Raw genomic sequence first — 285,946 nt, forward strand, 5'->3', positions numbered from 1 at the left:
TCTATTTGGGATACGAAATTCATAAGAGAACGTAAAGTCTGTAGTTAAAGGTTTTAAAGCAGGCCAGCCGCGCAAGTTCCCGGCTGTAGATTTCTGTGAACTCACCGTCGACCAATCAACGCAAGGAATTACGTCATAGTAAACAAACCACATTTTTTCAGGACTCTCTCTTTAAAAATTACTGCTCTTAGGTATTCGCTGGGATCTATTAAAGAGACATTTTTGTATAAGCTAAAAACAACCAGCAATTCCTGTTAAATTCGGTTTACATTGCGCGATCTGACGTGGAAAGCATTTTTGTAAAATAATATGGCCTCTATATATATTATTTGAGCTTCAATAAACTAAGCAACAAGTATAGAGCAATAAGATTATACTGGTATGAGAAGTTTTTGTACGATCTGTATATTACTGTAGTAAAATGAAAGCTGTAAATGCACAACGTTATCAGCTCTTATTTAATAATACTTGTTAGTGTGTTTACCATGACTTCAGCAGGAGTACAGTGTCATTACTGACTACAACTACATCTGCTTTATGAAGTACCATGATGATTCTGCAGGTTTTCTAGGTTTTCTCTAAATAGCATAACTTTTTGCCTGGGGCACATGTTCTCCCTTATTCATGAAAATTAATAATGTATTTAGACAAGTGATTAAGAGATTGGATGGGGTAAAAAAAAAAAAAAAAACTAAAGCCCATTCCCAGTGCTCAAGGGCCAGAACTATCCCAACCTTGTCTAGACAACAAGTACAGAGTCCCATGTTTGCACATTGAAACTATGAAAACCAACTTGCCATTTGAAGTTATTATCCTTATTGTGTCAACCCTGCGCTCGTACTGGTCACATGTACCACACTAGCCCCACTCCTCACTGACTCACTATCAATAACCACTTATGATGAAGGTCTCATAATATCAGCAGCTTGTGTTCCTCACATTTTGTGAGCTTGATGTGTTCGTACCAATAAATGATCGAACTATAACACAGGAAAACTGCCCTCAAGCCTGTTTGAATTACAGTTCTGCTGTTCGAATGTTTGTCAAAAGCTCATATTAATTGGTGGCGGGTTCAGCTGCATGCGCAACATATTAATCAATTACTCATAACTGAGCATGGGCCTGACAGTATTTGTGACTTTCCTGGTTTGACTACAACAACCTGAGGAACATTGATTTGGATTCGTTTTTTGTTTCTTTTCTGTACGTTTTGTTTTTGGAGGCAGAATGCCCTTCTTGTTTGGCTCATTAGATTGTAAACGTAGCGCATCCCACTCCAACAGTTAATTGGGAATCACCTGGCTTTCCTCCAGACCTCACCCCTCCTTCAATTACAGCACGCCCACCACCCTTTTCATCTGCTCCTCTTTTGTTAGTATCTTCAGTTTGAGGGAGAACCAACTTCAGCGCTCGCTGGTTGTAAATTTTGATGCGCAGAGTCTCTTCATATAATTGTGTAATTGGTGTATAATTATATAATTTTGAGTGTGCTCGATTTTAAAATCTACCCTGGAACTGTGCCCATTAGGCAAAAATCTGTAGCACAGCGAGATGTCGGAAATTTCTCTAATAAATGGGATCGCAGCTAATGTAGTGGTGAGAGCCATTGCTTCGCAGGCAAAGGGCCTGGGTTTGAATCCCACCTCCTGTTGTAGTACCCTTGAGCAAAGTATATACCCTGAACTACTTAAGTACAAATTTACCAGCTGTATAAATGGGCGAGTCATTTTAAATAGCTCAGTGTACAAAATTAGAACTGCAAGTCTCTTTGCAGAAAGGTGACAGATAAATGAATAAACAACAGTAATAAATACCAATGTTTACCTGTGCCTAGGCTTCCTTCCAAACCTGCTGTACTCTTGAAGCTGAATGGGCCAGTTCTGCCAGGGCCCCAGCTCATTGGTTGCCACTATGCAGCCATTGCTATGGAAACCACAGACCAAGTGCTTTTCATTGCCATGGAAACCCAGGAGTGTGGACTGGACATGAAGAGCTTTGGTTTTCACAAGCTGTAACTTTTCTGTGGCCTCATCGCAGCTTTGTAACTGAGCTGGCCCTGTGTCCCAGGGTTCCCTTAATATGATGTCATGTATTCACTGATTTGCCAGGCGGAGACAAAAACCTGCTCAGAGCATTGCAGGAGAACTGAGCAGGGGCAAAGTATGAGACTGTCTGAGTAGTCTGGGGGAATGCATTTTTCCCCCCCCCAGGTATTGCTGTCGCTACCCTGTGCCACTATGTATTTTATTTATATTTAATTTCTCATAGGGGTGTGGGGAGAAAACAAAGTGATCCAGGAGTCTTGAGGAGTACAATGCTGTCTCACATTTAAAAGCTGCTCCAGCGAAAGATCTATGTGGCGGTATAAATGGATTTACCGCAGTACTCTGCTACAATCCAGGAAAGCAGACCTGTGATTCATCTATGCACATTATCATGGGCATTCATTTACATAGCAGACACTTTTCTCTAAAGTGACTTACAATGGATACTATGTAGTGTTATGAGCCCACACACCTTATTCACCACGGTGATTTACACTGCTAGATACACTGCTTACAAGGGGTCACTCATCCATACACCAGTGGAACACACTCTCTCTGTCACTCACTCACACACTATGGGGGAACCTGAACAGGATGTCTTTGGAGTGTGGGAGGAAACCAGAGCACCCCCACACAGACATGGGGAGAACATACAGACTCCACAGAGACTGAGCGGGGAATCAAACTGACCTTCTCTCACACCACCGGGGCACTGTGAGACAGCAGCGCTGCTCGCTGTGCCATTGTGCCGCCCTCATTCAAAGTATATTCTCTGCCATGTTAATTTTTAGAACAAATGCCCACTCGCATAAGTATTTTTAGCTGCTGCAAAGACAACGGGCTTTTCTGATAACAGCTCATCTGCATCTCACGGAAGCCACAGCGCGAGAGTCCGCAAATCCTATTAACAACTGACGAAGGGAATTTTCACATGGGAGAGTAGAACGTGATCCCTCGGCCCTGTGGCAGAACAACCGGTCAGGTGCTGCGGGACCGAAAATACATTATCGATAGTAGTCAGCGGAGTTGCGCACGAATTTTGGGGGACTCGTTTAGTTTGCGTGAACATCGAGGTGACAAGCCCCCCCGTTCCCCTCTGTCACACCTATGATGCAGGCCTGGAGGTCCAAAGAGGGAGGGTTAGCCACACACTCTTGTCTTGCTAGGCCATGAGTGTGTGTTTCTGGCTGCCCGCTCCACGGGGTAGGCGAATGGCAGGGCCCTGCTGACAGGTCCCTCAATGGCACCGGGAGAAAGGAGGAGCTGGTGGCATTGTCAGGGCCACGTTGCTCAAAGTGTGAAGAGAGAGAGCGGGAGAGTGGCCTGTGTGTTCACCCCTTATTGTGCGTCAAGTGCCCCTCCACTCATCCGCCCCGCGCTACAAGCTGGGACTTGACATCTGACAGGACCTGTCCTCAGGCAAACAAGAGTCGGCAGATTCCCGATCGCAACCAGGGCCACGCAGGGCTGGATGGGTGTCGGCGGGGGGGGGTGGCTCCGCGGTGTAACCCGGAGATGCCGTGTGAACAATGTCCATTTGCCGACATAGCTGTCGCTCATTTCACGCGAGGGCTCGGAAGCTGTTACCGACTTCCATCTGTCCGCGCTAATTTGACTTGTTGAAGTGGGAGAAAGAGGCATTTCTGGAACTTTTACATAACCAAAAAGCACGCGGAGTAGCAGCTATGGAAACCGAAGAGGGCACATCTGAGGAGGGATGAATGGGAAATGACAGCTCCCTGTGAACCTGATGGAAGTCATGTCCCCCCCCTGCCCGGAACACGTGGTGACGACAACAGAAACGGACGGTCATAACGATAAGCTGTTAACGCGCTTCTTAGGTCTGCTCTCATATTGCCTTTAATCAGATTAAGTGCGTCATCAGTCTGATATTTCTCCATCGGAATACGTGTGAAAACGGACCGATCTCTGAAAAGGGCTGAGCTGTGATTTAGGGCACAAACGCTAATTATTTGGAGAGGCATCACTGTGGTACCTGAGCAAGATTTTCAGATCTATGTGGATGAAATAGTGAGTTGTTGATATATAATTGATGTGCAGGACTGGTCAGCGGAGCTTCAGCCAGATTGGATGGGATCAAAATATCCAGGAATGCATGAATGTCGGCATTAAAGGGTCAAGGTCAGCGGTAAACTGATCATCCAGGTGTATAAGTCTACCTTCCCCCCATTTTTCACTTTTGACACGCTGACAATGTCATCCTCAATTGGTGAACAAAAAATAGGTCTTTTTGTTTGTTGCTGCATTGTTACCATAACTGATGCTTGTGGATGCCTTGGCCTGGGTCGTCTCAGCTGGAATTCAAGAGGATTAGTAAAGGGTTAAAAAAAAATAAAGAACTAAACGTCTCATCAACCCATAAAAGTAATGCATATCAACTTCTTTAAGCAATTTTAAGGCAAATTAAAACTGGATTCTTGCAGTTAAAGGAATCGCTGGAAGAAGGATGCATTTTAAAGCGCCCCAAATTGTTCGTTTAAGTAAGTATGTTTTTCACCAGAGCATCTCAGCGCTGTACTGAAGGCACAGACTTTTCTTCATGAAGTCTCGCTGAGTCGGGTGGTAAGCAAACGTTCTCAGTAAATGGTGTGAGAGGACCTGGGTTTGATCCCTGCTCAGCCTGTGTGGAGTTTGCACGTTTTCCCCATATCTGGGTGCTCTGGTTTCCTCCCACACTCCAAAGACATGCTGTTCAGGTTCATCCATAGTGTGTGAGTGACAGAGAGAGTTTGTTCCACTGATGTATGTATGAGTGACCCAGTGTAAGTAGTGTATGTAGCAGTGTAAGTCTTTGGGTGCTCTGGTTTCCTCCCACACTCCAAAGACATGCTGTTCAGGTTCACCCATACTGTGTGAGTGACACAGAGTGTGTTCCAGTGATGTATGGATGAGTGACCCAGTGTAAGTAGTGTATCTAGCAGGGTAAGTCACTGTGGTGAATGAGGTGTGTGGGCTCGTAACACTACATAGAGTTCATTGGAAGTGGCTTTGAAGAAAAGTGTCTGCAAAATAAATTAATGTAAATACTGCTTGCAATAAGGCAAGATATTCCGCTGCGGCGGTTCTTTCAGTGGAGTTGCTTTGGAGGAGAGTAAGCCGAGCCAAGATGCGCACAGCGCTTGTGCTCCTGGACTCCTTGCCAGGCGTCCTGTCCCCCCGAAGCGAGCTCCTCTGCTTGACGCAGACAGACGGGTGAAGACGCGAAGAAGGCGTCCAGTGTTTTCCGACTCCCCGCATCCCCCCCGCTCCCGCTGTCGCTGAGATGGGGCATTGTGTTCGCCGCAACCCCCCGACAACCTGCCTCTTTCTCGCTTCACAGAGGGGCCTTCTCTTCCAGCCCGCCATCTTCTCCCGGCGAGAAAGGATGCAGCCGTCCATTGTGGCTCTGCAGACTCGCTCGAGCTGCCGGCGCTCGGACCACAGACACACGGGGACAGGAACAGCATTCATTTTCATAAGCGATTCACTGACAAAAAAAAAGGGGGGGGGGGGGGCATCACTATGGAAATCTGGCTTCATCCAAAGCTAAAGAAACTGAGGAAGGAGTCATGTAAAGGAAACAATCAGAGAAATCTGCACAGAGTGCCATGTACTGTATCGGGGGGGGGGGATCCTTAAATCCAAACATAAAAGCCTGATTATTATATGTGACTGCGTAAAAAACTGTCCCTGGCCTGTAAATGAGCGAGGAGTGCCCTCGCACCCTGGCACCCATGTCCCGGGGAGATGCGCGCCTCTTTGTAAACCCCCTCCCGCGATACGTGTGCGGGACGTGACACGCACGGACCCACCCTATTTGGATCAGCCCTGCCGAACGACAGCTTTTTAATCGTCCCCAGACTCCGGACGCCGGAGGCGACGCGGGCGTCCGTCGCGGATGCGTCCGACTCGCTTCCGGACGGGATGCCGGCCCGGATGCGGGAGACAGACGGACGGCACAGGGAGAAGAAAGCGTCCGTTCACGTGTCCCCAACCCGAACAGGCACCCTAACCCAACTAAAGATAACCCGCCTTTGCGTTCTGCGAATGAACAATATCGTGCCTGAGCCTTCAGAATGGTCTACAACAAATGGCTCCATTTTATGGACCCGTAAGTTAGTTTTTAAAAAAAAAATTAATAATTTTTTAAACAATTTTTTAAATGGTTTTAATAAAAATGAATTGGATTGCATTTTTTTTTCTGAGAAAATCGTTAAGGTACAGAAAATAGATGGGGATTGTTGTGAGCGGCACAGTGAGCAGCGCTGCTGTCTTGCAGCACCTGGGTGGCGTGAGAGAACGTGGGTTCGATCCCCACTCGGTCCGTGTGGAGTTTGCATGTTCCCCCTGTGTCTGTGCGGGTTTCCTCTGGGTGCTCTGGTTTCCTCCCACACTCCAAAGACATGCCGTTCACCCATAGTGTGTGAGTGACAGAGCAAGTACGTTCCACTGATGTATGGATGAGTGACCCCTTGTAAGTAGTGTATCTAGCAGTGTAAGTCACTGTGGTGAATAAGGTGTGTTGCTTTGGAGAAAAGCATCTGCTAAGTGAACTAGTAGGGGTCAGCTGGTTGTGTAGTGGTTGGAGCTGCTGGCTTTGGATCCTAAGGTTATAGGTTCAGTCTCCTCCTCTGGCTGTTGTACCCCTGAGCAAGGTACTTTCCCTAAAATTGTTCCAGTAAAATTACCCAAGTGTAGAAAGGGGTCGATCATTGTAACCTTAACAGTGTAAGTCACTTTGGAGAAAAGCATCAGCTAGATGAATAGATGGAAACTACACTTATCAATATACACACACATGCTGTCTGAAACTGCTCGTCCCAACCAGGGTTGTGGTGAACTGGAGCCTAACCTAGCAACATGGAGTGAAAGGTGGCACACCTAGGATGGGAAGCCAGAGCCTATTCTGGAGAAACTGGGCACAAGGCTGAAGAGGGGCACACCCTGGACAGGATACCAGCCCTTCACAGGGACGCTACTACAGGAGGTACCCAGGCATACAGCTGGACAAGTGAACTGGAGCAATTGAAGATCTTGCTCAAGGGCACTACAGCTGGAGGCAGGGATTGAACCAGCAGCCACTCCAACCATGATGCCACCAGCCACCCACTATGTGGATAAGCATTACAATAAATTCTGATGCTCAAATGTTCCTGCTCCAAGCAAATATTCCCTGTCTGGTTCAAGTGATGGGGTGGGTGCAGTGGCACAGCGGGTCTGGTTGGGGCCTGCTCTCTGGTGGGTCTGGGGTACGAGTCCTGCTTGGGGTGCCTTGTGATGGACTGGCATCCCATCCTGGGTGGGTCCCCTCCCTGGGTCCCCTCCCCCTCCAGCCTTTGCACCCTGTGTTGCTGGGTTAGGCTCTGGTTTGCCGCAACCCCGTTTGGGACAAGCGGTTTCAGATAGTGTGTGTGTGTGTGTGTTTTGAGCGAAATGCCTTATCATTTCGGTCAGAACTGGTCCCAAGACAATTGGTTTGGAGCATGCCTAATTCACCTGCCTTGTACTTAAAAAAAGAAATCGATGAAAGCATTTCAATGTCAGCTGAAGAAAAAAAGCCTTCAATTTTTCGAGGGTTGTCAGGACTGCCTCGTTCAAGGGAAAACACGGATGCGCTGAGCTACAAGTCATCTGGAGTCCTGCAGGCTGTGCGCTGAAATGCACGTCCGAAAGCATAAAAAGCATTAAAAAGGTTCATTTTGTGCAGCAAACTGAATTTTCAGTGTTTTGCAGTAATCTTTTGACCATCATTGGATATGATTCCATCAGGCTATCAATAAGGGACCTACTGGCCACCAAGAAGGTGGCTTAGTGCGAACAGCAGGGTCATTAGCAACTGGACAGCGTCATCTAGTGGTCATCAGCAATACTACCCCTGTGTTTCATTCCGCTGACCAGCCTCCATTCTCAGCTGTGCCTTGGCTAGTACTTGGGTGGTGCGAGAGGACGTGGGTTCGATCCCCACTCAGTCTGTGTGAAGGTTGCATGTTCTCCCCATGTCTGCGTGGGCTTCCTCCGGGTGCTCTGGTTTCCTCCCACAGTCCAAAGACATGCTGTTCAGGTTCACCCATACTGTGTGAGTGACACAGAGTGTGTTCCAGTGATGTATGGATGAGTGACCCAGTGAAAGTAGTGTATCTAGCAGGGTAAGTCACCGCGGTGAATAAGATGTGTGGGCGCAGCGTCCACCGAGACGATTGGCGATGATTCTAAATGCAGATCCGCGAGGGTGAGTGGAGATGGCGGGGGGGGGTCCTGTGGCCTTGCGACTGCCATGACATGGCATGGAGAGCAGGAGACAGACTGCATCCTGGCATCAAGGTGACCGCAGAAACCCTGCACCCCCCACCCACCCTCCTTGAAAGAGTTCAGCCAGAATAAATCATTTAAGGAACACGGCCTGCTTTCCCGAAGCATGCATGGGGCCACCTTTACCTAGCCTGACATTTGGGGCCTATTGATTTCAGCAGGAGAACAAGATGCATTTGTTTATGTGCACGGAGGTCCGGGAAAGCTCTGGGGTTCGACGCTTTCAGGGGAATGAACAGCCGCTAGGGGTCAGGGGTATTGGAGTGGTGTTTCAGGAAGAGTCTCTCCAGAGACTGGGTGTGTACAAACCACCGAGTGGAGGTCTTATTTACTTATTTATTATATATATATACAGTATTGTGCAAAAGTTTTAGGCACTCGGGGAAAAAGCTGTAAAGTGAGAATGCTTCCAAAAATAATGCTCTTAATTAATAAGCTTCCTACAAAGCTTAGCGATCATCCATCGTCAACAAGCGCTTGTCTCCAGTGGGGTCGCGGCGGGCTTGGCCGGGTCCTGCTCCCTGGTGGGTCTCGGGTTCGAGTCCCACTTGGGGTGCCTTGTGATGGACTGGCATCCCTTCCTTGGTGTGTCCCCTCTCCCTCCAGCCTTGCGCCCTGTGTTGCTGGGTTAGGCTCTGGTTCGCTGCAACCCTGCTTAGGATAAGTGGTTTCAGACTGTGTGTGTGTGTGTGTGTGTGTGTGTGTGTGTGTGTGTGTGTGTGTGTGTGCGCGCGCTTTCTTCAATGACATACAAAACCCTTACTATAATATGGAACTTCTTGCTAAAGGAATGCTTGGACATCTAAAATATTCTCTTTGCCATTGCCGCTAATCGACAGACATTAAATAACCTTCTAAAACAGATATTTCTGTGAAACATCTAAGTGCCTAAGATTTTTGCCAAGTACTGTATATATATGTAGCCCTCAGGGATTTTTAATCGCTCGAAGATGTCACTCTTTGAGCATCCTGGGCGCCTCGTGTTTCCGACATCACGGCCTGAGCAAGCGGATGGCCACACGGTTACATGGTACCGGAGGGTGTCCACGCACTAGGATCTGTCCAGCCGTGCCGCAGAAGTGACCGAAGAATTAAAGTGATCCAGATTGTTTCTGATAGATGCCGCAGTGACCAAAAGCGCCCCCCCCCCCACCACCTGTCTCCTCGGTCCCTCTGCGGAGCATCAATCAATACGGAATTCACTTCCGATTGTTGTTCGTTTCACGGTCTAAGGAAGGAGGATGTCTGGGATTTATAGCGGGGGACACGCTGTGGTGGGGTGGGGTGGGGTGGGGTGCGGGGGCGCCTAGAAAGCCCTTGGAAAAAAACCAAACGCGGAAAAAGAAGCGGGCAGTCATCGGTACTTCGTTGGCGTACGCGGTCCACCTCGAGTTGCTTTGTCTCGGGTGAGATCAACTTGTCGGAAGGGTCGTGGGCACGGAGCTCTGCTGGTGGGGGATGCTGGGGTGGAGGGGGGGCAGCTGGGTGACGAAGCTGGTCTTTAATTAAAGATGCGCGGACAGCCGGACCCACGCGGAGCCACGTCTCGCTGCTGCTGGGGGAGCCGCGATTCGGGATCGCGGAGCGGAACGTGCACTCCAGTGCCACTCCAGCCTGTCACCGATAGCCCGATCCATTATTGATGCCGTCATTTAAATATGCAGAGGGACAAAACAGGGCCGGGCCACCCGAGCGTGTCCTGCCGCTGCGCCGCAGCTGACGGCGACGCTCGTAGTCACGGCCGTCTCCTTCAGAGGTTGACGACCGAACCGGGAGGCTTGGGGATGGGACCTTGGCCACGTTTCCTTCCGCAGATGGGAAGATCAGGACCGAGGACTCAGACGTGACAGGGCTCCCCCCAGCGGGTCCGTGCATCGGGTCACAATTTCACAGACAATAAACTTATGAAAAAAAACATGCATTCAAGACTAAGGCTTTGCCAGGTGCTGCTGTCTGGCAGGTTCAGGGTTCGAGTCCCGCTTGGGGTGCCTTGTGATGGACTGGCGTCCCGCCCGGGGTGTGTCCCCTCACTAACCATCCTTGCACCCCGTGTTGCCGGGTTAGGCTTCGGTTCGCCGCGGACCCAAGAGGTTTCGGCCAGTGTGTGTGTGTGTGTGTGTGTGTGTGTGTGTGTGGAGACCAAATTAAGAGCAGTGTCTCAGATGCGGTTTGTGAGAACGAACGCGTCTCCTCCCCACTCGCGCCCACAGATGGGACTCGGCGTATCGTCGCTTTCGGGCACATTCGGAGACCATTATCCCCGCTGACATTACGCAGCTGTTTCCGACTTTTTTTTCTCCCCGGACTCTCATCTCCCCGGAAGCCGAAGCGGCCGAATTTTCGTCCGCGCCGGGGTTTGCCGCACGTATACGGCGGGCGCGCGTGCATGCGAGCGTGTGTTGGTGGTGCCGGTCGGGGCGGCGCTGCGGATGTTACAGGAACAAGGTCGTAACGCTGTGATCTAACAGCAGCTGACAGGCAGGTTCGAGGCCCCTCTCTGGGCTCCTAGGGCCTTTCGAGCGGCTCCGGCGCTCTGCTCCGCGCCGCATTCCGGCAAAGCGTTCCCCGTGCCGCTGAGCGCACAATTAGCACACGCCGCTAAATCGGGCCTGGCTGCCGTAATCTGCCCAGACTCTTGAATATTCATCCAGAGACATGTTCACATGCTGGGATTTCGGTCTGATATGTTTGCCCTGTTTCATTTAACATGAAGGCTTACAAAGAGTGTCGCCCCCCCCCCCCCCCCCAACCCCCCACCCGTGGTCAGTGTGCCGTCGCTAACTGAAAACGACAGATGTGCGTCCGGCGAGACCGTCTCCCTCCCCTCAGACACAAGCCGCACCCCCCCCCCCAAAAGTCCAGGATATTGGCGTGTAAACAGGTCCGAGGGAATTGTTCCCTTTTCCCAGACTTGGATAGTTGAGCTGCGCTGCTGCGGGGTGGGGGTGGCAAGCGGGGATCGATGCAAGGCCTGCACCTCGCGAGATGGCGGTTTGCCGGTGACCCGTCGTCCCCCAGACGTGCGATGGTGGAGAAGCGGACGGCAGAGCGCGGAGATCAGGGGTCCTTCGAAAAAAAAAAAAGAAAATCGCTGTGACACGTTTCAGACACGAACTCCAAGCGAAACTACATCACTGTATTTACATATACAGTTGGGGGTCAAAGTGGTTAGAACTGCTGCCTTTAGGCCCAAAGGTTGCAGGTTTGAATCTTACCTCTGGGCGGGTGACACGGTGACACAGCGAGAAGTGCTGTTGTCTCACAGTGCAGGGGTGGTGCGAGAGGACATGGGTTCGATACCTGCTCAATCTGTGTGGAGTTTGCATGTTCTCCCCGCGTCTGCATGGGTTTCCTCCGGGTGCTCTGGTTTCCTCCCACCCTCCAAAGACATGCTGCTGAGGTTCACTCATAGTGAGTAACAGAGAGAGTGTGTGTGTTCCACTGATGTATGGATGAGTGACCCAGTGTAAGTAGTGTATCTGGCAGTGTAAGTCACCACGGTGAATAAGGGGTGTGGGCTCATAACACACACACACACACACACACACACACACATTTTCTGAACCGCTTGTCCCATACGGGGTCGTGGGGAACCGGAGCCTACCCAGCAACACAGGACGTAAGGCCGGAGGGGGAGGGGACACACCCAGGACGGGGGGCTCATAACACTACATTGTATTCATTGGAAGCTGCTTTGGAGAAAAGTGTCTGCTAAATAAATGTAAATGTACCTCCGGGTGTGGTACCCTAGAGCAAGGTACTTACCCTAAATTGCTCCGATAAAATTACCCAGCTGCGTAAATGAGTAAATAGTTATAAGCTGCTTTGGAGAAGAGCAACAGATAAATGTGATGTAAATGTATTTAACGCAACTGATGGGACCTGCTGACTTTCCACACTTTGACTGACAACAAGCCACAGCGTTCCTCTGTACCCGTGCACTCCTCGACAGTTTGGTCGATGGGATGGGCCTTCCTTGCGGGGGGGGGGAACAGAACCTGCAGGGCGGCGGGGTTGGGCGAGTGGGGGCGTCGTCTGTCGTGCTGACATTCACCATATGATCCTGAGAGAGCGTGACGGCTCCCCCCGCACCACCCCCTCCCCGGAACCCCCCTCCGCGACAGCCGCCCGTCACACTTCTCGCACGTCTTCGCGGCCGGGGAGACATCCGGACAGATGGACCGGAGGCTATGAAGCAGACAGGTACAGAAGTGGACAAGGTGCTGCGGGGCGGACAGATAAACAGACATCTGTCTGCCATCGCAGAAAAGCTCTCCCGTTGCGCTTCGGCGACCTCGGCGTCCCGAAGAGAAAAGGCGAACCCTTTTTCAAGCTCCGGGTTCGAATCCCAGGACAAGAACCTCGAATGCAGCTCTCGCCCCACTGTGAGCAGCATCTAAATCCCTGAGTATGTGACATGACACATGTGACTAGTAGAAGTCCTAGATCCTCCTACTGCATCTTCTGGGCTGAGTTTGCATGGATAAACCGGTGGACAAGCCGGATGAACCAAAGCGGGCAGCTGTGGTCCGAAGGGTCCGCGGTCTTTAGGAGAGGGAGTTCACAGGTGCGACGCTGATGAGACATTGGACTGAAGAGCATATAGTCATAGTGGCGATCATAAAAATAATGATCTATTATTAAAGAGACCCCCCGCCACCAGGGAGAAGATGACACGAAGGCAGGCCTGCTCCTCAGCAGATTGGGAGGGCAGAGGACAGCGGTCGTGATTTCACCGGCACGAGGAAGCCGAGGCTGAGATCTGAGAAGAAGAAGAAGAAAACAGGGTGAGGAGGGAGAGCATGGAAATAAACACAAAGAGACAGGAAGGAGCGCAAAGGATGTCGGCGGAGGAATGTGGGTAAATTGACAGCAGAGGGGTGCAGAGCAATAGCAGGGTGTGAATTTCACAGAAGGTCACTGCGTTTGGGGGCTGGGGTGGGGGGGTGGGGTGTTCCACTTCTACTCCTCCGTTCTTTAAGTTGATGCTAACGACACTGATGTGTTTCTGGGTAATTAAGAGAAAAGGGCCTGAAAGAAGGGAATACTTTGCTCGCGAGCCCCCTAACAACACATTCACAATCGCCCCGGGGGGGGAGCGGCGTTGGCGAGCGCACTGGGGCGCGGCGGCGCGCGCGCGACGGTAATCTCCCTCCCCCTGAGAGGGCACGCTAACCGATAAGTGCCACGAGGCAGAGCCGGGGACCGATTGCGTCGGGGGGCGTCCGCACCGGAGGGCCCCGAGAAGGCGGCGCGTGGTAATGCGACGCGACGCGGCTGACATTAGCCACTGCCGCGCTGGCAGAGAGGGACTCCGCGGCCGGGGCTATCGGGGAGATTGAGGAAACGGGAGCGCCGATGTGTGAAAGCTCACTGATGGAGGATTGGGAAGGGCCCATTGCGGGACGGGGTTGGGGCGGTCATGGGATAACTGTGGCAGATTGCTCCTTAGCCACTTTTATGGTGGCCAGATATAACGCCTTCTCAGTCCTTCCATATGTTTCACACACACACACACACACACACACCACCTGAAATCGCTTGTCCCATATGGGGTTGCGGGGAGCCAGAGCCTAACCTGGCAACACAGGGTGAAGGGGGAGGGGACACACCCAGGACGGGACGCCAGTCCATAGCAAGGCACCCCAAGCGGAACTCCAACCCACTGAGCCACCGCATCCCCCCCCCCCCCCCCCCACACGTCTCATCCTCCTCTTACTTCCTTTTCCCTCCCTCGAACCTCTGCATGTGTCAGAGAGAGCGAGCGGCACTGCCGATCGGTCTCTGGAACAAAACACGGGTCAGCGCACAAATCCAGGACCCCATTCCCGGCTGCCAATGGCTCTGCATGCTTGTGAGCGGCCGGAAAGGCGTGAATTGCTTCCGTATCTATTGTTCAAAGTCCACGTAATTTGCGATTAATATCAAACGCGGGCGTTTGTTCAGTGTACGAAAACCAAAAGGGGCAGGCGGAAGCGAGGTCGGGGACAGGCGGCAATCTTCCGAGGAGCAAACCGGAATCCGAAATCCAAGGATGACGGAAGCGAAGGTCAGAAAGCCGAAAGATACAAGCCGAGGGAGGCGAGGCGGGGGGGGGGGACGAAGGGTAGGCGAAGGACCGAGGAGGTACGAAGCGCAGCTCGACGCGGAGGGAAGCGGTCGCTCTCGCGAGGTTCCGCGAGCTGGTGTGGCCGACCGCCCTTCTACGCCCCGTCCCGTCGATGCGCCGGTGGCGTGACACGGAGAAGGTACACACAACGCCACGAATAACAACCCCGGAGATGGGAGATCTCTACGTACACCATTACCGACAGTGCCGTTTTGACAAATAACAGGTTGTGCTCCTGTATGTCATTTCCTCCTGTGCCGGATAACACTCATCTACGGGGCTCAGCAAGCAAAGTAGTTAAAGATGCACGCATTGGACTAAGGCGCTCACCTTTTCTAGCGATAAAAAGCGTAGCTCTTGTGTGCGAATGTGCAAATGCTGCACGGTTAGAGGTAAAAAGTGCCACGACTATACATACGAAGGCAGCGTAGCGGTGTGATGTGAAGATGCGGACTTGCAAAGTGACGCTTGCTGGTTCCGGCCCTAGAAGGCGCGTGTGATAGCGCCGTTGCGCAGACCGCATAACCACGTGTTTCTCCAGGAGACTATCAATTTTAAGGTTCTTCGGATCAAGGTGTCGGCAGGGTCTCGTTGTAATAGTAGTAATTTTAATAACGGTTTATAGCAGGTTAGGCCAGAATGACCCGACGTTCAGATCTTTTAACGCATCCGGACTGTTCGTATTACAGTTTTGCCACCAGCTCCTCAGCAGTAGCCAGGGCGCGGACCGTGCTGCGGACTTTGATTTGACATCGGGAAAGGTCAGGTCAAGTGGCAGCATACGTATGTCCTCTCGGTGCCGTCGAAATGCGGGGTGAGAAAACGCAAGAGGGTAAAGTGAGACAAAATGTAAAGGGACAGTTTCCTAAATGTCACCCGGCTGCGGGCCATGGGCCGCGGAGGTGCGAGGGAGAGTCGACGAGCCGCGGCACCTTCGGTGGAGACGCGTTCCGGCACGCGAAAGGCGAGGAAGGGAGGTCGACGGCAAACGGACCCGCTGAAGGTCAACGCGGCCCCCAAGAAGCGGCGACCTCCGAAAAGGCTTCAGTTCCGATTGCTGTTCGGCCACGAAAAAGTGGACGGCAGCACCGATGCCGAGCGTGAGCTGTGTGCCGGAGCGGCGAGATCTTGCCTCCTCTCCATATCACCGTTGCTGCGGTGGAGCAACGCGGCGAAACGGGACGCGCGAGAGCGGAGACTCGCATCTTAGACGGCACCTGAGTCCCGCTCAGATTAGCACTAGGCGTCGTCCCGCTTACGCACACCTGCCGGCATCTCGTTATCACGAGCGGCAGGTTGCTCGGGGACTAGAGCGGTGACTCCGGAATAGCAGAATCTGGGTCTCAGTAAAATTACGTAACTCTAGAAACAAATAATTATCTGACGGTAGCGTTACACAAACCTGTCGTTGTAAGTCGCTGTGGACTAAGATGCAGAAACTAAGGAAGATACATAGACAGACAGCCAGATATAGATAGATTGCTACGCCCAAGCCGCCGAGCCAACGCGGAACACCTGGGGCGCGATGCAGACGGAGGCATGAAAGGCGGTGTCGGACCAGGAGCTGAAGTGGAACCTTGTTCAGTCTTGTTGCTTGCGACCGCCTGACTAGTGCTCTACTGATCCCTTATCCCTGAGTCCTTTCCCTGTCCCGTACCCCGATCCTTCGTCCTCGAACCACCTTATGATCCCCGACCTCTTGCCTGTTTACCAACCTTGCCTTTTGGATTGTCCTTGTTATGACGTTCGCGCCTCGAAGACCCATTGCCTGTCCTGTGGCCACGTCTCTTGGATTTCCCTGAATTAACCGCAAACTCCACTCCGCACTTGGGTCTGCCACTTCCATCTGGAACCAGATATGACATAGATGGATGGATGGATGGATGGATGGGCGGATGGACGGACAGATGGATGGATGGATGGATGGATGGATGGACGGATGGACAAATCAAGAGGACAGATGGATGGATGGGCGGATGGACGGATGGATGGATGGATGGATGGATGGATGGACGGATGGACGGATCAAGAGGACAGATAGATGAATGGACGGACGGATAGATGGACGGATAGATAGATAGATCCTCCCCCTCCAGCCTTGCGCCCTGTGTTGCTGGGTTAGGCTCCGGTTCGCTGCAACCCCACCTGGGACAAGCAGTTGTCAACGGTGTGTGTGTGATTATTATTATTATTATTATTATTATTCTGCCAAACCAACACCTTATATATAGCAGCTTACAGTTCCAGCCATGTGCACAGGGGTTTATTTTAGTGGAGAAATTCAAATTCAGATGCAACCCGACTTCGTCACCTGTACTATAGGTTGGCCTTCTCTGAGACACGAGCCCACAGCGTCTGGGTTGTGAGTCGGTACCTTACCCCGCCGCACTATCCGAGACTCCTATAACGTCCTGTTTAAACTGCACAGCATTACAATTGACAGATGGTGGAAAGCTCAGACTCTGGCTGGGGGACCAGCTGTCAGCTGGCAGCCCAGGGGAAGGTCACCGAGTCCCAGTAAAGGCGGTGACACGGTAGGCGGGCCAGCTGAGGCCGGATACTCACAACCTCGCTGCATCCGCACAAAGGACGTGGCACATTTTACGTAAGAGCAAAATGTATACGGTGCCGGGAAATGCGTAATGTTAAATGCGGTGGCATAATGTGGGACGTGGAGCAGCATTCATGCACACACCTAGTGATAATTCCTCCTCATTATCCTGCAAACACACAGAAGTGTAAATACACATAAGGGCTGCAAATGTTAATCTGCTATGGGCACAGAGAGCAATAAGGTGGCGGCGGATGCCATTAAAATAAGAGGTGCGGGACACGGGACCTTTTGCTTGCGTTTAGTAACCGGACATGAAAAATTCATCAGTTTAAATCTATTAAATTTAACCGTGCGCTGATCAATTATGAATCGCGCCCGAGTTTTGCAACCTTTACTCTCCCCGCAAAATCGGCTTTCTGCCTCCATTTATAAACAATCTCGTGATGTAATGGAAAATCTTATAAATACCTTATGAATATTGAAATGTGGCGACGTTTTCGCGTCTGATTGCGTTCCCTCGTCGCGAGAATCCGAGTTCCGGGAACCGGGGGCCACGGGTCAGCCGGCGCGACGTTAGTTCTGCCCAGACACGGCCAACTGGGGACAAACTGTGGAGTAAAGCAAGAATGTCACAGTCCTGCAACGTGGACTTTATTTATTTTATTTATTTTACGCGGGCTGTCATTACAACCACACACACATACACACACTGTCCGAACTGCTTTACCCATAGGGGGCCGCGGGGAGCCGGAGCCCAACCCGGCAACACGGGGCGCAAGGCCGGAGGGGGAGGGGACGCACCCAGGACGGGACGCCACTCCATTGCAAGGCACCCCAAGCGGGACTCAAGCCCCAGACCCACCGGAGAGCAGAACCCGGTCATTACAATCCCCGCAGCGTTACATGAAATCGGGAAATTCTAAGTCTTAAATATCATGGCAACGATATGGCTTTCACTTAAAAAATCCACAAAATCTGAGCTATTTATAGTCTGCCGTCGGCTCAACTAATGATTCCTTGAAGACGAAGTCCCTACCGATCACCGGGTTGCTGACCGAAGAGGTGCGAGATAACAGAAAAACGGCGCCGGGCTCCGTCGCGAAAGGTGGTGAGAAACGTGAGGTACTCGGCCAAAAAGCCTGGAAATAATAGAAACATGGGGATCGCAAGCGATTCAAATTTTATTTTAAACATTGTACAAAAAAATATGCGACGGCAATGCTGTTAAGGTTACGGAATTCTTTCTTCCACCGCTATTAATTGCTGCTTTCGAAGGGAAACCTGCCATCGTTTCATGTTTTTTTCTTTTTTTTTTTTTTTTTATTATTATTTGACTTTATTTCCAAATGTTTGTCAGCCCTTCTCCCTTGAGGTTCGCCGGGGAGAAGGCAGGGGATCAGCACGTTGTCACAGTCCATAAGGCCACCCCCCACTTGACCCAGGGGGACATCTTTCCAGGGTGCTTCTCCTCCCTGCTGTGGCGTCGTGCCACTCTGCCCACTGGCTGGGCCCCTTCGTGCCACCCGTGCCCTGTCCCCCAGACCCAGGCGGGGTGCTTCCCCTTCCTCCTGGGTCAGGGTCCCAGCGGAGCCCAGGAGCTGTCAGTATGGGTTTCCCACAACCTTTTCCAGCTACATCTTAATTAGGCTGTGTGCTGGTGACTTAGCCCTGAGAAGGTTAAATAAAGTCACTTTAGTGCTTTTAACAGGACTGCGCCAATGTGTCCAAGAGCCGGGGTGGGGGACATGGGGGGGGGGGGGGGGTTAGCATCAAGAGCATGATTGACCGCATCAGAGACACCACATGGAGCACAAAGGTCACGTGATCACACCGCGGGCTTGTGTGTGTGTGTGTGTTTGTGCGTTGTCCACTCGGATGGGTCTCCTCCCAGAGCCCACCACTTCCGGCTGCCTTGTCCTCCGCAGCCGCCGAAGCCCGTCCTCCGGGAGAGGCGGTCTGGCCGCAGGGGATCGGTGCAGGGAAGTGGATTCCGGTGTCTCGCACTCTCACTTTGAGCGCAAGCTGACATTTCGGAGAAGCGTTAGGAAATTAACGCCCGTGTCTCGGCTCTTCTCATCCCGCGCTTGTCCTCGTGGGACGGATCCCTCGGCGCGTGGGCGGCGGGCACAGGCCTCGGTGTCGCGGAAGGGACGGAAAACACGGTGGACACGTTAACCTATTGCTGAGAAGGGCCTGCGTGTGGGAAGTGTATCTCGGGCGGGGAGGGGAGTCGGTGCCGCCGGAATCGGGGACCCAGTCAGACGCGGATCCACTCATCAGAAAACACGTCCCACGATGAGGCCCCGTCGAGATGCCGGTTTCAGCAGAGCAAATCTGGGAGTAGCTGCCTCAACCTGATGCCAGCGTGGTAATCGGCATGAAGCGGGTCTCCCGTAGTGCGGTGGAGCACAACGGGGCGCTCGGACGGCAGAGTGGGGCAGGGGAGGAATCTCTCAATGAGTTTCCCTCTCTTGTTCACCGCCTCCTCCACTCTCGCCGAGGCCCGAGTATCGTTTTAGAAACTGCCATTATGCAGACACATTATATGAACCAACAGCATTTTCCAAGGTAATTAATTAGTTCAGTTCTGTAATAACTGGCTTCCTTGTGATCAGTTAAACTTACTATGCCGCAGGTATAGAGTAAAACAGGGTAGGGGGTAGCATAGTGGTTACAGCTGCTCCCTTTGCACCCAAAAATTGTAGGTTTGACTCCCACCTCCAGCTGTAGTAGCCTAGAGCCTATTACTTACTCTGAAATTACCCAGCTGTATAAATGGGTGAACGATTGGAAGTTGCTTACTTTTATTAATTTAGCAGATGCTTTTCTCCAAAGCGACGAGCATCTCATGCAAAATACAATGTGTTCGTTATATTAGCAGAAAGAAACATTTAGATGCAGACGTGTGATTTTTAAGTGCAGTTAGATTGTTTCTTTCCACCATGCGAACCAATGTTCATCATAGGAGCGGCTGCACAAAACTTTATCGGAATATCCACGATTCCTGATCACCTTCCTAGTAACTTTTTTTTTGCGATACATATAAACATTTACGTTACATCGCAGGAGTAGCTGCGTCAAGGTTTATCCGGGCATCATCTTAAAGTTATAGAGCATGAACACCTCACGTGGACTTAAGAGATGATGGGCGAAGTGAGTCTGGAAAAAGTGAGTTTTAAGACCCTGTTTAAATGTGGACAGGGATTCAGCAGTTCTGAGTGAGAGGGGGGAGCTCGTTCCACCACAACGGAGCCAGAACCGAGAACCTTCTTGCTTGACCTTCTTCGAAGAAAAGTCTCAGCTAAGTGAACAAATGTGAAAGGAACAACGTTAAAATCCGAAAGAGTCGAGCAAGCCCTGAGATGGGTTCACTTGAAAGTGGGCCCGATAATAAATGCCGAGTGCCAATTTAACACTGTGACTTTTACAAGGTGGCATAAGTGCCGCTTTTGGCGCCCAGCCCAGGTTAATCCTGTCTGAGCTACTAGGAGCGTGGCCTCCATTGAACAGGCCGTGCGGTCAGCGGGTTCAGGGACCAGGAGCAGCCTGCTCGATGGGCTCAGCTGGAGGCTTTCACTGGGTCAGGTGTAAAAATCACAAGCTAAGTAAGCAGCTCTGGACAAGGGAGCTAACTAATGCAAGGCAGAGTAAGCCCCCGTGTGTTTAACCCGGGAGTTTTAGTGTGTGATAAAAGGCTCGATGAACTCGCACCTTGGCGTTAAAGATTAGCGTGGGCAACGGCCGTCGGCCTGCTGACCGTCCCGATGGCAGGAGCACCGGCTACAGCACCGCACAAGCATGCAAAAATTAATTTCTTCTTAATTAAGAATAATGGGGGTGCGATGGCGAAGCGGGTTTCACCGGGTCCTGCTCTCCGGTGGGTCTGGGGTTCGAGTCCCGCTTGGGGTGCCTCCAGCCTTGACCCTGTGTTGCTGGGTGGGCTCCGGTTCGCCGCGACCCCGCTTGGGGCGAGTGGTTTCAGACGTGCGTGTGAATTTCGTTTTTCCGATTGTCTTTCATTGAAACGAAGGACAGAAATAACGCTTTGAATGCAAATCGGAAGAGGAAACCTCGTTGTTTTGATGTACCGGAGCTTTTCGGGTGTTTGTTCGGACGTGGGCTTGAACGTGGCGCAGTGTGTTCTTGCGCGTTCTCCCTCTGTCCTTTTTGTGTTTCCGTCAGGCGCTCGTGTTTCCACCCACAGTCCAAAGACATGTGTTCCAGGTTCGAATGAGTTATTCTGAAATACGCTTTGTGTGAAGGTTATATTTCGGGGCCATCACGTAGCAATTAGAGCTGCTGCCTTCAGATCTGAAGGTTGCAGGTTCAAATCCCACCAACTGCTGCAGTGCCCTTCAGCAAGGCACCTACCCTAAATTGCTCAGGGTGTATCTCATTAAAACCCGGTTCAGCGACACGAAGGAAATAGTGCAAAAATAAGACACAGCGGGGGCACCGCCCATTAGGACCACCCGGTATGACCTCCGACCCCGTTCCCGCCCATAAATACACCCTCCCTCGTCAAACACGCCATTTCACATTTAACCTCCACAAGATGTGGTCGCACCCCGACGATGCTCCCAGCAAGAGAAGCGAAACGTCGGCACCAACGTCCCATACGCGGTGTAATCCAGAAGAACAAAACCTCCAGTCAGTTGACTGTAACCGCGGAAGCCTACGGATTTTTCCCGTACACTTCGGAACACGAGACTGTAATCTGGCTACGCGCATTCCGGCGCATTCATATCGTGAAGCATCCCTACAAAACGTACAAAACGGTCAGCGATGCCTTTACCGGCAACGGAGCGTAGAGCAAGATGTCAAGTCTATACTGGGAGCCAGAACCTGCAACCGCTAATTAGCGAAGCGATTCGTTCAGATCGCGAAAGTCACAGCAAGGGGCCAATTGTCCGTAATTATTCATTAGTCTGAAATGTCATATGGAAACTTGATCAGCATCACGGAGGGCACACGAGCGAGATTCCCAGGGCCAGAAATTAGAAGGTTGAAGATCGCATGACGGACGTGGTGATTTTCATCCCTCCGATACCAGATCGTATCGTCCAGTTATTAGACAACTACGAATTGAGCTGATTATTTACAGTCATCCGTGAGAAACAGAGAAGCCCGATTCAGTCGTCCGTTCTGGAGATTGCGTGAATAAACCACGCTTCTCTTTGGCCTTAGCTTCTGGGTTGAAAGAGGACAAAGTGGCATAATTTGCTAAGTCTTGGTTGTTCCATCAGGGTCATTGTCACGGAGTGTCCCCGGGACTTGAGCGCCGGACCCAAGAGCGGAGGAAAGGAAGATCTTTCAAGGGGCAATCCAGAAAACATGGTCGAGAAACAGGCGAAGGGTCACCGATGTGAGAACGAAATCCAAATGGCGAATCCGAGAGTCGAAATCCGGTAAACGGGCAAGGAGTCGTGGTAAGCCAGGAAGTCGTGGAGATAATGAGAGGGTTCAGGGAAATGAGGATGAGGATGAGGAAAAGGCCGAGGAATCGGGGAAGTCAGGAAAGCAAAGGCAAGGTACGCAAATGACTAATAATGCTGAAGAAGGTTCCGGGTCCGTGCATCCCCCGATCCGCCGCGGGTGCTCCTCGTCGCGCCGAGGGAGGCGTGGCGGTCACCTCGATGGTTCCGAATGAAAGTGCAATAAAAACAAAACCCACCTTGGCCTTTCTCGGCAGATCTTGGATTATTTTGCACAAACCGGGACAGCAAACGCAATCGGGTGCTGTGGTGTTTGTACGTTCGTCGGCGGTGGGTGAGAAGAGGGAGCCGTGGCCTACGGGCCCGGCTCCGTCTTTCCTCCACCTCGCTCCGCCAGCCGCGAATCCCCCGCGCCTTAGCGCGTCCCTCGAGAAGAGCTTGGCCAGGAGTTCGGAGCCTCTGCCAAGAGGTAATTTGTTGACGAGGGCCTTGGACGGGAACATGCGACGGGTGGAGGCGAGAGGGGCCCTGTTGGAGATCTGAATGGATTCATGCCCTTCAGATGTTCATGCAGGACTGGCCCCCCGCACAATCGATGGGAGCTGGAGCCCTGGTGATTACCGCAAGGAGAGGGCAGTTATTAAAAGCTGCTTGCCCCCGCACCCCCGCCCACTCTGGCAAAGAGCCCACCCCACGTGTAACAGCGGCTTGGGGGAGGGAAAATTACCACTGAGGCTCTTTCCTGTGGTCCGCATGATCGGATCGCGGCACAGCGGAGGAGCTCTCGGAGTGCAACCCCCCCCCCCACCCCAACTTGACTGCCACGCTTGACCAGGCCGACGCATGCCACGTCTCCGCCGCGCCTCGATGAGTCCGGACAGCACGCGCGCTGCGGGGATAAGGAGTTGCGGTGCCAGGGTCCGTACGGTGAGGCGTCGAGGCGTGAAGGGCCTGGCTGATAATGAGGATGTAACGGTCGCGGGCAACAGCGCGCGGAGCTGCCCCCGCGTCAGGGAAAACACACACGGCTCCGTCTTACGCCAAGGAGCGCGAGGCCCTTACAGTTCGATGGGATGCTGAGAGAGGGAGAGTGGGGGAAGCAAGAAGCGGGGAAAGGAGACGGGAAAGGGGGGGCGGAAAAAACGCGCCTCGCTGTGAATGGTAGGTGCGAGTCCTGAGGGAAACACCTCGGAGCGGGATGGTGCACGGACTCCCTCGGTCCCGGTTGAGTTGAGAACATGAGACCTCCTACGGATTGCCCTCGTAGCCCTGCTGCAGGCTATCCTTAACCGCCACGTAACACTTACACTAAGATTTTAACGCGTTTTCTGGCGTCTCCATTTATTGTGTATTCAGCTGTGCTGCTGGTTCTAGGTTGGTTTTGTTCAGTTCTCAGATTCCAGTTCCGATCAATAAGTGAAACTGCTACTTGTAAACTCCTGGACTCGAGGCCCGACTGGAGCTGATACGCACACTGATTCCACTTCCCTCAAGCGTTGGTCATGGTTTCATTACGTTAATTTATTTATCAGACACTTTTCTCCAAAGCGACTTCCAACGAACTTGTATGTGGTGTTATGAGCCCACACACCTTATTCACCATGGTGACTTACACTGCTAGATACACTACTTACACTGGATCACTCATCCATACATCAGTGGAACACACTCTCTTTGTCTATCACACACTATGGGTAAACCTGAACAGCATGTCTTTGGAGTGTGGGAGGAAACCAGAGCACCCTATTATAGGGGAAACATGCAAACTCCACACAGTCTGAGCGGGGATCGAACCCATGTCCTCTTGCCCCACCCACGCCCTGTGAGACCCCAGTTTCAGAGGCGGGAGAGCTTTCCTACAGGCAGTCTTCACATGTAAAGAGCTTCCTTTCCTGCAAAGCAACAGAGGAAAAAACCCCCATCGTGGAGAACAGCGCAGGCCGACGGACACTTCCTCCTGCGGACTAACCTGCAGCGGCCCAGAGGGAGGCACCTACCGCTCGCCCACAAACGCACACGTCAGAGATCCACCACGTTCTGCTGACACACACACACACACACACACAAAAACAAGAAGTCGACAGGAGTGCTGACCGGTTCACCTGGGTAACAACTCTGGCAACAAATGCTTTGAGTCACTAAGAGGGTAGGCCACCATACACCTGTGTTTTAACACATTTCACGCTGCTCTTGGCTAACGCCGAGACCTTCCGGTTTCCACCGTGCGGCTCTTTTATACGAATCGACAAGGCAGGCGGGGCAGGGTTTTCAGTCGGGAAAGAAAGGAAAATACCTGGAAACTTGAGTTTTAAGCACAGGAGTGAAAATAATAACTGAATAATAGATAATGGCTATGAATTATAGATCATCCGCACAACTGCATTCATGCGGTGGGGGGGGAAGAAAAAGAGGCCCTCCTCGGTTCATTCAGCAAAAAAAGAAAAAGGAGAAAGTGAATGTTCACCCCCCCCCCAACCCCCACCCCCATCCCCCAGACGTACCTTGCGTTTCCTCTTTCATTATTCAGGGACCTCGGGGTTCGTCGTTTCTTTTGCGTCCTTCTTTTAGCTCACATGGCCATTGAAAAGCCCCCCCCCCCACACACACATAGCTGAATCCCCCCGCACCCGTCAGATACACTTCAGCAAGCAGGTGTAAATATGACATGTGCACCGGAAGGGGACCGTGTGAGTGCTTAGGTAGCCCCCCCCACCTGAAAAAAACCCTTAAACCCCTTCCCTTCTTTGAACCATGTGTCATTTTTCACGCAAGCCCATCTTCCAGGAATTTATAGAAACCAGAAGAAAATTCTGACAGCATGCATCCTCCTCCCCCCCCTCCTCACTCATATGCACAGCGCTTCTTCATTTTTAATGTCCGAATAAAAGGAGTATTTGCTCAGCTGAATTATAAATCGGGCGAGTTTTATGATGATGTCCAACTGGATTTTAGTGCTGGGCACTGATAGAATAAACGTAGTATCGGTACAATAAATGCAACCAGCTATAGAGGAGAAACACAGAGAAAAAATGATGTTGTTCTGGCACGGCCAAAAAGAAATTTCCGGATACAAAGTTGTCAACAGACCTACTGCCACTGTACTGAGGTCAGTGTAACAATTCATCATCACCTGCAAATGATGTTGTTTAACTTTCTTATGTGAACTACAGTATATAAAGGCTATATATATGACTATTTATAATATGCATTTTTGTGATGAGATGACCGAGTGGTTAAGGCGATGGACTATTAAGCCATTGTGCTCTGCACGCGTGGGTTCGGGTCCCAAATTTCAACTGTGTTTTGAACACATTAAAAAATAAAATATGTGTTTTGTACAATATGGAAATTGCCTGTCTCCATATGTAAATGAGTGCAGGATTCTATTTGGGTGGCATGGTGAGTAGGGCTGCTGTCTCACAGTGCTTGGGTGGTGTGGGAGAACATGGGTTCGAGCCCTGCTCAGTCTGTGTGGAGTTTGCATGTTCCCCCCATGTCTGTGTGGGTTTCTGCTGGGTGCTCTGGTTTCCTCCCACACTCCAAAGACATGCTGTTCAGGTTCCCCCATAGTGTGTGAGTGTGTTCCACTGATGTGTGGATGAGTGACCCAGTGTAAGTGGTGTATCTAGCAGTGTAAATCACCGCGGTGAATAAGGTATGTGGGCTCATAACGCTACATAGAGTTCATTGGAAGTTGCTTTGGAGAAAAGTGTCTGCTAAGTGAATATATATTACTATTTATAGTTATTATAAGGGGGTGTGATGGCACAGTGGGTTGGACCGCAGTCCTGCTCTCCGGTGGGTCTGGGGTTCGAGTCCCGCTTGGGGTGCCTTGTGATGGACTGGCGTCCCGTCCTGGGTGTGTCCCCTCCCCCTCTGGCCTTACGCCCTGTGTTGCCGGGTTAGGCTCCGGTTCCCCGTGACCCCGTACGGGACAAGCGGTTCTGAAAGAGTGTGTGTGTGTGTGTGTGTGTGTGTGTGTGTGTGTGTGTGTGTGTGTGTGTGTGTGTGTGTGTGTGTGTGTGTGTGTGTGTGTGTGTGTGTGTGTGTGTGTGTGTGTGTGTGTGTGTGTGTGTGTGTGTGTGTGTGTGTGTGTGTGTGTGTGTGTGTGTGTGTGTGTGTGTGTGTGTGTGTGTGTGTGATGGCACAGTGGGTTTGGCTGGTGCCTGCTGTGTGGCAGGTCCAGGGTTCGAGTCCTGCTTGGGGTGCCTTGCAACGGACTAGTTTTCTGTCCAGGGTCTATCCCCTTCACCCTTGTGCCATGTTTCCGGGATAGGCTCCGGCTCACCGCGACCCTGCTCGGAACAAGCAGTCGCTGACATTGGATGGTAGTTATTATGTATGACGTAATAATGGTAATAAAACGAGGATGGTAAACTGTCACAATGGAGGGAAGTGGCCTCGTCGTGAGAGCACGGCCTCGGTTAGCGTCGCGATCCAGGTGCCTTTCAGCGGTGTCGCTGGAGTACAAACGCATTAAAGTGACACGTACTTCCAACACGTACTCTCGACCATTAAGGCCAGAGACACATTCATCATTCATAGTACACCGCTCCACGTTTCGCCCTCCCCTCTCCAGGCAACCTGTCCCACACCGCCTGTAACTGAGGTCAGGCTGAGGAATTTTTGGCTGCTTTCACCTTCTCAACCACATTCAGCAAATCCAACTAACACACTGGACTTTGGGGATATGTGGTGGGCGGAGGGTCTGATTGGGAGCCCCCTACCCCACCTCCACCCCGCCTGGTGTGTTGGCTAGAATTTTTGCTGCCTGGATGAGCTGCCTACACTGCCCTGATGTGCCCCAGCACGCCCCCCCCCCCCGGCCACATCTGTTGGCCCTCTGTGGGTGCACCCCAAAGGACCCTAACCATGGGGTGTGCATTGGAAAACTGGTGGGTGGGCGGCTGGGCCAGATGTGCCTGGCAAGCAGAGACTGTTCACTGTCACCTGTCAGCTGGGCAGCCCAGCCCGGGGCAGGGAGGCGTGGGGCGGCAGGGCAGGCGGGGGGCGCTGGGGGTGTTGGGAGGGGGTTACGGCTTGCAGGGCACCTGTCACTTGGGAGGAGGCCAGATGCACGGTACGTGTCACCTCGACGGGACCAGCCCGGCCCTGATGCTCCATAAGGAACCAGAAAACCCGACAGGTTGTCGGCCGACCAGAAAGACGCCCCTCCTGGGTGACCTTTTCCGGATTTGACACCCGGTGGGAGCACGTCTTGTATCCCGGTAACAAATATGCTGCTTCCAGCTGCACGTACTGAGGTAGACAGGCCACTTAGCGCAACGCAAGTCCTGCCGGAGACAGAAATTAAAGAAAGAGGAGATACGGTCATTTTTTTAGACAAGGCTCTAAAATATGTTTCATTTAATTTGTCACCTATTCTTCATATACATACACCTAAAATACTGGGTTTTTTTGTACCCGCGCGAGCCAGTTTTCCACAGTATGCTCACGAGAATCAATCAGTTATGTTGTATTAAATTGTAAACCTCGACAGTATAAAAAAATGCAAACGCAAATTCCGCTTCAGTCTTACTTTGGTGTTGATTATGCAATTAGCGTCAACAATAAATGTAGAAATTTTACTGCGGAGAAAAACTGAGCGGTTTGTTAATAGAGGCCCTGGTCATTTTTAACACGGTGGGTTTTGTCTTTATGTTTCATGAATATAAAGTCAAGCATTTATGACTTTTTATTTGTGTTCGGTTCCGCGTTTGCATTTTTAATGTGCAGTCGAACGCTTATAATGGCACTGGCTTAATTGTAACACAAGCCCACCAATATTTATTATACTACTGGAATATCATTATAATATATATGTATGAATCCATTCATGTTCAGCAGGCCTCTGCACACAATTTTAATTTTTGTGTACGGTGTGTACTTCCCGAAGTGCACATCACTATGAATGCAAAACTGAGAATATGGCATACTATGAATATTCATGTCTAATGAAGCAATACCAAGTAAACACAACTCAACGTCCCCTCTTTATGCTTTTCCACTTATTCGCGGAGCAGATGCTTTTCTCGAAAGCAATGTACAATTATTAACTAGTGTTTAGTTGACACCTTTGCCCAAGTTGAAAAAGAATGCCAGATGGATGGATATGCCGTTGAGTTGAAATCCGACTCGCAGTTGACCGCAGACACGCTTTCCAAGACACGGGAGGGAACAGAAGTGGTTTGGCATTGCTTTTTCCTGTGCACATTTGCAGGGTGCAAAAACAAGGAGAACATGCAAACATTGCACACGCTGAGTTAGAGTCAAGCCCCAGGCCCACCAAGCACCACATCCGCCGCAGTGCTAGATACACTATACCAAACTCAGGAGGCGCCAGCACTACCCACTGAGATGCTGTGCCACCAGTGCTGTTGTTGTTGTTGTTATTATTATTATTATTGGGGGCACGGTGGCGCAGCGGGTTGAACCGGGTCCTGCTCTGCAGTGGGTCTGGGGTTTGAGTCCCACTTGGGGCGCCTTGCGATGGACTGGCGTCCCGTCCTGGGTGTGTCCCCTCTCCCTCCACCCTTTTGCCCTGTGTTGCCGGGTTAGGCTCTGGCTCCCCACGACCCCGTATGGGATAAGCGGTTCAGACGATGTGTGTGTGTTGTTGTTATTATTATTATTATTATTATTATCATTATTAGAAGTATACAATATGCATTCCAATGAAATCCACAGAGCCTACAGTGATCTGAGGAAACAACACGGTCAAGACACATGGCCCAACCCTCTCAAATGTCCCTCCTGAAGAAAATGAGAATTGAATTGAACTGAATTGAACTGAATTGAACTGATTTGAATTGAATTGAACTGAATTGATTTGAATTGAATTAAACTGAATTGGAGACTTTATTGTCATTGAAGTGCTGTGCAATACGGCAAAATTACAGTGATACTCCGAGTTCTTTAGACAGTATAAAACACAAAACCTTAAGCATAAAAATAGAAAATTAAAAAATTTAAACAGATAATACAGTGAATAAATAGATAAATGTATAATACAATATAATACAATAAAAATCAGGCAGTGTTCAGCTGTTTCAAATGAGGCAAAAAATCGTGTTATAACACAAACATATCCCAATGGTTGACAAGGTTGTGTATTGCTGTATTAATAATCCATATGAACGGTATGAAGATATTAAGTCTGAGAATATATTGAAATAAGGATTGGATTTGTATTATACAGTATATTAATGCACGGTATGTGTCATTTTTCATTTAGCTGACACTTTACCCAAGCAACTTACAGTTGTTTACCCATTTATACAGCAGGGTAACTTTAGGGGAGCAATTTAGGGTAAGTACCTTGCTCAATGGTACTACAGCCAGAGGTGAGACTCAAACCTGCAACCTTTAGGTCCAAAGGCAGCACTGCTAACCACCAGCTGTCCACCACCTATTAATATGTATTGCTGTGTTAATAACTTATATGAAAGTTATGACAATATTAACTCTGTGTATGCAGTGAAATGAGGGTTGGATTCATTGTCTTTGTTTCACAGAAAAAAAAAAAAAGAGCAAAAGTCCAGACTGGAGGGAAAAGTTAAGAGGTCTGCAGCACAGCATGCAGTTCATATCATTTACTGACACTTCTACCTACCAATTTGATACGTATTGAGTGTAAATCCACCATCTGTAATGATTTTATTGACTTTATCATCTACTACGCTCCTCCACATCTACCCGCCTGGTGGTCCCGCCGGGCACGAAAGGTAAAGCACGGAGGTTCTCGGTTCTGGCTCCGTTGTGGTGGAACGAACTTCCCCCTCTCACTCGGAACTGCTGAATCTCTGTCCACATTTACAAAGGGTCTGAAAACTCACTGAGCCCATGATCTAAGTTCATGTAAGGTATAAATGTTCATGCACCATAACTTTATGATCATGCCCAGATAAACCTTTACACAGCTTCTCTTGTAACGTACATAAATGCAGGCGGCATGGTGGTGGCACAGTGAGTAGCACTGCCGTCTCACGGCAGTTGGGTGGTATGAGAGGATGTGGGTTCGATCCCTGCTCAGTCTGTGTGGAGTTTGCATATTCTGCTGTGTCTGTTTGGGTTTCCTTGGGGTACTCTGGTTTCCTCCCACACTACAAAGACATGCTGTTCAGCTTCACCCCTGGTGTGTGAATGACAGAGACAGTGTGTTCCACTAATGTATGGATGAGTGACCAGTGTAAGTAGTGTATTTAGCAGTGTAAGTCACCGCGGTGAATAAGGTGTGTGGGCTGATAACACTGCATAGAGTTCATTGGAAGTTGCTTTTCAGAAAAGTGTCTGCTAAATAAATAAATATAAATGTTTGCCTATCTCTAAATATGAAGAAAAGCATCTTCTGAAGGAATTAATCTATTTAAATAGAGAGTGGGAGTGCATGTGAAACGTCATACCCATAATAATAGGTAAGTAGGGAATAGGGAAAGGACTCCTTCCTGCAATCCTTCCGTGTGATTGGAGCGCCACCATTCGGACGTTTGTAGTAACGCCGCGCCTGATTGGCTGAAAGAAACGGCCTTTTTTAAAAAAAACTTTTTTTCACGAGTCCAACAACACACTGTGTGTATTATTAGAGCTTTATTTTTACGCTGCCTGAGGCCAAACTGTTAAATTATAAAAATGGTTCTCATGACCAGCTATCTTAGTGTCTGCCTGCACGAATAGTTAGGAGACAGCACTAAATGACTGATTTTTTTTTTTTTTAAAGTACATTTCATTCTTCTTGCAGTGCTTCTCCGAGACTCCGTGTCGTCACTCACGTGGCGCTCTCCCTGACCTCGCGCCAGCGCGCGCCCGGCCTCTCGAGAGTTAACGCTGTGCGCACGTGCTGATCACGTTTGCAAGAAAACTGCGTCCAGAACGTGGGTCTGTGTACACTTTTCCGCGCTTCCAGTCGGTTTCGCCGCAGCTGTCGCGCAATTTTGACTCACTCTCCGCAGTTCCGCCGGACTTGATACAGGCCATCGAAACTCCTGTGATAAGTAGAGGGGTGAGCGTTTAAAAATTGGGACCCGATATTTAATTAAGAGAGTGAAGGTGTAAAAAAAATTACTTAAAATCTTTTTGATTTCTCTGTTACATAAGGAAGGGCAAAATGCAGACGTTATTTGGTCTGAAAACATATTTTAAATAGGTCAAGACTGGAATAAAAACCCCGCAAAGCACATGGACTGTCCCCGCGAGCGGAACGTAAGATCACGTGGTGCGGATGCCCTTCCTCGCACGCTGTAGGTTAAACATGGCTGCGCTCTTAAGATCAGCTCGAGTGCTTAAATTGTCACCAGCCTCCCTGTTGCACGTCGGCCGGGCGAGTCTCAGCGGGGCTCCGCTTGGGCGGCTGTGTGGCGGAGCGGTGGGCCGAAGAGGAGCCGCCTTCCGCCCGGTGGAAACCCCTCTTTTACATAGTTTTACTGCTAGGTGTGTGTCTGCGTGCGTGAGCACGCACCTCATCATGATGAGTATCCCTGTGTATTTGAATGTTGGTGTTCATCTGTGTGTCTCTATCTGAGTGTGGTGTGTGTACTACTTATGGGGGAGACTGCATGTCCATATGTGGAGTGGGTCACGGCACCGCAGGTAGGCCTACAGAACAAGGTTCTGACTGTGCTGTCCTGCAGTCACCCTTCCAGCCTCACTACTACTACTAGCCTAAGTCTCTGCCACAATTTCAGCAATAAATAGCTCACATTAAGACCATTATCCTTTATCTTGCACTGTGCCCAAGCTGAACTATGGTGTTAGATCATCAACTTAGAGTAATTTACCTATTATTAATGATTAATACCACAGGATATTCCTAATGTGTCAGTGCTGTTGGTAGCTAAGCATTAGGTGGGATTTGAACTTATAGCCTTCAGATTATAAGGCCACAGCTCTGTCATGAAGGCTAGTAACCCCTTGGTGCCTTGATCACCTGAAGGTTTTTGGGTTGAAGTCCCAGGTGGGAACCTGTGAAGGTACTTAGTCTGAAATGGAAATATTTTGCTGTAAACAAATGAAATTTTGAGTTGCTCTGAATAATTTTTTTTTGATGTATAGATTCCTTACAGATCATTAAGTTTATCATGAAGCAAGTTTTTTTTTTGTTGCTTGTAGTCTTTTGCGAAGACCTTCATGTGAAAGTCAGATTTGGGTTGCAGTGTGAAGGTTTTGGTTCAAGTCCATCTTGGGAGTTTCTCACATGACACGAGCGTATGGGGAGGTGACTGGGGGCAGGGGATTGACATTTAACATTGTCATGGGACATTATCATGCCCTGATGTCCTATCAGCCATTCTTACTGAAATGTCTTCCCGTTTAGGTCAGCATTGCGTCACTTCGCCTTGGCCGCTAAGGAGCAGGGGGTCTCCAGCAGCGATGACGGCGGCCCGGTCGCTCGGATCAGTCAGGCCCATCGCGCTGACTGGGCGCTCGACTTGTTGGACCGATCGGTCCGGCGCACGGGACGCATCACGAAGCAGCTGTTGCTGCGTGTCTTCCGGGACATCTGTCGAGGTGCGTGTTCACATGATGCCAGAGGTGCGCGTGCACACTCCCTCCTTCCTCACATGTGTAGACTAAGTTTCGAAGTTGCCATGTTCATCCACAGAAAGCAGGTAACATTTTATCATGAACAACTGGACTTTCACATTTCAGGTTGTAGATGTTTGTGGATTTTTTTTTTTTTTTTTTGTTCTTATTATATATATATACAGCATGGTCCCCTGTTGCTTCTATTTTTTTAAAAAAAAAAGCTTTATAAACCTGTCTGTTGTTTCAAATAATGTGGCCTACAAGAACATTTGTAAAGTTATCCGTATATATTCTACTTCAGATAATTTCTGTTGAATCGCCTTGTAATCCAGTTGTACTTGGACACACTGCAGTTCAGTAAAATACAATAAATAACTCTGTTTAGATTTTTAAAATTCAGTGTGTCGCTTACTGTGATTTTTATGTATGCAGCCCTTGTATCGCTGCTTTGAAAGTAAAAATTTACATGCCCTAATTTACATTTATTCCTTTAGCAGATGTTTTTCTCCAAAGTGACGTACATCTCATAGAAAGTGTGCATTACATCAGCGGAAAGAGAGACTTGGATACAGAGGCGTGATTAAGTGCAGTTTTTTTTACCATATGAACCAATGTACATATCAGAAGAGTGGCTGCATAAAACTTTATCCGAATATTCACCATTCCTAATTACCTTTCTAGTATTAATTTTTTAAAATATGTGTCATATTTTTCTCTAAGATTACCGCTAATGCGGCGTAGTCTTTAAGAATGTAAGACTCTTAATTTGATTGTTGCTTCAAGTCTCAGGAGAATCCATGTGGTAGTACTCTTGAGCACGGAACGTAAACGACCCAGCGTCACGGTGAAATGGTTCAATTAGGGAAAACTAAGTTTCTATGGATAGAAGTACCAAGTAGGAAGGAATGCGGCTTTAAGACAGAAGACACTTCATACTTTGACATTGCTTCTCTATAATTTACTGTGCTTAAGAAGGAGATGCTCCAGGTAAACCCAACCTGTCCCTGCTGCCGTAGGCCACCCCAGTGGAAACCAGGCCCTGCTTCTCCTGCGCAGCTGCGGGTCTCTGCTGTCGGAGGTGAACCTGCCGGAGCGCAGTGCCTTGGCTCACCAAATCTGGGACAAGCTGCAAGAGCTAGGTGGGAGACCTGGGCTTGTGGTGGGCTAGAGCGAAATGCAGGAATCCTTTTACTGTCATCATCCAGCAGGTGTTAAACCTTGACTTACCAAAGGCACTGATATGTGGTTGGTGCTAAAGACACATTTATTTGTTAAATAAGACTGGAAAGGGCTTTTTTTGTTATAGGGGATGTACTTGGGAGTTCATTTGTCTGTTTACAGCATTTGAATGACCATTCAGTCCAGTATAGTCCTTCTGGAAAACTGTGTCGAGTGCCACTAGTTATAGTTGCTGTCAAATGTTGATGACGTACTTCCATTTTTTTGGAGCATCGGAGGCCACGGCTGAGTGTTGGCATTCCGTGATGAGCATTTCAGTGCATGTAGTGATGGTGCTGGGTTTGCTCAGAAGTTGAATGTTAGAACAGTGAATTATAGCTTGATGGGTATTTGTTGAGCCTCTGCTGTCTGGAGCTCTTCTGTGTAAATACTCCAAATGTCTCTATTTGCATAACGTAATCTGTAGATGTTAACTGTCTCCCATCTGTCTCTGGTACCTGTCCAGGGGTGACCTACGATGCCAGCCACTACAATGCCCTGCTCAAGGTCTACCTGCAGAACAGCTTCAAGTTCTCTCCCACAGACTTCCTTGCCAAAATGGAGGCTGCCAATGTACAGCCCAACAGGGTGAGGGCCGTGCTATGGCATGTACTGGCGCTGTCATCCTTACACACGGGCTCTGCGGACGTGAGAAATGTGCACAGCCCAACAGAGCGAACTAGAGTATTCCTGCACTTCATTGGAACAGGCTGCCATAAGAATAATTAGATATTGTTTCTTTAGTGGACGTGTGTTTGACCCAATTTTCAGGCCCTGAAGTCCTGCAGATTTTGCACAATATGTTAGTAGTACCAAATACATGACGTGCCAGTTGACGGAGCATGCCGTCAACTCAACAGCTTTAGTAAAGCAAGAGCTGAGGCCGAGCGAAGCAAGCAGGACCCGAGGTTCTTCGGGGCCGTAGGTGTGGGTGTTGCTACAGCAGAGGTTTGAAATGTGATCGATGACCCTTATGCCCCAATTAGGTGACCTACCAGAGGCTTATTGCAGCCTACTGTCAAGAGGGTGACATCGAAGGAGCCAGGTGAGAGAAATGTAATGGGCAGGTGCATGAATTCGTGTGTTCTGGTACAGTTAGAGATTTTCAGAATATTTTCTGCATTACTTATTTTTTTTGGTCTTATGGATTTTCTTATAATTAGAGTTGATTAAATGACTATGGACAGCGCATGCATCTGGGGTAACCGATAGCCTGGTGGTTAGAGCTGCAGATTTTGGATCTGAAGGTTGCCAATTCAAATCTGACCTACTGCCGTAGTACCCTTGAGCCTACCCTAAACTGCTCCAGGAAATTTCCCAGCTGTATAACTGGGTAGATGATTGTAGACGGCCTAACATTGTAAGTGGCTTTGGTGGAAAGCGTCAGCTAAATGAATAAATGTAAATCTGTAGCATTTACAGTGGAAATGCTGCGTTGTCAAGGGTTTGGTTCAACACCGTCATGCACAACCTGTGTATTTTTTGTGTTTGTCCCTTGCAGTAAGATCCTGGGCTTCATGAAGGACAAAGAAATTCCGATCACAGAGGCCGTTTTCAATTCCCTCCTCACAGGTCATGCCCGTGCAGGGTGAGTGGGGATTAATCCTAACAGGTGGCTAGGATTGCAGTCAGGTGCTGAGAAAGGTTTCTTCTCATATATCATGTACACACTGGCTGTCAGCTTGAGCTGGTGCTGTAGGGGAAATGGGAACTGTATATCTGATACACAATTGTCATTGCAATGCTTGGCTTTGTAATCTTTTATTTAGCTGTGCTGATCTGTGATATGTTTAATTTTTCTCCGTGGTGTGGACTTTGTCAGCCCTGACCTATATCAGTGTGCTGTCGCAAAGGAATTCTGGTTTTTGCTCCTGCTGTGCTGTTCATTACTCCGCCTTCATTGGCATTTCACTGAAAGCACATTAAAACAAAGGGTGTTGACTAAGAACTTACTGTCCCTTTTTTCAGCCTTGCTAAAACAATCCGCAGTTGTGAAACGGTTACAGGTGCATTTGTTCTAATAAATACATTATTATGTGTGAAATTACGCTTGAAAAGCATCAAGTTGCAATATGTAATTTGTGATTCCTCAATCATTTAGTTTTCCTTTCCAAGGCCTAGTGTTTATTTTGTGGTGGAAATAGCCTTTAAAGATTTCCCCTTTTTTTGCTATAAGTATACAGTTTTTCCTTGTTTAGCACTGATTCATCTAGAATTGCAAGGGATTCTCAGAATAGCGCATTCAGTTTTGTCACTGGAGTCGCACAAAGCATTCGGCTTGAATCGAAACCAAGGCTTGTCTACAGTGGAAACCTCCGTCATGCTGTCCAGACGGTGAGGGTGGGATTTAATAATCCCCAGCGTAGGTGTTTCTTATATCCAAGATGTGCATATTAGGCCATTGCTGTTACGACTGTTTTGAATGAGCTGATGGGCAGTTGCTCGGACGTGTGTCCATCCACAGGGATATAGCGAGCGCTGAGAACATGCTGCCGCTGATGAAGGGTTCTGGGATCGAGCCTGGACCTGATACCTATGTGGCTCTGCTCTCGGCCCATGCCGAGAAGGGTGATGTAGAAAAGATGACACAGGTGAGCTTAACGGGCCGTTCTGACGAATGTGGTTGCCCGCTGTTTTCTGGATGTTTTACTCTCGGAAATGATCACCCCATCCGCCGTTGTCTGTCCTGTCCCCAGATCTTCGAAGAGGTAGCGAGCGCAGATATTCAGCTGATGGACAGGGACTTCCTGCAGGTGTTGACGAGCCTGGCCGAAGCAGGCCATCATCAGCACGTTCCTGTGATCTTGGAGCGTATGCGTCAGGAGCATGGTTTTGTGCAGGGTAAGTCCTGTGTGGTTGGCAAGGCTTGGGCATAGTGGCAAGGGCAGGGTGAGGAAGTAACCAGGATTTAAGTTTTGACAAAATCCATTAGTGCTGCCTTATAGCCATGTCCAGCCCCAGATTTGGGGGGACACCCGGGATGGGACGCCAGTCTGTCGCAGGGCACCCTAACGCGGGACTCGAACCCCAGTCCCACCAGAGAGCAGGCACAGGCCAAACCCGCTGCGCCACCACACCCCCTTCCTTTAAACCAATACAATAAAAATGATTAACTTTTTATAAATGTGCAAGTTATAGTTTAGTTGAAAAATCTAACATTGTAACTTACTGCAGGAGAAAAGTATCAGGTAATTGAATATGATAGAAAGATATGTTTGTATAGTGGTGTATTTTTCCTGCTTCTAACCCCAGAACTCATCATTTCTCTCAATGTGTCGTCCTCCACAGAGGCGATGAATGTGTGCCTCAGCCTGGTCACGCAGGGCAAGGAGGATGTTGCCTTCTCCCTGCTCAACACCTTCCCAGTCCGCCAGCTTGACTCCCAGAGCGAGACGGCTCCCAACCAGGGCAACTTCTTCCTGCGCCACTGCGTCGCCATGGAGATGGTACGGTCCTGGGTGGAACCGCTTCCACCACATGCTTGAATTGCCGTTAGAATAAAATCGCGAATGAACCGAGATTGATACTTGGTTAGTCCGTGTTTTTTGTTTGCTGCTTGTATTCCAGCCAGTGGAAAAATTGCTACGCTACTGCAAGGATCTGAAGGAATCCAACAGACATGCAGCCCCCCTGCAGTTTGTTCTGCAGTGTGCACTTGCATCTGCAAAGACCGGTATGTCCCTTTATTTCTCACATGGCACACTGGGTGCCAGACCTTTTCCAATTGCAAGAGTTTACACTTGCTTGGCAGTTTATAGTCCATATGGGATCAGGGATTTATTTTTTGCACTATATCCATATTATGAAATAAACTTGCTTGTGTTCTTCCTATACAAAGTCAACCGTGATACCCAAGCAGATCAGATGACCCCTGTCCCTTTCAATTAAAGACGCTATGAAACGAGAAGACTGTTGCTGTATAGTTCAGTTTAATCTCAGCAGGTTATAGATGAGGTGTGGTTGTTGTCTGTTTTTTCCATGGCTCTGTGACCCTTATGCAGGCATGGCAGCACAGCTGATGAAGGTGATGAAGGAGGAAGGCCTTCCCGTGCGAGAGCATTTCTTCTGGCCCCTTCTCATTCCACTCCAGCAGGAAAAGAACACACAAGGTAAGTCACAGCCCCTTTACTTTTATGTTCTGGCTGCTGGATGCTCCAGGACAGAACGACACATGAGCCCTAAGAGTACTAAGGTGTCCCTTTAAGTTCACCAATACATTTAAGGATAATCATCATGAGGCGAGATCAGGAACTGAGTGTTTTAGAATCCTTGCCTTGGAGTAGTTTTGTAGTAGTTATTTAACATGACGGATTTGAACTAGTCAGCTTCGAAAGGGCACAGGTCAGGTGTCCAGTCTGATTCTCAGTGTGTTTTTCCAAATGCTGGCTCTTCATCTCCAGAGAGTCTCTTATCTGCTCTTCTCTGCCTGTGCCTCCTGTGGGTGGTCAGTGCTGAGTGGCAGGCCGAAGGCAGAGAGGGAGGCTGTCAGTCATTCTGGATTGACACAGCCTAGGCATCGAATCTTGCTGCGTGGTGTTTGTCTTAACGCAGCCAGGCTTTTCTTGTTCGTCATGGACTGCAGGGCTCTGCTTTGCCTGCAGAATCTGTCAGGAGTTCGAATAGTGATTGAAAGGAGAACAATCAAGTCTTGTATCGGGAGGGTTGCCTTAGATCACTGTGAAGCTGAAAGAAAATAACAGGTAGTAGGAAGGCTTTGGTGGCTTTGGGTTTGCCATAAAAGTACTTGCCTGTACTGTGGTGGCTGTGGTCAGCCCTGGTGAGCAGGTTTTTGAAGGATCCCTCCTTATGAAATATTGATGGAGGAGAGAGGTCTTGCATGCAGGCAGCTGCTGATGGGGAGAAAAAGGGGGGTAGGTATCCTGGGGGTGCTTAGCATGAACAGGCACAAGAGAGACCATCCCTTTTCTCAGGGGATCCCTAGAATGGATCTCATGTTTTGAGGGAAGAAGCGAAAGTGTAGTAATCATAAGCACAGTGTATGTCTGTCCATCCTTGTGTCTACAAGTAGTGCAAGCCCTAGAGATGTGAGGGTCACATGGGACAAATGTGACCTATAACCTGCCCGGGGGCAGGAGTCTGGTGTCGGCCACGTGGGGAGCCATCCTGTGGCCTGGAGGGGGTCGAAGGAAGAGTGGAAATGAGCCCTGGGGCTCAAGGCTCATCAGCTGTCATACTGCAGTGACCAGTCTGTATCTGTCTGCATCTCCAGTACATCAGCCTACCACCACAGGATGGGTGAGCCTGGACAGTGCACAAGAATGCAGACCTGTATTGGTTTTTGAACAGGAGAATCTCTTAAACATGGGTGATATGGAAAAAAGGCATAAGAAATTTACTTTACTCCTGTTGTAGCTCAGAGCCACTGTTGACCAGAAGTGATGGTCAGCTCTCATTTACTTTGAGAGGGGTTTTCTTGTGGCTTGATGAGTTGATTTGAAGATGCACCATTTGACTCTGCTGGAAGGGTGGAGGTTCAGAAGGCCATCTTAAGTTTTATAAATACTGAGTGTCTTTGCTAAATTTTCCAAATGCAAGTCAGTAATAACCTAACTCTTAAAGGTTTTTTTTTTTTTTTTTTTTCCCTTGTAAAATGACTCATGGAGTCTCGACCCTGGGCTACAGCCTGAAGGCAAGCAGGCAGTTGTTAAAGTGTCATTGGTGTTCTCGAGGCCCAGCTGCCAGGTTGGCTCACGCCGGCTGGGTTGCCTGCAACATCCATTTGCTTGTTTGTCCGCTTAGCAGGAGCGAGGAAACTTCTTGCACTCCCATTTGTATCCACGGCCCCCACCCCGTCTTCAGATATAACCTTTCTTCATGAAAAATGCAGGCGCTTTCTTTCTTAGGTTTGGCCATGTAGGCTGGAGGAGGTGGGGGGGGTGGGGCGCAGTGGAGCGGACATCTCTGGGCACAGCCGCGAAGGTGACGTGATGAATGAGGAGTGACTTGATTTCATGTAAATGCGACCGCTCCAAGGGAATTCACTTTAGATTACTCGCACCCCTGTGCATTGCATAAAATATTAACTTCCGTTTCCCCCCCCTTCCCCCTTTCCCACAGGTGGGCCCGCTGGTGCTGGACATTGTGGGAGGGGTATGGCGGGAGGGGGTTTGGGAAAACTTTTGCATCCTGATGAGGTGCAGACACGGATGGGCAAGTTGAGGAAGCATATGCTGTTTGTTTGAGGTGCCCCGGAGCTCGCATAGCTGTCAGATCTGGGCTGTGTTTCGCCTTTATTGCTTGTGACATGGAGCGAAAGTAGGAGGGAGGAGGCAAGGCGGCAGTGCCGTATGCCGGGGAGAGGCTATTAATGCTGGGTATGCCCAATTTAAAAGTGAGGCTCCCACCACGCAGGGTAACGGCTCCCCTCCTCTTACCGAACACACACATTTATGAAAAATGCCACTTGGACGTTGCCGAGCCCCAGTCAGAAGCACATACACATAGAGGTGCTGACAAATGTGCATATAACGCTTGTATTTCTCTGCCTAGCGTTTATGGCCGTCTGCACTGCAAATAGGTAAAGGAGAAGCAATCACAGGAAGTCACTTTGAGCGCTTTGTGTTGCTCCTGTTTGGTTTACTTCAGTCTCTTCTTCTTTTCCTCTGCTCTGCTGTCAACCCCCCCCCCGACCCCCCCCCAGCACCCCAGAGGGGAGCCGCAGGCTATCGGCGCTCACTGAGGCGAGCAGGCGAGAAAGAGGGAGGTCAAAGCAACTACCTCCACGAAAGCTACATGTGTAGGAAGGCAGCTGTTAGATGTCAGTCCCCAACTGGAAATCAGTAAACCAGTGCTGTTGGTCCCATTCCTCCCTTCTTCTGATTGGGAAGGAGCACAGCTAATCCTGCTCACCCTTCTTCCAGTTGTAAACCAGTTTGGTTGGCTAGGTGGTTTTTTTTTTTTTTTTTTTTTATTTTATTTTATAAAAAAAAAAACAAGGAATTGTGGATTGTGTTAATGTACTGCAGTTGAAGTATCGTCCGTCATTAATTATGAGCAGTATTTGAACCAAGTGGGCAAGATGTTCACGCTCAACATCACTTTGTGTTTCTAAGTTAAATCTAAGAGATATTAAATATCTTCACTCATATGCAGTGTCTCTTGGGCTGAAATAAGTGTTAAATCACAGTAATTGGCATCATTACTACATAATTCACCAAATAAAATCAGTGCATTTAAGTGACATGATTGTAATAGGATAAAAGTGACGTTGCACGATTACTTACGGAAGGTGAAGCTCTGGTACATAGGCACCTTTGAGAATGGGAATGAGTGCCATAGATGCTGTTCTGGATACTTCATTCAGCAGAGAGAACAAATGGTGATGGGAGGTGGAATAAGACCCCATTTCACCCTGTAATGTTACACCTGACTGCGTGGCACCTGGGTGCCTCTGCATGGAAACCGCAGCGCGCATCTCGCCCATTCATGGGTTCTATATCCGTCTCTTCCATCCAGGTAGGAAGGGAAGCAAGATGCGTCATTGATAATTTAAGAGGAATAACAGGTGGGCTTCTTTCACATGCTGGAAGACAGAGCAACACTGCTCTCCCCATTGAGGAGAAAGTAGTGCACCGAGAGCCAACTTGTCCTGAAAGCAAAGGATGAATTGAAGGGCGGGAGGGCATGAATTAACTCAGAGCTGTCCATTGAAAGAGAGCTGTGGGGGTTTGAGGGTGGGGTGGTTTCAGGTGCTTTCGAGTACGCTCCGCCTGGCTAATGCTCCCACAGGGCCCCTGGTGCCTTGACTGCATTCAGACCCCCCCAGTGCCCACTCTGGCTGAGTATAAAAGCCAGCTTATTTTTTATTTAGGGGCAGAGATGTGGAAACACGGGATGGAGGTGGGCTTGGTGAAGCTGCCAGGTGTGGCGCAGCACAGCGATATAGGGTCAGTGTGGTTGGAGATGTCAGCGTGCGCACACACTCTCCTTTGGTGTGCTGCCCTATAGGGGTTGGAACAGAAATTCAACAAGGGCACCCTGTTTCATATGCATAGGTCTTGAGACCAGGGGCTGGAACACAGGGCTAAGAGCCTGGGTTTTACTCATGGCTACTGGTGCCTTTGGGCTCCAGCAATGTCTGATTAGTATGAAAACATTGGATTGGGTTGTGGGCCTTGGGCTCTGGTCCCATTCTTGGGTGACACATGGGAGTTGTAATCAGGTGCTCGGGATGGGTGACACTGACCTTCCATTTATCTCACAGGTATTCTGGATGTGGTGAAGATCATGTTGGACTTAGGAGTGTCCCCTGACACACCTACCTATTCCAGCTATATCCTGCCTGCCTTCCCCAGCCTGGATAGTGCCCGGTCAGCTCTTAAGGTACCAAGACACTTCACCTGTCTATGCATGTGCCGCAGCTGTCTGTCTGTGTGGATATCAGTATAAATCCTTTTTCCCCTTCCCTTCTGCAGGAGGTGGGCTGTGATCTCAACACGCTTCGCTTTACCACCGCTGAAGTTCGTGCAGAAGCTGGATTGGGAAACCTGGCTTCTCTCTACTCAGTCTGTGAGTATAATATGACTGGGTCTGTAGGACTCTGCATCTCTTCAGTACAGTAATAAAGTGGATTCTCAGAAGGATGGGACAGGATGTGCTCCGGACGGGCTCCCATTTTCCCATGTAGGCCCCACTTTCTTGTCATTCAGCTTGAATCTGTTAGATGTCACATCAACCAGGAGACACATCAGGCTGTTTCAGTGCATTGTGGGTATATTTGGAATTTGTAGTGCTAGATTTATACCCTTTCAAAGAAGCGTATGGAAGAGCTGGAAGAGCTTTGGATGGATAGTTGGCATTGAGCAAGATAATTGTGCATAAATGTTTGAAGGGAAGTGTCTTGAATGAGGGGATCAAGATGATTGAATGATGAAGGATACGGAAAGCAATATGACAAGTGGAGGATGAAATGGTGCTCCATTGCGGTGCTAGTAAACTGGTCAACTCCTCGCCGCTCAGCACCAGTTCCTGCTCTTGCTACCACAGCAGTGGTGCATGCTGGGTACACATGCTCATCAGCAGCTCCCTGAGGTTTTGCTCGGAAGCTAATTGCCCCATCAACACACATTCATATAAACGCATATGTGCGCACACCCTGACAACCGTGCAGAATTCAGGCCTTTTAAGTGATCAGTGGATCTGAATGTATGAAGACCCAAGTGCTGTTGTTTAAACAGATGGCGGGAAATGGGTTGGTTAATAATGGATGCTGTCTCCCCCTCCTTCTTGTTTTGAGCATAACTTGTACTGTCCCAAGCCAGCTGTTACCTTCACGCTGGTAATGCTCGAACAAGGGGCCACACTTGACTGAGTGTCAGAACCAGGAAGCTGAGGGTTGGGTAACCTGAAAGTGTGTGAGGTGGGCAGTGGAAATTCTTATTCTTGCGTACGCGCTCATCCCAGGTTTATTGCAATCCCACTACGGAGCTGACAGTGGTGGCCTTGGAAAGCTGTACTGGAAAGGTTTAGTAGTGTGTTTTTTGCTTGTTGCCAAGATCTCGGCTAGCATTTGAGCAATTTGAGCAATTCTAAAGTTTTGAACTTGGGTATTCAACATGACAAAAATGACAGCTCTTTGACGAAAATGTGTTTAAAATGCAAATGGTTTGATTTGAGAGAAAAGAGGGAAAAAAAAAAAAAAAAACACACAAAATAACACCCGCCCATGTTCTTTCTCTTCCCTCCCAGTGTCCTCCCCCTCTTTCTTGGGCCTCAATATGAAGACTTTCCGTGCAAAGTTGATCCAGGGGTTCATAAGGTAAAGTTAAAAGCGAGGACTCTTCCCTCTGCAGTTGGTGTTGCATTTGTTTCCAGATTGTCCTCGGTCATGTTCATCGGAAAGGGGGCTCATGTGCAGATCGTTGTTTCTAGACGCTAGTCCCAGAATGCTCCCATGGGCTGCTGGTTTTTGTTTGGATGTCACTCATCATTAGTCTTTGATTCAGATGCACAAATCACTTACCTGAGAACTGTAAACATTTTTCAAGTGAGTTAATTTTTTTCAATCAATATTGGATTTTATTAGCAATAATACTTTTCTATCTTTGCTTTATTTCAGCATTTGTAGAACAAAACATTGTATAAGTATTGAAATTATTTCGTTGACCAAATTTAAAAGAACAATGCGTTTGTAACCATCATCATCGCTGAAATGGAATACTGAATATTATTTTTGGGGGGGGCAACAAAAATATAAGCACATTTGCTTCCTCTCAGTGATACAGATGCACCGTGGCTAAATTATTTTAATTTGTATATTTTATCTGAGTTGTGTGATCTTTTCAGCAAACCGTTGAATGAGCACTAAGTAAATGCAAGCTCAGTCCGAACAAAAACCAGGTACGGCAGGGGCTGGAAAAAGTAGTTGCATGTGTTCGTGGGTGCATCTGCGCACCGCACACACTTCATCCCTGGTCTTCTACTTATCCATCTGCTGTAGTGTGTGTCAGGGACTTGGTTCCTTACGCCAGTAAGCACAGAGCTCCAGGGGTTGTTCCCCCCCCAGAAACCTCTCATTCATATGCATCATATGCTTGTGGAGCATTAAGCAAGAATCAGATCTGGGGAAATGCAAATGGATCAAGTGTGCATATGGTTTATGGCCTGGCCTGGCCTGGGACTCCAGTTTGCCCCCAGTTGTTGATGTAAATACCCCTCCCACCCCCTCGACATCAGTTCCCACTCGCAAAGCCGAGCTCCTGGCACGGATGCAGGCATTGCGGAATATGCATATTATCGAGTCAGTTTTGTCTCCAGTACCCGGCCTGCACTGGGAATGGATTGTCAACCCTGCGTATTAAATGGAAAAAAAGGGCCAGACTTTGTGTCGAACTTTTTTTGGTCCATACAGACTTTCTTTTTGTCTGTTTTTAAAAAAAAAAAAAAAAAAAGTGTTGTGATGCATTGCAGCAAACTGCCTCCACTTGAGTAAAGTTACACTAAAGCAGTAGTGAGTAACATCAACCTGTGTGGATCCCTTAAGAGGAAGGTGGTGATGACAATGACGTGGATGTTTTAAAGTGCTATGATTTCAATTGCGCTCCCCGACAGCTTTGGCTCAAGTGTCTGTCCTGCTCCTCTCTTGGTGCATCTCTCACCACCACCAATGCAACGAGCTGTTTGCCTTAAACCTACGCAGAGGGCTGTTGACGTGGGCTGCTGCTGTCAGGGTGGTAATTGGGGTTGTCACTTGTGGTGGTGGTGGGGTGTCATTGTCATGTCACTTCGCTCGGTGACCCGTTGCTGTCACACACAAGGTCAGAGGATAATTTAATCATTAAATTGAACCCCCACCACCACCCACCTCCTTCCTCACTACTCTATAATAGCCTGACATGAGCAAAAATAAAAATACTCTAACGATGATTGGTAGATGGCTTTAAAACCTATTGGTGTGATAAATGTAACTACACATTCTGAATTCTTCTGTGCCTTTATATTGCTAGCATCTTTTTGTTTAAGAATGGCAAGTGAGGGGACTTGGTGAATCATTTTGCGTCTTTTTTTATAAAAAAAAAAAAAACCCGACTGTCTCGGTGAGGACAGGATTTCAACTTGGATATTGAGTTTGTCAATATCATTAACTCCTTGTGATGTTATTGAAGGGTTTAACATTAAATGTATTTACTCCTAGATTACAAATGGACATTTAAGTTCTGAGGCTTAGTTGTGTGTGGCAGCGTTTCGTAACTCCAGCATTCTGACGTTTGGGGTGTTATCTGCACAGCAGCCCAGTAAAACCACTGCTTTGTCCAGTCTGCTCATTTCTTATTCTCTGCTGCCCCCTGCAGGTCGGACGATGTGGAAAACATGGTCAAGGTGAGCGCAGCTGGTCGCCGTGCCTGCCTCTGCCCGAGTACTCTGGAGCTTCCTGGGAAATCGGTTGTCTGCTTGTGCCTCCTTGTCTCCATGGGTAGTCTTTCCCCTTTTCACGGAAAGCCACCTGTACTTCAGCTGTAACTTCATTTTAAAACGCGAAGATCTGGAGAACAACCAGTGGCGACTGTCTGGATGGGTTACTTCTGGTTCGTTCGCAACGCACGTTGCTGTAGGGTTCTCGGCCGTATGACCGGATCCTTCGTTAGACGTACTCGCAGGTCCTAATGCACGCTCGCGTCGAATGTGGTGAAACTGAAGCGCAGCTGCGGCGGGGGGTCGCATGTACGTGTGTATTGCTTTTGCGGGTTGAATGACAGTATGTGTGGGTGTGTACATGAGGTGATCTGGTGTGTGTGATTGAGAGAAGTGTGTTTGTTGCCTCTCTCTCTGCAGGAGGCAAGCTGGCAGAGGCACAGTTTGTGTGCGAATTGGTGTTGGGGGGGGGGGGGGGGGGGGGGGGGGGGAATATTGGAGGGGGTCTAGAGAAGCTGTCAGACATGTAGAGAGATAATGGCATTGATGTGATACTACACTGGTGGGTGGGGGGGGTGCGCAGAGCTGCTGAAACAGCAGCAATTCTGAGAAGCTTTGACGGGCGTGGGGGTTCGGAGAAGATCCGCTGTGGCGTGACCTAACATAGCCGGACACGTGGGACTTGTCCCTCATTGGCTGCAGTTACCCACGAACTTGTCACCAATGCCACCTGGTGGCACCTCTCCCTTCCTCTGTCTGACATAACATAAAAATCCCACTATTGTCATCTTTTTTGTTTTGTTTTATTCAATTTAGTTACCTAGCAAAGACTTCTGCTCAAATTGGAGTGGATAGGTTACGCATTTCACGACAAATTTGTCTCCTGTCCAAGTTCCCTACATTTACATTTATTTCTTTGACACTTTTCCAAAACAACTTCCAATGAACTCGTATGTGGTGTTATCAGCCCACACACCTTATTCGCTAAGGTAACTTATACTGCCAGATACACTACTTACACTGGGTCACTCATCCATATAGCAGTGGAACACACATACTATAGGTGAACCTGAACAGCATGTCTTTTGACTGTGGGAGGAAACACAGTCACGGGGAGCACATGCAAACTTCACACAGACTGAGTGGGGATCGAACCCACATCCTCTCACACCACCCAGGCCCTGTGAGACAACAGCGCTACTTGCTGTGCCACTGTGTCACCCTATATACATATAATTTTTCTTTCAAACAGGTTGAACAGTGCAGGAACTGGTGAGACTGTCTAGTTAATTTTTTTTGTGAGCTGGTGGTGTAGGAGATCTTCCCTTTTATCATAACCAGTTTCACCCCCTTTAAGTTAAGTCCTGCAGAACTGCTTTGAGCCGAGGTCTCCCCTGGTGGCCCACCACAGAGGACAGGCACCCCCAACTCCCTGTCAACTGGACTACTGGGGGATTGGTCTACCCACAGGGTGCCAGCCAATTTAGTATAGTAAATTAAGGCTTATGAATTATTGAATGCAGAGTCTCCTGCTGTTTCTTGCTCTTTTCTTTTATTTTATTTATATATTATGACATCATTCAGTTTTGCTGTCTGCGGATGTTTCGCTAATGCGTACGGGTTTGAAGTAACCGCACTGAGGGCCACTGGGAATGATCATTTCCCCGTGGCCTTCAAGAACAAGACCTAAGCTTGTGTGGCTAAAATCAGCTGTCCAGATGGAAATGTTCGAGGGACTTTCTTTTTCCTTTGTAATTAACAAATGAATTATGCATGTGGATCTTGCCCTCTTTCCTTTTCTAGATGGAGTAGCATCACTCGGGTTATTAGCTGTACACCTCTGGTACCCATATGACCTCTGAGAGTGTGTGTGGAGTGTGAGCCTTGTGTGGAATCTATGCTTCCTGCCCACGTGACACGTAATGCTCTGTTCTGTCCTCCTGTGGGGTTTGTTGTTGCAGATCACAGAGTTATTGCAATACGACGAACGCTTCATCAAAGAGACCCCCAGGCACACAGGTACACCTCTTTTGCTGCCTCCATCACTCTGTTATGGGCTACTCTTCCTGCTGGATGTTCTGACACAGGAGGAAAGCACTAGAATGGCCTGGCTGTGTGTGCACACTCACATGTTACACACTCAGATTTAGTGACTGAGGGAGCCTGTGCTACAGCACAGTCACTGCACAACAGCCTGCAGTCCCCCAGACCTGCTGTCATGCTATGTGCCTACAGGATAGGGGACAGGGGAGCCTGACACTTGCAGCCCATCCAAGCGCTGCAGTCTGACTCCATCTCTGATTCTTGAACGGGTGGCTGTGGCGGAGACTGGTCTCCGTGTCACATCCAGTTTCCTCCTCCTGCCGGGCTGACTCGAGCGGGGCTGTCAACCCATGCCCGAGCCAGGTTACTGAACGCTTCGCTCAGCGCGGAGTCAGCCATCTCCTGTCGGCATCACGCACGCAGCAACCGGCACAGACGATCCTCGGCTTGACAGACACATACACACGTGTGTCTGGTGGCACAAACGATACACACGACTTGTATATAGGAGGGGGAAATGCCCAGCGCTGCGGGAAAATACACCAACGGAAATGGACACTGGTGCTAATCTGACGCTGCTGTGTCGTATAAAGTAATGTATTTTACATGTCCTTTATATCCACTATGTCATCTTATGCTCCCTCTCAGATGCTGTGCCCTATTTCCTATATAACCTGATTGAGGGGATGAGCACAGAAGAGATCCAGGCCAAGGAGAAGCTCCTGAGGGAGTATTTCCATCAGCTGCGAAACGTGGTACATGTCACACATACGCACTCATGTAGATCATACAGTTGCTCTATCAGACTTGCGTGCGTGAATTACATCCCTCTCTCATTTGTTTCCGTTAAACATGTCCACATGTACAGTTGATAATCAATACATGAAGCCTCTCTTAGGGAAAAGTCCCTTTGACTTGTACTCATTTGTTTGATCCAGAGATGCTGCTACTGTTGCTGGCATACAGGGATTTAAATCTGCTTTCACGTGTCATATTGGTGGAGTTTATTATGTATTTTCTTTTGTAGAAGATTTCCATCCCTGTTACCATCTTCAGGGGAATCCGTAACCTTCTGCAGATGCATAACACTCCGGAGCTAGTCAAGGTAAGGATGTTTCATTGAAGGTGCTGCTGGGGAGATAGGTAGAGTCAACTCAGTTGTGCAGTGGAATATGGACAAATTAGGGACAAGACCTGCCGTTTGTTCATGAAAACGTGTTCTCTCAGTGTTTGAGCAGCGTTGCTGCATTTGTGTCACGTTCTACACCGTTTTGTCCCCTGCAGGATGTCATCCCCTTGGTGGATCGCAAGACTGTTGACCTGTCAAGCATCCCTCTTGTGAGTGTTATCAGCCATTGTGAACGAGCTTGGCAGACCTGGTTTATTCGGTGTGTGTGAGGAAAGCTGTGCAAGACTGAGAATTTGGGCTTTGTCTTTGTGAGAGCGCGAATGTTGGGATGGGTGATTTTGTGTGTATCCAGGACCCTGAGCAGAAAATTGAGGCCTTGGAAAGTAAGCTGGAGGATCTAAAGAGCAGGGACCAACCCATTGCTGCAGTTCTCAAGCAGCTCCTCGTAGCCCTGTGTTCCGAGGAGGTATGATTCCGTGTCCTCTTTTAGTTCTGACACTTTACCTGCTTCTGGATTCCATTTCTCTCCCTTTTCTGTCGGTCCAGTGAACCGCTGATCTGAACCGCTGATCTAAACCTCTGGTCTACTTGATCGACTCTCCCCAACAGAAACTGGACCAGGCCTTGGATGTCAAGGCACGGCACGAGTCTGAAATGGTGGTTGGCGGTTACGCCGTCCTCATCCAGCTTTGCTGTACTCATGACAAAGTGGAGGAGGCCTTGAACCTGAAGAGAGAACTGTGAGTAGGGACACACACGCACACAAATGCACCCTTACCACTGCCTTTGTGTATTAACCAGCACGGCAGGGTGTTAAAGTTTAATGGCGCCGCAGCGCTCCCGATGGAATACGTGGAGACATTAATGCAACGACTTGACTTTTCATGTTTCCGATTGGATTCCACCCACTTCCTAATGCTTGTTTGCGAGCTCGCCTTCATGTCCGGTCACAGTTTCAGGATCTGGCACGTGAACTCACGAGTGATGTAAGTCATTGTGCTGTACGCAGTAAAAATGGACTGAACGTTCAGACTTTTAGCCTTACAAGGAGGAAAGTTGTGTCCACAAGAGACTCTGACACTTACGGAAGTGATGTGGGAGTTAAACCTTAGCGTGTTTAATGGGGCCCTATTTTAATGAATCCCTCTTGACCAACTGAATACCTCGAAACGCTCATAATGCCCATCTTCTCCCTCCTTCCCAGGGACCGACGGGATTCTTCTGACGTTCTGACCGCCAGCAAGTACCTGCACCTGGTCAAAGCTTTGACCAAACACGGAAGGCTGGAGGGTGAGTGGGTGGGCCTGGCTAACTTCAGAGAACTTGACTTTTTGACATCTGTGGAAGGAGGTGTCTTGTCTTGTTTGGCGTATAATGCTGCAGAAATGTGCGCTTGCTTTCCGGTGTCTCCAAGTCGAGCTTAAAGTATTCAGCGTTGAGTGTTGTCATATTCTGTCATTATTCTAAAAGCAATTTCCGGGGTCTGCTAAAGGGTCAGGCTCTTGAGCACATGCTGCTCGGTGGTCCTGCAGAGTCTGTGCCATTTACATGGTCTCGATGCCTGAGTCATTACCGCTGTTGATATGGCATTCTCTTTGGTTAATTCGTAGCTTTTTTTTTTTTTTTTTTGGTCCTGGTTGAGGAAATAAAATCTCTTAATTTAATTCACACCGTGGTGGTAGATGTTTTAAATATATATTCTTCTCTGGCAGACTCGTGGGCTATAGAAGGATAAACTTACCCTATAGTTGCCCCTATTGTGTCAAACAATCTCAGAGTACCACTAGTTGTGGTCTGAATAGTCTTAAAATAAACATTTGTAATAATTTGTTCTCAATCTGTACACAGGAACATCTTTTTTTCCCCCTAAGCAATGTGAATCCCAGTGTCGAGTGGAATATTAAATAGACTTTTCAGGGAACCCGTATTAAGCGGAGATTATGTGAATTCCATGGTGGGTTTCTCGGAGCTTGTAAGATATAATTACAATAAAAAATCTCTGTCTTGGTTTCGTTGTGTGGAGTGACAGTAAAAACGTGCATTCTCTCACCTCGGAGCATGTTTCTGCACCCCTGCCTCCCGCTAACGGGTATGGACACGTCTTCCCTGACGTGGCGATCGCCCCTGGCCCTTCCGCAAATTACAGGACTCTCTCCACTTTAACAGAATTACCGAAATATGTCCTGATACTAATGGCGTATCATGTCCGCGAGAGTGCTCCTACGTCGCGCACCCGAATTTGCATGTGAATTCAGGCGGAGCTGCCAGTCCCTGGCGCGGGGGCCATTAGCCCGGCTGCCTCGGCGAGCTTGTCATATGCATTAGCATACCTCGCTGCCCCTGTGTCTGCGAGCGGCAGGAGAGGCGGGGGGACATCGGGTCCGGCTCGAGGATCAAGACTTGTGGCACGACAGCTCACCGGCTCCAAGCTAATGGCTTTGTTTTCTTCCAGCCCTCCCCAGATCTTGTTTTTTTTAAGTCATCTGCAAGTTGTACACGAAGCGTGCAAACATGACTCAAGTTCACAAGGGCGGCGTAATCTGGCTGGGTACTGAACAGAGTAACCGGCTTTTTTTTGGTGTGTGTTCGCTGCTCTACAATGTGACCACGTGCACAAAGATAACTTCTCATTTCTAGAAGTGGCACAAGTCCCAAATGTAACACCGATTGGTGACAGCGTCAGATATTCACTGAAATTTGGCAGTAAAGACCGTGATACGAGATGGATGGCGAAGGATGCCACTCTTAGATAAGCTTTCTTAGTCATTTGGCAAAGGTGTAATGTCTAGGGGTACTGGGAAGTTGCTGAAGGTGAGTACAACCCACTTCCTCGAACCCCAGCTCTAGCCCTTCCAAAGGAAGCTTTATCCCGCCGTCTCGCTGGCATTGCTGGGCCGATGGTTATCCGGAAGTGTGCCTCACTTTGTCTCTGTAGAGCTCAAGTGTCCATGCCCTCAGCTCTGGACAGGCTGATGGCAGCTGAAGGTCAGAAGAATGCGTGTTGCAAATAATAAATAAATAAATAAATAAATAAATAAGGGATGCTGATGAGATCCGTGACTTGGAACAATTATGACACCCCATTGAGAGAGCTGAACTGCGAGAAATGGTTAAAAAAAAAAAAAAAAAAAGACAAAACAAAAGCACGCTCTTCAAAAGCCCAGCGTGACCGAGATGATGCCCTTTCCCCCTAGCACCCCCTCCCCCCCAAACGCCCAGTCGTTCTGCTTTTGCCCCATTAAATCTCTGACAGTCACAGCCCTGTTCCTCATTTGCATAACAACAGAGCGAGAGGGAGCGATCAAGCAATGGGATATGAGCAGGTGGGTGGAGGTGCCTGGAGCAGATGGGGGGGATCGGGGCCGGGGGAGGGAGTGGGATGGGGCCGAGTGCCCGCACCTCTTCGGGCCGGCAGACCCTCCACGGGCATACTCGTAGCTCGCTGTTGGTGCGCGGTTTGCCGCCAAGGTGGATGAGCGTTTATCCTGCACTATGCCAAGAGTAAAAATGCTATCAAAATTCCTTGGGAAAAGAAAACCAGCGTTGAAAGGACATAGTCGAAAGGACTGTCTGCTTTATGAATGACGGCACCCTCACAGCAGAACGACGACTGTCAGCTCGTGTTTTACCCCAGCTATTTCTCCTGTGCTGTACTTCAGTTGTGACCTCATGTTGAGTTTGGACCCGGTTTACCCCACAGCCAGCAGTGTGCTAGATGCTTTGAGAAAGGTGCCCTAACCGATTCCCCTGTAGAGAGACTGGGGTGAGGAGGGCGCCATCTCTCCGGCCGGCCTGCCATAATTAGTATCGCCGGTTTCAAACAGACCCTATCAGTATCAGACCATTAGTGAGGCCCTAAACACAGTGTAAACACATCTTAATTATCTGGCCCGCTGACAGAGCAGCTGCTTGTCGGCAGTTGGCGGGTGGGGGTGGCGGGGCGGGGCGGGGTTGCACGGCAGCTGGAAGTCGGGCTGGAAGACCGGGCCTGATAAAAGCCCCCATTACGGTGCCCGTGCGTCCTGTGAGCTCGGGGCCGGGGGGACGGTGGGGCTCGACGGGCACTCGCCGCACACCTATAATTTGTAGCCGCCGTCGCAAAAGAAACGATAAAGCGCCGCTATTGTGGGGCCTGGTAATTGTAGTCTCGTTTAGAAATGCAAGTAGTAATTAACTGGAAATTGGCATTATACGGCCGAATTTGCATTCCTGCTGGGTGTAAAATGCTGTTTTAATAGCGGTTTGTTTTCCCCACATGAAATTATCTAAGGGCCCTTTTAACGCCTCCCCCTCTGTGCTCTGACTCTCTCGCTCCCTCTCGCTCTCATCTGATGCTCACCCATCGGGGGAGATCTGGGGCTTCTGCGCTGTGCCGAGGTGCTTTTGCTGGCGGGAGCTGTGGGCGTCTCTGCCTAGACAGGTGGCTTGGCTCGCCCTGCTGCCAGGCTCGCTTCCAGATCCCTCCTCCACCTCTGGGGCCTTCTGCCCGCTCCCCAGACCTCCCCTTGCCTACGCTCCTGCTGGCATTTGGACGGAGAGCAGCTTACTCGCCGCCTTCCTTGTCAGGAACCGGCCATTCTCTCCTCACAGGTCAAAGGTCCCATGGCACAGCACCTTGACTACATTTCACACACTTGCGTCCTGAGTCCTGTCGCTTAAAGTGCCTCGAGTAGGTGTCCTAGCATCCGATTGCGTTTTAGCAGCGTGGTGAAAACGAGCTTGCGAGTTACGGTTGCGTTCATTTCCAGTTGTGCAGCTGCTGAAGCCGGTCGGGTTAAGTACCTCAAGCGTTCGACGGTTCCGCCCACAGGATTGGAACCGGTAGACTTCTGCTTGCCAGAGCTCGCGGGGATACGCTCGGGGTCCTCCGTGGGTTTCCTTGTTTATCTGGTCCATCTGAATGTGTCCACCGTGTCTCTGCAGAGGCTGTGGACATGCTTAAGGAAATGAAGGGGAAGAACCTGACGCTGGAAGACACGGCCGTCACCGCGCTCTTCCACATCTTGAACAGGGTGGCTCTGCAGGGCGATGCTGCGGCCGTAAAGCGACTGCAGGACACCGTGTTCTCTCTGGGCCTGGTAAAGCCCAGTGCCCTGCTCGCCAGCCCCATTGCCACAGCCTACCTCCACAGGTGAGTCCCTCCCACCACGCACGGCTCTTCGCAGGGGTCGAGATGGGTCTCGGAGTCCTCTTTAGGCGTTTCGACCTCTCGGACACACAAACGGCCCCATTTGGGGAGCATCAGCCTCCGTTTACTTGCCGCCTGTCATGTTCTCGTTGATTCCGAGATGGCCACCATGGACAGCATGCTAAAACACAATATGCAAATCTCTCCAAAACGGCGCCTCTCAAAGCAGGACCCTTACCCCACCCCCTGCTCCCATTTCAGGTCTATTTGTGAGAACGGCTTTTAAGTAGATGGTCTCATTTGCATGTTAATTATGTGCAGGAACCACTAATTGCTGGATTCGCTGCGGCCATGTGGTAAGCTTGGAGGTACAGGAGTGCCTGGCCTTATTCCTGCTCCCCTGTCCCCTCAGCTCATTTCCCTCCTGCACACGCTGTGTGACAAAACCCCCGCTGCACACCTTCGCATGCTGGTGCCCCCCAAGGGCTGCCCAAACGGTTTTTGTTTATCCCATCGTGGCGTTTCCCCAACACCGGTGCAGTTCACTGTTTAATTGCTGGCTTTTCAGAGATAAGGTTTAGTAATTTTCCCCCAGGTTCACGAGCCTGGTAAATAACAGAGGAGCAGTCTCAACGACTCTGCTCTAAACAGAACGGCTTCCATCCCACCGGTCGACAACTATCGACTGCCGCTCGGATCCCAGGTTGAGTCGTCGTCTCGCCCCGAGCGCCGATAAGCCAACGCCAATTTGTCAAGAAAATGACGTCTGTGTCAAGGAGGGGGAAAAAAAATTACTCTGCGAAGTCAGTTTTAAGCGGTTGCATAAAGCCACTGGATTTCTGAGACGTTCATTGAAATGCAGAACAATGGGAGCTCCAGGGAAACGTGTCCGTTCCCGTTTCTCACAAGGACGCGAGCGCGGGTTTCTTGAGCTTTCGCGTATCGCGGCACAAGTCAAGAACTTTCCGGTCTCGCTTGGGTCCTCCAACAAGGTCAGAGATGACTCTTCCTCCCCAACTCTCCACCGAACCTTCACAACAGCTATAGACGGAACGCGGGAGAGGCGTGCTTTCTTCCCCTTCTGTTTTGTCTCAACATCTCTTTCCCTCTCTCTCCCTTTTTTTTTTTTTTTTTCGGTCTCCGTTATTCCCATCATTCTTGCCGTCTTGGCGAGGACAAAGAGAATGTCACTTGGTCGGTAGCGTCTCATCAGCATGTCAGGCGTAACGACATAATGAGCACTTCTTAGTCAGATTTGCGGAGACAGCCAGTCAGGAGCAGTGTTGTGAGGGGCAGGGGCAGAGATAACCGACTGACTGGATCCGTATCTGTGATTATACCTTTTATTATACTTCCCTTTTGCCGGCTTCGCTCAGTGTCTCCGTGACATTAGCGTCTGGAGCCGGCTTGGCAGGAGAACGCGACTGTCAGGCTGTCGGCGTGTCGGGTCGAGACGGATCATGTCGCCTCCTTTCAGAGTGTTGCTGCGCTTGTGTCCTCTCCCCAAAGGGGAACGTGTAAAGTGTTTTTATTAACACGCACATGGGGAGGAAGGTCATAAATGGAAGAGGGCCCACAAGTCGCCCTGGCTCCAGGCCTCTCGCTTCCCAGCGTCGGAACCCGTGAATTTTTGACGTGCCTGGGCTGCCGACTGAGATGGTGGGGAGGGCTTCGCCGTGCTTATTGTTTCTAGAGTTCTGTCAATGCCCCCCCCCCCCGCCATACTTTAAAATTATGCACACACACGAGCACACACACACAAAAAACTGTCTGGAAGGACACCAGTTAGGGTGCTGACGCTGGGAGGAGAATTTGGCCGGAACAAAAGCGATCTGGGAGCGGGATGAGGAAGTGGGCTTTCTTGTCTAATCCTTCAGATTCTCTGTGCAGATTTTTTTTTTTTTTTTTTTTTGTACTTAATTGGCTGGAAAGTACTTGACATGCAAAGTTAGTGACATTAACAGGGTGCGTGTTTGAGTAAATCGGAACGCAAGTGACAGCCAAATTGTACCCAGGAAAATTATGAAGCCTTCAACATGGTTAAATTTTCTTTTGGAGGGCGGGTGGCAGTTGTAATTGCAGTACTGGACTGATGGGAATTCTAAAGAAGGTTAGCGGGTGGGGAAGCGCTCGGGGGGTGTGGGGGGGGGGGGGTGTGGTCTCCACAGTTGATTCATCCACAGCGTCTGAATTTGTCTTTTGGGCTGTGCAAGTTGTCTGTCTCAGTTGCCTGCAGCAAAGCCAGAAACCATCTGAGGGTCTTGGACCAAGGAGGATCACAGGACCCACCTTGAGCGTCTGTCAGTGGGCTGCTGTAGCTCGGGTCACTTCTCCTCCTCGACCTCTGATCGGGCGATCCGAATCGGGCTCCGTCGTTTGCGTTACTAAGCAGCCGTAATAAGTCACCTAGCAAAGGGTCATTTCTCATTTCGTTATTTTTCGGCCTCTACGTCAAATTTCGTTTCTGTGAATCTCCCTTCCTCGCCCTCGCGCCAGCACTCTTGCCCCGCCCCCCATGTCTCGTTCAGTCTTGAGAGAGCTTTTCAATCAGGAAACTAGTGAGTGAATTGCCTCTTGACTCCAGCTTGATGAATAATGTTGTTGCTCTTCAATTCAATTAAAACCAATTGCAAGAGAGCGGAGTTTATGTTGTAACCACAATCGCGCTTCCTTGTTGTGCTTGGTTCACCCCCCCCCCCCCGCACCTCCCAAGGTCATGCTTTTAAGTGTCTGATTTCTTCCCCGGGCTATATAATCGCAGAATTGAAATCCCTGCAGAAATAATACCTGTTTGGCTCACTGGTTCATTTTCACATCTCGCCCGCCCCCGACTGTGACCTATCTGCTTTGACCTTTGTGTGATTGGCATTGTAATTACCCAATCACTGGATTGATGCTGGCCCAGTCACAATAAAGCAATTGGAGTGGTGTTTTTCTCCCCAGTTTCTCTCTTTATTTCTCCATCACCCATCTGTCAGCAGTGTTGTTAGCTCTTTGTTAGGAGGGTAAGTGAAAGGGGGGTGTAGCTGAGGTAGTGCAGCAAGGCTTCTAATTTTGTTGCCATATTCTACCAAATTGCACAGTTGGGGATTGGGTTGGGGGAGGCTTCGGGTTCGAAAACACACTGACACGCGGAGATCTGAGGTTGCGGACCCTGCTGAGTGAGAAGAGGAAATGTTCTCCATGTCAGTGTTTGCATCAAAAATGAACCTCCAGTCAATTTGGAGCTGAACTAAGATTTGGCAGGAAATGATTATGGCTTGAAAGTAACCCCCTACCCCTGTACAGAGATAGCTGAAGATGGAGGAACCTCATCAAAAATGTGCTTTCTACATCGAAGGATTTTCATCTGTCTGCCCATATGCACTCTTCAATCACCAGTAACCACTTTTCCAATGAAGGGAAATGGTTGTGGAAAACGTGTGTGTGTGTGTGTGTGTGTGTGTGTGTGTGTGTGTGTGTGTGTGTGTGTGTGTGTGTGTGTGTGTGTGTGTGTGAGATCTTTTCCCGCCCCCCCCCCCCCTTCTAACAGTGGTTACATATTTGCTTGAGTGCTCGACTATAGTACTTTTAAAGGCTGCACGTGGAAAAAGGCTTAATACATGCCAAGATCTTCTGTTGTAGCCATTGAGTAAGGCTGACATCAGCGACTGTCTCGATCTGCAGTGGAGACCTGACAGGTGGGCTGGATGCTGTGCTGTCCTTCTACAAGCAGTACAAATTCCTGCCTCGCTTCCATGACCTGCTGTGTCACCTGGTGGAAAAGGAGGAGACAGACCTGCTTCAGAAAGGTGAGATGCATGTGCCACTCAGCTGTGCTCCTTGGTCACATTTCCCAACACGATCACTTCTCTAGGTCCTCACTCGGAGTAGACAAGTTTTTTTTTTTTTTTTTTTTTTTTTTTTTTGTGCTCTTCAGCAGTGAGGAAGCAAAGGGTCTTCATCCACAGTAGCTACCTACAAGTGCATTGTTGAAACCCTCCGCTACCTCCCTTGGAGAGTGCGCAGGGTCACAATGAAGGACACGGGCAATCACGATTTTTAATGGCCCGTGCTTTTAATTGAGACTGCGAAAGGGTTAAGTCCTTTGTGTGGTGCTGGCAAGTACCCATGGAGTGTCGATGGGGATGAGGAAAGGGGCAAATTCCTGCCCCCTGACCCTCTCACCATATTGACAAGTACTGGCAGCCCTGGGAGGGGTCAAGCCCCCTCTTAGACGGCTGCAAGGACCACTCGCCACCCCACCCTTAAAACGGTGCTCGGTGGGTGATGTGTACATATCTCTCCAGGCGGTGACATTTAGATTGGGTCTTCAGTAACGGTTCCCATCTCGAGAACCGCTTTCCTGTCTATGTCCTGTTGAGGCAATCCTCAGTTAAAAATGTATCCCGTCTCCCTGCTTGGACACACCTGAAGCGCTGCTAAGTTAAAATTGTAGATGAAAAGGGACCTGACTTGGAACCTTGGCTATTTGTACACTGAACACTGGGAGAGGTTGGGAAAGGTGGGGTGTGAATGAAGGTGACTGCCTTTCTGGTTCAACCGGGTACCTTAATGTTGCCACAAAATCCTCCTGGAGGAGCTGTAGTTCTGTTCAGACTCTTCGGACGTTTTGGGAATCTCTTCCGCTACAGCCTGTCTGTTACCATGTAGTATAAAAGGAGGCTTGGAATAAGCAAACCTTCCCTCGTTGTGAGTGCGTATGACTGAGATTTATTTGGCCCTTACACCCCCGCCTCCTTTCTGTCTCTCCAGCGATGGACTTCGTGAGCCAGGAGCGGGGCGAAATGACCATGCTCTATGATCTGCTCTTCGCCTTCCTGCAGACCGGCAGATACAAGGAGGCCCACAAAATCATTGAGGTGGGACTGCGTCTATTGTGTTGGAAGCACACAGCTATTTAAAACCTCTAATTAGATTGCAGTAATAATTTCCACTTTTAAATTAGATTTCGGCTAAATCTGAACTAATGCAATTCTTGCCACACAATGGGCAATAAGGAGGGGACTATGGAGTGGGTTTCAAAGGTGTGTGTTTCTTGGTGTTACTCGGGGCCTTTGACCAGCCTTTCGCGATTCACGTGTATTACTGGTAGACGGGGCCTCGGCTTCCGTCCGTTCCAGATGGTTTTCTGGCAGCCTGAATTTAAGCTTCCGGTGAGATTGTGTGTATTTGCGTTTAAGAACTTGAGGTTTTTCGCTTTGTTTCTGAGCGTGAAAGAGATGATTGTTCCTGAATAGCAAGGGATATAAGGCTGCTGTGAGAACATAAAGTAGAGGTTTTGGAGGGTAAAGAAAAAAGAGAACATGAGCAGAATTGTGTGTAGCTCATGAGAACGGAACCGCTAGTTGGCTGCTAAATCGCCGGCATGGCCTTCGTAAGCAGTGAAGCAGACTGCTGTAGGTGGTCCATCCATCCTTCTCTACGTCATCAACAACCACTTGTCCAACGCAGGGCTGCAGTGGTCTAGAGAGCCTATCGCAGAAGCATAGAACGTGAGTCAGGGTGCGTCTTGGACAGGATGGCAGCAGGGCAATCGCAGACGCTCATTTAGTCACACGTACACACTCTAAGGGCACATTGTTACCGGTTCACTTGCCTTGACACTGCGGGAAGAAACTTCCCTAGAGGAATCCTACACTAATGCAGGAGAACATGGAAAGTCCACACAGACTAAGCCAGATTCGAGCCCATTTTTGAACACCCAGCCAAGGAGCTGCGAGGAACCAATACTGGCCACTGCGCTACCGTGGCAACCCATATGATGGATCAAGTTCCTTGTATATATCAGTGTCATTCACTGTAGAGGCATTGAGTTTCATATATTAAGTTAAAGGAGTAGCTGAGAAAAGTCAGATTGACAGTTGGACTTTATTACACTACAAATTTGTTATATTTTAATAGTAATTTGTGACCTAGGCGTTGCAAGTGTCAGCGAGTGTTCTGCCGAATGGTCTCACTCATATACACCTGTTGTATGGTGTTTGTTTCTGATAGTTATAGAAGGTTTGCATTCCTTGGACATCAGTTCTGGACACACTGCTGCTGACAAAAAGTCCCAAAAAAAAAAGAAAAACGATAGACACACTGGACCTTCAGGATTACATCTTCAGATTGCGTTCTTACACTCATTATTAAAATATGATTGTTGTTGTTCTTGTTATCATTGTTACTACAAGCACCAGTAAGCTTAAATTTATTTAAAAGAAAGAATGACAAGCCTAGCTGAGAAGGGTAAGATGCCCTTGCCTGCATGTGTGCGAGTGCTGATCGGGTGGAGGGGAATGCCATTTCATATGTAACAGGCGATTTGTCCCCTTTAATATGTGCTGGATAAGAATAATTCTGTCTCCTCGGCCCCGAGATCCTCGTTTACAAGATAAGCTATCGCGTCCGCCTCGGGACGAGGCTAAAACAGACCGAATCTCTCTTTCGTTTGTTCAACAGGGATTTGGGACACAGCGCTGAAGCCTTCTTAAACATCTACATGCTATTATTGCGTATTAATATCCCTCTTGTTTGCTGGGGTCATCCTGCCACTGTGTCTTGGATGGATGGATGGATGGATGGATGGATGGATTCCTGCCCCCCCTACACACTATCATAGATAGATTTTAGAGCTTGCTGCGGCACTGTGGCAAACCTGCACACGCACAATACAAACCGTAAGCGTGTTGGCGGCGAAAACGGCATCTCGCGTTCGCGTGGTCCTTGTGACAAGCCTAGAAACTGCAGCAAAATAGGTTTAATAATTATATATGGGAGAGAAACTTTTTCAGATATTTAATAGCCCCCTTATTCGGTGTCAGGAGTGTTTTTAACAGCACACGCGATGTTTGACACGCAGGTCATAAACGACTCTTGTATCTCTGCCCTACGTTTTGCTCTCTATCGCACCGCTTCCTCGTTGAGTCGGGGGCATAATTAAAACAAGTGATACCTATGAGGTTATAGGGGTTAAAAAAAAATCTATTAAAGGAAACTTTCCTCCTCGCATACATCATTTACTGCAGAAGAGAGGGGAATGCAAATGAGTCTGTTGTATATAATTGCAAGGTTATTAATTGTGGGTAATTAAGTGAAACATAATAGATGTTGATGTAAATGTTTTGTCAGAGCAGAGGGTTTCTGGTGGAAATTCTCAGTAGGATCGCAGCCGTGCGCGCGTGTTGTGTTGATCCTTTTGTGCGTGCATGTTTGTGGCTGCGCGTGCCGTCTGTCTCGATGCGTTTCTGCACGCGCGTCGGGCGCCATCCGGGCCGCGCTCCGTTATGTTGTTTTGGGTCGGCGCGTACGTGCGCGTGCGTGTGAGACGCGAGGCTGTTTTGGCGCCCGTACCGAGGCGTCTCGTCCTCTCCGGGGCGGGGTGGTGCTGTAAGCCCTGAACCAACAGGCAGGAGATTGTCTTAATCGTCTGACCTAGATGTCCTTTTGAGGATTGGGATCTACTGTAAGTGAAAATGAGCACGAGGAGGAGGTGCGAGGGTGGGGCAGCGCTTGGCTTTGTCCCCCCGCCCCCGTCCCGTTGCGGCGTAATCAGGGCCTCATCGCCACGGATTTGCGCCTGGGAAGATTTGTCCTCTGGCTTAGATGAGTGGCTGGAGGGGAAGGCAGAAGATTTGGGAACTGGTAAAGGGGTGAGGAGGGGAGAGAAAAAAAAAAAAAAAAACAAATTACCACTTGCACTTGGTCTTTTGTGAAAGCAGATTAGACAAGATCGAGAGCAGGACAAATTTTAATTTGTACTTTAGAGGGTTGTATAAGATGATAATGGGACGGCTGTCTTTTTATAGTGCTGGTATGATATTCTTAAGGGAATTGCGGCTCAATCTGGGAGATCGGCGTCATAAGACCCTCTGACAATTGACAGATGAATGCAGCAATAGTTCAGGACTAGTTTTAATAGTTTTAGACCGCCACGCTCTTCCACATCTGCCCGCCTGGTGGTCTCACGCACGAAAGGTAAAGCACGGAGGTTCTCGGTTTTGGTTCCGTTGTGGTGGAACGACCCCCACCCCCCCCTTCACTCAGAACTGCTGAATCTTTGTCCACGTTTAAGAAGGGTCTTAACTCGCCTCTTCCAGACTCGCTTCACCCATGATCTCTTACGTTCATGTAAGGTATAAATGTTCATGATCATAGTTGGATCAACCCTTTACTCAGCTTCTCCTGCAATGTAAATGTTTGTATGTATCTCAAAAAATACTAGGAAAGTGATCAGGAATCGTCAATATTCTGATAGTTTCCTTCACCATATGAACCAATGTTCATCACACGAGTAGCTGCATAAAACTAACTGCGCTTAAGAATCACGTCTGCATCCAAGTCTCTCGTTCGCCTAATGTAACGCACGCATTGTATTTTATGAGAGACGCACGTCGCTTTGGAGAAAAGCGTCTGCTAAATGAACAAATGTAAATGTAGGAACTGGCTTGTATTGATTGACAGACACACACGTGCATCTGTGCATGTGTGTACATTTCATGAAAGTACTCCCTCTCCCATTACTGAGTTTCAGGATATGAATTTCGTGTACCTGTGTCACCTTTTTTTTTTTTTTTTACGTCTCATAACTTTAGATCACAAAATACATGAAATTACCACAGCCAGGTTCTGTAATAAGATTCCAAATTTTGTCCAAGTTGTTATCAAATGCAATCTTCCATTTGCATAGAAGTGAGCAGGTTAACTGCTGCGTTTCGGTGTAGATTTGGGTGTCCCGTGAACTGAAAGTACAGTTCTTGTCTACGCCTTGTCAACAAAAAGGTTTGCGTCCAAAAAAAATCACTGCATTTGTCAAGTTGGCATACCCACCTGTATCGGAGCAGTAGGAGTATTGTGTAAATGGTAAACTGACTGGTGTGTAGGGGGCCAGTAGTGGTGTCACCTGTCAGTGAGTCAACTACAGGGATATATAATACATATAATTTTTTTAAACAACCTGTATTGTTATTAATGGGGGGCATGGTGGCGCAGCGGGTTGGACCGAGTCCTGCCCTCCAGTGGGTCTGGGGTTCGAGTCCCGCTTGGGGTGCCTTGTGATGGACTGACGTCCCGTCCTGGGTGCGTCCCCCCCCCCTCCAGCCTTATGCCCCGAGTTGCCGGGTTAGGCTCCGGCTCCCCGCGACCCCGTAGGGGACCAGCGGTTCAGACGATTTCGTGTGTGTGTGTGTGTGTGTGTGTGTGTGTGTGTGTGTGTGTGTGTGTGTGCGGTTATTAAAGAGCTGCAATTTCATCTTGTGTGATCTGTTAGGACAGGACAGAAGAAAATAACTCAATTTAGCCACATCAAGTTTTTTTTCAGTACAGTAACTGTATGAAGCTCTCCCCTATGCTCATGTTTTGTGTTCCACCTCCACAGACTCCTGGCCTTAGGGCAAAGTCTGGTCGACTGCAGTGGTTTGCAGAGAAGTGCATTGCCAATGAACAGGTAGGTCATGTGACAGCGTATACACGCACACACCCACACAAAGATCGCTCTTTCTCAACATGCTTTGCCATCTCTAGATGGAGCCACTGGAGACCCTGGTGGAGATGACGCAGAAGTTGTTTGAATGTGACAGGGATGAGATGTACCACTACGTGCTCCGGCTGTGCGGTAGGAAGAACTTCTACTCGGCTTCTCTCAAACCTTCGAGGCCTTTATGACATCCTGTCTGGATCTGACCTTCCACTCTGCATCAGAAAATGAGCATCTAATTTTTTTTTTTAAGAAAACTTGAGACTCGCAGGGGGTTAGTGTGAGAAATCTAAATTAGATTTGTGATTTATCTCAACAGTTTGTCTTTTATATATTTGTTAAACCCCCCAAAACATCTGCTGTGAATCCTCAAAGAGTTTAATTTGAAATGTTTGTTAGCTGATCAGATTTGGCCTCTTGATTCTTGATTGCTCTCTCCCTGTGTGATGTCTGCACTTTTGCTCCTTATGAGCATTCAGCCCTTAGTCTTCAAGCGCTCTCTCTCTGCGCGCAGTCATGCCGTGTGCTGCTCGGTCAAACTCTTAACGCGTTTCCTCTGCGTCCTCAGACGAGACTAACGACTGGCGTAAGGCAGAAGCTGCCTGGACCAAGATGCAGGAGGAGAATGTGATCCCACGGGAGAGGACCCTGCGACTCCTGGCCAAGATCCTGAAAACCAACGGCCAGAAGGTGCCGTTTGAGGTGCCCGAGGTAAAAACATGGGAGAACGCTGGGTTAAAATGTCCCAGGGAGCAGGAGTCATTTTCTCTCAGGGTGGAGGTGTGGATGTGGGTTCCTCTATGCATTGTGATGGACCTGCCTCTCCAGCTTCTTCTTGTCTGTGTCCTCAAATCCCTGTTTCTGTCAAGTGAAGAATATTAGATTTTGATACGACCACCAGGAAAGCCAGAGGTTTGCGAAGATGTAAATGCAGCGCTAAAGCCCAGATAATTGAGAACTGTCAAATGCCACCATGTGGTTATGGTCTTTTCATCTCGGAGCGGAAATATAGTTCTTTTATGGATGAGACGGACAAATGTACGCGAGCAGTGGCTGCACACCCATCTTCCTGAACTTACAGCGAGGGCAGTTTTCTAGGGCATTTTCTTAGCTGTTTTTTTTTTTTTTTCCCCCAACTGTTTTTGTTTTGTATGTAAATCCTGCCATGAGGAGAGTGGATGTGAAGGGTATTACCCTGGGGCTACGACCCCGGTGACAGCGTCACCCCGGGTCCTCGGATGGTTGAACCGCGCCCTCTCTCCACCCTCAAGCAAACACTTGTGTTACAAGGAGGTCAAACACTCCAGACACCCAGTCAGCACAGCTTAACACTCTTAGCTAACGTTCCTCACCCCGATGGGGGTCGGTGGCTGAGTACTGTGTCCCTGCACCAGAACCCACACACGCTGCTACAGCGCAGCAGCAGGCGATCTGCCGCACGTAGTTCTTGCACGTGCAAGTTCGAGCAACGGCGTGACGCCTGTCTGCAGGTGTGGTATGAGCAAGTCTGGTAGATGACACCTGCGTGCGGGAGTCCGTATAGGCACGTCACATTCATGCATGTGGAAAATTGAGGCTCACTCTGTGTGTTTCATCGGCGTCTAGACATGGTACACAAATGTCAACAGTACGAATCGGCAAGGTGAAGAGCAAAGGGTCCAGCCCTCGGAGACGAAAGGTCAAAGGTCAAGCCCGCAGAGCACCACTTCTAGCAAGGCTGGGGTTAACAGCTACCAGTCTCGCATCTTGAGCCTTTCCAAGAGCAGGGACGGCAGTACCGAAGGTACGTTGCACAGGTGCATTATGGGATTGCTTTGACACTCTGAGCCTTTGCTCGTAGGCCAAGAAAGCACTTTCTGAATCCAGTTTGGCTTATTCTCTGATGTTGACATCTGATGCTGTGTCACCTGGTCCTGTCTGATGCCACGTCTGGTGGCATCTGTGATCCGTTTGCCTGCTCCTGGCACTAGATTCACAGGTTCTACTCGACGTGCGTTTCCCGCCTGCTGTCATCTGGGCACAAACAGCATTTCGTTGGCTGGCGGGGAAAGTGCCGCTAACAAGGCCATTATTACATTGATTTGGCCAGCAGTTATTTCAAAACATTTTTAGAATCGGAGTGTGTCATTTGTTAAAGGGTCTTGCATCTGGTTAAATACTACATTTGACTTTGGTTGTGGCGGTTTAAATGTTCCTCTTGTAATGTGAAGTTACCTTTAAGCTGTTCGTCCTCTTTCACCCGCAGCCTACACACTTTTGAAGGAAGCGGAGCAAAGTGGCGAAGTCTTCAAGGGCAACGTCTACCTAGCTGTGATCCGGGCTCTGCTGGCAAACGGCAGATTGGAAGAAGCCTTTGAGGTCCGAGACACGTGAGTGCCACCGCGCCAATCTCGATGCCTCTTCACCCGTGTGTCCCAGTGCACCTGTTCCCAGCTCACAAGTCTAAGTCCTGTTTCGTACGCCTCGGCCTTCACCTCTTCCGACCTGTTGATAATGGACCCGAAAAGGTCCTCGCTGATTCGAGATGGGATTGTTTGTTTCTAAGCGGAGAGTAGTCTCCTCGAATGACCTCTTGAGTATCAGAACTCATTACAAGATCAGAGCTGCACAAACACACATCTGAGTCCACTGCTATTTGTATCTTAGCCACCGGTTTAGAAGCTGTTGGCAGCAGAAGGCTGTACAGCTTTACCAATCTGTGAGCGACCCGTGTAAGTCTTTTTTCCGAGAAGCATGGGGCGCTTTGAAAAAATTACAATCTTCAGCTGATTAGTAATGTATAGTTTTTTTAGCTGCTCTCCATTAGTAATGCCTGAGAATGGTCGTCTTTGTCCGTAAACCATGGCAAAAAAAAAATGGTGGGTTTAGACCTAGTGTGTCTTATACAGTGGTGATTATCTGTCTACATGGAACACGCTATAGCCTCTAATGCCTGTCCATCCCAACAAGGTCTTTCTGGTTCACTAATTTTTTTTTTTTTTTTTTTTTTTTTCCAAACCTGACAGTGGGAAAGCAGCTAAATTACACACTTTTAATCCCTAACATATTTGTTGGTGATTGAGGTTCTTTGAGGGAGTTTTCGAGCGGGTAAGAGGTTAAAAAGGAAATGGTGGGTAGACCTCGAGTTAATCCCATTGGAAGATGAACAAGTTGCGAGCGCCGTCTCGTACCCGAGTCACTGACTTATGGGGGTTTTCTGTGCAGATGGGGCACGGGCTGCGTCAGACTGAGCAGTGCGGCTCTTTCGGAGAGATTAAGGGGATTGAGAAGAACTTTGGGGGGGGGGGTGTCACTCAGGAATTTCTCTGTTCCCCTAAAACCCTCCAGAGCGCGTGCCTCAAGAGGCCATCTTGGCACCATCGCGTGGCAGGATTTTCTTGGGATTGAGGAGAGTAATTCCAACCCGTCCTCCCCCCCCCCTTTTCTGCAGCAATCCACTGAGCAGCGGCGGGGCGGTTGCTGCGGCGATAAGAAGTGACCGCCGATGCTCAATTCAGCAGCCAGATTAATCTGCCAGGAAGCTGTATTTAAAAAGACTGAGTAGGAAAAAAAAAAGACTTTGATTGAGATTTAGTGCCTTATAAATGGGAGGGGGGGGAAATCTGGTGGGGTCTCCCCCCCCATCCCATCGCTTTTTTGAAGGACAGAGCAGTGGAAAAGGGGATTGTAGATCGTAGGATTACTCTAATATGTGTTCTCACTCAGTCTCCAAACTGTGTCAGTACAAGCAGCTGGAACAGCTTTAAAAGTGTGTATTTTTCTTTAGATTGCCTTTGCCATCATCTCTAATCACTTAGGACGAATGAAGAACTGGTGGGCTATCTCCGGTCACCTGCTTCTGCCGCCGGACCTCTCTTGCTCTCTTGACGCTCGTCCTCTCTGTCTTCCTCTTACATGTTACACTGCTGCAGTCCCCCAGGTGGGATGGAGAGTAGGGTCCTCCTTTTAATGTTCCTCTCTCCTCCTCCTTCCTCAGAGCTGAGAAGAGCATAAAGGACTTCGGCCTCTGTAACGTCTCCAATGGCCTCCTGGTGATAACGCAGGTGAAGCATGGAAAGCTGAAAGGTCCGTGGCTCCTTTGTCTTCCTTCTGTTCCGCTGCCGAAACCGGTTTGGTGGACCGGAGGCCTCGTGCTCGTCTAAGAGGGGTCCTTCCGCGCCATTTTGAGCTGAGTCTGACCGTAAGGTCATCGTTCCGCTGTTCCTCGTAGATGCTCGGGCCACCCTCGCAGCGATGCTGCAGGCCCAGCAGGTGCCCTCCCAGCTGTCCATCACACGCTTGGTGCAGAGCCTTGCTGCTGCCGGCGATGTGGAGGCTATACGGGAAGTGGAGGACTTGACCAAAGAAACAAGCTCCTTGATCGGCCTATCGAGGATGCTGTTCATCAACAACGTTGTCCTGGCGCACATCAAGAAGTAAGTGTTCCAGAATATTCCATGGCAAAATAAGTACTTCCTCTGAATGAATCTGAGCATTTATTTATTATTTATTTATTTATTTATTTTTACAGAGTGATTTAGTCTCTTTCCGCTTAACGTAGGCTACGCAAGCCTGTCCTACAGAGTTTCCTTTTGCAGTGCTCCATGCTGCGGCTGCTTAGCCAAGAGCGGCTGCTTCCTCCTCCTCCTCCCAGTGACAGGAATGCTAATGGCAGCTCGGAACGTGCTCGGCTCCCCCATGGCTGCAGGGCTCCAGCCAGGAGCACAATCCGCAGGGACAGGAGCTCCGCAGCCTGGAGGACAGATGTGACGTGGCCCGGCACGTCCGTCGGCACAAGCGAACACGCGCGTCCCGCTACTTCCCAGCGCTCCCCTTCTTTCGTCCTGTGTGATTATTTGAATATTAAAGGGGATAATTTGTTGCGATCGTTGTGACTGTACAGTCTGAATAATTCACGGGTGCCCGGCGCTCCGATGCGGCGCCGCTGTTCCGGGCCGCACCGCCCAGCCTCTTAGCCAGTCAGCTCGGCTCAGCCGCTGCCCCTCGCCTTGTGTCACAGCTGCTTAGGCGGGCGTACGGGTGCGAGTGCCCGCTGCCAGGCCGAATGAGTGCTGGCGGGGCCCCTTCCCTTCTAGCCATCCACCCAGCCCATAAAACTTTCATGCCTGCCGCTTCCCTTGTGTGCTCAAGTGTCGCCTTTCTCTCCATCCCCAACGCCATACCCTCCCCCGCTCTGCCTCTCTCAGCGGTGACATCCAGACCGCTGTGGAGAAGCTGGAGTCCCTCTACACCCCAGGACTGGAAGGCCAAGGAGACTCTCAGCCCACCAGCATCAGCTATGTCTTTCGCAAGGTCCTGGAGGACAAGAATGACGAGGCGCTGGATAAACGTAAGTTCGGGGCGTCCTTTTAGTGGCTTATTGTCTGCGCCGCAGGAGACTGTCGGTCATTTATAGAGGGCCCTAAAAAGGCCACTTCTCACCTGGAAGTCCTCTTGTAAACCCTCATTAGTCTATAATGGTCCCTATAATAAACTGTCAGCAGTCAGTAGTCCTCCAAGACTGGGGTCTACCATCCTTGGAGTCAAAAAGTGGGATCCATGAGTAAGGAAGGGCTACTTGGCTACTTAGCTACGCCGAACGGCTAAAACGCATGTGGTTCCCACAGTGAGTGCCATGGCAGAGAGGATGGCTAACCACTTTGCCTCCTACCGGCCCGTCACCAGCCTCTTCCTAACCTACCTGGAACTGGGCCACATTGAGGAGGCCAAGTCCCAACTACAGGTAAGAGACAGCAAGGGTTCTTCTCCATAAAGTAGCTCAACTAAATGAACACACCTTCCAGCCCTGATAAACATAACCATGAAATTCAGGTTTGATTTCATAACGCTCTTGCAAGGTGCAGGTTCAGCTTTCGCACACACACTGTATACACGCAATATTGTTAGCAGCAGTGCTGCTGTTAAAGGATTAGTGCCTCAATAGCTCATGGATCCAGTCACTCCCTACACCACAGTATGTGCACTGCGCTCCTCCCCCTCTCGCTTTTTGGGTGTCCCGTGCATAACCGTTGCAGAATTGAAAGTCCGTAGCGTCTCCGTTTTGGCTCCGATGTGGCGGAATAAGCTCCCCCTGTCCCTCAGAACTGCTGAATCAATTTCAGCATTTAAGAAGGGTCTTTAAATGCAATGTTTTTGGACCTACTTCCCTCCTGATGCCCTAACGCCACCTTAAATTCACGACCCCGTCACGATCCGCTTCTTACTGCGGTCCTGTGCACCGGCAAAATGTTGGCATCGCACTTTAACGTGCCGAGTTTGTCATCCGTTTAGTTCGGTGTGGATCGCAGGACCCAGCGTATTTTACACTTCATAAGTTTGGCAGCTTTACACGAACCGTTAGTTCAGGTTGCACAGTCTCCAGTTTATATCTCTGAGAATAGCGATTTCCCACTGGCCGAAGATTCAACTTCGGGAAGTTAGTCTTGAGGTATTTTTATGCGACTGAACTTTTTATTTTCCGAAGAACCGAAATGACTCGGAGAAGCTTCTAACGAGGCGAATGACAAGTTTATCGAGACGGTTTGATTAAGGCATTGAGAGCTGACTCGGAACGGAACCGACAAGCCGGGTCCCTTGAGGCGGGAGCGCGGCGCCGGGGGCTGTTAGCGGGTCGGCGGGAGCTTTTAAGCGAACACGGCGGAGCCGTCCGGGCGTAGCGCCGAAGTAGCTGGCGCGTCACCGGGGAGCGCGCGTACAGGGAGCTTGCATCAGCACAGACGGGGGCTCTGTGAAGGGCTCGGGCTCGGGCCCCGGCGCTCCGCTTTAACGCTAATTGGGCCGAAGGTACAAAAGGCATTCTGGCGCCGGGAACGTGTCTTCCCTGTGATCTAACAGCCCTCGAGACGTACGCTTCTTGAGAGTGGGAAGAAAAATGAATGCGCTCCCTTAACAAGGCTGAAAAGGGACCGACTTTGTTCACAGACAGGTTGCAGAGTGACCTTGTTTCCTTCAACTTCAGGTCAGGTATCGCTAACATTTCTGAACAAGCAGATGCTTAACATTGCAGTACGTTTCATTTTAATAATTTGCACGGATAAGCATTTAATTATTTACATTTTATTTAGCAGACGCTTTTATCCAAAGCGACTTCCAATGAACTCTATGTAGTGTTATGAGCCCACACACCTTATTCACCATGGTGACTTACACTGCTAGTTACAATACTTACACTGGGCCACTCATCCATACATCAGTGGAACACGCACTATGGGTGAACCTGAACAGCATGTCTTTGGAGTGTGGGAGGAAACCAGAGCACCCAGAGGAAACCCACACAGACGGGGAGAACATGCAAACTCCACACAGACTGAGCGGGGATCGAACCCACGTGCTTTCGCACCGCCCAGGTGCCGTGAGACAGCAGTGCTACTTGCTGTGCCACCCTATTTGTGATGCAAAACTGATTAGCGTCATGTGCTTGGCTTGTTCGCGCGTGGCTCTAACGGCGTCGCATCGTGACTGTCCAGCTCTGGTTCCACAGTCCGTGTTTTACCTGCGTGGACTGTCGCCGATTTCTTTCCGGTGCCGGAACACCCCGCGGCCCCCGCCCTCGCGCGGGTGCTCGTTGCCTTCTCCCCGCATCTTCCGATTCTTCGGCCGAGGAACCGTTCCTCTCAGCTGTCAGGTTGACTTCCCTGCCATCGCACCCTGTTGCTGATATTTAACTAACAGCAGAAGAAAAAACGGGGCAAGAATCAAAGGAGAGAGTCTGACTGAAAGCGCTTTCAGAGAAAGAGCAGAGATTGAAATCGCTCCTTTTGTGCGACTAAGTGCAGATAATTATACTTTAAAGAGAACAGGCACTGTACATTTAATTTTTATATAGAAATGAGCGGTTATCTGCCGGGCAACTTATTAACTGTGTAATTAACCTTCAACTGCAGAGCAGGCTTCTGGGTTCCTGCAGGCATAATGGAGGAACAGACGATTCAGAGAGACACACACACACACACAGATGATGTATATTGTCACACAGCAAGCATGCACAAACTCATACGTGATTTTTCTCACATTGTGTCAGTATACATACGAAGGGGGGAAAGGATATGTTGTCTTTTTGTGTATCTTTTTTAAAAAAAAAAAAAAAAAATTGGTGGGAGGGTATCGGGATTTGTCTATCCTGTTTTATGCACCTCCTCGAACGATGAACCTCGGTGCAGCGAGCGGTAGGTAACAAACTAGGTTTACTTGAGTCACACGTCTGCAGCTGTGTCTCTTTCTCTTAATGTAACCCACAAGTTGTACGTCGCTTCGGACAAAAGCGTCTGCTAAATGAATACGTGTAAACGTAATATAAATCTTCTGCTCGAGTTCCACGTTACCTCAGGATGATCCTTTACGAGAACGGAGACCCTGGCGTAACGGTCCGCCGTCTCGTCCCCTGTCCTCCCTCTAGCGCGTTGCTGCCATCGCCGAACAGAAGAAAACGCTCTCGGCATTTCTTGCCAGGATGTCGCAGAAACCCGGACAGGTAAGGAAGAGCCCCGCACCTTTATAATGTTATATACTGTTATAACTTATCTGTGGCGTTTCTGTCGTCTCTTCCTACCTGTAGTGACCACAGTAACGTGCTACTGCCGGCTTTGTGGTTCACGGAATTTAAAGTTTTTCTTGTTTTTTTGGGGGGGGTGTGTATGTCTCGGTGCAGGTACACGCGATGAAAAGCCTGTTGGAGCTGCTTCCAGACATTCTGCAGAAGGAACACGTGTACCCCTTGCTGATGAAGAGCTACAGTAAGCTGTACCCTCTGCTGACAGGAACCAGCCAGTTTACCGGTTGGCCCACACACCTTATTCACCGTGGTGACTTACACTGCTAGATACACTACTTACACTGGGTCACTCATCCATACACCAGTGGAACACACTCAGTCTGTCGCTCACACACTATGGGTGAACCTGAACGGCATGTCTTTGGAGTGTGGGAGGAAACCAGAGCACCCAGAGGAAACCCACACAGACAAGGAGAACATGCAGACTCCACACAGACTGAGCAGGGATCGAACCCACGTTCTCTCGCACCACCCAGGCGGTGTGAGGCAGCAGCGCTACTCGCTGTGCCACCGTCCCGCCCCTATACAGGGCACTGCTACTCTGGCTGAAATCAACCGTTTTCTTGCTGAGAGACATTATCAGACTTGCGTCATCGTGAATTCCTGCCATCTGTTCGTGTGTGCTAAACCAAGGTGCGCCTTGGCAAACGTGCAGCGACGGACAGAGGCACGCACCCGTAGCCCGGTTACGTGTCTCTGTCCGTCGCTGCGCGTTTGTCCTAGTGCGTGCTCGTGTGCGGCGCACGGAAGCAGAGGCCTTGCTAGATCGGTGGAGCGCCCAAGTTCCGGGCAGCAGGCAGCGGCTCGCGTCCCTCTGCGCCTCCCGGACCCGTTCTCAACGAGCCGCTGAAAAATTCAACACCGGGGGGCAGCCGAGACCTTCGGCCGAGTCGCCGCGCTTGCTAATGAGCGCTGGGCTCCGCCGCGCGAAACCCGACACGTTAAAGTACTTAGTCTGCCTCCTGTCCTCTCTCCCTGGCTGCGCCCATGATTATTTCATAGCCCGTGTTTGCACTACCCGCACCCCCCAATATCCGACGGCAGCACGGTCGGCCGTCGCGTCGAGACCGCGAGGCCGAGCGTTGCGGCGCGGCACCTTTGCCCCGCTCGCCCCGTTATGTCCTCTTTTCGTGTTTATTGCCGAGGTTCTGTCTGATTGTCCCCGCTCCCCCCCTCCCCTTTTTTTCCGTCCCCTCCGTAGCCATAGACAAAGACCTGGACAGAGCCAAGGCGCTGCACGCGCAGATGCAGACGGACGGCATCCGTGCGGACGAGCTGTCGCTGAAGAGGCTCGCTCTCTTGTATAAGCAGGCCGGGGAGCCCGTCCCGTTTGAGGAGCCCCCCGTAAGTATCACCCTCCCTTCTACTGTCCCCCGGTTCGCCTGCCCGCACTTTGTTAAAGATCACCGAATGGCACGGTCGCCGGCAGTCTTCCGCTGACTTGGTCGTATTCCATCGTCTCGCAGAACTAGCGCTTTCTTTCTGTCTCTCCTTCCACTCTGGCTGGGTGTCTTAAACCCTTCTTCACTAAATCACCCCCTACAGGTAAGTGCCCTTGCTCGCTCTTGCCCCCTGCTGGCTCCCATCGGTTCTGCCCAGTCCTTACACGTTGACGTGCATCGATTCGAGTGCGGCATCCGTGCCGCAGCACTAATGCGTTCTCTAAGCCCGCCTTGGCCCTTTTAGGGAGACCTGAACACAGGTACGTTTGCGAAGGGAGGTATTAATCGATGATTCATGTCCGCAGTTGGCACCCCGCAGGTCCGAGCGGGGGAGGGATGCACGGCTGCCGGTTCCCGGAATAGATGGGCTGCTAGCACGTTAACCCGCTCTTTCAAATAGCTCGGAACGACGCGTCAAAATGCCGGAACCGAACAGCCGGGGGTGAGGTCAGGGCACGTTAACCGCTTCCCGAACAGACGGAGATCCGAGTTGTTAAAGGGGAACGCCCGAGGGCCCGCTAGAGGAGGGAGAGCATACGGTGTCTGTGTATTTGTGCGAGTGAGAAGATGCAAGAGAGGCAAAATACTGAGAACTGGGGCAGTTCAGGCAGCATGAGGGGCTCGCGCCTTTGACCGTCAGGTTCCCCTTAAGACAAACCGCTCTAGACTCGCGGTGGCGCCGCCGGTTCCGACCAAGACCGGTCTCCGCCACGGGCTGCGTGAACGAGCGTGTGCTTCGGTGACTTCATCCCTGCACATCACACACCTACGTGCGTGGGTCTCCGCTAGTACTTAACAAGCTGTACCATCTGAAGGTCAGCGGATTCTCACCTGCGTGGTGAGAGTGTGTCATTTTGTTTCCTGGACTGCCGCGGAGATTGGCGCTCTCGTCCAGCTTCGTCCGACACGTACCGTCCGCTTGCGTCATCGAGCCCCGGCCGAAAGGATGGCGTGCGCGTCGACCGCCGCCTCTAAGCATGCACACACGCGCACCTGGCCCGCATAGTTGAGCACCTGCCAGGAGAGGTACTGCTGCATGTGGGGGCGCCTCCAGCAAGCTGCTCTCAAAATCGCCTGTGAAGTTCCGGAAAGATCTCCGGTGGCGGACCCCCGCAGCCGATAACGGCGCGGTACAAAGAGGCTCCCGAGGGTTCGGGGAAGGGGGGGCGGCCTCGGTGGCCCCTGTGTCCCATACCTCCCCGCTGCACCGCCGCCACTGTTTATCAACTTTTAATTACGTGCCTAATGTGGGGCCGTACAATGTGCGGGCAGCGGTAATCTGTTCGGTGCCCCCGCCTTCAAAAAGACGCCTTTTCAGCCTCCGCCTGCGCGATTAGGCCGACTTGGGCAGAACGGCGTCGAGGCGACACCCGTGCCTTAATCTGCCGTGGGAGATTAAGTGGCAGGTTGCGATTGGTCAGGCTGGGAGCGGTCGGCGGTCCCCTCGGGGGACGTCGTCGCTGCGGAGGGAGCCGGTGTCCTGACTTTGGAGCCACCAGCAGAGGGGAGCTGCGTGATTGCAGTTAGCGCACCACATTGTTGTGCTGGACTTCGCAAAAAAAAAAAAATGTTTCGATATGACTTGTTTCATGTTTCCTGCACAGGGTGTGTGATTGCTGTTCCTTTTCTTCTTGGTCTCTTTTTTTTTTTCCCCCTAGGAGTCGTTCCGTTTCTATGCCGAAAAGCTGAGAGCTGAAAAGCAGAAGCCGGATGAGGAGGAATGAACACCTTTCCGTGTCTAGTATTTTCAAACTGTTTTGTCCCTTTTTTTTTTTTTCCCCCTCTTATGCACTGTATGAATAATCTGTGGAATTCTGTGAACTCGGTGTTGAACTCGGTGAGCCTTGCAGAAGCGATAATGTTCAAAGTATTTATGCTAGTCAATAAACGCTCTGGTGATTAAGACGTGTGATGGAGAATTTGAGTTCCCTTTCTCTCCTCTTGGCCACATCACTCCCGTCTGCCTCAAGGCCTCATAGGTGCAGTCAGGCCGCTATTGAATAAAACAACGAAACAATAAAATTCAGTCAGTTTGTACTGAAAAACATGCAGGAAACTGGTCGGTCTCTACTGACAACTTCAACCCCCGAATCTGATGCAACGCACTCGTGTTTTTCTCAGACGTGCGTCGCTTCGGAGAAAAACATCTGCAGAACGAACGAATGTAAATATCCCAACTGTCCTACAAGGTCACTGTTGTCCCCAAGCTGCTTTGTCCCCCTGTGAGTCAAGGTGAGACTGAGCAGGTGAGACCTCTGAGGACCTGCACGGGCAGGATGATCTCTGCATCAGCCTGGGCCGCGAACTTCACTTCTTCACCGTCTTCTGGGTGTAGCGAAAATCTTTCCTTCACTATTTGCACAAAAGTTCAACTTGGGCTCGGGGTTTCACTTGCACACACAGTTCTGTATTTTCATAGTTAAATGCATGCAGTAGCAGGCGGGTCTCTAACCAGCTCTGATGATGTGCCAAGGAAGGGGTATAATGTGCACAGGTGTAATGGGGGGATGTGTCCTCCCAGCGTTCAGTCATAATGCCCCCATATATGAGTACGATGTTGTTGATTACTGTTGATGATATAGCTGTTCTTGAAGTATGATGTCATTCCTGCTACTGCGGAATTATATTCATATTACTCTTCATAGTGTACGCAATATGCCAAACATGCCTTTAAGTATGTTTATTGATCTACAAATGAAGGAAAATGGTACAGGTTTGAATCTTAAAGGCCTTAATGATTTTTTTTTTTTCTTCTAATAAATCAGAACAGTTTGCTACTGAGGCTACTTTTGTCAAACGAGAAATGCAGTATAACACGTTTTCAAGCATTTGCACCAGTGCAAAACTCGTAAGAAAAAACCCAGAGCGAGCCACTCCCGTGAGTTTTTTTTTTTTTTTTCCAAAATTGCTTCTACTGGCATGTATATTAAGCTTTATAATCTTACCTATATATATATTTTAAAAAAATCAAGTTAAAAAAGGCTGAAATTGGAGCAAACAGATGCCGCTACTGGATGCATGCCATCCAAATGCTCTTATTGTGCCAAAAAAGTTCTGTATCATTTCTAGCTGGAGAGAAATGCAGTACTTTGCTGCCACCCAGTGGCAGTAGGTTGTAGTGCAAGTTCTGGAGCTGAACCAGAGGTGGGATCTTCACCAGTCCTGACTGGACTTCTGCTTGATGAACTTCAGTGACAGATAGTACAGCAGCATGAAGACCACGCATATGGCGATGAGCACCAGGTAGCAGGAGTACAGCGGGTACTGGTTCATGTCCATAGCCTTTACAACCTGTTTCAGAAATCACCAAGTTAGTTTTCGCGGATCGGTGTCATACGATCGCGAACGGAGCAATAATTTGTGCACGAAAGTTCGAAATCCTTCTAGAACGTAGCTGCTTTACAGAGGTGAGGCACTGAGATGATGAGGGGAGATCCCTCGGAACCGGCTTAACTCACTATTATGCCGTCGATGTTGAAAGTGTAATTTCCCAAGGTGACGGGGTACTTCAGTCCCCGGAACTGGACCTGGAGCATTCCGTCGAAACCCCAGCGCATGAAGGAAATGTAGGAGAACCAGGATGCCACTGTGGAATAGACCATCTCGTTACTTGCCGTTTGTCTGGTTCGGTCATGCCGTCGCTTCTCGAAACCCTTCGTCAGGGAACGTGCGGGGACGTTTTTACAGATGGGTTACTGCACGAGCATCTCGGCCGTACATGGTTATTGCATCAGGGAAAAGTGTTCGGCGCACAAGACGAGATCCGGATCGTTGCCGCCGCCCCGCCGGTGTCGAAGACCGGCTCTGCCGATGCAAAGACGGTACCTCGAGCGGATGCTGCGCCGATGCCGTGATTGACGGCTGAGGAGGCCTGAGCCAGAGGGCGGCGCTCACCCAGCCACAAGTTCTTCATGTTGATGACGAAGCCCCCCGTGAGGTAAAAGACGGTGAAGAGGGCGTTGCCCATGAAGGCCGAGGTCTGCAGTGTGGGCAGGGCAGCGGCCACAAACAGCGCCATGGCTCGACTGCAGTAGACCACCAGCCAGATGAGCAGGAAGTTGAGCAGGAAGCGGTCGGGGGCCTCGTTGAGACCCGCCAGCCAGTAAATGGGCACGCCGTACACGAGGGTGAAGACGCAGTGCTCGGGCAGCTCCCCCAGGACCTGGCGGGAGACACACGGGAGTCACGGGGCCCACGCTCCGCCGCTGCCTAAATCGGTGGTCCTAGACGGGGTTCGATCGGGTTTCCTCGAGCATTTAGGTGCTCGGATGGGAAAGCTACGGGGCGTGCAACCTCTGGGCAGCAGGTTGGAAAATAACGAAACGTTTCGGTGCATCAGTGGAGCTCTGCTGCCACCTGGTGGCGGGAGAGCAGACTGCAGTGTTGGTGGGGTGGGGTGGGGTGGGTTCTCCTGTCCCTGAGGGGCTGCAAGCAGCACCGAGCTCCACTTTACATCAGCTCCGTAACGCCTCGTTCGCATCGCGGTAAATGTGCTGCGGCTCTGAAGCGGACAGCTCCGATTTCCATCCCCGAGCACCCAGGCCGATGCGTCCGTAGACCCCCCTCCCCCCCCCCCATCGCGTACCTTGGCAAAGAAGTACGACGTGACCGAATACATTCCGTCCTCGAGTTCGTGGTACAACATGGCTCTTTCAGAGTGACCTGCGGAAATCACCACAGCGGTCGCGCACGTGAGAAAACGTCCAAGGTTCTCGCCACGGGGACACCGAGCAGGTTCACCGCAGCGGTGCTCGTGGAGCTGCAGCAGAATGACATCATTGCTAATATTATAAGGGCGCGTAATTACAGCCCTCCGTTTGTGGACATGTGATGGTTCTAAACGCTGCAAAAAAAAAAAAACCCTACGTTTACCTGCTCTGTCTGTACTTTACGTTATTTTATTCCAAGTGCTCCGATGTGCCACCTCCAGCTTTGTCACTCACACTTTGCAATGACGTCCAGCACCACCGCGAACGGCGTCAAAGCCCCAGTCATGTAGAGGAGGGCCACCGTGTCCTGGATGGACAGGTCGGTGTCTCCCGCCCCAAAATACAGGAAGCCGATGAGCAGCGACATCAGCAGGGCCTCGAACCCGTGCACCAGGAGGGTGACCAGGTCTCGGAAGTCGTTGTACACCTGTCGCCTGGGTGGGGGAGGGGGAGAGCGAAAGAGGTGACGAGGACGGCGAGGGAGAGACGTCCGCAGGTCGGCGCGAGGCTAAAACAAAAGTTGTTCTCCGCTGCCGTACCTCACCAGGATCGCGAACTGGTGCAGGTGGCCGGGAAGGTGGTCCTTCTGACCGGACACGGTGACCGCTGCCTCTTGGAGTTTTGGCCGGACTTCGTCGCTGAGGGTTGGGGAAAGCCAGGGGGGGGTGAATATGCACCGGAAGGGCTGTGAGGGGGACGCAAGGGAGGGGCTCTCGTTTGCTCACCTGTGACACTCGATGCTGCTGCTGGATGTCTGGCTCTTCCACATGAAATCCTCCGTGCCCTTAACCGCCTCCTTGAACTGAGCGGCCAGCATTCTGGCCCTCTCCAGACACTGCGCCTCGCTCTCCGGGCTGCGCCGGTCAATACTGATCAGGTCCACTGGGGGGGGGGACAAGAGCGAAGGCGTCGGCGCAACGTCAATGTTACCGAGACGCAACAGGTCCTCGCAGTTGTCCGCTTCCTGGCATTAATGTCGGCGTCGATACGTTGGGCAGGAAGTCCGACCGAAAGGTGCAATTACACGGGTTGAACCTACGACGTCGTCCTCTCGAGTTCGGGTCATCGGGGGCCGGTTTTCACTTCGTACCCACCGTAGAAGTCGGAAGGGTTGCAGTATCGGGGACAGGGGTGCCCCAGGGCGCCGAAGTAGGCCACCATGTCTTTGGCAGGGCCGCAGTACACCGCCGAGCCGGAGGAGAGCAGCACCGCGAGGTCGAAGAGCTGGAAGATGTCGGAGCGCGGCTGGTGGACCGACAGGAGGACCAGCCGGTTCCCTCGGGCCAGGCGGGACAGCGTGATCACCAGATTGTGGGCGGTGAAGCTGTCCAGGCCTGAGGTGGGCTCATCCAGGATGAGGATGCCTGCAGAGGAAGCGGAGGCCGTCGTCTCTCTTCGCTCTTCTTGTTTCCGCGGCACGGCCTCCGCCCGTCCCCCGACCCCCCGTCCCCGTCCCGGCCGGGTCCCTTCCCCTCCCGCAGGGCGTACCTGGGTTCCACAGCAGCTGCACGGCAATGCTGACCCTCCTCCTCTCGCCCCCGGACACGCCGCGCACGTAATCGTTGCCCACCCTGGTGTTGGCGCAGTGCCGCAGCCGCAGCTCCGCGATCACATCGTCCACCTGCGCAGACAGAGCAGATGTAGTGACGCCTGCGCAGGCGGCATCCCGCAGCAGCCGAGTATCTCGAGAGACGAGCGGGGGTTTCCGCTCTCCTGTTACGTGATGCGCGGACACACAGTCGCAAGGTTTCCCCTTCGGAACGCAGTAATAAATTTTACTTCGTTAACTGCGCCGGCTCCTCATCTTACGAACGCGGTTGGGGCGGCAAGTTAGACCGGGGCCCGCATGTCTGCATGGGTTTCCTCCGGGTGCTCTGGTTTCCTCCCACACTCCAAAGACATGCTGTTCAGGTTTCAACATAGTGTGTGTGTGTGTGTGTGTGTGTGTGTGTGTGTGTGTGTGTGTGTGTGTGTTTTCCACTGATGTATGGATGAGTGACCCAGTGTAAGTGTATCTAGCAGTGTAAGTCACCATGGTGAATAAGGTGTGTGGGGTGATAACGCTACGTAGAGTTCATTGGAGAAAAGTGTCTGCTAAATAATTAAATGTAAAATGATATATTTTAATAACTGAGGTATTCGGTTGTTCGCCGAGCTTGGCATTTAGGTTGAGAACGTTTCATCGCCGGTCGAGGCCGATGACGTTCGCCTCGACCGGCGACGAAACGTTCTCAACCTAAATGCCAAGCTCGGCGAACAACCGAATACGTCGACCATCCACCCGAACTACGAAGACCGCCGGTATTCTCTGTGATCCTCAATTTTAATAACTGGATTGTTCTGCAGAAGCAGTGAATGAAAGGAACTTAAAGTGTTCAGCTGGTCTCCGGGACAGAGCACTACATTCGAACAAATCGCATTTTACTTATTGCAATCGCACGCTTCCTTCGTTTATAACGACGCGCAAAGCGCACGCCGTTCGCCGGTTCGGTTACTGCCGCTTCCCACCCTCTTGTCTCGCTGGGCCTGCGAGAAGTGCGTCGGCAGTCTCAGCTTGGCCACGAAGGCCAGGGTCTCGCGCACGGTGAGGTGGGGCAGCAGCCGGTCGTCCTGCCGCACGTGGGCTATGCTCTTGCGCACTAGCTGGGGTGTGCTGGGCCGCCCGTTGATGGAGACGTGACCTTTCTTGATGGAGCCTCCCTCGTCACGGCACGTGATGATGTCCAGCAGGGAGGTTTTCCCGCAGCCTGAGGAAGAGACGCCGCGGCGTTAGGAGGCGAGGACCGCCGTGCCGGACCGCCGGACGGGATCGCCCACCTGAGCTGCCGATAACCGCCAACATCTGGCCGCTGCGCACGCGCAGACTGAGGCTCTCGATGGCCATCTGTTTGTTGCCTTGCATCTCCCAGGGCATCTTAAACTCGGACAGCTTCTCGTACCAAGGGATCTGGGCGGCAGTGTCTACCTGTCATGCGTGCAAATACACACACACACAGTCAGATCAGATGTTCATCACATATTGCCACATCACGGAGACGCTTTTCTCCAAAGTGACTTCCAATGAACTCTATGTAGTGTTATGAGCCCACAAACCTTATTCACCGCAGTGACTTACACTGCTAGATACAGCACTTACACTGGGTCACTCATCCGTACATCAGTGGAACACACATACACACGCACTCTCTCTCTCTCTGTCACTCACACACTATGGGTGAAGCTGAACAGCATATCTTTTGACTGTGAGAGGAAACCAGAGCACCCGAAGACGTACACTGCTAGATACGCTACTTACACTGGGTCACTCATCCATATATCAGTGGAACACACAGACACACTCTCTCTCTCTCTCTCTCTCTCTCTCTCTCTCTCTCTCTCTCTCTCTCTGTCACTCACACACTACTTTTACACTTGTAACACTTTGCTACAGAATACCCTGATTTACTTTGGCTGTTTTCCGAGGGACCCGAGAACGACGCTCCCCACACGCGGTTTGTACAGTGGGGGGGGAGTTTGGCGAAGAGGACGGTGGTGTTTGTTTACCTCGTAGTGCAGGTCTCTGACCTCCAGCTCATTGCACCCTCCGCTGTAGGTGAAGTAGAGGCTGCTGTCTTCTTCTGGGGACAGAAAGAGCTCATCCCTGTGTTTCTGGTGGGAGGGAACAGTGACACTCGGTACCCATCTATTAGACCTCTCACCCTTAGAAGATGCTTTCTTTGATTATTAGTTGAAAAATGGGAAAAATAACTGAATAATTAAAAGACCTCGAGGAATAAATTTAGATGTAACTTGCAGGCTTTTGGATGTTTTTCATCCAATAAGTCTTTTTTTTTTCCCCCCGTTTTCACCATTGATTTCCCACACACCCTTACTTGTCCTCGATTGAACTTTTGCGTTGCAATTCGCGTTTCCAGTTTTCTGCCTATTTGTCTTCACTTCTCCGTGTTTTTTTTAACTTGACCGTATTTAATGACATCTTTCACCAGAACTTAAAAATCATATTAATGATTGACCTGGTTATCGTTTGTCTCACTGCCATGTCCGAAATAGGATAATTAAACCCTAAATGAATACTTGAGGGATGACACATGTTCTTTATCTTCTTTATGGACAGTATTTCCAATAGTCAAATAAATAATCTTCAGTGATTCTAACCCTGGGGCAATTTTATCATTTGGCATTTCCATCAGTAAACGGTGGCATCTATGCACCTGCTGGTCCAGGGTTCAAAAAATCTCCGTGCCAGCACAGGTTGTGTAATGGCAACGATGGTCTTTTTACTTTCGCACGGGAATGGCGTGTCAAACGATATTGCCACATCACGGAGACACTTTTCTCCAAAGCGACTTCCAATGAACTCTAGTGTTATGAGCCCACACACCTTTTTCACCGCGGTGACTTACACTGCTAGATACACTACTTATACTGGGTCGCTCATCCATATATCAGTAGAACACACAGACTCTCTCTCTCTGTCACTCACACACTATGGGTGAAGCTGAACAACATATCTTTTGACTGTGAGAGGAAACCAGAGCACCCGAAGACATACACTGCTAGATACACTACTTACACTGGGTCACTCATCCATACATCAGTGGAACACACACACTCTCTGTCTGTCACTCACACACTACTGTTACACTTGTAACGCTTTGCTACAGAATACCCTGATTTACTTTGGCTGTTTTCCGAGGGACCCGAGAACGACGCTCCCCACACGCGGTTTGTACAGTGGGGGGGGAGTTTGTTTACCTCGTAGTGCAGGTCTCTGACCTCCAGCTCATTGCACCCTCCGCTGTAGGTGAAGTAGAGGCTGCTGTCGTCTTCTGGGGACAGAAAGAGCTCATCCCTGTGTTTCTGGTGGGAGGGAACAGTGACACTCGGTACCCATCTATTAGACCTCTCACCCTTAGAAGATGCTTTCTTTGATTATTAGTTGAAAAATGGGAAAAATAACTGAATAATTAAAAGACCTCGAGGAATAAATTTAGACGTAACTTGCAGGCTTTTGGATGTTTTTCATCCAATAAGTCTTTTTTTTTTTTTTTTTTTCCCCCCGTTTTCACCATTGATTTCCCACACACCCTTACTTGTCCTCGATTGAACTTTTGCGTTGCAATTCGCGTTTCCAGTTTTCTGCCTATTTGTCTTCACTTCTCCGTGTTTTTTTTAACTTGACCGTATTTAATGACATCTTTCACCAGAACTTAAAAATCATATTAATGATTGACCTGGTTATCGTTTGTCTCACTGCCATGTCCGAAATAGGATAATTAAACCGTAAATGAATACTCGAGGGATGACACATGTTGTTTATCTTCTTTATGGACAGTATTTCCAATGGTCAAATAAAAAATAATCTTCAGTGATTCTAACCCTGGGGCAATTTTATCATTTGGCATTTCCATCAGTAAACGGTGACATCTACGCACCTGCTGGTCCAGGGTTCAAAAAATCTCCGTGCCAGCACAGGTTGTGTAATGGCAACGATGGTCTTTTTACTTTCGCACGGGAACGGCGTGTTAAACGATACAAGGGACTATCATGTAGCAGAGTAAATAACCAGCTGGAGAAACAAGCAGACATAGTGGGCTGTGCATGCGCGTAACAGCGATGTGTCGAACCCGATTCCGCCGCGTCCGTCTGTTCGCAGCGGTAACAAAGACACAAACTTACCTCTCGAGAGGGTCTGGGATGGACGGTACTCTCACCCAGCTCCAGGCCGGTCTCTGTTGTCATCGCGGTACCCGTGCGTCGAGCAGTTGCCTGGTCCGAGTTCTCTGCGCGCTCCTGACGACCGACTTCTGGCAACTATCAAACTGCACTACCGCTCCCTCCTTCAGTCACCGGGAAGCAGAGTTAAAACCGGCCCCCAGAACAGCCCTTTATAGCAGCGAGGGCCAAAGTTTACTGATAAGAGAGCGCAGCAGGGCACTTTGGTGGCTTTCTGGTGTCGGTGGACCTGTCGCCGCGTGTCTGGGGAACATCCGAGGAGAGGGAACGACTGCGTCGACACCGGGGAGGCACGGAGACGACCGCGGTGACCATGAACGGATCCTGCTCCGTTTCAGCTGACGTACTCAAGGAAGAGGTCCGAACCAACGAGGTCTTCAACTCCGTGCCGGAGACAACGTCGTCGCAGAGCCCTGCACTCCTGCGCAGCCCTCGACCTTCTTGCCGCCTAAGTGTCAGTCAGGTGTCTTACGCTGTCAGGTAAGAGTGTCACTAAGCTTTCCTGTATTGCACTGAGTGAGAGAGATGGCAGTGTGGTTAAGGCACTTAAGAAGAAATCCGGTTTGGTTTCCGTGAACAGGCTGGGTGTTGAAAAAGTGGTACCTTATTATTCACCTCCCCACTTTTTGCAGAGTAGGCTAATGCTCTGTTACATACAGTATACAGTGGCTTCAAAAATATTCAGACCCCTCCACTTTTTCCACACTTTTTGTGTTGGAAATTTATTTCACAGTTGTTCGTTTTTTTTTTTTTATTCTTTTTGCCATTAATAGACACACAGTGACCTCGTAATGACAAATGAAAAGACACATTTTTGGGAATTTGTGAAAATTTCTAAAAAACACAAGAGCTCTCTTCTACGTAAATATTTAAAACCCGTACTATGATACCTGAAGCTGAGGTCAGATGCATCCCACTTCTTTTCATCATCTCAGAGAATACTCTAGCTTTTGATAGTAGTCCTCTTCTGGCAAATTCACTTTAGAAAAGCACACACCTGTCTTCATAAGCTCCCACAATTAACAGTGCATGGCAGAGCGAAAAAAGCAATGAAATTCAAGGAACTCTTCGAAGACCTCTATTGTAGGATTGTGTATATGCATAGATCTGGAAAGCGTAGAAAAATAACCAGTGCACTGAAGGTTTTGGGAGCACAGTGGCCTCCATCATTGTCAAATTGAAAAAGTCTGAAAACACCAACAGTCTTGCTTTAGCTATCTGTCCAGACAAATTGGGTATCTGGGCAATAAGCGCCTCAGTCAGGGAAGTGACGGGGAATCTCTAACAGAGTTTTTGAGTTCCTCTGAAAAGATGGGAAAACATGCTGGAAGAGTGACCAACTCTGCAGCACTCCATCAGTCAGGTATCTATGGTAGGATAAATAGACAGAAGTAACTCCTGAGTAAAATCATCTGACAGCCTTAAAGGAGTTTGCCAGATAGCATTTAAAGGACTCTGAGCCTATGAGGAAAAAAACATTTGGTCTGAAAGGACAAAAATTGAAGTCTTTGGCCTGACAGCCAAATGACATGTTGGTCACCTGGGTAATAGCATCCCTATGATTAAGCATGGTGGTGGCAGTATCATGCTGTGGGGGACTTCTTGGTGACAGGGACTAGGAGACTGCTCAGGATCAAGGGAAAAGTGAACAGAGCCAAATGCACAGGTCCCTGAAGAAATCCAGGACCTTTCAGTATGAGAATACATGTGAAGCACACAGCCAACAGACAACACTGGGGTGGCTTTGGAACAAGTCTCTGAATGTGCTTGAGTGGCCCTGCCATAACTCAAGAACGCCATAGAAAATCTGTGGAGAGACCTGAGGACTGCAGTTCACCTACACTCCCCATCCAGTCTGACAGCGTTTGAGAGGATCTGCGGGGAGGAAAGGGACAAACTGCCCAAATCCGTGTTTGCAAAGCTCGTAGAAGCACACCCAAGAAGACTTGCAGCTGTAATTGCTGCTAGACATACTCTTACAAAGTACTGAATAAAGGATCTTAATGTAATCAGAAATATCAGATTTTTTTAAATAAATTTGCAAAAAGTCCTAAAAACTGGATTTTTTATTTTGTCATTATGGGACATTGTGTGGCAATTGATGTAAAAAAAGAATGAGTTCAACCCATTCTGAATAAGTCTACAACAAAGTGAGGAAAAAGTGGAGGGATAATTTCTGAAGGCACTGTAACCTTTTTTTTTTTTTTTTAAACCCAAGTGTTACCTGTACTGTCTCATCATCCAGCTTTTGTCCTCTTTTCCTCTCTTCGCTAAAGCTGTTTTTCATGTCCATCATATAGTCGAATAAAATGTCACCTCAGCTGTGATATCTGTTCTAGCCATCTGTGAAAAAGTGTAGGACATCAGGTGATTTTAGATCATCAGCAATTACATCAAAGCTGATGGTGGAACGTACCTGGTTTTCTGTTTTTTTTTTCAGTGAGCGCGTAGGACCCTGGTGGGACATTCCTTCTCACAGAAAGAGATGGACACGGCAGATCCTCAGAAATGTGTCCTTTCACGTGGACAGCGGCCAGATCATGGGGATTCTGGGAAATTCTGGTGGGTGACACTCTGATGCTGAAGTTTTAGCACATTTTTTTTTATTATTTTATTATAAGGCATATCATAGGAACATCTATCCATGTGGTTTCACCAACACTTCTATGCATCCGATGCCCGATCACTCCTGCCAGAATGCTACCCCTGTGCTGTCCCTCCGTGTCTCGCTGTTTGGTGGTCCCAAGCAGTTGAGGTCCCAAATCAAAAGCATGAAGGTTTTCATTTCTGGCTCCAGCACAGTCAAATGTCCTCTTCGTCCCACTCAGAACTGCCGAATCTCTCTGAACATCCAAGCAAGGTCTCGGAACACATATTTCAGGCTCACGTCTCCCCTGATCTCCTATATGCTGCATCTACAGCATTATCTGTTTTAAAAACGCTCTTCACTGCTCCTCATGAAATGCGTACAGGTTTATATGGTGGCGAGACAAACTGACCGTACTCAAGAAACACGTGTCTGCATCTGAATGCACTTTTGTGTTGTTTCCTGAGATGCGTGTTGGTTTCTAGGAAAGTGTCGGCGAGGTGAATAAATATAAATGTAAGTCAAGTGTATGTAATTGCGTGTGTTTGTATGTCAGGATCTGGCAAGACCACTCTCCTGGATGCAATTTCAGGCCGCATTGGCAGCAAAGGTGACTTCGGAGGAGAGGTGTTCGTGAACGGGAGGAAGCTGAAGAGAAAGCAGCTCCCGGACTGCTTCTCCTACGTGCTGCAGGTATGGCGCGCTCAAACACGGACGCGGCGAACCCGTCGCGTCGTGACGCGACGCCGCGTAAACCCTTCGTTGTAACAGCAGATGCGGGATCGCTGCACGGGAGAAGACGACGGAAGGTTGAACTTTGGGCACGTCAACTTCTCGCTCGCATGTGAGGAGGAGGAGAGAGGAGAGGGTAGGGAAGGGGCAACCAGCGGCCAAGTTCACAAAGATAACGCCAATTTAGTGCGATGGGGTGGGGTCGGGAGGGGAATTAGCCAGAGCTACAGGCAGGTCCCTCCTTATCTTTCCGAGGAGTGTTCAAGTGGATCCGGTACTTAATGAAACACGGAGGGATAAACTGCGGCCCTCCAAATAATCTCTCGTTTTACTTGAGCCCGGAGATAAAATCCACTGTAGCCGCTGGAGCAGCAAACTAATCCCGTCATTTTTTCTTCATCAAGAGCTCCGGATGAAGCGGAGACGATAAACCTCTCTGACTTATTAAAAATAAAACGGAGAACATCGGAGGCCCTGTAAACTTGCAGCGCCGAAGTCGCTTTGCTCACCCATGTGGGTTTGATGGTATTGTAGGGGAGAGCTGCGGACACCTCCTTTGACACACGCACACTTTGTTTTCACACAGTGAAAAGGAGTCTCAAAATGTCAAACTCCAGCAAAACTTGACCATCAATGATTAACTCACAGCTCATCTGAAAAGGGGACAACATACTGACCAGACTTTAAACATTTTTCAGTTTGACCTCAACTTTATTGCTGTGATTTATTGTCGTGTATTGGAGTTTGAAAGGGAATGTTTACCGGAGGCAGCTGGTAGTGTAGTAGTTACAGCCGCTGCATTCGGACCGCAAGGTTGCAGGTGCGAGTCTCACCTCCAACTGCTGTACCATTGAGTAAGGTACTTACCCTAAATTGCTCCAGTAAAAATTACCCAGCTCTATAAATAGGGAAATAATTGCAGGTCGCTTAACACTGTAACGGGGGCGCGGTGGTACAGTGGGTTGGACCGGGTCCTGCTTGGGGTGCCTTGTGATGGACTGGCGTCCCGTCCTGGGTGTGTCCCCTCCCCCTCCAGCCTTGTGCCTCGTGTTGTTGGGTTGGGCTCCAGCTTGCCGCAACCCCACTCAGGACAAGCGGTTTCAGCCAGTGTGTGTGTGTGTGACATTGTAAGTTGCTTTGGCAAAAGGTATCAACTAAGTCTTAAACTGTTCACAGTAATATTTTATTTGCATGGACTAGACGATGTTAAAAGATTTTATCAATACCATTTCTTTCTTGAAAATCAGAACCAAAAATGAAGTTTAAAATATTTTTCGCCGAATGTGCAAGCATGTGCCAGATGTCTGAGAAAAGTTCAGATGTCCTTGGAGCATCTAGCCAGTAGTTCACTTACTCTGTCCCTCTACGCCAGAGTGACAACCTCCTGAGCTACCTCACGGTGGAGGAGACTCTGACCTTCACGGCTCAGCTCGCCCTGAGACGACACTCTGCCGACGCCATTCGCAAGAAGGCAAGAGGAGCAGCCGACTTCTAGCCGAAGTCGCATCTTCATACTGCCACGCTGATGGAGCAGCTCTACTCAGCCAGTTTAACAAAAGGACTTTTTCTAAACACCATTGTTTAGTTAGGGTTGTTATGCATGGAGGATGTATGGTATATGTGCGAATAGATGGGAAGATGAGTAAGGGTGAAAGGTGATGGTTATCTTGCATCGCTTGGTGACGTATGACCTCCTGATCTGCAGGTTGGGGCAGTGATGGCAGAGCTCAGTCTGACTCATGTGGCCCACAACGTCATCGGGGGCCGCATCTTTCCAGGAATCTCTGGGGGTGAGAGGAGGAGGGTGTCCATCGCCAGTCAGCTTCTTCAGGACCCCAGTGAGTGAGAGTGGGCGGATGTGCGTGCGCACACGCACACTTAGAATTAGATGTACATAAACTCACACCACTAACATGTAATTTTTACAAATTTACGTCTACGTTCCTTCGCACAAATGCCCACGGACGATTACGTACAAATCAGCAACACACACACACACACACACCGAGTTAGCGGGAGAAAACTCGTCAAACGGAAACACTAGAACTCCCACTGCAAACCCCAGAAAAGCATGGAGAAGGTGATGTGACACGTCACTGAGCACGAGAGACGGTGAGAAGGAGGGACAATGGCGGGAGCAGTAGACAGGGACCCGGAATAATGAGGGACAGGGTTATCATGTGCGGCGGATTAGGCTTTGTCCCACAGAGAGTGCTGCTGGGCCCGACGGAGGGCTCGGCCCGATTAGATGGACAATTTCCCACCTCGCGGAGGTCCACACTGATGAGGTGCTCCAATCCGCCGGCTTATCCAATCAAGCAAGACAGTATTAATTAGAAAAACACAATTAATTCCATTCTTAATTATCCCCTCCTTAATAAAAAAAAGCAATCTTAATTGTTCTAATTGGAGAATTTGAAGGCGAAGAAAACAGGCTTATCCTAAGGAGGGCGGAGGTAATTCTCAAGAGAAAGCTGACACACTTCTCGAGTCAACTTTCTTTCGGAAGAAAAGAAACCTTTCTTTTGAAATTGTACTTTTTCTGTTGCGGGCCGCTTGCCGTTTTCGGTCTGAAAACCTGTGGTGTCACTTTTATTTGTGATATTGATGAATGTCATTGCAGAGATCATTCTGCTGGATGAACCAACCACAGGCCTGGACAGCATGACGGCCAGTCAGATAGTGGTCTTGCTGGCTGAGATGGCCAAGAGAGACCGCATAGTCATAGTGACCATCCACCAGCCACGGTCTGAGCTCTTCAAGGTGGGTTTGCACAGATGCACAGTTGATACGGGCTTTTCTGCACTTCTGTTTTGTGCATGTGGTGCGTAAAAGTAATCCATCTCAAAAATGGCGTTGACGTTTCAGGCGTGAAAAACTGGGCTTCGTGCGTTTTAGCCGGTCAATCACGATGTTCTCTGAAAGTTGTGTTTGAGTACCCTGGATGTCTTTCTGGGTAACTGACTGAGCCCTGTTTGTCCAACAGGTGTTCAGTAGGATAGCCATCATGAGCCTCGGGGAGCTGGTGTTCTGCGGCGAGCCGGGGGAGATGGTGAACTTCTTCAGCGGCTGTGGTTATGAGTGCCCCGAGTACTGCAACCCGTTTGATTTCTATGGTTTGTCCCGTTCTTTCTCGCTCAACCCTCACACACATAGACACACATTGCCCCCGTTGCCCTTTCTCTGTTGAGTTTCAAAGAAACCTAGAAATTCTTAGTCAACGCAAGCTAATACAATTCATATGGCACAAGGGGGTACAAACATGACCAGTCATTAACCAGCCTGGAAGGAGAAAATGAAGAAAAATGATATGTGAAGCAGCTCAACGCACTGAACTGGGATGTTGTGTGGACAGTGGACCTGACATCGGTGGACACGCGGTGCAATGAAAGGGAGGCCATCACCTGCAACCGCATGCATGGCATCTTATCAACCTACCAACGTTCCGGCATCTACCAGAGCATGATGGATCGGATCCAACAGAGCTGCCAGCTTGCAGACAAGCCCAACATTCCCTTCAAGAGCAAAGAGTCGCCCGGCAACCTGGAAAAGCTCAGAGTCCTCTTCAGGTGAGCCCCCGAGCAGAGCTGCAAGACTCTTCGCTCTCCTACCTACTTGAACACAGCAACACTGCTTTCCTTTTCTCTTCAAGTGTAATGAAGTGCAATCTTTCCTGTTTTTCTAAAGTGATGCCATTGCATTTGAACAGTTTATATCAGTGGGGTTGTTCTGACAAAATTCTGTACCTTCTCAAGGCCACAGGATATATTGGAAATTTACCCAGGGCATACAGCTGATTTACAATCCCAAGCCAAAGAAAACATGAAGCCAAAGTAAAGCCAAATAAGTGATACGTATATGAACTATGAAAGCTGCCTTGGACAACAAAATATTTTTAAGAGCGTCACCCTTCCGTTTAGCTGAACGAGGGTGGAAATTTAATGCTGGTCCCTGTACTATAGTTTTTCAAAGTATTGGTACATCCTTTTTACTTGTCCCTGACTATGTTACTGCAGAAGGACGATGAAGAACCTCTCCAGGGACCGAATGGGTGTCCTCATGCGTCTGTCCCAGAACCTCATCTATGGCTTCTTCGTGGCCTTCTTTGTCATGAAACTGGACAACAACGTCATCAAAGGTGCCATTCAGGACCGCATTGGCATCATCTATCAGTCCATGGGTGCTTCGCCCTATACAGGCATGCTGAACGCTGTGGCCTTGTGTGAGTTCTGAGGGTTGTGGGTTGGCCGACAAAGGGCACTGCATATGACCAAGTGTAAACTCGAATTGAGTACCTCCTCAGTGGATCTGTTTCATTTTGCAGTTAAATACATGCTTAACATTTATGAAGATCAACAGCAAAGTTCACGCCTTTAAATTAACACTATTGTCTTACTGTAGTCTCAAACCCAAGACATCTCAGCCCAAAAGATGTCACAGACCGAGATTCAGATGATCATTTCCTATTACCCCCAAAGGCCGACCTGATTTCTTCATAGTGGAAAATGAATTGCAAAAGCAGTGACATGTACACCTGCTGCTTTATAGCTTTAATTTTGAGAGCCAGGCAGTGGGATAAGCACAGAGAGGATGTGTGGAGAATTAAGATAAGGGTGAGATGTAAAAAGTTTTCACTGAACATTTGAACGGGCCAAGGCCATTAAACACAGGCCTCGAACACTTTGATCTCAGACCCTTGATCTTGTGCAGCCCCTAAAGACTATCTGAGCACCTTAAGAACTTTCTCCAAGTTCATCTAGACATACAGTACCAGTCAAAAGTGCAATTACACTTTTTCTTTTCAGTGATGATGCTGGTAATTACCTACCAATGTAGGTAAATACGGTGCTAGAAGGAACTAGCAACCAAGGCTCCAAAGTTTCCAGGTTTGAGTCTCATGAGGGATTCTGCTGTAGCATTTCTAATGGATACTAAAGTATTTGTTAAACATGCAGTGAATAAAGGAGTCTTCCTCAGATGGTTCTCCACTCTTGTTCCTCCAGTTCCTCCTCTGAGGGCTATCAGTGACCAGGAGAGCAAGGATGGGCTCTACCACAAGTGGCAGATGTTCCTGGCCTACATCTTTCACATCCTGCCCTTCAGTATTATCAGCGTATTCATCTTCTCCTCCTTCCTCTACTGGTGGGCTTTCCTGGCTTCTCAAAAGTTGTTTGAGTACTGGACGTTTGACTTTGTAGCTCCTGAACACACACACACACACCGTGTCTGAGATTTAGGTCTTTGAGCATTACCTTTAAAGCCAGCTCTCCTCCATTGCATTTTTATGGTCCTGTTCGTTTTTTCCCCCAACTCTTCCTGCTGATAGTTTTCTGAAAAAACAATACATTGCCACATTTTTAGATTTAAGCCAAATATAATGAATACGCTGCATGTATGTGCTCGTGCTTTTCAGGACTGTGGGCATGTACCCGGATGTCCTGCGGTTCCTCTGCTTCTCTGCGGTGGTCCTCGTACCCCATATAATTGGGGAGCTCCTCACCCTGGTGCTGCTGGGGGTAGTGCAGAACCCCAACATGGTCAACAGCGGTGTGGCCCTGCTTAACGTGGCAGGTATCCTGGTGGGCTCTGGCTTTCTCAGGTGGGCTGGCATCCTCAATCATTCTATGAATCCATTCTTCACTACATTCAACTTGAGATTTCACCCAAGTGGTTTACTAACTGTACTTTTTAAATTAACATACACAAGATGCAAAACAACCGATGTAAAATAATTAAAAACAATACATTTTCTGGCCTATATTTAAAAAAAAAAAAAAAAAACCGTTCACTAGACTGGATTGTTAATTTATGGGAATTTTGGTCTGTATTTTACCTTGTTGAGAATGATCTCTGTCACAGCTCTGGTTAAAATGAGTTTCTGTGCCATTAAATTTTCTGCTCTGAGCTCTTTGACACCTTCTTAGTTCTTACGACACCTGTTCCCTCTTCAGGAGCACCCAGCAAATGCCCCTAGTCTTCCAGTGGCTCAGCTACCTCACGTTCCAGAAATATGGCTGCGAGCTCCTCATTGTCACAGAGTTCTACGGCCACAACTTCACCTGTGGTAAAACGTCCTCTTTCCGATTCCCCCTCGTTGGCGAAAACAATCCACCGAAAAAGTATATCCGACCTTTATTCTCCCCAAGAAAAGGTCAAAGTTTCAGACAATTGTGAGGTCTAGCTTAGTCAGGATATTGGTATAAGTACACTTCATTCACTAAGGGTTACAGAGGACAGCAGACTGAGTATAAATGGTCCAAAGGACACTGAGAACAGTTGCTGATCACTGCATTGGTTGGCCATTGGTAGTCATTTCTGTGTACTGCTCCCCTGCAGATCTCTCAGACACCTTGCCCGGGAACACCAACCTATGCACGATATTCGATGGGAACGCCGTCATTGAGCAGGGCTACCCGGGTGCCTTGTCCCGCTACATGCTGGATTTCCTCATGCTTTATGCCTTCCTGCCTGCCCTGGTGGTGCTGGGTATCATCAGTTTCAAGATTCGTGACCGCCTCATTTGCCGTTGATGACAATGTTGTTGGGCGAGCGAGCCTTCACTTAGCAGAGATGCAAATACAAAACTGTCACCAGAGAACTAGAATATGCAAAATTCCAAATAGATTTTTCATATGAAAAGGTTGCGATGCAACAGTCATTTTTCTCAGAAATACCACTCTTAGTTAGCATCAGTACTGTATACTTGCATTAGAAGTACAAGCATGTTATGATTAACATAAGCTCTAAAAATGAAACTACATTTTAATGAACGCTGCAATTATTTTTGCTTGGCATGTTTTGCAACTTTTTTTACTGTATAGAGCTTTGAATAGTAATTTATTTTAGAGGTGGTTTTTTTATGACCCTATAACTCTTTTACAATAACACATGGTTCATTTGAGTTGCCCTTTAACCTGTGATGCCTTGCACCAGTGTGCCAATTGAAATTAATCTCCCTGAAGACAAAAATACTTAGACAATTTTGATACATCTTTTCAACATGTTCAAACTATAAGAAGTTTTTAACCTTACATTATACAGTATTATGAATGACCAATATTATTGAATGAGTTCATTTTGTGCCCAGTTTTTGATGGTGTCCTCTGCTCTCTGATGTCGGTCTTCTGGTCTCCCTGTGAGCTCCACCAGCTCTGAACCAAACCTTAGCTCTTCTGGGACTCAAAATCTATGCCCTTCCATGACTTTGAAGCATTTTTCTTGTACTGTTCCAGCTCCTTTATGGAAAAAGAAAAATCAGTTTCAGTATTTGCCCTAAGGGCTGCTGGGTTTTATTACTGTCTATGCAAAAGTAATTAAAGCAAACATTTGCAAATAAGGAGTTCAAATACATTCACTGTCAAATCAGGACAAAAGTCAGCGCTTCAATGTTCCTTGTGAACTTTGGTTTGAAAATAATTTTCCAGCTCACAATCTGCTTAAAATTATGCACTAGTGACTGAAATTAAAGCAGGTGTAAGGCTGGAACGTTTGAAGAAAGAATAAAATCATTACAGTGACACCAAGGAAACAGGTTACAGAAGGTCACAGAACCTGTTTGTGTCTATGGCTCCTATAAACAGAGGGTACTAGAGGACACAAAAGTTATTCAAGTTTTCCTTAGGAAAACAGTCAGCAAAAGCAATATGAATCTGTTCTATAGTACATATCTGTATTCTGTTGTGTACACTAAAAAAAAAAAAACACTGACATTACTGTTGCAGTTGAAATTCACTCTCTGCTTGCCCTTGTCAGGCTTGTGGTGCTTTAAAGCCTATCTTAGGATCACTGGGCACAGGGACACCCTGGATGGAGCACCAGTCCATTACACGGTAGCCACACAGTACGGGCAACTTAGTTTTACAAATTCACATGAACTGCAGGGCTATGAGTAGGGGGTGCAGCGGGTTTGGCGTCCTGTCCTGGGTGCGTCCCCTTGCTCCCTGCAACCCTGCTCGGGACAAGTGGTTCTAGTCTGTGCGCACGTGTGCGGCTATGGACTATTGGAGGAAACAAAAGCAGATGAGGGAAGAACATGCAAACTCCGCACACGCTGAGTTGTAGTTGAACTTTCATCCTAACGGCTCAGGGGCTGTGAGGTGGCAGTGCTACCCACTGCATCACCATACTGCCCAGCCATGAAATTTAAAGACTTAAAATGCTAGTAGGTAGGAAATGAGTGGCATGGTGGCACAATGAGTAGTGCTGCTGTCTCCCAGCGCCTGGGTGGTGCAGGAGGCTATGGGTTCGATTCCCTGCTCAGTTGGTACGGAGTTTGCATGTTGTCTATGTGGGTTTACTCCCACACTGCAAAGACACCCTATTCAGGTTCACTCACAGTGTGTGAGTGACAGAGACCCTGTGTTCTACTGATGTATGGATGAGTGACCCAATGTAAGCCACCTTGATGAATAAGGGATATAACACTACATAGAGTTCATTGGAAGTCACTTTAGAGAAAAGCTGTACCTGTAAATAAGGGGTAGCTGGTAGAGTAGTGGTTAGTGCTACTGCCCTTGGATCCAAAGCTTACAGGTTCAAACCCTAACCTCTGGCTGTAGTGACCTTGAATACCTACCCTACATTGCTCCAGTAAAAATTACCCAGCTGTCTGGAGAATTTAAGTTAGCTAAACCCCTGCACCTTTTCTGAAGCCAGGTCACGGTAAGCTGGAGCCTAGCCCAGAAGCATGGGGGCCAGGGACGCACTCAAGTTGGGACAATAGTCCAGCGCAAGACTGAGGAGGGAGGCACAGGCCAAACCTGCTGTGCCACCAGCTCCCTCCTACTGACTGACAGATCTATAAAAAAAGGTTAATAACCTTGGGGAAAACTGCTTTTCCTCTTCACACCCCATCTAGTGGCTAAAATGTGCATTTCCACAGGGTACATATACTACATTTACATGAGAAGGAAAAGCTTTGATTCCAATTAGTTAAATGAGTTATTCTAGCAAGAACAGACTTTAGTCCAGTTTCTACCCCTTTATCTGAGATAAACAGACTCGGGTCTCCTTACATACCTGGTCTTTCTGTGCTCTCATGGAGTCAATCTGAGCCTCACTATACTGAGGATCTTTAGCTGGGTCCTTCAGCTCTTTGAGGTCACTGGTGCTCTGCAGGAAGATGAAATTGCAGGGAATTTAAGCATCTGATAATTAAAACTTGAATTTACTTGATAAAACACTGCATTTGCAGCATAAATACTGACTTTTGAAGCACACAAGCATTTTGTGTTTGAGTCTATGAATGTAAAGAGTTACCTCGGGAGGAAAAACTCTTTCAAAAACTTTTTTCCACAGGTCCAAAGGATTTCTGGCATGAAGAGTCCCAATGTCAACATCTGTTATCGGTGGAGAACCTAAGTACAGTTTAAAAAAAAGACAGCAACAATGTATTTCATTTAATAAACTTTGATAAAAATGTGATTTAACACTGGACGATGCTTATAAAAGACAATGGAATCAAAATAAAAATTTCCAGCAGGAAAGATGTGTTTCGATTTGAATGATCATAGCGCTATCTATCCTCGCTATCTGTGTGTTCAGCGTTCACAGGTTCGCTCATTCACCTGAAATAAAGCTTAACCCATTTTTCGCCATTGATGGGCACCTCATGGCTGTTCACTGCCATGCACAGCAGGGGGGGGGGAGAGAAAAAAAAAAAAAAAAAACATTGAGATGCCTACCGTGCAATGTTGCAGATGGGCTCCAGCGAGGAGAGGCTTTTCGCTGTTCTCATGACTTTCATGTTAAAACGTGTTTTCTCGAACATTTTCGAATCCACTTTTTCACAGTACTACGCTTTTTTTTGCTTATTTTTTAATTAATAATGGCATCAAGTGGAGTGCAAGTGAAAGTGTGTTGGCAAGTGTGCCCAAGCGAAAAAGGATGCAATGAGCTACATTGATAAAATACGATAAATAAAATAAACGTCGTCGTGGTAAGTGCATAGCATCCGTAGGCTGTGAATTTGGTGTTGATGGATCCGCAGTTCAGTCAATCCACCATAAGAAAGAAGATATTCATAGAGCTGTGCATGAAATGGCACAAGAAAGTGCAAAAGTGGTTTGCGATGAGGCAACGCACAACTCTATTACAAAGGAAACAGTGTATAAAATACATTTATAAAATCCACAATACAGTAAGTGGTGTTTTGCAAAAGTATATGGTGAACAGGGTGCCACAGGAACCTAAGCCCCCTTTTTCCCCCATAGGGTTAATAGTTCCGTATTCGTATTTTCTGTATTCACGGGGTTTTCTAGGAACGTAACTCCCAAGAATAGCGACAATTAAGTGTACGTTACGCAGTAGACTTGAATCCCTGGTTGGACTAATGGGAACTATTCTGAAGTGGTGTTCCTATTCGTCTAATTACTAACAGGTTGTGCTAAAATCTGATGACCGTTGTTCTTGTTTACGTTTTAATACGGTGTACCCCAAGGTTCTGTGCTAGGTCCATTCTTGTTTTCACTGTACATGCTACCATTGGGTGATATTTGTAAACGTAATGTGAGTTTTCACTCATACTCAGTTATGTCTCTTTAAACCTCATGACAAATTACATGAGGTACTGATGTACATGATTTACTGATATAAAATTGTGGATTAGTAATTTTTTAATCTATCAATGCCAGTAAACCAGTGGTACTTGAGGTGCTGCAACCCTTGTCAGAATTAGATCAGTCTTTCACTCACACATTTGCGTTTCAAGCGTATGGAATCAAACATCTGAGTGTTTTATTGGACATAAATTTGTCATTTTTGTCTCATGTTGCAACACTGACTAGGTCCTGCTTTCTTCAGCTGAGACATATAGCTAAATTAAGGCCATTTTCATCTAGGCAAGATGCTGGAAAACTGGTTCATATCTTTTGAGCAGGACAGGCTACTGTAATGCTCTCTTATCGGGCTGTCCATACCAGACTGTTTCCAGGTTACAGTTAATACAGAATGCTGCTGCCAGAATTGTCACAAGAAGTATGACCATAAAACATCAGTTCTTGAATCACTGCATTGACTTCCAGTTAAGTTTAGAACAGACTATAAAAATCTAACTCTTGATGTATAAAGCATTAAATAGCTTTGTTTCCCTTTCCTCTATGGCCAGTTGCCTTACTTCATAGCTTTAATACCTAATACAGTTCTTGTAGTAATTTAATGTATAACTAACCTATTACTTGTTATTGTCTTCTGATCCTTTGTTCAGTGATCTGTGTCACTGCATGAGAAGAGCACTCTTAAAAAAATACATTGAATCAAATTTTTGCCCCAAACACCACCTTAGACTAAATAATATACTTCCATCATTTTGATTATATAAAACACATACAAGAACATTTTCAGATTTCAGAGCATTAAGTACGAGGAGACTCACCAATCTGACTGAAGGAGTCCATTCCAGTCGGAATTATCAGGGGCTTACTAGGGTCAACGGACACAGTCTTCCTGATCAAAACAAGAAAGGGGAAAAGCTGTTTGTTGGAAAGTGAAAACATTTTAACATGTTCTTGAGGACTATAGGGACCACATGGGCACACTTACCCAGATGCTCAGGAAACTGAAAGGATCTGAAAACCAAAGTAAACAATAAGACTTCTTACCCTCTCTCCATTCCAAAGGCCAGATGAGTGACCAAACCCCTGGTCTTTGCCATCAGATTCTCTGACTTAGTGCTGGTGAACTGCAGAAAAACACAGGGAAACATTCTGCAGATGTACACAGGGGAAAATGCAACATACGCCTGTTTAAGAGTTGGCAAAACGGAAGATTCACAAAATATCTCACAGTATGGCCAAAATAGTAACTAAAATAGTAACATGAAAATTCAGTGATGTGTCTGAGCCTTGACAAATGATAAAGGACCAACAGTAAAATGTATTTCAATTGAACACGATTTAAATTTGTAGTGAAAGAACAATGAGACGCTTGATGAACCACGATAATGTAAAACCCTGGAGCTCAGTTTTGCCAAGGATTTCTTTAAATCACCATAGATTTTCACGTTTTACAAAATACATTTCACAAGTTACTATGGGCGCAAACCTGAGAAAGTCTGACAACATTCCAAACAATTTTTCGGATTCTTACGATTAAAGATGCTCCATAATAATGAGCAAGGAATCGCAGGGTCTTGGAGATCACCTTCTTTTTCTCAGAGTCAAAGTCCTTTACAAAAAAGAATAAGCAGGTAAAGACATGTCTTTTCAGAATATTACCAAGCAGTTGCACTGATATTACTACATTGTACAGACAAATAAAGCATATCGCATAAGGCAGGTCTACTGAAAACACATTCTTGTAGAGAATAATTACTCAAAACCTTAGGAAAAGACTGCAAATAAACAGGCCAAGAGGGCCAGTATTTTACCTGAAAAATGTCAAATTTGCTGCCAATGATGAGCAATGGAACTGGGAACGGATTTATGAGTTCACGGTCCTGTGGGAATTCAAATTACTCGAGTTTCAGCTGCATTAGAATGCACCAAATATTGAGTTTAACTACAGAGCTCCTTTCTAGATTAATAAACCTCTGTTGCTGCATTAGGAAGACGTTCTCCCTCCCTCTCACCGGATGGTCCTTGTGGAGGATGCGTGGGGCTCTGTTTGGTGCAGGTGGCTTGCCAGACTTGGACTCGCCTGTCCTCTGCAGGTCAGAAAATACTTGGTCCACTTTGGCCCGGGTGACCTGCAGCAGTCGCTCTGCGGTTCCAAACAGCACGCTGGGCTTGGACAGATCCAGAACCAGCACCACTGACAGGGCACTGTAGAGACAGATCACACTGCCTCAGCCCTAAGCTTCACTGACCCAGTGTGTATTGTGTCTCAACATTTTAGCCTCCTACATCAAGGTTAGTGAACCTCTGGTCCTGAAAGAGAAATCTAGAAGATTTTCCTACTTTTCGTATACCTGGAAGAACTCACAAAAGTTAAATGTGTTCAGTCAAGACAGTAAGTGGAACCATAAGCCTGTTTTATTCAAAAACCTCATATATTTGGCACATCCAGCACCACAGTTGCACAGCTACACAGTGGATATATACACACACACACACACACACACACACACACACACACACACACACATTTTCAGAACCGCTCATCCCATACGGGGTCACATAACAAACGGTAATTATTTTGCCTAACAGCCACAGACAAAGTTAATTATGAATGATGTGAATGGTTAATAAGTGGAAGTGGCAGCACAGACCCCACGTTTTGTACTGTGATTGGGATCTGGATGAGGTCTGACAAGGAGGTCCCACCTCCCAGCTCCCAGAAGTGAGCAATGTCCTTGGGCTGGCAACAAGGAGGACATTAAAGTCAGCTACGTCACAATATTGATGCTAATATTATCATATCAGGGTAAGAGAGACGAGAAGTTCCCTCCTACCGTGTTGTGTCCACGTGCTCTTCTTCCAAAGGTGTACTCTAACGCTAGTGTCGACTTGGGTGTCTCATCCCTGCCAAAAGGCATATTTCTTTCACTCTCCATTTACTTAGAAACAATGACTGTTCTCATTTTGTCTAGACTTACCTGTCAAGACATCGTAGCACAATTGTTGTCTTTCCCTGAGGAAAATCAAGGAAAGGGTTATACAGTGTCTCCATCTTTCCTGAAACAGTTACTCGTGGCATTTATTGATGTATAACGTGTACAAAAATGTATAACGCCACTGAACGTATAGTACAATGCTTTCCAAACCTTTTGCTTAACAGCCCTCATTCTCCTCTTCATTTCTTTTTGGGCAAGAATTATTAAACTTCATTTAACTGATGCTTTTGTCCAAGATGAATTACAGTGTTAGATAATCTTTTTTACAGCAGGGTAGTCTTAATGTATCAACTCGGGATAAGTACCTAAATCAGCAGTTAGGGTCAGGAAAGGAATGGGTTTATGGTTAGGGTTAGGAAATAAATCTTTGAAGTAAGTAAATCGCAATTACAAACATCTGTACAATCCAATTCAAATGGGTTATGTTTACAGAAAGACAGAAGATGCCTTCAACCCACAGTCTGTTTCCAACTGTTAAACATGGTAGGGGATATATAATGGAACAGGCAGATGTCTAAAGTGAGACAAGAGGTCCAACGATTGTGCTATTTCACCATATAATAGCCAAGGAACAAGGACATTTTTAGAAGACCCGGTGCACCGTATGTTTGCAGACACTCCTCTCTCATGTTGTTCTCATATTCCAGGATGATTATGCGTTTCATGAACACCAGGATGACGTCTAATGCATTACAAGGCCTCCACAGTCACCAGATCTAATCATCACTGAATAGGAAGTTATCCCTCAAAGAATTTGAGGCTTTTCTTGTTGAAGAAATATCCCACTACATACAGTTCAGGACTTGTATGACAGCATTCCAAGGAGGACTGAAAATGTTCTGAAGACAAAGGGTGGCCCTACTGTTTCTTTATTGGGTTCTTGGCATAAATATATTGTTATGTGTTTGTTATTTTTTCTCCCCTGAAATGGCAAAGGCAGGTTGTAGAATGCCAAAGAGCAGAAGCCAGCCTCTGGGACTTGGACTCCCAGAGGTATGTTTTTCTCCATATCCTTACCAGGGAGTTTTTTGTTTTCCTTTCCTCAGTTGCCAGATGACTTTTACACACACACGGGCTGAAACCGCTTGTCACGAGCAGGGCCGTGGCAAACTGGGGCCTAACCCAACAACACAGGGCATAGGGCTGGAGGGGGAGGGGGACACACCCAGGACAGGACACCAGTCCATCGCAAGGAACCCCAACCGGGACTCAAACCCCAGACCCACCAGAGAGTGGGACCCAGCCAAAGCCAGATGACTGACTTCAGTGTAATTCACTACCAACTGCCTTTTTTTAAAGTCTTTTCCACTGTGCTAAGTTACTTAGTGATAAAAATTATGAAATATGTACTGAATTGTTACACATTTATTTCTCTTCTTGAAAGATTGTGTTGGTTGGAACACTATGTCATTGTGAACTTTCATCCGCTGTATCTTGCAATCTTGTAAGCACAGCTTCAGTTCAGTTTAGATCACCTTCTTTTACACAGTGACACAGAACACTGAACAAAAGCATAAGACAAACAGATAGTTGGGTACAAAAGAAGGGGGGGGACCTCTGGGGGTCCGGGTGCCAGTAGCTGCCCGCCCCTCCGGGGTATTCTAGATTTAGAAAAAGACTTTTAAAGCTTTACTTTGTACAACCTATTCATCTAAGTCGCCTTGGACAAAGATGCCAGTTAAATAAACAAACACTATGCCAGACATTGCACTGTCCTCTAGCTTAAGGTTACTTGGGTCAGTTGGCAGTGTAGTGGTTACAGTTGCTGCGTTTGGACCCAAAGGTTGCAGGTTCAATTCCCAGCTGCAGTAGCATTCAATAAGGTACTTACCCTAAATTGCTCTAGTAAAGTTACCCAGCTGTATAAATTGGTAAATAATTGTAAGTTAAGTAACTATAATAATAATTGTAACCTTAACATTATAGTCGCTTTGGAGAAAAGCATCAGATAAATGAATAAATGCAGTAGTACCATTCAATGAGGTACAAAAAATTGCTGCAAAAAATTACCCAGCTGTATAAATCACGGGTAAAATGATTCAAGTTGGAGAAAAAGTGTCAGCTAAATGAATGTACTGAGCTAATAATGCATTTGAAACTTGAAAATTTGTACACTATGTGTTGAATTATTAAATAAATAAATAAATTTTTAAAAAAAAATGGATTAACAGAAGTAACTGACAGTTGAGCTTCTCAAAGTTTTATCCCCCACGTTAGAGGCACGCGCCGTGCGAAGCTGTGATTGCGAGCGCTCACCCCTGCCTTGCTGCCCATGAAGAAGAGCGTCCTCTCGCACACTGCCGACGGATCCGCGCGCGGCTCCGCGAGACCCTCGCTCACCTCGCGCTCCCGCGCGCGCACCTCCGCGGCGGCCAACTCCCACAGCGCGTCGCTGCCCGAAACAGCGAGAGACAAAGTGAGTCAGTGTAAACAACGACGGGTTTCGGGCACCAAATACTAGCAATAGCATGATGAACAAAAAGATACGCGAACCAGCTCGCGGACCCAACAGGTGTGCAGTATTTCCTAGTCAGACCGCTTACGTCACAGATAGATAGAGTCTCTTCTTGCAACGCGAAAAAATAAACACAACCGCAGACAGCTAGGTATTAGCGATCTGGTTACACACCACTCGCCAAACTATTAGTCTAAAACTGCTATTGATTTCAGTTTCAACCTTATCTTTGGCATCCTCTTCTGTCAAATGATCATTTTTCCAGCCTTTTCCAACCTACAGTTTTCTTCGAACAGGATCCACTGAAGCCATGTTTGTAAACGTCACGACTAGCAACGGCGCATGAATATGACGTCATTACGCGGACAGCGAGGTGCTGTGTTTGAATGACCACGTGGAAGTCTGGTTAAAAAATACACGTGAAGTATACAGTATTTCAGAACTGTGTGTTTTTGCATTTTACTGCACCTAATGGCTGAAAGAGGAACTGAAGGGACAGAAGTTTTACAAAATAGGATGGTGAAAAAACACTATTAAAAAACACAAACTCACATTTATATACATGCATGTAAATGTAAATAAACTTGGAAATGTTCGTATCTTCAATTCATAAGTCATGGTATGTTCATAACACGAGGTAAAAGTGTATTTCTTAATTTCTTATTGAGAAAAAATAATAGGCTCCTGGACAAAATGTCAAAAATTTAATGAAAATACCAAAGGAATTTTACTGACAGTGATGAAATGTTCATATTTTGTAGCATTTGTGACAAAAAATAATAGTCATTCATTGACAATAACTGCTTGTTCAATCCAGCTGAATTGTGTATACAGTAGTTATCACGGCAAATATAAAATGTTACCCTGCAAAAGAAATTTATGTTTTTATACAAACACCTGTTTGAGAAATGCGTTCTCTATCTAGCACGGACTTATTTCTTGATTTCTATCTTTTCTCCTGCCTCATGCTCAACATAGAATCACATCAAATTGCATTTTTGTGAATGTTTCTAACTAAACTAACATTGTGCTCATTAGCTAGAATAAATTAAAAAATATCCAAATTCATTAAATGTATTAGCCAGCTTGTTTAGGATTTTTTAATGGCTTAATTCTTCCTTCATTGCATACCCATCAGAAAAAACTACACTGTACTTTAATAAAGGCCTACTGTAGTCTCTGTTCAAAATATTGAACAAAACTGTAATAGATTGTCTTCAGCTTGCAGCTGATGATAAGAAATTAAATCTGAGAGAAATATATCTGGATCATGCTTAAATAATGATTTTTTTGACTGGAAACCATTGATATTTATGAGTTGCTATCAAATATTAATCTAAATAAGAAAGAACAAAGTTTATTTTTTCACTACCATGCACAGAACAAAGTGTGAATATACAGACATTTTCCTTTGTGAACACAGAAATAATCATTTTTTGTAGCTGTATTTGTAGTTTCTCAGTGTACTGTCTGTCTTTGTTGCCGTTATCCAATGCTGTTTTGTTGTAAATCAGTGAAAAATCCATTTTAATTTAATTAATTAATGAATAAAGCTTTAATAGTAGGTGTTTTTTTAATTATTCACAATTAGTGTGATAATTTCCTGCATATCAAAATAAATATTAAAGCAGATAATTAAAGAAACAGAAGGGTGGTGCACAGATTTATGAGCTACAACCTACAATCCATGATGTTACTAACAATCTGAAGGTACATACTTCCTCATGACCAAACCAACTGGCTCATGTGTATATCACAGCATTTCATAAAGGCAAGCAAACATAGACAGCATTGGTAACAAATGCCAACATTCAAGGGGCAAAACATATTGCAAAAATATCAAAATGAAGGATGGTTTTCCTTTCCATGAACGTTTGTTGCACTTTGAAAACAAATTTGAAGTTGTCGAAGGTAAACACTTTTCATTTTTAAATCTTTTTCACTTTGCATTTATAAAAGGCAACAAAGGTTAAGTTGGATTGAAAAAAAACTTTCTTCTACAATTTCCCCCATGTGTCACTGTTCTTTTCTTTCTCTACCGACAGGTTTTAAATCTGCTAGTAGCTTTAGCTATTTCAGGATTTCATTATTAAACTTTTATATATTAAATCTCAATTGAAACATAATGTTAAATCCTTTATACTGACACTAGTAGAATTTTTAAATAATTATACTGGGCTTTTCATGACAACAAAAGCCTCTCCACTAGCATTATTTCCTAGACATTAATGTGTTACTTCCCTGAAAGAAACATCATAAACAGCACTATTTCCCTTTAAGCTTTAAGCATATGTAAAGCATTTCATTTAGTATATGTCGCTGGTGTAGCCGTGCAACAAGTAAACAATGTTAATAAATAACGGAAAAATGCAATTAAATAGGTTGATGGTGATGATGCCACCGAAATTGTGTGTCACATTCAGTGAAGTTTCAGCATTTTTTTAGAAATATAAATGAGGACATTCAAAAAAGTGAAAGGAATAATTGTACCATCTATAACTGGGAGAAAGGAAAGATTATACACTTGCACTGGGTAAATGAGGAAGACAACTTATTGTCCCCTGAGCTTTGAGTAGAAAGAAGTACCCTATTACTTTATTGTACCATCGTACATTAAGAAGGCGCTCCTTTATCACGTGACCAGTTGAATTTCAGGTGGAGAGCCTTCTATGACAGTGCTCTCACAGCAGCGTTGGCACTTTGCTAGGTCTGTTAGAAGCCAGTGATGATTTGCTGTTCAGCTCATTGCTCTTGAGATCCACTGGCTGACCTAACATCAGAGCGGGAGCAGAGAGGTGGTGGGCGGCAGATTTCTGTTGATGGGCACTGTTGATATAGCTGGCAATGAGCAGGGTCATCTCCAGGATCTAAAAGACCAGAAAAGAGACCTGAGAAAATATGCATTGCATATATTCAGCTGATCAAAAAATTTAGACTGCTTACTGATGTACTGAGTGTGAAAATCATCGCTTTAGAACGTGATGTCGTCTGGTTTCTCAAGAGCAATCCTAGTGTAACTGTGATGTGTATTTGTGAGTGATGATTTTTCATTGGAAATTACATCAAAAATTATTTTAATTTGTGTGTGAATCAGTATCTGTTATTCGGTGGGACTGCAGTGGTTCAGAATCTTGACTTTACATTGCTCTTTGCACCAGTGGGCCAAACCTTGGGTTTTTCCATGACGAACAGGTGCTTCCCTGTGGGCTTGTCCTTAGCCGTGCTGCTGCCAAGGCTCTGGCCTACCACCAACATGAAGTCATCACGACAACCACCAAACGTCATCAAGTTCTTGTGTGAGTGTGACACAAGTAACCTCTGCAGATATGAATACAAAGAAAACCATGTACTTTTGTCCATCAAATGCTGATAAAATGTTGAGAAAAAACAGGCCAAGTGATTTCCTTCATTTGTAGTAGAGCTCGTCTTCTTATGTGGAGTTGGGGATTCTCACTGAAATTTGTAGTTTAGCAAACTATTGCGAGATACATAGTTTTCAGAGTTTCATTCTTAATGAGAAGGGTATATTTCACATGGTGCACCCATGTTTCACATACTTACCATTGAGGTGTACTCCAGCACACTGATGCCATCCTCATGCACTGCTAGCCACACAGTGGAACTCTGGTATGGGGACGGTGTGATGGGCTGCAGACGTACAAACAATCGACATACACAGTCGCCAGGGGAAGCAGAATGCACTTGTTGCCACGATTGCTGACGATTGCTGTAGGAATGAAAGATTCTCCTAGGCTGCACCCACCTTGGCAGCAAAAAGCTTTGCTCCAAAGAAGGGCCACTTCCTAGCAACTGTCAGGTAGATGCGGATGCAGTCAGGAGAACTACGGCCTCTGAGGGAACCCCAGCGTGCTGAGAGACGTTGCCTTAACTGTCTGGAAAGAGAGAAATTGGGAAAATTAAAGGGTAAGTTAATTGAGTGTTTTGTGTTGCTGTTCTGTCTGTCTGGTTACCACTTTAAAATTACCTGAGCTGATCATCTGTGCAGCCCTGCCGATAATGCTTGGGGTAGAATCTTTCCAGAACCTGGTTCAGCGTTTGGCTCGACTTCGAGCCCGATCCCGCAAGAGAGGAGAACGGGCGCTCAAAATCACCAAACTCCACCTGCATGGCAAGATGACAGCATTTTCATATCTTCTGAATCTTTGAGTAAGATGCCACCTGGTATTCTGCTTCCAATATTTACATTTACATTTATTTATTTAGCAGATGCTTTCATTCAAAGCGACTTCCAATGGATACTACAAAGTGTTATGAGCCCACACACCTCATTCATATTTTCATCGTTTAAAAACTCATTTAAAAATGGCTAAGATCACCTGAGCCAGCAGTGTGGCCATCTCCAGTGCCAATTCTTTATTGACAGGGAAGCAACCCCCAATTATCTCCTCGTTGGTCTGGTACACCAATAGCAGTCGCTCCCGCTCTGTCTCCCCTCTAATCTGCTGAGAGAAGTATAACCTGCAGGGGGGAGGGGGGGGGGGGGGGGGGGTGACAGCCAAACTGAGTGAAGTGACCCTGTAAATTTACTACCAGTATGGTATTTGTTTCAGTTTACAAGACATTGTGATTGTTCTTTGGAGATGGACTGCATTGTTTTCTGAGGCTGAGTTTAAAGTAGACCAGCAATCCATGCTGGACATGCTTTAACCAGCCTGGGAGCAATCAATACCTGTTCTTATAGGTGAGTCGAACTGTCCTTGTACCCTCTGACTTGCCAGTGTGCTGCTCTTTGGAGGCCTGCTCCCATTTAGAGATGATGTCACAGATCTGAGCCAAGTGGGAAGAACAAAAATCTGTCATTCCCCAAGGGGTAGCTATGTGGACCATTTTTGTAAGCTGTAATGAACTTTCAAGACTGCTGTCAGACATTATCTATGCCAGTTGACCTCTCAACATTTGGATGTTTTCCATGATCACAACTTATATCACCGTCAGTCTGATAGCACGATAGTAGGTGTGAGTTTGTTGCAGTCTGAACCTTAATTTTCCCCTGTAGACTGTGTTCCAACCCCTGTCCAGATGGGTCATCCGTGTAGAGGGCAAATCCTGACTGGCTTGTCCTCCTTATCCCTGTTTCCTGGTTCAGTCGTTCCAGGAGCTCCTCCACCGTTGTGGAGGCATCGAAGCCTACTACCTGCAGTGACCGAGAACGCAAGGCATTACGGCACTTTGTTGTAAAGTGCTACATCCCTGATCTCGAGCAGTTTGGTAAATGCTTCTCGGAAGCATTTCTCCATGTGGAGTGCAGTTTTAATATCCAGAGTACCTGATAAGTACTGTTAAGGAAGTGCACTGGGATGCTGAAAGGCAGTGAGTGATGGTATGGGTTCCGCAATAAAATGGACAGGATCTCCATGCGGGATGGACGGGCCTGCCGCTCCCCCCTCTGCTGCGTGCGCTCTACCGACCGCTGGCAGTAAATAGCATATTTCCCAACTTCTGTCCTGAAAGAGAAAGCAAAGTATGGCTGAATGTAGTAAGAAAGACAAATCAATTAGTGCATTTGGCCTTTAAGATTATGTAAGGTGCACCTCATCTGGATGGGTTTGTGTAGTCAAGTTGATGTGTAACATGTAAAAAATATGGTAAACTTTTCTAATCCTTCTGTTTTGGAACCTCTGCTGGCATATATGTGTGTTTATGTTTGATTGAATGTCTCCATGTATGTCCACATGGGTGTTTGATGTCCCCACACCTAATCTTTTTGTGATTCTGAAGATTAGTGGAATTTCCTTTAGGATTAATAAAGTTTCATTCATTCATTCATTCATTCCTGAAACTGCATGTCTGTGTGTTTCTGCGTATGAATTTGACGTGATATGTACGTCCCCACACCTGGTCTCCCCATGCTTCTTGAGGTGCACCTGCAGCAGCCAGAGAAATGGATGCTGGGGCAGGAAGAGTCCCACACAGAGCGCCAGAAGCTGCCAGCCCTGTGAACACACACACCAACAAACACACTCTAATGCAATGCTATTACACTTATAGTCCTGCGGGGCTGAAACCAGCAGGATTTCAGGCTCTCCTTATTCTTTTAAGAGCTCAGAGAGGTAATTATGTTTACGGTTATGTAGTGAACGGCCTGATTGAAACACATGTTTCCTGTACCTGGTCCTGTACTGTTGTACCCTACATACAGAGAGACATGCAGCAGTAAGATTTCCAACCTCTCCAGTGCCCTGTGTGGCAAACAAGCATACCTGCAGTGGCCCAGGCTGACCTTGCAGCTGCCGCTTCCTGGTCTGTTTAACCAGCTGGCAGTAGATCTCATTCTGCAGTTCAGGATGAGTCAGACACACCTGCAGGGCGCTCTGGGCCAGTGACACATGGTAGTCAATGGCTGGTGCATCAATGGCCACATTGATGAAGAGCTGGCACATCTGTGATGGATAGTTGAAATGTGAGCGTAGCAGCTACGAAAGATGGCCTGACTTTATATCACAGCGTGTGTGAAAGAGAGAATGGGAGTACAGCAGCTGTCAAAGAGTCCTGTCCATGAGACTTACCTTGAAGAGCTTGAGAGCCTCAGTCTGCAGGGCCTGGGAAGGGAGGGTGGTGAGTGGTGATGAGAGGCCTTCTTTACTGAAGCATAGCATGGGATGTCTCCAAATCTGGGAGCCTGGGATGGAGATGGGGAGAAGAGCAGGGAACGGCATAGTCAACCACAGAGCCATCATTGTTGGTGAAATGCACTTTTGTTTACTCAGAGTTTTATGTTGTTTTTGAGAAAATCATCTGCTAAATGCACAGACACACACACACACACACACACACACACACACACACACACACACACACACACGCTGGCTGAAGCCACTTGTCCCGAGTGGGGTCACGGCGAGCCAGAGCCTAACCCAGCAACACAGGGCATAAGGCTGGAGGGGGAGGAGACACACCCAGGATGGGACGCCATTCTGTCACAAGGCACCCCAAGCAGGACTCCAACCCCAGACCCACCAGAGAGCAGGACCCAGCCAAGCCCGCTGCGCCACCGCACCCTCCTATATGCTAAACAAATGAACGTAAATGTAAATTTAATCTGAGGAATAGGCCCCAAGCTGCTGCGAAAACTGCGAGTCCCTTAGCTGTGAAACCCTTGAGACTTGCAGTAGTTGTGTGCTTCTGCGGACTAAATCTTTTCAAATTCTAGACATTTAAAGCTCAGTCCAAACATGTAGGAGAGCATTTTGTGTAATGGATAAAACCGACATATGTTGCACCGGATGATAAGTGTGCACAAAACCTGGTCACCTGGATCTCCCCCCACTTGAAGAAGTTTGGCCACGAGCTGTTCAAACTCTGTGCCCACCTGGCCCCCTGTGGTGCCCGCTGCTACGGAAAGGTGGTACAGCCACGCCTCCTTCACAAGATAGAGACCAGGAACATAAGAATGAGGATGTCATGTGCTCTCCAAACCTGTGTTGCTTATTGACTATAGCAGCACCCCCACCTTTTCATGCTGGGAACCAATGAGCAGGTAGGTGGGGCCCTGGTCCTGTGGTTGAATGGAAATCGTGTAGTGGGTGGACAACAGACTCCGCCCACTCGATTCATAGTCCTCATCTGAGTCACATGACCTGTCCACCTCTTCCACACGAGCTTCCCACAGTCTAATCTGCCCCAGCGGGAACTAAACAGATGTGTATGACCACAGATAAATATATTATAAATTAACAACAATGAGATGCATCAACAGAGTAAAAAGCAAACATCTCACAAGTTCAAAACACCTCTTATTTCAAGCTGAACAAAATTTATTTATTGACATGCATCCATTAGAATTCTAGAGCCCGACTTTCTTAATTTTCTACGGACGATGCCAAATTTACTTCTATTCTAGATCTTGATTTTTGGCATTTAAAGGGGAAAGAGTTAGAGATTAAAGAAAGAATAAGGTTAACTTAAATATAATAAAACAAAGCGTAGTATAGCATTGAAGTTCATTGTACAAGTAAGATTCAAGTACCTTGTCTTCTTGACTTCGAAAGTAATAGAGTGTTTTTCCAATGAGTGCACACCAGACCCGCTTGGAATATCCGTGTTTCACCTGAAAGCCAATTCATATTAGAATCGCGGAGGAACAATCACTGTCGTGCAACATGCGAGGATCACAGAATCACTGTTACTGCCCTACTTCCATTAATGGCCACAGTCATGGCCCTGCCTCGTGTAAGAGTCACTATCCTAGACTACTGTAGAAAAGTAAACCCTCTGAAATTCTGCTATAAGTACCAACCTCCTGCATACTTCTGTTGAACATGACAGAAGGTAGAGCATTACCTTGGTTAGGAGTCCCTTCATGCAGGGCCGAATCTCAGGCTGAGCAAAAAGTGGGCTTGCTGCCTGGACCCGCAGGACATTCTGCAAAACTCGAATCCATTCTTCTAGGAGATTTGGGGAATCTGCCGTCAGGTAGTATACTCGTTTCTCTGTGACTAGCTGTGGGAGAACCACATACATTCGAAAAACAAAGGAGACTTCAGTGACACACATTACGAGGAACACAGATCAGTGGCACAAGGCAGGGCTGAACTTAGTGAAACGTCTCCAGGCCCCGCCTCTATTTTTCTTAAAAAGGCCAGCTGCCTCTCACTGGGCATCTATCGAAGGCAGCTTGTCTGAAACTGGAGAGGACACATATAGAAGAACAGTGGAGAGGGGACGTACAGACTAAAGAGACTCCAGATCAGGAATATGGGATGAACCTTTATAGGTTTCTTCTGGGCATTTTTATTCTCATTTTCAAGCATGTGTTTCATGCTTACTCTCCTACTGCCAATGTCTTGGTTCTGTTCATGTGGCTACCTCACTTCTATAAGTGGTCACAACATGACAAGCACACAGACATTATATACACACAGTGTCCAGTTCACTTACTTGCAGTGTCTGTTTGCCTTCACTACGGGCGATGCTGCTGGTTGCACTGAGCTCGATTTGACCCTGAGGTCGCTGAATGACATCACTCTGAAACAGAGACCCGGTAAATACTCAGCTTTCAGTGCTGAACATAAAACATTCTAGTCTTGTGCTTACAGACCAGAGCTACAAAAGGAGACCAATTCGGAAATTTGGGGGAAGGAAGAAAAAAAAAAAAAAAATCAGTCCTCAATACTGCAAACTCTCCAGGAAAATTAAAGAAAATTTACAGAAGCTGTTTTGTCCCTGAACCAACAAGGGACTTACAGAATTATTGTACTGTAAGTATAATTACTGTTTAATTATTGGCAATTGAACACTTGTTACTGAAGGGAGTTGTGTTTCCACACTGACAGGTGACTTGTAGTACAGTAGTTCTCCAGCCTTCAGGACGAACCAGCGTCTCTTCCAGGTCTTTTCCTTGCCACCCATCTTCAGGAGATAACCTGACTTTTCCAGAGGCTCCTAGGAAACAATGGATTTAGTCTTGGCTTAGAGCCTGAGTTACAGTGTCTAGATGTCGGTAAATTCATGAATCGCACAGAGCTTGCATGCTGAATTCGGTGTTTTTTTGTACAGAGAAAGTGCGTCCAAAACAACTTAACAGGCAACGTTATAATTTCTTCATTTCGTTAACGTTAGTGTAGGTGAGCGGGAGGTATTTACACTCCTGCTGTTGTCGCTGGCAGAGGAGCAGGTCTTCGGCAGCTTCTGCTCTGGCTCTGAGCACTCCGTGTCGATGGAGTAGGCGTCAGGAGGAATGGCATAATCGCTCTCGGAGGTCATGGATGACATGGATACGGCTGAGCCCATGTTCAGGAACGGTAAGGTAAAATCAATTAAACAGAAAAATGGACAAAACGTATCGACCTGACTAACCAGTTTTATATTTTGAACTGAATGTATGGTGAGGGGTGCAGTGGTGCAGTGGGTTGGAGCAGGTCCTGCTCTCCGGTGGGTCTGGGGTTCGAGTCCCGCTTGGGGTGCCCTGCGACGGAATGGCGTCCCATCCTGGGTTTGTCCCCTCCCCTCCAGCCTTTTGCCCTGCGTTGCCGGGTTAGGCTCCAACTCCCCGCGACCCCATATGGGACAAGCGGTTTTAGATGATGATGATGATGATGATGACTGTATGTACAAGTGAGTAAACATGACTGTTAATGTGCGTGGGTGTACCTCTCTTCAGAGCACGTGGGCTCCCTGGGCTGCTCCCCTTCCGCGAGTCAGAGCCCGAGGTTCGAGAGCTGCAGAGGGAGCTCTCTTCCCCTTCTGAACCTGAGGACTCATCCGAGAAAGGACTGCTGCTTAGCTGGGTGGCCTTCTGCAGTATGGGAAACACACCGCGTGCACAGCCCTTACACGCACTGGCATATTTAATGGACCAATCCACTACACAGATACACACTGACACCCTGCTAATGCTCTGATATAATTCATGTTGATGCTGACACTATTTCATCAAAGCACAAGGTTAAGTGGCAGCATGTAGCGTAACGGTTAGAACTGCCACCTTGCTGTCCAAGGACACGGGTTCAGATCCCACTTCCTGTTGCTGTAGTCTTAAGCAAGGTATATACCCTAAATTACCTCAAATTAAAAAAGTGAAGTTGTATGGATGCATTAATCATTTTAAACCCCTTTCAAGGAAAGCATCAGCTAAATAAATTAATGTAAGGATAAACCCTCGTTTCTCACCCCCTTCAATGTAGTGTAGACAGGCGTGGTCATGTTCCGATATATCAAAGAAGTGTACAGAACCGATGTTGGATGTGAGGACTGCGGTGTAGGGTCTTAAAAGGGGGAGAAAACTTGATCAGCCAATTACCACATTTAATATTGTTACACACCTTGACTGACAGTCATGATAAATAACAGTTGCGATGCCTGGCGAAGTGCTGTAGCACACAATTTTATTTCAGTAAGGTCATAGCCGAAAGAAACGAAATGAAAGAAACGAAAGCGGCATAGTGGCATGGCAGGTAGTGCTGGTGCCTCACTCATCTGGGCCATGTACTCGGATGTGGGCTCAAATCCCTCTCAATCTGTGTGGAGTTTGAATATTCTCCCTGTGCTCATGTGCTAAATTGGCCGTTGTGTGTGGGTGAGTGAGTGTATTACATTGCTCTGCTGTATAAATAGGCGAATGAGTGCAGGGATGTTAGTGTAGACTATAGAGCATCTAGCATCCTAAGGTACCTTGTAAAGAAGTGTCAGCTAAATACTACTAAATAATCATTGTACGCTGCTTTGGAGGAAAGTGTTTGCTTTATAAATGTAAATGCACTTTAAATTCTTAAGCAGACCACACAGATTGAGAGAGGTTTCAGGGCACAGCTGTACCAAAGATACATGTCGGTCATGATCCATATCAAACACCAGGAAGGAAATACTCACTTTTATGGGCAAGGTCTGCACATGGACTCTCAGACAACCTGATTCCAGACTTGGCCACTGTGTAAATTCTGCTTTCCTGCAAGGTTGGTCAACAGAGGGTTGGAAGTGATGAACATGACCACACAAACCTACACAAATTCATGGTATCCATTCATTTTCTGGCATCCACCTGCCCCGATCTTGCTGGACCTCCCAGTGAAGTAATGTTCTCCACATTTAACCCCTCGCCAGAAACTGAAATCTCAAATCGGCTACTATCACACAGAGCTACCATCTGCTCCCTTGATCTGATCCCTCTGCCACTCCTACAGGACATTTCTCTACCACTTACCTCTTTTATCTCCAAGATCATCAATTTGTCACTCTCCTCTGGTTGCTTCCCATCCGTCTTTAAAACTGCCTTCATTTCACTGCCGTTAAAGAAACCCTCCCTGGACCCAGACTCAATCAAGAACTACAGGGCAATCTCCCTTCTACCTTTTTTGTCAAAAACAGGGGTAACCTGTGATCAACTATCTGGATTCCTCACTCAGAATGATCTCCTCGACAGGTATCAGTCTGGATTCAAAGCTGGATTCCACCGAAGCAATTCTCCTGGCAGTGTCAGATGCTCTGCAGTTGACTAGGCTGGCCCCACTTTCACCTGTCCTCATCCTCCTTGACCTGCCTGCAGCATTCGACACTATCAACCAACATATTCTACTCTCCTCTCTTGGACAACTTGGCATCAAAGGAGCTGCACTGAAATGGTTTCAGTCCTACCTATCGCGTAGATTCTACCAAGTGGTCTGGTGGGGCTATCAATCATCCTCCCAGCCTGTCTCAACTGGTGTCCCACAGGGCTCAGTGCTGTGCACCCTGCTGTTCTCAATCTACACCTCTTCCCTGGGCCCTGTCATCGCCTCCCATGGATTCTCCAACTACTTCCAAGCCAATGATACCCAACTCTTCCTCTCCTTTCTGTCCGGAGCCAGTCATTTCCTCGCACATCGCCACCTGCCTCTTGGACATCTTTGCCTGATTGTCTGATCACCACCTACAACTCAACCTCTCCAAAACAGAGATTCTTCACCTCAAAGCTGGTCCAGAGAACTCTCTATCAAACGGGACAACTCACTCATTTTACCTACCTCATCAGCTAAGAGCCTGGGACTAATGATTGACTCAGGTATGTCTTTCTCTCAACATATCGAAGTCACAGCCTGGTCCTGCAGATACATCCTGCATATCATCTGCTGGATCCACTCTTATCTCACAACAAACTCTGCACAACTCCTGGTCCAGGCCATGGTGATTTTGCGCCTAGACTGCTGCAACTCACTCCTGTCTAGCCTTCTGGCCTCTGTCATCAAACCTCTCCAGCTGATATAGAACACTGCTGCACGAGTCGTGGCTGACCTCCCGAAGCGTTCCCATGTATATCCCCTCCTCGTCTCCCTGCATTGGCTTGGTATAGTTACCTGGATCAAATTCAAAACTTTGGTTATAGTCTACAGAGCCATCAACAGATCTACTTCCCTATATCTACAAGACCTCATCACTCGCAACACTGCAATCAGTCTGCCATGCTCCTCCACCTGTGACTGCTTGGTGGTCCCACACATAAAAGTTGCAAAAACAAAAGCAGCTACTTATGCAATGTAAATTGGTTCATATGGTGGACTGTCACAAATTGACTGTACTCTGGAATCACGTGTTTGCATCCAAATCTCTGCTTCTGCTGGTGTAATGCACACACACACACTGGGTGAAACCACTCACCCCAAGCGGTGTTGCGGAAAACCAGAGCCTAACCCAGCAACACAGGGCGCAAAGCTGGAGGGGGACAAACCCAGGACAGGACGCCAGTCTGTCGCAAGGCACCCTAAGCAGGACTCGAACCCGAGACCCACCAGAGAGCAGGCCCCGGCCAAACCCGCTGCGCCACCACGCCCCAATTGGTGTAAGGCGCTCATTGTATTTTTCTCTGTGATGCATGTCGCTTTGCAGAAAAGCATCTGCTAAATTAATGAGCGTAAATGTAAATGTAATGGCCTCGGTGAAAAACAACTTGCTACATTTGTGCTATATATACAGTACACACTCACACACAATCTCGAGCATATAAGGAAAAATGCCTAATTATCACTGTTTTATAAACCAATGTCATTATCTTATCAGCGTGCTTAAGCTCAGAAAGCCCCCTTCCCACCCCTCTGTGGCACAGATCATCAGCATGAACAGTTTGACAGTGCCTTAAACTCACCCAGGAAGGAAACCTATGCAGGGGAGGAGTGGGCGGCTTGCCGCCAGACAGCTTGCTTGGTGATCTTGGCAAGTCAAGCTCTCTGCTAGCAGCAGGTAAATTAGAGGACTGGTCCCAGTCTGTCTCCATGTCCTGCTCCTGATCCAGGTCAGTCTCCTGGGGTCGTAGTGGGCGGAGCATACTGATGGCATTGCGGGTGTGGCCCTGCAGTAACTCGGTGCTGAGCGGTGGCTGGCTCAGGTGCTTTTTGGCTAGGGCTACGCTGTTGCTGAAGACGTTGGGTGCGTGCGGCATGGGTGGGGGCTGCTTGCTGGCTGAGGTTGAGACAAGGGCGCTCGAGTCCTTTGCATCTTGTGCAGGTGTCGGGTGCTTCACAGTGAGGGCAGGGGTACGAATGAGGCCGGGGGTGTTGGCTTCACTGGAAGAGGAGGATGAGTTGAGGCTTTGGGACTGGAACCGCTTGTTGAGCTCCTCAGAGAGACTTTCACATTCGGCTCTCTCAGAGCTCTGTCCTCCTCTCCTTGAGCCCACCCCGTCAGAGCCCTGGGGGTGGAACTCAGGGCAATCGGTTCGCTGCAAGTCGTCGTCGAAAAGTGAACTGCTGTCATCAGATGCTGTGAGGTATGTTTCACTCCCTCCTCGGTCGAAGCGCAGCCCCATTCCACTTCCCCCTACCTCCGAGACTGCTGAAGATCTACAGCGTGAGTCTTTCTCTTTTCTTTCTCCAGTCTCTCCTTCGTCCTCTGAGCTCCCATTCTCCAGCCCCTGTCTTGAAGACCCCTGTTCACCACCTCTACTAGAGCTGGAGACCTTTCCTGACCTTCCACCTGCTGAGTTTGACTGATCCGATCGTTGAACTTTATTGTTCACATCCACCCCAGCGGATTCAGAGTTCTGTTTAGTGATTTCTTAAAATGAATTCCACACAAAGACAAAAACAACTCAGAATCTGTTTGGACACATGTTTACAATATGCAACGAAATTCCATATCTTTGTGTAGTTTTTCTTTAGTCTGTTTTTCAGGACTGTAATATTAATTGTTTTAAACGATTTATTCTAATATAAGGCAATTAACACCTGCTAAATATATCAAATATAGCACACAGTGACAACTCTCAGGTGTGCTGACCCCACTTAGAGCTCACCTGAAATCATTCCTTCTCCGGCCTCTTTGCCATCATGCTTAAAGCTGATGGTCCGGCGGCTTGGCTCCGGACCCCTTATAATCTGAGGGTTATTGGCACGGACCTGGAAGCAGCCAAAGGTGAGGCTGCTTAAACGCTGGGCTTCCCCAGCTTTCGGCTGGGCACTGCTGGTTCTCTTCTGATCCATGGCTAGAACCCAGAACATAGGAAGTGAAGCTAGACCAAGAAAAATCTTTCCTCCTTCAAAATTTCTTTACATCTTCATCATGAGCAGCATTACATTCTTCAAGTATATTATGTGAGCAGCAAGAAGGATGCTATGACTAATAAGACAACTCTACCGGTCAATTTAAAATGTGAATGGGCTCACCATGCACCTGCTTCTGCAACTCGGTGATCTGTGCTCTCTGCAGCTGGTTTGTCTCCCGCAGGGTCCCATTCTCCACCTCCAGCTTGGAGACATAGCAGATCCTTCCATAACTTCATGACAGCCAGAGCGAGTACCAAGTAGCACCGTTTCAAGAATTGATCACACAGTCCAAGAGCTGTGCTGCTCGTGCCTTTCACTATAGATTGCATGCAGGTACATGCAAAAAAGCAAAACTCGGGCAAATCGCGGTTCCAGCTCTACCTCGTGCAGCTTCAGCATCACCCATTCCTTGATCTTTGCAGCTTTCTCCTCCACAATCTTGGCCTCCTGGAGTCGGATTTGCTTCTACAGCAGGTGGGAATGGATGATCAGCATATTGTATGTTTGATCTTTATGGCTCCCCAGCTGCATAAATGGAACATTAGGCAGCAGGTAGCGTTGTGGTGAAAGGACTTAATTTTGGAACCTGAAGATGGACAGTTTGTAAGTTCAAGATACATAAATAGACAATACAAATGTTAAAATAAAAGAAAAAGGTGGCCGGTATCAGCCTAAGCTACAACCCTATCTCTGTGACGTGGGTAAGAAATTTAAGTTAAGGAGAACTGAACAACAACTATGGCCATTTTATAGTATTTTTATCTTTTATATTTGTATTTTATTGTGTTTTCAGGAAAGCTCTTGTTTTTACCCGTTTGTGGAAAGCTTGTGCTGTAAACTGAGTTTCTCATATTGAAGAAGTGCTTCATAGGTGAGCGCTCTGTTTTCCTTGTTTTGAATTAAAAACAAATTGTTACCAAAAGGCTGCTTTCAGCAGCAAGTGCGGAGTATAGCATGTGTCTTAACTGGTTTTTAAGTACTCCGCATTTCTCAGTTTTTTAGGCAGAGGGCAGAGCTCCGAGAATAAAAAACGCGAAAGCTCGTTCGAGTAGTTTAATTCTCCGAGGACCCTACGACAGCAGCCGTCTGAAGTGTACGTGGTCTTTGTGACTTAAATAACAGTACTGCACACACGCTCACAACAGGGGAAACACAGAAGCCATGAAAGACTTCTCTTACTGCACTTTCAATCTTTCACCTTTGTTTTTCTCTCGTTGTTCTTATACCAGTTTGCACGACAACCCGAAAACCGTGGCGCAACCGCGCTGTCCATGGGGTGACGTTTTCTCTAAAAACCACTGGTTGAAATAACAAATTACAGACGAGAGGCGTTCTTTTATTAATAATTTTTACCGCCCGCATCTTTCATCATTGTTTTTCTCAGTGAACAGTTTTGTACCAGTGTGCCCTGGGACTGAATTGTTCTTTTTACAAACCTTCCACTGGCTGAAATAACACGAGAGCAAAGGCAACTGGCATTCCCGTATCAACTTTTTTTAACGGGCAAAAATGGTGTTGTACTGAATAATAAACCTGCTATGTGAAAAAAAGTTAATATATTTCAATAATCCATTCTACTGGACCTTATTATATGATTGTTGAGTGCACTTGGTTCTGGGTAATCACCCCAAATGGCTTTACTTTTTCTTCTCATTCTATTCATTCCTAAATGTGTATTATTATTATTACTATTATTATTATTATTATTATTACTACTACAATCCTCCACCTGCTCCTCCAACTGCTGTTCCAGCAATGCAATGATGTCATCCTTCTCCTGTAGCAGTGTTTGTAGGTCTTGGCAGCGTCGAAAAAGACTGGTCTCTGCCTCACTGGTCTGAACATCCGCAGCTTTCAGCTTCTCTTCCATAACCTGCACCTAGAAGGCATATTGGTCCATATGTGCATAAAAACAAATGCACTTCATGCACCCAAAAGCGCCAGCATCTGCTGTTTCGGGGACCATGCAAACAATTTCACCGACTTCCAATCACACACGGAATAAGCAATCTCAGTAATACATACACGTACACACAACTGAATTTCTACCTGTTGATTTGCTTTTTGGGCTCGTCGCTCTGCCTCTAAGACTTGTCTCTCCAGCTGTTGCATCTACAAGGTCCCAGCAAAAATGAGAGTGTCAATCAGTGCAAAACACTTTTTATTGAATACTATCCAGTTGCTTTGTCTTTTCTTTATATGTACACGTTTTAATAATTCGGGTCACATGCATCTTTGAAAAACTACCCAGAATCAAAAACCACCGAATTTAATGATTCGGAAGTTCTTATAAATAAAAAAGACAAGTTACCAATCAGAACAATATGTTGAGTTCTTTTTTGTAAATGTATTTATCCGACAGGGGTGCGGTGGTGCACTGGTGCAGTGGGCTTGGCCGGGTCCTGCTCTCTGACAGGTCTGGGGTTCGAGTCCCACTTGGGATGCCTTGCAATGGACTGGCGTCCCGTCCTGGGTGTGTCCCCTCCCCCTCCGGCCTTACGCCCTGTGTTGCCGGGTTAGGCTCTGGCTCGCCGTGACCCCGCTCAGGACAAGCGGCTTCAGCCAGTGTGTGTGTGTTTATCCAACATACACAGAACTCTATAGCTAATACATCCTAACAAAACTATGTTGATGATACTCAATATTGCTGTACTGTTTTGATATTCACAGTAATGCCGACACCATCTAGCACCACATGGCAGTTTTTATGAAAGAGCAGCTTCCCGTTGTACAGGGAGGATATGAATGTGTAGCTTATTTATGTTACACCATCATTATAGTTGACCATTTGTATGCTCTGTACTCTTAAATTGGGCTGAGAAAGCTGTTGAAGCAATGTAAAACGAGAGAGACAGAGTGTCATTAATCCCAGAGGTCAGGGTTCACCGCTCTGTAAACGACATCTTGTGGACTAGAAAATTTGGTCTTCCTCACACACATACATACATACAAACACTCTTTTTCTGCGGGAGTAAGGGGACGACTTTATGAGGCACATTCCTCATAAATTCCGATCTGAATTCAATTTGAGGCAAGATATCTTCAGGGGCAGATTCTTGAAAGCGGACTGTGAAAGGCCTTGGGTCATGGGGCTGTAAGATCTTGGGACTTGGTGATGGAAATCATACTGGGAGCTGAGAGTTGACAACATAATGTGTGGAGCAGGAGCAGCAGTGAAGGCTGCTGAGAAGCAGCAAGTCTGAGACTCGTGCTGCAAAGAGGCCATATAAATTAAGAAGATAAAGCTGGCTATAAATAGGGAAAACACCTCCCTCCACCCTCAGTGTGGGTCACAGTTTCCAGCTGAACCCAGTGCCTTCCCCATAAAAACACACACTAGAGGGCTGCAGATCCAACCTCTGGAGCAGCACCCTCTGCTCTCACCCTCTACCACTGTGTTTGTAATTTACATTTACATTTACATTTATTTAGCAGACGCTTTTCTCCAAAGCGACTTCCAATGAACTCTGTATTAGTGTTACCAACCCACACACCTTATTCACCACGGTGATTTACATTGCTAGATACACTACTTACACTGGGTCACTCATCCATACATCGGTGCAACACGCACACTCTCTCTGTCACTCACACACTATGGGTGAACCGGAAGAGCATGTCCTTGGAGCGTGGGAGGAAACCAGAGCACCCGGAAAATAAATACAAACTCCACACAGACTGAGCAGAGGTCAAACCCGCGTCCCTGAGACAGCAGCACTACTCGCTGTGCCACCGTGCTGCCAATTCACACATCAACTCCACATACAGCAGTCTGATAAAAAAAATTCTGATTTGTAAAGCTATCCACTAACCACGTCATCTGAGTAAAAAATTGTTGGACTGTGTGGGGAAAGAGCTGCATTAGTAGAACTGTAAAAATAGTGGCAGGATATAAACAGTAAATATTGATGGTTTTCGTGAATGGTCACAGAGTGTGTCAATCCTCAGTGCAGAACAATAGAAGATGCTTATTTTCAAGGATTCCTCATGCAATTTATTTCACGACGCTGAACTGCGATAGCCGATCTTATTCACTCATCCCTGCCTTTGTAATTTTAGAAAAAGTACCAACGCACAAATATCACAACTCGCATACCGCGCTCATCCATGTTCACCGTAACCTGATGTGTTGGCTTAATTCCTGAACGGAGCGGACACATGCACTTACATAGAAAGCACGCTCTGTAATTACAGAGTTATTCTCTGCCTGTCGCTATATCTGTGCAGTGGGAGAGCTTGTCATTTTTCTAAGGCTTGCTGCTTTGCGGAATGCATGCACACCGGCCACAGATGCGCGTATGTGGATGTTTGTGTGCGTGCCTAGGTTTGTGTGCATGTGTCTGTGCGCGTGAGTGTGGGGATGTGTGTCATCAGAAGTAGTGGCAGTGATGGATAATGGTCCTGTATGACAATAACTCCACAGCCACTCCCTTACAGCCAACAGTGTCTTTCCGCAACTCATCCATGACCTCCATCCCTCCCCACCCTAAACCCTGCAACAACCCTCCACAATACCTCCTAGCTCAAATGTGCTTCAGCCTATTTCCCATTCCATGCATTCCTGCGTCTCCCCTCGGCGTAGTCGGCATCCTGCTCCGCCTCCTCACGCCCAACATACAAAGCCTCTCTGTGGCTGCCCACGGCTGGCTGCCCATCAAAGCCTGGCCGCAAACTCCACACAACTGGGTCCAAGAACCCTGATCGGGGCTCCGCCCAGGTCTTCTCAAAGTCTGCTGCGAATAAGTGTACTAGACCCCACATTCCATACTCAAGCTCCCCTACAAGGCAAAAATGGATCTCACAAGCTCCAGGGCCTTCACCTGCAATTCCCTATATTACAGTGTCAGTACAACACAAATCAGGCCTCAAAGCATTGCACAAAGCTACAGTAGCGATGCAGAACGGTAGAACAAAGAACAGTTAAGTGTGCTTTGCCTTCGATCGTGCGACCCTCCATACTCAGCTGAGAAGAACAGGACTGAGTTTCCCAAAGCAATTATTTTCATTTTATACCAATGGACATTTTCCTTTCCAGCTTCCACAGCCTTCAGATGACATTTGTATGAGTTTTGTATGACAGGTGAGCTACCCGGGTCCAGTGTTTGCTGCCACTTCCATGCAGGGAAATGGATGAAAAACATGATGCATATCAGCAGGTTCATTAACATTACATTTATTCAATGTTTTTCTCCAAAGCAATTTATAGTGCTAAGGTATTTACAATTATTTACCCATTTATACAGCTGGATAATTCTACTGGAGCCATTTAGGGTACATACAGTGCTCAATGGTGGGAATCAAACCCACAACCTTTGGGTCTAAAGGTATTAGCTCTAAGAAAACTGAGAAATGAGCTTCACCAGAGGGGTGCGGTGGTGTGGTGGCGCAGCAGGTTTGGATGGGTCTTGCTCTCTGGAGGGTCTGGGGTTCAAGTCCTGCTTGGGGTACCTTGTGATGGACTGGCATCTTGCTCTGGATGTGTCCCCTCCCCCTCCAGCCCTGTACCCTCTGTTGCTGGGCTAGGCTCCAGTTTGCTGCAACTCAACTCAGGACAAGCATCCTCAGCCTGTGTGTGTGTGTCTGCATCATATGTGTACCTGCTGTTGAACACAAACTCATGCAGAATTGCAGCATACAGCTCGGTATGTGCTTACACATCATGACAGAATCCTCAGGAGCTGCCTTATCTTAAAATCTGAGAGTGCTGTTAACCAGGAACCTTCACAACCTACCATCTGCTAATGTAGGGGAGCCACCACCAGCTCAGCAGGACTGGGGCTCAGAGCACAAAGGAATGCAAAGACTCACAAATGTGTCTGAGGGCCACACTTAGCACAAGTCCCTTGAGGCTGCCTGACAGAATTATTAGTAAGGCCCAGTTCTACAATATGCTGATGAGGGAGGTGGTGGAGACATTTAGCTTGAGCTGTAGAGACTCAGAGATGGAGAAGGCAGGGCCATCTGTAGCTCTACTCATCTGCCTCCCAAATGCCAAATTACACCTTGCACAGGTACTCAGGATGTCAAACCTTTACTTCAACGGTGCTTGTCAAACACAAATTGAAAGAGAGATAGTATTGAGAAGGAGGACCTTCTCTTTTCTTGTCTTCAAACTCTCACCCATCACCAGGGGCTTGTAGTCGCGCTCCCTATGGTCCCAAGTTGTCTAGATATTTGTGTCAATCAAGCATACCATCTATCAATACTAACAAACTGACCTCTTAAGCCAGATAAATACAGTGTCTAAATTAAGCTTTATGGGAGCACATTTGGACTGAATACCCATGTGCCCATAGAGACCATGAACCCTAGCCCTTAGCAGACCATCTAACAACACTCTGCACAGCTCAACTTGTCCTATCAGCAAGACGAATATTACCCTGCACTGGCTAAACGTGTAGGCAGAAAACAGGGAGGAAAACTTCGGAAAGAAAAGCTAAAACACGAAAGAGTTAAGAACCTTTGTAAAATAATACGTCAGGTCTTTCCTTCTGGATGACATAACTTACTGTGTTTCAAGCTGTACTTGGGAGCAGTGGGCTGCGGCATACTGTGCTGACAGTTCATCACAACCTTCTTCCTCCCCTAGGAGGATGGGAAATTTGTCCATGTCAGGGGAATAATGTGAGGTTACTCTTGACTTATTTTTGGGTGGACGGTATCAATTACTTCCATGAATTTTGCAGAATTAATTCAGCTCTCCCTAAACCTTGGGTTTAACTGTTAGTTTGTAAATGAAAGTCCATATGTTCCCATTATATACTTTGATTATATTACCATTATATACTGTATTTTAATAGATGTGTCCAAAGACAGATTGTGTGCCAGGTATTGGCGTTATAGGGTTCTTTTGCAACTAAGGGCTCCTGAGAATAGTCTGGGGAGGGACCAAACCGTGGGAGGTACTGGAGAAACGATGAGCTCTTCTACTTCTCAGCCGCACAGCTCAACACCACAGAAATGTGGAATCAATCAGAGGGTGCCAGGCAGGAAGGAGGGAGGAACGTTAAATCACAACAGACTTCTACACTTGAGTGTGGCTGAAGCCCTTTGAACAAGGCAGTGTTGGGGTATTTGTGGAAGGAGGAGGGATATTGGAAATGTCGGGAGATGTTGCCCTTCGCCATATGTGCCCTCGTGGATGTGCTGCAACCTAAGAGCCGTCTGAGCCACAATCACGCCCTCCTCTCTAAACTTCAAATCCATACCCCTTTCAATATTACCCTCATGCATGCTACTGTTCGCACCATTTACATTTACATTTATTTATTTAGCAGATGCTTTTCTCCAAAGTGACTTCCAATGAGCTCTATGTAGTGTTACCAGCCCACACACCCTATTCACCGTGGTGACTTACACTGCTAGATACACTACTTACAATTGGTCACTCATCTACACATCAGCGGAACACACTCTCTCTGTGCCACTCACCATCCAGACGTCTTCTAAAGACAACTGCATAAGAACAAGTTGCATGGTGCCAAGCACTTGCAACATACAAGAAGAGCTTACCCTCAAAGTTTGCTGGCTCCTAGCCGTGCTGGCTAAGAGCTGAGTCTGTCTGGTAGGTTCCATGGCCTGTTCGCTGGGTTTGAAGGCAGCACACCGTGCTGTAAAAATATCTCACACAGAGCCTCTTTGTTTTAGGAACTCTGGGTATGCTGCAACCTAAGAGCCATCTTAGAGCTGTCAGGATAAAGTGCTGTTCTGTTATGGGATGTGATTCCACTGAGGTGGTCTGGATGCAGTTGTTGGGATGGGAGGAGAGTGGTGGGAGTGAAGATATTGTGCATAGAGTTCACTGGCATCTCTGGAAGTCAGGATTTGTTCTAACCCACCCTTCAGAATTCCATGTCAGGGAGCTTCTGCTGTGCCGTCCCAGAAATGAGAAGAAAAAAGGGAGAAAGGAGGGTGTAAAAAAAAAAAAAAAAAAAAAAAAAAAAAATCCCTGACCCACATTCTCCCACCGCTGCCAAAAATGGAGAGGAGTGGGTGAACGTGGGCTACGCTGTTGCTTACTCACTTCCTGAGTGCTACACTAACTGTTTACAAACCCAAGCATTTACTCCCTCGGGGCAATTACACGAGCTCTCGTTAGCGTTCTGTCCAGCATCGCCGCCCCTTTTCTTCATATACCACTCCCTCTCGCTTCCAAGTCACCCTCTCTCCCTTTCCTGCACTTTCTCTCTCTCGGTCAAACATTTTGTTTCTTTGTCCTGGCATAAAAACGGTCATTGCGGAAGGTAATTTTTTTGTTAATGGGCTACCCTGTTTTTCCCCACAGTGAGGATGAGCATGCCACCAATTTCAGCATCTGCAAGAAGATCAGCTCCTGCGCAGAGAAGGACCGCTCGTGCAACTCACTTACATACAGCAATCACTCTGTTTCCAACAAATCAAGCAGCTTAAACTACTACTGAGAAACAGTCCATATAACAGGTTATAGCCTATCTGCTAGGCTATACATAAAATGAATTTTGAAATAAAATGTAAGTGCTAGAAAAAAATCATTTGTTTCTTTTTATGACCATGCATCCATGTACTTTTGAAACAAGCTTGACGGTATCCTCGCAACCCAGGAAAGACATTGCGAGATCAAATTTTTGTTTGATGAGCTCATATCTGTAGGCGGTCCAGTGAGTGGGTGAGTCAAGGGTCTAAGTTTTGCAGTGAGGGGATTTCGCTCTTTGGAGTCGATCCATTTTTGGGGTCTGGTTGAGGAGATTAGCAAATCCATCAAACATGCTGTAGCTCTCCGAGCATGCGGGATATCCAAGTTTTCAGACATCCTACTGCTGGTGCCAAGGCTGTTCTTAGAATGGCAGATGTTATTGCCCACTGACATCCCTCTGGACAAAATCGGCAAATCAAACAAACAGCACGATGATTGCAGACAGATGGTTTACATGGCCCACTGATTCCAACAGTGCATTGGTGCTGCACCGCAGGTCGAACTGAGCATCTATTCTGGTGTCGCTTACAGAAATTTTCCTCTGCTCTCGTGGAGCTCGTCCTCACAAAGAGGCAAAAGTCGAGACAACATCTCCCATCTAATGAGGTGTCAAAATTCAGCAAAAATTTCATAGGGAGTTTTACTGACATAAACACAGATTTGACTAACATTTATTTATTGATTCTTTTTCTTCAAAGCAGCTTTCACTGAGGAGGCACAGTGGTGCAGCGGGCTTGGTAGGTCTGGGGTTTGATTCCTGCTTGGGTGCCTTGCGACAGACTGGCATCCCATCCTGGGTATGTCCCCTCCCCCTCTAGCCTTACGCCCTGTGTTGCCAGATTAGGCTCCGGCTCACTGTAACCCCACTTGGGACAAACAGCTTCACCGAAAGTGTGTGTGAACTTCCAATGAACTCTATGTAGCACTACCAGCCCACACACCTTACTCACCAAGGTGACTTACACTGCTAGATACACTAATTACACTGAGTCACTCATCCATAAATCAGTAGAACACACTCTCTCTGTCACTCACACAGCATGGGTGAACCTGAACAGCCCATCTTTGGACTGTGGGAGGAAACCAGAGCACCCACAGGGAGAACATGCAAAGTTCACACAGACTGAACAGGGATCGAACCCACATCCTCTTGCACCACGCAGGAGCTGTGAGACGGCAGCGCTACTCGTTGTGCCATTGTGTTGCCCGGACACGCAACATAGACTTAATTTTAATTAAGACATAGAAAATTTATGGCAAACCATAAAACTTCATTGGGAAGATAACAATGGAAAAAAAGATTCTATAGGGATGCCAAACTCATAAGAGAAAGCATATACGAACTTTAAGCTGGAACATAGAGCTCACTGATATATGTGTAAAACAGTTGCTTCATTACTGATATATTCATACACTCACACACATCATCTGAAACTGCTTGTCCCATACGGGGTTGCGGGGAGCCGGAGCCTAACCTGGCAACACAGGGCATAAGGCTGGAGGGGGAGGGGACACACCCAGGATAGGCCGCCAGTCCGTTGCAAGGCACCCCAAGCAGGACTCAAACCTCAGACCCAGCGGAGAGCAGGACCCAGTCCAACCCACTGCGCCACCACACACCCCCTTGATATATTCTATTCAATTCATATATAGCATATATGTTTTTGCATGTGTTTAGGGTGGGAACCTACCTTCTCTGCCAGAAGCTCTCGTATTTTGCTGGCCTGCACACGAAACTTAAGGAGCTGGGACTCCAAAGTGACACACCTCTCCTTCCAGTCAGTCAGCGTTCCATGGTCATCACCCTCGGCCATTGCTCCTTTCCTGTCCTTTGTATAACATGGAACAGTTTGAGTGGGTAAATGGGTCCAACACCTGAGACAGTGTTCCAGTTCACCTACTGGCAAAAAGACCTGTGTGTCTCTGTTACTTGAATTCTCTTGTAGTGAAACCTCATCTGCCACAATGAACATGTACAATGCCAGATGAAACACCATCTTGGAACCAAAATAAAACATTAGAAAGGTCTGTACTTCATATTTACATTTCTTTATTTAGTAAACACTTTTCTCCAAAGAGACTTCCAATGAACTCTATGCAGTGTTATGAGCCCACACACCTTATTCACCGTGGTGACTTACACTGCTAGATACACTACTTACGCTGGGTCACTCATCCATACATCAGTTGAACACACTCTCTCCGTCACTCACACACTGTGGGTGAACCTGAACAGCATGTCTTTGGACTGTGGGAGGAAACCAGAGCACCCAGAGGAACTTTTCCATAATAAGCTATATATCAGGGTCAATCGAGAAACTGAAGAAGAAAACAATCAGAAACAGGGTGAGAGAGAGAGAGAGACAGACAGACAGAGAAGGAGAGTATTAACAAGCAACTCATATTATAATTAACCACGCATTACAGTCTTGGCTTTAATTCAAAGGAACACTAAATGTGTAGACTGTAATGAAATATTTCTATGAAGGCTGTTATTTATTAAGCAGATGTCAAGAATAACAGGATCTCATGTCTGAAACGATCAACATGAACTATTAGTCATGCAAGAGTAATTAAATGCATCCAATGAGAGAAACAAAATGATGCTGTCTACCTGTGTGAAGTTCATGATGCATATCATAGCTTGAGTCAAAACTGTGAAATTTATCAACTTTCCCCAAAGCCCTAATGGCTCTTAGGGACATTTCTTTTGTACCGCTGAGCCCTTCGACCCATCCGCCTTGCTTCCACCTTTCGGTCTCTTATTCTGCCGTGTCAGTGAGGGAAGCCATAGCTGGACATCATCAAAGAGAAGGCCTTCTTGGGACCCTTAGGGAAGGAGAAAGCTGCCTCCCTATCTCTGCCGGCTTCCTGTGAGGATAACCAGACCTCCACCCCCAGCCAACCTCTCACTTTCCAAAGCTGGAAACAAGGCTGAGAATGGTCTATGCTAACATCTGTCTCCACACATCATACTGCTCTTAACTGTGAAGGCACCTCCACCGTGAGTGTGGAAGTAACGCAAAGAATACACTATATGCCTACAGAGGTATTACATTTACATTTATTCATTTAGCAGACACTTTTCTCCAAAGCGACGTACATCTCATAGAAAATACAACGTGTTCATTACATTAGCAGAAAGAGACACTTAGAAGCAACATTCATAAGTTCAGTTCAGTTCCACCATGTGAACAATGTTCATCACATGAGTAGCTGCATTAAGGTTTAATCAAATATCGACGATTCCTAATCACTTTCCCAATAATATTGATATATTTTTTTAAATATATAAACATTTAAGTTACATTACAGCTGTGTGAAGGATTATCCGTTGTTTAACAGGTATGATCTCAAAGTTATAGAGAATGAACATTTACATATTGCATGAACTTAAGATCACGGGAAAAGTGAGTCTGGAAAAGGTGAGTTTTAAGACCCGTTTTAAATGTGGACAGAGATAATTTATAATTACGTAAATCTGGTTTATTTGCTCAGCAATAAGCAAACAATTTACAGGGACTTTTGCTGAGTGAGATCATAATTCTTAACAGCAAATAGAGACATTTGTGTGACTCATTTCATGGCATAAGAGTCCACTCACCACTATGGCCACTATTTCATATGACATAAAGTCTCATGAGAAACTAGGCCTAGCTTGGCTTCTCCATCCCTATTCAGAAGTTTAAGAGAAATACTTTAGAGCGCACCTAAGAAAGAATATTATTACAATATTATTTTTTTTTTCAAAATGTCGCATTAATGTTTTTAAATTACATAATCAAAATGAAAAAAAAAGATAACATAATGTACAGTCAGTTGGCTTAAATCACCCATAACGTACAGCAGAATGTCACAAAACTTTTTAAAGTTATTAACATTAATAATATGTACATGCACTGTTACTTAGTGAAGAATATATTTATATTATTTTTACCTTTCATAATAAACATAACTACTGTACTGATTAAGGACGGAACTAAAAAAAAAAATCATACAAATAAAATATGTATCTGATCGCTGTTTATTAGATCGGAAAACTTTCAATTTCTCGTATCAAATTAATAATAGTCGGGTTTGTTGTACATTCCCACTGTGCAAAAAAATATAAATACTTTATATATTATTAACCAAATAGTGTGTAAATGTGTGAGATTTTTTCCGTTCATAACATCTGTGTAGCTGCATAATGTTTTATTTTGCGGGAGAAATAACTCACAAAGTAAACTAAATAAAAGAAAAAAAACACTTCACTTTGTGACTTCTCATGATGATGGAAGAGAAATGAAATGTCGAAAAAAGTAACTAAAATTATAAAATACTTACCCAGCAAACGGCAGAGGAATGACTGGATGTAGTATGAAACAGCCCTAATCCATTTTTATAATATTTTCCATGTTGCTATAGCGGTTCCCGTCGTTTTGACAGCAGCGCGGAATAAAAACGAGGAATTCCTCACTTCTCCCAAAGTTTCTCATCCTAAACGCACCGCCCACTTCGGGGGTCACCACCCAGAGAGGCGTGTACCTACAGCTGACTGACCAATCAAGTGATAGAAAGGCGCGTTCATGCAAATTTGCACGCGTAAAGGACGTACCTTGACAGACACGTCTCTGCTCTTCTAATAAGCGGAATTCTGTCCTGCCACGTCCAATCAATATGTGCTTGAGGCGGGCGCTTCAGAAATCCGGAACTGACGTAGTACACGTGCAGCTCGACGTACAGTAAGTAATATATAGCGTTGCGTGCAGTGAACGTGATATAAGGGTTAGGTAGTTTGAACTTGGACTAAGGAAAATGTCGTTCATGTCATGAACTTGACTAAAATACTGTTATCCGGTGAGCGACTGTTTTTAACGTTACACGTGACGAGCGAGTACTCGCATATCATTTGATTTGCCACCTCAGCTGAGCTGGTACAGCAGCTAGCTAGCGCATCTGACTCAGATTCTGAGGTGAAACCGGCTGTGTGTATTTTAGTACTGTGTTTCATAAGTTACACTGTAAGAATCACCGATTCCACGACAGCATTTGATTTGCTAACTTAAATCAATGATTTAGTTAGAAGTACAATTTACATAGACGCGACTGCATAATAAATTTGTACTATTTTTGCACTTGGCTTAACCTTAAGTTAGTTATTCGTGCGGCTAAAACTAACCGACACAGGAGGAGTGGGATCTGAATACAGATTCTTCAAACTGTAAAGTGATAACTGTACTACGTTACAGTTAGTGTTTTTGCCAAAAATTTTGGGTCCCCTCGCGGCTTCACGACACGTCACGCGCGTGCATGTGTGGCAGGTTCGCGCCATGGTGGTGAAAAAGAAAAAGGCGGCGAAGGTGGAGTCCGTCTCCCTGGACCCCGCGAAGCTGGAGGAGCTCAGAGGTTAGCTGACGATGCGTTGGTGGGAAACCAGAAATGATGACCTTTTTGACCCCTCCCCCCCACGTGCGTGCGTGCGTGCGTGCGTGCGTACCTACGTACCTACGTACGTACATGCGTCCGTCCGTCCGTCTCCCTGTCAAGTTCTCTGCTTTTACTCCCACACAGCCTCTCTCTCTATGGATGGGGATCCTGGGACCTCTCTGCTGGCTCAGAACCTGCTCAACTGCCTCTGCGTGACTGACCCAGTCCAGCAGGTCCAACTTGTTAAAAAGGTCATTGTCCAGGTCTCAAATGGTCCACTTGGTCTCCTGTCACTGTCTTATGCGCTGTTCTGAACGCTTAAGCCAGTGTCCTCTTTTGTCCTACACTGGATAGGTACACACCGTTACAGGTAACGAAAGACAGATCCAGCTCTAAGTCTGTGTTGGTGTTCTTTAGCGGAAGCCCCCAGTTCTGCCGTCAGCGAGTTCTGTTTTTGGTTGGCCAGTTGAACGCAGGGGTTTTAGCTGTAAGAGTTGCAGCATTTGTTCATGCTTTGAGTCTTTGTGCTTCTGCGACATGTGGTGACGTATCAGCGGCGTTCCCTGAAAGAACACATTTATTCATTCAGGTGATGCTTTTCTCCTGAGGTGCTCCCAACAATAGCTTACACTCTTATGCAGTTAATTTTATGCCAGCATTCAAGGTAAGCATCTTGCTCTAGGGTAGTACAACAGGGGGTGGTGTTTGAACCTGGGTCCACCAAGTGCAAGGCTGTAGCTCTAACCAGTGTGCTTTCTGGTGCTCCACTATGCTTCCCCTTTCCCTTGTGACATGTATTTATTTTAGTGTCTCCATCTGACCTCTTGCAGGCAGGCACCTTACTTGTGGATCTGAAGGAGGATGCATCACCCCCAAATCCTTTGCTCGTTGCCTGCTTGGAGACCCTGGCCATCATGTACACTTCCCTCCAGGCTAAAAATCCCCTTAAGAAAGCTGTTGCCAGGTACTAGTCCTGCACTTTTTCTTTTCACCAACTTCCTCATGCAGTGCTTAAATAACTCCTCTCCCTTTCTCTCCTGTCCTGTGCAGCACACTGTGCTCTGTGCCAGCTTGGTTGCAGGAATCGGCTGTAGTCTGTCTGTCTGCACGTTTGTTTGATTGTTTCTCCACCCTGGGTCCAGACCATTACCCACACCTTACGGACTGTGTCACATCCTGCTTAGATGGGTTTCCCATAGGTAGGTCTATTATATCTATGGGCCATGTTTGTTTTCCTGTCCTGCTTACACATACTGTATCTTGTCATAACCATGCAAACGTATCCACCTGTCTTAATATCTGCCACCAGCTACTGAAAGAGAACAGGTATACCGGAAGTAATGTAAATAAACTAGGTGTCTCATACTTAATTCTGCTAGAACTACCCACATTCTATTAATATATTGTCATATCTGGCTGTAGGTGAACGGTGCATTCAAAGTCAGCTGACTGAGGGTGAGCATATCTTTTCTTTGACTTATCTCAAGGTGGTACAGTCAGTTCTGCTGTTACATGGTAGTTGTGCTACTCAAAACTTTGTGAAGTCATTTACTAAACAGATTCAATGGTGAAAACAGGGTTACAGCCAGAGCACGTAAAGTAATAGTTTACAATAAAATGCATAGAACACCAAAAATTACATTAGATGAGCTATCATAATGAATCTACCAAAATCACTTTTGTTTCCCCCCCAGTCCTGAAATTTCTTCAGAAGGCATTAAGTGAATACCTTCAAATGAACCGGTGAGAACCTTTTACTATGAAACAGTGTTGCCTTCTGAACATAACTTCATTAGGGCTGTATGTAGGTGTAAATATTCCCTGTAAATTTCTTCAGAAGACTTTGTATCAGTCTGTCTACCTTGTACCTTTTTTCCTTCTGGGGTTTGAACCTACAACCTTTTGAGCACATAAACCAGTTTATTAAACATCCTCATGTCTGCTATCTATGAAAACAACACATTGGTTGGTGTTTTTGTCTCTCTTCAGCAATCTGGCTGGCTGTCATGTTGCTCAAGCCCAACTCATGCAGTCCTGTCTGGCTGCAGTTAAGGCCTCCATGCTTGTGGTCCAACGATCTCAGGAGCCAATTAGGGCCAGTTTGTGGACATTCCCATCACAATGTCCCCTTCAGGACATACTGATTGAGCTATTACACTGCCACACTCAGATCCTTATGGAGGGTAAGATACATTCTTGCTTTGGGAGTGTGCCTAAATCTCAGGCTATTTTTACTCAGTATGTGTTGCATACAGGATCTTTTTAATTGCTCTCTTTTTGTCAGAGGATTTACTCCAGGTAGTTCAAAGCACAGCGGGGATGGCAGTTGTTGTACTCATCCGAATCATGCTGGGAAATGGAGACCGATTGGCAGAAGTGGTGAGTGACCAGTAAATGAATTGCATGTTTAGTTTCTCTGTAAACATTTAGCTTGAGGAAATTATTTAAATACCTAGGTAATACTTAAAGCTCTTTCAGCTGTTATATATGTTGATATGCAGAGCTGCAGTATTTTGGCAGCTGAAAGATATTGTGGCAGTTGGCAGATATGTTGCTGTGCCCAGAAGAAGTTGATCCCAGCACCCCCCAGTGGCTGAAGGAGAGCTGTGCAGGGCTGTATCAGAGGAAGAGGCCATCGGCAGTGTCCCTCTACCTGTGTCATGGAACCTTGGCAATGCTAACTTGGAGGGACGACTCCCTTGGATCCCAAGGGGACAGACTACTGCTGCTTGTGCCTAGAATGCTGATTTCGCTGGACACCAGGTCAGTAGCCCTGTGCCACACGTCATTGTGTTTGGGTCCAAAAGAATGGAGGAGACACTTTTTCGTCACATAGAGTTTAGCTTATTCTTTTGTGATTATGAATGTTCAAAGTTAAGGAAAACAAATACAGGCTTCCTTCACATAATGACCTTTATTTTTTTTGGGCATCTGAAGATCTGCTTGTAATGTGAATTCTCATAGAACGTACTCATAATTACTATGCATTTAAACTGGACAAATAAATACATTCATCTCTTATATAATGGGCACTTGTACAATGGGAAAAACTGCTACAACATCTTGAAATTTTCATACAGTGGGCTTTTTCCTTCAGTTTAAAAAAAAAAAAAAACCCTATTATGTGGTCAGATTTAATGTAATGCGGTCATTTTACTTGAACGGGTATTTTTATTCGGTATACCTGGTTGTAGCAGGCATTTTGGGACAGCGATGCATACTTGGAGCCTCAAATCCAAAAAAATTTTGTTTCTCAATGGTACCAGCCTGGTGAACTTCTGGCTAAATCCATTATATTAAAATCTAAATTACCCTGTAAACAGTGACCACTAACATAAAGCCTTAGGAACTGCTCCTGGCACCATTTAAATTCAGGTTTAAATTTTGCAAGCTTTTTTTTTTTTTTTTCTGTCCTCTTATTATTATTGCTGTAATGTTTTAAATTTACAAAACTTACATCATTTAGCTGATGCTTTTCTCCAAAACAACAAAGTGTTAAATTACTTACAATTATGTACCCATTCATACAGCTGGCTAAATTTTATTAGCACAATCTTTTTAGGGTAAGTAGCTTGCTCAGTTGTACTACAGCTAGAGGTAAGACTAGATCCTGCAACCTTTGGGTCCTAAAGGCTAATCACTACACTACCAGCTGTCCCCTAAAATACCAGCATTGATTGTACTATTTTGAGAACATTTACTATATTTTTATATTTTGAGAACAGTTCTTGTAGTGTAATTGCTCTAATCACTCATACAGCTCATAACCCTTCTCCATAGAGCTACTTGTAACCTATCATTTCTAACAAAAGAATAGTAAATCAGATGAGCGTCATTTCCAGTGATACTGTGTTTCAGGATTATTTTGCAGTTTTATAATTTCAGGTTTAATAATGATAAGCTTTCCTTTGCTAACTTCTAGCAATTTCTTTAATGTTTTGGTTTAGGGCTCAATGTCATTTAAGATGTCTTTTTTTGTTTCTTTCAAACAGGCACACAGCTATTAGACAATTTACATGCATATAAGGAAGTACAGCTTGTGTAGCAGAGAAGTTCTTTGTCTAATATGGTGCTATTACCAAACCTCATATTTTGAATTGAAATTTGTTTCCATCAAGTGATTTTCATAAGTGTGAGTTGATGGCTTCTTATGCTAATTTTAAGGATTAGAGTACAAATTACACTTGCTTGAAAGTCTGAATTGTTATAGGAGTAGCATTTGCTATATGATGGAAACCTCTACTGTGGTATTTTCGATAGATAAAATACAATGTCATAGTATATATAATATAAATGTGGTTTCATATATATATATATATATATATATATATATATACACACACACACACACACACACACACTACGGACAGTACAAAGTATTTAGCATTTCTATCTGATCGTTGTTATATGTGTCCCTCTGCTTTGTTTGAATGTGTCATTCTGTGTCTGCATGCGTATGTCTTTTGTATGGTGCTCACACTGGGACTTAGTGTGAAAGAGTCCAGCACGGCAATGGTTGTGGCTCGTGTACTAACGTTGTGGAGTGGCGCTGCCTTGGAGAGGCTCCAGGGATTAAGCTGGACTTCTACTCTGCGGGAGGCACTGCGAGGAGGGTCTGAGCTCACAACTTGCCTGCTAGAGCATGCTCACACCCAGTGGGAGCACCCACTGGATGGGGTACGCCATCAGACTCGTGCGCTCTTCCAAAACCTGCTACGACTGCACCAGATGTGCGTGGGTACCTCAGACCTTGCATTGGACCACTTTGTGGTGGAGTTGACTCAGAGCTTGATGGGACTGGAGTGGCACGTCCGTGGGAAATATGGCTCTTTGGGCTGCTTGGTGGAGCATTTTGGGGCAAGGCACCTCTTGGCTCTGGACTCCCAGCTACCTGCACGTCTGCTCTCTCTGATGGGTGACCAGACTCTTGCCCCCTATGCTAGCGATCTGTTAGAGAAGTTATTTGTCAGCCACAAGGCGGAACTTAGTGAACGAAAGGAGAAAGTACCAGACTGGATTGATCAGTGGCATCTCACTTGGATCACGCCACTGCTGGAGGTGCTGTGTCAAGCTCAGATGGATGAGACCACCTATATTCTGGACTACTTCCTGCCCAAGCTACTACGCTGCAGTCCATCTAGCCTGGGTCACATGGTACAAGCTCTCCTGAATATGCCCAGCTGTACCAAAGGTAGCAACACACTCCAGCTCATACTAATCCTTTTTGTGTTTTATTTTTTAGCTGGTGTCAACCTCAAATGTTAAATCAAGAAATAACTGGAGTTTTTATTGACACCTTTTGGCTGTAGGAATCCCAGGAAGCCGGGGGGCATTAGGGGCTCTCATGACGTGCTTGCGGGCAGCGCGATCTCAGGGAGTACTCTGCCCCACCACAGATGGTCTTTGGGGAGGGATGGTGCCTCTCTCCCTTCTTCGCCAGGCTCTGGTGCACACACATGACCAGGTGACAGTGGTGGTTCAGTAATGTGTGATAAGTGTATCAGTATGAATAATTTGTGTGTTCCATGGGGTTTTCCCATGCTGTAGATTTAATGCATTGTGTTAGAGAAGCTGGAAACAAGTGGGAAGCCCTGTAAGTCTATCTCTGAATCTTCACTTTTCTTAACAGATTCGGCTGGATGCTCTGGGCTTGCTGTGTGAGAGCCACCGTAGCACAGAGTCAGTGTCTTCACAAGAAATGGACCTAATCCGTCACTTCTTGCCGTGGAGCCTGAATAGCCAGTCCCCTGGAGGTAGACAGCAGACTGTAAGCCTCCTCAAAAAGGTCAGTGTCCAAGTGCACCCTCTGATGGTGGCTACTGATTACCCAATATCACCTCCAGTGTCATTGTATTGATAATCTGCAGTAGGCTTATTGCACCTAGACCGATGCATTGGATTTCCTGATTGATCATTTTCCCTGCTTATGTTCACAGCTCCTGTGGAGGATGAATGACAGTGCCCAGCTGATGAGGAAAAGGCTCGGGCGAGGAAAGACATATGATGGAGGCCAGGAGGACCAGAGGACACTTGAAATGTACCAGGTACAGGGTTGCACCTGGAAGAACTGGGTAGAGACCAAGAGGGGATCGATGAGTCTTACCAAAAGGAGAGTAGATGTTGTTAGAAGAGTTGACTAGGATTTAAGGAAGCCCGATAAAATGTTTTTGAATATGAATTGTCACATTTAGTACAGGTACAGTGGGGCACACTGTATACGGTACATAACAAGTGTGACAACACTCCAGTGAATGGATGGAGCAAGATAATGACTTCATTGGGTTGAGATATGGACCTGTGTTTATCTGCATCTCTGTATGTGTTTTTGTAGGCATTCCTCTGCTGGTTGTGTGAAATGCTTTTCCAGGCTGTCTTTGCTGGAGCCTCCTACACCACCTGCTTGACATCCCTTCAACTGCTGGGTCTGGTGGCTGAAATTTTTACATTCTCTGCAGGTACTCTCCACAGCAGGCCTCTTCCTTTCAGAGCAGAAGGACATCCACTGTGATAAAATTCATTACGTGGTCAACCTTTGCATAGTGGTCTCTCTAAGCAATGCATAACCATTTCTAGCTGCATGTGTATCCAGCAGATTAACTTTCCTATTGCCAATGTCCTGATGACAACTTCTAATGCAATCCTCAGAGTCCGATGGGTTTGCCCTGGGGGAGTCTGTGAGCTGTGCCTACGCCCAAACTGTCCTGCACTGTCTTGCCAGCAACTTCTTGGAGGTCAAGCAGCTAGCCTCCACATTGCTACGGAAGTTGCCACCTCCAGCAGTGGGGCTGGAGGCCAGTGGTGCTTTCTTTCTCACGTCCTCTGTGACTCTGCTGATGAAAGTTAACATATATTGGTGTCAAAGTGTGTTTTTTAGCGCCCCACTCAGTGGGCCGCTCATTACTGCTTTTCAGCTGCGGTGTTCTCCAGAGATGCCTGTAGCTTATAGATGTCTGAAAGTGGCATTTCTAAAATGGTGCACATGTGCGTAAATTGCTAGTAGTTACAAATACAGTGAATACATTTGCCTAGTGTAAGGTGTGTTTATTGGAAGCAGGTTTGAAAAGGAATTACATTAATTGATATAAACTAATAGGACTGAATGCGATATTTTTCTTCTATATCTTATGCATGTACTGTTGTTTTATTGGTTCTGTAGGGACCAGACAGGATGCAGTTATTGCTGAAGGTTGCTCTGGACCTCAGCTCCAGCACTAAACCTTTTGACAGTGTCACCGCTGCCCACCTGATCAACCTCCTAGTTCATCTGGAAGGCATACCAGAGGCCCTAGAGCGCTGTGCTCAGGAGCAGGGTGCCTCCATCCAGCTGCCTTCTCCAGCAGTGCTCCGGGTTTCACAGGCCTCCACATTAGAGAGGAACACGCTTTCAGGTGCTGCTTTTGAGAGCTGGGTAATTTGTATCGCTTCCGTTAAGAGAACCTGATGTGAGCAGAAATGTTATGGCGATATTTTCTACTTGGTAGCACATACATTTACTTTATAAGTTGAATGCTGTAATACCTACAAGTCAGTTTAGAATTTTTTTCCCTCCATCTTCTTGCAAAACAATTTTTTTTTTTTTTTTTTTCCCCCTTATAGGATATTGAAACCATATGTCTGGCACAGAGTTGTGTCTAAGAAGAGCAAGTGAAAAAGGAATTTGAAGCTTGGATAGCTTAAGGGTGTAACTCATTTACTAAAAGGAAATAAAACTTTTCTGAAATTATTCAGTGATTGAGAAATGATTTTTGCCGTTAAAGGGTCCCCTGACGGTACAGAGATTCTCAGAAATCCTTAACTTGGTTCTCTGTGTGGGAACCTCTGCTTTAGGAATGTTGGATGTTAGCTTAGGAGTCTGACACACTGGAATATGTTGCAAATTTGTGTGCTTTATGCAGACCAGTGGTATAACTTTTGTATTTTCAGAGGCTGTTTGCAATTATTTACAACAACTAAGTACAAAGAACACATTTATACACATTTTCACACTTTCAGCCATAACTGCACACATAGTTGCACCAACAAGCAGAGTGTAATTTCTTCAAAACTGGCTACAAGAGATGATGCCAAGTGCTCTTTTCCTGGTTTTTGGGTGTGTAACATGACATTAATGGAAAAACTTAGCATTTTAGACTTGGTGACAGTTTGCATCATTTTGCAACTTGTTTTTAGAATATAACAATGGGGGGAAAAATTGGAAGCATGCTGAGGACCAGTGTTGGTGGTAGTTTTTGTATAATTTAATGGTGTATTTGTTTATGTTTGTGTATGAATGAGTAGTCCAAATGTGCAAAGTCCTGAATGTGCTACTGGTTTTTGTCCCTCTTGGACTTCTTTTTGTCATACTAGTCCAGGTGACATGTACTGCAAGTATGCTGGTTTTTCAGTTGAAACCTAGAAAATGTGAGACCAGTCTTACCAGTGTGGTAGTGTTAGCAAGACTTTTGTGCTGACTCCTGGTTTAATGACTTATGCAAGCTGTCATTCTGTCTCAGTTGTGCAGTTTCTGCTGCGATGTCTGTGGACTGAGGTAGCCCAGGCCGAGTTGTCCCTCCTGCGGGCTGCAGCCACCTGCCCGCTCTATGGCAGAACACACTGCATCACTGCCTCCCTACAGCAGCTGGATACCAGGTTATTATCTGATCACAAGAACATACTCATGCTATCATCTGTGAAACTTGGGGAAAAACTCATGACCATTTGTGTTTCTACGTGCAGGAATCTGTTTCTAAGGGCTGAGTGGAAACGTGTGGTTTCAGAGCTTATAGACGTGTCCTACAGAATGTCTGAGGTGGTATCACCTGTGGTTCAGAGTTCCTCCCCAGAAGGGCTCATCCCCATGGATACTGACTCTGGTGAGTTTTATCTTTCTAATTTCTTCTACTCAGCAAGGTTTTGGGTCTGCCAACAGCTAGCCTCTGAAGGGTTAGGAAAAAAAATGTCTGCTCTACATCTTCTCAGAGACATCGGCTGGCCTGCAGCGGATCCTACAGGAAATCCAGCCACAGGATACCAACAATTTCTTCACTGAGGCCCGGGAGCTGAATGCACAGATGAGCAGAGCAATCGGGTCACCAGACCTTAGATGCTCTCCCCACAAAAATAGCACAGGTCTGTTACTGACTTACACGCACCTTTTAAAATGTCTGCAAACAAACTTTTTTTCTTAATATTCTGTGGTACTCAATGTGCACGCTGAGGGGCAGTGTTTCCCTTCTCTCTGCTGCTCTCTTTGACCTTTGAGATGGCAGTACTTCCCTGTCTGTGCATAGGATTTCACTGTTCATTTTGAGAGTTATTTGGCCCTTGGTAGCCTCAATAGTACTCTCCACTTCAGATCTGCAGTATAACTCTATAGCAATTTTAATCTATCTGCAGATCCTGCTGTGTTGGGCCTGTCACTGTCTTTGGGCAGTACTGGAGACGGACTGCTCTGAGAATGCAGAGGGTTGTGCTGTACAGAATACTATTTTTGCTGTATTCTTTAGGGTCTGACACTCCTCATTTCCCATTGGAAATGTTACAACACCAGTTTGCAGCCTAAACAACTGTACAAAGTCCTCTAGCATGCTGTAAAGTTTGTATATGTTTTTTAGGTGGTAGTAGTGAGAGGTACCGTGTCACAGCCCAGATGGTGCTGGTGTGCTGCTGGAGGAGCATGAAGGAGGTGTGCATGCTGTTGGGCCAGCTGTGCCAGGCCATGCCCTTGGAGATCCGAGAGACGCAGAAGGACGGTGTCATCACGGAGGAACAGGTTGGAGGCCAAATCTAAGGCAGTTGGGGGTCCGTCCCCCCCAGACAAATTGAGTTTATACTGGCAATCTGTAACTTGTTTTTTTGGATAAAAATGTCTGCTTAGCTACCAAAAATCGAAACATACAAAAGGTACAGTAGTGTCCCTGCCACCCACATCTGTACCTTTGGTGAGTAACAGTCTTTATGGTCCAGAACAACAGTATCTGTTGGAAATATGGCAAACAGTTTATTTTTTCCATGACTCAAGCTGCTATGAATGCAAGGTGGGGACTTGTTGGAATATTTCAGATGTCCACCATAGCCCCTTACTAGGGGTGACTTCAAGTTAATGTCCTTAAGTATGCCTTCATTTCAGACATACCCATGTTTGTAAGTGCCCTTGCAACTTTCATTTGCTCACATTCTTTGTAAATAATTTCCATTGTCCTTGTAAACCAGTAGCTTGTCCTGCCACACCCTCATAAACTTGATGTCCGTTAATATTGGGTGGGTTGCCATTACTGTGCTTGTGTACTAAAATGTGAGACAGTCTTCTGCCAGACGTTTCACATACGCCTCTAAATTTGAGGATGGAAGAAGGAAGAAGTAGAAAGGTGGATTATAGGAAGGAAGCACCCCCTGTGGGGCCATGGGCTTGATTTTTCTCATACAGTATATCTCCCCATCTCATGTGGGGAAAACCTGGTGACCGAAAGTCCGTACAAGGAACGTCTTAGCTAAGATTCTGTCTCCATTACTTTTAGGCTTCTTCTTGGCTATAATAATAATCGAACACAAACAATTTCACTCTTGTTCTTATGATGCCTCTCAGTTCGTATGTTATTTTCTAAGGAGCATGTTTGCTATCTAAAGCACAAGAGAGTCCTGAAAATTTGGATCTGCCTTGAACTTTGCAGAGATTATAGTTGGACCATGACAGACTTCTATACTTCATTTCTTCTTCCACTCATACTGGAATTTTGTTTAACTCTGGTCTGGTATGTGCACACAGAAATGTGCAGGAAATACCAGCTTATAAGGGAAAATGGGAGAAGGTCTTAAGGAAAAAAAAAAAAAAAACTGCTGAATGATCATTTTGTTTCAGACCCACTCTTAAAAGCTCTGTGGTCTACTAGTCTGTCCTGGTCAAGTGGACAAGGCAGTTAAACTCTCTCAATATAGACTGAAATGAGGAGGTGATGTCAAATGCTCACAGCATTTTTACTGCATGTTATGTAACTCATGACCAAGAGGTACAATCAAGTCTTGGCCCTGCTGCTTTTCTCTTTCCGTCCCTCTCTCATGCTCAGTTTGCTGCACCAACCTAAGACCCAGGCTTCTGGCCTTCTCTGGTTTTGTCCCCTTTGTCACCTCAGGCATTAGATACTGCTCAGGTTGTGGGTTTCCAGTCAGCATGGGTGTTTTAATAGTGACTAGTTTGACTGGATCAACGGGAGCTTAACTGGGTTTTCCTGTGCTCTGCAGAAAGTGTCTTGCCTGAGAGCTGGCTCAGCCCAAAGAGATGGACGTGCTCTCTTCTGTGATGCTATATTTGGGGAATGTTGCGTGTGTGTTTATGACAGAGCGGACATCTTCCAAATGCATGGCTGCAGCCTCCCCTCGTCTGCGCCTGTTTGCTGCTGTGTCGCCCGGGAAACTCAGCAGATGTTTATAGTTTCTGAGGTTCTATGGCAACAGAAACATTTAGTCACTCCGATTATTGTTTTTAATTCATGTTAACGGTTACTCAGCGATGGATATGGACAGAATTGTAAATGGCACTAAGCACGATTGTGATGTCATTTTGCATCAAGGGATTGCTTGAGGTAATGGGGGATTCTGGGAATCGTTGTTCCCTTTTCATAGAAGGTCAAGTCAATTGCTACCTGCAAGGCCAAATTGAGACAATGCCCATTTATGATCATGTTTCCTGTTGGCTGTTCTTTGTATTTGAAGCCCAGAAACAGTCATTCAGTGCTTTGTCATGTCAATTTTCCTTAGTCCTCTGCTTATAATGTATTTTAAAACAAATGGAAATGCAAGCATTGTTTGGGTTTTACCTTCTTTTAGCCTCCCTGTAGGTAACTTGAGCCAAGTTCAGGTGATGTCAACAACCAGTCTCTGATAGATGTTTGGGTAAGATGCTTGGGATATTTCTGGACCATATCTGCTCCTCCTCTTTGCTTGTGGAAGGTTTTTGTGTTTTGTTGTGTCACTATCTTGACCAGTGTCCTGGTGGGTTTTTTTTTTTTTTTTTTTTTGGCTTTATGTAACCCAGCTGGCTGCTCACAGTTGGCTAGGCTTGTTCATATAGGTGGAGGACTGTATTCATGCTGTTCATCCTGGTGTGGCTTCAGCTGTTGATATAAGGGCTTAACTTTGTTTTCACTGCAAACACACAGACTCAAGTAATGCGGGACCAGCATGGAACTACTTTTCCTGGAACACCTTGCACCCATGGTGTGATAGGACCTTCAAGATTAAAGATCAGATTTTCCAAGATTTAAGATGAGTTTTTAGTGCCCTTAAAAACATCCTGTGGCCCCGTTGTGTCCAGTAATGTCCATGATTTCTCTGTTGGAAGTACTTTGGTCTTTGTCTCTTCTGAGTTGGTCTTTCAGGATTTTGTTTAGTTGAATTGTCTGGTTCGATGAAGTCAAAACAACAACAAGAAGGGGCCGAGGTTTAAATCCTAAGTCTCTTAGTGGGAAGCAGAGGAAAGCAGCGATTTGGGTCAGTAACACAAAGTGTATAATTATCCGGCTCCACAGTTGGGAAACTGTCCACACGTGGAGTTTCTGGGAAAGGCCCGTTGCAAACAGGAAGTGCTGCCTAAATAAAGACGCAGAGAATCTGAGACTTTTATAATTACACAAACTGTGCAGCAAATAGAAGTGCCAGTATTGTAAGTTCTTGGAGGGATCCAGTTTGTAACTCCTGGAGTACACTGTAATACTGGGATTTATTGTTATGCTACATTACATTATTGTTGTGTTACTCAGGTTTTATCCAGGTAACTTGCATAGCTCAGAATCTGCCCGTCCCTGATATGGTGAGGAGTCTTGAGTTTTATGTTGGGCTTTTGTGGACTGGCTGAGAAAAGGCTGGCATGCATTTACAGTGCATGCCCAATGAAGGCCTCTGGGGCTGTTCTAGCCTGTTTTTCCCCTATACAGCTGTGTGTATAATGGATTGGAGCTATGGGGCCTGAGCACTAACATTACACAATGGGGCTTAAAGGTGAACCTATTGCCCTACCTCACCTCTTAGCATGGAGACCTGCATGCTATTTGATACTTAGCCCTTTTGTCGGATTCCAGTCCACCTGTATATCATGTTCATTTTAATAGACCTGCATTTAGTAACCATGAGTTTTACTGACAAGGTCTTTTGTTGTCATTTTGTCATTGTGTATGAATCAATGATTCCATTCCTGTATCTCCTCAATGTCTTTTTTTGGTGATAATTTCTGTGATACTGTTGGTAACATTGTGGGTCCTTCCTCCTCTTCCTTTCAGGTGGAAGGAGTGGGCCGGTACTTCCGAGAACAACTCCTGCAGTCCCGTCATCGTGGGGCCTTTGAGCTGGCATACGTGGGATTTGTGCACCTCACTGACATGCTCTGCAGGTGAGGAGGAGGTTAAAGGAGCTGGGACACAAGTGTTAATAGTTCAAGTTTAAGGTTTGTCATAAGTACAAGTACCGTGTAAAAAGTATTATGAAATTCTTGCTTGAATGCTTCTCCACAGACTATAGACAACACGATAGGTAGTGCTACCCACAAAAAAGCAATAAATAATGCCAATAACAATTAATAGCCAGAATACTGAAAAGTGACAATGCAAGTTATGTGCTTGGAGGGATCAGTGCAAATTCTAGTTGCAAAAAGTGACAGTGTAAAGTCCAGTATCATTGTTGATATTGCACATTAGTGTGTGTTGAAGACTCTCTTACAGCAGTGGGGTAAAAGCTGTTCCTGAACCTAGCAGTGCGGGTTGGAATAGACCTAAGCCGCTTTCCAGAGAGCAGAAAAGAGAAAAGTGCCCGTGCAGGGTGGCTGTGTTCCTCCATGATTCGCTTTGTCCTGGAGGATAATACAGCAGGAAACCAAGATATTTAAAAAATATTCTGTTTCTGTCCCCAGAGGTGTTAAATTTGCACATGTGTAATCTTTTTGGTATTCGAGTGTGTATTACTCTAAACCTGGGAGGTTACACTAGAATAAAGGTTTATAGAAATGTCCTTCCTTTGCAAGGCATGGTTAACCTACTGACCTTTATGCTTGGGTTCCATCCTCATTCTGCCCTCTACGGACATCTGAGATGCATCAGGGTCTGTGTATGCATACTCTCATGCTGCATTTGTCAGATTCAAGGCAAATGGATGGAACTTGCCAGTGTGTTATGGTGGGATGTAAACACATTGGGGAAAGCCAAGTAGATCTGTGTGCTGTGGCTTTGTTTCAGCCATGCACTCAGCTTTGCGCTGAAGAACATACTCAGGGGGAGGGGGGTGAGGATTTATTTTCCTTTGTGATGTCGCTCTTTATGGCTGAATCACTGATTAACAGAGGGCTCATTGTGTGACTCAAATCTCACTGTGCAAATATTTACTGACCTCTCATTGAGATCTGTTCTCTTGTGGCAATGCCCTTTTCCCTCCCCAGTGGTGGAGTCCTGGCCTGAAGGAGCTGTTAGCTTCAGGAATGTTTGGCTGTGGGTTTGAGTGCTGTGCTTGGCGGGAAGCCTCCATACCTGAGTTAGGACCAGTACCCTCGACCACATGGATCCTAGGCACCCCACCCTGGCCAAACAATTACAATTTCATTTGGAGGCAAAGGAAATTGATCTTGAAGGAATGCCTACAGAAACATAACGAGGAATCATTAAATATCTGAAACGTGTACTGCAGTGATATTTCTAAATGTTGAAAAAAACTGTTGGTTGATGGAGATGATTCCCAAGATCATTGTATTGTAGAATAAGACCATAGTGTTACATTTGACATGTTGACCTCTGAAAACAATGTCATGGTAAAAGGAGCATACTAGTTTTGTGGAATGCATGATCAGAGGCAGCGGCATCCACAGAGTAAATGAGAGTTGATCTCATAACTTCAAACTATTAAAATGGAAGAAAGAAGGCCAAATGTCAAGCAGTGACAGAAAATGAGGTGTTGATTATGGAGGGCTTAATTTCAACACTTTCATGTATAGCTTTGTTTTTTGGAGGGTTTGTTCTGGTCTGTGGGTGGGTGTTCTTAATGGTCTAGGGGATTCATTACTGTAGACCCCCCCCCCCCCCCTTTTTTTTTTTTTTTTTGGTCTCTTTTTCCCCAAGCCAGATTGTTTGATCTGGACTCCTTCACCTTGGCCTGCCACACCTTGTAAAAACAAAATCTCTTTTCATAACTGGGAACCACATTCCACTTTCTTTCCTACAATATATGTGTGCTTGTATGTTCGTGTTTCTGAGAATAATAGGAAATGAGAGAAGCTGTGTGTCCGCTGTCTTTCAATGCTTTCACCATTGCTTCGTTCCATGGTTGCTACACTGTTTCACCTGACTGAATTTATTTCTCTGTTGTTATTACTGAATTCTGCTCATTGTTTGAGATCAGCCTCTCTGACCTCACTGCCCCAAACCCAATGCCAAGCCCACATTTATAGCCCCACAGAGTGCACTCATAAAGAATCGGTTAAGTACTTTTTCTGTTGTGTCTAGAGAGCGGATTATATTTGCACTCCAGAGGATCAAACCTTTTAAGAAATGACTACAATGAGCCCAGTGTTCCACAGCTTTCTGTGTGTGTCCATTTCATTCTTCTGCTTGTGGGAATATATATTATATTCTTTCTGTTATGTGGTTAAGCTATGAGTACCAAGATAATTTTGTACGTGTGTTATGGGGTTGGAGCTCATGTTCTGCTAAATTTGATCACATTTAGTTGTTTGATCAGCAAGAACAAATGTGACATACCTTCAGAGAAGGTTGAAGATTTAGTTATTCTGAGGGTGATTTTTTTTTTTTTTTTTTATTTAAATATTTTTTAAAAAGTTCTCATGGAAAAGGATGGCATGTCCCCTTCAGGTAAGGGGAGAAAGTTTGCCCCAGGTGAAGGAGTATAAGTATCTTGGGGTCTTATTCACAAGTGAAAGAAGAAGGGAGTGTGAGATCGGCTGCAGACTGGGAGCAGTGACAGCAGTAATGTGGTCTCTCTGCCGGACTGTAGTGATGAAGGGGGAGCTGAGCCATAAGGCAAAACTCTCTATTTATCAGTTACTCTATGTCCCTACCCTCACCTGTGGTCATGAACTCTAGGTAATGAAAGAAAGGATAAGGTCATGGATTCAAATGGCTGAAATGAGTTTTCTTCGCAGGGTGGTGGGACTCGCTCTCCGTGACGGGGTGAGGAGTTCGGCCACCCGGGAGGAGCTCGGAGTAGAGCCGCTACTCCTCCGCATTGAGAGGAACCAGTCGAGGTGGTTCGGGCATCTGGTAAAGATGCCCCCTGGGAGCCTCCCGTTGGAAGTATACCAGGCACGGCCAACTGGGATGAAACCCCGAGGTCAGCCCAGGACCCGCTGGAGAGATTATATCTCACAGTTGGCCCGGGAGCGGCTGGGGATCCCCTGGGTTGAGCTGGAGGAAGTTGCGAGGGACAGGGATGATTGGGCTTCTCTGCTCACCCTATTGGCACTGCCCTACAGGACAAGCAGTTAAGAAGATGGATGAATGGATGGCTGGAATTATGAAGCCTGAGCTCTCCAGTTGATCTCTCTCTCTCTCTCTCTCTCTCTCTCTCTCTCTCTCTCTCCCCCTCTCTCCCCCCCCCACTGTTTCACAGGAGTGGAAGTCAGACACTGCAGCAGCTACCCAAACTATGGTTGAAGGAAGTCCTTGAGCAGGTCAAATCGAGTGACCCCTCATCTAAGTTGTGTGCCACCCGACGCAGTGCAGGCATACCCTTCTACATACAGGTGTGTTTGCATGTGTATTTGCCTGTAGCCATTCCTTAAACCTCAAATCAGCCTATAAATGCAAGGTATTCTCTTCCTTTTCTAAGTGGTATGCTTTTTAAAAAAAAAAAAAAAAAAAATTCTTCCATGGTGTCAGTGCTGGAGGAACACAGTATCTGCCCGACCCTTCACTGACCCTCCTGCTCATGCTTACTGGTCTTAAAAGCTTCCATAATGCACTGTAGTGCTTCAATCACAGGCACTAAATAGGAAAAAGGGGCTCTGTTCCTCCCTGTCATCATGGCAGCTGAGCGGAGGCTGTGGCTGATTGCATAACCGTGATAGGGAGAGTGTCTGACTCCCTGGAATTTGGATTGGGCCTTACACAGAGCAAGCAGTTCAGCTTGATGTCCCTGGCTCTGAGCGATCCGGATGGGTGTGGTTCTGGGCTTTCTGTTGCAATGGGACATGGCTGGCCGGCAGTGAGATTGCAGTGACTGTGACCTAATCAAACAGCTGCGTCTGATCAAGAAGGGGACTGAGAGGCCTTGTCTCATGGCTGTCAGGAAAGAGAGCTTCTCTCACTCTTGTACTGTCAAAGAGGCTTGTAACTTGGCCTGAGGTCACTGTATGGATATTTTTCAGATTACTTATGATCAGCACGTTCTTTCAATTTTGTTTTTGGATGTGGTAAAAGATAAGTAACCTTATTCAAAATCTGAACAAATGTCTCTGTGTTCCCTACCCTCTGTCCCTGTTTCTCTAACCCATCATGAATCTCCAGGCCCTTTTGTCTTCAGAGCCAAAGTCTTCCTCCTGCAGCCTTCTCAAAGCAACGATGAAGGAACTGATTGGTCTTGCAATTCCCCCATGCCCCCTTCCCACTGGCCACAGCACGGTACCACAGGTACATATATACACATGCTGCTCATCCCTTGAGTGCTTCATTCCCCAGCTTAACAGTTTGGACTGCATTCTTCTCCTTGTACTCCTGCCTGAGCTCCCAAATGCACCTATAATTATTTATCCAGTGCAGAACAGGGTGAAGATTTGGAGCAAAAACTGTCCAGGAGGGGTTGTGTAGCAACTGGTACTTGGTTTATTTTTCTCCCTTCCCTTTTGGTTGAAAGATGAAGATATATTTTTATTTTCTTTTGCTCTGTGCCCACTTTATACCTCTACTAACTAGTATAGTTCAGTGGTAGTTTAATGTATAGTTAATCTTTTTTCTTTGTTACTGTTATATTTTGATCCTTTGTTCAGTGCTTTACAAAGATGAGTTAAATCACTTAATAGAAGGGAAGTCAGTTCCTTTGTTGTATTCTTAAGGGGAAATCTGTGGTTATGACATATTCATATACCTGGACAAATGGATTGGGGGCCATTGGCCTTCCTCTCCTTCTTTGGCCTTAAGCTGCTATTCACACCAGTAAGCATAGTCACAGGTAAAATTAAGACTCAATTTGGTATTATTTTATTAACTTGACAGACTGTACAACATTGGAGTTACCATCTCTCCTTGCACTCAACACCCCTGACACACATCCTCTTCTACAGCAGTGATGCTGAACTAAGGCCTTTGCTGTTTTAATATGTTTGTATCTTTTTTGTTTCAAGGGGGAGAGTGCATGCTATGTTCTTCATAAAAATACCTTCTGGAAAATATGGCCTGTTTTACAGACTTATCGTTAATGCTACTATTATGAAAGTTTAAATAAGGACTTATGTACACTCCTCTATACTAAGTAGTGATAGCTTGGTGACCCCCCCCGAATGACCGCTCCGAGTCTGTTGGTCAAAGATGGGGGCTCCAGTCTTGGGGTGTAGTGAGGCCCCCTCCAGTATCACCTCCTTGTCAATACGTTAAACCAGTTTTACACTGTAGGACAAACATTATCTGCTGTCACTCAAGAGGAGCTTTACTGTGTGACTCTTAGTACTGGGGTAGGTAACCACGTTATATGTGTGTGGATCACGTGTGCTGTTTCTAAGTTATTTGTTTTGGTCTGTGTACATGCCTGCAGGTCCATGCCTTGAACATCCTCCGAGCCTTGTATCGGGACACACGCTTGGGGGAAAATATTGTACCTTTTGTTTCCGAAGGCATGCAGGCGGCAGTGCTGGGCTTCACCTCCCCAGTCTGGGCAGTGAGTCTTCCACCTCTTGTACCTCATGCATCATTGCCCTGTGCTATTTTTTGCATCACTTTCCCCTTACCTCTCATCTTTCCTCATCATACTAATGTACCGCACAGTAGTCGTAGTAATCTTCTGTGAGTTTACACAAACTCTAAGAACTTCCTTCTGTTACATTCTTAAAGATTAAAGGATATTCAGACACAAACACATTTGAAAGCTGTTTGTCTCCCTTACACTTAGTTATTTGTTGTAAGTATATAACAGACTTCTCTCACAACCATATACATATATATAAAATTCGTGAAGTTCTTTTCTACAGTCATGGACAAATGGTCTTCTGATTTCATATAACAATTCATGTAAGAGTGCCCTGTTAAATAATCTCACTCCCTGTGGGTAATACCTAACATGACTGTCATTTTCTAAGAAGGGAATTGTTACATAATGGGTTTTAAAAGTAAACATTCTCCCCATACCGCTGTCCTGACTTCACAGTTCTGAAAGTATAAAAAATTGACTTCTTGCCCACTTTCTTGTTTGTGCTTTTAGCCTGTACCAGATGTCTGGGTGATGAAGTTATTGTTATAAAGAAGGGAAAAAAAAAATACTCAGGGTATGTGTATATACTGTATGAGGGTTATTTGATAGAGGCCCAGGGCATCATACGTACTGAGGGCCATGGATGCGGTCTTTCAGATTTAAAAAAAAAAAAAAAAAAAAAAAAAATGCGTGCCTTGTGACTTCCTACCATTGTGCCTCTTTGATACTTTGATGTCTTGAGACACCCTGGACATGACCCAAAGAAACAACCTGAGGCTAAAAGACCATGTGCCAGTGTACCTTCCTAGGCCCTTGTCTGAGGCAGTAAGATGGCATATTGGGTAACTGTAGAGTAAGTTTATCTTAAAACTGGATAGCTAATTAGTCTGAGTCAGGTTTGGATGCTGCTGGCATGGCCTTTCAGCTTGTTCTAGTACATTCCCAAAGTTATGAATGGGTAATTAAGGCTATCAACAGCCCTGTAGTCTAAATTCCCAAAGTTTTCAATGGGTCTTACTGGCCTGATCATGAGTTAGGTGTTCCAGAACGCATAGAAGAGATTAGTCTGTTAAAGAACTGAGGTCAGAAACCGACCTTCTGATGGTATGTAGTCAGTTAATCTGCGGCTGTAATCTGTCTAAATGTAATGTATTGGGTTGGATAGACACTGAGCACACACTACAACTGTGTGCATATAATAACGTTTTCCTCCACAGTTTTGTAGTATTAGAATCGGCTGTTTGTGCACCATCAGTACTGTTGTTCTGTTCTATTTCTTTTGCACTGTGTATGCTACACTCAAGTTAACATTCAGTTTACTGATCCATGCAAGACTACAATAATACAGTATACTTCTCTGATCTGTTCCAGACTTAATTTGACTATTTGAGAACTCTGATTCTGCTTTTTTTTTGCTGTTGAACTTGATATGTTACATGGTCTTGGATAGAGGGAGAAGATTTTTAATCAAACCAAGGACTTTAATTTTCCTGACATCTGCAACAAGCTAGCTGTAGGAGGAACTGCAGGAGAGATCCTGCCAAAAAAACCATTAGAGATGGATTAACATTGGTGGTAAACAATGAACGCATCCAAGGTTTCTGACAGAGTGCAAATAAATAGCAATGTGCTTTTGCTATAAACTGGACTGTTATGGAGGCATGGAAAGTTGTGGGTAGAGTCTGAAACGGCCTCAGCTGTAGAATCTGTAAATTTCTGCTATCTTTCAACATGTTGATCTGCAGTATTGAGTTGTGGGCAGGGAGCAGACTGGGACTGTTCTGGTGTCCTGAATCCAGGTGTCTGTGCTCTAGTTGCACGTTGAATGACTAAACATTTATTAATTTAGCAAATGCTTCTTTTCACAACCACGTACAGTGTTATGCTACCCAGTTATTTACCTGTTTAAACAACTGGGCAATTTTACTGGAGCAATTCATAGTAAGTACATTGCTCTAAGCTTCTATAACATTAGGCAGGATTTGAACCCATGACCTTCAGATCTAAAGGTAGCCCTTTTTTCCACTGTATTCTCAGCTACCCTATTTAACCTGTTGTCTTGACTGACCCCTTGTTACCCCCTTTCTGGGCTTTTGGTGGTATGATGAGAACTGCAAAACCTGCTGGACCATGAAGTGTAGAGCCTACATTAAGCTATGCAGCAGGGGGGAAGAAACTGTGGAGTTAGAGAAACATGAGTACCGTAACTGAACTGTCTCCCCCTTTCCCGTTATATCGTTGACCCAGGTACGGAACTCATCCACCCTCCTTTTCAGCACATTGATCACCAGAATCTTTGGTGTCAAAAAGGGCAAAGATGAGCACTCCAAGAAGAACAGGTCAGTCGAGCAGACCTGCTTGAACCCAGTTGCCTGTGTTCACCCCCCCCCCCCCCCCCCCCCCCCACGCACACTACATACTGTATCTGTCATCTGTCACCAGGGGGCACTGTGGTCCTGCTGTGTAAGTGTCTCCCTTTCAGGGCCTGGCCTGGGTGAGGTAATCAATCACAACCCCTCTGTTTATTTACAGCAGACGTAAATGATACATACAGTTTCCAACTGAAAATGTTTGTTTAAAGAACGTGGCCTTTCTACAAGATTGGCACTCATCTTCTGCCTCCCCCCCCCCCTCAACTCCCTGTTCTCCCCCCCATTTATTCTTCATCCTTTTTCTCAGCTGCCAGTCTCCTTCTCACTCTTTCTTCTTCTCAGGGATTTTTTTCACAGGCATCCTGACCATACCTTTACAGTTCTTGTCCTGGTGTCTGAGTTGTGTGACAGTTTTATTTTCCCGGTCAATAGAATTAACATGTATGTTTGTGTACTGTGGAACACGATGCTTTTATCATTTGATTCTCATAACTGTCTGTGAGAAAAGTGTTTTGCTCCTGGGTTGGTTGTTTCAGCTGCAGGATTATGAATCTGGAACAGTCCTGCTTGTCACACAGCCCTCTCTCTAAATATCTCCCCTGCCATGGCATCAAGTTGGTTTTGAGGGGGTGCTGTATTCTCAGTGACCTTGTAACAGAGTTTTGGTAAGATGAGAACAAAGGGCAGAGAATTTCTGGAGATTAACCGGGTTTTTCATTCATTCATTTCCAGATCTATGTGCAGCTTGTCCTCAGTTTCAAAATGTTGGTCTTCTTGATACTTGCTCCTGACTTTTGACCCTGGTTGAAAGTTCCTTATGAGGCTTTTTCCTGCAACAACACCTCTAATATCACCTTCCCCAGAGGTGAAATAAGTGCTTCAGTAAATGTTGGGAGTACAGGATGGTAATAATCCTTGGTAGTAGATGTGGTTGAAAAGAAATGAGCAGGAGCTCAGATCAGCTACTGATCCTTGAAGTTGTGCACATATATCAGGAGTAGTGTATTTAGTTTGTCTAATTTTTGGTTGGTTTAGAGTTTTGCATACTACTGTCTGTGAAATCCATCAAATACTGTTACAACCAGTGATGTTTGTGCTAATTGACATTTCAAACCACTGCAACATCTGTCAGATTTTGTTCTGTTATTTCTGTTTGGTTGTGTAGCATGCATTCTGGATATTCTGCAAGAATCCCAAACTTTTCCAGCTGAAACTGCTCAAGCTGTGTGTTGGTTCTTCACCCCCACTGCTCTCTCTCTTCAAAGTCTGCTGCATATTATTATTGCGATGATTTGATTCTGTATTTTGGGTGCAGTAAATCTGTTCCGACAGGCTGTCCACTTCAATGTCTGCCCGGCCCGTGTTTTGTTTGGTCTCGCTGTGGTCTTTTTTGCAAGGATGCCGTTTCTGATCGCCAGACTGCAGTGGAGGTGAAGTGCATCGGACCCACTAGTCCTGTCATGCCTTAGGCATACTTCGCTATTAGGCTTCAGAAGCTGGTTTCTGTAAACAACTCAGTGGAGGTTGCCGCAGCAGGGTTGTATGTGATGTATGTATGTATGTGTATGTGCGTGTGCAGCTACAGGCACTATTTGCTTTCATGTGTTTGCATTTCAGGTTAAAAGCCTCAAAAACCTAAGCCATCTTGTTTTTAACACCTAATTCCGAATCTGCTTTTTTATTTTATTTTATTTTTACTTTTTTTGCGCACAGTTGATCATTAGTTTGGGGGACAAACACTGGAACAGCTGTATGAAGTTTACCTTTTTCTTAGCTGAACGCCAGTATTGCTCATCTTTGTAGACTATTCACCTTTACAGACTATCTGGGTTGTTCTGGCACTGAGACGGTGTAATAATGGAAAGGAGTTTCTTCTGATATTTGCACATTCACAGAACGGTGAAATGTTATTTATATATTTATTGTGGAATGGGCCAATTATTAGGCCTTTAACTGCAGTATTGTGGCAGGTTTTATATTTTTAAATTTTTTTTTTAATGTCTTTCTTTGGGTCCATGTATACTCTATGGATAGTTGATGACATAATTTATTACTTGTGTGTGTTAAAATGGTTATAAGGTCTTTCTCTTCTAACCAGCTATTTCTGAAGCCTTTTTTGTTCTGTGAGTGACTGGTGTCTTGTGTGCCTGATCAGCTTGGCTTCCTGGATCACCCCCCTTGGAGTGTTTTGCTTGGTGGTCAAGGTCCATGGTCTGTCTCACCATAGCTGGTGAAACCGAGCGTGGTCTCGGCACAGGGCCGAGGGTGCCAGAATGTTTACCATCTCCAGGTCAACAGCACCATAGTGTATGCTCAGTGTAGAGTGGGGGGTGCATCTCAACAAGAATGTAAACATGCAGATAAACAGGGCAAGTTGTGACATGGCCTAAAATTCACTTTATGCTTTTCACAGTGTCATCTCTTTCAGCATGTTTTATACAAAGGAAAGTTGGCATTGCTGCTACTGAGTTTAGTCATGTCTCCATTAGTTTGCTTTTGTATGCTTTACTTTTGAACAGATTCAATTCTTTTCTGTTTGTAGTTTTTAAAATAAACTTTTAAAAAATAATGCATGCGCTTGTTTAACAGATGTTTTTGTCCAAAGCAACTTACAGTGATAACTGACAGATTTATAAATAATTGATGTAACAACTAAATTATCCTTTCTTAGAGCTGTTTTTGACCTGTCCTTGTGTCAAGGTTTCCTTGGCCTCTGGAGAGCATCGCAAGTAGGATTTGAAGTGTGTTTTTATCCCATGGCTCTCAGGTGGGATTCTTCTGGTTGTCAGCAGTTTGGCCATTTTAGGGTTTAGAAATAACAGGTTTTGGATCCAGACACTCAGTGACGACTGGACTGAGTTGTTTCTCTCAGTCCTGACTTGCTGTCTCATTCGCTCAGATTCACTCACACTGTTGCCTTGTTTCCTGGCCCTAATGTTCTGTATTTCTGCATATGCTGTGTGGCACTAATGTTAATGGTAGCAGCAATGTGACAAGGTGCCCTACTATCCCAGATTATACTCATGATGACTGAAATTGAGACTTTATTATTTGACTACACAGGAGGGTGTTGTACAAGTACAATAAGAGTCTAGACAGTGGTCTTTAAATAAACAACCCATAGCAATAGACAGAAATTCCCTAAAATCTCTTATTCTGGTTTTCTTAGCCACAGAACCGAGAATTGGTGACATAGTCACCAAACCAGCTCCATCTGACTGACTCTCTGGACTCTGCAGAACTGAGCTCCATTTTTCGAGTACAGGTGCACTAGGGAGAAGTCCCAACTCTGAAAGTGATTCAAACTCTGATGGCTGATCGCCAGTCTTTCCGTGACAAAGCACTGAAAGCAGCAGCTGAGTCCGATGAAAGAGCAGGGAGCAGTGGTAGCTTTAGGCACTCACTGACAGACATGGTAGGGGTGGCGTGGGGGTGGGAGAGTACTTGGGAATCACAACGCAGAGTGGCCAGGCAAATTAAAACCGTTTTGCCCTTAATAAGTTTCTAATCCGATGCGAAAGAATACGGGTCTTTGTGCTGGCTAACTGCTACTACATTGGGCTGTGTCACTGCTAATCTTGTGTAGGGAGCTGGTTTTGGTGCTGTAGCTGTGCTTGTTGGAGTCCTTTCACGTGAGAGGTTGGCCTGCCTAGTTAACATGGTTACACTCTGACATATCTGGGCATTGTGGCCCATATGGTATTGTAAGATGTAGGGGGAAAAGAGCTTAGACTTTCAGTGCTGGTTACAGTGGGGTCATAGCTGGCAGGGTGAACCCCAGATCAACTTTTGTTGAATTCATTAACCCAATTTGATATAGCAGGGGCAATTTCCCCTTGTCCACCCCATGAACTGGATCCAGCTGGGTTGGTTATTGCTACTGAGTATTACTCCAAGACCAGTAAGCGGTGGTGGTGTAACCTGAAGTGCCATCGTTCAAGGGGACTATGATGTTTGTCAGAGCAGTTTTGCTAAGCTTGAAAAATTAACTAAACCATTCAGCAAAGGGATCACAGGCAACCTATGACTGCAAGTACTGGAATGTTTTTAGACTCCCAGTCATCTGCCAAGCCCACCAGTGTCCGCTTGAGGGGGGGAAACCAGCTCAAAGGTTTGTTCCAGACCTGCTGCTTTCTAACGAATAAACAAACATAAACCACAAACTTTGTTTCTGTCCCAGTTAACATCAGCCCCATAAAAAAAAAAAAAAAAACCAGTCTGTGTTTAATGACTGCTTTATAGGGCTTTAAACCTTTGATATATAAGGAAGTGGTTAAGAAGCCAGACCTTGTAGGTTGTTTTTTCTTTCTTTGTTTTATTCTTCAGTCATTCCTAAGATGCAGTTTGACTTGGGTGGGGCTTACACCCCTGTCAGATAATGTGTGCTTTTCTGGCTTTTTGCTTTTGTGCTGTGCTGAAGGCCTGTATGAATCATTCATGGTGCAACTTGTGGGCATTTGCTAACCATGCCGCATCATGTTCAGGGCCTTGGTCTTTGTGTCTTGTTAATTTTGAAATATGTCACCAAAGGATTTTGTACCCTTTGTGGGGGGGATAATGATGTGGGCATGTTCCCACAAAATAAAAATACCTTTTTTGAGAATTCAGTTGGTCTTTAAACTAAGCACATGAACTTTTTTATTTGTTGTACATGTCAAAATGTGGAATTTCACTGGGGTGATCCTGGAAATTATTGCCTTAAAGTTGAAGTCAGTGTAAAATCACTACCAAGGTAGGAAAACAAGCATGTGTATTTGTGGGAGCAAGTACATTTGTTGCTGTAGTCACATCATATGAGCATAAGCACACATCATATTTAAATGTTTGTGTGGTCCCCCTGGTACTCAAGGTAGGTTTGCATACTTGTGTCAGTGTTCTTTGAGCCGAACCTCCAGATGATGGCTGAAACCCCCCCTTTCACCTAGGATTAGTTGGCCATGAGTAGGCCCACTACACTGGTGCAGTTCGGAATCCCGCTCCTGAGAGGTGGCATTGAGGTGAGGGATTGCCAGTCTGGTAGAATGGGCTGGTAGAGGGTTGCCATTCTGAGATGGTGGAAAAGCGATGGGATGCCACTCATTTGGGATAGCTAGAGTATTTCATACCACTGGGGTGATGGGATAATACCTACATTCTGTAGAAAACCTGAATATTTAAGTACTGTAAAACTACTGAGGAGTTCATGACTGCCTGAACTTTAAATGTCGTTGTCTTTTTTTTTTTTTTTTTTCCCTCCTCCTTTCCTAACCCACAGGATGACTGGCCGGGAGTTCTTCACACGCTTCCCTGCTCTTTACCCCTTCCTCCTGCAGCAACTGAAAGAAGCTGCTGAAACTGTGGACAGGTAAGGGAGGGGGATAAGGGACAAGGGGTTTGGGTTAGACTCACAGGAGACCTTCTTGGTAATACTCCGGCCTTCCTGTTTTCCCTCTCCTCAGCTTTTCTCTCGGGCCCTTAATTAAATTCATTAAAGCGGCTTCATTAAATGCATTTAAGTGAGCCTCACTGGACTGATTTTTGGTTTCCTGGGGAAAATGGTGTAGATAAGGTAAGTGCAGCACTCCTTCCCACCAGGGGGGGTGTTGTGCCCATATGTCAACATATTTATTCTCCGTGTCCTGCCTAGCAATCTCCCCAAGTGGACATTATCTCTCTGCATTGCCCAGCCCATCGGTGAAGGCTTGGAATGCCACCAGGTCCTTCTGTCAATATTTTCCTTATGTGTGTTGAATTATGTTAATGTATTTTCAATCTGGTCAGTTGCACCAGCCTTCCCACTCCTACACATGCTGCTGAATCGGCCGTTTCCCATGACAGATCTTCTGCCAGGGCCCTGCCAAAGTGGCTTAAGAAAAGTGTGCTTGCACTGTTGTGTCCTTCCCTTAATGTCCCATATAAATCAGACTTATAAAACAATGGTGGAAAGACAGCGGGTAGGTTTCATTCTTAAAATCGCAGTAAAGCTTTCCTTTTGTGAGTTGTTTGGAGGGTACAGTGGCATGGAGGGAGCTGTGCTGTCCCGGCATTGCCACTAGCCATGTGCGATTTAATAGACCCACATTGCCGTATCTCGCTGTCATTAATCTCACCCAGAGATACTCTTACTATCTTTATTAGTGACTGTGTAGTGTGGGAATATTGCTTTAGATGGTAGTGGGTGCGGGAGGTTAAGTTAAACATGAAGCTACTTTGCATGATTTTATTTACAGACATACTTTTAAAGCTGTCGTTTCATTGTTTCAAGGCCTGACGTATTTGTTGAGGAGTGCACTACACTGAACAAGGATCTTCCGCATGACATTTGGACTGACATGGGTTTGGCTCTTTAGGGCTGTTAGCCTACGCAGGAGCTTGTGAATTCATCACCCGTCAGCCTTTATCAGTGCTTTAGGTGTGACCCAAGTTCTTCCATAACATTTTGCAACAGCTTTGGAAAAGGGGGGGGGGAACAGAAGTTAGGGAATGGAAAGAGAAGAGATGCCTCATTTCTCCTACATAGGTGTAGGCATGATGGTGAATTTAAGTTCTAGAATAAAAAGAACAACATTGTGAAATAAAAAATACTCCCCCCACACACACACACAATGCTCATGTTCTCTAGTTTTGTACATTACATAATCTGTAGTGTTTGTTACAGAATAAGCATGGTATGAATGAATGACAGAAACTTTATTAATCCCAGAGGGAAATTCTCTTTGCTTGCAGCAGCACTTGCCTTCTCACACACACACACACACACACACACACACACGTATACATGTAAAGTAACCAAACATAAATCAGTAGAAAAATAGCAAGTAAATGAACAGGCAAGCATATCTAAGTGCAAGAGAAGTAGGAATCTATTGAAGTAAGATGATGGTAAAGTGAGGTGGTACAGGGTGTGGCAGGATGCAAAAAAAAAAAAAAAAACTCAGTGCCACTCGGTTGTTAGGAGGTCACCTCCCCTGGCAGCATGAGGGCACATTGTTGATTCTGATAGCTGGTGGTAGAAATTACCACCAGTAGTACTGCTCCACGGAACACCTCAACTACGCCAGCCTGTTGCTGAAAGTGCTCCTTTGTGGGGGTTTTTTCTTGTACAGAATTGTACGTTTCCAGATGTGCAGTGCATGACCAAGGGACCTAGGGTCATGAAGCAATGTTGTCCTAGAGCCCACTATGTTTACTTCCTAAGGATCAATAAACAGAGGAAGAATCAGAGTTCTGGATATATCTTCAGCCTCTATGGTTGTTTCCTCTTGCTCTGAGTTTTTCTTTTTGGCCTTCCTCCTGTTCTTCCTTAACTCCCTCTTGCTGCCATCTAGACTGCTGGGCGCCCCTTGTTTCCATCGGCCTCTGGTCATATGTTACTAATTCTTTAAGTTCTTCTCTCTGCCTTCTAATGCCTCAATGACATCACGCTCTCAGCTTGGCTGACGTGGTGTCCAACTGAAACAACAGTGAAATCACACTAAAGACATGGGGCTGTAATTAACTGGCTATTGCGTTTCCTATTTCTGAGATCGGGTGGCTATCCCTGGGGACCAGTCATAATTGGAGGTCGGCGCTGTTTAATGCAATAATTTTGTAATGAAATGCACGCCTGCGGAGGTTCCGATGTGCAGCTGGCCAAAGATTATGCAGTGGTATGAAGGCCTTAAGGAAATCTGTTTAGTTTGGACAAAGTTCCATTTCATATTGTCTTCTTTGTTTGTGCCTTTTCTGTGTCTGAGTGATGTACATGTTTACTTAAATGCCAGCAAGCAGGCTCTGTGGTCTGAGCGTAAAAGCCAGATTTTACTTTACAGATGCCAGGTCTTGTTTCTTGGCTTATTTTTTTGTTTCCTCAAAGCTCTCATATTATTAAGTTGTTCTGCCCTTTCTTCTCCTCCCAGTTGGATACTTTCACTGTTCGAAGGTGTTTGTTTCAGAGTGGCTTGCTTTCAAAGGAGTATTAATCATGATTGGCTGTGTGTGTGTGTGTGTGTGTGTGTGTGTTATATGTTAGCAGATTGAGGGTCTGAGAGCGTTACCATGTTTGTTTTGCTCTTGCAGTGACTCCGGGCAGGTGAAGTTGCACCCCAGCCTCTTCCTCCTGCTCCTGATCCTGGGACGCCTCTATCCCTCCCCTATGGATGGATCCTCATCCCCTCTAGGACTTGCTTCCTTCAGGCCCTTCATCATCAAGTGAGAGCTCTCTTCTGTGTCTCCCCTCACATTCCCCTGCGCTGCTCTGACCACCCCACCCAGTGTGATGTTGCTATTGACCCCAAGTTTGTCCCTGCCATTTAGTCTCTTGTTCTTTCTGGGACTGAGTGTTGTTTCATGGAAATGTGTGCACCAGGTCTGCCAGCTCCCTGGGTCTGCAGTATACCTGCCCAATATGGATGTTCAGGCAGTGCACATCAGAGATCACTTGTGAGGGTTAATAGCCTGGATGTCAGGTTTGGGTAGGTGTGACCAAAGGCTGTGTTTATGGGTACAGTGTGCCTCCTGCCATCTTGAAGTGTTCCCAGCTCCCACCACCAGGTGCTTATCTTTGCACCCCCCGTGGGCGCAGCCTGTGGACACTCCCCTGTGTGCATTTTTCACATTTCAACATGGGAAAGGGAAAATATTGCTGGAACAGGTTATTCCTATCAACATGAAAAAAAACAACCTGCTTAGCTCTAGTAAGCAGAGAGGGATGTGCGTCTATTCAAAATTGCTATCGGATTCAGTCGTGAGGAGGAGATTAAACTTGTCTATCAGTTTTATAAGTGTTAGGTGTTTCTTGCGCTCTTCTGGAACATTCTGTAACAGTTTGATGAAATAGAAGCCACAAAGAATAAAAATGAGACAACACTATAGTTGCTGAGCTTAGGTGAAGGATCATGTTAATAGCAGTGATGTTTGCATAACAAAGCACTGAAGTTGCGCAGAGGGGAAACTGTGTCATATAGTGATATGCAGTACAACGGTTGGGCCCTCCTGGGACTTCAACTGGCAAACGCATGTTATATACAGTTTAAACCTGCAATTTATATTGTGATTTGTGAAGGTGTTATGCATGAAGTGTGGTATAATGTAATAAACTGTGTACATCTGGGAATGTATGTAGAGGAAAAAGGGTTTGTATGGATAGTGTAGTTACTGTCATAACATTAAAAATGACAGCTTATGTGAAATACCTCTGGAGTAGCGTCATCCATGGCTGAAATAAAAACAATTAAGTCCCAAGTGATGACACTTTAGTCATAAGATAAGATCAATACAGTACTTCATTTTTATTTTTATTCCTTTGTTGAAGGCACAATAAAATCCATGTAATGTTCTTAAAGTGCAGAAGAATGTCACCGTACGGCAGTTTGAATATATATGATGAAAATAGTGTACTGTATGTTCCACACAGAAGAATTCAGTTGTGGGTACCAGAGACATCTTTTACATTTCCTCAAATCTCTCATCCTTTAGCAAATCTCCTGTATTTTATTTACTTTTTGTTTCCACTTCACATTTTTATTTCGCTGGAGAACTGTCGATATGCTTTCACCAAAAACATTAGTTTAAATTAAGTCATAGGAGAAGCTTACTTTTCATGGTTTTAGACTCTTCAGGATGGTCACGTCGTCACTGGTCTGTTACCATCATCTTAGGATCTAACTCACCTGTGCTGGACCCATCAAACCTTTCATTGCCTTTATACCAGTAAACTTTAATGGCTAAACCAGACTGAATTTGCCTTGTGTTTGCAGAGGTGGGTATTTGCCTAACATGTATATGTACAGCTGTACATTTCAGCATATTGTCTCCTCTTAACACTGACCCAACCATGCATAAAACCTCTTAATTCTAAAAGCATGAGTGAATCTCATTCTCTTCCTCTTTTGTTGTTGTATCTCAGTCTCCTCCCTCTTGCCCTTGACTTTCCCTCCCTAGTTTAGTGGAGGTGTCTGGCTTAGCAACTACGGTATTTGGAAGCACTTCAGACATCAGATGTTGTCTTATCTCTTCTTGCAGCAGAGCAGGTCATTCTTTAGACAGTCCAGGCACCTAGGGACAGTAGGTGGAGGGTAGAGGTGCTGGAATATAAATGGTGCTACCTGAGCCAGTGTGGCTGTGGGTTAGCTGCAGATCTTGTGGAGAGGGGAATGTATGAAGCCTGCAGTTATTTGCAGTGAGATTGTTATTCATACAAAATATTATGATTGTGCAGAAGAAAAGGGTTAGCGCTTACTGTCTAGAGTGGTCCTCATGTCCTGAGGGTTGTTCAAGTTAAGGATCTACATGCCTTCTGTTCAAAAGATGTGAATGGGCGTTGGTTTGGTTTGAAGGCCCAAACACTTCAGTTTTCCTATTACACACCTTCAGTGTATGTGGAAGTGTGATCAGTGCCTGAGAGTGTGGTTCAGATCAGGTTCCTGCTTAGTCAGAGTTAGACAGCCATAGAGGAGTGGCACTCCCTGGCTGGTTCTTGTCAGAGAAGGTATGTGTGTGCTTCCTCTGAAATGAAGTCCACATGTTGGCTGCGTTAAATATAGCATGGCCCCGGCTGTATTGGCTCGCCCCCTTTTTTCCCCCCTTCTTTCTTTCCATCTCCTCTATCCCCTCCCTCCTCCTTTCTTAGTTTCCCTCTTGGTGTCTCTGTGTGTTTGGGATACTGATCTCTCAGCTTGGTCTGACTAGAGGTTCATAAGCTGTTCCAGTGCAGGCACAGAGTCATTCTGAGATTAACAGCCTTACCTTTCTATCCTATTATCCCCCTGCCCCATCTAGGTCATACTGTTTGCTATTGGTTCATCCTACTTCACCAAATTCTCCCTCAGTCCGCATCATGGCAGGTTCTGCTCCTGCCTATTCTCCTCCATGGCAGACCTGTCACTTTATTTCCCCTTTTTTATGAGGCACATGGAATGTTCATGTTTGTTCCGGAGGTTCCCGGTTTAAGATGCAAAGGTAACAGACTGTTTGAGGAGGCAGACAAAATGTTTGTCTTAGTTTGATGTTTATGTAGCTGCAAGTAGTCTTGCTGTCTGTTTCTCCCACCAGTTTTCTCAACTGAGACTCAAGCGAAGGCTGTGTGTTACCGCACCAACTCCCAGACTTGCCACGTTACAAACATCAGTTGGTCACTTATCAATGCTGTAATGTCTTTTTAGTGCGACAAAGAAGAGATGCTGTCCATCTTGCATGAATGTTGTTGATATTTTGAGCTAGCTGATGCGATACTGCCTTTAGTTTTCATCTCTCCCTGGTGGCAATAAGAAAGTGCGTATCTGAATCCTTGACCTGATAGACCTCTACCTGTTAGTCATTTACTGTCCTGATCTTCCTGTCTGAGACTCACCCAAAATTGTGGATACCAGGAACTTTTAGTAATGCCCTTTGTACTGGGCTTTGTGCACGGATGCAGACATCAGCTAAGTGCACTTAGTGCGAAGTAGATAAATCCACCAGGACAGATTCCATTGCGTTATCTGTCATAGACAGCCCCAGATTATATGTTGTAATTCCCAGGTGCAAAGTCTGTGTTTCGACTTTGACTGTACCTTCAGCGTAATCATGTCATAATTCTCAGAAATGGTGCAGTTTTGGGTCACTTCGATAGTGACTGAGGTTAAACATGTTTTGTTCTCCCTTGAGCAGTATGAGGGGCTGTACAGAAAGGTGTAACGCAGTTGATTACTAGAAAACATCTTGAAAAGTGCACCAGTATGTTTTGTTGAAGTATTTTTTACAATTGTGGCTGTCTAACGGATCGTAATCAAAGGAAGTGGAACGCATGGGTACCGCTGAACTCTGGTGTTCCCTGCCCATGTGGAGAAAATGGTTGAAGGCACATGTCTCCCCCAGCCATCTCCAGTTCTCTCCAGCCTTCAGTCTGTCTGAACCCTGTGGAGATGTGTCGGACGGCTCTTTTTCTAAAATTGCACCCTTCCAAACTGTCATTTCCTCTCCAGAGAGCTTTAATGGGACAAATTAGCACTGATGGTTAACATATGCGATGGGAAGGGGGGCAATCGGAGTTGGTGTAGGGGTGGCAGTCGTTAAATGATCATTTACCCTCTGGAGCAAGGTGAAAATGGAACTGCTTAAACAAGCAGTGCATGTTATTTTTTGATTGCACACCCTTCAGCCTCACTCTGTCCACCTGATTTCACTGTTGCTGTTATCTTGCTAATAACAGGATAAAATGGGTAATTACCCCTTAGGTTACTGGTGAAAGAATAAGGGCTGTATTACAGAAATGCTCATAGATTCAAACTCATTATTTTGCTACTCTCGCAAAGATTTTACTGAAACTATTTCACATGGATCGCATACTTCACTGGAACAATTGAGAACTGTCTAGTGCTCTTCTGGGAATACTCTTTGCTTCAAAGGAAAGTGTAAATGCTTCAACTTTTTACTTACAATCACTACAGTATCTAAGACTCATGTTTATTATTTATTGCAGAGTGAACATCACCTGTGTTTGTGTTCAGTTGTTACTTGGCAGTAAAAGAAACCCAGAGTAAGACTATGAGATGGAATTTCTCTTATGGAGTGTTTACAACTTGTTTTTGAATATTGGTGATCAATAACAAAATGGCAGATGTTGATGTTTGTGTGACAAATCTGTCAATTTGCTAAACAAGAATTTGTGGAGACAGTATATTTTTGTCATTTTTATTTTAATGTAGCCTGAAGATGATCATTTTAAAGCCTTATAGAATTTTTATTTTTTCTAGCTATGTCTAAAACTTTTAAACCTAACCAGCACATAAAATAAGATACTTCTCTGTTTTGCTTTTATCGATTGTATAGATAAACTGAAAGTGGCCAGATGCCAAAGAATGTGGCAAATGTTATTTCATATTATTAAATAAGAAAAGTACTACAGTGGACTGGCATCCCTTCAACTGCGTACTCTGTCATGGAATATGTTTCTAGAATAGATTCAAATGTAGCAAAATTAGATGAACAGTTGATGAAAATGAATTAAATGTTTTACAGCAAACTTAATTCTTTTACCTGAGGTTTCTACAGAACTTGTGAATGAATAAAGGGGTAGTTGTATTGAGCTTTGGATTTACAAACAAACGGAGTTACGAACAGACTGTCCCAGTGTGCTGGTAAATTGAGGACTTGGTGTACTCCAATACACCTCATTCAACTGGTTATCTAATCAAGCTCTCGACTTGTTTAAATAAGCATGTTAGTGCTAGACTACAACTAAAAATATGCAGCTCTTTGGACCCTCAGGACAGGAGGTTTAAACAAAAGAAAAAAAAAAAACCTGAAAATGCCTTTTGAAGGTGAAACTCTTTTCCTACTCTTCTGTTGTATTTCAGTTTTGTGATCTTTTTTCCCAATTTTTTTTTAATCCCATGCCTTCCTTGTTTTACCAGTAGCATACAACAGAAGTAAGACCGATGCCATGAGAGTGGCATGTGGAACTGCATTTCTCTGATATTCTTTCCAGCTTCCCCTGTCAACTTGTGTTGTCTTTTTGGGTTTTTGTCCCAAGGGTCCATTCAGCTATATGTTGGGCCTGGAGTGTGATCACGTCTCTTTGTTTTGTGTGGTGACATCACAAGGCGCAATGTTTTACTGGAACCACTGCCAGCTTCCCAAACTACGCCTTACATTTTGATTTGGCAATTGCAAAACCACCCAGCTTCTTGAGTTGTCAGAATCGCCTAACTCAGAGGATGCCACCCCCTCTTCCTCCATCAGATTAACTTGCGTAAAAATATGAGATTTCTATCTGCAACTAATTTTCACTGGATCATCTGGTTGTAAGTGGTTCCATGTGCAGTTTAGGGCTGCTGCTGTTGAGACGACGAGGGCTGAGAGGTTTGGGGGTGTTGATGCTCGATTTGGGGGGGGGGTCTTCTGTTCCCATCGGCCTCCCTTTTTTCCATCCAGTTTTTTCTTTCCTCCGTTCTGGTTTTTAGGACTCATACTTGAGTTCTCCCTTAGTCACACGGTACTCTTTCGCCTACAGACTCCTACTACTTGCTGTGTCATATCCTCTGTCTTTTCATTTTTTCTTTGTTCTGTTATGGATTATTGTTGGGGTTTCAGGGGCAAGACAGCCATGATCCAAGGGTAAAGTTGTGGTTCTTCAAAATTGGCTTGTTTTTCTATGAGCCATGACTATGCCACTGTATTCCGTTAGTGAGTTCGAGTAGCAAATAAAGTCCCTCGGTGTACCCTAGTCCACCATTACTTTGACTATCCTGTCTTCTTTAGATGTCCCACCCCTCTCCACCTGTAAAATTTTACCTAGTTTAGCTGTTACTGGGACATCAGAACAGTTTTTGACAAAAGCAGACAGCCAGAGCACATTGTGAAAGTTTTATTTTAGGAAGCCCTCAGCAGTGAACACATATGTTACCCATCCACCCCATGTAATACAGCTGTACATAGGAATCTGGGGTGGGGGAGGGATGGGCTGTGATGCAGTTGGACACTTCTGTTGAAGACCTTACAGTACCACTGAATTGTGAAGGCAGGTCAGGCATTGGTATCACAAACATTTGGAGAGCAACTATTATCCAGAGGTGTGTGATGGGTTTTTTTTTTTTTTTTTTTTTTTTTTTTTTTTTTTTCCCCTCCCTTCTTTTCTTCCTCCCTTTCAAGGAGGGAAAAGAGATTTAAAAATGTAATGCTGTTGTGGAGTTTCCCCGGCGCGGAAGCGTTGGACCCAAGTGCGGAGCACAAGCAGACTGTTCATGGGGCAATCCAGAAGACATAGTCAGAAAACGGGCAAAACGGTCACCAATAAGCGAATGGAATCAAAAGGGCAAATCCTACAACTGTAATCCGGAAGACGTGCGAGTGTTCAGGTCAAACCAGGAAGTCGGGGGCGAGGAGCAAGATGTCTAGAAGCGCGAGTGAGTGATGAGGGCGAACAAGGTTCCGTGTGTGTGTGTGTGTGTGTGTGTGTGTGTGTGTGTGTGTGTGTGTGTGTGTGTGTGCGCGCTCTGCACTTTCCTTTTATAAGCATGTCCTCTGAAGTTTGCAGGTGCACCTCATTGCGCTGAGGTAGAGGGCGTGACAAATGCACAGAAAAGAAAGAAGTACATGTTTTAAATTTGTGGGTGTCTAGCAAGTTCTGAATGATCTTGGCACAGGGCCTGTGTGACCTGGTGTGCCCCAGCAAGATTATCAGCCTGCGGCACAGCAGACCCTCTGGGCACATCCTTGTTGGCACCAATGCTGCGTTTTGTGGGTGGTGAGCACTGTTCTGTGATGAGGCTCCGAGTGACACATGAGAAGGGTGCTTGTGGGAAATCTACCTTAAGTGCACTCTCTGAGGATACCCTCTTGCTGTGTTCTTACCAGCTCTGTGCCTAAATGTGAATTCCTGGAATGTGTTCATCAGATTAGGAAGTACACTACAACTTTCCTTCTTTCTGCCTTTGAAGACTTTTGAATTGCTTATTAAAGCTTATATAATTGTAGTATTTCAAAGAATCCAACTAGTTCTGTCTCACCCAGTGACATCAGTAAACTCTGATATACAGATTGTGACTTCACAATGAAGTTTGCAGTTTCATTGCCTTATAATATTTTGTCTTCCATTTATGTGCCTAGCTTATGCTCATGGTGAGGCTTACTGACCCAGCCCAACTACCCCTATCTGCTTCTTCAGGTGTGGCCACTCTGCAGTCTACCGGACCCGGGAGATGGCTGCTCGGGCTCTGGTGCCCTTTGTTTTAGTGACAAAGGTTCCCTCCATCATCCAGACCCTGCTGAAGGAACTTCCCCTTGAATCAGGCCCCAAATGCCAGCAGAACCATATTCATGGCACCTTGCTGCAGGTCAGTATTTCAAGTGGTCTGTGCTCTAGCTACATGATAAGCGATGCTAGTTGGGGCATCACAAAGGGACACTGTTCTGGTCACATCCCCAATTCACGAGCACTGGGACAACTTTCAGCTTTATTTATACTCATGCTTACAAAAACAGAGTAAGGCCAAGGCAGGAAGTCTGATGAGGAAACAAGTCAGGTGGTTGCATGACTCCATCTTGACATCTCTGCACCACAGACTATTTTGGGAGTTTGGATATGAGACCTTGACTCCCAAAAACAGAGCTGTCAAGTGCCTGTTGGACTTGTTTCTTTATGGTTTGAGTGCACTCAAGTGCAAGCATGAATATGGGGCAGCTGGTAGCGTAGTGGTTAGAGCTGCTGCCTTTAGACCCAAAGGTCGCAAGTTTGAATCCCCCTTCCTTCTATAATACCATTGAACAAGGTACTTACCTAAGTTTCTCCAGTAAAAATTACGCAGCTGTATAAATGGGTAAATAATTGTAAGTAGCTCAGTTTTGTAAGTTGCTTTGGAGAAAAAACATCAGCTAAATGAATAAATGTAAATTAATGCTGACTGAACCGTGCTGTTAGTCCATATGGAACCTTTATATGAAAGACTAATTTCTTGGTACTATCCCTGGAACAGCCACCCAAAACATTGTTTTGATAGAACAAGATGCAAACGGGAGCTCTTATATGGTCTCTTTCAGCACCCCAACCAACTTTTATCCCTGTGCAGACCATAAAGACTAACTCATCTCACATGTACACTCAACAAGTCAAAAAGTAAAAAAACATGATGTCCACAATGTGAGATCAAGGGAATTCTCACCTTCTGTCCTTCTGAGGAAACCATATGGCAACCAGCACAGCCCATGTTTTGTGCAACATACCAACAAAAAGAGACTTTCATTCAGAAAGAGTCTGGCTAGCACTGTGAAAAACACAGGTTAGCATTTGCTTTTGTGTTTGCCTCAACTATATACTGCTGTGTTTTACCTCCACCAGTCTCAATATGAGATGGAGAGATCCCTTCCCTGCATTTCTTTAACTGTATGGTGCCCATCTATGTTTAACTACTCTGTATAGCAGTACACTTAATTTAAACCTCTGTGCGTGCCTATATGCAGGAGGAAATCGGACCCACCTGCATGTTGAGTGGGGCTAATGTTGATGTTGGTAATGTTTTGACAAGGGTAAAATCGAAGCCTTTCTGCATGATAGAAGTCATTTGTGTAATTTTGCTGTCATAACAGGGAAAAGAGCAGAGGGATAGTCAGCAGTATTTACTCATTGCAACAGGGTCTTTTTTTTTTTTTTTTTTTTCTGTTGTGCATATCTCATATGCTTTTGCTTATTGGTTGTTTCAGGGTTCTGCTGCTGTTAGGTAACTTTTACGCCAACCCTGTTTTTGCCCTGATGAGACATCTGAAAAGGATGAGGCTGGACCCTTTAAGTCATTCACCTAGTAACCAGGCAGCAATTTGATCTAGTTTTGACTGTGCAGCAGAGCAAAGAACAGAAAGAAGAAGGCTGTGGTGTCTGACCAAACCACAAAACAAACCTCGTAACAAATGGCTACCCACACCATCACTGACAGATATGAAGGGCCAGACAGGCTGTCTGTGTTGGACTCCGCAAACACTAAACATCATTCAAAATATGGAAATCATATTTCTGTAAGACAGCATGGGGATACTATACACATTGTTACAAGGGTATGTGTTGGAGGGGTTGTGGTGGCATGTTTCCACATACAAGTTAAACCACTTCGATGAAGAGAGACCAAGAGGAAGGCACTGTCAGTATTTTGTTGTATACTGAAATAGAGTATTTGCATTTATGGGTGAACATTTGTTTTTTTTTGTCTGCATGTATAGGTCTAAGTATGTTTAAACTGTCTTAAATCACTCATTTCTGTGGATAGAGTAGAATGTACCTGCTTTTATGTTGGTGTGTCTTGCTCGTCTGCTACATGGTCCATAGCAGCATTGCACTAGTACCACCCAAGACCTTTCACTTTCTGGTTTTTGTTTGTGTTGTAAAAAAGCAAGGTTCAGAGACGGAAAATGGAAGCTCCATCCAAATCAGAAGCACTTCATCAAACATACAGCGAAGAGTTATTTATTCAACGTACTAATGCTCATGTTTCAAGGTCCTCATCAAAACATTGTTGAGTTGGGTTACATGAACAAACCGAGCTGCACGGACCTAATGTTGTGCTATCCAGTGCCCGTCAGGTACAAAGGTTCAGAGAGACCTGTGACACAGCAGGATTAATCATCACCCTTTTATTAAAATCCCGCCAGGCATCCCTGCTGGAGGTGGAGGCTGCCCATAAGAATCCACACACAAGTGCTGTTTTCGAAACGGCGCCCTGCTTCACGTGGTCACAGTTAACGAGGGAGCCAGATCTAGTGTTACTAATGGACCCTGACATGTCTGAACCAGTCTCTCCAGAACTCTGCTGGGCCAGCACTAGTTTCCCTGATTCTTTTGATTTGGCATAGTGGAGCTTTTTGTTGGTTTAGCAACATTTGGTAATAATAATAATAGTAGTAGTACTTACAGCAGTTGTACTTTCTGCAAAATCTTTCCCATGTTTCTTGTTCTGTAGTTTAGTCCAGGAAGAAAACAAATGCCTAAATATGAAGAGAATTCCATAAAGAAATAATTTTTTTTTTTTTTTTTTTTTTTTTAAAAAAAAACTTCTTTTTTGGGTAGGGGGTGTGAAGGAATGGCACATGTCCTTGTTGAATGTTAAGCATGCTGTGTATTTCTGTTCATGTCACATTATGGCTACATTGTGCAATTCCCTTCATTGAGTCAGCTTGAGTGTGTTCATGTAGCTGTTTTGTATGTGTGTCTGTCTGTGTGTGAGTGTGTGTGCTCTCTGTTTTCCTACTGTGGTTGTTTCAATCTGTATGTCTATGTGTACAGACGCAGCTTTCCTTAGCCAGCTTGAGTCCGCACTCTGTCAATACTGGTGTGGCTTTCCGGCATCTTTTCTCATGTTATTAGAGACCTCAATGAGGCAGAACATGCTTATTATATATTTTAATGAGCACTACAGAAAATCTGTTGCATTTTGATTGGCTGAGGGATGAAGCCTGACGCAGGTGGAAAAAGCTTCGACAAGACTTCCAGCAGGCCAGAGAAAACATGGCTTAGCTCTTTCATGTTCCTGTACAAGCCCTTAGGTTTATAAAACATTTATATGTGAATGTGGTCCCCCCCCCCCCCTCCTCCTCACCCCCACCTCACCGGGAATGCAGCTAATGACTTCCTTTTGCCAATTACCCCACCCAACACCATCCTGGGTCTAGAACTTCAGAACATCAATATGGCTACAGGTGGCCAGGAACAAATGTTGAGCTTCCTTTCTGGGCATTGATTGTATTGCATTTACGAGCCACAGACGTGGTCTGTAACAAAATGTTTTGTTGATTTGTTTAAAATGAACCTTGCATTTTCCTCCATTGTCCCCCCCCCCCCGGCACAGATGGATATATAAAGCAGCCCTTAAACTCTTGCTGTTTTTCACAAAGAATTAAATTGGCAAGTTTTGGAGACACATTTTTCATCACATAATGGTATGTTCTGTATCAATCTGTCTGTGTGTATGTTTGCATTGAACATTTGTATTCCAGTTATTTTAAGATGGGGGGGGCGGTATATGAGTTGCTACGCTTAAAATAAGTTGATACGACTACGTGGCCAGTCTCGGCACGCTATCTTGTCAAGAAATGAAGGTTTAGAGTGAGATTCTGAAAGAGTTTGCATGTAGACATCAAAGAAGGCAAGGAGGTTGGATAGATGTGTGAAGCTGTGTGAAAGGTGGTAAGTTTCACAAGTTGGGGTAGTTAGCAGTGCCGTTACCACCAGAGGGGAGGAAGCTCACCTTTCATCTCCCTTAGGCTGTTATTTACGCTTGATTTTATTTGTATGTTATAGGCTGACAGAGTGTTGCCAAGAGGGATGTGGTAAGCTCAGGTCATAGCAAGGTTCCATCAAAGATGCACCCAACCTTGTAGGGGCTCTTCCCCCACCTTCTTCTTTAATTCATCCACTACTGGATGTTGAGATTCCCGACACTGATCTGGGTAGCTCCTGTTGCACACGGTTAGCCCAGTGGATTCAGAACAAAGTTGCCCATGGTTAGCACTATCCAGCAGATGCTGTGGTATTTGGCTTAGTGGGAGGGAGCAGGCAAAGGAGTGGCAGTGGCATAATAACGGGGAGTTAGCAGCCTCTAGAGCGTCTTAGCACCCATGCTATTTTTAATGGTTAATTGCCCATCGGCTGCCAGTGTTGGGTGCCACGGTTTACGCTACCCAATTACTGCAGAAATGCAAAATTGATCCTTAACCAACTTTCTTTCTCTTTATATACAGCCCTTCTTTTGCGATATGTATCCACAGGGTCAAGCTTTGTCGCATCAAAGAGTGGAAAAAGGAGGGGGGAAAAAGTCTCTCGTGGTTTTTTCTGTTTATGGCCTGTTTGATGTGGTTTAACCGACAAACTTTCTCTGTCTTAATAGAGCAGGCTTACATTGTTGGTTGGGAGTTGGCGGGACTGTGTCATTGTGTTACGAATAGTCATTAATAGTACATCCTAATGAGTATCCTTTTACCATTGCAAAACTTTCAGCACTGTTTTGTGTTTTAAAGAAATATCTAGATGGTATAGCTAATTGTGTTCTCTCGTGTTACATTTTATTGCAGTTGAATTTATTTATATGAAGTTTGAGGTTTGAACTGAAAAGACATGTTATCTAACTTATGAAAGGCTCACGTGTGAATGATTTCCTATGGTATGTTTTCCAGATGCAACTCCTCCTGTCCAAACTGAACAATATTTCAGTTTTGGCTGCAACTTGGCAAAGTGTTTACAGTGGTGTTCAGTAACGCTGTGATTGTCTGAATTCCACAATGGTATCATTTACTGTAAATGGTAGATTTTAAACAGTAACTGGAACACCAGACCTGAAGGCAATGAAGTGGAACATTGGTATTCATAATGCAGTTACATTACATTTACATTTATTTATTGAGCAGACACTTTTCTCCAAAGCGACTTCCAGTGAACTCTATGTAGTGTTATTAGCCCACACACCTTATTCACCAAGGTGACTTACACTGCTAGATACACTACTTACACTGGGTCACTCAGTCATACATCAGTGGAGCACACTCTCTTTGTCACTCACACACTATGATGTTAAAAGGGGATGTATAAGACAAACTTCTAGGATTTTTTAAAAACTCAGAATAAAGGCCAGAGTGAAAGTAAATCAGACAGTAGAATGCAGGCGATACCAATCTTTTTGGCCAGTAACATTCATACAGAATTTTCCAAGAATGTTGAAAACTGTACAAATCTGACCAGCCCTGCAACCCCTGACTGGGTCCAGCTGCCCCCCGAAGCCTGGGCAGGGTCCCCACATCTGACTCTGCTGTGATTTACACCTCCTTTCTAGTGTTTAATTTCTGTTTCATTACCCTCTCTGGTCCCTCGAGTTGTGACAGTGCGTATGATTCATGCCTGGCTGGTCAGGCCTTGCCCCCCCCCCCCCCACCCCACACACACACACCCGCGCAGTATTTGTGTAAATGACTCAGGGCACTATAAATATTCCAATTCCTCTCTCCCCAAGAGGCTGGAATAACACTGCTCTGTTTGGAGCAGCGTCACAAGCCACCATGGGGAGAGATGGGCGGGGTCGAGCTGGAAATGTGGTATGATACCAGTGCTGGTTATGTAAAGTAGAGTATGTGTGCGAGTCTGTTTCTGTGTAGTGTGTTGTGTGCATACACATGTAGGGAGGAGGTTTCATCTCCTTGAGGCTGGTGCTTCTTGCTCAGTCTGGCTCTCCCCTTTCAGCCTCCCCTGCGTTGCTAATGAAAGGCTTCCGTGCTGCGGCCAGGGCCAGTAGAGGGTATATTTAAACTCAGAATACACAAGCCACGTTCCAGCTTGCTAGGGGAGGGCCTGGAGGGGCATGCCTTGTCTCAGTGTAGGTCCAAGCATTTGTATATCAATACCATGCTTTCTGATATATGTTCAGTATAAGTCTCAGGTCATAGCACCACTGCCCGCTATAGGATGGGGAACTGGTCTTTCTGATTTCTTTATCCAGTTAGGTCTTTTTCCCCCATGCCATCCCTCTTGGTGGATGAGGTTGGTACCTTCCAAATACTGTGGAACTCTTTTCTCCTGATCAGTCTGTACTGTTTGTTTGAAAGAAGCCTTTTTGTTCCCTCACTATGTTAATGCCTTGTTAGTGTTACTGTAAGGCTTCAGTGTGTCTCTCTGTATGCCCAGTCTTCTTAAAATAGTCTCATTTTTTTCCTTAATTTTTATACCGGATTTAGTTCCCTTCTCTCCAATAAGGTGTCTGCTTTTAACACAGCTGATGGCTCTGTTTTTTTTCTTTTTATCTACAGGTCCTGCATTTGCTGCACTCCTATCAGAAGGACACACACAGGCCCCATTCAGATGGGCAAGAAAATGACATTGCTATTGTTCTGCAGCCCTATTTGTGGCTCGCAACCAGGTATTTATTCCACACACACGGGCACACTTGATGGCATCAGTCAGGCCATGCTTTCATCTCCTTCCTTGGGTCAGCCCTTGTCTCCCCATACTGCGGATCCTCAGATGCACGTAGTGACCTCCCTGTGTTTGCGAGTATGATCTTGTGTCATAGTAGCGGCACTCCCCGGAGGTCTTTCTGACTTTTGCTCTCCCGTCCCGCTGCTACGCTGAAAGAATAGCCCCATTCTGCAGCCCCTTTTCACTTCATGGCTGCATGAACTTTGACCCTGGTCAGGCTTCCATTTCAAAGGCCCTGCTTTGGTACGAGATGTAGATCGATTACCCTGACATGGTTTGCTCTGCTAATGTAATTAAAAATCTGCAGTGTCTGAAGGTAGAGGTCAAGTATCTGATGGTTCAGTCTGTCTTTGAGTAAAGGGGCAGAGGGTGTTTGGGAGAGGGTTTGAACCACAGAGTTAAACCCCAGGCAGATGAGCCAGATAGTCTAACATCTTATTATTAGGATGACAGAATAAACTCTTGATCATCAGAGCGCACCATATCTGTCTTTTAACTTCAGCTCACCTCCCAGAACCATAAGACTGTGGCAGAAAGAGTAATTTCCTCTCTGTGTGAATGAATTTTTTTTTCTTTTTTTTTTTTTTTTCTTCAGAGGCACAGGCTATAGCGCAGGAGAACAATGACCAAAGGCGATTACACGGCAGACGAGGAGACATCAGAGGCTTTATAAAACCAAGGCCATTGTGTGGGGTAGCGCTTATGTGAGGTTGCTGTCTTGTACGTTTGCCAGGTGCAGAGTTGTAGGTCACCTCTGTGTAACCTTGGTAACCAGGTGTTTTGTGGTTCAGGTGCAAGCCCTTTCCTGGTGCCTCAGATGGTGCCTTCTAGGAAGTGGACCAGTGATGAGAACTCAACAGGCCAGTCTGAGACCTTTAAAATAATTAGTCAAAATATTGTGTTTGGAAGGGCCAGAGAACTTTAAAGGACCAGTGATGCAATTTTCTTAATTTTCTCTTGTAATTATCTTTTTCTTCTTGCTTTAAACTCATCTATCAGATTTGCAAGCGTGTGCGTGTGAGTATGTATTTGTGAGGGATGGCGTCAAAGGGTGTAGAATTATTGCGAGCGCATGACATGGTGAATGATGGAGCGATGAATCTGTTTGTGAGTTAGGTCACTGTCACGTGCTGTTTATGTAAGGCCAGGCTGGTCGGGGTGGTGCTTTTGAGGTATAGACTGGGTTGTGCTCACTGCTTCATCTGAATTTTCAGTGGTAGAGCACTGTGTTTCTAATCTATTGCTCCCTCCTCTTCCAGTCCCAGTATGACCACTTTGCAATCTGTTCCAGAACCAGAGCGGGAGCCTTCCATCCCTAGGGGCTTATAGTGTCACACCCCGTACTTTAGAGCAGGAAGTGGGTGTTTAAACAGAGCGGCGGGCACTGCTGTGTATAAACAAGCCAGACAAACCTCACAGAGACCTCTGTGAGATGACTGTGTGGGCTTGGAGCTGGGGTGAGGAGGCTGGATGTGACAGCTGGGGGCAGGCCCTGTTACCCCAAAAGTCATGCTGATTGGCTCTGTAGCTAGCCCTAGCAAAATGAGGCCTGAGAGTGTGGGCAGAGGTATGGGTGATTGGGTCAGGTTGGGAGAACAGGGTGTGGTGTCCGAAGGCAAGCCGGAGTTAGGGTGAGGGTTAATGTGAAGCCTGTCACTCTTCAGAGGGACGGTGGGGGAAAGGCGGGTCTGTGGAAGAGCCTGTGCTGTTTCTCACCAAAACTCAACCCCATCCGCTGGCCCAGTTTTGTGATATTAATATCTCGGCAATGAGCCATGGTGCTAGGCCTCATAGTGGGCCCTTGTTCTGGCACACGCCCTCGGACACACATAGCCCCGTAAAAACACATGCCGATAGACACAAGATCCGTCATCCTCCAAGAGTCTTCCCATTATAGTTCTAGGAGCAGCCTTTACCCTGCAGCTCCACCCGTTAACTGTGACTCGTCTTTTAAAGAAACATCAGTCTGTCCAGTGACTTCTCCCTTGTGCTCCAAGTCTCACCTGTGGCACGGTTTAACAAAACGCTTCTAATTCAGCGAGAACAGTATTTTAATTAGCGTTCACTTATTAGTTGACCTTCTTAATGAAACTTTAGTAAAAAAGCAGAGACAGAAAACACCTGTTATGCTGGACCACCCGCTTGCTTTTCGTTTTTTTTGGATGGTTCCTTCTCAGGTGAAAAGCTGTTTACTGATAGATGTTTAGTACTCCTACTCCCAGCAATTACTAATTTACTTAATAATTGTATTTATGTTGTCATTTTTGCTAGGCCTCAAGGACAGAATGAGTAGAGGTGCTCTACCAGAAGTGATCTGTGCAATATTGAGAGGTGCAGATTCCTAAATGTATGCCGGTATCTCCATTAGTTTTTAAGCAACAGTGTAAAATTTGATATCAAGATAACTTTCATTCAGAAAGGATATCATTCTTCATAGACAGCGGAAATTATAAATGCCATTTACTTTGTCACTTAGATTCTTCATCCATTGTAACTTGTCTGTCAGAGAGGCTCTAGCAATCATGGGTTATAACGTGTGCTTCAGCTGTGTCCTACCTTGTTGAGATGCTTTATTTTTCATATATATAATGTTGCTTTTTTTTTTTTTTTTTTTTACTGATGTTAGAGGTTTGTATAACTTTACTGTTTAAAACTTTCAAGATTTTTTTAATTGACATTTATATATTTAGCAGACGCTTTTCTCCAAAGCGACTTCCAATGAACTCGATGTAGTGTTATTTGCCCACACACCTTATTCACCAAGGTGACTTACACTGCTAGATCCACTACTTACACTGGGTCATACATCCATACAGCAGTGGAATACACATACTCACTATGGGGGAACAGGGACAGCATGTCTTTGTAGTGTGGGAGGAAACCAGAGCCCCCGGAGGAAACCCACACAGACACGAGGAGAACATGCAAACTCCACACAGACTGAGTGGGGATCAAACCCACGTCCTCTCACACCACCCAGGCGCTGTGAGACAGCAGCGTACTCGCTGTGTCGCCGTTAAAAATAACTTAAAGTGGGCAATGCAAATAACTGAAATATCTTTTTAGCTATTGTAAATTATGTCATGCTCTCTTTTTTGTTTTGGTGAAAGAAGCAAAATTGTTGTGTTTTGGAGGCTGGGAATAATTTAGATTTTTATTTCCAAATAACTTTTTTCCTGAAAATTAATTCAGTAAAAGGATTTTTGAAAACAAATTGCATTTGTAAACAAATGGATGGTTTTACATTCTGCCTTTGACTGTCCTGTTTTTCTTTCTTGTTATTTGTAACCTGTCTGTAGATATTCAGAAAATTGTATCAAACAGACAAATTTCAGTAGTCATGAGGTTACCAGTTAGCAATTATTTATTATTCCTGATTGCCTGACCCCTTGTTCCTCTCCCTTATTTTTAGACAGAACCCATGTCTGGTGACCAGAGCCTCGCTGCTGGATCTGCTGTGGACCTTGTGTGGGTCACAGCTGTGCCCAGCTGATGGTAGGTGGTTTTGGGATATCAGGGAGAAGGGAAAACGCAGCCCTTCTATAACTGTACCCAAGGCACCAACACGCAGCCTCTCAACAAATGGGTGGGGTTCTTCTCCGTATGAAATGGTGTTTCAAGTTATACATCAGGTTCTTGATTCTGACTTCTTTTGCGTGTTTTTCTACTACTATGATGATTCCAGTTACTGTTGTAAATATGTTGTAAATATTGCTAATTATTATTACTGTGACTCTTGGTTATCATTGTGTCATTGTAGTGGTGCTCTGGAAGGGAGCTGATCTGTCTTCCTTGTCTCTTTAGTCAAGCATAGGGATATTTGGTGTTCTGTGGCACATTTTTTTATTACTCCCTTTACTAACAACATTCTCACAATTTCTTTCTTAAAGTTTTGCTCTTGGCAATTTTGGTTAATTTTCAATAGGGGATGGGAAGATGCTCAGTCATGGAATAATGCGTAACCAAAGTGGGATATCAGACAAATGGCAAAAATCTCCTTGTGACCCATTTAAAGGACAAGATGGGGCTTTTTGAATCCATGTGCTGCGCACATGCCTGTGTGATAGAAACGTTTAATACAAGCCTGCATTCACAACTTAAGATCCTGATTATGTAACAAACACAACGGTTCTATTCTATAGTTCAGTTCTTCCCAACCCTGCCTTTGATAATTTCTTCCTCATAATGCATCTAGACAGCTGGATGGAGTTTGAAGCAGTCAGATTTTCTTTTTTTTTGTGTGTCACCCCCCACCCCTGCAAACGGACATTAAAAAATATTTTTAAAATCGAAAGTGGTGGCAGTCCCTGAAGATGGTAAACAGTCCTCTTTTTCACTTGAACTGGCATGATCTGCTGGAGAGGAAGTGGAATTTTATTGGGCTATAGCAGCAATGTTCTTAGTGCATTGCTTTTGGGGGTGGGTGATATGGTGGTCTGTGCCAGGGGTGCGCTCCACATGCGTCTCTCCATGCTTCTGCATACCGTTTGATCCATCTGGTCTCATAAATTCCACCAACTCACCCCCCATTTGCTGCTTCAGCCAGTAAAAACAGCGGTGCGGTTAGAGCTCACCCTGGATCCAATCTCCGCCACTCGACTTGACTGCGTTTGTTCAGGTCCTTTAGATACACCATGAGCTCATCTCCAACTCAGTTCAGCTGCTCATAAAACACCACTATAGTTAAACATGTTCTCTGGCCATAATGGTCCAGCTACTTTGCCAGTGCTTTGTGTTTCAGGTACATCCATAAAATGATTAACGTGGACATTTTTTTGTGGGTAATAGTATAACGTGCTTGTGCAGTTACACAATTGATGTTTTACACAGGACAAATGTATTTTCCAACTGTCCTCAAATTTTTGTAACACCTGGGTGGCTTTAAGAGTCATGCATCTGCTGGCTGTTCTCAGCCCAGAAGTGCTATAGCTTGGTTGGTCCCATACGAGTGCCTAAAAGTATATTTTATGGTGGACATGTGCCCCGTACTGCAAGTGTGTAAGGAATGATGCATGCTGACCCATGTTACCACTGGAGTGGGTAGAGGGGTGCACAGAAAGAGGCCTGAATGCAATAACTGAAAAAGAGATCAAGAACAACTCTGTCTAAAAGGCTTGTACTCCAGCAGGCATCTGGCAAACAGACTCGAGTGGTGTCTGTGTTTTGTTTTTCACAGTTTTGGTAATGATTGTAGAGCATGATTTAAAATCCATCTCCATGAGTCTTGGCAGTCTGTGTCTCCTGGTGGGTTGGTGCCTGTGTTTCGAGGTAGGTCAGTGTACTTTTTTTGCTAATGTAGTGGGAATGTTTTTCTCAAAGTTGCAGGAGCAATAGTAACGCCTGAAAAGTATAGTTTGGATATCTTGAATGAAACACGTTTTTAAAAATTGATGAAACTTTTGTATCGGCTGCCCTATATTTTTGAGAATCAGTGTAAAGCCCCCACTTTAATGTGTAAGCAAAGATTTGTGTGCCTTTTCATGGTTAAAGGAGTGAGCCACTGCAATGGTTTTATTGTTCAGGCCTTTACATTTCTGATTGTTCTGCCCCAGTATGTGTTGAGAGGAATGACTGCAATGTCAATTTTGTGGCTGTATCAGAGAAAAATAAGAATTTGGAAGTCTTTGAGGTTCAAAAAAAATAAAATGGCACACTCCTCATAGCACATAGACCTTACTGACCTCCCCTTAGGTACAACAGTCATCAGGTTCCCAGAGCTGTTTTGAGGTGGTTCCATTCTTATGCATCTGTTGCCTTGACTCATTCACATGGTCCCCACCCCTAAACTAAAGTAATCCCATACTTTACATGGAGAAGTCCCTTAATCTATAATGATTTATTTAATGAAGCCCTTCTGTGTTTACGCAAAGGCAGGGGTGGGTGGGCCTGTTCATTCATTACAGCACAGGAGACACCTGAAGAGCACTTATGGCACAGATGTGCTTCATCCAAAATATGGTAGGGGAAGCTAGTTGGAAACTTCAATTAATTACTGATCTGAGATGTTTTTGTTTTTTGCAGTTGTTCTGGAACCAATTCAATATATTCCTTTCTGGTGTCAATGGACTCTTTGGATGCAGGTTTAGTGAAGACGAAGAATGTTTTGTAGAGTTTCTATACTGGCAAGGACAACTGATGGAGTCTCCAGAGAAATTGTTGTAGAAATTGGGCTAGGCCAGCACATCTGTGTTCAACAGTATGGAGGTAATGTAGAGTTTTAATGACGGTTTGTTGACTTAATAGAGAGGAAGTTGTAGAGACTTCCCAAAGTGTGTGAAGACAGTGTCTCTTACTATGGCATCAGATCAGAGGTGGTCCTCCCTCTGAGTTTTAAGACCTGTCTGCATAGGAACATACAATGAATGCCAAAAAGGCTCTAGCTAAGGCTGAACTTCTGGCTATGGCAAGATCCATGCACAGATGAGAATGTGTTTTTTGTTCCCCTTGCTGTTGATGTATTTAGGTTGAGACTGGTCATTTCTCATTTACTTTTGGTGGAACACTTGGTAAATTTTGCATGTTTTGGAGATGGGCCAGTGTGTGTGAAGGAAATCTGGATGGTGTTGTTGGTCTTGGGCTCTGGATTCTGAAACTTGTAAAGGTTTGCCTGGTGTCTTTCAGGAGCTAGAATCCCGCTCGCTCGCTCGCTCGCTCGCTCACTTGCTCCATATTGTTGCATAGCCCACTCCATCAGGTGATGGGTAAAAAGTAAATGTTGAATACTGGTATGGCTGGTTGACAATTTTTTCACTGTCTACATCTGATTTTCTTACTATGTCTCCTCAGGGCCTGGGCTAACAAAACTTCGGGAGGAGACTTTAGCCATCTTGATGGACTCTGAGCTCTTTGCATCTGGATCCCTGCCAGCGACGAGCCCTGGTGCCACGCAGTACTTTCTTAGTCTGGCCAGGGTGGCAACAAGTGCCAGTATAGAGAGACCAGAACTGTGGGGTGTGGGATCAAGGGGACCCCTGCTCCTGACCTGTCTGCTGCAATGTCCACAGTATGAAGTGAGGCAGTTGGTGCTAGATGTGGCTTTGGAGGCACTGGAAAAGGAGACGGGAGACTCCTCATCTAGTCACCATATCTCATCCCTTCTCAGAAATATCAGCCACATGCTCACTAGCATGGCCCTCCACGAGACTCACCCCCCGTGTCTGGCAAAGGTATGCTCCTATATTCATGGTTTATTACAAGTGATGAACAGCAGCCACCATCAGGGCTATTTCTACCCAGGAGATTTCAGGATATTGGTCATGTTGGCACCATACTGAAAGACCCCTGTTTCATAAAAAGCAAAGCTCTGGAGGTCCTCACAAACATATGACTGTTTATTACTTGGTTGCACTAACTCCTGTCATTATGTTGAACAGGGCTAACAGAAATCAGTTTTGCTGGAAGTGTTGTCTGTATTTACTGAAAACTGTTTTGTGGCATGGCAGTTAATATTTAAACAGCCGCCTGTTTTGTTCCTGCTTTCAGTCTAAAGGCAAGCTGAATGGCCCAGTTTCCATGGCTGCGTTTCTGCTCCAGTAAAGCATTTGGGGAAATGTCAAGCCAAATTTTGGCATGGAGTAACACAGCCCACAAAATGGTCTCGGACGAAGTATTGAATCTGCAGGATATCCTGACGAGACTGAGTTCTGCCAGAGTAGGGGTCTGTGCATAAGTTGTGGAGTGCTTGAGAACCCTGTCACTGTAAGGAGTTGATGTTGTGGGGTTTTTTCTTTACCCCTTCCCCCCCCCCACCTTCCTCAGGTGATTGGGCAGCAGTGTTTGTAGTTTTTACTGAGACTTCAGTGCAGTTCTGTGAGTCACTGTGCAATGAGTCAGGAGCTCATTAAAAGCGCTGTAAAAACTAGTCCAGCTCCTTGGAGAGAAAGCAAGTTCTGCGCTGGGCCAGCTGTGGGGTACAACTTTAATATCTGTTTGAAACATAATCACAAGCAGGGGCCACAGAAGCTATTAAACCCACTCTAGTCGTCTTCTGTGCCCCATAAAGGGGCTTATTTAAAGCTTTAATAACAGGTTCACGCTTTTAAAAAAATAATAATCATCGAAATATGCACCAAGAATGTAAACACCTCTTTTGAGCTGCCTTTACTGTGTGGTAAAAAAGCTCATGGTATTTCAGGGGGAAGAAAATGGCCCTTTCATTTGCCCAGCCCTCCCTGGGTTCCTGTTAGAGGTGCGACAACATCTGCCCTGAAACACTACTAGCGAGCAGCTACCCACCTGGACCTGGTGGGGGGCGCTCTTTGCTGTGGTGATCGAAGGGGTGAATGAGTGTTTTGGTCTGTGCCAGTAGATGGAAACATACTAGTAACTTGTTACAGGGAGATATGCTTCACAACAACTGTGTGGCCAAGAGGGAGGAACGTTATTTGAAACGATCAACAAAAATAACTGCAAGCAAGACTGAAGGTCTCAGAATGCAGTTGGTTTAAATTGAGTGGTTGCTGTTCTCCTTCATTTTAATCCCTGTATACCCAGGTGTTATGCTTTAGGTGGTTCAGGTAGGCCATTTCTCTCTGGATACCAATGGATGCGTGTCCCTCCCCAGGTGCTGTTGGTGTTGTCCAGCCTCTCTCTGACTTCAGTCCTACCCTGGAGGGATGGAATCAGTGTGCTGACTGATGCAGAGGTTCTCAAGAGGCTTCTGGCTTTGGCTGAGGACTCTCCCCACAGGTTGGTGCTGTGCCCCTTCAGGATAAGAAGCAGAGCACATCCTTAACTTGGCCAGGTTTCATTGGCTCAGTGGCCCTGACCCACTTACTTTTAAGCATAGATCAGAGTTACTGTTTGACTAGGACAGAAGACCCACTGAAGTGTAGCCTTCATCTCTAGGTGGAAATGACTCAACTATGTCAATAATTGAAAGGGTTTACATATAAGGGAAGCCTTTAAATTGTTTACTACTGAGCCATTTAATTTTGTTCCTAAAGGGCTAACTCTAACCATTAAGTTGAGGCCTGTACCACTAAGACTTCGGAAAGGGAGGTAAATTCAGAAAGAATAGTAAGGTTAATCGAGTAGTTTACAGCCCACTTGGGCCATGTGATCTGAGGCTTCTAGGACTGCATTTTTTGTCCTTTATAGACAGTTCAGTTTAGTGCTGACTACATTGTTACCGAAAGGCGGGTTGTATATGTACCTGTCAGACTTGGTGTAACACCAGTTGTTTCATGTGATTTCCTTGTGACCTTTCTGATTCTGTTAAAAGCCAATCTTTTACGGTCTTGCTTTGTTTCTTGTGTACATTGTCAGTCGACAATAAATTTAGTGTGCATTGAAAAACAGGTTCAGTCCACTGTTTCCTTGTTCCTTTTTCCTCCCTGCTGCCTGTTACTCATATGTGCGGTTGGTTTTATCATATGTGTTTACCTCTCATTCCAGTGTGGAGCTGCACTGTGCAGTCCTAACCCTAACCTCACAACTCATTGTGCACTTAGCAGAAAGCGGCTTCCAGGTAACGACCCGCCACTGCTGGCCTTCAACAACCTCTGTTCACCAGTGAGAGCCCCTGCCCTCTGCTCTGCTGTAAGACAGAGCAGGGGGACAAACATGGTATTTGCTCAGGCTGGGGTAGTGGGAAGATTTATCTGTTTGTCTCACTGTAAGCGGGGCCTGTGAACTCTTGTTCAGCCCAAGCCTGAGCCAAGCTGGTGAAAAACACTCTTATGCTCAACAACTTACTTAGCTAGTAACTGCCGGGGAAAGGGAGGAGGTGGGGGGGCATGCAAACACACTTCATGACCAGACATCCATCTTCCAAGCTGCGGAAAAGGGATTTTAAAATCCTGGCCTTGCGTACTGAAATGTGCGCTTGGTTCAGTACACTGATTCCTTTTAACAGCAGCGCACACTGGTGCTGTGATACGGGCTTCAGCACACAAGCGGGGGAAACACCAAAGGAATGTGCCAGAAATCTTGCTCCATGATGACTGCAGATGGTTTGGTGACTGACGGTCTATGAAAGGTTGTCATGGACACATTCTTGGAATATGGCAGTCACCTACCCGTTGGTTTGATCTCAATTTTTTTTAGTTGTACAATCATGCCAGCATACCTTTAATGTGGTATGTACTTTTTGGTTGTAATTTATTCGAACAGTGTGTGTTTTCTTCATGCTTCCTTTGAGAAACACAGTGTTTGCTGCTTGCACACTGCTACAGAGTGTCGTCCAAGTCATTGTTCTGTGTCTCACTGTTACAGGCTGCAGGTTTGGACACAATGGAGTTGGCCAGTCACTGGGGAACACTGGTGACCCGATGCTGCACTGATGAGGAGCCAGTAGAGGTGAAGCTGATGGCAGCTGAAGTCCTTGTGAAGGCCACACCCAGTTTACTGGCTAACTCCACCCTCCCGCTAAGTCAGCACACATCTCCCTGAGCAACTAAGGAAAAAAACTATTGTTTTTGTGTATGTGGATGATTTTTGTATCTTGCATACCTTTTGGTTGCCATGATTGCCATGTTTTCTGTAGGGTTGGTGGACACGGTGGCCTTGTGGCGGAGTCTGTTTACCCTGCTCCAAGACGAGGACCAAGATGTGAGGGACAGGGCGTCGCGTTTTGCTACCATGGTTCCAGCACAGCTTCTCTTGCCAGAAAACTCAGGTATGATGATTAACAGGAGACTCGAACCATTGACAATGTAGTTTTTACCTTTGTCACAACCAGAACCTTTCCTAGCATATTACTGTCTTGTGCACACACCCTCATCAGTATTCACATAAACATGCATGCATACTGATGTACTGTATGTCATAACTTAGGATCGTGGGCACACAGTACTTATTCATCATTCAGCACCTGAACTGGGAGACCAGTCAGGTTGAACCAAGCTGCTGTTTTTGAACTGGTTTGGAAGTGTGGTTCTCGCTGATGTCACATAGCCCGTGTGCTTGTGTGGCCCTGAGAGACTGGGAAAAGGGGAGTGGTGCAGCTGATGCCGTTTCTCGGCACCACTGGGGTTCCTTCCAGGAATGGGCAAACATGGCAATGTGGACATTAAAGCAGGAACTTGGCTGCCAACAAGATGGAAGAACAGGACTTGGGACCTCACTAATTCCTACCCGCGCTTCAATGCCTGTAGCCTGGCAAGCGCAAAGGACAGGAAAGGGCATGATTCCTTAGCCTCCCGTTTTGGAAGTTGCTGCAGTGCCAGATGCTGCAATAAATTTAAAAGATGGGATTGACTGGTATATCATGACCCAATTGTTATGTTTCCTAATGTGATCCACATGAGAGGTTCCAGCACTGGCTGTTGCATGTTAGTTTACCTCCTCCGGTTTGTATCACTGTCGCGACATCCGCGTGTGTTAGGCTCCCATGCCCCGGCTCAGAAAGTCTTGTGAAACCTTTCCAAGTTTGCTTGAAGACTGGGTGCCATAAAGTTACTGCTGTTTTCCGACCATTGGACCATCTACCCTCATTGCATCTCAGACTTAGAGTGCATACAGTCTGTTGGCTGCCAGGACTGACTGGCTTTGAGGCCCATGCCAGTAATGACACCCCCACCGTACTCCACATGCTTGAAATGCGACCCCATTCTGCTCCAGATCCACAAATACCAGCCTCCGACTAGGTCTCAGGAAAAGTCAGCTAGCCTAGCCATCCCCCTGGAGATCCAGTCATGCCACCCTGGTCCATCCTTTTACCTTTGTTCTTCTACTTTCTTCCCGTCTTCCTATCCTCAGCCTGTCTGTCCCTCTGAAGTTATGACATTAAAGGTTGCTTCATAATGATTCATTTGTGCTCTACATGACCACTTTGCATCTGTGACCTGAAAGCTCTGAACTTCATACTGGCTGCATGAGGGCACATCAGAAATGGTGTGGGTGTTGTGGGATGGGTGTCTCAGTAGCAGACAGGGATTGGGGGAGCGAGTGTACTGGGAATGTCTTATTTTTAGAGCAGGAGGTGAGCAAGACTTTTTTTTTTTTTTTTTTGGATGACTAAAAACGAGCATAGTCAATTCACTTGGTGTTGTAAAGCAGCTAGCATCGAGCCTTGCCAGTGAGCCCTTAAGCAAAACAAAGTTGTCCAAACTTATTCGTCCAGTGGAATAGTGTAAGTGTCAAGGGGTAATGGTGTTCACTAGGAAACTAAATAGCAATGACCCTTGTGGAAAGGTCAGCCTGTGTTCTGTGTGTCTACATCGAGGGTGATGGTGAGAGGGTTGTGTCTCCACATGTGAGGATGGGTAACACTTCACTGAAGTGTTGTTAGTAAGTAACCCCCAAGTCCTTTGAAATGTAAGTGGCTTGACAGTGCCCAAGATAAAGAGTGTAGACCTTGTCCATTGACCCCCCCAGTTGGTGCATCAATCCTTCTGAAGACACGTTCATCCACTCAGCCCAAGAGTTTTCTCCAGAAATTTTTTTCTTAGCACTTGGGTAAGGCGTCAGCAACTAGCAGCATGGCATGTTCCCCAGTTACCACCTGTTCATTGTAAGGATGCAAACAGTAGCTTTGGCAAGATAATGGTATTAATGTGTGTTTTTATACACAATGTAGATGCTACTAGTGATGTGTTGGGTACAGGGAAATTGTATATACTTGGATATTCCCTTCCCTGGATCAGTGTTGGCCAGCATGTCTTTTTTTTTTTTTTTTAAATTGTGATTGCTGGCTGTCTAGAAAGCCAGAAGTAATTACCTCTCATTCAACTTAATCTACCTGAACCATTACACCGAGGCTGACTGAGTAAAATGGACGTTTCTGTGCTTCCTGGAGCCTCTAGTAAGAATCTCTCACCTGTGCAAGGGCCATCTGTGAGCTAGTAGGAAGGGCATGGGAGAGGGCAGTTGTTTAAGTGGGGGGATGTCCTTATTTTCCACGCCCTGCTTCCCTTTAGCTCGTGTCATCTTCCTCCCTGTTTTAATCGAATCAAGAGTTCTCCATTCCAAACTCACATGGCTTGAATCACAGTGGTGCCTTTGTCAGAGGATGGCCTGGCTAATCTAATTTAACACGTTTCAAACATAATCAAATACAAATTGTGTTTCAAATCAAAACCTCTCCACTTCTGGGCAGTGTGGTCTGATTTGCGTAATGCTGTTTGGGGAATTTGTTTTGCCGGGGATGCACAGCCGGTACTAACACAATTACACTAATTATTGTGTTTGTACTTATTTTAGCTTGTTACTTACAGAATGTTTCATTTTTTTTTTTTATTTTTTATTATTTAAAAATTGTCCTTTCTTTTTGGTGAAGGGCAAGACAAAGCAACAGTACACAAACCGTGTCCAAGTTTTTTGTCCAGTGTTTATAAGCTCTGCGTAATATGTGAACATCATTATAATTACATCCCTACTATTTAGAGTAGGGAGCCTAATATTTATTTATTTATTTATTTATTTATTTATTTATTTATTTATTTAAATTTTGTTTTATTTTATTTTCCCCTGCATCCAGTAAAAGCAGTTTCAGGTTATAAGGAGGTTTCATTAACATGAGTCTGAAAACATCCTTCCATTAGACTCTAATGATTACATGTTTCCCTTTCTTGCTGGGTGGCTTGAGTGGTTCTGATGACAGAATACCCTACAGACAAACCTTACAGACACATTACAGTGGGTTCCTTTGTGATTCATTTTCTATATTTTGCTTGTTGCTTTACTTATAATGGAATATACATTGGTCCGTAGTACTTTCATTTAGAGCCAGTACTAAAGGGTCCACATTCCTATGCATGGTTCTACTTGAGAGATTATAAGTATTGTGATCAGTCACAGGTTCTCACCTTAATCATGCTTGGGCCACATCTAGAGCAAATGCCAATTGGGTCACTTTCATTACCGGCCAGATGGCTTCTGTGTCTGTTCCACTCTTATCTGTCATGAGATGTGTTTGTGAACTCCTCCTCAAGTTCCACAGAGCTCAAACAGAATAAAAAGGAAAAACTCTTAGATTAAGCACTGGCCATATGACCAGAATGCCCTCAGGCTGGCCAAAAACTTCAGACTGAGCTCTTGATGAGAGTATAGATAGAGATCACTCTGTGGGGGGGTAATGAGCATTCTCTATATGGTTCCTGCACTACTGAGTGTGGTGCTGTGTTGTCGGGTCATTTTCCTTTCAAGCTCTAGCTGTCTGTGTCCAGTGTGGGTTATTGCCTCAATTTTGAGTAAACTAATGGATATTAATATGCTCTGTCAAGCAACTTCCTTCAAGTTACAACTGTATTAACTTTTGAAACCATTGCAGGGTTCTGACATTATCTCTGACTCATTAATCAAAGAGGGTGTTGATGTATTACAGGATCTCTGATTTATTAAACTAGGAAGATTGCAATTGTGCAGTTGTTTCTTCTGTTAACTCGAGGGTGGTGCTTTTGATTTAGCAAGGATCAGTAAACGTCTGAACCACCGAGACTTTGCTATGGATCATTCATTCATTAAATCATGAAGCTCTGCATTTGGCAAGGGGAAATTAAACATCCAGCATGGGGCCCTGATTTAACAAAGAGACCTTAATAAGGAAATTATCCCTTCATAATGGCTGAGAGCATTAAATAACCTGTTTCATAACAAGATAAAAGTATTGCATCAATTGAGGTGGTGTTTGCACGAGTGCTGAAAATAGGATAGATTAATTTTAGGCCAGGAAGTGCAGCACCGTGGTATGTGCTCTGGTGTCTTAGGTGAAGCACTCCATTCCTATCTGAAGTCCTTCTGTAAAGTGATTGTACTTTAACTCTTCACGACACAACCTGAAGCTAAATGGAGGTCTCCCTTTCATATCCAGTGCCGCTTCACACATTAATTCAATGCATCTTCTAAAAAACATGGCCACTGTTGGGCTGTCACCCTGGGCCACATTCGTTTCCCCCCCCTGGGTGGACCCTCCGTCTCTTCAATCAGATAGCACGCTGGTGACACCATCAGCTGGGGGTTAGAGCTGATGGTGTCGTGATGGGAAAGGGGTGTTGCATAAGATCAAGTGTACTGGATAGAACATGAGGCTGCAGGTCATGGTTTTGACAGCAGTCTGTTCCCAAGTGCCAGAGCAGGAAATGAATGTCATAAATTGTGCTGCTGTTTTCACTGGAGCGCATCTCACCTCCCACCTGTCCTTGGTTCTAAAGCCCTCCTGCTATGTGTGTGTCTGCATTTGTCTAAATGGGCAGGGTGGTGAGAGGGGCTACTATACAGCACATGGCAGTATAGCCACAACTAACTTTACATGCCTGGAAGTTCATTTGATCTTTGCTTGTCTTGCTGCACATCAGGCCATGGTGACAGTGTTAACTTCTGCTTAATAGTTAAAAAAGGAACTTAGAATTTGGGTAATAGTTAAGTAGTTTCTTCTTTAAGTCTGAAGAGGGATGCTGTTGTAGTGCTTTTAGCAAGCACAACAGAACAAAATAATAGTAGTAATTTATGTAAATTCTGTACCAGCATCTCCAGGAGGAGCCAACAGTGAAAGGTTATGAGACTGCACTATACTGGCAGGTGTCTGTGGGGGAAGGTAGAGCCTAGCGTACAGACCAGGTGAAAGCCGCAAAGGCTGGGGGGGCTGCTGATGTGGCCTTGTTTCCCTTCTCTCTGAAGTGGGTGTACAATTGTACATTCCTCTTGGTGCGCAAAAACCAAGCCCTCCAATGTGACATGATGGGAATCCACTAGGCAACTTTGGCAAAGTTGTTTGGGGGGGGTCAAGATCTCTCCAATTTCATGGCCCTGACAGCCTCCAAAAACCCCACTCACCTCCTTGGACACCCAACACCTTCCAGCTGCAGGGCTCAAATCCCGGATTTGTCGAACACCAAAGCTCCCCTTCGTTATTTAATAGTTTTTAATTAGTTCCAGACTAAAGCTCCCACAGATCGATTACGGGAATTAACTGTCCTCCTCCCATGGAATTCAACCCCCAATTTGAGCAGAAATATCCCCACATATTGTGGAGTTTGTTGCTTTATAGTGCAGTAAGTGTGCAGATGTTGAGAAAAACAATTATTATCAACACGGCATGAAACAACTTTAAGTGAAACCCTTCCTCTGACTCTTACCTCCTTTTGTCAAATATATAGCGAATTGGACTTAATGGAAAATATTAGCATATGGTTTGTATGTGTTAAATGTTTTGTCAGTCAAAACACATTTTTGATTGTGTTTCCCTTTATTTTGTTCGTTCAGTTAATAGTTTTTGATGTTTGGCTTTGACACACACACGAAGAGTGAAAGACAATGGCCCATTCCATTGTCACTTTGTCCAGCTAAACACCCCCAACTCAGCCTCTTCTTCCCGTAAGCCCATCTGCTGGTGGGAAAGCAATGGCTTTACCCTGTGGATAAAAAAAAGAAAAAAAAAAAAGCACTGGATTAAAGCATCCACACATATACACAAAAGCGAGGTGGGAGGGGGGAGGGTCACTTGGCTATAAGCTGAATTTGGGGAAATCACATCACCCAAGTGTGAAACCTTGAACTATGGAAATTGAAAACATCTTAAATTTCAACCTATTATGTTTTTAAAGTCTCACGAGTGGCCCGGCAGAAGGCATGCGGTCTCATCGGTAAGATGAATGGGCAGGCTCACAAGAGAACACCGTGATTTGAGAAGTGCCGTGACACTGTCACTTCGGTGTGGGAAGGCCCTATTACTGTGCTTGGAACTGCGAAGGCCACAATAATGCCGTATGCAGGCTGGCCGAACTTTGTGCATCGCGTTGGCCTGAATTTCACCTGTAACTTATTTGTAATTCAGAGTAAAGAATGTTGGGAGGCCCATATGTTTGCGGCAGTCGCTAATTGAAAAGCGGCAGAAGTACAGTAAATGTACTGAACAGTGTAAGCAGTTTTATGTAGGCTTTGTAGTATACTTCACTTGAGTACTTGTATGGGTGTATCAATGACTCATTTTATTTTACTGCACTTACAGTAGGTATGTTATCAACATGTAAGCCTCTTTAGGTAACACCATTTGTTAAATTAATAAATGAAAATGAAACACAAGAGATGGTACTTGCTAACTTGCTAAAGAAGACTCCTATTCAGTTGGGCATGAACATCTTTGTCATAATTTAGTCCAGGGCTGCGGTGCAAGCTGTGTGCTGCAGGATTTATGTAAAGTAGGCTACGTGCCTGAAACTGCTTGGAATAAAATTGCCATACACTTAAGACAAATTTGATCGGTGCCAATGTAGTCATTAGACTACAGTAGTCATAGACATATTTCTAAACTCTTTCTTGGTGCTGGAATTCTCTTACGATTTTTTTTTTTTTGGTTCCTGTCTATCCGGATCATGTCAAGCACAGCCTCCATAAGCCCTCTTTACTTTCTGTGAGTTTCAGCCATGATATGTGCGTCTATGTGTGGTTTTATGAGTTATAGTTCTATTTCGCAGAATGAGTTCCAGACTCAGCATGAAGGGAACACACACACGGGCAAGAATATGAGAGGGGGGGAGAGAGACATCCATCATATGTTTCTGCTGCACGTTTATCCTCATGCGGACAACCCAGATTGGGAGCAGGTTTACCATTCGTGAGCCCAATGGCACTGCTTCCAGGCCCACTGCACCATTTTGATGCCATCTAGAAATGTGTCCTTTCACTGTCTTGTTAACACTGTTTTACTTATTCCTCTTGTAAACTTTCTCTGTTTCCCTTCAGAGGTGCCCTGGACTGGTGTGTGCTCCTCTGTGGCTCTCGAACTCGGGGTAGGGCTTCTGTGCCAGCTGTTTCGGGTGTGGGGGCAAGTATCAACTGGAGTCTTCATCCTGGCTGACTGGCTCCTGGGAGATGCTGCACTAGAGAGAGAGCCAGAAGAGATGGCTAGCCTGGTAATGACCTTTGAACCTAGCGCTGCCATGCTGTGGGAGTAGCGGTAATGTCAGATTCTGTTTAATGCTAGCAGAGAGTATAGTCAATCATCGACAAAGGTGACATCTTGGTCATGACTTGAGGAAGAATCATTGTGACCAAATATGTGTTAACTTCTGCTGAACTTTTTGTTCATGTGACCAGGATGAAGACTTCTTGTTTGAGAAAGGTGAGCTGAACCTGTGGGCGGAGCCTCTGAAGTGGGCACGGCTGCTGCACAGGCATCTCTCCTGCCTATTGCGTCTGCTGGGTGTAGGCGAGGTGAGCCGAGGGCAGCTGGATGAGCTCTCATCCCGAGCAGAGAGCCGTGCCCAGGCTACAGGTTGGTCACTCCAGGCCCTGCCACCACTGCCTCAGTTCTCCTGCACAGCCGAACATGAGCGACTGACTGTGCTAAGTGAAAGGGCGGCGCTTACCCTGGAGGTGGTGGGCTCACTGCGTCTACTGGCCCAAGCCTGAGAAGCCACATTGGTACCCTCATGTGCCCCTCACCTCCCTTTAACTTTGAGTTGACCCCACTTTCTCAGTATCTCTTGGGGCATTTGATGTAGTTCTGTTTTTGTGATTCAGTCCTTACTCATTGTTAAGAAAATGTATTTCTGTAACGCTTCGAGCTTTCGGTTTTAAAGGCCTTTTCATATGATTGTTTTAATTTGGTTGTAGTGATTTTAATAGTTTATTTGTAAAAACAAGGGTAAAATGAGTTCAAGTGTTTTTATAATTAAAATAAAAAGCCGATTGTAACAAAATTCACACGGTTGTGGGCTGTTGAATATAAATGCCTTCGAGTTAGATGTCACAATGAGATGTGTGTGTCTGTGTGCGTGTGTGAGCGCCTGTCTGCCTTCAGTTTCTTTAGGGGCCCGGTTTACTGTCTGCAACTCTTTGTACCTCCTTCGCCGAATATGCAGTCCAGTTATGCATTAACTCTTTCCGGGTTTGTCTGTGTTCTGGCTTTTGCCACTTGCCTTAATGAGCAATGCACATAGTCGCCTCATCAACACATGCATTTCTACATGATTGTAAACTCAGGACACTGTATAGTAGGCACAGTGTTACAAAGACCTTTTGTATATACTTTTGTTTCTGCCTTGCATGCTTTGCACTGCCACTCAGATTGACATCATGCTACTAATACCAGGGTTTAATGAACATTTCTCAGTATATATAAATATTTAATGAACAATCACAATGTTTAATGTGAGCAAGGCCCACCTGTAGTTATGCCCAGGTTTCGGAGACAATGATTGCTCAGAAGAAAATTTAGCTTATAGCTGGTTGGTGTCGATTAGTCCTTACTAGACCAAAAAAATAAGTTTTTTTGTGAATGGAGTCTGTAGCTGGAGTGCTCTTTATACATTTTTGAAAGAGGACTAATAACTGAGTCATAGCTAGGCAGGCCTATTCAGAAATTTTGGGGGGGAAAGTTAACATAGTGATTTCTTAATTTTTAACCCAGTGCTTCAACTTCGAGACCATGGTGCAGTACTTTTGAGATGGGTACTTCATTATTACAGGAAAATGTTTGTCTAAATAGGTAAAACATAAACATTACATGTGAACCCAACGGCACTCATGCACATAAAGGATATTCAATTCAATTTTATTTTTATAGAGCGCTCTTCTCACACAGTCCCACGGGGTGCTGTACAAAAGGATAAACGAGAGTTGACTGTATACTAGACTCTTTGCAAAGGCAAAGCAACGTGATGATGTTAATAGGTGAAGATAAAAGCAATAGTGAAAAAGCTGAAATCGCACAGTAGCCTTATTTAACAGTTTAGGAGGGCCAGGAGCAATGAAGGATGTTGGTGCACCTGGGGGTAACTTAGAGGGGTCTTAATGCTTTTTGTTTTGTGCCACAAGCAGGTGGAAAGCTCTCCTCTGAGGTCGTTTCTGTGGCGAGAGGGGAAACGCGGCCTTGTTTCAGCCACTTTGGATTAGGCATTAAGTGGAGTGTAGTTAATATGTATGACAAGGTCACTGGGCTAACTCTGCCCATCCCTCCTCGAAATACCGCAAGCACTTTCTCTCTGCTCTACATGAACCCAATCACCTGATCCCTTCCCAGGCTTCTCCGTCTGCTGTGGCCTTCAGGAGAACAAAACATCTTTGCGCACCCCTTATTGCTTCAAGACGTACCTTTTTCTACAAGCGGGCTGCTTTGGAAACCCTGCTTTAAGGTCTCCGGAAGGTAATTTTAGTCGTTTTGGCAGATAGTTTTGATCTGCAGCACATTCACGAATTCAAGATCCTCCGAAGGAACAAGTGTGCTTTCCCTCCCTCCAAAAAAAAAAAGAAAAAAACAGAAGAAGGGATGGGAAGCTAATTCAGTAAACGTTTCATTAAACTTCTAGAAGAGCGGAGAAAAAAAGTAGTTGGCTTCCTGAGCCTTGCTCTTCACGCAATAAACCTCGGTTACACAACCGTACCCTTACAAAGAGTCACTGTCCAGCGGGTGCCACTGTGACCAACTGGCAGAATGGCCTGCGATGTAGTACTAGTAGGACTGTACTTTACTTTTTTTTTTTTTTTCTTCTCTGTGAAGTGATGTAATGTTTTGGAATGCCTGAATATCCCTAGTAAAAACACAGGCAATGCAATGCATGAGTGGTTTCTGTGGATGGAGCTCTGTTCGTGGGCTCCACATCGAGCCTGTCCTTCGCATTAAGATGTTCTTCAAAAGCGTTCCCTGCACAGTGTAAATGCTAAATTGAGGGTTTGTAGTAAATTCCAGTGTATTATGTCACTTGTTTTCTGTAGTTGCTGCCCCCCACCAACACCCAACACCCCCCACCTTTGCTGAGCAGTTAATCCTTCACTGGTATAATCCATGGAATGTAGTCATGCAGACATCACCCACGTCTCCGGAAACGCATGCAACAGTTTTTTTTTCCTTTTTTTTTCTGAATCTGTGAAGAAAGCTTTATCGTCCAAATTGAGTTGTTTTTGTGGTTAGGAAAGTCATTGGAGCTGGCAATTTATGGCGATAAAGTTCTTAAAATTGTTGCGTTCTATAAAGAGAAATGGTCGCGCTGCGGCCTTCCGCAAATAGCGCCGGACGACTGTAAGATCTGCAGGCCTCGATGCTGCCAACGGTTTAGAGGCGAAAGAAGCTTCAACTTTTAAACTAGATGTGGTGGAGAACTTGAAGTTTGCACTTTTGGGCTGACTGACTGACGTATTTTCGTCACGCAAAACGTTTTATAAGCGCAATCTATGGCGTTGTGCTCCTCCGCAGGGTGTTCGGGGATGCATGTAAATGTCAACGAAGTCGTGTGAGTTAGACAGAATCACGCAAGTTTTTGGATGCTTATTAAAACTCTGTGGCTTTTATTAGAAGGACACGTTAAGGACTTGGTGGTGACCGCTGCGGAACCGCGACAAGGTGTTTGGGGAACAACGCGGCTGAGGCGAGTTTCGACGCCAGGGAGCGCTGTTGCACCGCCCGAAGAGCGCGAGGGCGCGTCGCATTCCTCCGCACCTCAGCGGCGGGAGTCACGGTTTCCCGGATCCGCGATTGCTCAACAACAGTGTCAGGAGACGGGGAGGTGTTAGCTGCGCCCGCTGCTCCCGGGAAGAACCGTGGGCTTTTCTTCGCCATGCGCGTTCACACACAAGTCTGTCTTGTGCTGAACTCCCCTTGGAAGTGTTCACCTCATTCCACTGACTCGACGCGACACCGTCCCGATTAAAACGTGTCAGAAAATACACGATAAGTCCTACGTAGTACAATGCAAGAGAACGTCAGCCTGCTTAAAACTTAAAAGGTGGGCCACCGGTCAGAGGCTGCCTCGCTGCAGCCCACGCGTGCTGTTTTAAGAGGGGAAAGGCGTGACAGCGAGCCCACGCAGCGGGGACAGGGAATCGAGGGGATGCGGTTGCGATCTAGACCGTACGTCCCTCTCTTCCACCCAGTTCCCGCTCGTGTCTCGCAGGTGCCGCACGCGACGCACCGCGCGAAGTGCCCGAAGGCGGGCTGCTCGCGCGCGGGCGCGCTCGGTCGGTCCACGAAATTCGGCAAGTTTGGCAGTTCGGTGTTCGCATAAAATCCGCAGTTCTTCTCGAGGGACGCACTCATAAGTACATTTACGTATTCAAATGCCGTGGTGCTCTGCGCTTTCGGTTAGTCTGCGCGGCAGTAACCGCGGTGTGTGTGTGTGTGAGCGGTGCGCCCACGTAGCGTCTCTTTAGCGGCCACTGTGTCACGCAGCGCTCCCGCATCGGGAACGCTGCGGTTTTCCACACCGAGCTTCTCGGATGTTTGCGGAGAGTTGAGCCGTTCCCCTGTTTTTCTGGACACGAAGAGGAGCGGGGCGTGCTTCATGTGTGTGTTAGACGTTATGAATTAGTCCATCTTTTAACTTTGTGTCGAAACACGTGCTGGGTTTTATCTTAGTTCATTATTACCAAATAGCTGGCTACAGGGTGAGGGTGCAAGTAAAAAAGAAAAACAGTTGCCAGTAAAGTGTAGGCTACCGAACGTGCTAGTTGGTGAAAGTAAAAAGGCAGGAGAGTAGTAAGGTTAATACGTGAAGTATGATGTATGAATTCGTTTTAAGAAATGGCGAAGAACTTTCGGGAAATCCGTAATCAGTAAACCGAACGCCCTCACTCTGCGACACAGTAAATACGGGAAATCTTTGTCATTGTTTTCGCAGGCATACTTATATATACACTTATTCCAGGTTTATCAAATATTATTGATGCGTCTCTAATATTACCAGAAGCAAAGAAAATGTGAGAAAACACAACAGCTTTTGCAGCCTTCAGATCTTTTCCTCAATGAAGAGCCGCCGACAGAACTTTCCCCCAACTTTCTGAAAGGCTGCGCACGCACCCTGCGCGTTCCCGCGTCGTGATTTCGACCCCTGCAGCTGACGAAAAAAAAAAAAAAACGTTTGGTTTGGGGGGGGGGTGAAGCTGAGCGCGCGGGGGGGGAGGGGCGACCAACCAGCGTTGCTGCGCGGTTCGAAAAGAGAGAGGCGTGGCCCGCCGGAGCTCGTGGAGCAGCTCCAGGCGGCGAAGCTCCGCCCTCGTGCGCAGCTACAGAGCGTTTATATACAATGTACGAGGCGAGCGCCCGGCTGCAGCAGACGGGCTCGGCGGTTCTCTACGAAGTTTTTACCCCCCAGCAAAACAACAGCACGAAACAAGATACACTTTTTCTACTTAGTGTCGGATCACTTTTGGAACTGCACCTTTTTTTTTTCCTCCCTCCTCGTCTCTCCATTGCTGTTTTCCACTCTTCAGTCGTGGCCAGATCAGATAACTTTTTTGAAAAGTTGCTCCCGGTCAGTCTGGGGTCCCGGTTGATCCTCCATGAGAGAGCAGCAGCTGCGCCACAAGCTTCAAGAAGAAGACATGTCTGCAACCATTCTGTCCGCCTTCTACGACTTCGACATGTTGTATAAGGTAACCATTTCTTCCAAAAAAAAATCAGAGCGGGACTCGCTCGTTGTCTCTCGCTACTAGTGAGCGCTTTAACTGTGTTCGAGAGTAAAGTAGTTTGACAGCTGGCGTGGCGAGCAACACGTCGAAAGTGGTGACAAAGTGCCACGCTGTCCTCATGTCTAAAACTCTCATCGCATGTCTGCTTCATCATATTTATGCATTTATTTTCAAACGTATGGTCCAACCTGTTGCTCTTTAACTGAGATCTTTTTTTCTTTACCTTTTTTTTTTTTCTTTCTTTTTTTGCAACAGCAGGATAAAAGCCTGAACATAAATGCAATCCATCTGAACAGCATGCTGGATAAAAAGGCGGTGGGCGCCCCGGTTTCCACCTCCAGCACCTCCAGCAGTTGTTCCTACGCACCGGGCTTCTTCCGGAGGAACTCCATCAGCAGCGCGGACTCTCTGAGCAACAGCAACAAGTTCCCGGCGAATCCCTACAGCAACCTGAAGGAGAGCAGCTCGGCGAGCGCCACCGCCGCCATGAATAAAGAGAACAAGTTCCGCGATCGCGCCTACAGCGAGACTGGCGAGCGCAGCCAGCAGCTCCAGGTGCTGCAGCAGAAGCCCGGCTCCCAGATCAACTCGACCCGCTACAAGACGGAGCTGTGCCGGCCGTTCGAGGAGAGCGGCGCGTGCAAGTACGGCGAGAAGTGCCAGTTCGCGCACGGCTACCACGAGCTCAGGAGTCTGTCCCGCCACCCCAAGTACAAGACCGAGCCGTGCCGCACGTTCCACACGATCGGCTTCTGCCCGTACGGCCCGCGCTGTCACTTCATCCACAACGCGGACGAGCGCAGGCCCGCGCCCCCCGCCAACGCGAACGTGCAGGGCGATCCCAAGTCGGCGCGGGAGCTGTGCGCCTTCGCGCAGAGGGAGCGACCCAAGCTGCACCACAGCCTCAGCTTTAACGGCTTCTCGAACCACCACGGACTCGAGGCGGCTTTGCTGGAGAACCCCACGTCCCGCACCCCGCCGCCCGCCTCCTCCTCCTCCTCCTCATCCTCCTCCTGCTGCTCCTCCTCCTCCTGCTCCAACTCGTCCTGCTCCCCCGGCTTCTACGAGGAGGTGCTGTCGCCCGGCTCAGTGTCCTGCGTGAACGGCGCCTTCTCCTTCCCCGGGCAGGAGCTGAAAAGCCTGCTGGCCCCGCTGGCCGTCCACACGCACGGCGGCTACTGCGGGAACCTGCAGAACGGCGCCTACTACGGGAACCTGCAGAACGCTGGCCATGTGTGTCCGCCGTCGCCCCCGTACCCCGCGGCGCACCTGCAGGCCCTTCGCCGCCTCTCCGAGTCGCCGGTGTTCGACTCGCCGCCCAGCCCGCCCGACTCGCTGTCGGACCGCGACAGTTACGCTAGCGGCTCCCTCAGCTCCTCCGGCAGCCTCAGCGGCTCCGAGTCCCCGAGCCTGGACGCCGGGAGACGTCTGCCCATCTTCAGCAGGCTGTCGATCTCAGACGAATGACGACGAACTCTTTGGCTGGACTCCTTTTTGTTTGTCTTTCGTTTGTTTGTTTATTTTGTTCTGCAACAGAGGGACGGGAAGGACGCGAGATTCCGGCGGTCGGCACTATCGTCTCCCCGACGACCACCTGCAACTGTTAATAACGATCAAAGTAGAAACGCAGCCAGATCTCTTAATAAAAGCGCACCGGGGAACAGAGAATCCTATCCTTGACATGGCATTAGTCTGTTTTCTGTAACGTTAGCTGTGTGTACGCAGTAGACATCAAACAGAAGGCATTCCATCTGTGACTTAAACTTTTTACAGTTGAAATTGACGGCAAACTACACTCTCCACAAACAAGATTGTGGGGCAAGATCGATATCTTCCTCCTTTTAGACGAAGAGACTAAGCGGTTTTTAAATTGAAAGAAAGAAAGAAAGAAAGAAAAAGAAAAAAAAAAAAAAAAAAAAAATCCATCCTGCCAAGAATATGCCTTGACAATGTTCTTCAAAGTTTTGAGTTTTTACAACAGCTTAAGAATTTTCCATTCCGAAACGTTGACGTATGACAGCGCCACCCAGTGGCTTGTTTGGTTCGTCGAGTTAGTTGCAGTTGGAAGCACTCAGTTTGTTTGGTTTGTTTGTTTGGGAAATCACTGCTGATGATGGTTGAATATATTTTTTTAGCTATTTTGAGTGATCACATAGCAGTGCCTAACTTGCTATGAACTATTTAACTTATTTATTATCTTGTGAAAAAGTATAGGCTACATTGGTAATTTCCTTTTTTGTGTCCATACTGTATTTATCGAGTATGATGAAGCAATAGATCTATATTCTTTTATGTTTAAATTATGATCGCCATTATTAATCTGCATAAAGTGGAGTGTATGTTCTTTTCACAGTAATATATATTGTTTTGTAACTTCACTTGGTTATTTTATTGTAAATGAGTTAAAATCTTAATTTAAGAGATTGTATGTGATATTTATTTCATTAATTTTTCCTTGTTTACGTTTATTAAAAAGTTTGCTTGATTGCGATTTGTTTGGAGGTCGAGTGTCAATGCTGTGGAAGGTGTTTTTTTTTTTTTTGAGAATCCCTCTAGGCATTTCTGTAGAATGTATAAAAGATTTTTAGGCCGTCCAAACAGCTAGCCTTAAGCTTTTCAAAAGATCAGACTTCAGTGACAAAGAACCCAAGTAAATAAATTAACCAAAAAAGTATTTTTTTTTGCACGTGGTCCACACTGTGATTCCAGCCACGTGCTAGAGAATGTAGCAGTCCCTTGTACCCCAGTGTTATTGTTTAGTGCCTACAGGGGTCCATCTTTCATGCCTTAAGATTAACCAAATAAAGTATTTTCATACATGTATATTTCTAAACCAGTTGAATTGAATGTAGTGTTGGGTTTGAATTACTATTTACCAGGTTGTTACCACTTTTGACTTAATATCCTGGAGCAACAGTTAGCTGGCTTTTTTTTTTCTGCTACTGTTGTTGTTTGTTTGCTATTTTTCTAGTTATAATTTTGTACTTTTTCTTTAGCAATTTAAAATGGTCTGAATCTTCCAAACTTGCTGGACGGGGGAGTGATTGAACACATTTTGTTTGTACATAGTAGGTACACAGGATGCGCACTATGTACTTTTTGACTACTTTTATCAGAAGTAAAGCTTTTTGAATGTAACTAAAAACGGACAAAAAGACATGAGTTGTATTATAAATATTTTGGGGAGTCAGTTCACTACAAATTAAGTGTGAGACTGTTAACTTTGTACTGTATGTTTTTTTTTTTTTTTTTTTTTTTTTTTTGTAGTTTTCCCAATAAAATCATTTTGGAAAAAAGTAGTGTATGTGGTGCACTTCTCTGGGGCCGGAGTAGAGTGGATAGTGTGGCTTTTTGTCAACCTCTTGTGATGAACTGTGAGCAACTGACAATCCAACCCTCTTGTTCCTATCCTCCTTTTCACAAAAGACACTGGAAAGCTAAACTCTGCAGCTCGAGCTCCACCTCCTTCTTCATTATGAATAGGGTCACTTCCCAAATCCTGCTTTTGTTGTAACTTGGTGTGGAACTTGGATGCTCAGAGGCTCTCCTACAGACCCTTCTGCAGGCCTTTTGATTTTCCATCCTAATAGAAGTGACATATGTTCCAACCAAAAGTGAAATTCGAAACTTCTTTTGTAGATTAGGACATTTTATTGAAGGCATTTGCTATGAGTACTTTGCAAAAGGACATAATGGTAAAGCCCCTCTAGAGACTGAACTGTGAAACCTCCCGATCACAGATGAATATCAGCAGCTGCTTCTCCCGAGTGTGGGAAGCGAGAAGAGTTTAGCACACCTTCAACCTTGTGTCTGCGTGTCAGTCTCTCTCTCCTGGACCCAGAGCACCTTTCCATCCATGTTCATAAACTCTGCAAACCGTTTACCTGCTTCCTTTCCAGAATCGCATGTTGTAACTCGTGCGTCACGTCGTCTTCAAAGATTGCTTTTGAGAAACCTGCCTTCCTAGATTAATCTCTTCTCATCTTTGTGCCACGTTCTGTGCAAGGCGATGCTGCTCACGCGTTCAGCGGCTGCGTTTCTAATTTCTTTGCATTCCGGAGGCGAGCGAGTACCCAATTTGCATACTGAGGGTAAACACGGTCTGTAACGCAGACTTGGGGAACAGAGCGAGTATTTCTTTGCTGTTTGGCAGAGGCTCTTATGTAACTTGTAGCAGAGTACAGCGCCGAGCGCCAACTGCTGCTGACAAAATGCGAGAGCTGATATCAGCAGCGTGTCGTTAACAACTACGCTAAATAACTCTATGGAACCACTCATAACTTTATAACTGTTAGTGGACAGTGGAAAATCCTATAATTTATGTTTCCCAGTCCTGCAACTCCAGAGCAGTTGTGTTAAACAAAAACAGTAATGTGTGAAAATTTGAATTTACATTTATTTAGCAGATGCTTAGGGGTGCGGTGGCGCAGTGGGTTGGACCTCAGTCCTGCTGTCCGGTGGGTCTGGGGTTCAAGTCCCGCTTGGGGTGCCTTGCGACGGACTGGCGTCCCGTCCTGGGTGTGTCCCCTCCCCCTCTGGCCTTACGCCCTGTGTTACCGGGTAGGCTCCGGTTCCCCGTGACCCCGTATGGGACAAGCGGTTCTGACAATGTGTGTGTGTGTGTGTAGCAGATGCTTTTCTCCAGAGTGACTTCCAATGAACTCTATGTAGTGTTGAGCCCACACACCTCATTCACCAAGGTGACTTACACTGCTAGATACACTAATTACACTGGGTCACTCATCCATACATCGGTGGAACACACACACTCTCTCTGTGTGACTCACACACTATGGGGGAACCTGAACAGCAGGTCTTTGGAGTGTGGGAGGAAACCAGAGCACCCCAGGAACATGCAAACTCTACACAGACTGAGCAGGGATCAAACCCACATCCTCTCGCACCACCCAGGTGCTCTGCCACTGTGCCACCCAATTGTAATATTGAATTTGTTGCCGCATTAAAACGTTGAGCTGTACCTTTGCTGTGCTTGCTTCCTCTGCGCAGGAAAACCATTATTCTTCCAGGTCTGATCAAGTGCTAATGATCAGGAAGCCAATGATCCGTCGTATAGTATAGTAACGGTATAGTAACAGGCCGTAGGGTTAGGACCTTTGCCGCAGCCCTGTGAACAGACACTCCTGAACTGCTCGCATGGTCTTACTTTCGCAGCTTCTGCACACCAGCCTTTTTTCCTGAGAGTTTAAATGGAAGCACAGTTGCACCGAGGGAACTGGCAGGACATTAGTTAGACGGTGATGGAAGTGCCACCGCTTGCTGGGCAGCAGCTGATCGGAAGAGGTGAGAGATGACACCTGTGTTGCGTGTGTCTGGACTTCACCACACCGAGATCCTCAAACGTCACGTGCAGCTTGTGTAACGCTTAACGGGAGCGAGACGAAAGCATCCGCGCCCGTTCGTCTTTTCCACCGAATTTTGGTTTTGTCTTTTCGTTACGTGAACTTGTCGGGCAGGGACACACGTCAGGGATCTTTCCGAGCTTCTCCCAGTCACGTGTCCTGTTCGCTGTACCATTCGGAGCTCGAACCCCTGCTCTCTTGCCCTCATCCACTCCATCTTCCACAGCAGCCAAACCGAACACAATTGATATCGCTTGCAAGTTTCACATTATTTCATTTCATTTGCATACTGACTCATTTCTCTCCACATATATTTTCCATTAACAATTTTATTACATTCTCTAGGCTTAGCTGACACTGTTATTCAAAATGATCCATGAGATTAGTGTGCTGAGGTAACAAGTAGCATAGTGATTGTCCAGTCATATGCATTACATTTATTTATTTATCAGACACTTTTCTCCAAAGCACCTTCTAATGGATACTCACACACACACACACACACACAGGCTGAAACCGCTTGTCCCAAGCAGGGTCACAGCGAGCCAGAGCATAGGGCTGGAGGGGACTCCAGTCCGTCGGAGGGCACCCCAAGTGGGACTCGAACCCCAGACCCACCAGAAAGCAGGACCCGGCCAAACCCACTGTGCCACTGCATCCCCGTCTGAGGGGTACTATGTAGTGTTATCAGCCCACACACCTTATTCACCAAGGTGACTTACACATATAAAATGGGTAAATAACTGTACCCAACAGTATAAGTTGAACAGCTAAAGAGCTGGTACCATATTAATTAGAGCTACTCCCTTTGGACCTGGAGGTTGTGGGTTTGATTCCCCACCTCTAGCTGTAGTACCCTTGAACAAGGTAATTACCCGGCTCTATAAACAGGTAAATAATTTCGAATACCTTCACATTGCAAGTTGCTTTGGAGTAAAGCTTGAGCTAAGCAGTTAAATGTACGTTTGAAGTAACATCATACCATAGCAAGACTGACAGGATAGGTGTCAATTGTTATGCTGAATTAGTTATTAGAGGAGCTGTCAACAATTGCGTTTAAGGAAAACTTTAGTATGTGTCGAGATGTTTGGGGGGGTCAGATGGTCAACGGGAGGGTTATCTGTAGAGACGAGTGCTTTGTTTGCTTGTCAAGAGCCTTTCGATGGCAATTCTGTTGTTTTATGGCCTTTTCTATTGCGTGGCCACAGCCAGTAGAGTCATTAAGAAAGTAAAGCTCAACTGCTCAAGTGGCGCGCAGAGTTCAGGCGGAGATAAGGTGGGTGATAATGCCCTACAAATATTTACAATGTCTTCAGAATTTCATAATGAAATGTTTATCAGAGGGAGCTGAAGGTCCCACAATGGGTTGCCTGTGCCAAGTGGACCTTTGTGTACCTGTGCGGGTGGGTGAGGTGCTTGTTGGTTAATGGGACTGGCCTCCCACAATGACAGGAAATGTTCTCGAGTCTTGATTATGAACTGGCAGGAAAAACACTGTTCCCCAGCACCACCCATTTCCACCCATTTCCACCCCTTTTTCCTGTTTTTTTAATATTGCTGTGTAGCTTCTGGAAGAAGCAACGTGAGTAGCTACCTGTTCCTCGCTGCTTCTTGGAGTCATCTTAGCATGAAACTCCCTATAATACAGTATATAGGCCTACCTATAATATATACCCATGGAAACCACCTGGTGGCTTTTGATAAGTGGCCTTGAAGATGACAGAGTTCATTTTTCTGCTAGAAGGATACCTTGGTGCCCGTAACTTTATTCTGCTGGAAATTTGAAGGCTAGTTGATCTTAGTGCCCATGATTTTTTTCTGCTGGAAATTTGAAGACTAGGAGACCTTGGTGCCCATGATTTCACCAACCTCCCTGCCTCCCCTCTTCGCACAAGGTTTATGAAAGCTGTATAAGTCATGTCATGTGATGAATGGCTCGGTGACGGTGTTCCAGCTTGACGTGTATCCCGCCAATTCCAGCATCGCTGTCCTCCTTCACAAGGAAGGAGACGCGTGGCCCCGGCCACTTGTGTCCGCCGTGCTCCAGCAGCCAGAGGAAACTCATTCATAAAATGTTTACCCGCAGGCAACTGCATTAGATGGTGCTTGGCCGTCTCTGTAGAGCACGGCCTCGTAAGATTACAAACACGCGGCAATTCTAAACAAAATGTATGCGTGTGCCGTGATGTGCGGTAAACAGCAAGGCTGGCCACAAGGCGGCTTTGATTGCACAATGCCTGCGCTGCGGTTGGGGCTGGCGAGGGGCCGGGATTTTAGCCGCCGCGGGGCCGAGCGCGTCTGTCTGCTCCTGGGACTCGCTGTTTGAACTTAAATATCATAGGAGCTCACTTCCTACTAATGAGTAACCCTTCATATCCATTTTCTAGGTCACATGTGGCTTTTGCCTGGGAACACTTGTAGCCGGACTCGTGAGTCACGGCAGTTACAAAACAGCGGTCCGCTGTGAGGCAGGTTGCTCCCCCTTTCTGCCATCAGCCCCCTGTATCTGGCCGCCAGACCATTTCACTGAAGGAATGACAAATACTGTCATGCGTATAAGGGTAAGTCAAAAAGTATTTGCAATAATGTTTTTCTAATAAATGTTTACATAAACATTATTGCTGATGCTTTTTTTAAATTTTCCTGCTACTATGTATGTTCAAGATGCATATCATTGTATGATTTTAATTACTTTGCATGTATTTAGAAGGACAGTAAACTACTGACCGCATGAGATAAATGTTTCCCATCGATGTCAGTCTGAAAGTGTTCGTTCCACTAGGCAGGAACAGAACAGTGAAAAAGTAAATCACAGTATGAGCCAAAGAAGCCCCCCCCCCCCCCCCCCCCACCCAAAAAAAAACAGTCTCTTTTTAAGCCATGCTGTCCTTCTCACTCAAGAAGAATAAACTTATGAGATCACTTTATTGAAAGTTATACAGATTTTAAGCTATAGCATAACAGAAAGCAACAGTCCTTGTTCTAAGTTTTTTTTTTTTTTGAAAGAATATTACTGTTCTAACTTTCCGGAGACTGTGTAAAAATGGTATTTCTTTGGGGTAACAGCAGTCAGAAAGAGATGTTCGGTTTTTCCTCTTTCTGAATGTCCGCTTGGGTGACTCAGCAGAAGTTTGTGGGAAGGAAATGTGTGATTAGCAGGGCTTCCCTGCTCCCAAAGGAGGAAAATCCTGCTTTTCCTCATCACATGCATCCTCTGCTCTCCACACCGCAGGGGGGGAAAGCAGACCTGCAGCGGACAGCAGGAGCACACCCTTCCTGCTTGGGTGGACAGGAGACCGAAGACCCTGGGTCATCCTCAAAGCCAGACCCGGCAGCAGCGCCCATGCTCTGGCCCACGTGGCCCCTCCAGGCCATGAAACTGCTCGTCCCAGATGCAGTTGGCGAGTCTCACGTGGCAGTTTTGGAGTCTGGATGCGACAAACGGGTATGTAAATCCTGCGTTCGGGTCAAAGTCTGACCCTGAATTATTCGGTTAGAGCCATAAAGTCATATAGAAGTCGGCGATAAATCCCACTGAATGTTACTTTGTTTGGGGAAGAGGGCCAGGGAGGGGTCAGGGTACTCATGTTATGGCTGTTTGTCAGCGCGGAGCTCTGTGATAAGGCAATGTGTTTTTATTATGTTGACCGGACATCTTCCAGGCCTAGCCGGAGAGCGCCTGCGGGTCTGAATCACGTGCGGGGGTGCGGACGCAACCGAATGACGCGCCACCCCGTGGGCTGCACACCTTGCATGGCCACTTGCTTTCAGGAGTTGCGCCTGGTCCGTTTGCTTCTTATTGCTGTTTGTGACCATGTAAATGTCTCTGGAAAGGAAAGTGTTTCTACAGTATCTAAGTTGTCCTTCTGCCTATTTGTCCATTAAACTGTTGCATTACTCTTGGACTCTGACTTCGCTGTTTGGGGTACAGACACTGTATCCTATACAGTCGTAAGGTGAATCCTTCACTGAAACTCGGGGTAGTACACACACCCAGATAGTAACACATGCTACTGAGTTACTTTCATTTCTGCAAGGTCAGTATAACATCGGTTTTGAAGATGATGACCAACCGCCCTGATGGACGAGACGTACCTTGTTGAACTGGGGAATCAAGGTACCAGACACCAACAATGCCACTATTACCTGTAAACTGACTTAGAAGTCCTATTTAAGGGGTTGGGGGGGCAGCCATTGGCACTTGGACCCCCAGAGGTTTTTTTTTTCTCCCTCCACTTTCATTTGGGAGTTTTTGCTCCTTTCCTCCGTGCCCAGTAGGCATACTTATAGCTTTATAAAAGCATTGGTAATGTATTACACTAGTTCTGTAGGTTCTTTTACTGATGTACTTGTTTCTTTGGTCTATGCCTACATTCAAGCGCTCTGTGTGAGAACACACGCATTGAAACTGCTAATCCCAAGGGGAGAGTGTCATGGCGAGCCGGAGCCTAACCCTGCAACATGGGGCGCAGAGCCGGAGGGGACACACCCGTGACGGGACGCCAGTCCATCGCAAGGCACCCAAACCGGGACTTGAACCCAAGACCCACCAGAGAGCGGGCACAGACCAAACCCACTGCTCCGCTCCACTCCACCCCCCTGTGTGGGAAGAGCCTCTAAAAAAAGCGATCTTTGTAAAGAAAAGCGTTCTATCCCTAAGGTGTGTTATATGTTGAAGTTGTGAGGCATATCGAAGAGTGTAAATGGTCAACGGTAAGCGGCACAGTTCTAACAACTGAAAAGGGAGGAGCTGTAGGAGATTAACCAAGACATTTTGCTTAGATGTGATGGCCAACAGCCAGGCTAACACCCACAGGGGTAGAATGAAATGTGCAACGTGGAGACCCTTGCAGCACCTGCAGGAAAACACTACGGTTTACCTGTAAGTATCAGCATTCGAACCGCCCTTTAGCGACGAGCACGATGTCATTGCGCGGCGTCAACCTGACGACTTTGCTGAGGGAACGCGACCTTGGGGGTCCTAACCTAGCAGTTTCTTGCCGTAGAGCATTTCCGCAGGAAGGGTTGCACGGTAGCGTGTCGAACAGCCCCCCCCGAGCTAGAGCACGCCTAAGCTACGCTACAAGCGGGCCTGTGAAGAGTTTTATGGCGCAGTCTATGTTTAAAATCGAGTTAGTAGAAGCAAAATTCTTGGCTAAGGTTCAGCTTCAGAATCCTTGTCTTAACACTAAATAAATATTTTTGGCTCGGAAAAGAAAATCCGTTTAGTTAGTAAAGATATGCAATCATCTAAATGTTTATAGCGTGGAAGTACTTCAGCTACGCCAACTTGTCCCGCACGTAATGTTAGAAAAACTGATGCCAGAGAGGAAATTTTTTCGCAGGTGTCTCGGTTGAAATTACCTGTTGGAAAAAAGAGCTTTAAATCTGATGCATCTGATGCAGCTCATTTAACATTAAGTAACATTAAGCACATACTTGTGTTTGATTTCCAACGGTGGCGATGCGATGGGCGCCGCCGAAGGGGAAGCGCAGACAGGGTCGACCGCCGGAAACGTGGTGTTCCACCTTCCGAGAAGGCCTCAAGACCACGAACGTCGAATGGACGGGTGCTGCGATCATTGGTGCCAACAGAGCCTGTTGGAGAACACTCGTTGCCCAACATGTCAACTGACGTGGGAAGAACTAAACAACAGACTTGTAGCCTAAATGTGAGGATGTGCTGTAGTATCCTTGGATAAAGTACTAAAGTTTGTAACCTTTGTTAAATGTCTTAGTAAAAAACATGTGTGAAAACTATGAGTTTCTTTGGAAAAAAAAAATCCAATAACATACATGTCATACGAGGCCGAGAGAGAACCGGGATGACAGGACCCAAGTGCGGAGTCATTCGTCTGGATTCAGGGGATCAGGCAAGTTCTCGGTGTCGGGGACAGGCGGCTGGTCGGTCGACCGGCGGTCGGGGTCAGAGAGGGGATCCGTGAGCGAGGTCAGGAGACGAAGCGAAGAATCGGTCGATCGGCGGTCGGCGTTGAAATGAAGATCCATAGACGTGGTTGGGAGACATAGCGAAGGGACGAAAACCGGAGGATGAGAACTGAGAACAAGGGTCGCGTGCGAACCGGACGTCACGAAGGAGGGCGGTTGTCTCTGACGAGATTCCGCAAAGGTATGAGAGCCGAGGAGGGACTTGTAAAGGGTGAGCAGTTAGTCAGGTGCTGTCGGTTGAGTTGTGAGCGTGGACGTGACAATACATTTACATTTACATTTATTCATTTAGCAGACGCTTTTCTCCAAAGCGACGTACATCTCAGCAAAAATACAATTTGTGCTTTACATTAGGAGAAAGAGACATAGTTGCAGACATGTGACTCTTAAGTAAACCTAGTTTGTTACTTCCCACCTGATGCACCGATGTTCGTCGCTCGAGTAGGTGCATAAAACGCAGTACAGATGAATCCTGATCACCTCCTGCCAAATTTTTCTTTTTTTTATAAGATACTCAAACAATCACACACAACGTCGGAGTAGCGGCTGTATAATTTTTTTATATACATTGAAAAAATGACATGTGTAAAGGGTGCTTTTCTTTCTCTGACATGTTGCATGGTGCGCAGCAGAGCAACCGGCGCGTAGAAGGCGGTCGAATGGGCGGCAAGTCAAAGCTGACCTACCGAACAGGAGGGCGAGGAGATCGGAGGTCGGAGGGCAGAGGGTTATTGCCCAGCAGCGGTGTGCTTAGTCATGTCAACATTTCATATTTCTGGCATTAAAACAAAGGCGCCGTCGATATGATCTCCCGGGCGGCGGAGGAAATGAGTGTTTGTGTACCTTTAATGCTTCTGCCTCTCCGTGCTCTGTGGAACCTGCAGCGCCGGAGAGACAGGATATTGGTGAGTGAGGTTAGGCGGGCTCTCCCATTTGCGAATCAACAGCTCGCGCGCTCCGGCCACGGAAGCTGCAGAAATAGTAAAGTGCGTAAACAACTGGCGCGGCGAAGGCCGCAGCACGTCCCGCGAAGGGCCAGCTGCCCCTGCGGCTCCCTGTTTGGGACGTCTGGTGGCGCGTAGGGCCCCGCAGAGCAAAGATATCTTTAAATAAACCGCTATCGCTGGCTCTGCTCTTGAGAGAGCCTGGGCATCGCTCCGTGTTTGTCTGCCTTGCTCTGACTACCTTGAAACGAATCCTGTTTTGGGCCCGGTGATGCTGATACGCCGTGTATTGACGAGTGACACGTTGTTTGTGAACATGACCTTGCCTTGTAAACTCACCAGCCAGCCTCTGCTTGAACGTTAGCAACAAAGGGGGAAGAGCTTATGCGGGGACGGGAGGTGCCTCTCGAAGAGCGGTACGGCAATGCCGGTCTTGGCAGTGTTCTTGGAGCTTGCGGTCGACGTTTCCTCTCCGCTCCGCCCGATGGATGCAAACCAGAGCGCGGTTCGCGCTCCCCGGCCCACCCCGTTCCGCTCTTGGCCGGACCGAGGACTCGCTCCTGCTGCCCCGCCATCAATGATCCCCTTTAATCTGGCTGAACGGCCGCTGAGGTGACCCCGCCGTCCGGCCGGGGAGCGGGAGCCGACTTACAGACGCCCTTTATCCCCTGTGCTGAGGCGGGTCATTCATGGGCCGGGCCAGAAGACCTCTCCTGCCGGCGATCGGTGTGAGCTCACCTTGCCAGAGTCAGAGCAACCTCTGTGTGCCGCTGTGCAGAGAGCCAAACTGCCATCCCATAGCCGTCAGCGCAGCGGCCCGCACTCAGCTCTATACACACACGCACACACACACACACACACACACACACGTACATATGGGCACATAGGTGCACTAAAACACACAGATACACAAACAAGGAGACATAACGCAAATATCACACAAGTAGGAGCCTAGTTTCTTCTGGTCCTTGACTGCCTTGACAGCCTGTAATTGCTGCAAAATGTGACTTTTCCAGTCCGTCCGTTCCTGCAGTGACCGTTTGTGCGCCCAGAACCGTGGAGAAAGTTCTTGGCTTGGCCTGCAAACAGTTGAATTCATGTACTTCAGGTGTGCTGCTCGTGCATTTGCTTACCGAGGAACAGACCCCTGTTTTGTTATTGTCTTTATGGGGTCTGTTTTCTTCTCCTAGATTTTTATGAGTTAAATAGCACCGATGAACTCCGGGAAATGACGTCAGGATGCCTACACACTCAGTCCTGTCACCTAGCTGCCTTAGTTGAATGCTTTCCGTATGTGGCTGTAGTGGGGCGCAGTGGGTTTGAGCGGTCCTGCTCTCCGGTGAGTCTAGGGTTCGAGTTCCACTTGGGGTGCCTTGCGATGGACTGGCGTCCCGTCCTGGGTGTGTCCCCTCCCCCTCCGGCCTTACGCCCTGTGGTGCTGGGTTAAGCTCCGGTTCCCTGCGACCCCGCGTGGGACAAGAGGTTTCAGATGTGGCCATAGTTGCACGTGGCTTTTTGTAACTTGCTCCTTTCATGCCATGTTTGATTTTAATTTATTGCCAAACCTGGAAGTTGATGGAAGTCTTTTCACGTTCTTGATCGTGAAACACAGTGAGCGTGGCTGCATTTACGTGGACCCCCAACCGTCCCACCCTAGCCACACGGATGCTACGTGATGGGTTTTCCCTGATCCCCCTTCTCAGAAGCGCACAAGACAACCAAGCATAGCCACACGCACCGGTCCGCCTTGAGAATAGCGGTGCTGTTTATCCTCCAGGGGCATCCACTGAAAATAGAGAGCCTTTGTGCGTGCCTGTGATTGAGACGCATTACAGAACATAGGAAAGTTAATCATTAAAGGCGAACGCTCAGTGTTTCAGAGCCGCTATCATGCAGACAGACTTATGAATCACTGACTTGAATCAGCGGTGAATCGGCCAGCATCATTATAGCACATACTGTCAGTTTGCTTCACAGAGTCTCTTATCGAGGTCTTTGGAAAATGTGTAACCTATTTATATTGCCGCTTTTTAAATGGAGCAATTGAGTTGCCTTGCTCAAGGGTACAACAGTCATAACCTAGTAAGTATTTGATCCCATAGTCCTCTGCTTGTTTGATAAAGACGTGTTTGCTTTACATCTGATGGAGACCAATAGCACAAACATCCATTAAAGTGCTGAAGTAAGACAGGTACCATGACTCATTTTACTTTATTAACCTGGTTGGGTAATCAGTGAGGTCTGCTAATGTTTTGCAAACCGTGGGGAAACATTGCACCGTCTGTTCTACCTTTGTCTATGTCTACTTTTAGCCCCGTCTTGCTCATGTCCTGTGCACCTGTTTGGATGTCCTGTTCTTTGTGTACGAACTTCAGTGTTCGAGTGGATTGTTCGAAATCCCTCTGGATATTTGCTCTCTGAAGTGATCGCATATATAGATGTGCTCTAGAGTATTTCATTATGAAAAAAATACAAGAAACAATAAAAAAGAATCAGGTGGACTAATGCAATAAATCATGCAATCACCAAAAACCCCCAATCTCAGTTTCATATTTTTATATGATATTTGCTAAGCTTGCAGTTCACGGTACTCTTATTGCTGGTTGGGTTTGCCACTGGCCTGCAGCTGCAATAAGGGAGATGACGGTAATAAAAGAGCCCTTTTTGAGCCCCGTAGGCTGATTTGGGGAACAGCAGCGGGATTAGGGCACGCGGGATGGCCAGTCCCTACATCGTGCCCCCCACCCCTGGACTTCGGGCCGTCCTCGCATCGACACCTCCGACCGATCCGGCACGCAGGTCCTTCCAAACCAAAGCATTAACAGAACTGAAAACAGGTGGTTCCTTCCCGTAAAAACAGAATATACAGCCTTGGAGTAAATGTTTTCATAGTCGTGCTGCTCAGCTATGCTGTGTGTCCAAGATGCTGTTTGTAAACTGCTTGAGTTTTATTTCTGAAGAAGGAAACACACACACATACAAAGCTGATTCATTACCATCTAAGCATTTGGGTGATTAGGTTACCTTCAGTTTCTGACAAATACTGCAGATACAGAGTCATATTCATAATGCAGTTTCCATCGCACTGAGGGCTGAGACATATTTTTCTCTAAAAGGGGAAAACAGACTGACACTTTTGTGCCGGGAAGCCGCTGCTGTCCAACCTACGGGGTTGCTAGAGAGTAGGAGAGACTACGCTTCAGGTGCCGGAGGGTGGCTATGGGAACACCGGCGCTCTCTGTTCCAGCACAGAGAGGCGATGTTATCTTAACATGGCCCTCGGGCCCCACAGGGCAATTCTCAGACTGTTAGTGATATCTCCAAGAAATATCTGTATGGGCATATTAGCATGGGCAGAGTTATTTGGGTGGTACTGTGTGGTCTCCTTTTACCGAGAGCAGAGAACACAATGTATTGTTTAAAAAAAAAGGTGCTCATGGAGTCTGAATCTAATCAATACTGAGGAAGGAAGTTACCCTGTGACTACAGGGTGGGAGTTAGTGGAGGTGGGAGTGAGTCAATGAGTTCACCATTCACAAACCGTGAGATATGAAGGGCATCTTGGATAACGGCACCGGTGAAGCAAACTAATAAAAATAAGATGACGTCTCCAGCCATAATTACTATCTTTGCCCCTCAGAGGGAAAAGGGTGGGATTAATTGATTTCCATGTCTAAGCAAAGCATGACTTTTGTAATAAAAATCCAACTTAGGACTGGTGGGAAGTTTACTTAAAGAACGGCTATGTCTATATGATCTATATGATCTCTATGATCTATATGATCTTGTATGAACAGTGGTTCAAAACTGCAGTTGCACAAAACACCCTTGAATTATAGTTAGGTAGTTTAGTATAAAACATAAAGTTTAAAATACTCAAGGTCAGATGTCGGTCGCTTTCGGCGAAGGAATCTGTGCGGCTAATGAATCCGTCATCATTAAGAAATCAAGACAAAATTACCAAACGCTAAAATTGCAGTAAAACTCAATGCTGAGAGCAACTCAAAACACTGACAAATAAAGCATCATTAAATGCTAATGGTGATGAACAGAGTATCGCTGTATGCTAGCTGCAGCAAACAGTATTCCACTATGCAGTAGTGCCGAGCGACACAATACTTCTGTTGTCTAGAACTGAGAAGCAGTGTTCCGCTCGATGCTAATGCTGAGAGATATACCACTTTCGGTAGTGGTCTGGGCAGGAAAGGAAGCGGCTTGTAAATTAAGATCCAACACCCAACCCTGACCCAGCAAATAAAGGTCCAGCAGAGAGTGTCATGGTTACAGCTGTTGCCTTGTAATTGAAGAAACATGGTTTGGATCCTGATCCTCCTGCTGAAGTACCCTATAGCAAGAGACTTTTCTGCACCCTATGTAGTAAAAAATACCCACTTGTTCCGATGGGTTTTTAATCCCAAGTATCATATAGTGCAACTCTAACATTGCATGTTGCCTTGGACAAAGGTGGACAAAGATATCAGAATAAGTAAATAAATAAATAATCCAGCATTCGGAATCCCACCCAAACCCATAAAAGTTCTGCCGTGCTTTGGCGGACGTCCATCCTCTAATCTTCCATAACACCTGTATGTTGAGCAGCAACGCTTTTCACAAATCGAATGCTAAGAAGGAGTGCACCGTAGCACCCACCGCCGCAATTCAGCGACGTAGCAGACGCCACCGCCTCGCGATGTATACACAGCGCAATCCATGCAAACTCATAAAAAAGCATGTTTACACTTTACCCCAAACCACTAACAGTGCATGCACATTCCCAGATGCTGTACATTCCAGTTGATGATAAATACACATCCATGTAGGCTCCAAATGACTGGAAGACCTCTGTGTAATTGGGTCCAATGAGCGGTTGCGAAGACAGCCTTTAAAAGCCACACCGGCTGAGGCCCTGCTTCATTCCTCCATGATCGCCTAGTCTTCAAAAGGATATCGAATCATCTAGATGAATGTCGAAAATCCATGATCATTCCTTCCACTGTCTTTCACGTAGGAATGGTGACCTCCCCCACTCCAACACCGCTCCCTTCCGCTTTACTAAGTCCTATCCCGGCAGGAACTGGAGCACCAGTGAAACAAGGGGTGAGGGCATCATGAGACACACATACAGCCTCGCGGATGAAGTATAGCCTGGAGACGTCTAAGCTGAGAGGCTCCAAATTGTTACCCCTTCCCCACCTTCCGCGGGCTTGCATTTACCTGCAGGCAGGGCAGAAACAGCTGGGACTCTTCAGGAACATCTGCAGTGATGATGGGATACGCCCTTGTGTTACCACACCTGCCCCCTCCCCACGTCCTGCCTCATATCATCTCGTTCCCAACCCTCACTCAGTGTTTATTACTTTTAAGCACTGGGCTGTGGATCTGAAGCTGTCAGAATGATCTACTCGGACACACAAGTTTCTTAGTAACATCCACATTCCAAGAAGAGTTCATTTCCCGAGATCTCGAAAGCCAGCTGTGTGGCGCGGCCATCTAATCTCGAGCCGTTGGTGCCAAATAAAATGTTTCCGATGGCCCGTGTCATCTGGGCCGTCCACGATTGTTAACGCTTTTATGTTAGCTGCTGCAAAACCAGAAAAAGTCTTCTTCTCGGAGCCAAGTGAGATAGATCTTTGTTTGTGTTTGGGAACACCGCCTTACCAGCACAACCTATCCTGTTTATATGCAGTGAGATACCAGATCCATAGGGCCCAACCAGGTCTGCTCTTGTCTTCTGGCTCCACTGTAATTGTCCAAGGAGCAGATTAATTGTTCTCCCCTTGAGTAAAACAAACATGGGTAAATAAAAAAGACACTCATTGTCTCTGTGGTGTTTTTCAACCTGTTTATTTGAAGCAGAATCAGTTTGGGCGAACCTCAACTCAGGGTTTTCTCCATGATCTCCATGCTGTTTATTTATTCGGGGTCTTTGTTTTCTGCAGAACACATGTTTTAATTTTTGGTCCAATCTCTTACCTTTGTGAGGAGCTTGGGGGAGGGTTTTGATTTCTCTTATGTCTCGTTTTTGCATTTGTCTTGTTTGTCTTCTTCATTTAGGAATTCATGTAGTTTGTTTTACGCTTCCTGCCTCAGCCCATCAAGTCATCCCTACATCCATAGTCTTTGAGGGAACTGATGTGGGAGCCGCAATAGCTGGTGGAAGGACACCATGTTTTATTTAATCACTTCATTGGTTGGGAGAGAGATACTGTGTAATAGCAGAAGTTTAATACAACTTTGGATAATTACCATCTATTCTGTAAACACTTGCCCTGCGCCCATTCTCCTTACCCAGGTACCCACTGCTTTCAAGTGATGTCACTGTCATTCTGATTAACATTTTGATGCCTGGGTGTTTATCAAAGAGTTTATTGAATACAGTTATACTACTGGAGACTGAAAGTTAAGTAGTCTGCACTGTTCAAATAAAAGCAAATTAAAAAAAAAAAGTATCCATGCATTTTTTTTTTTTTGTCTTTCAATTTTCTTGACTTTGTGGGTGTCAGTCATTTACTAGACATAGGCAAATACTGGATTATTTGAGTAACAATGCTTTGGGTCAAGGGAAAGATAAGAGTTGCAGCCAACCCCCAACACCCTCACCCAACATATACACCCATGCTCCAGCACATACAACCATGCTCCTCCCTACCTTTGTAATGATCACAGTGAATCATTACATAGTGTTGGCCAACAGGGTGTTTGTAACCTGTGACAAACCCAGTACATTGTACAAGATGCGTCATCCGCTTTTCAATCACCCGGCTCACTCACACACACTAACGAGCCATGCAGACAGAAGAAAAACACAGAAGACAGAAATATGTTCAGAGAAAATCTATGGCTTCTTGTTTGATGTTTCACTGCAATGGCCTTTGGACAAGGGTCAACATCAGCACTAGTAATCAATCTTTCAGCCCTGTCTTGTTTTAGTAAATCAGATATACACAGTTTTTTTTTTTTTTTTTGGAGTGAAGAATAGGATTCATTCAGACTTCAGATTGTGACACAATATCTGATATCCTAGCTTCCCACACAATTTGCTACTCAAACATGGATTCCATTAGACAGTTCATAGATGAAGTCTTGATGGTCCACCTTGATCCTTTCCTGGGTACGTGAGCAACGCGTACAAGCTTTCTTACATATGAACACACAGTTTCCTTTGCCAAGCTTCAGAGAAAAGCCCTCGATAACTACAGCCTCAAATCTGTGCCGTTATCAGGTGTCTGCCTAGCATCACTCTCAAAGCTCCTGGAGAGAAAAACCGCAAAGCATTTGCATGGAACAGCAAATGGCCACATCTGAGAAAATCAGAAAATGAAGTTGGGCAGTAGAAATAAAATAAAAACAGAGCTGCACGTGTCCACAGTCCCGAGTATACGTGGTTGTCCAGAAACGGAAGGACGTTCGCTTCGACGTTGCCCAAGTGACTCTCAGAACCCAACCGGGTGTCTGGCCCCGTCTCACGTTCTTGCCGTCTCGGCATTCACCCCCTCCCTGCACCCCCAGCACCCTGAAGTAGGACTGTATGTGAGTGAAGGGCAGGAGCAGAGGTAATTGGGTTCGTGGCACCGGCCACTTGGGACAACAGTGGAGTTTCTTTCAGGCCTCAACGACACAGCTGTCGTCCAAAAACAGAGATTTTCACCCCTGGGAGCAAATGCTTTTTTCCGAGCTTTTTTCATCCCACTCTCTTTTCCCGCTTTATTGTGTGAAAAGCATGGGTAAACAGCCAGGGGCATCTTGTGAAAACAGAGCAACCTCCCGTTAAAGTAAATAGCGGAAAGCCAACACAGAAAAAGGGAAGGACACAAGTTCTTCCAGCATGGCAAGGAACCTGGAGAGAAAAACAAGCTTGAGCACTCAGAGGTGAGGTCTTCTCTTAGCGTTTTGGACAGGCTGTGAATCATAAGACAGGACTGTGCTTCTATAAACAGCGGCACATGACCCGCTCCGTCACCAAGTTAGCATCTGCAAGCCCGCTTCTGAAGCGCTCTTCTCTCCAGACCAACACTGATGACTCAGCACAATTCCGCGTTTATCCAGACCTCACCGAAACCTCTCTCTCACGACCCCTCGGCCTCATCCCGCCGTCATCGTGAAAACCTAAGTGTCTCGGCAAGCCTCTTCGTTACCAGTCCTACGCCGCAATGGAAAAGTGCCATATCCTTGTGTACGCTTTTACACTCTCTGTGAGATATCAGTGATCGGGGGACAAAGACTAATGATGCTGGAGGTGGTCAGCGCTTGCCAATAAATGCCCACTATCAACATAAATGAAATTATCAAAATTATTGACTCAGTAAATGCACTTTGATCTTTCAAATCACAACCGTGGTGATGTTTCAAAGACTTTTTTTTTCTGGGAGGAGATACCAATACAAGTAAAGCTATATTCAGGTGGAAATTATAGGCTCGTCTTTGGGCCTCCCGGTAGTCACGTATCCAGATGCCCCCCGTTGCAGTCCTCGCAAATTGTGGGGAGCGGAGACAACGCCGAGAGGACCCTGAGGACCGCTCCCTTCCTCTGTCCCAGAACTGTTCATGATCTCTGGTTAACACGGGGCAGACAAGGTCATTTAAATATAAGTTTTCAAATGGTTTGGGGTTTTGCTTTTCATTTTTTCTTAGCCATTGTTGTTTTAGTTTAATCAGGAAACTTCAGCTAAGCATTCTTCTACATTCTTCCACATATTTACATTAACTTTGGTCAGAGGCAGTTCCTGGAACACTTCTGAGGTTTCTAAAACTGGACAAGTTTATTCCACTTGGATCAGCTGAGAACTTCTGGTGGCCCTGAGTCCAGAGTTAGCGAAGCCAGCATGTCGTGCGAGGTATCCTCACCGAAGCCTCTTCGGTACTCATAGCTCACAGTGACGGTATTTAATACTTGCGCTGTATCACGGGTTCATTTTTCAGTACTCACAGAGTTCCCTGAGATGCTATTTAACACTCGCAGCATCTGCAGTACAGCGCTTCAATATTCAGCACGTTTACTTTTGCACTAAAGTTGCTGCTTGACAAAGTAATTGTTTAGAACTCGGAAGTTTGCAGTCAAGTTAACTCTGAAAATGTCAAAAGGAAGTTGTTCCGTGCACACAGAACTTGCAGTGAAGTCATTTTTTACTTGCACCGCCTCTATGAACGGTGTAGAGACCTATACAAACAGCATTGAAATAATACCGCAGATGGATAGATAGATAGATAGATAGATAGATAGATAGATAGATAGATAGATAGATAGATAGATAGATAGATAGTCCTTGCAGGAGACTTAATACTTAATGCTCACAATTCTTGAAGGGGAACTGATTAGCGTTGAAACCAGGGTTAGGAAGTCTGTTGGTGAACTACACTTAGCCTTAGTGTTTGTCCCCGGGACAGCGCTCCTTTCCAACTTTGTTGATGGCAACTGTAGCCACAGGTCACTCACTGCACTTTGGGTGAGAACACGCTAGCCGGAACGTACAACTCCCGGGCCGAACCCCCGAACGCCACAAGCCGGTTCGTTGGACTGACGCAGCGGGCGTCCAGCTTAGAAGCTTTGGGCGGGGCTCTGCCCTGCTGAGATTCGCATGACCTCTGACCTCTGCAGTGGGGCCTAATGCAGAATACAAGCTCTGCGTGTTTCTCAAAAATGGGGGCGAGATTCAAACTCTTTTTTTAAATATTTACAAACATGTATTGGCGTCAATATTTTTATCCCTAGATGCTCTCACTAATAATCTGTCCTGCCTTTTAACTGGGTGGCTAAGGAAACAACTGATGATAATTCCTAAATCCAAACAGAATTAAGGTCTTTTTTCCACGGTGGTGATGCAGGCAGTTATCCATTTAATTGAAGGGTCATTACAGGTCTCTGGTCTATCCATCTTTGGAGAAATGGCCTTAGTTTTACATTTGTTCCAGGAAACCTTTCAGAGCCAGTTTTCTTAAAATTGATCTGAGTGGTCTGATGTTGCCACGGTACATATTTTTCTGTGTGTAAATGACATATACTGTATATGTATTTTTCCTATTCATATCCTGCTGTATGTACAACAGCGGTCTCAGCTATTCACGATGGAGTTCTTCACCTTCTGTAAACCTCGTGCACCATAATTGTTCCCCACCTGACCATCACAATGCGCAACAATAGAAATTAAAGTCTTCATACATACTCATTTACAAATAAAAACAGGAGTACCTTCACCTCAAACCGCCAGATTTAAATATTAACATTTTGCCATGTTTGGCTATCGTATCCTTACTTCTCTTGAAACGCTGAAGAGTGAAGAAACAGATTTCTGGCCACGGGGTAAAGAGTCATTGCACTTTTAATTCACATTCAGAGGTATGAATTTTTCACTTTTATGCCCTTTTTTCGAAAGAATTGCAGGTTTCTGTCAAATATTTTGTTTCATAATTTGTACAAATGCAGCAAGGATGCGTGTGATCTTTATTTTCTATTTGTGCCATGCTTGAACACGCAAACGGGTGACAAGTGGCACGTCTGAGAGTTGTTTGCTCATTAGAGGACTGACGTCAAAGTCGGGGCCCATTCTTTTTTGCTTTTTTTTCTACAGGGGACAGAACAGTGATGAACAATGAAACTCGGGTGGGGAGGAGGGGATACTTTAACCCTCTCGGAACTGACTCATCTCTGAAATCTATTTATCTCACAGAAACCCAAACGAGGCATCGGAGGAACACGGCACGCAGCACATTTCCCAGAAACGTGGTTTTTGGCGGTGCCGCTCAAAATGGTTCGCTCACAACCGGACACGTTTTGCAGTAACGTGACAAGCGTACGATTTCTAGAGTCAGCCCAAGGGAAAAAATACTTAAAGACATATTTGCCCAGTAGGGGAAAAAAAAAACCCATTGAATCTCTTTCCATAATAGGGTTATATTTTGAACAGAAACTCATCGCTCATGTTATTCAGCGGTTACAAAACAGTGACATGCACCCCATACATCATGTTATGGAACGATACCTGAAAACAAAAAAAAAATTTGTGCGAAAATTTTCTCTTACCAGATTTTCCGTGCACATTTTTAGATCGGTTGGTGGAAATTACTTGCAGAAAAACAAACCGCTGTGCTGTTTAGAATGGAAGTTTAACACCCCCCTGCTCTCAGACCTTGCTGTTCACCAGCTGACGGCGAAGTTGCAGCATCTTAGAGGCTAAAACAGTGACGAATGTTTAACGCAGTCAACATTTAAGACGTCCGTCAGAGTGCCCATATGAGAGGGGGTGGATTGGAGAAGGGGACACCTGCTGCTACCAGTGAAGGTATTTCTGCTTTAATCATCTGAACTGCAGGGGCTCATGAAGGATGGGAGTTGGAGCAGAGTTGGGGGGCATCAGTCAGAGGGAGTGGGCAGACACAGGCACAACAGGGTTGGAAGATATCCAGAGGAAAGAAAACATCTATAACGTGCTGGTAATCAGACATGGGGAGTGATGGAATCGCTGTGTCCTCCTCGGGGGGAGGGGGTCCATTCCAACCCCCCAGTCACAGCTCAGTTCACTCTAGGCTGCAAAACCAGCACTGTCATGCACTTCTCTGGGGTGTGTAGACATTGCAATATGTTTACAGAGCCAGAAATGGCAGGCCAGAGGTCACGGAGGACTGCGGTTGAACCCAGTGGAGCCTCCCAGTGGGGAAAGGTCCGGCACTCACGCAGGAAGGAAAAGTGCGTCTGTCACATAAGCTAAAATTCAGTAAGCATAACCCATAGCACCATCGATATGCACAGTATTTTGACTCGTAATGATGTGTTTTTTTTTTTTTTCTTTTGCGTGGGAGCATTGCTCGTTTCAAAGCGAACTTATGTCCTGTGCGTGGTTCAGTTCCATAAGACGGTGCTTTACAGCACTGGGAATAGGAGTCCATTCTCCAGGGATGTTAAGCTAGGCCCGTGGACCAAACAGACCTGCGAAAGTGTATGAGTTAACTGCGCTTGTGGTCAGTCATCCAAGATGCCTAAATGCAGTTCGGAGAACATCTGTTGCTTCGAGCTTGACGTTTACAAGCTGGATGTGGCCCCTATATTTAGCACAGTACTGGTCAGGAACATGACTGTGCAAACAAAAATGCACATGCTAACAAGTTAAACTGTGCGCTCGCATGGAACCAGCCTTCTCGGGGTTAGGGTTTCTGTTTCTAATACGAGTATGAATAAGCTCGCGATACAAATCGGCACAAATGTACTGTTGAAGGCACTTGCGTCTGACTCACGTTATTACTTGTACGTTGTGAAACCATTCTAATATGTGCTATAAAGCAGATCTCTGCGGTTGTGGCTGCCTCACCATTTGTTGTAAAAGGTCCGTTAGAAACACTTTCCTCTCCTTATCTGAGACTGCTTGGGGTTTTATTAGGGGTATCCCCCCCTTTTTTTGGACTCCCCACAGGGGTTTTGCTTTTCCTCCGGTAGGGTGCCCTGGTCCGTCGCATCAGAGGCTGAAAAAATCTCCATTTCTGGAATGGGGCACGAGGAGCCGAAGCGCACCAAGAATTGCTGGTAGAGGACATGGTAAAATGTTGAAAGTAAGGTAACCTTCACAAGATTCAGGGAAAAGGGGAATGGTAGAACCGCATGGCTTGTGGGGAGCTTGGTTAGAAGGCAAGGGCAAAAACGATACGATACCGAATAAACAAAACAGAAAACAATATCATCCGTAAGGGGTCATCATGAAAACAAAAAGTATGATTTCGCAACATTATCTGTAGGGAAGAAGCCGGAAAAAAACACAGGGCGATATTTCAAGAGTAACGAGGATGGGAAGTATAAGGGAGGGACGGAGAGAGACAAAAAAAGAAACAAAGAAAATTCACAAAGCAACATAGTGAATTGGAGAAGTGGCCTTATATCAATGGGAGGGAGTGAGGCTGGAGAAAAGGCCAAGAGGTTGGGGAAGCTGAAAAAGGAAGTGAGGGGAAATGGAACAATACCAGAGCATGGAGGCCAAAGTGTTCTAGAACCAATTTACATTGTGGGTGGATCCAAGAGCAAAGGGATCCCGCCGAAAGACGCGATGAAAGCGCCTGCGGAAATAATAGGCCATTGGCGGAGGGCCGTTTTCATTGAGGCTGTTTGCATTTATGCAGGAAAAGGAACAGTGGGAGTCCTCTCTATTATCAGAGCGGGCCACGAAATACATGGAAGGAGATGAACTGGGGTTGTTAGTGTATCAAGGCCTTGAAAAGGTCTTCAGAAGACGCCTCGGGTGGCCAACGCGCTGGAATTTGAGAGAGAAAAAGCCCCTTGCTGGCCTGAGCCTTAGAGGTGCACTTTTATTTCCCACGGCCGGCATGTACGTTTGTGCAAGCACGTGGGAGGTGGGAAAGGGGGCTAAACAGTAACCGTTTCCCGTGCGCGCGTGTGTTTTCGGGTCATTTCTGAGCGACGGCACGTTGACGAGAACGTTGTCGGTCGTAATTTTGCAGGAGATGGGGTCAAAGCCCGGAGCGATCCCCGACGAGCGGCGAGAAAGGGAGGTGTTTGACTGTTCGAAGAAGACCTAGAGCACTGAAGAAGGAACGTGTCCAGAAGGACGCACGCCAACGCCATCGACGCGATATCGCTGTATCTACCGTTCCTCGCTTGCCTACTGCCTTACTTATTTTTATAGCTTCCTATCGCCGCACTCCATGCGGTGCTGATAACGGGGCTGCAGCTCCTTCGGCCGCACCCTCGGAGATCACGTGACTCTTTCCAGGGCGCCCGATAAGCACGCCGTGGAAGCTGCGAGCTCTACAGGAAAGAAATCGAACGAGATCTACAGACGCTACACTCACACCAGGGACCCCTCAGAGTATTCGTGCATAGACTGAACGATGAACTCGCATCATTTACGCTTCCCGTTACCCAGCTGTTACAGATTTCAAAAACCCAAGCGGCACGTCTCTGTTGGTGCAGATGCAGGTGCGAATAAGAGCTACGCGTGAAATGCTCGTATGGCGGCAAAATGTTATTTGCTGTTTAGTTGTTGGACAATAAGAGTCCTTAGCGAAAGAAGGCTGATGAAAGTGGTTAAAAATAAAATCCATCCACGAATGAGACAGATAACAGTAAGTGACTTGAATGAGGTGGACTGACCTTGGAGGACTGGTGTGCCGGCCTGTGTCTCGGCATTTCCACGACCCATAGCACACAAAATAAAGGGCACAGGATCCACGCTGAGCTCTTTTGAGTCCAGACAGGGAGGCAACACTGTATCTCCGTCATATGGATCACACGCACTGTCTGAACCGCTTGTCCCATACGGGGGTCACGGGGAGCCGGAGCCAAACCCGGCAACAGGGGGCGTAAGGCCGGAGGGGGAGGGGACGCACCCGGGACGGGACGCCAGTCCATCGCAAGGCACCCCAAGCGGGACTCAAACCCCAAACCCACCGGAGACCAAGACCCGGTCCAACCCACTGCAGCACTGTGTCACCGCACCCACTCAGCACCTACAGCTCAAACTAAATAGCAACTGGAAATGAAGTTAAAATGAACTGCGCAACATTTTTTGTGGTTTAGCTAAAATTGAAAAATGATTATCGGGTCAGTTCTGGCAGATTTGTGTTTGGTAGGATGTTCGGATCCCGCAAAAATTGTCTGTAATTAAAACATGAGCGATTCAAGAGTATAATAATCTCTGCCTGATGATTTTTCAGTGCCGTCGTCAGTCTAATGTTGTTAAACAAGTGTTAATATTTCTCCTGTAAACATCTTAAATCTTTAAACAATCATTTAAATGCTACAATTTTCTTCTTATAATTGAAAATCAGGATTTATGCATTAATTTCTAATTCCATTCGGATAGTCATAAGCAGTCACTTGTACCCCTCGGTGTCTTCTGTGCAAATAAAAACACTCCAGCCCAAACATCATCATCCTCCATTAGGAAACAAACGCATATCTGAAATTTGGCAGCAGAATTTGTCATGGTCGAGGAGAAAATTTTTGGTGTGTGCCAATGATCCTATTTGGATGAAGTGAAAGAAGGCAGTTGCAGATCAATGGGTCCAGGTGTACAAGTCTGAGATTTGGACCCTATTTAATGATTTATGCCTTTTTCACAAGGACATGAGCCCATAACAAATGGATCTTAACAAATAATTTCGCATGGAAATGTGTGCACATGTTAAGGGGGGTTAGCAGACATCTGAAAGAATACGGCAACGAGAAATTCCTGTGGAAAAGGAGCGCGAAGAATGCCTGCCGGGTGTTTGAAGGAAAGGAACTGACATCGTCATATCGCACCCGGTTATTGCCAAAACATATTATAAGTGAAGTATAACTTCAGTCAAGGCGATGTGGTGGCGCAGCGGGTTTGGCCAAAGTCTGCTCTCCGGCGGGTCTGGGGTTTGAGTCCTAGTTGGGGTGCCTTGTGATGGAGTGGTGTCCCATCCTGGGTGTGTCCCCTCCACCTCCACCCTTGTACCCTGTGTTGCTGGGTTAGGCTCCGGCCTGCTGTGACCCCCCCCCCCCAACCCCACTTGGGACAAGTGGTTTTAGACTGTGTGTGTGTAGCTTTGGTCAGACAGAGAGGTAAGCAAACCAAGCAATGTTCATGTTGCATGTAGGTAGGCCATGACAGCCTACTCTTATTCCACTACTCTGCTGGAGTACCATAGTATATCATCTCAGCTTTGGAGTTTTGGGATAAAAGTACAACTTCTACCTTTGCTGTTCATGAGTTTTAACACCAAAAGCGCTTTAATTTTCCAATTCGACTTTATAGGAAGGTCCGGCTCAACTCTGGAAACGCCACAGAAGCCCGTTCACCCCCAGATCACAGGGAATAAAAGTTTGTGTTGTTGCATGCGACATGCAATCTGCAAAATAAAACCAAAACACACAGTCATGAGTACGGTGAAGTGAGCTTCCAGACAGAACATTTGCTTATGGAAAAAAAATGACTAACTTCGCACAAAGTTAACAAGTGCTCCCTGTGCGCAGAAAGCCATTCGCCAATCTCCAGCGAGGTCAGCACACGCCCAGATGACTCTCCGAGAGTCTTAAACCCGGAAGAATGGTCTACTGGCCAGCGTTATATGATTTTTCCATTGTCTGTTATTTCCTGTTTTTCAAACCAGATGGAGCGCTGCAATCACCATGGGAGTCTTCCAAGTTCCCAGTTCTAGGTCAGGCAAGAATGAAGTGGTACTTGGGGTAGCTGACTTCACACAATGAGACAGGCACTAGACTATACGCAATTCTGAGTACCCAAACACCCTGGACGGTCACATGTGAAGTTACTCACAAGTTACACGATTGATGTGTCATATACCTAAGAGGCTGTTAGCTGTCTTCTGGTTACCTTAAATAACTTACCTTACCTGCTCAGAGGCCTGGAGTACATTGGAACTCGAGTGGATTTGAGGATGCTGCACTATCTCCCCCCCCGACCCTCATGACAAAAAGCATGGACTGATACAACATATGACAGAGGACAGTTTTTTTCTTAAATGAAACATGGGCTTTGAAATGGCTCTGAGAACATGCTATCAGCATATAGATATTCTTTAGGTCCTTTAAACTTGTTTCGACTGGAGGAACTGAGATTAAAAAAAAACAAGATGGTGTGAACATATCAGCTCCTTGTGGAGAAGGAGGTTGGCCTCAAGGTTTCTCCTTGACAAAGCGCCGGATAAGCGTTCCCGGACCTCACCGAGTGGCTTCGTGGAAAAGCTAACCTGTCCCAGTGAATAATTTACCGTAGTACTTAAAAATCCTTGTGGGTCAACATCTCACCTTCAGGCGACGAGGAACCACAGGGAGCCACATGTCTGTTGCTCTGTGTATAAAGGCCAACCAGCCACTCCCGGGACAGAGCAAAGAGTTAATAAATAATGAAAAAGTGTTGAAGTGGAGGGGGGTGCGGTGGCGCGGTGGGCTTGACCAGCTCTTGCTTTCCAATAGGTAAGGGGTTCGAGTCCTGCTTGGGGTGCCTTGCGGCAGACCGGTGTCCCGTCCTGGGTGTATTCCGTCCCCCTTGGGTTGCCTTGCGCCCCGTGTTGCCGGGTTAGGCTCCGGTTTGCCATGACCCTGCTTGGGACAAGTGGCTTCAGACAATGTGTGTGTGTTGATCTGCGATGAACCATAACACGTCACCTGAAACTGTTTGTATGCTAGTCAACCCCTTCAGTGTACTTTATGAATGTTTCATTATTATTATTGGCAGGCTGGACTTGTTAGGCTTGGTTGGCAGTCAGCCTAAGAGAAGGACGATTCTGACTCCAAACCCGGGCAGATGAAGCTCGTGAGCCCTCTCAGGCCATCCATCTAGGAGAAGGACACTCCGACACGACACCTACGACCCGGGGACCTCGCTGTCGCCATCCCGGCTTGCTCGGCCTTGGCGGATGCGCCGCAGGTGTAGAGAGCGAGGCCAATACCGCGCACACTGCACTCCACCTGAAAACTCCACTGCACAAGGTCAAAGGGCACACCCATTATAATAATAATTATTATTATTATTACTATAATTATTATAGCTGAGTCCTATGAGACCTGAGTCGTCTGCTTCTTACTGTCTTCATTGCACGGCTCCTTAGTTTTTTTTTTCCACATTACACAGTGCCGTTTCACATTTCCGAAAAAGAGGCGCCGCTGCAGCAAACCTAAGATCTGAAAGGGAAAAGGCACATCCCTAGTAAAACATCAGCGGTGGCTTGAGAGTGGGGTCAACGAAGGAGCAGGAATTGGAGCTGAAATGTCGGGAATGCGAACGTGCTCCGTGACTCTTTATTTCTGTGCAAGCTCCGCAGAGGGAGGGCAGGCTGAGTCAACGGCGGGTCACAGGTCAAAGACACGGCGTGGACAATGGAGAGTAACGGCCTTCCCGTCGTCCTGTGCAAACCAGGTGGCTAGATTGAAATTAGATTGAAATACACCTGTGAAAGGGAGGTCAACATTTGTCTGTCCTTTTGGCAAATTCAGTCTAGTTTTCATATTATTCTAAGTAATAAGGAAATGTCAGTTATTGACACTGCATGGTGGTGCAGCGGGTTCACTTGCTGCCTGCTGTGTCGGGGGGCTGGGGTTTGAAGCCTGCTTGGGGTGCCTTGCGATGGACTGGCGTCCTGTCCTGGGTGTGTCTCCTTTGCCTTGCGTCCCGTGTTGCCGGGTTAGGCTCTGGTTTGCCGGGACCAGCGGTTATTGACGACGATGATTTGTTGCAGTGCTCGCTGTTTTGACTCCTACTCTAAGGAAGTGATCACATTTTTCTAAAGGTGCGTAGGCAGATGACGGAAACATTTCCTCTTTTTATCAAGAAACCATCCTGTGACCATGTTTGTGTCACGCGTGCCTTTGCTCGTTCAGCAGGCCCTGCCTGAAAAGGCCCATCCTGGTGTTGGGATTGGGATGGAGGAGTCATAACTGACTCGTAGGAGCGGTCATGTTAAAGGCCGACATAACCTCCGCTGCCCGTAAATGGAGTGCTGCCATTGTTAAGATACTCCAAGGTTCTCTGACTAAAAGAGACCTAAGGAACGGGATGTTCTGGCAACAAGCTGTCAGAAGTGGCTTCTCCATGACAATGATCAGGGCTTTATTGCACAGTCATCATAACATGCACACATATAGGCATGATCTGAGGGAGGGCAGGGGGGATGACTTCCTCATGCTGGATGGCCTGCATGCTCTGTGTGTCTTTACATATGGAAATTTCTTTTAAAACGTGACGTCGGCTCTCACCCTTTTATGATCCGAGGCTCCAGAAAGCACGTTTTCTCAACGGTAGTCCGAGAAGCACCGCAAAGGCGTCTTTGCGACAGCCGCGTCGGGGCGAATCCCAGCAAATGTCTCCGGTCTGCTCGTGCAGCGACCCTTGAGGATGGGACGGTTCTCTTCGCCGCAAGCGGAACCCTCGAGAAGCCAGGTGGCGGGAGTGGGGCATTGTGGGTGACTTTGGGTGGCGATGGGTTTTGCGTAATAAGTGACAGAAAAAGTCACGGCGAAACACCAGGGTAAGGACAGCTTGCGGCTTACGGCTCACTTGTCATTTCCGCAGGCATGCTGGCGATCCCAACCAATACTTTTCTACAATGGTGTTCCCACGAAGAATAACCCTCTCAAAGCTGTCATTTCTGCGGGTTCTCCTTCTTTAAAATAACCTTTTTTTCGCGTTTGCGTCCGTGCCCACTTCTTCGGTTTTTAGGCGGACCGCATCGCGGCCCGACGCTTCGGCGCGAGCCCTTGCGCACGAAGAGACGTGCCGCCCTCCGCGTCGTACTCCGGCCTGACCGGAGACTTTTTGCAGCCACCTCTCCCTCCCTACTGAATCCGACAGCTTCGAAACGAACGCGTTTTAATTATTCCGAAGCGGAAAGAGCTCGTTTCCGCGCCTTACGACGCCTGTCCTAAATTTGAAGCCGGAACAACGCGAGCTGCGTATACGTACGACCCGTTACAACGTGACCCCTTTCAGGAGGGCTGGCAAAACACGGAAAACGTTTTAAGAGAGCTTGCCGCTAAACATTAGAAACGCAAGAGAAGGCGCCAAACTTTCCCTCCGTTTTCGGGCGCGGCCGAACCTTAAGCCGGCATCGTGAAATCCGGAGATGGTCGCGATTCGAGCTGTTCGGGCGAAGAATGCCCAAAAAAGAGAAACTCAAAAGGGAAGCGTCATGGGATGTTTCGTGAAAATATTTGTCTTTTTCAGCCCCTGGCCGACACGGCGGAGATCGCCGTTAACCGCTGATTAATGAGGCCCCGCGCTCCCAGCGAAGACGTCCATTTGCGCATTCCTCCGCCGGCTGTGGCCGCAGCTCCGTTTTTCTCTCTCATTTGCTCGTTCGGCGTCGGCCCGCTCTGTGATTCCAGGCTCTTTCCCTTATCTTCTGAGCTGTAAAAACACATGGCCCGACGAGCAGGAATTATGTGGCCGGAAAAATGGGAGGAATGAGAAAAATGACGGTGTCACTCACCAAATAACTGCTTTTTTGTTTCGCCTCCAAAACGACATCGGAGAAGCTGCTCCGCACCCAAGGGCCGGCGTTCGTCCTTTTTCTGATCGCATCTGTTCGTCAAACGCACGTCTGCGAACGTTCTGCGGAACGACATGGGGAGAACTAAAAAAAACGGTTCGTACTGCGCGTGCAGACTTTGTGCGGCGCTATCTGTAGGCCTCCTCGGCAAAGGATGCCTTAGGTTTCTAAGGACGCGACTGCGAGAAGAAACGGCTCTTTAGGTCTTCCTGTCATGGTTTCTTTCCAAATCCGATGGAAAATGCTGAAGTTCGGGATCGATCCGACAACCTACGTAGATGTCCTTACTCTTACCCAAACCCAGCGCTTGTATCCCTCCAGGCCGGCAGTTTTTTTTTACAGGCATCCTGTTTCCTACGCGAAATTATCACAGGTGACCCGAGGGAGAGATCTTTCTGATACTGACAACATGATCAGACCTGAATAACCAGTCAGTCATGGGGACAGCTGGCTTCGAGGCCTCATAAGAAAGGAATGCAATACTCTTTTCTGTGACAAAGAACTACGGTATGAGCGGAGAAACGGCTCACGGCGGTCAGAGCGACCGGAGAGTTACGCGCTGGTAGGCATCCTATGAGATCCCGCAGCCATGCGGGGAAGGCATGGCGTGTTGACATCCGCTGCGGACATTGGATGGAGACGAACATCAGACACTTTACAACGTGCAAACATTTCAGTGAAACTGAGTCATACAGCCCAACATGACGGTCCGGTCTAAGGCCAAACAAAAGACCTTCGCTACCCGTAGTTATTCCTTTTTGCATTTAAACAGCTCCCTGACAGATAAAACCAAAAACAAAATCTTTTAAACTTTAAGGAATAACTTCAAGAGTGGATTGCTCCAGTAAAAAAAAAAAAAAAGGCTTATTTAGGGTAGAACTGCATTGTCATGAGGAGGAAAACGAATCATGGCAGCAGATTACAGCGTTTGTATATCTCATACTGTATATCCCATAAATATATGGTATTAGTATAATAAACTCATATATAGTAATATTTATATAGGCCTGCTTTAACACACTGGGGGGTGCGGTGGCACGGCGAGTTGGACCGGGTCCTGCTTTCCGGTGGGTCTAGGGTTTGAGTCCCGCTTGGGGTGCCTTGTGATGGAGCGGCGTCCCGTCCTGGGTGTGTCCCTTCCCCCTCCGGCCTTGCGCCCTGTGTTGCCGGGTTATGCTCCGGCTCCCCGTGACCCCGAATGGGACAAGCGGTTTCAGATGGCGTACCTGCTTTAACACACAACTGTGAAAAAGTATGTTTAAATTTGAGTCAGACAATCCAATGTAAAATCTTACACGCCGTTGGCCGAAAGCAAAAATTTTAAAGAAAATTTCTTGCCATTTATTTTACTTTGCCGTTTACATTCACTACGCTAACAAAAAGCAAACCGCCGACACGACTAGAAAAACAGCATTCAAAACATAGAGTGAATACACAACGAAGGTAACCGGGTCATCAAAATTGTTTCGCCATCTGAGGGAGTGTCGTCTTACAGATGAAAAGACTGAGTTTTCGAACGCTGTCATCGGTGCCAACGATGCTGTGTAGGAGTGAATGAAAAGAAAGTAACAAGTCGAACCAGCCTGCTCCGAAACTGTAAGCATGTTTTCATAGACGAAAACCATAGGAACACGTATGAACAGCAAGCCTTCATTTTTATGTCTTTTAAATTCCTTCTATGACTGGATTTTAAATTATTTCCACCTCACCGTTAATTGAAGACCTGTCCGTTCTCGGTTCGAAAGGGTCGGCAACCCCGGTGGTTACAGGTTTAGCTACTGTCAGTGAACCCTCTGTTGTTGGCTGCATGTTCCAGGGAAGTTTCTAGAAGTTTCTACAAGCTGGATGGACATACAGTACATGTGTGTAGATAAGTAAATCTTGCCCTCATTCACACGGGGTGGCAAGGTGGCACAGCGAGTAGCACTGCTCTCTCACGGTGCCCCAATGGTGTGAAAGGATGTGGGTTGAATCCCTGCTCAGTGTGTGTGGAGTTTGCATGTTCTCTCTATGCCTGTGTGGGTTCCCTCTGGGTGCTCTGGTTTCCTCCCACACTCCAAAAACATGTTGTTCTGGTTCACCCATAGGGTGTGGGCGACACAGAGTGTGTTCCACTGATGTGTGGATGAGTGAGCCAGTGTAAGTAGTGTATCTAGCAGGGTAAGTCACCGTGGTGAATAAGGTGTGTGGGCTGGTGACACTACAGAGTACGAGTAGATAGAGTTCATTTGGAAGTCGCTTTGGAGAAAAGCATTTGCTGAAAAAAATAAATGTAAATGTAGACATACAGTGCTGCGTGAAAGGAAAAAACTATAACATGTAATGGTAACTTTGAAGGCCCACAAACCCTGTATGACATAGTAGGTTATGAAATTACTGTAATGTAATCATTAACCGATCAGAGCTAAAGGGCTGCAGATGTGGCCCTCTGATCCAGCTGTTTCCTATTAATGTAGCTGCAGTGGATGTTTCATCGGTGGGACCGGAGTCCCTGCTTATGTAACCGGACTCCACCGTTTGGGTAATGACAGTATCGTGGCCCTGAGGGGTTTGATGTCATTTCCAGGTGGACAAGGGGTGACTGAGTTTGCAGTACCAGTGCACTAGTTTTCCTACTCATGAATCACATTGAAAGTTGCCAAGAATCCAGTCCAATATGTATCATTCATGTCATAGGCTGCTGGGAGGATTCAGAGAGTAAGAATTTCATTGTGTAACAGACTGTTGACCGCACATACGACGATAAACTCTTGAATCTTGAATCTTGAATCCCAAGGATGCAGGGAAAAAATCCCGAGAACCCCCAGCAATAATTCATTATACAGGATGAATATTATAGTTAACGTGCTCATTTACGCTTGACTTCGATATGTATAATTACATATTTACGGTTCAAATCTTTTTAATTCATTTGACATGTTCCAAACAAGGAGGCCGAAGTGGAATTTTAATTTTTCTCTTTGTTGAGCATGAAGCACAGCGACGAAAGCTGAAACGGTCTTCATGAAAATCACATTCATAAGGAAGAATTTATGTTAGTATCTAGCTTCCTGAAAGAATTGTATTATTTTTTTTTATGATCAGAAGTGCTCAGGCCCAGAGCAAAAGGGAACGGCCGCGAGGAAGGCGGACACGTCCTGAGAAAATATAAGGGGTAGTGTAGCCTAGTGGCGGGATGCATGAATGAGACTTTTCCTACGAATTTGCTCCAGCACAGAGCATCTGAAGCATTTTTTTTATAAAAAAAATCTTTGTGTCAGGAAAAAATATATTATCTATGAAGTATTTGAATGAGTGGGGCTTTGAGATAGCGAACTGCTTGTGATGCATTTCCAGGTTTCTTTTATTAATCACGTTGCTGCCAAGAAATTAATCTCAGATGAATAAAATAAGTAACATGGGCAAACATATCCGAATTTCTGATTTCTCTTTCCTGGCATCTTTCAGAAGATACGCAACTTGAATGCACAGAGCACAGTCATACGTCAACCAGATTAGACAACGACGGTCTGGATGGAGGTAGCGTCTCGGTTAGATGTTCTGCTCAAGGTCAATTTTCCACGAACAAAAAGTTATAGTCAAAATTATCATTTAGTCCAAATGTCAAGGTAGAACAGTGACCGTTTTAGAGGTGTGGGCTTCACCAGATGGACATTGTACCGCTGAGAAAACATAAGGGTTCATCTGAATTTGGCCTCTTCAATGCTCCTCCAGCTCAGCTGCACTCTATGAGACGTTGGGCTTTCTTCTGCAATTCCCTTCCAAAGATGATCAGGGATTCTCCTTCTCCGAGCATCTCGCTTAGAATTGCTTTCGGAGAACACATTTGTCTTTTCTCTCTTGTCATTCTCATTCGTTCACCAACTTTCTCCAACCTTTCATTCTCGCCACCTTGGGAGTGGTACGCCCTGAACAAGCTCCCAGGGTGCCACGTAATTTCTTCCGGTATAGTTTTCTCTTTGTGCCATTTCATCTCTTATCGATGCAATTTCATTATGTTTTTGTAAATTTACGTTTTTTTTTTTTGTGCCTTATGTACTGTCTTTCTTCTTTCTGTAAAATGCTTTGTATAAGGCCCTGTATAAAATATTTTATAATAGTAATTACACCAGTCCATCGTAGGGTAGCCAGACACGATATGGGCAGCATAGCGTCACCAGTCAATTGGAGACGATGGAAAAACCTGTAAACTCCACACAGATAAAGTGTTGGTCAAACCCATTTTGTATCGCACCACCCAGGAGCTGTAAGGCAGCACCATTATTCTCTGTGCCACTGTGCTGCCCTTATAATGTAGTATTATCATAACGTATTATGTCATAATAAGAGCTAAACATTTTTGACCAGACTGTCAACAAGACACTTTTCGGTTCTTCTATTTGTTACCGTAAAAGAGGAAATTGTAGGCGGCAGATTTGCTCGTTATAACTTTAATCGACTGATGAAATAACATACTATTAAACACTAATGATGGGAAAGGTGGGGGGCGCAGTGGGTCAGACCGGGTCGGACCGGGTCCTGCTCTCCGGCGGGTCTGGGGTTCGAGTCCCGCTTGGGGTGCCTTGCAATGGAGTGGCGTCCCGTCCTGGGTGCGTCCCCTCCCGCTTCGGCCTTATGCCCTGTGTTGCCGGGTAGGCTCTGGTTCCCTGTGACCCCGTATGGGACAAGCGGGTCAGAAAGTGTGTGTGTGTATGATGGTAAAGGCAAATTTGGGAATCTGTTAGACCGTAAGTGTGACTAACAAAATATGTTGATGAGCACAATGAAGGTACTCTTGCAACTGAAACAAAGGGGTGAAACCCGTTCGTAAAAGGCCCAACAGACACAGCATGTGCCTCGGGCGTCATATGCAAATACGTGTGGGTGTCACAGGCTGAGAAAGGAAACTACACGGACTCCAGTCAATGTTTTTCATAACAGGCATGTCACATGACAGCCCGCGCGCAAAAAAAAAAAAAAAAAAAAAAAACGGCTTCGAGCAAGTGAGTAATCCAGGTACCGGGCGGCTCTCGTTTTCCCTGGGTTTGTTTCGGTCGTCGCGTTTCTTTGCCGCTGCGTCGTCCTCCCGCCGCTTCTTGCGACTTCCGCTTTCGCGGGTCGCGGCGAACGGGCGGCCGAACCGCGAAACCCAGCGTCCTCCCAGCAGCCCACCGTCACGACAGCAATGCCGGGCCTTCGCGAGCGTGCCGTCCGTCGTGCGCGAGGCCACGAGGGCAACGCGAGCTTCTCGCAACGGTGAACGACGACGCCGCGCAGAGTCCCTTCAGCTGCGGACGCCCAGTTACGGGGCGCCGTTCGTAAAAGCTACTCAAACCCGAAATTTCAGCCGGCTAAATTAACATTTAACGCACCGGAACGCGGACGTCTCTCTCTGTGCGATTTGTAAACCCGAGAAAAGCTGTGCTAATCAAGTCCACCCACTTGCCGTTCATGAAAAGGTGGGTGGAGAAAGTCTCGGAGGAGAGATGGTTAAAAATGTGTACTCAAGCTGAAAAATGAAGAAAGCGAGAGGTTTTGGATGCAAACAGGTGCCTCCGGTGGCTGGCTGTGTACATTTTGTCTCATTGGGCTGGTAAGATGTACATTTAGTCACTTGGCAGACGCTTTTCTCCAAAGCGACTTCCAATGAACTCTATGTAGTGTTATTTGCCCACACACCTTATTCACCACGGTAATTTACGCTGCTAGATACACTACTTACACTGGGTCACTCATCCATACATCAGTGGAACACACACACACACACTCTCTCACTCACGCACTGGGGTGAACCTAAATAGGATGTCTTTTGAGTGTGGGAGGAAACCAGAGCACCCCGAGAACATGCAAACTCTACAGAGACTGAGCAGGGAGCGAACCCACGTCCTCTCTCGCCGCCCAGGCGCCGTGAGACAGCAGCACTACTCGCTGCACCGCCATGCCACCCCGGACGTGTTGCACCTTCCTGGTCCTTCATGCCACGAATACAATTACCGTCTTAGAGCTCAAATAGGTTTCGGCTCTGGAAGGCAACATATAGTCAGCGGCCGCAAGAGTCACGGCGACGGGCGCTGGCTGTCGACAGGAATTTTGTGACAGTGTCGCGTGTCATTCGCGAGCAAGCCAAGGTGATCTAAAGATTTTAACAGGCCCCACTGGACGCAGACTTTTTTTCGGAGGTTCTTTATCTTTCTCGCTCCTCTTTAACAAGCAGCTCCCTCGAACAGACAGCGCGCGTGACGAATCGACGAGAGCATTCGAGCGATTCTTGCAATTTTATCTCCGAATACAATCGAAAGCGCAGAGATACTTGTCGGCTGCCTACGTGAGAAGACAATAACACTGTGACAGCGAGGGGGTGAGAGAGGAGTCTCATGACATACCAAAAAGATAAAGTCTATATAGGTCATGCATTGGTTTTGTTGGTTGCTCAACTGACGTATTTCAACCATCAACCGTTCGCCGATCGCTGCAGGATGTCTCACGAATCCAGACGCGCTCCAAGGTCTCGGCACCAACCGGAGTCGCTGTTTTCGTGACGGTCGGATGCGGCGAAATCACACTTCGGGGCCAGTTCCCGCTCTATCGCGACGGCTCGACCGCACGCGCACCTGAACGTAAAAAATGGGTTTTTTTTTTTTTTTTTTTGAAAGTGTTTGTGGCAGCGGTGGCTTTGGGAGGGAAAGGGTTAATTTGTGCGGTTATTTTGGTTAATACAACTGCACGCTTGTCGGTTTTGTAAACAAGGGTCGAGGAGGTTTTTCGTGGAGCGCTTCAACTTCCGATTCGAGGAAAACCCACTTGCGGGTACGTCTCTAGTTCGCACCTGCCCCCGCAACGTGTTCATCCCGCAACACCTGCGCCGCGCTTTTCAGCATCTTCGCCTTGGCCGCCGTTATTTATCCGAGCGCTCTTACCGACCTACGTTTATCACCGGATCTGGTCATAGTTTTATATTCCAGAAGGAAGAAATAACCTTTGTCTCGAGAGAAAAAGAAATCGAAAAATTGAGTAATACATGCAAAAAAAAAATGAACGTATAAATTGTAAGTTACACTTGTAATAAGGCAAGACATACTGCATGTTTAGGCTTCTCAAACTTTTGTCCATTTTGTAATTATTTCGAGAAGCATGACATGCGGTTAATCAGTGAGGGGGGTGCGGTGGCGCAATGGGTTTGACCGGGTCCTGCTCTGCGGTGGGTCTGGGGTTCGAGTCCCAGTTGGGGTGCCTTGTGATGGACTGGCGTCCCGTCCTGGGTGTGTCCCCTCTCCCTCCACCCTTGTGCCCTGGGCTTCCGGGTGAGGTTCTAGCTTGCTGCCACCCCACTTGGGACAAGCAGCTTCAGTGTGTGTGTGTGGGTTAATCAATGTGGGTCTACTTTTGTATCCAAAGTACCACAGTAATACACACACACACACACACACACACACACACACACACACACACACATTTTCAGAACCGCTTGTCCCATACGGGGTCACAGGGAACCGGAGCCTACCCGGTAACACAGGGCATAAGGCCGGAGTGGGAGGGAACACACCCAGGACGGGATGCCAGTCCGTCGCAAGGCACCCCAAGCGGGACTCGAACCCCAGACCCACCGGAGAGCAGGACTGTGGTCCAACCCACTGCACCACCGCACCCCCCTACCACAGTAATATTTCCCCAAAATCGTTCCTCTTCCACGTTTTGTGGCATAAACAGCTACAATTTTTTCAATCCTCTTCTTTAAGAAAAAAAGAATCACGCAGACTAAAATCACAGCACTTTATAGCGGGGTTGCGAGAAATAAAAAAAACTGCACGGCTATCGTCGGGAAACGTACTGGGCGAAATAAACAATCCCGCACGAGTCTTCGGTTTTTCTCGTGGAAAAATCGTGTCGGAGAAGCCGAATAACATTTACAGTAGCGCTGAGTCACGGCGGTAGGTAGCAGATACATGCCGAAGCGTGAGTCAACAGCACATGCTAAGCGGTGTCCGTATACACGCTTACATAATCGGTGTCATTTTCTGGCAGCCGGGCTCACCCTTTAAGTTTGGCTCTGCTAATATTTGGGAACTTCTTGGTCACGCTTGTCTCCAGCGCAACCTTTTGCAAGATATCTGGGCTTCCCCGTCGCTTCTCCACCTATTTGTTTTGCTTCTTCTTTTCTTTCTTCCAAATCCCCTTGTCTGGAGTAAGAGGCCATCGCACTCCAGCTCATGCTTGTCAACTGCCTCCTACTCTCTGTTCCCCTCGCCCGCTTTTGTTTCTTTTTTTCTGTTCCCGTCATCGGCCGTCCGCTGGAGCGCGGTCTGTACGGTCGTATCACGGTCTGATCGGTGAATGAAAACCGATAACACAAATTTATTCACGTTGCGGGGGGGGTATGGCGATGCGGTGGGTCGGACCGGGTTCTGCTCTCCGGTGGGTCTGGGGTTCGGATCCCGCTCGGGGTGCCTTGCGACGGACCGGCGTCCCGCCCTGAGTTGCCGGGTTAGGCTCCGGCTCCCCGCGACCCCGCTTGAGACAAGCGGGTTCGGATGATGCGTGTATTCGTGTCGCTCACGCTTTTTCTCCAGAGTGACTTAGAATGTTAAGCTCCTTACAGTTAGTTACCCATTTGCACAGCTAGAGCAATTTACAGTAAGGAGGAGGTGGGATTGACGCCCGCAACCCCTGAGTCTGAAGGCAGCGGCTCTGACCGCTATATTCCCAGCTGCCCTAACGTAACAGTAACAGTGTAATGTTGCGAATGTCTCTTTCTTTCTTTTTTTTTTCTAAAAGATTTGACTTCACGGCTTGTAATGAGACGGGGAAACATGAGCGAAACGCACTGTCACGGGATCGCGCGCGCCGTGCGGCAGCGCGCCTTCCAAAACCGCGGCGACGGCAAGGTGGGCCGCCGTGACGTCAGCCGGGTTCGCGCCTCGCCCCGGATGAGCGCGGCGGGACTGCGGCCAGATGCAAGGAAGGGAGGGGCCGGGTTTGCGGCCGGGCTCTCGTACCTGCCCGCGGCGGCCAAGCGAGCTGACAGCAGCTCTCTTTCACCCAGGAAGCCTTTACCACCTGAGCTTGTTCTCATGTTGCCGTGCGCTTTTGTTGACAGCGCAAGGGCTGGAAATAGCTCACAGGCATTTCTGGGGGTCGGGGGAGGGGGGTGTTGTTGTTATCAGCCTCTACCCTTAGCGTATCCTTCGTGTCTGCGCCTCACCCCACTGTCACCACTCCATTCCGTCAGCAAACGCCACCAGTTGCTGCTGAATCAAAAGGTAACTGAACTATATTCAAGCTTAAATGCCGTGCTTTATTTTTTGTCATTTAAATCACACACACACAAGCTGAAACAGCTTGTCCCATGTGGGGTCACGGTGAACCGGAGCCTAACCCGGGGCGCGTGGCCGGAGGGGGAGGGGACACACCCAGGACGGGACGCCACTCCATTGCAAGGCACCCCAAGCGGGACTCCAACCCACCGCACCACCGCGCCCCCGGGATGCGATCGCTGCCTCCTAAAACTTACTCCTCTCGTCAACCATCGGCACGCGTGGCCCTCCCGCCTTTGCCGTTCGGGCGTCTTCGGCCGCTCGTAGAAATCCAGGATTACTCACGACGCTGGGCTTTCCAGAGGCGCCATGTATTTCCTGTAAACAGCCGCGTGCGACCAGCCTTGACTCATTCTACCGTCAATCCTCGGGCCTCCGCAAAGAAAACACTGGGTGGCTTCGCAGAGCTCATTCATCACACGCTTGACTCATTCCTGCTCTTAAGTTTCTTCTCTCCACGATTACTTTCACGGACTTCGCGCCGCTTGTAAATATTGTAAAATGCTGGAAGTTTTCCAAGCGCGTTCGGGGTGAGTCTCCCCCCGAACGAAACGTCTCGGGCGTCTTCCGGGTTTCGGCCCCTTCGGCCGTTCGTCTTTCTTTTTTCTACGTTTCCTGTTTAGCGCGCAGCTTAACAATTAGTGGAAGCGGCCGGTTAAATATGTTCCGCGCAAGCGGCCCGCTACTCATTCCGTCCCCGTCCGCGGAGCAGGAGGAGTCCGCGAGCGCCGCGCCGACGGCCCCGCAGGAAGCACCGGTTCCTGTTCGGTGTCTCTGGCCGTCGTGCGCGGAGGGTCCTCCCGCCTTCGGTGCAGGTGGGACGCTGGCGGGGTGGGGGCGGGGGGGTGTTTTAGTTCCCCTTCAGGCTTCTTCTTTTTTTTTTTTTTCCTGCAAATTCTCTACAGTGCTTCTCAGTGGCCGTAGCGACAGAGTGGGGAGCCCTGATTACGGCTATATTCAACGTGCGCGTCTTACAGCCTTACGGTTACAGAAGCCATGGTGCACGGTTTTGCTGAACCGTCGTAGCGCTCGGGCCCTGAACGCCCTCCGAGACAGGAAGGAAGCGCGTGACTCGAGATGCGGTCCCAGCCGCACGCTCGCTTCGCGCAGCCTTCAGGTGGCCAGAAACGTCGCTCAGCTGCGACGCTATAAAGAGATGTTCTCGGCGTCAGGAAACGGACACAAAAAAAACACGAGAACGGGGCCCCGGCTTCGCGCAGCCCGGACCCGCGGGGGCTTCCGAAACGCGCGTGTTTTTCATAAATCCGTTCGCGTTTTAATCTTCACGTTTCGGAAATCGAGTCAACAAGCGAGAAAATTTCAGCGCGACATTTTTTGCTTTGAACGAAACATATCAACGCAAATATCAAAAGGCTGTTCGTTCCAGAACGGAGCTTTGCTCCTCCGACGGTGACGCCCGTCGCGTTTTCTTGGATGATCTGAACTTGATGATAGATTTTTCCTTTTTTTTTTTTTTTTCCTCTTAGGGGTTTCTTCGGCGTCGCGCCGAAGGCGACGTTTGTCGTAACGTCTCCGTGCGCAACTGCTGAAAACTCGGTTTCGCTGGAGCGCGGGCTTCCTGTTATTAAGCCGACACGACGTATATATATGGTTCAGCTTTGAAAACAGGAGAGCGCGATGTTTTCCGCGACTGATCCTTCGAGGTAGCAATCACGATAATTACCGTCAGCTTCATGCTTTTGACATAATTTTGGTGACATGCTGAAATTAAGCAGGGAGGGTTATAACTTCGAGGCCGACGGTAATGATCTCTTAAGAGATGCCGATGGCCTGACATCCGAAACTACGGAGCTGCCAGATCACGCGAGCGATTAAAGGGAGCGGGACGTGTCACGAGCATTTGGACTAATGGTCTTCCGAGGCTGCTGGAGAAGACCCTGAGGTGCTGGTGGTCATGTGCCTGAATGCTATCAAACCATATGAGCCACGCAAAGCTAGGAAGCATGAGAGGGGCACAGAAGCTTATGCTGGAGGAAATGTTGCAGAGTTTACCAGGAGAACAGGACCAATTTCCCCATCAGCCACCCACATCTTGCAGAATGTTCTTCATCCAGGGTGACATGATCCATCAGTCTCCTTCTATGCACTCATTCATGACAGTGCAAACACACACACTGTCTTAACCACTCATCCCATTCAGGGAGCCAGAGCCCAACCCGGCAACACAGGACATAAGGCTGGAGGGGGAGGGGACGCACCCGGGACAGGATGCCAGTCCATCACAAGGCACCCTAAGCAGGGCTTGAACCCCAGACCCACTAGAAAGGAGGACCCAATCCAACCCAGTGTACCACCACAGTTCGAGCTGTTGTGTTAAAAGAATTGGGTGTTCTTGTGAGGGACAGAAGAGTTAAAAGGATGAGGTCCTTTTGAATTTGTCCTGTAGACTTGGACGAAAGCAAACAAGATTTTCTTTTCTCAGCTGCACAGAAAACAGCGAGGATTTGATTTAGTAGCTCATGCTGAACTCAGGCGCCAGTTTGAAAAAGCAGGAGTTATGTTAAGTTTTTAGGCATGCCTCAAAATGACTAATGTGTGACGGGAAACCAGTGGAGCATGTTTACATTCATTTTACTTAGCAGATGCTTTTCTCCAAAGCAACTTCAAATAAACTCTATGTAGTGTCATCAGCCCACACACCTTATTCACCGTGGTGACTTACACTGCTTACAATAGGTCACTCATCCATACATCACTGGAACACACTCTTTCGGTCCCTCACACACTATGGGTAAACCTGAACAGTATGTCTTTGGAGTGTGGGAGGAAACCAGAGCACTCAGAGGAAACTCACACAGACACAGGGAGAACATCCAAACTCTACACAGACTGAGCGGAGATTGAATCCACGTTCTCTCGCACCACGTGAGACAGCAGCGCTACTTGCTGTGCCACCGCGCCACCGGGTTATTGCGCCGCTCATGAGTTCAGCTCAATTATGTTTCAGCCTTTCATTGTCTGAGTTCTAAAGAGGGTTCTGCGCTGGCGTTTCCCACTCTGTGCTCTGTATTTAGTATTTTGGGCTTTGAGGAGCGCAGCCAGCAAGACACAAAATCAATTTTTGTGTGACTTAAAGCATTAAAGGTTGGGAAGGTAACGTAGCAGCAAAGGACATGAAGTTGTAATCAGAAAATTGCCTATTTGAGTCCCGCTACCTGCTGCTTGTAGTACCCTTGAGCAAGGTACTTAATCTAAATTGTTCCTGTAAATAAACCACGCTCAACAAGTGCCTTAAAAATGGGGCAGCTGGTAGTGTAGTGGTTGGAGCTATTGCCTTTAGACCTAAAGGTTGCAGGTTTGATCCTCAGCCATAGTACCCTTGAGTAAGGTACTTACCCTGATTCCTCCAGTAAAAAGGGTAAATAATCATGACCTTAACACTATAAGTTGCTTTGGAGAAAAGCATCAGCTACATGAGTAAATGTGAATACTATAGATCTCCTTGAAATAAAAAATTAGTAGTAAAGGTAGATCTTTCGGTGTTTCTTCTTGCTTGGTTTGCAGCGATAAGCGATTCCTAAAAAAAATAAACTCCGAGTTGTCGTTATACTTGTCACGTTCTTTCTCTTACACCTAGCGGAGAAGTTCCTCTATAGGTCATCTTTAATAGACAGCCGCGCTGACGGAACGCGACGGTCTTGAGAATCATCTCGTCGAAGGGACGCAGACGGGAGCGGGGTGGGGGAGAGGCGCTGACAGAATGGAGCGAAAACAAATCACGAAGGAGCTGCCCCTGCACGGGCCCCTTCGTGCAGAAGTTTCGAACTCCGCATTCATAGCCACTAATAGAGACATCTGCATTCTGTCGCTTCGAGCCGCCGGCCCTCCGCCTTTCGCACGAACCGCACCGCAAATTAGGACAAATTGACCGTGAATTCCTCGATGCCGGGCGGCCCCACCGCTCGGACCCGGAGCTTTGTTTCTCAGGCCGGGCCCTGGGGGGGATTTTGAAAAAAATTTTTTTCTGTTCCCCCAAAAGGCCTCCCCACAAGTCTTTCTGTTCTCTTCCTCTTGCTCTCTTCCCAAAAGCGAGAAAAATACCGTGGCTGTAATGAACTGCATTCCGAAAATCCAATTTACATTTCCAGTGAATGGGATTCTGTTCTGTTTTACTGCCGCGACCGCAACCGAAGATTATTCCTAAGCTCCCCCCATCAAGTCCTCATATTGTGCGGAATGAAGCGAGATCTTTGCGGGTGGGGGGGGGGGGGGCGGTTAGGATGGAGGAGGAGGTTTTCTTCAGTTCCGTGGCACTGCGGTCAAGAGCAGCTTGGGGTGCCTGAAAGAAGGGAATGGGGGCGGAGCTATTAGTGGCTACCCATTCATTTACCGTTCCAGTACAAAGGCAGATTCATCAGTAGAAAACCATGAACGTCAAATGGTGTTTCTGTGAGTAATCTACAGTAAGAACTTCACGCAGGTATGGGTCGGAGGTGCGAACGCATGACGACACCACTGCAGGCACAGCTTAGGCACCAGGCTGGACCCACACGCACAGAGAGAAATTCCCCATTCCGCCAGGTCTCAAAATTAACTCTTGCCGTCAATAAGCGGGCTTTCGTAAATGCTCCCCTCCCGCACGTAGGCTGGTGAGGCAGACGCTCAGAAAGTTTTCCACTTACCGCGGTTACAAAGAGCCCGTTTCAGATCTGGATGCGAACAAATCGGCGGCTCGATGTAGGAGTCGAAACTCTTGACTCCCGTTTTTCTGGGGTTAGGTAGGTGTTGGTCAATATCATCAGGTGTCCAATTATGTTTGTGCTGTTCATGGGTGCTGGAAATGTACCATAGCTACACACACACACACACACACACACACACACATTGTCTGAACTGCTTGTCCCATACAAGGTCACAGGGAGCCGGAGCCTAACCCGGCAACACAGGGCGCAAGGCCAGAGGGGGAGGGGACACACCCAGGATGGGATGCCAGTCCATTGCAAGGCATCCCAAGTAGAACTCGACCCCCAGACCCAAGCAAGAGCACGAGCTGGTCCAACCCATGGCGCCACTGCACCACAGTTAGGGATTTTTAATACACCTTCTGACATCATTTTGATGAGGACCATCAGGCCGATTAATGTCTTGTTAATTATGAAATTAATTACGTTGCGCCTGGTAAGATTCAAAAATTAGCAAAAGGTAGCAAAAATCAAAACTAAGTCTTGCACGTCTAATACTAGATAATTTTTCACGTCTGGACACATTTTTAGGATTTTTCTTGTAATTAGCATTGCAACGTTGTTCAAGTAATGGTTAGTGGTATGACATTTGGAAACGGGTTTAATACCTTCTACCAAAATCAATTTGAGAAGCAGTGTTGCAGACAGTAAAACTGACGTTTTCTGAAAGTCATCGGTCTATCAGTTGTTCTTTTTTGAATGAATTCGCCCGGTTTTGTCCCCTGAGGATGAGAGCGACATTCCATTTCCCAAAACCGACCACTCCACCGCTCGCCGAACCCAAAACCTGCGAGACCACTTATACAAGGCTATACCCTCTTCTGCTCGCATCTGCCGCCGGAGGTCAGCCGGACCAGGCGGACGGGGCGGTCTTTGAGTCCGGGGCACTTGGCTTCGAAACGCGGGCAGATGCCTCGAAATGCTGCATGAGCTGCCATGGCGATACAAGTACAGCGTTTACAGCCCAGCGTCCCGGCCGCCTTTCTTTACCCTCCTCCACCCACTGCGTCGGTCCCCTTCTAATTTAAATCGCAAGCAATGGCACTGCTGGTGGGGGTGTAGGAGAGCTGGCCTGGGGTTTTGCGTGCGTTTTTTTGCCGTTTTCTTCCCTTTCTGTGCTGTTGTCGTGGCTCTCTGCCATGCTCCTCTTCCTTTGTGGTTTATGGTGTCTTTTTTAACGGTCCTTGTCCGCCCGGGCCCTCTGCCCGCCAGGCGGCCCGCCGGCCCAGGGAGAAGAAGAAGCCGCCGTACACGGTCAAGCTCGGTTCGCTAAGGCTTTCCACCCCCGGGACGCCGTACGATGACGCAAAGTGAGGAATTTCTGTCACTTTCACGCGCACACACTTTATGAATGTCTGTTTTGAAATATGTGTATAAATATTGTAACGACCTTGTTCTATTCTACTGTGTTCGAGCGGGAAATGTGTTTTACTGTAATTGGTTAGGGTTCGGTGACGTACGGGGAATGTAAGGGGGTGAGAAAGAGAAGAGAGCCTCGGGGGTGCTGGGAAGGCTGGCTAGACGCGCGGGTCCTGGAAAAAACGGGGTCCTCGAACCGAGAACGTTATTTCCCTGTGCGTCGGTGTTCGAATAAAATGTTTGAAATGAACGCTGCCTTCGCGTCCTTCTTCGCCCCATCCGAACCCACGGCGTCGCGCGCCACAATATACACAGTCTCTGGAAAGTTCTCAAGTTTAAATGAGTTTGATGCAGTTATCTGATGACCGTTGCTTTGTATTATTTTGAATTTCCCCTATAAAAAAAAATGCAATAGACATTGGTTTTTCTTTGAAATAATGATGAGTTTCTTGTGGTATAGAGGTAATTTATTTTTCATTGTTGAGTCTCACAGAATCCAAAATCAAGATCAAAGATCATAAAAGACAAGTCTTCGTTGATTTCTTTGAAATCGATTTGCGAGACTAGGACGACGTCCGGGTGCAGTGCCAAGATTTGGCGATAAGTCCGGGAGGCAGTACCACACCTAAGTATGTACATACATTTGCCATTGATTTACAGAGAAAGGAAACAAAGCAGCGAAAACTGATAAATGCACTGGCGATGTTAAAAATGATGTATGGATGAGTGACCCAGTGTAAGTAGTGTATCTAGCAGCGTAAGTCACCGCGGTGAATAAGGCGTGTGGGCTGGTAACGCTACATAGAGTTCAGTGGAAGTCGCTTTGGAGAAAAGCATTTGCTAAGTGAATCAATGTAAATGCAAATGAAATTAAAAATTTGCAGGGTGGTGGTATGCTACTTGTCTGCCAACGACTCTCATGCACAGGCACACACGCACACTGAAGTTTTCATTTAGTGCTAAGCTTTTTCTCCCGGTAGTTAGCCGAAAACCTGCCCATTTAGGTTAACGGGAAAAGCGGTGCCACATAAGGTTGTGGGGAGCGATGGCATGAGCCACCAAACCTGTCGGCACCATCCCTCTGTCGCCTTCGCTCCCACCAGCCATCCCCGAACCTCTTCACGAGCTCCCTCGGTCCTCCACCTGGCGGGGTTCGGCTCGGTTTTCCGGATCCCGGCGGCACATCAAAGCGCCGAGACGATTAATGGATCCGCCCCCCCCCCCCCCCCCTCGCATGCCTGGGATACAGGGCCTGCTGGAAGAGCCTCTTCCTGCTCCATGTGTGCCCACCTCATTCTTCCAGCCGGGAGCCGTAAAAGAAAATTGCCCGTTTAGAAAGAAGTTCTTCGGCCACCTTTTGTCTGCTGTAGTGAGAGAGCGGTAAAAATCGATATCCGAGTGCGAGAGAGCAGGATCGGACAATGGAGCCCTTCTGGGCCGGGAGGCCGCTGGAGTCCGGAGTAGGGGGTCCGGGGCGCTTTGGGGTCTCTTACATAAACCGCTTCAACGTGACGGCTGCTTTGAAACTTTTTGTTCTCACGTTCAGCCCGCCTTGAGTCGCACCTCCGAAGCGATGCGACGGTGCAAGCAAGGAGGCGATTTAAGGAGCGGCGGCGCCAGCTCGAACGCAGAAGCGAAAAATGTTTCGGCGTAAAGGATTTTTGCATCGTGCAAATGGTTTACGATGGCATGCGGTCGCTTTTTTCGCGCCGTTCGAAAGGCTATGTGCGGCTCCGACGCGGGCGACCGAGTTCTTATGACGTTAATGTAGCATTGAAGTGGTGTCACTGTGTCAGCGCGGGCCTGCTGCTCTTAGCACCGATAGAGCTGCAGCGATGTCAAGCGGGCTCGAGTAGAAACCTCTTCAAAGAGTTGCGTATATCGGCACGCCGCCTCGATCACCTAGGCTGTTCGCTAATCGGCTAACCGCACCACGGCTGAGCACGGACGCAGATACAATCTGTACACAGAGTCTTTTCGCTGTCACCGACTCGAGCTTTTTTTCATTCTGGTAAACTCCGCCGAATTGAGTGTGCAGGCGCTTACTGGAACCCGAGTGCCAGCGTTTCACGCCGTGCGCATTCGGTGGGCAGAGTATGTCGGCATTAAGGGCTGAATGCGGCCTCTTGTTGCCGGACTGGTGGGAGTGAGATTTTCTGTCTGTCCCTGAGTCACGCCGGTGGGTGTTGGAACACGGGGTTCGTGAGGAATGCCTTCGTGCCACGTGCGTATCGGTGTGCCGAAGGTGCTCGCGGGAAGACCCAAGACTACGTCAAATGGTCGAAATGTCCCCACCTTAGCCTTCATCACTTACTCCAGGAGGGCAGCAGGTTCAACCCTCTTAAGAAGCACCTAAGTAGAACATGAGACTCCTCTCCTCCCAGCATCATCCTTGTGTTGCAGTCGTGCTCGGTGCTTCTCCGGAGACGGCACCTGCTCTCATTTCTCACAAAATGACGGAGAAGCGTGCAACCATCCACGGCTGATGAATTATTTACCGATAAAGGCGCCGAATACAAAGGCGACGTTGCAAAGCACACGAAAGTGTTATGAATTAATTACGTGTTTAAAACCCAAGGGTACACCGACGATCCCCAAACCGGTATTTCAGGTCCTCGGATCTCCCGAATTCCTCGGAGAACGAGCCTGTAACTCAGCCAGTTAGAATCGGAACTTCGAAGAGAATGAATGCTATTGTCCTCGCAAAAAAACTAAACTTTTTCTCGGCATGACCGCACTCCGCAGAGCGAGGTCGACAAACGTCGAACGGACTCAGTTTCGTCACGCGGTCGCGCTGGACACGCTATAGAGATTCACGGATGATGTCGGCGCGGCGAGGAAGTGCGGCGGAACCTTCCAGAGCCCTTGTCACCAGTGATTGGCACTTCCTATTAGCCAGTCCTCATAGGACAAATGGAAAGACGCACACATTTGTGTTTGGCACCTCTAATAGAAGGAGAACTGTTACCCACACAAAGCTGCATTTCTGTTAACGTTATCGCGGCTCGTAATCACGCGGCACAAGACCGCGTGCTTTGCCCATCTATTTATGTACACCCGCTAGGGGTCATATGCAAAGTGTGCGGACTGGGGCCGGGTTCACGTGATCGGATGGCAGGAGAGGCCTTTGTTGCAGGTCTGCCCTTTGTTGCTTTCCACCTGGGACAAAAATCTGCAGTTACATCTTCTGCACATCAGCAGCGCCTGGTCTCTCTACCTGCCCGTGTTTGCGTAGGCTGAGGTTTACGAGCTGTGTTTACGGATGGGGGTGAACGATAAGAGCCCTGGTTTATCTCACCACGGTGGTTTTCCTCCACCTCAACATAACATCCCTTGTTGAGCTGCAGCCGTGCAGCCGGAGCAGCGTAGCCGCGCACGACTTCGGGACCCGCTGGGCCCTTAGGGAAAAGCTCTGAAAGATGCACACAGTGGCTAATGCTATTAGCATTTGCACAAATGCTAATACGATTCTTGTCAATGCACCGTATATTTAAAAAAAAAAAATCGCTGTCACTTCTAGTACGTATGACGAAGAGGCGATGTGAAATCCGTTCCAGCAGGTGTGTTGCTTTATCGCTCATCAGTAATAGAGGGACAAGAACAACCGGCCGATTACATGCGTCGGCTGCCGTTTCCCAGAAATACTCACCGCTCGGGCCCTCTTAACCTCCGCCGGCCTAGTACGGACGGAGGCTTATCGGGTCACGAGGTGCTGAGCGGACGTGGAGGTGGTAGGGAACGGGGTTGGGGCGGTGGCGACACTGAGGCGGGACACGGTGCGTTGGCGTGACAGCACACCTGCCCCACAGAGAGAAGCAAAGTTGCGCTTAACCGGAGTTGGCAGTACCTCAGCTTGACCCTGGCCCCGCTGTCGACCGTAGCTTTCTTATCCCATTAGGACCAGCCCGGACCGGGCCGGACCGCGGATGGAGGGGTCTCTCGTGCAACGGCCCCCCGCTGTGCCTACCCGGCCCTCCGAGGGGCTCTTGACACACATCAGCGTCGTGAACAAACAGTCCTATAATCCTGGGTGACAGGGGCCTTTGCCTGGCATCCCCCCTCCCCCGTGGCAGCACGGGGAGGAGTGTGGGACTGCATGGCGGGAGGGGAATGCACGCGGAGGGGTGGGGGCAGGTAGGGGGTAAGGGGAGGGATGCGGTGGCCAGAGAAATCCTTAGTTGATTGCCGATCGTCACATTGAACAACTTCAAAAGCAAGCCTCGAAAAGCGACTCTATTGTTCAGAAGACATTCAAAGACAGACACACACTTTCCTACTAAAGACCCCTGCAGATATCACCCTTGGGGAGAGGGCGGTGGTGGGGACGGAGGCTTCTCTAAATAACTCTTGGCCGTGTTTGCCGTCTTACTTAATGATGTGTCACAGACCGGGCCAACCTGACACGGACACGGAACTCGGCAATCCAACACCTTGCGCTGGACTCTTGCTTTACTTACGCAGACAAGCAAATTCCAGAACAGCCGGCTAATTTTAGAGTCCGAAGCACTATTTGGCACAGCCCGTTTCCTGTAACCATATAGCAATGGCAGGCTTGAATGCCGACTGCTGGAAATATGGAGGATGAAACGGAAACAATTACACGGGCAGCTGAGCTCCTGCTGGCCCGTTGCTGGAGAAGGGAGCCTTGCAGTTACCATCTCGGTGACCCGGACAGGATTGCGGAAAGCGCCCCGCAGGAAACGATGGAGGGGGTAGGGTGAGACCGGGTGACCTTAGGGTGAGGAAAAGCTCAGGCCCGCTCTGGAAACACACCAGTTCCCAATAGCAGCCATCCAGGCCTCCTGGAGTCCATTTCTTGGTTCACCTCAACCATGCATCGACTTGCCTCCTACCCTTCGCCGCTCCATCTGGTACCTGCAGATACTGTTGCCTGTACCGGTGCCGATAGATACGATGGAACATGCATTTAAGGAACTGCCCGGATGCCTCCTGCACCTGCCGAAAAAGTACCCCATAGGGTCTTGTCACACCTCCGCATTTAGAGATTCTCTTCTTACCGATGACTGGCTCCTGGTCTCAGCATGATTATAACAGCAACGGTCATATTTTTGCTCAGTCTGTCTTGTATCCGAGGCATGTGGAACATCTGACAATTTCTTACGCTTTCACATGTGTACAGTTCGGTAATTTACCAACGCACTCACCCTAACCTTGGTCATGAGTGTGGCGACAGGGCCCATCCGGAGACCTTCCGTCACAAGGACCAGTTCCTTGAGTAGTTCCTTCATTGTACCAGCGTACAGTGAAACCTGCTGCCCGTTTTCAGCTACTCTCATAGAGAGGCTGGGAAACATACTTTGTACCATGGTACTGCCGAAAGAGATATGTGGAAGTGGCTCCACATATATTTGATACAGACCTTTTATTTAAAGCTGCCCTAGATCTTTACCTGTGGTGGCAACACCTGTCCTGTGCCAGCAGTCACACTTGAACTTTGTTTCTCATGGATTGGTGGCAGGGGGTGAGTACACTGCTCTACCTCCACCTGGGTCCCAACAGCACCGCCTTTATTCTGAAACACACCATAAAAGATGAAAGCTGTTGCCTCCGCTCCCATGTACTTGGCTCAGTCGGGGATGGAGATCTGCAGAAATTTCTGGAAGTTAATAGGTTGCACCTAGGTGGTGGAGCTGGGACGTCGCCGCGGTGTCGGGGTTAATGGAACCTGGCATCCCACGGTTCCAACAGATAAACAGAGTCCCATGGAGAGGATTTTCCTGTCAGTCCAGGTAATGCAATTCCGTTGCACTTTGATTTCTGTGACCGGCAGGGCGACGACAAGTTGCCCCTTCCTTTTCGGCCACAAAAGCTTCTTCCCCCCTGCCCCCATCTTCCATTCGCGTGCGGGGAGCTTGACAAAGGTGATGTAATGCTCCATTGACTGCCCATTCACTGCCAGCTGCAACCCAACTAAAAGCAACTGAAAGCCTTTGGTAGAGAACAGAGTGACGGACCCAGTCAACGAGCAAGACACACGAAAGGAGGTGTGCTTCTCAGACACGTCGCGGCGTTACAGGGTAAATTCTTAAAAAATATTGCGACGTGTTCGAAGGGAACCCGAACCGAATGAAACGACCGTGCAGCGAACAAACGCAACAAACAGTAACCAAAGGATGCTTATTTTTTTTTGCTAGAGAACATGCAGCTCAAAATTTCCAGAAGAAACTGCAGCAGATTCCAACCCTCAAACTGAATGAGGCCTTCTTGTGTCCCAGTAACTTGACCCCCCCCCCCCCCCCTTCCTCTTCGGGTGGGATGAGCCGCTTTCAGATAGTTGGCCAGGGATGTTCCACTCTGTCTATGTGGTGGGGGGGGGCTATTTTTGGATTGTGGGTGAATGACAGGTGAATAGACTGTTTGGATGACACCCCCCCCACCCACGTGCATCTGCCCCGCCGTGCTGTTGGTGTCTGACCTGGGGTCGTCTGGAGGGGCGAGGAGCAGTATGCTCATCTGTGGTTTCAACACCTGTCTATCCTATGCGACCGCTATAAACAGCACAGCGCCGATGGCTGAGAGTTTGGGGCCAGGGGGCCAGGGGCCCGGTGCACTGACATTTTCTTGCCTGGTCCTGCACAGCCAGCTGAGGGTCTGTCATGCCTGGAATACGCAGGGTGGGTGGACAGCGCAAAGCCAAGGGCAAAGCAACATGAGACTGCGTCCTGGTTTTTCTACTTGCCTGCATGCCCACACACATCCAGATACACTCAAAACACACAGGCAATGACCTGTAAATACACTGCCGTATCTATCCCCCATAAGACGCAAAACCACAGCAGACCTGCAGTCAAGTCACACTCCTGTTCCCTCAACAAACATGCACGCAGGCCAGCTGTAACACACACACGCACACACAGTATTGTATTATATGTATTGTATTGTATGTGCTATAATATACACTGTTATATACTGTATATATATATATATATCTGAAAATGTGTGTGTGTGTGTGTGTATATATATATATATATATATATATATATATATATATATATACAGTGCCCACTTCCCACACACTTTCCACACAACGCTACTGCACACATGGTGCACGACCACAAATACACATATTATCAGCAGTTTTGCTCAAGCTGAATAAAAGCGCTGAGGCCATACAAGCTTTCCGGTTATTACGAACATCAGAATCATCGTAATTACCGTAACATTTCTCGTCTGCTTCTTTCAATAACGTTTGCTAAATGATCCGTGGAACATCTTGCTCCTGATAGAATTCAGGTGGCCTACACATGCCGCGGGGGGGATGCAGTGGTGCGGCGGGTTGGCCTGGGTTCTGCTCGTGGGTGGGTCTGGGGTTCGAGTCCGGCTTGGGGTGCCTTGCGATGGACTGGTGTCCCGTCCTGGGTGTGTCCCCCTTGCCGTGTTAGGCTCCAGCTCCCTGCGACCCTGTATGGGGCAAGTGGTTTCAGATGGTGTGTGTGTGTGTGTGTGTGTGTGTGTCTGTGTATGCACGCATCCCTTTTGGACCGAAAAACTGAAGGAAAATTGACCGCAAATGTTAGGGGGAAAACTTGAATCGGCGGCACCCCGTTCGGGCAACCGCTCACTTTAACCAGAGGCTGCTCTTCGGATTTTGACTGGTTGAAGTGCAGGCCTCAGCAAAGAGCGGGCGACGGAGGGCAAGGGAGCGAGGTCGCTATCGGTGTTCCGAGATTCATAACTTACTTCCTATACTTTCATCTTTTTCAAAGAGTACTTTTAACCAGTGAGGGAAACCACAGCACAAGTCCCTATGTGCTGGGAAGACAGAGCTTTTTCTCGTCACACTCGGAGAGAAAAGAGAAACCTGCACTTTATGACCCCGTTTTAAGAAGCCGGGAAATAAAGTGCGCACCCCACCTAGTGGCACCAGCTACTGAAACGAAACGTAGCGGCTTGACAAAAATTCGAAACTAGATCCCCAGAGCACTTTGAGTTGTCCTCCTGAAGGACCTGAAACAGTTAAAAAAAAAAAAACAAAAAAAAAGGAGTCCATACTCCTTGAAACAACCATCTTATGTGGCTTGAAACTGGATGCAGGAAATGGAAGTGCCTGCCACAGCGCCCTCTAGTGATGGAACCTGAGATGGCGCGACAGCGACCAGGTTTTCACTCCGGAGGGGGGTTGGGGGTGTCGCTGGGAGGACCGCCGCCTCCAGTCAGCAAACTTTTCCCTTGTTTTGCAGGGCATCTGCCGTTCGATCACAACAAGTTTGAAGTACTCGTTTCCTCAGAGGTCTTGAAAAGAACTTGCGCGTCTTTCAGTTTAGAAACTTTCACCTACATTTACCTGACGCTTTCCTCCAAACCAACTCACGATGTGAAGGTACTTACAATTGTTTACCCGTTTATGCAGCTGGGTAATTTTTACTGGGGCAATTTAGGGTGAGTACCTTGCTCAAGGGTACTACAAGCAGAGTTAGGAATCAAACCTGCAACCTTTGGGTTTAAGGGCAGCAGGTCTAGCCACAACACTACCAGCTGTTGCCATAGCAACCGTTTAGCCATTTAGACAGCTGGGCAAGTTTTCCTATAGCAATTTTAGGGTAAGTACCTTGCTCAAGGGCACTACAGTCAGAGGTAGGACTGAAACCTGCAACCTTTGGAGCCAAAGGCAGTATCTCTAGCCACTACACAACCACCTATATGTCTTCAAAGCAGTTCAGTATCTAGTTCTAGTATCTTGCTTAGTGGTGCATTAAAACACTGTCTTGTACCATGCTGTCACAAGTAAAATTTGTTTAACAATGTGACACTTACTGCACCGAGTACCTGATCTTTATCTGCAGCTCTAGAACGTTCATGAGGTTGTTTCTCCATGATACCATTTCTACCCTGCTAGGCCCGTACACAACTCCTTCGTGGACGGTCCCAAGCCCGGCTGAGAAAGGAAGAGGGTTGGGTGTGGGGCTAGCTACCCCGCACCGTAAAAACCCTGCCAGCTACAGAAATGCCAACAAGGAAACTTCATGACATCTCAGCTCATCTCAGCACGCCTGGAGAGCCCTTGTTGGTGGCCTATGCCCAGGGAGGGGTGGAAGGCATGAGAAAAAGAAGAAGGCCTGTACACAGGGGAGGAGGGATAAGCTGAGAGTCCTCTGGAGTGACAGGTCCCTGGACTGGGTTAATTGTCCAGGAGACTGGACCTGGGTTGCCTGCCAGCAAGGCCATTAGTGCTGGTTAGACGCTTCATTTGAAGCCGCTGCCTAGGTAGAGTGGCAGAGGGAGGAGGAGGCGAGAGCAGGGGAGGGGTGTTCTCCATGCAGACCGCTGGATGGTCTGCTGAATGGAGCCAGACAGCTCCACACCCCAGCCTGCATCTACACAGGCTGGCAGCCCATTCAGTGAGGATGTGACTCTAGGAACTGACACTCAGTATAACTGTAGCCGCTCCCATTCACACCACCTTCTCCAAATTGCCCTGTGTTACCTTAAAAATTAGAAAACTGTCCAGTGGGACCACCACAGACAGCTTCCCAAGTTAAAATGAAACCGAGTAGTATGTGTTGACATTTAACAAATTCAGTTTATTTCTTTATATCAATAACTAGATGAAATGAGAAAATGAGACAGTTTATCCTTTTGTCTGAACCTTAACCATTAGTAAAGAGAAAGTATGAACAGTTCAAACTGCTGTATATTCCTATACCAAGAAAACAATCTCCTAGAACATAGAGAAGATTTAGTTTTCTAGTTTATGTATGTAAGACCACCCACCCACACACACACACACACACACACACACACACACACACACACACATTGTCTGAAGCTGCTTGTCCCAAGCAGGGTCGCAGCGAGCCAAAACCTAACTCAGTAACACAAGGGTGCAAGGCTGGAGGGGACACACCCCGGACGGGATGCCGGTCCAAGCAGGGCTCGAGCCCCAGACCCACCACACAGAGGGACTCAGCCAAGCCCGCTGCGCCACCGCACCCCCCCAAGACCACATGCAACATGTTTAAATGTCAGTGTAAGGACACACACAATCCATCCCCCCTAATTCCAGTAACTGCTTTTTCTCAGCAGGGTACCATTAAACAGGAACCCGTCCTGGGAGCGCTGGGCGTGAGGATGAAGCGGGGTACACCCTGGGTGGGATGCCAGGCCATCACAGGGTATCCACACATGCATACATGCAAACTCTATGCAGACTGAGCAGGAATTGAACCCACGTTCTCTTGCACCACCCAGGCACAGTGAGGCAGCAGTGCTACTCATTGCGTCATCACTCACACATCATGTAAATGGGAAAATACCAGAAAAAAGGAGTTTGAAAAGACAGTTAACTTAAAGAAAAAAAAAATCCGTTGAAGGAACATCCCTACCAAGTCTAGTTTTCAGGGTTATCATTATTCAAAAATGTCCCCATGAAGTTACAACTGCCTGTACACACAGACTGTAGAGGGTCATAGTGCACAAGAATGCAGAACTTACCTACAATTTCAACACAATTGTTTTACAACGTACGTCAAATACAGACAAACTACAATATCACGACAAGCGCAGGACTGCCTGTGAATCTGCCGGAAGGTCATACTGGGTTTCCTTATCCAGGCGGGTGAGTCTCGGTGGCTGTTCAATACCCAGGCACAACCATTTCATGGGTTTTGAGGGATGAGAATGACTTTTTTCCTCATTCCCTCCATTTTTCGTCATTTACTCCAATTTGCTGGGAGTTCGGCAGCGACACCCTTTAAAGACCCCGGCCATGGTGTCTACGTCTCCTACCATGCCGATGATTCCCTTTGGCCCAGCTGGCAGAAGTTATTACATGCAACAATGTGAGCAGAGGACCGGGCAATGGCCTGAAAGGGCCCCATTGTGTGGATCTCCAACAGGCCAGATTAATTATGGGTAGTGGAGCACAGCTCTGCGAGTCAAAGCCAGCCCTCCGATTACAGCACATACGCGAGCAGTGGGCCTGAAAGACCCCCTGTGTGTATCCCCCCATCCCACCCCACCACCAAACTGCCAAAGCCAAATGCCCCCACTCAACAGAATCTTTTAATGAAGCCAGTGAAGAAGTGAACATGGGGTGGGGTATGAAGAAAATTGTCATTAAAGAGCTTTATGTATTTACAAGTAGTTATTAAGTTTGATATGTGGTGGGGGGGATTATACAAGGTTTATCTTACAGTTTCCCACCTCTACTGATACAGTTTCCACTGAAATATCCCACTTTAACTAAACACACTTTGTGGAAGTTTGCGTGGTTAAATACCGCACCTAATTATGGCCTGCGCCTCCTTTTCCTAACTTTTCAAAGACCGGGGTTTGAGAAGATGGACAAAACAAAAGGAATGGTTCCCCCAGACCTTACTTGAAGCTCATTACTCGCCACTTGCCCCTTGAGCCAGAGTCACGGGGTGCCAGCCGGAGAGTGATGCACCAGCCCATCACAGGGTACCCGCACACACACGTACTACAGGAAATTTAGAGTCACCAATTAACCTGAAAAGATGTCTTTGGATTGAGGGAGGAAAGCAAAGCGCACACAAGAAACGGGGGAGTGCATGCAAACATCTCACACACCAAAACGAAAAACAGGGCTGAGCAGCTGGTACGCCGGTTGGAGGTGCATCGGTCGCAAAAGGAGCAAAATTTTTTAATGTGTCAGAGGGGGCAGTCTTAAAAATAATGGCAGACTGTACCTAACGTGGACAAAGGTCTCTGGCGAAGAAGAACAGTGGACGCAAGTCAACGCTCACCAACAGGGATAGATGGACACTTCACGAGATATTTGCTCGACAAAGTCTCGAAATTTACTGCAGAATTCAATCAACAGCCAAGTTGCAACAAAAAAAAAACCGTACGCTGTGAATTTTACAAAGCTGGAACTTGAGGTAGGGCTGCCATTCGGGAACTGCTTGTATCCAAGGCCAATACGCAAAGTTGCGCAATCTGGTATAGTCTGGTATACAATTCCTGAGCAATGGAAACATGGATACGGTTTGCCGGGTCATTTTTCATCGTACTTCCTACATTCAGAAGGGTTTACATTTCGAGAAAGCCAAAGGATGCCTTCAACCCACATTGTCTGTTGCCAACTGTTAAACATGGTGGGGGATCCATAATGACGTAGGCTGCCTTTGTGTGGGAGTCATGACATCGAAAGTTGTTTTGCATGGTCATATAACAGCAAGGGAATATGAGACCATTTTGTAGGGCCAAGTGCACCCTATGGTACAAACACTGCTTCCTCATGATGTTCCCATATTTCGGGATTATAATGCCCAATACACATCAGGATGGAGTCAAACACCTTCCATGGCCTCCCCAGTCACCAGATCTAAACATCACTAGATTTCCACCTACATCACCGTCAAAGAACTGGAGGATTTTCTTGTTGTAGAACGGTGCAATATCCCAGTACGTGCAGTTTAGGGCACGTATGACAGCATTCTAAGAAGGTTTAAGATTGTTCTGAAGGCAAAGGGTGGCCCTACTCTTTATTAGGTCCTTGATTAAGTAACATTTCAGCTATTATGCTATTTTTATGGATTAGTATATTACGTTATATTATGTTCTTTTTTCCTTCTTTTTGCCCACCCACTGCTGGTACTGGTTGTGCCAAGTGAAACTGAGAGCTTGGTGTGGGAGGGAAGGTGTCCTTGCTCTGTCCTGCATTCGAGGAGATTTAGGCTGCCTTCAGAATCTTGGTTTTCACATCACTGCAGCAAGCATTTATGCAGATTTTTGTTTAATAAAAATCTTTTTGTTCTACGTTCGTGCTGCTGTTCGAAACTCGCTGTCGAAATGTGCGTATTAAAGGCAATTTGCTGTCACCTTAATCTGACTATGAGCTATGAAAGGAACGCCTGGGTTTATATTTGATTTTAATGGTGTGTGAGGCAGGGCCCCCCGCAGCTTGGTTGGCACCTGTTCCACTGTCACGTCGCCCAGGCCGAGCCTCGCGTTTTTTCACCGCCGCTATCGTGCCTTAAAAAGGCGCCGACTCCGTTAGGTGGCCGTTGTCCCCGCAGTTGGAAAAGCACGGCGGATGCGGCTGCTCTGCGAGGGGGATGGCCGGGTCCCTTCGACATTCGAGGAGATGGGCCAGACGGTAGAGAGAGAGACGACAGCGAGAACAGAGCAGCCACTGTGGCGAAGAGGACAGTCTGGGGAGGGAGATGAGAGAACGCGAAAGGAAAAGAGTGCAGCACTTGAACATTTTAAATACTCATTTCACATACTGTACACATGTATATACATATATACATACATATATTATACACTGACACGAGTGCTGTTTTCAAAAACCGAAAATATTAGTATGAATATTGTTTAAAGTTCTCCCCACACCAAAGAAGGATGGGGGCATGCAGAGGGGGAGAGAGGAAAAGGGGGCAGACCGGGAGAGAGAAACTATTAGTATGCATTCTTTCTTTAGAAAAGAAAGAAAGAAAAAAAAACTCCTGGGGAAAGTATTTTGGCAGCATGCGGAGAACTTTTTTGGCTTCCCGTTTCTGCCTCCCCATAATACCCCCACCTTTCACCCCCCTGTCTAGCCTCATTTCTCCCCTGAGAGCATGTTACATAACTTGTTTCCACCCGCTCTCCCCTTTGCTGCCCCCTGCCAGCCTTTCTGCCCCCATCCCTGTCCTCATCCGTGTCAGCTGCGAGATATTTCCTTCTCTGATGGAGACTTAACAGACTCTCCTCTCGAGAACCTTCTCTTGTCTAGTCTCTCTCTCTCTCTCTCTATCTCTCTCTCTCTCTCCTTCCATCCCTCCATCTCTCTCAGCCTCCCTTTCCTGCTCACTGCAAACACCCAACAGCATCAATCAGGCTCCTCTGCCAGTATGACGGTCTGCAACAGCGTTCTGGTTTTCATCAGGAACAGGGAGCCTCCCACCTCGCCCTGGACAATCCCATCTCCCAACAACCTCAGTCCCACAACTCATTACCCTGAGAAGAAACAGGAGATTATCTCCTGACAAGCTTTACAGGGTGTGTTTTGCTAGTAGTGTGCTTGGCAACTTTAGAAAATAATGAAACTTTGAATACTCACTGGAAAGAAGAGAGAAACAGAAAATAAGCATGCTTATTTAAATAGATTGTATTCATACCGTATGGGAGAAGGTAACTCAACAACTTGTACTGTACACAGACTAATGCTTTTAATGCTTCTTATCTGAGCAATGTTTGGTATACTGGATTTCTATATGAAAGAATTACTCAGTATTTCGCCTTCTCGATACACAGAAAAGTTCTGTGCCAGAAAGCACACAGGTGAGTAATAACTGGCCCTCCTCCAGGCTTCAGTATGAGTGCACTTTGTATGTCTTTTTAAGTGTTTTACATTTATTTGGCAGACAGTTTTCTCCAAAGTGACTTCCAATGAACTCTATGTAGTGTTACCAGCTCACACACCTTATTCACCACAGTGAATTACACTGCTAGATACACTACTTACACTGGGTCACTCATCCAAAGATCAGTGGAACACACACACTCACTATGGGGGAACAGGAACGGCATGTCTTTGGAGTGTGGGAGGAAACCAGGGCACCCGGAGGAAACCCACACAGACACAGAGAGAACATGCAAACTCCACACAGACTGAGTGGGGATCAAACCCACGTCCTCGCACACCACCCAGGTGCTGTGAGACAACAGCGCGACTTGCTGTGCCACCCGATTGTTGTAGGCTGAAAGTGCTGCTTGTTTTAGGCAATGCCAGTGTTCAACTCACACCGAGAGCAAACGCTAGCAGACGGCCCATGGACAGCTTGAGAGCTATTTATGAAATACCGAGAAACACCAATAGACGATTGTACTCTCACACACCACATATGTCAAAGGCTCGGCTAGATTTACGAGCTGAGCATTTACGCCGCAGAAAACTATTATGGTTAATTCTGAAAAAATATTTCTATAATTTTATTGTTGGTTTTCTTTATTTAGCAGATGCCTTTGTTCAGGGTGACTTGCAGTGTCAGGATGAGAAATTAGTGCTTTGAGAGTAGAGGACGGCAATCACATGATAATTTTAGAAGTACAGTACTTTAGCTAATAAGTCTTTTATGATCCTTAGGGTGGGGGCGCAGCGGGTTGGACCGGGTGCAGCTCTCTGGTGGGTCTGGGGTTCGAGCTCTGCTTGGGGTGCCTCGTGATGGACTGGTGTCCCGTCCGGGGTGTGTTCCCTCCCCCTCTGGCTCCCCGCAACCCTGTATGGGACAAGCGGTTTCAGATGATGTGTGTGTCATCCTTAGGGTTCAAGGGAAATGGAGGACACAGTTCATGACTGTGTTTGTGTTCAGCTCTTAATTCCCTTACTTTCCTGTGTCATACCTAGCACCCTACGATCCCAAAAGCTCATTATTTCTGATGTTGCAGCCTCATTATGACTTCTGGAAAACTTGGGAAAACATGTCGAAATACAGAGTTTATGGTTTCTTGGAAATCATCTCTCTAAGAAGATAACGAATAGGGTGGTTAATACTTTATTTTTTAATGAATAAAAACTTGGATATCCCCAATGAAAAATATCCTATTTAAATATTGCTAAACTCTCATTTTCATGGTACACGGAGTTTCTGTGACTCACCTTAGCTGCTTGCAATCCAGCAGCTCTGATTAGTTATGTGGAAAGCAGGTCAAAACAGGGTCTGATTCTCCATAATTTGGTCACCTGGTCCAAGGCACCGTCCATTTAAAAAGTCATTGCATTGGTCTTCAAGCAGAGTTTTCTTGCATCTGGTATATTAAGAGAAAGCTTTTTCGTCTTCCTGCTACTGAAAATAATTTGAGAAACCCCTGGAAGTGACTGGATGACGATTCGTGTTGGATCTGGGGACCCAAGACTACGGGACGTTGCCTCACTTTCTACACTGCCTAACCAAACTGAACTTCTCAGTGACCCCCCCAACACACACACAAAGTGTTGTACTGCATCTTTCTTTCTGTGATCTGCTCAGTTTGTACACAACAAATTCATTTCCTCTCAGTACTCCTCTTCCCCGCACCTTCCGTAATATTCCGGGTGTAAAAGCAACGACACATCATCAAAACGTCAGCAGCTTCAAGCCTTCTGCGTACAACACGCCAGCTCTGTTGAAATGTGAAAGCTGTTGTCTTTCGTAGGGAGCCTGGTAATTACGCATGGTCGTACCATAACTATGTACGGCAGACAAACTTGGCGGACTGGGAAGTGCCAGTTCAGTGCCGCTCAATGAAACCCAAACTTTATACCTATAGATACACAAACATTCATAGTTTTTAAGTTTCTCTTCTACCGCAGCATTGACGGTTATTATTGGCAGTTGTAATATAGGGTGGCGGAGTTTTTATTTGCTCTCGAAGGCTAAAATGTGTGGAAAAAGTGATTGAGCCAGTGACTACGGGTGACTTAATGGATAGTAATTTGTACAGTGCGTCCACGACACTGCTAGTGCTGACAAGAACCCAACGTGCGGTGTTACTCTTCATCTAGCGCATAGCTTCACAAGCTAATAAGGCTGCTGCTAACGCTGCCAGGCCTTCTGGCTCAGCCTACTTGGCATAGAAACCACCGGACAACTGCGGTGCCGCACTGGCGTAGTCTTGGCACTGACGTGGCGTCGTTTTGGCACAGCATTAGCATTAGCATTAGCATTAGCCCAAACATCAGCAGTGCTGTGTAGAGCAAGGTTTCTTTTAAATCCAGCCTGGCGGGTGTTTGAAAATGGGACTGAATGGTATCATATTTAGCATTTCTAAAACCGCTGACAAAGAAGAGCTGTCTATTCTTTCGCTTGACCCAATAATGCACCGCAGGACTCAACACGGAATGAGATGCTAATGACCGCACGCTATTAATGCGTGTGACCGGGTCTAACAAACGGTGACCTGGCGGGAACGATTGTTAATGGGTTATGAAAGACCGTTCCCATATTCGGCACTGTTTTTTTGTGCGTTTCGGGGGGCGGGCGGGGGGGTGCTCTGTTCTGAGCTGCAAAACAGATTAATGAAGGCACATACCACATGGAGGAGAAAAGACTGTGGTGCAAAGACAAAAAGTGAGTTTGGAAAAAAAACGTTATGCAAATTCCACAGTGGGATAGCTGGGATAAGAGGGCGAACCAAAATGCGTGTGTGAGAAAGAGAGCTGAAAAACGAAAGAAACTTCTGTTTGAACAATAAACCATTTCACGTGTTTTCCTACCAAAAGAAGCGTTTTCAGCACAGGAGAACCCGCAAAAGTGGCCCTTTTTTTACTTTCCTTCTTCGCTTGATACTGAGTATCCGAAATGCTAGATGTAAATCACATGGTGGGTTGTTTCAATGCACGTGTTTTCATATGGAGTCTATTGACCCATTTTCCCTGTCTCTAGGCGGCAGAATTGTGTGGTTTGGAAAAGTAAGAATTCACACCCTGTTCCTGGAATGGCAGGGAGAGTCTTGGGGGAGTGACAGGGCAAGGCTGAGCAGTATGGGGTGGGGGTGCCGAAATGAAGGATTCGGTGATTAACGGCCTTCTACGTTGCAGCAGCACCACGGAGAACAAAGACTAATCTATTACACATGGAGCATCGAGCTGTGGAGAAACAAGCCTGGGTGGAGGATGAGGTGGGGTGATGTGACGGGGGCAATGGTGGGGGGTGGGCATTGAGACCCCCCGTCAGAAGTTATGTGTGCGGGAGTTGTAGGCTTGTGGGAAGAGAGAGTTTCTGTGCTCTGTGTGTCTATGTGTAGAGGACAGAGGTAGCCTTCATCAGTGCCCCGATGGGAACGATGGAATATTGCAGTATGACGGTGCTCCAGAATTCTGGAGCACTGGCTAAAGCGACAGGCCATTCCTAATCTTGGTCCAGCTACCTCCTCTGTTCATCGTCTCTCCCTACTCCTTACATAACAACTGCTATCATCGCAGAATCAAGGGTTGTATGACACATCATTTTTATGCCAAAGCACAAGTAGAAAAGAAAGATTTTAAACAAGAAAGGTCTGGAAAAAAAGATACAGGCGTCATGGTGAAAGGAAATGAGACTGCAAGCTGGAACGGCTGTTCACTTTCCCAGCATAAATCAGAATGACTTGCACTATACCAACAGGGTTACGGAGTGATGGATAGTATGTGGTTGTGCAGGGGGCAATAGTAAATGATGGGTGGCTGGGAAATGGTAGCCTCTGTTGCTATGGTTAATCCCCGGGCTCAAGATTCCATAAAGCCCATCTCTGGCTGCTGCAACAGGTGTGAGACCGACCATAAGACTGCAGAATGAACCTCACCCATCAATCACAGAGCACAGCTAATTGATTGGGTCTAAAATACCTGGCTATTTTAGTAGGAGGGTGACTCTTGTTTCACTGGTAGAAGAGTGTCTTCATGATCAATATACCGCAGATCTCTTTCCATTCTCTCAGATTGTCATTCTCCACAATCACACACTTAATAAAGGCCTGCAAGTACTGACTTTATGGAAGAAGCCCTACTCTTTGTGTAATATGCTGGCAGGGATATTTGCCAGAGAGGAGTCGTCACTCCCTGGATTCAAAATAAAAGGCAGGACAGCCCATCATTTATCTTGCTGAAGGAAGTGGCGTCCGCATTGGGGAGAGTGTGCCATCCACAAAGGCTTTGCTGTTGCACTAGGCTGCGATCCAGGCACAAGTAAAACCTCCACAGAGTTCTCTGACTCTCATATTCCAGGATGGGCATGTTTGTTGGATGTTCCACATTTGGTAGCAATCAGAGGCTGTGGACTGCAGTTCACTTTGAAGGGGAGACCTGGAGTGCCACAATAAATATTTGCTGTGGTTTGGGTCAAATACAACAGACAGCAGGAATATATAGTTTCCCACAAGGTTATTGGTTCATATTCAGTTTGCAAGCCAACAAACACTAGTTACATTTATACATTTTCATAGCAATATGTTGATATGACTGTGTGTTGAGAAGTGACAGCAGACAAAGAAAAAAATACAAGATCTTATCAGATGTCTAGTAAGGCACTTGGGTGATTCCACAGGTTTTCAAACCTGTTAAGTCCTGAAAGGTTGATGCTGCTTGATGGGCAGACCCGTGATGCGTATATGTTGCAGAGATTTCATATTCGCTGCTTTGGTCCACCACTCCACTTCTCCAGCTGTCTTCTCTTAACGTGCCCCTCTACTCTTTTCCCCATGAGTCACTCTGTTACCGTTACTAATTGGCTGTAAGCCGACCAGGGTTCTGTTTGGAACCCATTTCCCCTCCCCCAAATCACCCAACTTTTTGGTAAAATTTGAAAGGCGCTTTACCTTCAGTGATCTCTTGTGGTTTCTTGGCAGGTTTTCTTTCTCTGATCGAGTTAACAGCTCAAAACTGTGCCAGACCTGCTCTTCAGATGTGGCTTGCTCGTAAAACAGTGGTGGGTTCTGCAGCCTGACTGGCCAGCTTCCTGCACTGTGCACCCTGGTCTGGTTCCTGCATTGTGAACTACAGTGTTTTGCTTTAATTTACCAGTGTTACGCTGGATAGCTTCTATAAGACCATCAATCTATTCCTTGAAAGTACTGGTGCTTACCTAGACTGTGTCGTAATAATTTTTCAGGTCATTAAACTGAGAATCTGGAAGAACATTGTACTTTAAAAACCATAAAGCTTTCCTGGAATATTTAAATCAAAGCTAGAAATTCATTCCTTGCATAGCGGCATCCCGTGCAATGAAAAATTGCTATAATGGAAATATACACCCTTTTTTTTTTCCATTACATGGGTTTATAAACTCAGTACAGTGGCATCTTTGGCCATTACGTGATCATGATCCTTCCATAAATGTGCTGCACATGATCCCATCAAAGGACAGTAACAGACAATTGAATCAAACATGTATGAATTCAACCACACAACACAACGCTACTCTGTACCCTGGTTATTGGTTCGGACCAGTCAAAAGACAATAAAAATGGAGTAAACATTCAACAAAACTGTACAATAACTTAATTTAACTATGTATGCAAACAATTATGCTTGTTGCAAGACAACATGAATGAAAAACATCCTCCCATATCTAATCACAACTATCGATTAAGGTCAATTTAATATCACAACTTAAACAGTAGATTATACATTTCTATTTGTAATTGTCCCTCCTCCTCTTGTGCAGCATGAGAAAAATTATGGAATGCCTTTGCCCATTGTACTGTATACCATATCTCAGACCCCGTGCTTGTGGGATTGGCTCCAGACCATCACAACCATGCGGTAGACAAACAGTTATTGATAACACGTGGATGAATGAAAGTATAACATAAAAACAAGCTGGAAACAATACTTTTGTCGTGCATGAAATACCTTTTCTTTTGATCATCTAATTAATTTTAGGAAACCATTTTTTTTTTTTTTTTTTGCCATGAAAAAGAATGAATTTAACACTCAGAAGGGAGCCTATATGTGAGTATGTGTGAGAGAAAGAGAAAGGGTGAGTCACATGTTTCTGTTTTCGTACGTGTCTGAATGTAAAACAACGTGAGTGAGAAAGAGAAACCCACAAGGTATTAGCTGGTTCCCAGAACATGGTTTCAAACATCTGCACATCATTCATGTACAAGAAGCCTATTCACATTTCCCAATCTGAGCAAAGCTGTTGGGAACAGCCATTTTTCTAACTACTAAAACCGGTGAGAGAACATTTAAAATAAGCTTGGAGAAATTCTGACTATTGGGGAATACCCATGTCATCTCCGACCTTACTAAAACTGAGAAATGACAGAGAAGCACACATTGGTGATCTTCGGATTATGTTACCCCAGCAGAACATGTTGCTTCAATTTTTTGGATAAACAAAACAACATTGCGTTATATTTACGAATTCGTATGCAGATTTCGATAAAATGTATTTCTTGCTTGTAGAAAAAGCATTTTTTAAGCGTAAGTACGTATTTATGCTGCTTTATACTCTCTTTTTCCTGAGTAGTAATTTTAATAGATAACATTATTAAATCACTGGTGACATATTTTGGTCGCACACTTTAAGAAAGCTGTGAGTATTGCTTGTTATTGGACTTAGGCAAGGCTAACTTTTGCCATATTGGCAGGATAAATCAGGTACTACATAAAAATGAAATGAAAAATTGAATTACCAAAACCTTTTTAGCCACTTTGTTTGCCACTGTATGATATAGGATCCATCAATAATCCAACATGACCAGCACTGCTGAGTCTTTTGTCACAGCTCATCATAGAACATTGCACCATGACAACAAGGGCAACAGAAGTTCATATACTGGCATCATCTTCACAGAACGATGACTCTTCTCTTGTCTCCCTACTTGAGCATATCAATACAATTTAATGCTGTGATTGAAGTTAAAAAAATCTCTGGTAGGCATTGGTCACTCTGAGAAGATAATATTTTGGGCTTCCTGGTATGGAACAGGACGACTCATAATTCCTTGGTATTCACAGGCCATTAATTTGGCCTCACAAGGACAGTTCCTACACCACAGCTAGAAGTTGTCTTCAGCCCAGGTGGCATTTTGTCCATTGTCTAGCTGCTGCCCTGAACTTTCACCTCTGACCCTCTCAGCCCAGCACTCTCATGATTGAAGGGGTCGACCCTCTGACCTCCAAGAAAGAGACTGTGGCTATGTGTTTATGTGCAATGAAACAAATACCCTCAACCCAAAGTCCACATTCTCTTAAAGAGATTACTCTATATTGAATTATATGGTTACGTTAGTAATAATAACGAGGCTGTAATTGCCGTCTCTTTATTAAAGAACATGGGGGAAAACTACCAGCTGGCAGGGATCTATTTTCATCAGCGAGCATTCCTACAGTGGACAATGGATGTGTGATTGGGCTATTCAATGCAGTGTAAAACTTTGTTCTTATTTATAACCTTGGCTGGAATGACGGGAACGATATTGTTTTCACTTGTTGTGGTCATCTAGACATAGTCAATGTGTTCGCCAGCTATCTCCCCTCCCTACCGCTGCAGGCGTACATGCATGTATAAATATAGAAACATGCAATGCTTGTCAGTCGGGCGATTAGCTGCATGCTATTGCCCATCATTCTGACCAACCCCGCCCGCAAAAAGCTCTGGGGGCACAATGCCACCATGCCCAAACTTGCATAGAACCATTTACCTCTCCAGGCCCCTCCGGTAAGTTCCATGACCCAACTTGCCCTTACAGTCCCTGGACTTTGAAAGAGTCTCCATACCAGAAGCACTATATTTACCCAGACCTGCACCTGCTACTGAGTCCGAGCCTGCTGTATAGAGAAGGTAGCAGAGACCCAGCAACTGTCCTTGGGGTCATTCAATGCTAGAGGTTGCAGGGTTTGTGAAACTCTGATAAATCCCACTTCTAGAGGGAGTCAGAGACAGTTAGAGAACACAGGTTTTGCTACTGACTCATGCTAAATGACCCCCCCCCCCCATATTCACATTCAGAAAGATGTTTACACGGGCTCAAGTTTGTCTTCTTAATGCTAACCTCATTCAAAACCACTCACAGAGGAATTAATTCTACATTGCCTCAACGACGAGAGCATCGATCCACGACAACGCAGAGGCTGCCTCGCCCCTCTCGCTTTACCCCTGCTTGTACTAACCTGTGCGCTTTGTTTCATGTGGCCTTCCTTCCCAGCCTCGTTAAAGCAGTGGAAAATAAAATCCCAGCCTGGTTGTTAACAGTCTCTTCTGTCCATGTTTTTACAAAGAGTGCGTTTGGAAAACATGTGTGGGACAGGCCTGATAACTTCACTGTTCCAGTTATTGCAGATGTAAACCCTAAAGTCATGTGGGATGAATTGAAGGGGAAAGAGCCTTCGTCCCGGCATGGCGTTTAAAGAGTGAAGCAGACCTTGGGGTGGTTCGGGGTCATTGGATTGCTGGTTGCGACCAGAACCCCACCCCCCAAACACTTCTAACTTGGTGTAGACCAGTATGCAAGTGCTGATTGATGCCTTAACTCCGTAGCAAAGATGCTGACCTGATTTTTACCTTGCTTAAAACCCAAACTGCAGGAAATCATGCACGAATATAGCCGTAAATACAATCATCTTTAGACATTTACGATTAAACTGCAATTCAACTTGTCTATTTGGAATTCTCTTTCTGGTCAGCAGGGGGGCCAACTGTTATAGCACAAGGGGCACTGAACCCTGAAACACATACTGGGTGTACCACTAAATGGCAAATAGAAAACAAAAATAAAGTACTTAAACAAAAACAAACCCATCAATTTTCCATTTGCACAGAATGTTGGCAGTGTGGAACAGCACATTGGTGGTGAAACTGGATACATGTTGGTTTATAGATTTTGAGCCACAATGCATAACATGAAATTACAATGTGAATTCATGGATGCTGAACCCTGGTCACAAATATTAAGACTGAAATAGTTTCCTTTAGTTTGACTGGAAATGTAGAGGTAAGGGTGGTAGGCCAAGGAAGGAAGAAGCACAATGGTGGTAAATGGATTGGGGTTGCATATGTCACACACGCAAATTGTCTGAAACCACTTGTCCCAAGCGGGGTTGCAGTGAGCCGGAGCCTAACCCGCCAACACAGGGTGTAAGGCTGGAGGAAGAGGGGACGCGTCCAGGACAGGACGCCAGTCCATCACAAGGCACCCCAAGTGGGACTTGAAGCCCAGACCCACCAGAGAGCAGGCACAGGCCAAACCCACTGCACCACCACACCCCCTCTGGTTACATATGTATTTTGGAGAATGAAAGTTAGTGGGGCAAGAGGACAGAGGTATAAGAGTGGATGGGTTAAAATCTTTTCAGTATTCCTCAAATAAGCCTGGTAACCTTTGACCTTGCAACATACCGCACATCCCCTTCTCTTCTCCAGCTAATATGTTGACTCATATTGCTTCAGGGATATTGTAGGACTCGTACTGCATTGCACACAGTACTGGGGTTTCCAGCTGGCACAGAGCAGAAGACACTGCTTGGTGTATCAGTGAGCTGGTAGAGATCCTTCATCAGACTCCAAACCCCCATCATTATTTCTGTTGACAATTGTTTTTCCATTACTTTCCCTCCCTGACTTTTACTTATTACTTTTATCTCGCTTTAGGTTTCCACACCCACACTGTTGTCCATTCACTAGCTCAGTGCGTCCCAGCAGAGTGGCCGTTTCATCTCATCGTGGTTGCGGAAGCTTTGGAGCATGTAGACGTGAACCACCAAGATGGGCATCTGAAGGGCTGCTGTCTCTGAGAGGGCTTTTCCTTTGTGTTTTTTTTTTAAATGGAATTATGAGTTAAGGATAATGATGGCTGTTACCCAGTGAGTAGATCTGAAGTGTCTGAAATCCCACTAAATGTGTGTCGGGACCACAGTTGAAACCCTGCAAATGCTGGGGTGTTGAAAAAGGAACTGCATTCAGTTGTGAGGAGAATCCATTAGTCAGTGAACTTTGAGGCTCTTCACTAGAAACTTCCATTAGGCACTTAACTACTTTTTGTCTTCTTGTATGGGGACCAGACAAGTCAATGCTGTGAGTTTCATGACGCAGAAATGGTCAGAAATCACTATCCCTCAGAGGTTTCTGAGAGGTACACTTTGAACTGCAAATCAATTTTTCTACTGTTCAACCACTCCCTTTCAATGCTTGTTTCACAAAAAGTGCATTTGAAAAACATACTGAAGACCTGGGGGTGTGGTGGTACAGTGGGTTGGACCGGGTCCTGCTCTCCAGTATGTCTGGGGTTCAAGTCCTGCTTGGGGTGCCTTGTGATGGACTGGTGTCCCATCCTAGGTGTGTCCTCTAGCCTTATGCCCTGAGTTGCCAGGTTAGGCTCTAGCTCTCCGCAACCCCATATGGGACAAGCAGTTCAGACAGTGTGTGTGTGTGTGTGTGTGTGTATGTGTGTGTGTGTGCTTAAGACCTGCTGGGTTTTTGTTTGAATGCTTCGCAAAGAACCCCCTCTTAGGCTCGAGAGATCTCTCTAAAGGAGTTCGTGCATCTAAAAAAAATGTTACTGTCTTTTTTGATCATATTTATTTATTTGGCCATTCTTCCACTGTTAAACTGTTTACCCCACTATTATAAAATTGTTTATGCCTAGTGTAAAAGGGGCCTGGAACAAACGGGTTGCATCACGAAGCTTAATTGGAAAGCAAGTGATGAACTCAAAGAGTTCTGAGCCCATTGTTCAACTTATTAGCCCTAGTGATTCATTATGGGAGAGGGTGGAGCAGGTCCCCGTGGCTGAACTTCTCAGAAAAATGTCGGAGGAGCATTTCAGCAATTCTAAACAGCGGACATTTGCGGAACCCTCGCCGATGGAGCCACCGACCCCAACGGAGTCCGTTTAAACGTGAGTCCCGATGGAGTCCGACTCATGCTTACTTTCGAGCCAAAAATGTGATGCACAAATAATGACGTTTAATTAAAGTCATATTTCCGGAAGGGGGTTATTCACCGGAAGGCCGGGGCAAAAGCTGAGGCTGAGGGTGGAGGTTAGCCATCTTAAAGGCCTAAGGCCTCGGGTTTACTAAAGAGAAAGGTAGTAGGGAGCTGAACGACAGGCAAGAGAAAAAGGACGGGCATAAACACGTACCTGGCAGAGCACGCGGTGCGGCTGGAGGCAGCTAGAGCACAGCAGTGGTCCACATGGGGCTCTTTATAAATAAACTCTACTGCACACTGGAGTGGCTATGTTTTGGCAGCTGCACCATAACCCCTGTGTGGGTTCAAGTGTTGTGCACCCCCACCTTTGCAACAGCCATTCACCTCCCCAGCACAAACATCTTGGCATGCACTGCCTGAGAGGAGCACCGATGGCCCCTAATGAGTTCCGTTCTTCCTGATTAGTCCTGCCGCCTCACCAGATCCTCTGCAACCTCTGGTCCTGAGTGCGTGTTATGTAAGCGCCATTAAGAACGCGACTGCAATCTCGAAACATGTGCATTTAGTTAGTGAGCTTTCTACACTTCATCCCTTTGTAATTAACAGTCTGTCAAGAGTGAGAGCTTTAACATTGTCAGCAAAAGAGCGCATTGAAGCAATGCGGACCCACATGCACGTAATGTGATGTAATCTTCCCAATTAACCGCAACCTCAAACAAAAAACGGGGGGGAGGGGAATACGTTTAAGGAAATTCGGAGAAAAATAACACCGTTGAGCTGGAGTAACGAAGCACGCCCTTCAGTGCAGCTCACCCGAAGCTTCCTTTCGAACGTTGCCTTGCGGTTTACGTTAGATTGCTCGCCAATCTGCTCCTCATAATCTGTATTTCTGGCAGCAACATCTCCGCAGAAGTAGTTCACCAATGTGAGAACATTTGTGTGCTTACACTTGATTGAAGAGCAAAAGGTACTCAGCTTAGCCATATTGTACCAAGTAAGAGAAAACAGCAAAGAACCGAAGGCTTCAAAGGCTGGGGCCCTCGGAGCTTCGCGTCGTTCTAATCCGCAAGTGCCGCTCCGTCCTTGGCCAAGATATCGCCACTATAGGCCTCGATGAATTTAGAAACCGCCCCCTCCGCCCCCAGATTCGGTACGGGCAAATCGCTTTTATCCCTGTTGTCCGAGCTTTCCGAAGCGATGTGGCATCATCCCAACTTTCTCTGTGTTCTAATCTGATTAATTAAAATCTGTGAGCATACATGGTGATGGAAGAGTTCACCCCAACACACACAGTCACCCACCACTCTCTCACGCAGTGCATGTAAAAGGAATGCGGGGATGAGGGAAAAGTCTCAGATGCTCAAAACAGAGATGGGATTCATGGGCCAGGACGCTTATCAGCACCAGGCCCATGAATGGATCGCTTCAGAGGTCTGGGGAGATGTGTTACCCAATCCGCCAGAATTTGTCCAAACTGCCCCGCCCCCGCTCCCACTTCGAACCCTAGCCCGCTGTTGACTGTACGTATCTCCGCAATTCCAACTTGCACACATTGCAAGCAACTTTTTAACACGTGCGTCAGTGAAATAATGCATCGGGGATAATATTTCCACCAGGCTAAATAACCAACAACCTGAAGAGAACGTGGTTGTGGTCCCAATAATAACTTCATTAGTCTTGGAGAATTAGTCCAAAATTGTTTCTGCGCTACAGAGAAGGACTGCAGACGCTAATGCTACTTATTACACTTCTGGTAGCCCTTTTAGCAGGATGATATAAATCTATGAGAGCAGTTATACAGTACGGTACTGCAACGCTTTTGCGCGCAAACAGGGATATTAGGTATCCTGTGTTATTTGTGGTGTGGGCAAAATCCCCTGTTTCAGCAAAGACAGAGGGTATATATTGTAGGATATTAACTGTAATGACAGGTCTGTAGCTGCTGGGCCATGGGAAAGTGGTTTATGTGTTTCACTGTGGCCTCCATTGCCTAAGCCAAAGCAAGGTCACCTCACCACAAGCTTATTAGGGTGGGGCAGGAGTAGAGGGGTCAGTGGTGTGCAGAAGGCTCTATATCTCCTGGAAACCACTTCACAATCCCTGCCTCCCTTCTGCCCACAACCTAGCCATGTCTTGGAAACACACCAGCTTATTCTTTGCAAACACTGTTAAGTGCTGCAAGGCCAGTTGCCATAACCAACAGAGCAGCCAGGCCTACTAACTGATGAAGCAAATAAGCCACAGCACCATGACAACAGCAGACTAGCGTAAAGCTGGCCAGACCAGACGGTCTTGTCCAGAAACGAGTAGCATGGTGGCGCAGCGAGTAGCGCTGCTGTCTCACAGCACCTGGGTGGTGTGAGAGGATGTGGGTTTGCTCCCCAGTCAGTGTGTGTGGAGTTTGCATGTTCTTGGGGTACTCTGGTTTCCTCCCACAGTCCAAAGACATGCTGTTCAGGTTCACCCATAGTATGTGAATGACAGAGAAAGAGTGTGTGTTCCACTGATGTACAGATGAGTGACCCAGCGTAAGTAGTGTATCTAGCAGTGGAAGTCACCATGGTGAATAAGGTGTGTGGGCTGATAACACTTCATAGAGTTCAATTGCTTTGGAGAAAAGTGTCTGCTAAATAAATGTAAGAATGAGAGGTTCTAACTCATTACACTTAAGGGTGATCCATGTGACATATCCAAAACTGTCCCAGTAAGGCAGTTTAACAATAATAATTATCACAGACATTATGCAGTTATCACATATTTGCCCATTGGCTACAAAAAGGAAATAAATTCTTAATTCTCCGTCTACTTCAAGCTTTTTCTTGGCATCTATCCTACAGCACTTCTCGTGATGAAGGACACTAGGTTAGCGAGAATTGCATTTCAAGAACTAAAAAAAAAGACTTTCAAATGTCTATAACCCATACATTCCAGTTAAAAACATTTATTATATGACTCTTTGAACTGTTTACTTTATCAGAACCCTTCAGACATGCTTTTTCAGAAGACCAATGAAGTTAACGAATGGTCTGATTTTCGTAACACTGTGAGAAGGCAGTATTTGTCAATATTTACAAATTTATTGAAGTATTTAATCTTTATATATATATTTATATATTTTTAATCTTTATTAACGTATAATCTTGCAGAATTTCTAAGGAGACAGGCATTCAGATATTCTGGAACGATTCATAGCTATATATAAATCCGAATGCCAGCAGCTCCTCTTGTCTGAAGTTTACTTCTCCTAAGTGCGCAAAAGCAGTGCGTTTCATAAAGAAGTCATGTTTATTCATGTCCTCCTCACTACAAAAACATGCGGCAATGGAGCTTTCCAACAAAGTGAGAGGAACACTGCTGAGTTGTGCTCGGCGGCATGAATTTAAGCCCCGTAGATGAATACAAATGCTAATTAATGGGAGAGTAAAAGATGATCTTAATTTAGCTGGCCTTGAATCTGGGTGCTGCCCCGCTGACAACACACTTAGTCCAATGTCCCACTTGGAGAGCGTATGTGTGTGTGTGTGTGTGTGTGTGAAAGAGAGAGAGAGACAATGCCTGTTACCATCTCCTTTTCCCATCCACTGCCTCATTGTTCTGGCTTGTGTTGATGCAAGGGCTGCTCCATGCGGAGGCAAAAGCAGTTGCCCAGGCTGGTGCAACAGGGCAGAAGCAGGTTGCCCGGGGCAGCCACGGTTGCCAGGATAGTGCATTGGGGGTGGTAAGAGGAAGAACGTCCAGGTCATTATGGTGCTTTAGCATATGAAAGCGGGAATGGGTGTGGCGGGACAAAGATGACCCTGGGGATGGTAGCTCTGCCGCCTGACAGCGGGAACCAAACAATGGGCCCCATTCAGTAGCGGGTCTCTGCCCCGTGCACCACCCCATGTCTCAGGGAATTCCTCTCTGCCTTGCTGAACTAAAACGGACACAGAGACCCAAACCACATTAAGTAAGTTGGGGGGTCGAAGCAAGATCTTTGGACGTTCCAAATTCCTGTTTGCAGTCGCCCAAACTCTAGGACAGTAATAAAGGGGGTAAAAGTGTTTTCTGGAGTTATTAGCTGCCTTATTCTCTCTCCTTTTTTCTCTTTATGAGGCGTCCAGGGTACAATGCAAGACAGCGTGTTCAAATATTTCACTTGATTTTACTCAACTCGGGCCAGAAAGCAGCGTGTTTTGCAGCGACGATTTATGCACGATTGCATCGCTGCTAACTCGCTTGAATAAACTCTTGATTTGCTCCATTTATTAATTCAGCTGACATTTTTTCTCCAAAAGCGATTTACAGCGTGACGCTATTTACAATTACTCGCTCATTTTTACCGCTAAAAAAACTTTTCTTTTTTACTTTTCAGTTCAGGGTGAGTACCTTCCTCCAAGTCCAAAGCTGGCAGCTGTAAACACTACTACCCTCACCTTAACTTGATGTGGGATTTACTCCTTTATTACTATTATTATAACAGCAGTTAGTTGTTAAAATGCCTCTTGCTCTGTACTGTGCTCATCTGTAACAATCCTCTCATGTGCTTTGAGATTTGTGCTGGCTGTACAGTGAAAGGCCTCATTGTTCAGGGCAGTGCTGATTTTATCTCCCAGGGGAAAGGGGGAGATGGTTTTATTCCCATGATCCAAGAGTACAGGAAAGCAAGTGGCTCTGGTTACATAAGACTTGTTTTGGGGGAGCAGTAAAAAAGGAATGGACTTGGCTAAGGCATTCCAGTCCTGGTCATTAGGTATCTTGGAGCAGAGAAACTGAATGTCAGCTTCCAGATGTCATGGACAATGATATCACAAAGAACCATGAGCTTCTACTCCATAGCGCAGCCTAAATCATATTCCATTGAAAAATGATTCCGTTCCAGGGTGTGGGGTGCACAGACACAGAGAAATAGGGCACAACCTTAAGAGGAGCAATGCTGTGTGTGCTTGAGTAATGACAGACCGAAGCCCTGCACCTAACCCTGAGGTGTGTGCTGACCCATTTCCTGTCAGCAAAGGGGTCTGGTGAAGGCCAAGCGGGGGGCCCCAAAGCTGAACGCGCAGATTCAACATTGTAACCCCTCAGCACCGTCACAGTGGACCTCATTTCTCCTTCTTACATGTATTTACTGTATGTAATTGCGCTGTAACTCTTAAGATCGTCCCTAGAAAAACCTTTACGCAGCTACTTCAGTAACGTAACATGAATGTTTACATGTATCTAAAATTACTAGGAAGGTGATCGGGAATCGTCGATGTTACGATCAAGTTTTACGCAGCTACTCGTGTGATGAACATTGGTTCATATGGTGGAAAGAAACTAACTTAACTGTACTTAAGAATCACGCGTCTCTCTCCAACTGTAATGCACAAATTCTATTTTCTATGAGATTCGCGTCATTTGGGAGCAAACCATCTGCTAAATGAAAATTTATTTAGCTGAAATTCTTCTGCAATTTACAATTTCTCGAACCTACACTTATTTACCCTTTTGTACAACTGGGTTCTTTTAGGAACACTTTATGGTAAGTACCTTACTCAGTGGTACTAGAGCTAGAAATGGGATTTAAACCTGCAACCTTTTCAGAACCCCCAAAGCCTCAGTGGGTCCAAAGGTAGCAGCTCAAGCCACTGTATTACCAGCTATCCTTGCTTGTTTCAACCTCTATTCCACTTCTAAGTTACAGAACCATTACATTCATTGTATACATGTTCTTATCAAGGAGGTGGTCATATTGGAAAGTTGGTAGTGTAGTGGTCAGAGCTGGAGCTAAAGGTTGCAGGTTTGATCCCTCCCTCTAGCTATAGTACCCTTGAGCAAGGTACTTATCCTAAATTGCTCCATTAAAATTACCCAGCTGTATAAATGTGTGAATAACTATAACCTTAAAATTGTAAGTTGCTTTGGAGAAAAGCATCAGCTGAATCAATAGATGTATTGTGGGAACAAGGGGTAAAAAAGTACAGGAGGTTAATAACAGACTGACAACAACATGTACTGCTGCCCTTTTTCCACTTCTCTCATTATTTCTGCCCCCTCTGAGAGATAACACTGGAGAAAGAGCTGTCTACCTATGCTGAATGGAACTGCTTCCATAAACTGTGGTATAATATAAAGTGTACATTCCACTCCAAATTCAACCCTTATTTTTGCTTTTCGTTTGGATTCCTGAATAAAAGTTCATATTAGTCACAGTGTCCATCTGACCTATGGCTGACAGTGGTAAATCCATTCAGCTTTTTCTAAATCTTTTAGAAAAGTAAATCCACAAGACAGAGTGCTCCCTTTGCTAAGTAAAATCACACTATAAATTAACCATACCCAGGAATCTGCACACCTGAGTGTGTACTTTGTTTCACTATTTTTCATTATCTTGGTGTAGAGAGTGTTGGTGTATTGAATGGCGTGCCCATCATCATCCAAATGCACGGCATGTGGTTGAGTCCCACTTAGAGTGGCAAGGAGCACTAAAACTGCATTTCTACTTGAGGCTTATTCCTTTGTCATTGATGATTCATCGTAGACTCCAACGGCAGTTTCCAAATGGACATCTGTGAAACAACCCTTAGTGCTCTCTCTCTACTTCGAGTTTTCTGCAAGGCTCGACTTAAAGCCACTTAAAGCACTTCTTGTGCTTTTGTACTTCTGAGCATCTTCAACGTGCAGTGCCTCCTCGAGATTTTACAGCCAATCCACAGGGACCTGGTGCAACCACTCCAAACCATAGGCCAGCTTGAATCTACCTAAAAAGAAGCATTTTGATGTAGGTGAACTTGCCCAGAGTATAAAGGGTAGGAATCAGTCACTTTTTACCCTTAGGCAAGAAATTTTGTGGATGTTTTGCCTTGACGATGATGAAAATGTAACATAGCTTTGCTTGTTGACGTCAGGGTTCTGCTGGCTTAAGATCCTAAACACTAGGTGCAGTTCATGAAAAATGGTGGGGTATGGTTTACGTAGCAAGAGTGACCAAAAACTCTTAGGCACAACTTGTATGTTTTTGTGGAACATTGAGAAAAAAAAGAATTCAGTGGGACAGCCCCTCCCCCCTCCACCCGTCTTGCCTTTAAGAGTCGTTTTTGTTTCTTTCCTTAAATCCAAGTGAAATGTAAACTCATTCAAGCTAACACTCTTTGCACTTTACCCAAAGTCATTATTGCTAGGCTTTGCCTGACGAGGCTGATCGGGATTAATTTAATGGAAATGCAGGAGAGAGAGACCCCCCTCTTTCCCTTCATTTGTGCTAATCCCCTTTCCATTGCTATGGAGATGGTCTGACTACCCTGTGGGATCCCATTGCCACAGTGCTCGAGTTACTGGAGCTCTGGGGACTGATGGACAGAGAGGCACTGAAGCACAGAGTTGTTTTTTTTTTTTTTTTTAACTGGGGGAGTGGGATTAGGAAACAAAGCAACCAGGATAGGTAGCGTAAGGGTGTGTGTGTGTGTGTGTGTGTCTGTCTGGTTATTTATGGTAGGGGATGTAAATCGGTATTTTACCTTGGATGAAGTTTGGAGTTCATGGTCTTATTTTACTTTTTTTCAGAAGTATACAGGTGTACAAAACCCCCAGTGAACAAACAGCAGTTGTTAGTGAATAATGGGCACATTCCCACTTCTAATGCAAGCATCAAGGTTGAGGAAAAAACCCAAGACAGCAGAGTTATCAAGAATTAGATGTTTAAATTAGTCTGTGCACCTCCACTCCGTATGAGGTTGGATTACTGAAGGTAGGGTGTCTCTATGTGTGTGTGGGTGCACTGGGGGGTGGGAGGCTAACTGGCCAACCATTCAATGTAGTTCTGGTGTGTCACTGTGGTTGCCTTGGTAACTCAGACATGAGGCTCAATGGAACCTGAGCTCTCTTAGTCTAGGAATGCTCTCCTTTGGATATCTACCCCGCAACAATTTTACCCAGGATGTTCTCTAGACTTACCTACCGAACCCAGCAAGCACCGCGCTACCCTTCTCCCAACTCCAGCAGTCACAATGTATTCACTGAGAGGAAAATTGAGCTGGGGAGAGAAACACCCAGGAGTCTCCAGATGTTGTTTATGATAGGATTCGAGGGAGCTTCCTGTCCAGCTAAAAAATCTCCAAAAAGAGAGATAGTGCTGATGTCTTGCACAGATGTCACAGCAGACTATGCCAGCATTTAGCTTAGCCAGGCCTGGAAGTCTGCAAGAAGAAATATCTCTCAGTGTCAGAAACTGCAGAATACATCGTGAAGGGGCTGGTTCGTGTGTCAGTGGATCCTCTGGGGAGGTTTTTTCTTTTTTTGAAAGAAACTTTTACACATCTGCACATTTTCAAAGTTTCATAATAAATGACAGTAATTTTGAGATACACAACGTAAGCTGCTGTGGAAAGAGCCATGCTGAATAACAAATAAAGTAACAATAATAATAGTGGATGAAGATATACTCTATCCAGATGCCATGAGCCTGGAATGAGATCCTGTCTTCTGTAGCAATAACATTTTTTGTTCTTTCCATTCAATCCAAGGGATAGAAGAACAGCAGAAAGAAAAGCTTTGAAGGCTGCTGGAGAGCACAAAACCCTGGCACAGGAAAAGCAAACACACAGAAACCGAAGATGGACGGTTCCAGTCCTTATCAGTGGGCCAGGGAGCCAGAGGAGGTCTGTCCATCTTTGTTATGGTAACCACATGACCCCTTGCAGGACCGGTTTGCCTAGCACTGAAGAGATAGAGAGAGATATACAAGGAGGGAGAGAGGGAAACAGATAAATGAGGGGGAGTGCCAAAAGTGTTGACATAAGGGAGAGCTCTTCCTTAAGGAGCACAGTGACCCCTCTATTCAGCTCCCATGGACACAAATGGATTAAAAGGGAAGTGAGTCTAACTGTAGCTAAGAAATGTGCTAGGTATACGAGGGGGGAAGAGGAGCAAGATGACAGAAGAGTACTATCAGCAGCACTAGATGGGAGAGGGGAGGAGGTGGAGGTTCCTGCAGGCTGGTGATTGATATGAGCTCTGAAAAAAAGAAAAAGACATCGGAGTATAAGAAAATCTGTGCCAACCTTCGTTAAGAGCCCATTTGTTCAGGTGTGCCTTGCTTTATTAAGCTCTGCTTTATTATACCTGTAGTTTGAGCCTGACGGGCTACACAATTCTTCTCGTGTGCACAAGGAAGCTGACAGTCTATGCAGGACTTGAATGCCTCCTGCATCCTTTCCCAGATCCATCCAGAGTGCTGGTACTCCAGAAAGCCATACTTTGGAACTGCTTCAGTACTGTTGTTATACCGACCCTAACTTTAACCTCATCATGGTTTGGCATAGAAATCACACTGGCACATGTAATTGTATTGACTTCTTCCTTACAATAATTGCTAGCTATGCAGCAGAATGTCAACATCCCAGAACACCAAGGTGCAAGTGACAACATGCCACTTTCTTTCTTTGGCTGAAACCAAAGCCCAGTGGACACACGAATTCAGTTGAAAGCATGTATACCTGATCATTTTTGGCCTTTGTGCAGATGATGTAAAGGTGAATCTGCAATTTTCCTCTTAGAGCTTTCCTTCCTAATGTGTGGGACCCTCTTTCTCCTAGCTCAGGGGCCCCTCCATTGTGTGAACCCATAAATATTGCATCCAGGATTATAGAAACCAGGCCCCGTTATTCCTTCTGTGTGCTGGTTCAGTCCCTCTGACCCTTCACCTTTGGGTTCTGGGTGAACACATTAGGTTTGCTCCTGCAAGCAGGGGGCTGAAGTGGGTCCTGAAAGGTCAACAGGACTGCTGGTCAGTCTCAGGCCTCACTCACTGAACCCTGTGGATGAGATGACCCTAAACATCCCTCATGCCAGCCCCTATCATGCCTTCACCTCAGCTGAAGAATCTCATCACTTCCCCACCAATTCATTCCTCCCCCCATCACTGCCCCTCCTACTGAGTAGCATTTTATGGGCAATAAAAGGCCCATGCCCCTAAAGATCAGTGGGAAACTTTTCTGAAACAAACAAAAAAAACAAACCTTGAAAAGCTCCCCAAAGTCCAACTCCCAATCTTCACCCTTCAGTTTGCTCTTGTTATGCATATACAAGTTGAGCAAGCATGCTGTGTCTCCACTGTATAGTCTAAAAAAATGTGTGATAAGAAAAAAATTATAGTTTTTTTTTTTTTTTTTTTTTCTATAGACATCGGTAACAGCATTGCCTCTTCTGCACAATGGACTGGGACCCAATATATTACAAAGGAAAGACATATATTGCAGGAAAGCAAGGTTGTTTTCAAACTACCATTCTGGGATTTTACTGGTTTTATGGATCAGAGAAGTAAGAGGGCAAAGGTTTAATTTACAGGATATGCATTCTCACCACCTTTACTCCTATTTCAACTTTAATCAAGCTAATTAAGGCTATTAGGCTCACAATATCTTGCACAATTAATGGCTTTGTGTTACTTTCTTAAGCCTTCGGCTCCACAGGAGTCTTTGGAGAGCTGCCTCGCTGATTGCTTGATCAAAATCATTACCAGATGTTGTTTTTGTGGCAAGTCCTCAAGGCCAGGTCACAACAGAGTACTGCATGGACACGCTTGCTAACGAAGTTCCTTTCAGTGGGGTGACCAGCCGTCATGGTGGGTAATGGGTCATCGGGGCAGTGCTGCAAGATTGATGTCAGCATTCTTCCATTCCAGCATTCAACACAGATATGCCTAAAATTTGAGTCAGAAGAAGCCAATAAGAACTGTTTCCGTTGCCGGACACAGACACCCCCCAAACCCACCATCCCATGTAAGACTCACTGACTCAAAGAACATCATTGTGTCACCTGTGGGTGTAGGTTAGGGTAAGCGGGAGCCATGTGTCTCAGGTTGGAGGTGCCGATGGATATCTGTGGTGTTCATCTGGCCGGGCAGCAGGAAATGAAGATCCAGCTACCCCCCACTCCTGCCCTCTCCCATCAGCATCCCCTCCATTTAATCTGTGTACTGCTGTGGCGCCAGTGTTCTGAGTTACATTACCTTGTGTCTGACCTTTAAACTCTGGGTGTGGAAAATTCACCTGAGAGTGCTTTCATTCTGCACCCACCTGAAAGGGGGCCAGTACCTCTAAAAAAATACAACAGGAGAGTACACTGTAAGCTGCTTATAATGTTCTGCTGGCTGGAGTTTGTTTCAGTGAATCGCTGTGTGTACTATATAACTGGTGGAACTAGGCATATACAGAGCTTCGGCTCTCTGTTATCCTCAGTTAGTCCTGCAGTACATGCTCACCGGCATTTACTAAGGCTTTTGAGACTTTCCCTCACCCACTACTACCATCACAACTCCATGTTCTCCTTGCCATGTCAGCAGAATACCCCATTGTCTACAAGGATTGGACAGCATTATCCCTTCATTAGACTTGGCTGCTCCTGAAGAGCTGGCACTAGTCCAGTCAGAGATCAGAGATTGTACTGGCCCTCTGACAGCTCCATCACAAAAACATAGCAGAATGGGTCTTCTTTCAGCGGTCCTTCCAAGGGCCTTGTGAAATGAAGGTTACCTAGAGACATTGGTTCCCTTCATTCAATCACATGAAATTTTTTGAATCATTTATTTCCTGTTAAATGATGCAACTTGCCACAAATTCACAAAGAGAAGACAACCAAAAACGACCCCTTCGATGCTTATTCTGTTGGTGAGCTCCTTGATTACTTGAAGAAAATTGTCCAAACTGTGAAACATATCTTCCATACATAGCGTTCTTCAAATTCACAGAAAAAAGAAAACCACGTTGGTGTGCAGATTGACTAAAATCATACTCATATACGTAATATATGTAAATTGCATAATGTTAACTTCATTTATACAATAACAAATCAGATAAAAAGCAAGATATGCTAAATACCATGAGGTGCAGATACAAATGTCTGTCTTGTTAGCTGTAATGTTGTAGTACTTCTTGTTTTATTTTAATGGCCAGATGCACAAGGTTGAAGATCTCTCTCTTGGGTCTCAAAATATTTTGCTAATGGTTGGTCAAAACAGGAAAAGCAATGGGGTTAAGGTTATGGGTTAAAGTTCACATCCTTACCTTACGGACATTACAAAGCAAGAAGTCTGAGCTCTCTTCTACAGCCTAGGAAGCATGGCTAGGGAACCGCTGAAATATTCAAAAAACAAAATGTCTACACCTTCAACAGACCACTCTAAGGAAGCTGAACATGTGACATTGCCCATTTGACCTTAATCTAGAGGGGGACATTATGGACTTTACCAATTTAAGGCTTAAACTGTAAACTACGCTAAATTACACCATTCACACCCCCAGGTGAAGACACTGATGGATTTAAGATGGTGTGGAATACTGAAGTTTTGCTCAATGACCAAAACAAATCTTTTCCTCGACGAGATGGCAAGAATGGATGAAAGCTACAAGGGCTGCCAAGTGCACAATCCTCCCATTTTACAATAAATCTTAGAAAGGGGCAAAGAAAAGTGTTGTTTTCTCCAGTGATACTATTTTCCCCTGTGTACACCACAGATGCCACTCTGTAAATATACTAGGGAAATAACGGTTCCCTCCAAAACGGCAGTAACCTCACGGTCTACAATCAAGAACAGTAGGACACAGAGTGCCAAATGTCTACGTTCCCTGCGTTACGATTCCCTGGTCAGATAAATCATTGATTACATGAAGTTCTGGTGTCATGTGGTCCAAAGCAAACAAACCTGGAAAAAAGTTTGCTGTATGTGTTTCACCCCTTTGCAAACCCAGTCATCGAATAAACTAGGTCTGCTAGGAGAGGCATCAAAAAAATACTAACATGCCATTTGAGTATAATCTTAATATTCTTGATGTTTAAATTATAACACACACACACATTTTCAGAACCGCTTGTCCCATACGGGGTCACGGGGAACCGGAGCCTACCCGGTAACACAGGGCGTAAGGGGACACACCCAGGATGGGACGCCAGTCCGTCGCAAGGCACCCCAAGCGGGACTCGAACCCCAGACCCCCCGGAGAGCAGGACTGTGGTTCAACCCACTGCGCCACCGCACCCCCTTAAATTATAACATTTATCCATTTTCTTATATATTGTTTAAGACATGAAAACATACTTGGGTATCTAACGGTGGGATTGTAATAGCAATCTGAGTGAGACAGATATGGCACAAACATGTAATATCATGAAAGAGAAAACACTTCCGGGCATTAAGCCCCCGGCCCACACGATTGCCGTGGAATGCATGGAAAGACACGCACTGTCTTACCAAACCCCGTCCGTGGGATTTTCCCCACTTTCTGCCCCTCCTCCCTGGCATCCTGACTGCTGGGGCCCCCCACCCCTAGCAGCTGACACCCTTGAAAGCAGTCCTTTGTTCACCCCCACAGGCGAGCTGTGTCCTGCCGTTCCACCACCCTTCTCCGTGCTGGAAGCAGACCCAGGCTGGAGTTGGGGGGTGAGACATACTTTAGGTGACAGTGGCGGTTTAGGGTGAGGTGGCAGCCAAACCTGCCATATTAGCAGAGTGGATCTGGTGACACTGTGCCATTCTTGGGAGCTTATTCACAGCCATACAAACATAGGCTCTTCGCCCTGGTATGGTAGTGGTGTGTTAATTCTGCAGGTTCCCCTCGCGGTCTGCCAGCTTCTTTGTTGTATCACTGTGTTTTTGATTGTGGAAAGCATGTGAATGAAGGCCTATTTGGATTCTTACTGCCATTGTCTCACCCTACTGCAAAATATAGACGCAGGACGATAAGAGAAACTTCCTTTGGTGGAGGCGGAGGGGTCTTTTAAACTAGAGCAAAAG

The 285,946-nt window shown here is 46.6% G+C and overlaps 7 protein-coding genes and 3 long non-coding RNA genes across 18 annotated transcripts; 5 read left to right on the forward strand and 5 right to left on the reverse strand.

Annotated features, from left to right (window-relative positions):
* The first annotated feature begins 31,669 nt into the window (after positions 1-31,669).
* lrpprc (leucine-rich pentatricopeptide repeat containing) lies at positions 31,670-75,991 on the forward strand. Of its 3 annotated transcripts, none has more exons than XM_018725013.2 (38): positions 31,670-31,878; positions 32,762-32,955; positions 33,990-34,112; positions 34,658-34,779; positions 35,178-35,236; positions 35,693-35,779; positions 36,656-36,782; positions 36,888-37,032; positions 37,480-37,637; positions 37,759-37,864; positions 38,193-38,300; positions 42,416-42,534; positions 42,627-42,720; positions 43,900-43,969; positions 46,002-46,029; positions 48,024-48,081; positions 48,754-48,860; positions 49,136-49,210; positions 49,390-49,443; positions 49,548-49,700; positions 49,844-49,974; positions 50,439-50,524; positions 54,158-54,365; positions 58,029-58,153; positions 59,118-59,224; positions 63,724-63,792; positions 63,870-63,960; positions 64,391-64,533; positions 65,428-65,605; positions 66,068-66,191; positions 67,799-67,887; positions 68,033-68,237; positions 69,009-69,151; positions 69,429-69,544; positions 72,218-72,292; positions 72,470-72,554; positions 73,575-73,717; positions 75,474-75,991. In XM_018725013.2, the coding sequence occupies exons 1-38, from the start codon at positions 31,670-31,672 to the stop codon at positions 75,537-75,539; spliced, it is 4,380 nt and encodes a 1,459-aa protein (XP_018580529.2). In that variant the 3' UTR covers positions 75,540-75,991. The 3 variants fall into 3 exon arrangements, with proteins under 3 accessions (XP_018580529.2, XP_018580528.2, XP_018580530.2); XM_018725012.2 differs by having other exon boundaries at positions 49,133-49,210; positions 75,474-75,990; XM_018725014.2 differs by having other exon boundaries at positions 49,133-49,210; positions 49,587-49,700; positions 75,474-75,989.
* A 469-nt stretch (positions 75,992-76,460) lies between these two features.
* abcg8 (ATP-binding cassette, sub-family G (WHITE), member 8) lies at positions 76,461-84,368 on the reverse strand. Of its 2 annotated transcripts, XM_029254358.1 has the most exons (14): positions 84,204-84,368; positions 83,280-83,384; positions 82,068-82,172; positions 81,342-81,489; positions 81,033-81,271; positions 80,013-80,145; positions 79,619-79,888; positions 79,250-79,406; positions 79,064-79,162; positions 78,759-78,958; positions 78,401-78,477; positions 77,710-77,977; positions 77,274-77,401; positions 76,461-77,106 (listed from the first exon to the last, which is right to left on the reverse strand). In XM_029254358.1, exons 1-14 carry the CDS (start codon positions 84,264-84,266, stop codon positions 76,969-76,971), a joined length of 2,130 nt encoding a protein of 709 aa, XP_029110191.1. In that variant the 5' UTR covers positions 84,267-84,368; the 3' UTR covers positions 76,461-76,968. The 2 variants fall into 2 exon arrangements, with proteins under 2 accessions (XP_029110191.1, XP_029110192.1); XM_029254359.1 differs by lacking the exon at positions 82,068-82,172.
* Positions 84,369-84,573: 205 nt separating this feature from the next.
* abcg5 (ATP-binding cassette, sub-family G (WHITE), member 5) lies at positions 84,574-94,128 on the forward strand. Its single transcript, XM_018766128.2, has 13 exons — positions 84,574-84,740; positions 86,701-86,822; positions 87,404-87,540; positions 88,952-89,050; positions 89,285-89,417; positions 90,203-90,342; positions 90,566-90,695; positions 90,935-91,148; positions 91,596-91,801; positions 92,583-92,721; positions 92,993-93,178; positions 93,531-93,643; positions 93,916-94,128. The coding sequence occupies exons 1-13, from the start codon at positions 84,574-84,576 to the stop codon at positions 94,107-94,109; spliced, it is 1,980 nt and encodes a 659-aa protein (XP_018621644.1). The 3' UTR covers positions 94,110-94,128.
* Positions 94,129-94,354: 226 nt separating this feature from the next.
* Positions 94,355-103,904, reverse strand: dync2li1 (dynein, cytoplasmic 2, light intermediate chain 1). The gene is made up of 13 exons (XM_018766025.2): positions 103,806-103,904; positions 103,385-103,520; positions 101,111-101,145; positions 100,967-101,036; positions 100,784-100,872; positions 100,145-100,337; positions 99,944-100,012; positions 99,664-99,741; positions 99,177-99,256; positions 98,951-99,021; positions 96,838-96,935; positions 96,598-96,690; positions 94,355-94,814 (listed from the first exon to the last, which is right to left on the reverse strand). Exons 1-13 carry the CDS (start codon positions 103,817-103,819, stop codon positions 94,743-94,745), a joined length of 1,098 nt encoding a protein of 365 aa, XP_018621541.2. The 5' UTR covers positions 103,820-103,904; the 3' UTR covers positions 94,355-94,742.
* Positions 103,905-105,312: 1,408 nt separating this feature from the next.
* Positions 105,313-131,608, reverse strand: plekhh2 (pleckstrin homology domain containing, family H (with MyTH4 domain) member 2). 2 transcript variants are annotated; one of them, XM_018725112.2, is made up of 30 exons: positions 131,331-131,608; positions 128,696-128,833; positions 120,602-120,664; positions 120,282-120,431; positions 118,934-119,017; positions 118,673-118,754; positions 118,303-118,491; positions 117,157-118,064; positions 114,912-114,987; positions 114,213-114,307; positions 113,694-113,838; positions 113,187-113,323; positions 112,875-112,985; positions 112,482-112,568; positions 111,885-112,043; positions 111,571-111,651; positions 111,055-111,234; positions 110,856-110,964; positions 110,111-110,223; positions 109,805-109,984; positions 109,440-109,537; positions 108,871-109,048; positions 108,583-108,738; positions 108,274-108,371; positions 107,921-108,062; positions 107,569-107,705; positions 107,347-107,476; positions 107,145-107,231; positions 106,752-106,901; positions 105,313-106,450 (listed from the first exon to the last, which is right to left on the reverse strand). In XM_018725112.2, exons 2-30 carry the CDS (start codon positions 128,816-128,818, stop codon positions 106,265-106,267), a joined length of 4,434 nt encoding a protein of 1,477 aa, XP_018580628.1. In that variant the 5' UTR covers positions 128,819-128,833; positions 131,331-131,608; the 3' UTR covers positions 105,313-106,264. The 2 variants fall into 2 exon arrangements, with proteins under 2 accessions (XP_018580628.1, XP_018580629.1); XM_018725113.2 differs by lacking the exon at positions 131,331-131,608 and adding an exon at positions 129,167-129,170.
* A 66-nt stretch (positions 131,609-131,674) lies between these two features.
* On the forward strand, positions 131,675-194,871 carry thada (THADA armadillo repeat containing). Of its 4 annotated transcripts, none has more exons than XM_018724998.2 (38): positions 131,675-131,728; positions 132,308-132,392; positions 132,558-132,664; positions 133,244-133,377; positions 133,464-133,612; positions 133,836-133,868; positions 134,108-134,156; positions 134,403-134,596; positions 134,698-134,792; positions 134,953-135,176; positions 136,904-137,604; positions 137,723-137,877; positions 138,043-138,198; positions 138,350-138,457; positions 138,745-138,868; positions 139,059-139,204; positions 139,570-139,801; positions 140,906-141,041; positions 141,129-141,265; positions 141,372-141,521; positions 142,007-142,164; positions 145,664-145,773; positions 148,992-149,124; positions 149,888-150,010; positions 151,128-151,250; positions 153,528-153,619; positions 158,907-158,996; positions 161,690-161,821; positions 169,257-169,425; positions 175,865-175,974; positions 179,446-179,528; positions 182,820-183,199; positions 184,597-184,721; positions 185,430-185,502; positions 186,249-186,405; positions 186,520-186,651; positions 193,656-193,825; positions 194,010-194,871. In XM_018724998.2, exons 2-38 carry the CDS (start codon positions 132,317-132,319, stop codon positions 194,322-194,324), a joined length of 5,781 nt encoding a protein of 1,926 aa, XP_018580514.2. In that variant the 5' UTR covers positions 131,675-131,728; positions 132,308-132,316; the 3' UTR covers positions 194,325-194,871. The 4 variants fall into 4 exon arrangements, with proteins under 4 accessions (XP_018580514.2, XP_018580516.2, XP_018580513.2 ...); XM_018725000.2 differs by lacking the exon at positions 131,675-131,728 and adding an exon at positions 131,749-131,843 and having other exon boundaries at positions 139,059-139,144; XM_018724997.2 differs by lacking the exon at positions 131,675-131,728 and adding an exon at positions 131,749-131,843 and having other exon boundaries at positions 194,010-194,870.
* Positions 194,872-198,863: 3,992 nt separating this feature from the next.
* LOC108942668 (mRNA decay activator protein ZFP36L2-A-like) lies at positions 198,864-202,525 on the forward strand. 2 transcript variants are annotated; one of them, XM_029254466.1, is made up of 2 exons: positions 198,864-199,280; positions 199,575-202,525. In XM_029254466.1, exons 1-2 carry the CDS (start codon positions 199,188-199,190, stop codon positions 200,781-200,783), a joined length of 1,302 nt encoding a protein of 433 aa, XP_029110299.1. In that variant the 5' UTR covers positions 198,864-199,187; the 3' UTR covers positions 200,784-202,525. The 2 variants fall into 2 exon arrangements, with proteins under 2 accessions (XP_029110299.1, XP_029110298.1); XM_029254465.1 differs by having other exon boundaries at positions 198,865-199,280; positions 199,572-202,525.
* Positions 202,526-207,131: 4,606 nt separating this feature from the next.
* LOC108942728 (uncharacterized) lies at positions 207,132-209,158 on the forward strand. Its single transcript, XR_001966727.2, has 3 exons — positions 207,132-207,237; positions 207,909-208,793; positions 209,056-209,158. It is a non-coding gene; the product is annotated as an uncharacterized LOC108942728 (long non-coding RNA).
* A 213-nt stretch (positions 209,159-209,371) lies between these two features.
* On the reverse strand, positions 209,372-211,548 carry LOC108942729 (uncharacterized). The gene is made up of 3 exons (XR_001966729.2): positions 211,312-211,548; positions 210,473-210,577; positions 209,372-210,274 (listed from the first exon to the last, which is right to left on the reverse strand). It is a non-coding gene; the product is annotated as an uncharacterized LOC108942729 (long non-coding RNA).
* A 68,861-nt stretch (positions 211,549-280,409) lies between these two features.
* LOC108918099 (uncharacterized) lies at positions 280,410-283,448 on the reverse strand. The gene is made up of 3 exons (XR_001964833.2): positions 282,674-283,448; positions 282,174-282,276; positions 280,410-281,169 (listed from the first exon to the last, which is right to left on the reverse strand). It is a non-coding gene; the product is annotated as an uncharacterized LOC108918099 (long non-coding RNA).
* Between the last annotated feature and the right edge of the window lie 2,498 nt (positions 283,449-285,946).

Source organism: Scleropages formosus, chromosome 8, assembly GCF_900964775.1.
Source record: "Scleropages formosus chromosome 8, fSclFor1.1, whole genome shotgun sequence".
In the NCBI taxonomy this organism is placed as follows: domain Eukaryota; kingdom Metazoa; phylum Chordata; class Actinopteri; order Osteoglossiformes; family Osteoglossidae; genus Scleropages; species Scleropages formosus.

Coding starts and splice junctions, on each gene's coding strand:
- lrpprc (XM_018725012.2), top strand. CDS start 31,670: ATGCCCTTCCTCGCACGCTGTAGGTTAAACATGGCTGCGCTCTTAAGA. Junction 49,211..49,389: donor ACACTCCGGAGCTAGTCAAG/GTAAGGATGTTT, acceptor TGTCCCCTGCAG/GATGTCATCCCCTTGGTGGA. Junction 54,366..58,028: donor GCCACAGCCTACCTCCACAG/GTGAGTCCCTCC, acceptor CTCGATCTGCAG/TGGAGACCTGACAGGTGGGC.
- abcg8 (XM_029254358.1), bottom strand. CDS start 84,266: ATGACAACAGAGACCGGCCTGGAGCTGGGTGAGAGTACCGTCCATCCC. Junction 82,173..83,279: donor TCAGAGACCTGCACTACGAG/GTAAACAAACTC, acceptor CCCTCCCACCAG/AAACACAGGGATGAGCTCTT. Junction 78,959..79,063: donor CAGTTCGCGATCCTGGTGAG/GTACGGCAGCGG, acceptor TCCCCCACCCAG/GCGACAGGTGTACAACGACT.
- abcg5 (XM_018766128.2), top strand. CDS start 84,574: ATGAACGGATCCTGCTCCGTTTCAGCTGACGTACTCAAGGAAGAGGTC. Junction 90,343..90,565: donor CACGGTCTGAGCTCTTCAAG/GTGGGTTTGCAC, acceptor TTTGTCCAACAG/GTGTTCAGTAGGATAGCCAT. Junction 91,149..91,595: donor AAGCTCAGAGTCCTCTTCAG/GTGAGCCCCCGA, acceptor ATGTTACTGCAG/AAGGACGATGAAGAACCTCT.
- dync2li1 (XM_018766025.2), bottom strand. Junction 100,013..100,144: donor TCCTCCACAAGGACCATCCG/GTGAGAGGGAGG, acceptor GAATTCCCACAG/GACCGTGAACTCATAAATCC. Junction 99,022..99,176: donor GCCTTTGGAATGGAGAGAGG/GTAAGAAGTCTT, acceptor TGTTTTGATCAG/GAAGACTGTGTCCGTTGACC.
- plekhh2 (XM_018725112.2), bottom strand. CDS start 128,818: ATGGCCGAGGGTGATGACCATGGAACGCTGACTGACTGGAAGGAGAGG. Junction 120,665..128,695: donor GAGAGCTTCTGGCAGAGAAG/GTAGGTTCCCAC, acceptor GGGACCTTGTAG/ATGCAACAGCTGGAGAGACA. Junction 107,232..107,346: donor CAAAGCTTTTTGCTGCCAAG/GTGGGTGCAGCC, acceptor GTACGTCTGCAG/CCCATCACACCGTCCCCATA.
- thada (XM_018724998.2), top strand. CDS start 132,317: ATGGTGGTGAAAAAGAAAAAGGCGGCGAAGGTGGAGTCCGTCTCCCTG. Junction 132,665..133,243: donor AGGTCCAACTTGTTAAAAAG/GTCATTGTCCAG, acceptor GACCTCTTGCAG/GCAGGCACCTTACTTGTGGA. Junction 150,011..151,127: donor GCCACAGCACGGTACCACAG/GTACATATATAC, acceptor ACATGCCTGCAG/GTCCATGCCTTGAACATCCT.
- LOC108942668 (XM_029254465.1), top strand. CDS start 199,188: ATGAGAGAGCAGCAGCTGCGCCACAAGCTTCAAGAAGAAGACATGTCT. Junction 199,281..199,571: donor ACTTCGACATGTTGTATAAG/GTAACCATTTCT, acceptor TTTTTGCAACAG/CAGGATAAAAGCCTGAACAT.